Source organism: Danaus plexippus, chromosome 14, assembly GCF_018135715.1.
Source record: "Danaus plexippus chromosome 14, MEX_DaPlex, whole genome shotgun sequence".
NCBI lineage: Eukaryota > Metazoa > Arthropoda > Insecta > Lepidoptera > Nymphalidae > Danaus > Danaus plexippus.
Genome location: NC_083546.1, coordinates 7,069,832 through 7,307,420, shown reverse-complemented (window position 1 = coordinate 7,307,420; position 237,589 = coordinate 7,069,832). Strand labels below are relative to the sequence as shown.

General features: G+C 32.3%; 18 protein-coding genes and 1 long non-coding RNA gene across 33 annotated transcripts; 10 read left to right on the top strand and 9 right to left on the bottom strand.

The window, feature by feature from the left end:
• Positions 1-9,385: 9,385 nt before the first annotated feature.
• LOC116769589 (hexokinase type 2) lies at positions 9,386-27,116 on the top strand. 4 transcript variants are annotated; one of them, XM_032660733.2, is made up of 9 exons: positions 9,386-9,645; positions 20,054-20,216; positions 20,333-20,514; positions 20,661-20,834; positions 21,390-21,489; positions 21,699-21,888; positions 23,213-23,418; positions 24,091-24,317; positions 25,641-27,116. In XM_032660733.2, the coding sequence occupies exons 1-9, from the start codon at positions 9,619-9,621 to the stop codon at positions 25,725-25,727; spliced, it is 1,356 nt and encodes a 451-aa protein (XP_032516624.1). In that variant the 5' UTR covers positions 9,386-9,618; the 3' UTR covers positions 25,728-27,116. The 4 variants fall into 4 exon arrangements, with proteins under 4 accessions (XP_032516624.1, XP_032516625.1, XP_061378651.1 ...); XM_032660734.2 differs by lacking the exon at positions 9,386-9,645 and adding an exon at positions 16,185-16,387; XM_061522667.1 differs by lacking the exons at positions 9,386-9,645; positions 21,390-21,489 and adding exons at positions 18,874-19,035; positions 20,968-21,067.
• Positions 27,117-27,169: 53 nt separating this feature from the next.
• LOC116769591 (ras-related protein Rab-4B) lies at positions 27,170-28,848 on the bottom strand. Its single transcript, XM_032660736.2, has 4 exons — positions 28,671-28,848; positions 28,516-28,596; positions 27,828-28,160; positions 27,170-27,645 (listed from the first exon to the last, which is right to left on the bottom strand). The coding sequence occupies exons 1-4, from the start codon at positions 28,684-28,686 to the stop codon at positions 27,431-27,433; spliced, it is 645 nt and encodes a 214-aa protein (XP_032516627.1). The 5' UTR covers positions 28,687-28,848; the 3' UTR covers positions 27,170-27,430.
• A 291-nt stretch (positions 28,849-29,139) lies between these two features.
• Positions 29,140-30,567, top strand: LOC116769592 (ATP synthase subunit s, mitochondrial). Its single transcript, XM_032660737.2, has 4 exons — positions 29,140-29,299; positions 29,370-29,664; positions 29,737-30,000; positions 30,068-30,567. Exons 1-4 carry the CDS (start codon positions 29,279-29,281, stop codon positions 30,091-30,093), a joined length of 606 nt encoding a protein of 201 aa, XP_032516628.2. The 5' UTR covers positions 29,140-29,278; the 3' UTR covers positions 30,094-30,567.
• Positions 30,106-32,332, bottom strand: LOC116769590 (dihydroorotate dehydrogenase (quinone), mitochondrial). Its single transcript, XM_032660735.2, has 5 exons — positions 32,020-32,332; positions 31,703-31,912; positions 31,092-31,486; positions 30,690-31,024; positions 30,106-30,406 (listed from the first exon to the last, which is right to left on the bottom strand). The coding sequence occupies exons 1-5, from the start codon at positions 32,041-32,043 to the stop codon at positions 30,195-30,197; spliced, it is 1,176 nt and encodes a 391-aa protein (XP_032516626.2). The 5' UTR covers positions 32,044-32,332; the 3' UTR covers positions 30,106-30,194.
• Positions 32,333-33,211: 879 nt separating this feature from the next.
• LOC116769525 (BLOC-3 complex member HPS1) lies at positions 33,212-40,055 on the top strand. Its single transcript, XM_032660645.2, has 12 exons — positions 33,212-33,230; positions 33,295-33,425; positions 33,572-33,718; positions 33,885-33,997; positions 34,529-34,747; positions 34,999-35,129; positions 36,133-36,265; positions 36,893-37,016; positions 37,489-37,769; positions 38,176-38,320; positions 38,625-38,824; positions 39,469-40,055. Exons 2-12 carry the CDS (start codon positions 33,330-33,332, stop codon positions 39,632-39,634), a joined length of 1,755 nt encoding a protein of 584 aa, XP_032516536.1. The 5' UTR covers positions 33,212-33,230; positions 33,295-33,329; the 3' UTR covers positions 39,635-40,055.
• A 516-nt stretch (positions 40,056-40,571) lies between these two features.
• Positions 40,572-42,650, bottom strand: LOC116769563 (BRISC complex subunit FAM175B-like). The gene is made up of 3 exons (XM_032660696.2): positions 42,420-42,650; positions 41,340-42,341; positions 40,572-41,213 (listed from the first exon to the last, which is right to left on the bottom strand). Exons 1-3 carry the CDS (start codon positions 42,501-42,503, stop codon positions 41,091-41,093), a joined length of 1,209 nt encoding a protein of 402 aa, XP_032516587.2. The 5' UTR covers positions 42,504-42,650; the 3' UTR covers positions 40,572-41,090.
• A 411-nt stretch (positions 42,651-43,061) lies between these two features.
• LOC116769764 (cytosolic purine 5'-nucleotidase) lies at positions 43,062-65,444 on the top strand. 7 transcript variants are annotated; one of them, XM_061522455.1, is made up of 14 exons: positions 43,062-43,273; positions 43,424-43,636; positions 54,753-54,826; positions 55,438-55,555; positions 56,231-56,326; positions 56,402-56,548; positions 56,777-57,053; positions 58,860-59,034; positions 60,541-60,763; positions 62,848-62,995; positions 63,489-63,643; positions 64,097-64,196; positions 64,310-64,425; positions 64,874-65,444. In XM_061522455.1, the coding sequence occupies exons 2-13, from the start codon at positions 43,443-43,445 to the stop codon at positions 64,409-64,411; spliced, it is 1,809 nt and encodes a 602-aa protein (XP_061378439.1). In that variant the 5' UTR covers positions 43,062-43,273; positions 43,424-43,442; the 3' UTR covers positions 64,412-64,425; positions 64,874-65,444. The 7 variants fall into 7 exon arrangements, with proteins under 7 accessions (XP_061378439.1, XP_061378438.1, XP_061378441.1 ...); XM_061522457.1 differs by lacking the exons at positions 43,062-43,273; positions 43,424-43,636 and adding exons at positions 48,498-48,548; positions 49,379-49,539; XM_061522458.1 differs by lacking the exons at positions 43,062-43,273; positions 43,424-43,636 and adding exons at positions 48,570-48,720; positions 49,379-49,539.
• LOC116769582 (protein FRA10AC1 homolog) lies at positions 65,436-71,000 on the bottom strand. Of its 2 annotated transcripts, XM_032660722.2 has the most exons (5): positions 70,849-70,982; positions 67,801-68,092; positions 66,428-66,587; positions 65,831-66,046; positions 65,436-65,538 (listed from the first exon to the last, which is right to left on the bottom strand). In XM_032660722.2, exons 2-5 carry the CDS (start codon positions 68,071-68,073, stop codon positions 65,468-65,470), a joined length of 720 nt encoding a protein of 239 aa, XP_032516613.2. In that variant the 5' UTR covers positions 68,074-68,092; positions 70,849-70,982; the 3' UTR covers positions 65,436-65,467. The 2 variants fall into 2 exon arrangements, with proteins under 2 accessions (XP_032516613.2, XP_032516611.1); XM_032660720.2 differs by lacking the exons at positions 65,436-65,538; positions 65,831-66,046; positions 66,428-66,587; positions 67,801-68,092 and adding an exon at positions 68,144-70,771 and having other exon boundaries at positions 70,849-71,000.
• Positions 71,001-71,611: 611 nt separating this feature from the next.
• LOC116769583 (ribonuclease H2 subunit A) lies at positions 71,612-75,671 on the top strand. The gene is made up of 5 exons (XM_032660724.2): positions 71,612-71,904; positions 72,080-72,309; positions 72,698-72,841; positions 74,192-74,339; positions 75,389-75,671. Exons 1-5 carry the CDS (start codon positions 71,760-71,762, stop codon positions 75,655-75,657), a joined length of 936 nt encoding a protein of 311 aa, XP_032516615.2. The 5' UTR covers positions 71,612-71,759; the 3' UTR covers positions 75,658-75,671.
• A 194-nt stretch (positions 75,672-75,865) lies between these two features.
• On the top strand, positions 75,866-78,384 carry LOC116769584 (uncharacterized). Its single transcript, XM_032660725.2, has 3 exons — positions 75,866-77,683; positions 77,777-77,912; positions 78,241-78,384. The coding sequence occupies exons 1-3, from the start codon at positions 76,912-76,914 to the stop codon at positions 78,257-78,259; spliced, it is 927 nt and encodes a 308-aa protein (XP_032516616.2). The 5' UTR covers positions 75,866-76,911; the 3' UTR covers positions 78,260-78,384.
• A 2,152-nt stretch (positions 78,385-80,536) lies between these two features.
• On the top strand, positions 80,537-111,309 carry LOC116769531 (protein unc-13 homolog 4B). 5 transcript variants are annotated; one of them, XM_061522449.1, is made up of 19 exons: positions 80,537-80,688; positions 82,348-83,303; positions 97,340-97,610; positions 101,543-101,889; positions 102,057-102,104; positions 102,322-102,481; positions 103,317-103,496; positions 104,224-104,425; positions 104,785-105,208; positions 105,303-105,560; positions 105,764-106,055; positions 106,472-106,704; positions 106,912-107,002; positions 107,316-107,525; positions 107,879-107,953; positions 109,059-109,365; positions 109,719-109,842; positions 110,117-110,310; positions 110,656-111,309. In XM_061522449.1, exons 2-19 carry the CDS (start codon positions 82,444-82,446, stop codon positions 110,766-110,768), a joined length of 4,389 nt encoding a protein of 1,462 aa, XP_061378433.1. In that variant the 5' UTR covers positions 80,537-80,688; positions 82,348-82,443; the 3' UTR covers positions 110,769-111,309. The 5 variants fall into 5 exon arrangements, with proteins under 5 accessions (XP_061378433.1, XP_061378434.1, XP_061378436.1 ...); XM_061522450.1 differs by lacking the exon at positions 107,879-107,953 and having other exon boundaries at positions 80,538-80,688; XM_061522452.1 differs by lacking the exons at positions 80,537-80,688; positions 82,348-83,303 and adding an exon at positions 89,266-89,430.
• On the top strand, positions 94,905-96,935 carry LOC116769533 (succinate semialdehyde dehydrogenase). Its single transcript, XM_032660663.2, has one exon. It carries the CDS (start codon positions 95,148-95,150, stop codon positions 96,666-96,668), a length of 1,521 nt encoding a protein of 506 aa, XP_032516554.2. The 5' UTR covers positions 94,905-95,147; the 3' UTR covers positions 96,669-96,935.
• Positions 111,310-117,595: 6,286 nt separating the features above from the next.
• On the bottom strand, positions 117,596-118,558 carry LOC133319156 (uncharacterized). Its single transcript, XR_009752843.1, has 2 exons — positions 118,334-118,558; positions 117,596-118,204 (listed from the first exon to the last, which is right to left on the bottom strand). It is a non-coding gene; the product is annotated as an uncharacterized LOC133319156 (long non-coding RNA).
• Positions 118,069-121,181, top strand: LOC116769740 (palmitoleoyl-protein carboxylesterase NOTUM). Its single transcript, XM_032660928.2, has 3 exons — positions 118,069-118,208; positions 119,359-119,462; positions 119,918-121,181. Exons 1-3 carry the CDS (start codon positions 118,167-118,169, stop codon positions 121,059-121,061), a joined length of 1,290 nt encoding a protein of 429 aa, XP_032516819.1. The 5' UTR covers positions 118,069-118,166; the 3' UTR covers positions 121,062-121,181.
• Positions 121,182-121,288: 107 nt separating this feature from the next.
• Positions 121,289-131,271, bottom strand: LOC116769665 (PI-PLC X domain-containing protein 3-like). The gene is made up of 7 exons (XM_061522554.1): positions 130,954-131,271; positions 128,075-128,232; positions 126,544-126,788; positions 124,718-124,930; positions 122,939-123,026; positions 122,413-122,647; positions 121,289-121,921 (listed from the first exon to the last, which is right to left on the bottom strand). The coding sequence occupies exons 1-7, from the start codon at positions 131,015-131,017 to the stop codon at positions 121,578-121,580; spliced, it is 1,347 nt and encodes a 448-aa protein (XP_061378538.1). The 5' UTR covers positions 131,018-131,271; the 3' UTR covers positions 121,289-121,577.
• Positions 131,272-135,300: 4,029 nt separating this feature from the next.
• Positions 135,301-142,929, bottom strand: LOC116769743 (glutamate receptor ionotropic, kainate 2-like). The gene is made up of 17 exons (XM_032660930.2): positions 142,692-142,929; positions 142,375-142,491; positions 142,077-142,148; positions 141,441-141,755; positions 141,166-141,257; positions 139,916-140,032; positions 139,412-139,600; positions 139,065-139,226; positions 138,635-138,835; positions 138,297-138,554; positions 137,930-138,153; positions 137,710-137,847; positions 137,311-137,509; positions 136,717-136,945; positions 136,434-136,549; positions 135,921-136,073; positions 135,301-135,749 (listed from the first exon to the last, which is right to left on the bottom strand). The coding sequence occupies exons 1-17, from the start codon at positions 142,813-142,815 to the stop codon at positions 135,567-135,569; spliced, it is 2,889 nt and encodes a 962-aa protein (XP_032516821.2). The 5' UTR covers positions 142,816-142,929; the 3' UTR covers positions 135,301-135,566.
• A 42-nt stretch (positions 142,930-142,971) lies between these two features.
• Positions 142,972-150,883, top strand: LOC116769746 (glutamate receptor ionotropic, kainate 2-like). Its single transcript, XM_032660940.2, has 16 exons — positions 142,972-143,132; positions 143,224-143,361; positions 143,499-143,602; positions 143,912-144,074; positions 144,197-144,411; positions 144,642-144,785; positions 144,852-145,055; positions 145,459-145,659; positions 145,779-145,997; positions 146,082-146,305; positions 146,744-146,881; positions 147,056-147,254; positions 147,520-147,751; positions 148,593-148,708; positions 148,826-148,975; positions 149,777-150,883. The coding sequence occupies exons 1-16, from the start codon at positions 143,048-143,050 to the stop codon at positions 149,966-149,968; spliced, it is 2,724 nt and encodes a 907-aa protein (XP_032516831.2). The 5' UTR covers positions 142,972-143,047; the 3' UTR covers positions 149,969-150,883.
• Positions 150,545-160,161, bottom strand: LOC116769745 (glutamate receptor ionotropic, kainate 2-like). The gene is made up of 16 exons (XM_061522527.1): positions 160,001-160,161; positions 159,805-159,897; positions 159,591-159,734; positions 159,156-159,265; positions 157,970-158,126; positions 157,677-157,885; positions 157,424-157,609; positions 156,918-157,070; positions 155,226-155,663; positions 154,177-154,400; positions 153,797-153,934; positions 153,215-153,413; positions 152,901-153,132; positions 152,549-152,658; positions 151,320-151,476; positions 150,545-150,915 (listed from the first exon to the last, which is right to left on the bottom strand). Exons 1-16 carry the CDS (start codon positions 160,035-160,037, stop codon positions 150,734-150,736), a joined length of 2,769 nt encoding a protein of 922 aa, XP_061378511.1. The 5' UTR covers positions 160,038-160,161; the 3' UTR covers positions 150,545-150,733.
• Positions 160,162-202,034: 41,873 nt separating this feature from the next.
• On the bottom strand, positions 202,035-218,155 carry LOC116769744 (glutamate receptor ionotropic, kainate 2). The gene is made up of 18 exons (XM_061522531.1): positions 217,906-218,155; positions 214,063-214,139; positions 212,226-212,381; positions 211,697-211,881; positions 210,431-210,588; positions 209,978-210,119; positions 209,628-209,795; positions 209,528-209,548; positions 209,216-209,368; positions 208,535-208,753; positions 207,929-208,179; positions 207,159-207,338; positions 206,015-206,152; positions 204,756-204,954; positions 204,351-204,582; positions 204,090-204,205; positions 203,238-203,393; positions 202,035-202,687 (listed from the first exon to the last, which is right to left on the bottom strand). Exons 1-18 carry the CDS (start codon positions 217,932-217,934, stop codon positions 202,541-202,543), a joined length of 2,727 nt encoding a protein of 908 aa, XP_061378515.1. The 5' UTR covers positions 217,935-218,155; the 3' UTR covers positions 202,035-202,540.
• Between the last annotated feature and the right edge of the window lie 19,434 nt (positions 218,156-237,589).

The window sequence follows — 237,589 nt, the reverse complement described above, 5'->3', positions numbered from 1 at the left end:
TCCCCACAACTCGGGTGGCTAATGGCTGTAATGCAACATATTTATATTAAAATAAGTGGAGCTGTATTAAAAAAAAAACACTTAAAAACTTATAATATTCTACTAATATCATAAAGAAAAAAAGGTTTGTATAGATGGGTGGATGAAGGTTTTATATTCTTTTATGCAAAATCTCAACCAATTTTAATAACATTTAACAAATATACAAACCATTAGTATCAGAATCACAATATATACATATGTATTTAAATATAATTTATTAATTAGTTACTTGTAGTTTCCGCGGAAACTTGCATTAATTTGTATTTTGCATAGTTACGTGACATGGACGATAGATGGCGCTACATCATCTTTCCCGGTATTCATGGTAACATTCTTTGAAGAAACATGTTTTTAAATTTGTTTCTCATAAAAAAATATAAAAAATTAACGTCTCATATTGACGTAAGACGCAATTTTCCTTAATCAGAATCAAAATTCAAGACATCGAATTAATATCAAGGCCATTAATTCAAAATCCTATGCATACCTACCTTTTTTTCCTGTTGCATACTAAAAATATACATGATTATTGTTATAGAACATTTTTCTAGTAATAAGTGCTTAATAGTGTGTTCCCATTTGTTAAAATTAATAAGTCCCGCGTTATTTGAGATACGATTCCTGAGGCTAATAAGATTGGAAACAAAGTCTTTAAAAATTGTTAGATTACATTGAAATGACTAAACGTCTAAACGATGAGATTATTAAGGTGGACTTTAAATTTGAAGGACTCTGTAACGTTTCGTTGATTCATTTGAACTGCTGAATCACACATGTAGAAGGAAAACAAAGTCGTGTTTTTTTATTGCAGATAACAACGAACTTACTCCGGCTTTACTTGTAATGATTCGTTCTCTGTGTGTAACCTGTGATACTTTTAAACTATGATGATTTAAGATCCTCTTTCATTAATTTAGTAGCTTTACATTAAATGAACACCACGCGTTGGTTTAAACTTTAATGTTAACAAAACGTTCTGCTAAACAATAAATTATACGAAGTACCACTAGAAAAATTAATAAAAATATTATTGTTATTAATGTGGGAAATACTATTTTAATGTAATTACAAAATTAAACATAGCTACAATGACTTGCATCGTGTGTGTTTTTTTACTCTGTAGATAAATTATACAATAATTATGTATTATACAGCAATATAATATTACGAGTCTTTATCTGTATTCAGTAATAATTTAAATACAATCTATGTCAGATTATATTTAAAAAAATTATTTCCTTAATATCAAAACTTTCTAGTTTGTTGTTATGTTATAACTCAATTACGTTGACATAAAATTAATCTAACTTTTAAATAGCACAACTCATTAGTAAGCAATATTTAATTGTGTATCAGACGCCATATCGTAAAGTTATAAAATGTGTTTATTGTGAATCAAATGTAGTGTAAATCGAATTAATATGAGACCAAGCCAAATCTAAGATCGAAGTCTTTTCGGTTTGTTTGTCACGGGATGAAATTGAAATGAAAAAAAATAAAGTGTAATACATAAAAAAACGGACATAATACCAAAATAAATACAAAAAATTTACTAATCAATAGTAGATTGTAAACTACCCACTTAGAATATATTAAATAAATTTCAGTGATTAGGTTCTAACACCAGATAACCGTGACCGTAAGCGATGAAGATCTCAGTACATGAATTAAATAATATATATCGGTTTTATTGTTCCCTACCGTAAACACCTTAAACTAATAAATTCAAAAAGGAGACCACAAAGCAACACTAATAATATGGCAACTGGAGCGTTAGCGATCATATTAAAATCAGTTATAAATATCTGCTGATATATCAACAAGAAATATATTATATTCAGATCTTTTCTATATATTCTCATCGATCAGGTACATCACTAGTACCTTCCTACGTTTTACATACTTGTAACAATACGAATGAAAAGTTACTGCAACAAATAAAAAGCTGATATTTAAGTGTTATCGAATAATTAATTGTCTGTTTTTTTTTTATAATAAAATAAGAAAAGGTAATTATTTTTCTGTTGTCAGTTTACTGTCGATGTTTTTAACCTCCAAAAACTGGGGTTATTTCTCACTTCAGACGATATTTCAAGAATTTTTCAAGATGGGCATCATCTTAGTCCCGACTAATTTAGCGCCACCCAAAAAGTGTTCTTTTCACGTTGCCTCTAACTTTTCAGAATGTGTCCTTGGAATAGGCCCAACACCTCCAGTTTTTGCGTATACTGTGTACTCGAATTTTAGCTTTGGATGGTTCATTGATTCCATATCTGAGACAGCGACCAGGCCACTTCACGTCCTTGTAATGGTACCGCAGTACTTCACCACAAGACACTCTTAGTCTTTACAAAGAAAACACGTCCACGTCGATTTGATATGCCTTATGTAGAGAATTGCTTTTCCAATAAGAATTGGACCTCGTGCAAAAAAACTATAGGTACCTAACCATGATTTGGCAAAACAAAATAATCAGTTTGTGTAAATGAAACTAGTGTTATTCGGATTTACTACACGGATTTTATTATTTAAAAACTACATAATCCCGACGTTTCGGTTACTTTGCAGCAACCGTGATCACGGGCAGACGAGGTGTGAATGTCTGTCAGTTGGTCCTTGTTATTTATCATCTACCGCCATCGATTTCTTAATTTTCTGGCGTACCGCTCTGGATGCCGGCAGAATGCGCTCACGGTGTCTTGAGGTCCTGCGGTGTGGTTACGGACATGGGATTTTATATTTTTAAGAACGGGGTCCCAGGTGTTTGATAGATTCCAGCCATCTTCTCTATTGAAATTGGGATGTTTTTTAATTTCAATAGCCTCGCGAATTAATCTCGGTATATACTTGTCTTCCCGAGCGAGGATTTGAGGTTTATCAAACCGAATGTAGTGGCCTGGTTTGTCCATTGTGTGTTCACACACTGCTGACTTCGACGCGCGCCTGTTTTTGATGTCTGAGATGTGTTCTTTAACCCTAGTACCGATGCTCCTCTTCGTCTGTCCAATGTATGACAAGCCACAGTCACAATCGAGTTTGTATACACCCACTTGTTGCAAAGGAATGTTACTCTTGATTGGTCTCAAGAATTGGCTCACTTTCTTATGTGGTTTGTAAATAGTTTTAATGGAAACCTTCTTCAAGATGTTGCCTATTCTGTCAGTAACTCCCTTCACATATGGTAGTATCGCAGGTTGTCGTTCAACTGTGGGTGGCTTCAGGTGATTCTTGCGATGCTGGCGAGGCACGGGCAGGTTGTTGATGATGAGAGCATGTTTTACATGCTGCAGCTCGGCCTCTAGGTGGTCAGCATCACAAAGGTGTTGGGCTCTCTGTAACAAAGATTTGCCAACGGTAGCTAACTGTATAGGGTGGTGGTGTGAGTTACCATTGAGGTACCTGTCCGTGAGTGTGGGTTTCCTATAAACAGTATGTCCCAAAGTATTGTCAGGATTCCTAAAGACAAGTATATCAAGGAAAGCTAAAGAATTATTTGCCTCCAATTCTATAGTAAACTGAATCTTACTATTGATAGAATTAAGATGGTTCAGAAAAGCAGATGTTTTATTTTTATTTAATATTGTGAAGGTGTCATATACATACCGTTTATATATTAAAGGTCTTATAGGAGGAGAGCAAAGGGCTCGCACCTCGAAGTCCTCCATGAATATGTCAGCGACAACGGGGGAAACCGGCGAACCCATTGCAACTCCATCTACTTGTATGTAGAATTCATCCTTCCACATGAGGTAGCCAGATGTTAGGCAATGCTTTAATAGCTCTGCATATTCTATAGGCATATTGTTATCCTTCAACTTACCTCTTACAATCTCAATGCAGTCAAGAACAGGTATACTAGTGAATATTGACTGTACATCGAAACTGACCATACTGTCATTGTCGCTCAATTTTAGGTGTTTTAAATCTTTGACAAACTGGTAGGAATCCTTAACAAATGACTTTGTGTGGCCCCGGAGAGGTGATAATATCTTTGAAAGAAATTTAGCCAGTTTATAAGTGGGTGAGTCAATCTGGCTTACTATTGGACGTAATGGAACATCCTGTTTATGGATTTTAGGTAACCCATACAATTTTGGAGGTTTTGCACACGATGGTACGAGTGATTTGATATCTAGATTGAGTTTTGAACTGTATTTATTTATTAAAAATTTTGTTTCTGTTAAAACTTTAGTTGTCGGGTCTTTGTTAACTTTTTTATAAATAGAGTTATCCGAAAGAATTTCGATTATTTTATTATCATAATCACTCGTATCCATTATTACGGTCGCGTTCCCTTTATCTGCACGGAGGACAGTCAGGTCTTCATTGTTGCGAAGTTGTTTGAGTGCAACCGATTCTTGACGAGAGATATTTTGTCGAGGCAATTTGCTCCGGCGCAGAACATACGAAACATCCTGCCGGATTGCTTCAGACTCTTCTTTCGTGACATGATTTTTATGAAGACATTCCTCAACGTTACAGATAATGTCTTCGAACGGTAATTTTGATGGCACTGGTGCAAAATTCAATCCTTTTTTAATACGCTTTTATTAGCTTCACCTGTATGTTTGTATGTTTGTAACCGACTCCTTTGAGCTCGATTTTGCCATACTTTGACCGATCAGATTTAATTGAAACTTTGCACACCTGTCAAAGACCGATGACAATGCAATAATTCGATTAAAAAATCCGATTATCCCAATTAGATTCGCCAGGATTAATTAATTCCTTTCCGCATCCTTTGCATGCGAGTAAGAGAGATAGAGATAATGTGCGAACTATTCATGCGTAGTTAATAACTACACATTAATGTCTGGCCCAGTTCATGTTCTTAAAAATAATAGTTTAAAAAACTAAAAAAAATCACACTTTTATGGAAAACCCAACGAAAAAATTCAACTAAAAAATGTAAAATAAATAATAGTTTAAAAAAACTAAAAAAAACACGCTTTTATAAAAAATCCAACTAAAAAACAGAAAATAAAATTTAATAAATTTAGATTAAGAATAGTGTAAATAAAAAATAAATGTACATTATTGTTAAAAAGCGTGGGCTGCATTTACAGTGCTTTTTTATGATATTATCAAAGTAAAGATCATTCTACTCATCTGTCAATTAAATGTTTATAACTATCGACACTATGCACCCCACGCTTTTTAACAATAATGTACATTTATTTTATATTTACACTATTCTTAATCTAAATTTATTAAATTTTATTTTCTGTTTTTTAGTTGGATTTTTTATAAAAGCGTGTTTTTTTTAGTTTTTTTAAACTATTATTTTTAAGAATCTCAATGGTTTCTTTATCTAAAGTTTGTTTTGACAGATTGACAACAGTTACCGATGTTTGTGTTGCCCGACTTAAATTAATATTATAATTATTACTACTTTTAATTTTTTCCGTTAATTTTTTAAATTTATTAATTTTATTATTTTTCCATTGATTATACGTGGATTGTTCACGTTTATTAATAATATCAAAACATTTTTTGCCAATCTGTCTTTGACAAACATTTTTGTATTTGTTCTGAGTTCTGAGTCTGTTCTGAGTCACGAAGGTGGTCACGAGGTGGTCAGCATCACAAAGATGTTGGGCTCTCTGTAACAAAGATTTGCCAACGGTAGCTAACTGGATAGGGTGGTGGTGTGAGTAACTAGAGGCCGAGCTGCAGCATGTAAAACATGGTCTCACCATCAACAACCTGCCCGTGCCTCGCCAGCATCGCAAGAACCACCTGAAGCCACCCACAGTTGAACGACAACCTGCGATACTACCATATGTGAAGGGAGTTACTGACAGAATAGGCAACATCTTGAAGAAGGTTTCCATTAAAACTATTTACAAACCACATAAGAAAGTGAGCCAATTCTTGAGACCAATCAAGAGTAACATTCCTTTGCAACAAGCGGGTGTATACAAACTCGATTGTGACTGTGGCTTGTCATACATTGGACAGACGAAGAGGAGCATCGGTACTAGGGTTAAAGAACACATCTCAGACATCAAAAACAGGCGCGCGTCGAAGTCAGCAGTGTGTGAACACACAATGGACAAACCAGGCCACTACATTCGGTTTGATAAACCTCAAATCCTCGCTCGGGAAGACAAGTATATACCGAGATTAATTCGCGAGGCTATTGAAATTAAAAAACATCCCAATTTCAATAGAGAAGATGGCTGGAATCTATCAAACACCTGGGACCCCGTTCTTAAAAATATAAAATCCCATGTCCGAAATCACACCGCAGGACCTCAAGACACCGTGAGCGCATTCTGCCGGCATCCAGAGCGGTACGCCAGAAAATTAAGAAATCGATGGTGGTAGATGATAAATAACATGGACCAACTGACAGACATTCACACCTCGTCTGCCCGTGATCACCGTTGCTGCAAAGTAACCGAAACGTCGGGATTATGTAGTTTTTAAATAATAAAATCCGAGTAGTAAATCCGAATAACACTAGTTTCATTTAAATGAATACTCGCGAAAATCTTAGATCTCATTAATCAGTTTGTGGTAAAGACGTGCAATAGTCAAAGCGGATTTTTTTTTCAGGATGTGTTTTGTTTCGTTCATCTTCATTTCAATGACAACAAGTAGACTCTTTGCCAACCTCCATTCTTCCCTTAGAACAATAAGAATTAGGGCATTTCGCCTGGATTCTTTTTGGTTGTTTACGCTCGCCATTTGAATGTATTCGAGGCGAGTGAATAGATTACTAATAGGATAATGTGTTTATCATCTCTTGTTGCATTTCCACTCATCATCAGTATGCGTACCAACTTCGAAACACTACATGAAGAGTTTTAACAGCTCTACATTCACAAATCTTCAGACATTTCACTTTTGACGTAGTTTATTGAATGAGAAACGGGAAACGCCTCGTATGTAGTGTGACCATGCATACTTGTACTAAGCATACTTATGGGATGATAGTAAAGCGCTATCCAATAGAATGAAAGAGCAAAAAAAACTGGGAACGCAATTTGTAATGGTTAAATTCCCAGAAAAAAATGCCTGTACATAATACTACTACCTATTTTGAATAAGCGAAAACAATGTTCTAACATTTCCATGTCAGGAATCTCAGTGCAAAACGTCAAATTTATTCAACAGGTAGGTATTATTTATTTCCTTTTTTTAGACATAATGCTTCCCATGATTTTGTTTAGTTTAAACACTAACGTGCGTCATTGATAATGAATACCAAATTGCCTCTAAAATAAAATGATATCTTTACCCCTAATACTTACACTAATTAATTTATAATAGAATTTTATTACCTCAAAGATATTGAAGAGAGATATTTTTATGTTATCTAACTACTGTTTATGGTATTCTAGAATAAAGCGGGATATATATTTTTTTATAATAACCCAATGCTTCCATTTTTTTTTATTTGCTATAATGCTTTCACCTCGAAGTTTTATAGCAAAAAGTTTTTATATATTGATAAATGCATTGCTTTATCCTCAAAGAAGAGAAATACTCTTTATAAGCAATGGAGACGTTACTGTGATAACAAGGTTCCTATACACTAACATAGTTATGTATATATAATTTTAGTTACACAACGAACATCTCTATAGCTACAACAATATCGCATCTACATACTACATACAATATTTTACGAATACGTATAAATTATGATAAGATTTATAAATGAAAAAACATGAAACGCTCCGCAAGTAGTGTTACGATTCAAACTTGGGGTAAGCTTCCTGTAATCTTAGTCCCAGTCCTCATTGTCGACTCAAACACGTACAGTGTCAACGTTTTTTATTATTAAATCCGCGAATGATTCCTCGGACTAAGAATACTTTAAAAAATTTGAATATCCCTTCCGACCGTGAAATTCTGTATTGTCAGTTGTGCTAATACAATGTTTCCTATTCGCTGGGTGCGTGACTCGAGCGCCATCTAACGATACAACTTACGGTGGCTCTTTTGATAAAATAAACATGTATTGGATGTCAAATAGTTATTGAAAAAATAAAATCAACTTGAAAAAATTTTTTTTTCAATGTGAAATGTGATATATTACACAGAGTGAATATTAAATTAAAAAAATTTCCGTGGGTCAGCTAAAAACGGTAAGTAAAATAAATACAACAACTAAAACAAGTCTCAATAAGTGAATTAGGTTAAGACATCTGTCAAGATGTTTATTGTAAATTAATATAGAATAAAAAATCATTATTAATATTAAAAAACAATCTCAAATAATATATAAAATAACAAATAGCTCTATTTAACATAATTATATTTTTACGAATGTATCTTAAATATTAATTTTTTTTTATTTAATTTTGCAGATAAAAAATGGAATTGGTGTTAAGAACGGGTTTTCAATATATCACACATAAAATTATTTTTCAACCACATACTCTGATAAAGGGTAAGAATTTAGTTTAGGCTGAGCACGTGAGAGATGTTGAAGAACATCGATAATTAAACCAGAGTTATTTAATTAAATCGCGCGTCATTCGACAAGCATCAGTCAATTCAACGCCTTACACAACATCACTGAATGTAATAACTATTTTTATATTACTTACATACAACAATCATCATTGTATGTATTGTTTTAAACTTTATTTTAATTGTTTTAATATTTCTGATTAATGAGACACGATTTGTGACAGATGTCAAGTGTGGATTCGTCTTACGTCTTCTATAAACTGATGGAAAAATAGTTGGAGCGTAATTAGGACTTGATTCAACATCTGATTTTTCACCGCCAATGAAGTGTTCACTGCATATAACATCCATAGGTTTTGGAGGCCATAACGATCCATCAATACTTTACAAAAAAATATTAATTAAATTATTACTCCGTTTTCTTACGCGACATACACATGTATATGAATTTGTTCTATAGAATACGGTTGTAGGTTATAGTAATACTTAGTTTTGCCTTTTAACAGCAGTTATCCATTTTTTTCGCTGATTTAATTTCCACTTGGCAACCGGAAACTTATAAAATTTACAATTACTATTCCTACTAGTATTTTTGCAATCGACTACACAACAACTTTGATGACCCATTTTATTTTATTTATTTAATTAAACCGACACACGTGTTATTGTTATGGTCATAGATAATAAAGAGCCACCCGTAGTTCTGTATTGTCCGCAGCGAGCGCTGACATCACTTTTGTGTCCCCCACTATGCCTTACGCACCCAGCGAATACTGAAAACGTGAAACAGAGCATACTCTTATACTCTCTATCGTATCCAAGATGCGAAATGTGTAAGTGAATGCAGAGGTAGATTATACATAACTTGGTACAAAGCCAACGACTATCACACCGGTGCCAAAACGAACGCACATTCAGTTACAACCACACATCGGTGGGATTATATTTTGTTGAATTACTTTATTGTCACAATATAATGTCCGCTTTGAGTTAATATAACAATAATATTTACAACGTCATAAAGCGGCCACAGTTTCAATTTAGATAAAGACTGTTAGTCAGTTTATCTAGCTTCTTATAGAAGGTGTATATAAGACTAGAGGAAATTTTACGTTCATTAGGCTACAGTTACTTGAGAAGACATCAACAATGACGCGGGACGTGGAACTGTCTAAGGTACGCGCCATTTATTACAAAGTTTAAATTCCGTTCTGAAACATGACTATAGATTGATTATTATTATTTATTTATTTTATTCATTCGTTTCAAATTAATTATGTAACCGTATGTTTCGTCTGAACTTTGAAGTCGACTAGAATATTATATCGTATTATGTTAATTATGTGGTTGTATTTATAAATCTTATAATATGAAACGAGTTTTTCACTTGACCTTTAAATTTTGATGTATTTTCAATAACATATACATAGTTATATACCTTTGGAATATATCTCTGTATAAAGACGGCAGAAACAGTTTAGAAATACATATATATTTTATAATGCAGTATCTGAATCATATAATATTATAAAATATGTAATTAATAAACTATACGTTTACCTATAACTAAAAATATAATCAGGCGGTATTTTTAATGTCATTTTTATATACTATATAGGAAATTTTCTATTATTTTAATTAATATACTTATGTATATCCTCGAGACGTTCCGTTATCGCGCCACTGCGACACATAAGTAACATTCAATTGATAAACAGGTTTCATTATCACGTGTACAGTTAAATGTGCAATATGATCTTATAGAAAATACGTTGAATAAAACATCAGTATGAATTGTCAATATTTTCTTTGGTTTTAAACTGTTCTGGTGTTAATAAAATTTATGAAATTTTCGTAAAACGAATCGTAGAATCGTGTCCTTGTAAACAACCAAAAAGTAGGTTTAAAGTAATATCTGACATTTAAAGTTTTTCTTTCAATCGAACCGTTTTTTTTCATTTAAAGTATACTAATATGGCATATTTTTGTAAAGCAAAATAAAGCTATAAAGCCATGACCGCGTAATTTAAATTCTAATAAGATTAAACGATGAGTTACAAATTAATATCTCATGATTTATTTGGTTTTATAATAAGTACTAAATACTTTTTGTGCGATAGATTAAAAACTTATGTAAAAATATAATTACTATGAGTTTGTATCGCCTAACTAAAAACGGCCAGTTTACCTGTAATCATTTGTAGGTACATTATATTATAAATGCAGACTGAAAACTGATAGTGTATAGTTTGAGAATGAATACTCGTAATAAGGTTACTTATTATGATACGGGTACCACGTGTAAACACGTAAATGGTTATTCTGCCATAATAATAAATTGCAACCGATTGTTAACTGTGATGCAAGTGTGTGCGCATGGTTTGTGTGTGTGTGTGTTGCTGTTGTTGTATGTATATTGTGTATGGCACACAAACAAAGTTACTTTGAATTTTTAACGGTGCTATTAACGACAGAAGAGATTGTCGGCTTTAATTTAAATAATCAATAGTATTACAATACTTATGGACGTTACATAATTCCCAATTAATCTTATATCAGTGGATATGACGGAACTGAAAAGATTCTTATTTTAATATGTTGGCGTATTTTTATTTACCTTATCGCTAAAATAAATAAACAGATAAACAATATAATAAAAATTATAGAATATAACTTTTGAGCATTTGTTTCATATATATATATATATATAAATATATGACGTTGACTTTGAATTTTGTACATTTTATTTTGGTTTTTATTGTACTTTAAGGAGTTATTTAAAATATAATAAAACTTTTTCTATGAAGAAAAACAACAGTAAATTTCAAATAGACCTGGCACTAAAGAAGTTTCTGCAGGACTGGAGAGGACAGGTATTGTCTTGAGCTGACAATGAGAATTATGTAGGTGATACGAACAATATTAGTGAGAACAGCAAGAGTAACGATAAAAACTAGTTAAATGCTGTGGCTGAATGTTGGACAATTCCTCAAAGTTTATATTTGCTTTTCAGGCAAGAGAACATGCAAAAGCCTATTTGACTATAAGTTTTTGAGAATTCAAGGTTAAAGATACTAAGTTTCTGATGTTAAACAAAATAAAACATGACAGTTACTGCTATAAGCCTCTGGTTCATGAGGACGAATATACCCTCAGGTAGGACGAAACTGAATTATGAACAAGGTGATATTAAAGCTCTATTGTCTCTCAGTTCCAAGGAGTTGAACCACTATGGACATTTACAATTTCGTACTAAGTATCTCAAAATTTATTTAACGTACATTTCAAAGAACATCGCTAAGGTAGCACTACTCCATATTAAAGAGAAGACGTCTCATTCCGTTCTTATAAATTTAACTTCTCAGAAAAAAATTATCACAGCTGCTCACATAATTCATCATCTCAGAGCAGATCGTTGAAATTTATTCTTATTAATTTAGTCGTTCTTTCCACGAGTACTTAAGTGAGCTTAACCCAAGGAATAAAATAAACAAAAATAATTGAGGTGGGGGGGCCTAGCTGTGGTCAATTTACTACAGCTCGAACATGGGCCAGCTCGACCGGGGAAGTACCACTCTCTCACAGAAGATCGGCGTGAAGTTGTCTTTAGCCAGCCAGCATTTCGTCCGATGAGTGAAAGAGCCGCTTGCCCTTTCCTTATTCCCACCCTTTCCTGCCATTTCCTTATTCCCACCCCTCCTTTTTTCTCGTCAACCAAGGTTGGCAACGCATCCGCAACAGAGATGTTATGGATGTCCAATGGCGACGGTCACTACTGCCCATCAAGTAGGCCGTCAGCTCGTTTGCCACCTTTCACTAAAAAAAGCTCTTATAAAGAGGTAAAGAATTAAAAACTCCTTAACGACTCTCCCAGAACATAGTCGTATATGTCATATGTGATTAAATAATATTCTTCCACAATCTCCACTATCTTCCATCTTTCACATTCTATATCTCATGACATTAAGTGTTAAAAATTGGTTTCTTTGTCTTTCTTTGTACTACTGCAATATTTTTGCTGTTTACAATAAACTGTAACACATTTTATTAAGTCTCTAACATTTACCTTACCTTCACTTGAATATCTGTTTATTTAACACCATAATATAATAGGAAATGAGATATTTACACATGTCGCTGGAGTTTTACTTGGCCCCTTAGATTGTTGAAGGTGAAACTATGATTTTTGGTTATGTTACACGTATTTATTGTATTCTGCCTTCTGCGACATATAAGTCGTTGAACTTTAACTAATTTCTGTGCTGATTTGAACAAAGGTTATAGAGAATAGTGTCCCTTTTAGAAATAAATCTCTTTTAGACATAAATCAGCAGTCACTCCTGCATTTCATTATTTTTTTGTTAACGCGGTGAAAGGTTTTATACCTACCCCTCCGTCTAGGGGAGACGGAGGATCTTATGTGGGATTCACGGACCAGAAGGGCCCATGCTACCCACTAAAACACCAGCGGTCACTCTCCTCACCGCCTCGTGGATCGACGCGGGAATCGCTCAAGGCATGCATCCGCGACGATCTGGCGGCAGGCCGCGAACGGCCGCCTACCCCGAGGGCTCACTCCACGTGACAAGGAGAGTCCCCCCGCCTGGCGGGCTTGCTGAATCGCGGGAGGGTTAACCCCTTACCCCACCCACCCAAGCCCACGCGGCCAGTCTCCAACTACCCACCGCCGAGCGCAAGCGTCCAACGGCAGACCGAGCGGAGACCGGGCATCAAGCGACCCGGAACTCGGAAGAGGCCCGAGTTTCCGTTCACCGCATTCAGCGGCGAACCCCCCCCTCGTGACTGATTGCACCGGTTACCCGGTGGGCGATGGGGTCGTCACGTCCCGACGCCAAACGCGGCAGCCGCGGACGGCCGCCTCCTCCATGGGCTGACCCCCAGCCCTGGACCAAGACTCCACAAGGAGGTCAAGGTCCTCCCCTCCCGTGACTGATTGCACCGGTTACCCTGTGGGCGATGAGGTCGTCACTTCCCGACGCCAAACACGGCAGCCGCGGACGGCCGCCTCCTCCATGGGCTGACCCCCAGCCCTGGACCAAGACCCCACAAGGAGGTCAAGGTCCTCCCCTCCCGTGACTGATTGCACCGGTTACCCTGTGGGCGATGAGGTTGTCACTTCCCGACGCCAAAGTGCCATATAACCTAACCTATTTCCCTTATACCAATTCCATTATCACTTCTCGTGTTCCGATGATAATACTATAACTAGAACAATTCAGATGGCTATAAGGCTGAAAACTCTTGCAATCAGATGGAGCGTCTTGTATTTTAACGTTCTTTGAGATAAAATATTAGTTTCGATGATTACTGATGCCAAATTTATACCCGTCTTTTTTATGACATTCCACGTTTACGTCTAATATTTTATTACTTTTCTTAAAGCGGTAGAACCTAGCTGTGGTCAAGTTACTGTAGTAACGACCAGGGAAGTACAACCCTCTCACAGAAGATCGGCGTAAAGTAGTCTTAAATGGCTGCGTTTCGTCCGATGATTGAAAGATTGCCTTTTTCCTTTTCCCGCCTTTTCCTCTCCCTCTTGCACAATCAAGGTCGGCAACGCATCCGCAACATCCCTTATGTTGCGAATGTCCATGGGCGAGGGAGGCCGGCATACCTTCCATCAGGTAGAATATCCGCGTCTGCTTGTTATTCCCCTCTAGCATAAAAAAGCGTAATTCGGTAACTTACCTTTTATTTAAAAATATTTACGGACGGAAAGAAGTGATTATTGAGAGCGTCTTTTCTTCAAAAAGGATAATTCTTAATAAGTAACTTACAAATAATAAAAGGAAGGCTACGTTATATGTCAGCTCCGCCATATTATAAAAAAATATTAAAGCACAATAATGTTTTTTCAATTACTTATTTTCTAGAGCAATGATAATTTATTTCATTTTACTTATTATGTTAATACAAAAAAAAAAAAACAATTTGATAAGGTTAAAAAGTATGTATTTTATATATTAGTGTTCCAGATAGTTATATGCATATCTATAATCTATACAGATTAGGGGGAATTACTCATCGTTATTACACGAATAGCATATTTTGTTTCAATTGCTCATAAATAACAGCTCATTGTGACGGGAAATTCCCTGTAACTTTAATGAGATCATTGCAGAGTGTACAACGTCTTCAGCTATAATTGAATTGTGCTATATCAATCAAATATGAATAGTTTTTTTTTTCGTTCAGAAACAAGTCCATATATTCTCTTAAAGAAATTTTGAGCGAAAAACGTGATAGAAAATTCAGTATACCCCTTGTTTTGTGACTTTACTCTACATTCGGACCGATAACAGATTTCATTCATAAATTTCTCATATTATTAATTATAATATTAACGCAAGTTATTTCGTTACAAACGGGAAACGATTCTTTAGTACTGTGACGATGATAAGTAATAAGCTTAGAGTACTTTCTTTATTTTAAAATACAACGTCCATAAACTATGGGGAATAATCAATATAATATTGTAATATATCTATGATGTTGTAAGATCGTATTACGATGTCAAATTTACTTAATTCTAACAACGCCATCTATGACCGGCCTTATCTAAATGTGTATGCAATGTGCGAGATACTCGTATAACATGTTTAAATCCTGTTTTTAATCTTATCCGTTTAAAAATTATAACTTTTCACTTTTAAAAGAATTGAATGTTAGTTTACATTCCGAAATATATTCTTCGCAGGAAAATTACTTCTATTTCTAAACATTAATTAATCCCGTCATATTCAGATACCATTCTTATCCTTTATTGTCACAATTGTATTATTAAACATTTACTTTGATTGTGAAATATCCGATACACACAATAAATATAATGTGACATTCATTTTATTTGTTTTATAATCTATTTAATGCGTAGATAGCGCGGCACAAAACAATCACAGATAATAATTCTATCTCTTCGTAATGTCACTTCGAAACAGTTTTATGAAGCACGTTACAGGAAGCGTTGTGCCAGTCTTATTACAGTCATCAATAAAATTTATGAAAAAAGATTTTATAACTATTGTTTTAATCATACATTAATATAAAAAAAAAATGTTATCAATCGCTATTAGTTTTCTTACAATAAGACGTAAGACTAATGCAATCAGACCGTTCAAGGACAGAAGGTCAATAAAACCGTAGATTTTAGAGGTGTCATTTAGCGCGTTTTTGTGTTTACGGACTATCCAATGCGTCCTTAAGTATATAACTTTTAGAGACACGTGTTCGGAATCACGGAACATTTTGTACATGACCAGGGCCACGTATATTGCCACACCCACTGTCCTTTCACTTACAGATAACAGAATGTCTGAATTGTTATCATAATATAATTTTTTGTTTACAAAACGCATTTAAAAGTAATTTATTGCAATATCAAAACTTAAACTCGGACGGTTGTTGAAGACAATTTCGTATAAAAAATTACGAATATATTTATTTGTATATGTAACGTTTTAATGTATATTTACTTCAATATTAATATTAACTTATTTAATATTGTAATGACTCGGCCATTAGACGAAAGCATTTCACAAGCGGTTGCGTTATATTGAAGCGCTGTTGCGTGGCTGGTGTCACGTGACCGACAAGTAGGCCCGGCGGGGGGCGGAGGAGCCCCGCGTGACGTCACAGCGGGGCCGAGGGTGTGGTGCACATGCGCCGACGCTCTCAAGGTGACCCTCGGTGCACAGAACAAGTGCTCAGAGGTCCGCGCTCCGTTCCTTTCACTTCCTCACGTCCGTAGACCGGTATTCGCTGTACGCGGATATCAACTTCTGTGACCGGTGTTATATATGTCGGCGAGCTGTGGACGCCGACGCTGCTCGTCCATCACCTTTTATCACAATCCGCGAGACTGACAAGACGAATCGATATGCGTCAAGCTAGAGACATTGTGAGTACAGACAAATATTTGTGGAAATTTCACGAAGAATTTCCAACGAGATATATAAAAACTAAACATTGGTCGTAAGAACCGTTTTAATGTAAAGAAAAAAATATAGGTATAATACTTACAGACGTCTAAACAAACCTAACCACTTTCGTTTTGTTTACCTTGACACATAGAACGTTTTTTTAAGTCTCTTACAAGAACATTGTCTGACGATATTCATTATCTGTCGACTTAAACTAAATACTAAGTATGTAAATATTTAAATAATATACAAGATTAAAACGTCTTAAATGTTAATCAGTACCATATCTAAATGTCATTGATATTTGACGTTTATCTGTGGTTAAAGTGTAACCGATGTTGTAGGACAAGGTTAAAGCTGAAGGTCAAAATAAATACTTCACAGAAATACTCATTTAAACTTTAATATAATTTTAATTTATAACAAATAATAATGACGCAAAAAAGAAATGATTTTTGCTTAAATGTGTACTAATAAGAAAATAGCATAATTAAAAAAAATAATGTAACTAGTATGAACATAACAAAAATAAAGTCGAGAAATGAAAAGCCCAGTTTAAAAATACTTAAAAGTTTTGTACCCCATACATAGGATATCAAATTTGTAAAATAAATATTATTTATATTTAGGTTTTCAATTTAAATATCTGTTATATAAAAAAAATGTAAAGCGCCTCAATTCAAATATTGAATCGGTTTAATCCAGTTCTAACAATGAATTCGACGAATAACTAAGATGGTGTCCAAATAAACGATAATATCGATAAATGGTTAATCACGTATGTGATAAAGAAAATCTCGTTTGAATTGGTTATTGGACGATTTTACGACAACCGCGAAGTTATCAAAAATGACAAATCATTTTTTTTTTAATTCAATCTATGGCTTCATTATGTCAAAGTATTGAAAGATTATTTTTTTGATAAATGAACTCTGTTCTACTGAAAATGTTATAGTACATCGCATTATAATTAATATTGTCGTAATTTAAGTTTTCAATAGATTACGGTGAGTCATAATTGGCGCGATTTTTATCAAATAGATTAGGGAGTTTTATCGTAATGTGTACTTAATATTGGAGTAGCGTGACATGTAAACTGAATGGAAATCTTTCCCTCGCCATATTACGTTAATATTTAACACGAATATAAAGAAATGAGGCTAATTGCTTGCAACATTTTCACCGATCACATTCCCGGCTTCTTATTATCGACATAGTGGAATGTAGGAAAAAAAAATGTAACTACGAGTTTTCTTGTTAATTAAAACACTTAAATTTAAAAGAAATCAATATAAATAACGGTGTATCACGTTGTATTAGTTGAATAGTTGGCGATGCAAACGTCTACCTATACTAAGGGATTAAGATCAGTATTGACACTTATTCTGCTTTATAATCTACGAGTACACCGATGTTAAAACTGTGATATCTATTACACTACTCCGACACGAAGCTCTGGTCCACATTATCCTTAGTCGTTTATTCTTATTTTTCGCGACTGCTGTCACGTGCGTAATTAGTATTTCGTCCGTGCGTCTTCGTTGCTATCATTAGAAAACAAACACTGCACGAGACGGTTAAATATAGTAACGATGAACATTGCCAAAAATCATTCTTCATTCGTTCAAAAACAATCGAAGTATATCTTTAAAATTTTTATATATTCTAAGAAATAATCTTTAGGTATATGTTTGTTGTATTACCTCGTAAAATGGTTATTTATCGATCCAAGTTTGAAATGAACCTTGATACTGATTACACTTACCGGTCATTGATTCTCTAAGGAAATAGCAACTCGTACCAAATTTGGAACATTTTCTAGATAATTTAATGAGATCTCGTTAATTATCGATAAAATTAATCATTAATGCAATTTACTTCCTCCATTTACACCTCTAAGTCAACCTATTACCGTTAATGTTTAAAATTAAAAAGGAAATTTTCAATCGGTCACTTAAATAAGTATATTATTTGTTGAATTTCTTTTTACGTCAAGGGAATATTTAATTTGTTGTTTAGGTGTGAAGTGCGCACATACAGTACATGTTGTATTTTGTCCTATACGAATGCCCCTATATTTGCCGCTATTCACGTTACACACCAATGACCATACTCACAGCTGCCTAAGTAAATATAGAAAACATTGGCATTAAGGAATTTTCATGACGTCATGAGCGAGCCCACGCGTCGACCAATCAAAATCGTATAACCAGAGGCGCGCCGGGGATAAAGATAAACAATACCACGTAGATTCAATAAGATCAAAAGTTCACATTTATATCGATACAATTTAAATTACGTTAAAAATTCAGCGAAATTTAGGATATATTTTCAAGACATTATTATGTACAACAAGGGTTATACAATGCATTGCTGCACTACTCTAACCTGCACGTTATTTGCACACGAGAAAGAGATAACAATATTTTATTATCATGAATGAAAAGAACGCATCAGTGTTGGGTAACCAGCACAATCGACGGTCACAGCCGAACTAACGTATTCCACGATTCTTTGCGGTGCGGATAAGTCGTGTAGCTTAAAAATATCGTAGTGGTTTATATATACGATATTTATTTAATAAACAATAATCAAAATGGGAATGGCAATCAATCATTTACCACAGGTGAGTGTGAAGTGTCCAGTATATTTATAATGCTATATTAAAATAGATCTAGGAGCTATTCCTATAAGCCGGGTTTGATTATTGGAAAGCAACCGTGGCGACAGTAGTAGTGTTGTAATGACCGCTTTGACCTTGTGAAACTCGTTCGCGATTAAAATGTTCATTTACTGTTTAGTTTACCACCACTAGTTGTATGTGAAGGCGTTGCAGTATAATGATTGACCTGTCAGGGAATTCATTATACGAAATCATTTTTTCAGACACGTACAACCTCTTTCTATTTTAAAACCCAATTCACAATATACTTATTTCTTCGATGCATTTTCCTTCTTTGATAGACAAATGTTTTATGGTTTAACCAACATTCACGTAATGATTTTGCACTATAAAACTTGTTTAATTTACATATATATTATAAAGCTAATTTTGTTATAGGATGTCTTTTACTCGAATTTTGATCAATGATAATAATTGTCTAGCTTTTTCGTACGGCTTCTTTCGTGTTTGTGTTAATTGCTTCACATTTATATTATATCTTACTTGTATGAATTAAAAAAAATCAATTTAATCGATAATTGATTTTGAATTTACTCACTCCAACCATGTTTATTTCGGAATAAAATTTCAACTTGTACTAAAATCGTCTTTAAGACTAAAGCAAAATTCAAATTAGATTAAAACTTCCGGTCAAAATTAAAACTTACGGTTTATTTACTAACTACATGTAAAAAAGAGTATGCATTTAAAAAAAAAAATTAGAAATAACATTTTTAAATTATATTATTAACATCAGAAATATCGAGTAGCGATATTAGCACATTATTTCCTTGTTAACATTGCAACAATATATTTTATATTTAAAACAATGACTTCTTATGATGTATTGTAGTATTTAACTTGCACATGAATAATGTATTAAATTATCTTTTCGATTTATATCTGTATGATAACGGAAAAGTTTTTTCTTTATTTCTTTTAATTTTAGATAGTATTAATTTTATTTTTATCCCTTCTCTAGATTCGCGAGGAATGCGAAGTCTTCCATCTATCAGATAAGCAGTTGAAGGAGATTATGAGCAGACTTCACAACGATCTGCTTAAGGGTCTAGGCAAAGACAGTCATGCGAATGCCATTGTGAAGTGCTGGATAACTTATATACAAGACTTACCGAATGGAAAAGGTTAGTTATGTTTATGATGTAACATCTGAACGAACTATTACTAAGTCGAAAAGTTTTTGGTGTTAATTTTATTAAATTAATTACTTTTTCGTCTAATTTTGTGCTTAATTTTTCAGAGCGCGGTAAATTCTTGGCCTTGGACTTAGGCGGGACAAATTTCAGAGTTTTAATAATAAATTTAGGCGACAATCACTTCGACATGCAGTCAAAAATTTACGCTATACCCAATCACATAATGACCGGCACCGGGATCGCTCTGTTCGATCATATAGCGGAATGTCTAGCTAATTTCATGAAGGTAAATAATAAATATTTCTTACATATTATATATATTTTTTTTAAATATCTAAAATTTGAATGACTATAAATATATTCGACACTAAAGTCCACAGTGAACAGCCAGTAATAAAATGTTGGCTGAATGTTTTTTTTTTTTAATTCAAGGAACACAACGTGTATGAAGAACGCCTGGCTTTGGGCTTCACGTTCAGTTTCCCGCTGAAACAGCTCGGCCTCACCAAGGGTATACTACAACGTTGGACCAAAGGATTCTCATGCTCCGGGGTGGTGGGAGAAGACGTAGTACAAGGCTTAAAAGACGCGATCGCTAGAAGAGGAGTGAGTTTAATGACAATGATAACAAATACAATGACATTCACAGTGACGTACTGGAAATGACAGCTTGAAATTTTCGTAACCATTCGGCCTTTTTTTTTTCAAAATTCATAACCGACCACGGCACACATTCCAGGACCTCTCATTATCCGTCATGGGCATCCTAAACGATGCCACGGGGACGCTCATGTCGTGTGCCCATAGAGATAAATATTGCAAGATAGGAATTATCATTGGTGAGTTGATGAATATATGGAAATGTTATAAAAGCATGTAAAAAAAAAATTTGGGCATGGATGGTATGCGGGATATTTTTTCTACGGTCACACCAATCGGAATAATGTAATCGGCATAGTAATAGTATAAATTTAAAAAAAACCGTAAAGGATAAAATCTAGTCTAGCTGGTGATAAATCGTATAATTTTTTCGAGATTAGTACTGAATGAGCAGATAATATGAGTTCCTGTCGGCGGATGTCCGAGGTGTGTGTTCGTACGTCACTGTGAGTGTTACGGGCCAGCGCCGCAACGGGTCTCATTGCATTTCTTTACTTGTAGGACGTACAGATCGATATATGCGCCATATTGAATGACACCACGGGGACTTTGATGTCGTGCGCATGGAAAAACCACAATTGCAAGATAGGACTCATAGTCGGTAGGTCCATATAACTAGTACACGTACACTCACACCAGAACCGGTCACTACATACTAGGACTACTACGCTCTAACACACATTTCACTGGTAATGTTCATTATTAACGGGCGAGGTACGAAACTCACCAACAACGCTATTCGTTACTTATTGCATGTACACTCTTATATATATATATATGTTATGTATTTAAATATAATTGATTGCACAGGTACAGGCAGCAACGCGTGCTATGTTGAGAAAACTGAGAACTGCGAACTGTTCGACGGGGAGCCCGGGAAGCCGGAGTTGTTGATCAACACGGAATGGGGCGCCTTCGGTGACGACGGCGCCCTGGACTTCGTGAGGACGGAGTTCGACAGGGACGTGGACGAGAACTCCATCAACCCGGGGAAGCAGATGTGACTATCACTCCTCCTATATATACAACTTACAAACTTTCCTGCCTATCCTACATATACGCTTGCTATCGTAATGCCACTAGTCTTAGTATTATCTTGTTAGCTTTGATGGCTACCCTACACCGGCTATAACTTAAACATAGCCTACAACTAACCTACAACTTCTGTCCGTCTTATAGCAGTGTGAGGCCTCTCTACTCATATTGTGGTTTCAAAAATTAATAAGCGCGTTTTATGTTATAAATAAATACATTGTTGGTGGCGAGCTCCTCCCAAGCCGCTTTGCGTTCGTGACGAAAATTACTGATTGCGATAAAGTTTTATGGCCGACTATATACTGATACCGACGATATATACTCGCCTTTATACAACCTGAATGGAGTTAGGTCGATCAGAGAGAGAAATATATATATATATATAGATTGATTTTCTTATTATTCAAACACACACCCACGCACGCACGTACACACACGCACGCACGCAGACACACACACATACATACATAGATATATATATATGTATGTGTGTTGTTTGTCGTCTGTATAATCTAATTCAGTACCGTCTCGTGTCAAAGTCAGCAGAGGTCAAGTGCCTGCTGTGATGATTCACTCACCACCACCTCACCCTGCTGACCTCGCGGTCGCGTAACGGTCTCGCCTCCACACAGTCAGCGCGCCGCGTCTCCACATGTCGTTTCTTTCTCACGCTCCATCAACAGTATTATCGAAATCTGTTCAGTATTTTCATCGTGAACGTGTGTGTAGTTTGTAAAAATCACACAGACTTATAATATTAATACTATCTGTTATCTGAATAAGAAAATTGTGACCGAAATACAAATACAAAAAGGATTTGCGCCATTGAAATATATATTCAAATATATGAGAGCGCATTGACAAATAACCGCGGCGTCAATGTAATGGACTATCTGTGATCAAATACTTATAAAAAATATATATTTATCTTATCCATAAGGCGGGAATTGCATCCGCATCCGGTTTTGGAATCTAAAGCAATTTATTTTTATGAGTTATGTTATCAGTAGTGATATGCCTTAGAATGATAAAGTTTTTGATTTTTTTTAAAGATATTAATTAAATCTCGGTCGAATCATAGATAAAATTAAATTCCAACCAATGAACCGTTTATTTTATATTTAAAAGTAATGTTGAGACTTTTTCCTTAAACAGGGTAATTTGGCTCAACTAATTTTCACAGACTTGAGGCTTCTTTTATCGAAATTAAATTCTTAGTTTTTCCTCCTAACAACATCCATCTCTTTCTCTCATTTTCCATCACATGTCGACACTCCAATATGTTACAGTCAAGAGAAGATGATATCGGGCATGTACATGGGCGAGCTGGTGAGGCTGGTGTTGGTGAAGTTCACGAGGATGGGGCTACTGTTCGGAGGCCGGGGCTCCGACCTGCTGTTCCAGAGAGGCAAATTCTACACCAAGTACGTGTCCGAGATAGAGTCCGATAAGCCCGGAGACTTCACCAGCTGTATGGAGGTCTTGGAGGAACTAGGTCAGTTGTCCTTATATAGTATATAAAGATTTAGTACCATGTACATATATGATAACTCTTGTTCAACTTGAAATTTTATTTTATTTGCAGCACTTCATTGTGTCTATTATTTTTTATCGAAGCGATTTCGATCTTATCTGAGTGTCCTCGCTATATAATTATATAACAACATTTTTTTCTTTAAATAAATTCAAAATTTGCTGCCTTGAAGGAAAACAGCGTTTTAGTCGCAATGTCGTTTCAAGTCACTAGAATTTTTATTTTAATATTGATGGCTCGCTCCAATTATATTTGATGAAACTGAAGTAATATATTCATTTTTAGTAAATAATTAAAGTATTTGTTTGTTTGTTCCGACTAATATCGAGAACTGATGAACCTTTTGTGGGTATTATTTCTAGTAGTCTATCTTTAACAGTAGCTGGCTATTTTTCAACCCAGTCCAAAAGAAAGACATCCCCAGAACTATTGTAAGCTTTTAGTCTATTGCTCCTACTATAGGACAGTTTATTGAGAAAAGAGAGGAAATGAGTATCATATAATTAATACAATGGCATCCGACACTAAACAATTTTAAGTTAACGATAAAATTTGACAAACGTAAAATATGTAGCCCAAGTCCAGCTGTCCCGCTGCGGCTTCCGAGCTCTGATCGTGTGTGTCCACTCGCAGGTCTAGAGCACGCCAGCGAGTCGGACATGGCGGGCGTGCGCCACGTGTGCGAGTGCGTGTCGCGGCGAGCGGCGCACCTGGTGTCCAGCGGCCTGGCGACGCTCCTCAACAAGATGTCGGAGCCGCGCGTCACGGTCGGCATCGACGGCTCCGTGTATCGCTTCCACCCGCACTTCCACACGCTCATGTGTGACAAAATCGCCACGCTCGTACGACCGGGCCTGCAGGTTAGTTAGTCCGTCACTATACTGTATACTGTATTCTGGATCACCGATGTCAGAATAAACGTACTTATATATATCATGTCGTCTTGATCACGGTTGCTGCAAACTGACCGAGACGTCGGGAGTATTGTTGAAATTATTACAAACGCGTAGTAAATACGACAAATGTTAGTTTTATTTCAATGACTACTCGCGAGTCTTAGATCTAATGATCTCTCTCTCTCTCTCTCATGTCTCTCTCTCTCTCTGTACATCGCGGATCACAGCTTATAAACTCTATAGGATATTTCATTACATACGTTTGCTCGCGTCTAACTATTGAGACGAAATATGAAGAGCTAGCACTAAAATTGACCTGTTTATGTCCTAAATGCTTCCAGTTAGTCAGTAGGTCTATATACAGAGATACAATTTTTTACCATCTGTAAGTTTTGATTTATCTACAACCTAATCCCTACTACTAGACGCTCGCTCTGAGCATCACTTAGGTTAATGCATGTTAAATCCAAGTGTTAGCTTTGAAATATACTCTCAATATATATAATGACTTAAAAATAGTGGCGAAACGTGACGTTAGTGCGTTTGAAAATTGTCACTAACATAGAATCAACGAAAAAGAGCAGCAATAACGCCCCTGGTAGATTATAATAATAAGATATTTAATTAGTATATCACTGCATTGGACTTACAACAATAAAGCAAAAAATTTCTTTAATATTTTTAATTATAAACATATATTTTATCTGTTACAATAAATAAATTTATTATTAAAAAAAAAAAAACAAATAAGTTGCCGCCAAAACATGGCGTCATGTCAAACTCACGATCTACAGATAAGTTATCGGAGCGTATACAAACAAAAATTATCTAACACTCGCTATTAACGCAATGCGCATGATTGTTGACTGAAACAAAACATTATCTCTACGACTGCGTCAGTTTGTACAAGGAACACTATTTTTTTAATATACTTATCTCTTTCAAAGTTTATATTAATTTCATCAAAAAAATTATGTAATTGCGAATAAACATGTTTGTTTATTCCAGACACTGACTGGTCGAGCCCCTTTTTGTCAGTTGTCATATAGCTCAGTATGATCGTTTTTCCATTACCATTATATATATATATATATATATATATATCATTTATCTTCTTAACATTCAGCATTTTTTTATTTTTTCGCAATATTTCTATATATTCATAAAAGCCATGTCTCGATGTCCATGACTCTCATAACATTCTCTTCTGTAACTCAACACCTCGTGCTCAATATCCAGATTATATAGTGTTGTAACTTTTATTAATAGCAAAGCGTTTGTTTTCAGTTCGACCTGATGTTGTCGGAGGACGGCAGCGGCCGCGGGGCGGCGCTGGTGGCGGCTGTCGCGTGTCGCGAGAGAGAACTCGCGTAGTTAAACACAAGTACAAACCTTCGTTTAACCGTCATAATGCCTACACTTTTTGGACTTAGCTGTTAAATCATTTAGTTGTGTAGCCACTGTGCCTGTGTGAACATCGGAGCTGTCTGAATTATTTTTATATCGGCTAGAATATGGATATCTAACGAGCTGACGAGGAAGGTTCGTTAGCTGTTCCCTATGTGAGTGAAGATTTCGCTGTAACATCCACATCGTACTTATAATTACCTTAGTCTAGTCACGAAGTGACAATTTTTTTTTTTTAAATTTAGAACGTTTTAAATCATATCCCGCCCGTTTTGGATTCAAAAGAAATTTTTTTACCAAGACTGAAAATTTTAAACGAATATGATAAATGTAAATACGACAATCAATTTTCGGTTCAGTTCAACATGTGTGGGTGATTTATATAATCTATGTAGTGTTCTGTTCGATACACTTAAATGTAGCAATATGTTTATGAATCTCAGTGAACGCGCTGGTTCCTGCTGCTGTAGGCTTCATCTACTATCATTCCATTACGAACACCTACACATTTACTTGTATCGCTATAGATATATTAGCTGTAGGTATTATGTATGTAGTGTAAGTACTTTCGATGCTATATATGATTGAAATGGTTTTTTTTTTTTTTTGTTGTTAAATATTTTACTGTGATAGAGCTAGGACATCGTGTATCGTCTCCTTTTTTTTGATTTAAGTATTAAAATATATGATTGTGAAGAAAATATACATATGTTAGCATTGTTTACAGGATAATATATATTTACAATAACATCGCTTGTGCTTCAATCCATCTACCACATATAGTTCCTAGTTAAGGATAGGTGCATTTTACTTAAGTTTAGCTTTTCATTATGTTTTATAGATCGGTTTTAAATTATTTTACTGTCATCGTTGATGTGTGTCATTATATGATGTATATAACCATTGTATAATGCTATATGCCGTTCACTGTGAGAACACACTGACGGAATATGTACCTATTTAAATCACATATATACTTAATGAATTCGGAGTGATTTTTTTTGTACTTATTTTTGCTCAAATTGGATATTAATTTAATGTACGAGTTTTATTCATCATCTTATGAAAATTTCTGCTTATATTGTATATGTTTGCTACATTCCACAGAAGCATTGGACATTTATGAGCAGAAATGTACATATCTCAAATATTTTAATGTTGTATGTATAATATAATTACAGCTTTTCTATCCAATTTGTAATATTTACACCGATGTATCGATAGCAATGTGACTAAAAGTTTTTCTAAATAAATATTATTTAAATTATTAGAATATAAATCATTCGGAACATAAGAAAACAACTAGGATGTAAACAATGTTACTTTTAAATAATACATTTTTAAAGAATTTAACAATATTTTTTACTTCATCCCCTCTATAGGAATACTTGGTTGTAAAAAAAGACCGGTTCGCAAATAATCGCTTTTATATAAAGTGCATCTAATGATACAAATTATTGTGCTTACATCTAAACTATGCTAAACTCAAGCTAGAATATAAAAATATATTAGGAGAGCACTGGAGATACAATTACAGCAATTTTTCAACAACCAGACATTCACAAAACGAATCTGCAACAGATTCCAGATCTTAGGTAATTTATTTCTAGAATCACAATTTACAAAACTACATATGTCATATGTTGCTTGAAGCCTTTCCGGGCAAACTATTAAACGTTACAGGCGCAATCTGATGGAGGCTTCACAGGTTTTTTTGGTGCCGCCAATTTCTTTGATGTGCCCGTCCCATACTGTATCCCCGAACCTATCCTCTCAGGATCCAATTCCCCGGTTTCGATCTTAGCAAGTATTGTTTTGGAGCACTTTAAGAATGCCTCCTCAACATTTTCTCCGGTCCTGGCGCTCGTTTCAAGGAACATTAATTCTTAAACAAGTAATACTTGGGTTATGTATTGAAATAGTTTGCCTGCATTAAACTTTATATATATTTTGTCTTTAAGACTAAATTTCTACTTACTGTCTACTTACTGAAAATTTATATTAGTTGTGACAAACAATATATGATTCGTAAGTGTATTTAAAAATAATTCAACAAAATATTCTCACCATTTTCCTGTGCAAATTGACTAGCTTCAGTAAAGGTGACTTCTCTAGAGCCTTCCAGATCTTTTTTGTTACCAACAAGTAGTATGACAATGTTAGGGCTGGCGAGTGTGCGAGCATCTCGCAACCAATTACTTAGAGCATTGAATGAGTCTCGAGATGTAACATCATATACTAAAAGGGCACCCGCAGCTCCTCTATAATATGAACGAGTCACTGAACGAAACCTCTCTTGGCCAGCTGTGTCCCAAATTTGCAGTTTAGTAGATTTGCCTCCAATATTTATTATTTTCGACCCAAATTCTACCCCTATAGTATGGCATCTGTCTTCTTTGACTGAAATATTTGTGCATTTCTAATTTAATAGGTTTAAAGCTATTTCTATAAAAAGATTATAGTCTGTATTAAATATATATTATATATGAAAATAAGAATAAGTACTAATTATGGTGCTTGCTACAAGTGTGATTAAAAATTTTCCGTTTGTAGAACTCTATACAAAACCGAATTCAAACATTAAAAACTACAACAGCAACTGGTGAATTACTGTGATTTAAACCCCTCATCAATAAAATTAAACAATATAAGTAAATATGTCTAACAACAACTTTAATTTAATCATTACTAGTTGAAAAACAGAAATTTTGCGTGTTAGCAATTTTTAATCCTACGCAATCATAATCGTACTTACATTTATTCCCTAGAAAGTTATTTAAAAGACTCGATTTTCCAGTACCAGCACTTCCTATTATAAGAAACTTAAATAAATATTCTGCAACAAAAATGAGCAAGATTAATATTAAACAGCTCAGAATACATATAATTAATTTCTTCCAGAACATTTACCATACGATTCAGACATCCCTAACGTTGTGGTAGCTACAAAATGGTTATTATTATTGCAGTATAAACAAAATCGTATTAAAATTGTTAATTGTTGAATGTAATCTACTTTTAGTCAATACTAAACATTAGATAAATAATAGCAGTTAGAAGTCAGAACTGCTAATTTTACATCATTAAACAGAATAATATATGCCAAAGTCAAACATAGAGTAAAATGAACATTTAGAAATTTTTTAAAATATACCTTTATTAAATTAATATTCAATAAATACCAAGATTATTTAATGTTTCATTTTGTTAAAATCAAATTGAATATATATATCCTGTTTTCTTCGGAATACATGACAATTGAAAACTTCATTTCATTAGATCCTTAGTAAAAGCTCCCTTAATAAAAGTTTTAAATTACAGCTTTTCTTGAACCCAAATAAATAATTATATACATAATAATTTTTTTCAGAACTAATAAGAAAATAGAACATATTATACTAACTTAAAATTTTATCAATACTTTCTCATTTCATCCATATTTATAGTGTACTTTGACATTGATATATTTACCATGTTTACCTTTTTATAGACTTTAGTTAAATTCAATATTACACAAAATGTTGCAAATCCAACGCCAGGTATGTCAACAATAGAGCTAAGAAAATTGAAAATATAAATTTTTTCATCCTTTATGAATTTCCATTTCAGATGTTTACCCATTTATCGCAAAATATATATAAACAGAGATCATTCCCCGTTAGGTATTTTTGGGAGTATGTTAATATGATGTTTAATAAACCAGATCAAGAGCGTATAAAAACATTAGGTCCAGATCGAGCTTGTGCTGAATGGGTTTTACGTAACGGAGGTAAAGTGACTTGGTCAAATGGAAAGCAACTGGCCGATTATAATTTATTGCCTCCAGAAAGTCAATCCGTTCCTAAAGTGGTCACGATTGATGGTTCGGAGTCATCTATATCACACTATGGATTTGCTCATTTAAGTATGTATATCACTAATCCCTATGATGTTGGTATTGTCTTTATTAAAAGTTGCTCGATATGTCGTATTTTAGGTGGTTGTACAATGTTACAAAGAATAATCCTCCATGACAACAAATATATTGATGACAGAGCAATGAAAGGATTAGAATATGGAAAGGATACATTGGAGTTTGTCCAGGTGTCCAAATGTTATAATGTCACCGACGTGGGTGTCAAAGAAATTAAACTATTGACAAACTTAAAAACATTGGTCCTTTTTAATTTGTCAGGCGTGAGCGATTTGGAAGAATGTAAACAATACCTTAAATCACAAATGCCGAATTGCAAAGTTCTAGGTAATTAAATAATTTGTTACGAAAACCTTTTTCTTGTTGACTATAACTTCTATATGCATTGTTTCAGATGAAGGCGAAAAATTAAGCAATTAATACACACTTAAATCATACTGTGTTGTATAAATATATTTATTGGAAAATAGTTACAAAATAACTTTTAACAATATATTTTTTTCACATTCAACAATACTGTACTATTTGACACCTTTTCCGACGGCCATACTGACATTGGTATAGCCGTCTCTAATGAGGAGTTCGGCTAATTCAGATTTGATTTTAGTAACAACTTGAGGTCCGTGATAAATTAAAGCTGTGTATATTTGGACTACACTAGCACCTGCTAGTATTTTCTCATAGGCATCCTGTCCGGTGAAAACACCCCCTACTCCTATTATTGGTATGTTACCTACAAAAACATATTTCATTAAATAAATCTATAATTACTCCTTTAACAGCTGGAGGTATTGTAATGAAGAGTTTTTTAATCTGTTCCTTGGTTATGCTCGCTTTTTATGCATTTTGACAAATATACTTGTTTGAGATTAAATAAAGAACTGTCCATAATGATGGGTGAATTTTCTTTAATCCTTAATATATAACCTATATATAGGTTATATATATATATAGTTTATTTAATGTCTAATAATCTAGATAAAAATATTTTTCATATACAAACAGTTTCGTTATACCTTTTGTCAACTTATATATAGTCTTTATCATTTCTGTTGATTTATTTGTCAATGGTTTCCCGCTAAGGCCACCAGCTTCATTTGAATGCTCCTGGTTTATAAGTGAGGATCTGTCAATAGTAGTATTTGAAATGATTAGACCATCAACTCTGGTGTCTTTTTTTGATATAACCGAAACAACATCTTTCATTTCCTCTAAGGATAGATCTGGGGCGAGTTTCAATAGCAGAGGTGGCCTTTTCCCTGACAGATCGTTTAATGTCTTATTGATTCCTGATAAAAGTTTTGCTAATTCTTCTTTATTCTGTAATGATCTTAATCCTGGTGTGTTTGGGCTGTAAGTAAGAGTTACATTAGGCTCAAGAACATGATTATAGATTCGCTCGGAAAGATAAGTTTTACCTGCTAACATTAATAACAAAGTAATCAGCTACATCATGGAACTTCTGTATTCCTAAACTGTAGTCTTGGACGGCATCGTCGGAATTTTTGTTTTTACCTAAATTAATACCGAGTATGCCGCCCTCGATGACAGATTTGTCAATATTTTCTATTTTTTTATACACTTCATCGCGGCCCTCACTGTTGAATCCGTATCTGTTTATAACAGCAGAGTCCTCTGGTAGTCTAAACACTCTGGGTTTTGGATTTCCGGGTTGTGGTTCAGGTGTTACTGAACCTATTTCAATAATAGAGAAACCAATGTTTCTCAGACCTGTCACTGCATCACCGTGTTTGTCGAATCCTGCTGCTATTCCTATTGGGTTGCTCAATTCATACTTTAATAATTTAGTTTTCTGGGGATCAAAATTATTTAGATTTAATTGTTGTATTAACATTTTTAAATATTCACATACAATTATATTGGAAAAAAAACATTAACAAAAACATTGTTGTTGTGGATAGATATTGATAAACAGCAATAAAATAATTAAACTACAACTACTTTAAACTACCAAGTTATCAAATAATTTTAATTTTAATGTCTAATAAGATTTATACAAGAAACATACCAATATTTTGGGGTCTTCAAAATTTTCTGTAGGAAATAAACCATATTTGATAGCAGATACTCCAATTTTATGAGCCAACTCAGGGTCAAGACGTTGGCTCAAAGGTTTCAATACATTATCATAATATCCATTGAAATCTTTCTTAAAATAAATGAATTGGTACGAAAGAGACCCACCTAATGTTAAGTAGCACAGAGACTTTATTTTTTTCTGGAATAAAATTATATTGATTATACACTCACGTATTTTAATTGTTAATTAGAAGGTTATTAAAGTAAATAAACATAATCAAATAATCTGAAATCTGAATAACATACCAGGTTATTATAATTGCGGCTCATTTTCTCGTTTGTTTTTGTTCGGTTAAAAACACTAAATTCTTTGACGAGAAAACTTTTATTTCTCGTCAAAGAATTGAATATTTTAACCTCTTTATCGTAAGAAATAGCAACTAGACACTAGTGTTGAGCAGACGAGCGTTCGTTAAAAAAATATAGAAAAATTTAAATGACACTTTGAATTGATACGACCTACAGAAAGCAGAATGTAGATTGCAAATTACTTAAGAAAAATTTTTTTCTTTTTAAAATAAACAAAATAAAATTGTCCACCAGCTTGACATTTTATGTCCTGAGTTACAACTTACAAGAAATTACTTCTTAAAGTTAAAAGATTCACAAATTAATGTATCAAACCCTACATTTTTAATAAAACAGAGTTGACTTTTAAATAATGTAATCAAAATGTGCATATGAAACAGCTTGAGACATAAAGCTATTTAAATTATAACTTTTTGAGTGGTTAACATAGCCATAAATACGATTTTACAAAAAAATCTCATTTTGGTATTGAACTTATGCCATCCTTTTACTTTCTTGGTGGTTCTTGATCTTTGTTTTCTAAGGTTATGGATGAGAAATAAGCTGTATATTCGTAAACATTGTGAAATAGATTGAAAGATCAATTCCAAGAACGTAATCTGTTAAGTCCAAAATTGAATTACTACAGACCAAAGGTCAACGCAAAATCATATTATGATTGCATAGAATTACCTGTGATGGCATAAAAATACATTAATATACAGTCATCACTATAAAGCCCCAGTATGTAAATGAGAAATACTTGAAAGATGTAACTTTTCTTTTGGGATTGTTCCCATATACACTAGGATAGTTTTTACACAGGTCGTTATGTACAATAATCTATAAAAACTTGTACAAGTAAAGTTTAAAATTCTTATATACGACTTGCTTGAATCAGGTCGGAAAATAATAAGATCAATGAATGGTAAGGGAATCGTAATATTCCAAAATCACACTACTTCGGTGTAGGCAATCTCTTATTAATTGCTTTTGATCTCAGGCGATCTGACCAGACTGGATAACTGATTGAAACCAGTTTTTCAGAATTTTTTTTTGGTTGAAACCCAGGAGAGTCTAAACTTCCAAGGTTGATCTTCACTTAATAATCATGAAGCAGTGAGCATAGCCTGTGCGCTCTAGTGACAGACGACCTGACGTTAGGCCAGGTAGTTCAAAATTCAAATGTCAAATTAGATTAATACCAATAACTAATAAACATAAACATTTCAGTGGAGACTGGAGAGGAAACATTAATTAAAATTAAAATGAAGGCTATATTACTTTTTGATACTGTTAACGACTTGATATTTTCTAAGTGGGATGACGATTTTTTGGAACGTATGAAATCGTTTAATGGTCAGGTCAGTTAGTTTAATTAAATATGATCGTATATATTCAATTCCGATAATATTTCGGATCTGTTAATAAAGTGCTAAGAGAATTAACATATATTTCTGAAATAAGAATGCAGTATTAATTTGCACCATTTGTCTGTTATTTATCTTAGGAAAAAGATGTAAACATCACTGATAATCACCACATATCCCAACTCCTGTCTCCAATCATCACCTCCCAGCGGGTGATGGCGGCGCAGTTCAGTAATACATACACTTCCATGCAATGTAAAGATAACACCACTATCGTTTTTGACGAGGTCAGTATAAAGAGTTTGATCAAACCCTCTCAATATTATTAATATTTTGTCTTAGATATTGAAATTTCACAGTAAATAAGGGGATTATCTTTTAATAGTACAAGTACACTATCAGTACATAAAAATATATATATTATTGTAATTTTTTTTTATATTTATATTTTAGTTGCTGGACCATGTGTTAATGATCATTTGTGAAGACAGAGTAGACGATGCCCAGCGAGAGCTGATGGACTGCAAAACTCTTGTGCAGCATATATGCGGACAGAATATGAATCTGTAAGATCACACATAATTTAAATGATTAATATTAAACATCTAGAGAAACTAGTTTCTGTTACATTGGGAACATACTATATGTTTTTTGTAAATTATGCGACACCAGCAGAACACAAAGCAGTATTAATTAAATTTTTTACACATAGAAACAAGTTACATTATAATTAACAGATCTATAAACAAATATCATAAGTATGCTGCCATTTACATAATTTATGCCTTAGCCTTTTTGCTTTGAAAAAAATAAATGTGTCATTTAAAATTCAAATTGATGTAATGAAAAATTCTAGAATATCACACTTCGCTTTGATTTAAAATTATAACATGTAATAATAGATTGATTACTTTTTTTTATATAATTGCATATAATGTGAAACCTTGAAAGAGTTTTCATTTAACCTTTTTCATTAATTCAAGGTTGGACCAAGTTTTTAAGGAAGGTCGCACATTCATAATTTGAACTAATATTCTTGTATGCGTTTGGACGAATTAAAAGTAATCAATTTGCCAAACTTAAGCGGTAATTTCTAGCCTACACTCGCAAGTGTATCGAGAATGGCTATCTGTGTTGTTGGAGTCTCGCGGCAAGGGTGATTCAATCCCGGGAGCTAGTGGTGTCATCGGTGAAAGTGGGGCCACGGCAGCGGCATTGAGTGCCTTGAAGACCATCTCCAAAGAAATAAAATGGTCGCATCCACATTACCACCTGTTATTATATGTGGGCGACAAAATGTTGGCTCTTTACTCAAGGTACGTAATAACACTTTTATTGAATTGTTATCTCAGTAGTTGTGTGTGATATCGTTTCGTTACTTATAAGAATGTCATGTTTATGTTAAAAAAAATCTCTATTCATTTTTTTAGTTAATCTGTTAGAGATTGCCTTAAATTGCGATTTGCTTTTCATCTGTTTTTAATTTAAAAAAAATATAATATTTAAATTTAGAATGTTTGATTATGTTAATCAGGTTATTAGATGTTTGTTAATTTCCATCAAACAGTCGCGGTTGTGAAGATCTTTTGCCGCCTGATTTGATCCTGCTGAGCATTCAGTGCATTGCAGCCCAGGAGTACTGGAGTGAACAACAGGAAGAGGAAAAAACTACCCTTTGTGATGATATTCACCTGCCATGTAAATATATTTGTTATTTTTTTTATATTTGAAAAAAATGTTTTGCAACCAACTAGCGCCATCTATCGTCTGTATCGCGGGATCTCATGCAATATATAACTGTAAGGATTTGCTCTATGGTGACAGTGTGTTTAAGGATAACTTAGAGCCCATATGCTATTCCGATTAATCATATATTTTTTTGTAAGATTGATTTCCTATCATCAGTAGATTTTAGTGCAAAGAGTTTCAAATAAATGTACATTTTTTTTTACACGTAAGAATTCCCTCATACGTAAAGTTAGTACGTTTAAAACAGGTAATAGAATTTAATTATGATTTATTATAGTAGTCTAATCAAAGTAAAACAAAAAAAAAATCATACAAAAATAATATCATCTTACTTCAGTAGTAAAAATAATTGAAGGAAGTTCTGCCATTCCCACTGGTATCTGGTAACAGAACTTCCTGTTTAAATTTAAGTAATATAGTTCAAGGTCGTCTGGGTGACAAGGATGCAAGATGGGGGAAAAATTACAAAGTAGCGATTGTTTACGCAAGAAATACATGTATCATGTATATTATCAAAATAAACATGTCACTGTTACAATATTCAGTAAGATTTAAAACATGTTTCTGACGAAAATGCATTTAGTATAAAAATATTTTATGCGTTATTTGTTTGTTCATAGGATCATCATCTTTCTGCACTTATCCCATTTATTTAGGTTGTGTACTTCCTTCGCGCCATTCATATACATGTTATTCCTCACCCAATCCATACAGACATCTCCTGTGTCGCCTCGTCTGTCGCATTTCGTTGTCATGCAATGTCTTTTCTGTCTGTCTGTCTTCTGATTTTCTGTCTTATGATTTGTTTTCTATGTCAAGTGTCAGTTATTTATTATATAGTCGGCTTATCAATGTTCATGTTATAAATATCATTGCATTTATAACATATACTGTGTCCAACACGTTCATTATACGATTAGCTGGTTCGTAAAGTGTATGTTATATTTTTCAGGGCTGTCAACTGAAAACAGTGCTATAGTACACTTGATATCTTCGGCTGGTAGGGCTTGCATCCCTCACTCGATGCATCTGGCACCCCTGGACACCAGGATTGTGTTTGTGGTCCTCATTGACATGGAGATGAGGTAATGAGGATGTCTTATAGAGATATGATACTGATAGTGATGGGATGTAGACTTGTACAGGTCTTTAATATACACGAGGTTGTATATAATGGAAATAAGGCAGTTGAGAATAAAAATAGGATATAGAAATACAAGGGGTATATTGGCAAAAAGAAGTAGAAATAAGAAGAACACATTTATGTGGCTGAAGTTTTATATAAATTTGACTAGAGTTAAAAATACAGCTTATTGTGTTTAGAGAAATTAATTAAGTGCACTTAATATAACAGTCATGTTAAACCGATTGCCAGCGCCATCTGTCGTCCACGTCAAACTGTTGTGGCATCCACAAACGTTATGACCAAAAAGGTTTTACAATAATCATTTATTTAATGAACAACCTGCCGTAAATTATCAAACAAAGAGTAAAGCTAGGATACAGAATAAGTTTATTGTAAGACTCCACTTAAAATTGTATTGATGATACTTCTTAAATTAATTTTAATTATTTTTTGTTTATTTTTCTAATAAATCTGTATGTATTTCTTTAATTTGGTTCTGTTATGTTCAGTAATTAACTAAAGATATATTAAAGAATTTTTTCACACATTGCAATCGCACACTCATAAGTACTTTCTATATTTTCAGAGATGTCGGTGTGTCAGTGCAAATGTCAAGTCAAATCTTATCAAATCTACGGAGGCTGCTATTACAAAGAAATCTAGAGATGCTTCCCAACACACTGGACTCGTTGGAACAAGCTTTGAAGAAGGTTAGGGCGTTTTTATCGATCACAAAGCAAATTTATAACCTCAAGTACAGTAGTATGGAGAAGTTAGGATAAAATACATTTATTATATTTTTAGTATCACAGAAATGTTGGATTCAATAATTTTAATTAACTTACAGGTTAATGAAATAATATCATCATTAGAAGTATTTATATATATATATATATATATATATATATATATATAAATAGTGCTCTGTAGTATGAAAAAAGTCTTTAAATAGTTAAGTAATGGGATTCATGTGCCTAATAAGGCTGTGTTTAAACTTTTTTACTTAAACCTACTTTACTTTGAAAATAAACTTATTGTCATAAAGACAAAGACATATATTTATCTATTAATAGCTACTTATAGCTCTATGTTGAATAACCAGATCCCTCAGGGCTAAGGTAACAGTAATGAGTAACACTAGTTTAGTTTGTGCATTATAAAAATACTATTTATGATTTTCAGACAACTGATGCTCTCCGTAAGAACAAATCAAATTCCAATCTATGCGCTCGTCTCACAAGCAGGATGTTGGAACTGAGAAAGTCATGCAACACAACCACACCTCTAACCCCTGAAACGACAGCTACGGCGATGCAAACAGCTTTGGAAGCTGTCATAGAACAGCTCAAACCAGACATACCCAGCTTGAAGATGAAACAGCCTTTGAAGGAGTTGAGGAACCTCCTCACGCCATACATAGACTTCCTGAAAGTGAAGGCGATGAGATACTTCACTCTCGAATCATATCCTTTTGATATATATTGAAAAGTTTGCTTGCTAAAAGATTTACAGCATTGTAGTTTTGATCGCCACGCGGGACATTTAATGCTTTTAACTAGTAACCACAAATCTCCAGTGCCAATACGCTACAATACAAAATATAATTTTACTTCTTACGGTCGGTCGGAAATGGGTATCAGTATGCGTAATCAGTTTGTATAATACTGTGTTTCAGTTACGGTTCTCATTTGTCTCACTGAATAATCTACAATCAATGCATGTATACAATGTATTAAACATCTACCTCTCAGCGCCATCTACCGTCACAGTCCATGTAACTATGTTATTTCATGTCTAATGATCAGCGCCATCTATTGTCACAAGTCGAACACGTGATCATCTCATGACAATTTTCTTAACTGCCCGCACTGTCCCGGACGGCGGGTCCCTAACTCTTCACAAGTACGTGGAGGAGTTCCCGGGGCTGATCCACTTCATTTACATCGACCGCGGCACCGGCAGGTTCCTGGCGCCGGACATGGCGGACTGTGTAGACATGCTGACACCCGACACGGTAATCACGATAACACTACTCCCTAGACACTCGTACACACATAGAAAAAGTGAAAATGAAAATAGGAAGGGGTAGAAATCAATTTTTAGTGAGCTCATATTGTTTCTTTGACATGATTGACCCACCCCTACTCTCGCTCCGTCTCTTTCTATTCCCCCCCCCCCCAGGAGCTTTGATCGCTTAGCGCTACCTTGTTGGAAGTCGCGTCAGAAGCTTCACTTCAATTACACTCTACATCTACCTATTACCATTATTATCATTAAACATGTATCAAGCACCTTTCCTGGTGTTATGTCACTGTCAGGTCCGGGAAATCGTGTCCCGGGCGACGAGCGCCGTCCGCGAGGGTTACGGGGCGTGCGTGTGGCGGCGCGGAGCGCTACATGTATGTGCCGTGAGATGGTTCGAGCGGCGAGGGTCGAGCGTGCGCCCCTCCGCCCCGCCGCACCCCGCCGCCGTCCGCGCGCTACCCCCACCCGGAGACATCTGCGCCGCCTTCTATAGGTAGATCTTCGTAAGGCGGCCCATACATACAATATTATCAGTGTAGGGATAATATTGAGAAATCAAGCAACGATTGAACAGAACTATGAGCGAGCTTGAATTTAATAATACCTATGTGTTTTTTCTACTGTGCAGGGACTAGGGTTTGTGTTGCACAATGTTTTTCAGGTCACTGTCCCCGGTCTCGAGCGGTTGTGGTCGGTTCAGGCTCGTGAATGGTTCGCCAATCTTATTGCTAAATATTAAACGTTTGGATTCAAAGGCGTTCAATATTATTGGACAACAAAAATATTGTAGATGTATGGGCCGCCTTAGACATGCCATAACATCTAAACAGTGCTCGGAAACAAACTGAGCATTAAATGTATCTCTCGATGTGTTCTTCTTGATAGTAAAATTTAAACCTGAATCATCGAGTGGAGTCACCAATTTTATTTGCAGCTTTGTCTTTTAATTCGCAATAAAAAACAAATAAATAGTAGTCTAATCAATACTATAGACGACTGGTTTAAATTTCTGACACCAGGCGGCAGCACTTGTACTGTCAGTGGTCACTCACCAATGAGGTCTAGCTTTTATAACCTTCATAGTAATTGTCTTTTCGTTTTAAGTATTGCCAGTTGCATGTTATATCAATATTATAGGCAGCTGGTTGAACTGTCGTTCCCGGAGGAGTCGTGTGTGTGTGTGAAGGAGCTGGTGTGTGTGCACGTGGGTCTGGTTCCTCCGGCCACGGCGGTGCAACAGGCGCGGGCGCTGGCTCACGCGGTCATTGACCTGGCCGGGGACGATCATCACCACCTCCTGTGATCCTGTCACTGATCACATACAGGACACTCGACTGTCATATGGAAGTTAAAACATGTTTACACTATACAGCAGAGGTTTCAAAACGTATTTAGTCTCTACCCACTTTGAGAATAAATTATATCACCTGCTGAAAAACTAGTATAACTTATCCTATATAAGTGAACTCTACACAACGCCTCCATTTTTCTGGTTCTCTCCCCGCTCCCCTTTAGACTTGTAGCACCCACTTTGGGAAACCCTGCTATAGAGCAAGTTCTAACATTCCAAGTTCAATATTATTAATAAAAACAGTGTACTTGTACTTAACATTCACCAATCTAATTTATTAATAATTCTCATATACAGTGTGTTTGAAGTATTACAAATAAAAACATGCCATATAAAATTAAAAAACATTTTATATCTTTACTGATAATATATATATATATATATATATATATATATATATATATATATGTATAATATGTATATATATATAATAAATTAATGAATTCCACTCTGTATGTTTGAATGAATTTTGTAGTCATAAATATAATCAGAACATGCTGTAGTCGTCTAGTCAGTTATGATTTGAGTATTTTTTATATTATTTGATATAATTTTTGAAGTTTTATTTTTAGAAAATTTTTAACTTAACTTTGGCCATAATATTTTATATTAAGTGATGTTCTATTCATAAATATTTATTGTGATTTAAAGGAAATCGTAATGTCATTGTTACAGACATTAATTACTTTTATTGTTTGCAGAATTCTATATTGTTCTGTTAAATGATTTTCCATTACATTTTGGTTTGAGGAATGTTATTTTATAATATTTTGTTCGTTCAAATACAAACTTGTGATGTGCCATTCCATTGTAGTGTTGATAATTAAATATAAGTCTATCAAGTTTTGTGCCGTTTTATTAAGTCTTGGGTAAATAAATAACAGCTGTATAAATGTGATGATGTTTATTATAAAAATACCCTTCTAGGGATTAACCGACCGTGTCATATACGTCTTATTGTATGTATTTACAAAGGTTAAAGATATGGTAGCGTTGAAACGCCCACCCACAGTCTGTCACCGGAGACGGCTTGTAGAGAACAAATAGGAAATATGTCAAAATAATTTAATTTCAATAGAAAGAACGTCAACTGTTCATAGCTATAACCTCTTGTTTACAATTAAGTAATATTACCTATGCTAATCAATCTTTGAAGTACCTTTATCGAGTGTTACACATTATCCAACTAGCACTTATAATATTTTCACAGGGAATATGATCGGATTTGAAAGTTCCTAGTTCGGTAGATCTAGTGATAATATTTACATGCCTTTAACTTTGAGATTAACTTAAAATTAGTGTAACTGAATACAAACAACTAACAAAATGTTAAAGAATCCAACAGAAACAAAAAAATAATGTTAGGATGTTAATGGTAACTTAAAATTAACATTTGGATAAGGCACATTCAATACTCGGGCGAGCTTCCGCCTAAACTGATGTTGTCATTGACAATGACCTGTTTTTGTGTCCTCAGGCTCTTGTCCTCTACATCAAAGGTGATGAGATCTTCATTGAGATTTTTCGTTTTCTGTAAAATGAAGAAATATTAGCTCATACAATGTCGAATACAACTGCAGTGAAACATTGTAACGATACTCAATAGGTTTAATTCCATTTAAGGCAATTATTTATAATAAAATTAATCTCTACTTACGCTGCAGGATCCTCCGTCTGAGGGTTTCTTGACTGCTGCGGCGTAGTTCAATGAAGGTGATTGTCCCGATGTGGAAGGTAGTACGAGATTTGAGCAATCTACACTCGGACTTTGGCCTCTCCCGTTAACATCAGTGGTGTGCAGCATCGGGGTTTCGACGGTTGATTCGGTTATGTTGGATATAATCATAACATTTGGAATGCTGAGGATATCCACACTGGCAGGTGTTCTAATCGCGTCAATACAGGCCTGCGCCATTTCAACATCTCTATTGATATATTTCTTTTCCAGTACTTTGTTATAGGCCGAATTCAAATCGGCTTCATGTTTCTCAGCTAGTATGGCACTCATCTGCTTAATTTCCGCCTCAAGTTCTTTGACTTTGCATTCATTCCTAGCTGCTACCTTGGCTTCCCTAATCAATGCCACATCGACCGCTTCCTGAATGGACAATATAGCTTCCCTTGTGTTATTGACGTCTACATTACTCTCCTTAACAATTTTGTTAAATATGCAATGAGGTGAAACTCTTTTTGATTTTTTGTAACCTGATAACTTTTCACCCAAGTTTGCGGTCACATCCTCAACATATTCGTACATATCGAAGCAATTTATTTTTCCAAATCTGTATATAACTGTATGTGTGGAGCATGCAGAAGAAGATTTACTTGAAAGATTGCATGAAACAAAAGTTTTCTTGCCGTGATATTTCTCGAAATACTTCTGTAAGCCTCTTGATATTAACTTGTCTCTGAACGTTGGTTTAATGCTACTATTTCTTCTATATTTATACCAACCAACAATTTCGGCTGCGGCACTCGATATTAGATCCGATAGTACGTCCTCTTTAATTGAACCGGTAGGTAAATAAAACAGCGACACTGAAGGTAGAGGCAGAACGGTCCTAATCACAATTTGAGTGTCCAATCTAGCGTTGTCATTTTGGGAGTCAGATATATGGTTGGTGATTTGGGAAGTTACGTCTCCAATCAGAAAGCCCTCCTAAAACAATTAAAGTTGCAATATATTGTCACACTTCAGAATGAAATATTTATTTAAAATTATATTTATCACACATACCTGACTATTAACAGAATTCATGCATTCGTATAGTAAAAAAGAGAGCGCGGTACCGTTGAGAGACACTTTCTCCGTGTAAGCCATGTTAATAATTAATATTAACACTACAACCTAAACTAATTTATCATTACTCATCTCTAAGCACTTCGTGGGAAGGATTTTTATGAATAAAATATATTAATATATTTTGAATGATTACTAATGTCGTATCTATCATCACGTCACAGTAAAACAGATAATATAATACTTAATAAAAGTAATATCTTGACATCATAAGCATTAGATAGAAAAGGACATGATTTTTTAATTAATAACTATTAAATTATCTTCTTCAATTTAACAAATATAAATGACATTACTTTAAATATGGTTCTATAATGATCTCCTTTACGATAACCTGAAATTAATTGTAGTATTTTTTTTAAAATACATCACGTTTTTCTATTTATAACATTTATTTCTTATGATAAAAAAATTACACGTTTCGACGAAATATTGATTACTTATAATGTTTTATAAAATTCTGCATTTACTATAATTTGTTAATCTGTATTAGTGTACAGTGAACAACTCTAGTTAAAATTAAGACTTAATATATGTCCATGTTGCCTAGTATTCCTCCTGAACATTTCAGTATTGTCATTGTACATTCTAGTGAGTTCGGACTTGTGGTGAAAAAAGCAGTGAGGTTTTAACAAAAAACCTTAGATTTTCATGGTGTATTAAATTTTAATATTCGTATATGTTTTTTAACGAAACAGTGAATATTTTAAACTCGCATATTTAAATCGCTGTTATTTTAAAACCGATATTGAATATCGGTGCATATCTTTGTTTATTTGTTAAGTTTATATGTAAGTAATATTTATTTTCTTAAATATCTATCTGTGTTATCTTAAAAACAGTGTTATTATATCGGAATATAATTTTCAGCATAATAATACCGATAGGATAGATTCAGGTATAGTTAAATACTTATAAAAATAATTCTATTTTTGTTACAGTTGAGTTACAGCGAGGTGTATGTTAAGGTGTTGTGTTCTGAGATATCAGCGAAATTTTCAATTTGTAACTTCACTTTTGATACCAAACTACACTTCAAGTTTGCGTTACATAGCTACGGTAAGAGATAGTATGGATGGGTGCATCAATAAAGAGTGTCTGCGGACACAAGACCAAGCAATCACGAAGAAGTATTACCGCAGAGCTGAACACAGGTAACAATAATTATGAAATAAAATTCTTTTGTTACATTTAAATTATCTTAAAGCATTTCTAACTAGTTAACTACATAAAGATTTCGTCTTTGCGTCTGCAACTTATACATTGATATCACATGTGATAAATAATTTCTTGTCGGAGTTTCTTACTGTTATTTAAACATTATTACCGTTTCTAATCTCAATAACACTTTGGTGTGTGTGTTATCATGTGCATTTACTTTTAGATTGTATTTATAAAAATTTGTTACAATCAAAATTATTAAAAAACATTTTTATGATATTATAATGATATGTGTTATGTTTCTAGTGTAAAAATATAAAATTCAATATATTAGATGGATGGGACTAAATGCTGATATAATTTTTAATAGAGCAAAATAATTAATTTAAAAAACATAATATTATTCTATTAACATTATAAGGAGAATATTTAGTTTTATAGATTTTTTTGTATTCTTTACAAATGTATGTATGTATGTATATATATATATATGCACAAAGAAGTATAATTGTAATAAAAAGTTTGCATTTTAGAAAAAAAAAACAAATATATATATATATTTTTATTTCCTATTTCTATTTCTGACTATATGTTTGAGACGGCTAGCCTCTCATAACTAAATTCACTTGTAATTTAGTATTTGTTCTGTTGAATACTGTCAAAGACGGTTTTAAAAAATCTAATTTGCGCATATATTGAAACCTTCCTAGCTCTTAAAATGTTATCACAAATATTTTAAATAGTTTTAATGAATTAGGTATGTTTTAAGTTATTGTTAATCTAGAATCTATCAAATACTATAATAGTAGCATAATATGAAGCATAATTAGAGCCGAAACCTCTTAGCATTCAATGGATTCACTTGCGGGTGCTGGGTCCATTAGTAATATTCTAATGACTTAACCGAATTTTCCTACATTAATATAATATTTCCATTACATAACATTAGTTTATAAGACGTATGTTTGTTCGTTGGTACAACAACAAAAAAAAAAAATAATTACATCAGATTGAACTGTGACCCGTCAAAATGTTATCAATGTGGATAAGGTTTGAGTTCGGTGTCAGTCAGTGAGTTGATCGTGAGTACTACACACGTAATAAACTCGTTGAAATGCCGGACGCGTTCGAAATAGCATATCCGCTCTCACCATCGATAACACCCCAGGAGATCAGGGCTAGATCTAACAGCTTGAATAGAAATAAGCCTGTTATAACGTTCCTCTCTGATGAGAGCGCTGTCGAAATACCGGATAAGACGCATTCGGGTGTCAATAAACCGCTCCGAGAGAGAAATGATGAGCTAGACAGCTTCGCGGAGACCATCGCGACCTTGCACAGCACCTGGCTCGACAAGAGGGACATCCAGCATAGGTATGATATAAAATAGATTTGTGACGTCATCATAACAGAATTGTCCTCCCAATAGCTCTGATTGGAATAAAATAATCTAGTTTTGTTCGTAAATTAAATCGAATTTCCTGTCTTCCATCATCTTTCTGTACAACTTTTATAATTTAATATATTTCTAATTTTATAAACGAATTAATGCTTTTTTTATGTATGACGTTGACAAATACGCCATTTTGTTTTATAAGTCAATAGCTCAAACGAAGAGATGTTTTTTTTTTAAAGCTGTTGATTTTTTTTTAATTTCAGTGATAATGGTTTTGTATTTTAATTTTTTTTAGGTCTAAAGATAATAATAGATATAAAAGAGGAACATAAAAAATAAGTTGAAATTAATAAATTAACATGTTACTTGCATTAGTAGGCACGCGTGCGTCGTTACGTATGCGTGCGTGGGTAAATGTGTGTGCGTTAGTGCGTGCGCGTGCGTGTGTGAATGCATGCAAGTCTAATGTGTATAATGTTCTCTATATCAAAAGAATTCCAATAATCTTCATACAGATTATCAATAGAATAATCAGCTGACAAAACTAGTTTAGTATATTTTTTTTTATTTGAATATGTTTTAATTTTTTTTAATAATGGCCTTTGACCGCTATTGTATTTACTTTAAAAAAATTCCTTCTTATATAAACAGTACAGTTTTGACCTCGAACGAAGACGAGGGAGATGATAATGTGGAAGAATCGATAAGGACGTGACGAAACAAAAGACTGGGAATAAAATACAAACAAATTAAATTCTAGAATTTTATATGTATCGTTTACGTTAATGCTTATAGTTCATAACGTTGTGCTTACCACGCGTTTACATCGCAACATACGGAGCGTTAATAGTTTTTAATAATAAATCATCAGAATTCGGAAACGCTTCGTGTGCAGTGTGATGACAAAGACTTATGATAATGATTCACGTATGTTCTCATCAGCGATCATTTAGTTTAAATCAAAACTTAAAATATAAGTTATTTTATGCTAAAATTCCAAAAATATTAATCAAATCAAATCTACCATATTTTTTTATTTTTTCTCGAGTTCTTGTATTAGTGAGCTGTAACTTCAATACGTTTAATTTAATCTATAATTTAAAATGAAATTAAAATTTTTATCGAATAATATCAAACGTTATTAAAACTTTATCTTTAGTACCTCCAATACACAAATAGGTTTTATAAGAACAACTTTAAATATATGTATATACCATACATATCGTGACATATATATATATATATATATATATTATTACGAGACACCTATGTTGCGGTTTTCATAGACACACAGAAATTTCCCAGAATAAGGAAATCGTTTAATAATTACATGGATATTACGAGATTATATTCCAAGGGTTTTTTAAAAGTTCTGCAAAACAATTAGATTGGATTTTTATTATAATATCAGCGGATACCTAAAATGCGTTATTTTATTGGATGATGACGTCATCGTTTTAAGCACATACGGTGACGTCGTCTTTTATAATTGCCATAGATAATTGGCAATCATGTTTAACGGCACGTGCTGTTTTTATGTGCCGGCGAGTTTAAAGATTTCTTCCAATTAGTAACGTTCGTACTAAAACCGGTTCGTAGAAGCAACCAGTGTTTTAAAATGAATGGAAATTATCAAATAAAACTCCTAAAACTTACGATGAATTAAACAGTTGTGGGGAATTGAATTAAACAGTTGTAGGTAATACATAATGCATAAAATAGTTGTTGATGATGCAAAATTATGAAGTTGTAGGTAATAGATTATGACTTAAACAGTTGTTAATAATAAATAGAACAGTTGTAAGTAATACGTAAACAGTCGTAACCAGTATAAACCGTGTGCTTAGTATATGTTTAAATCGTTAACCTTAACCATAATGTTTTAATTTTTAAATTTCTTTTAGTCTGTTTATGAACTGTACAAATATTATGAAAACCTAGTACTCGTAATAATTTAAGAAGTAAAGTTATCACACTACACAAGTCGTGTATAAAATCTTCTACAACACGGAACACATTTTAATGACTGGGTATTGTGCTGGTTCGATCGATATTTCGAAAGGCCCGCATAATGGATGCAGGTTTTAAAACGGAGAGTTTTAATGTGCCAAATGAAAGTTTTATATATATATTTATTTATATTTGGTTGAAAATAAACTTATTATTTATGAAAGAATGAACGCGTCTTCCAAATAATGGTCTGAGAAAAGGACGCCTCATTTTGATATTTATTTTTTGGATAAAAATGTGACTTGTAAAGCAATATTACCAAAAATATATGACACATTGAAAGAGTCACAGTTAAGTAATTCAATTGTTTAGTGAAAATGAGGCTCAGTAAAGAATTGTAGGCATTTATTACGAAGTTCTGTGATCCTTTCATTTTATACATAGGTATATAATTACTTATTATTATAATGGAATAAAATCTCCGATTGAACCCCCAAGCTATCATTGTTGATCAAACAAATACCTACTCTAATAATAAACAAACAAACAATACCTACCAAACGTTTTCACTGTCACACTAATCACGCAGCGTTTACAATTTTTGACACGAAGATCTCAGTTCATACTACAACACGTGAGGATATATGAATGAATGAAAAATTACAAACGAATTGAGAACCACTTTCTTTGAAGTCGGTTAAAAACTAGTAACGCTCTGTATGAAGCGTGACAATGAAAACGTTTGGTAAGATAACAGATATGTATTATATGACTTGGACAAAGTAATTAACTAAACAACGGGAACGTATTCTGGTACACGTACATTGAATAAACAATTGTTTTGTGACAAATGTTACAGACTATAAAACTAATTCAACCTTTTTGGTTGTCGTATTAAAAATTCACAATGTGATTTTTAACATTTTGTCAGTTTAGTTCGTAACTGATTTCGAACAGAGTAAACTATCAAACGTTCTGAAACGGTTAAGGATTTGCCTTTGTATCAGTTTCAATCTGCGTGACCTTGAAGCAATTCAAAATTGATACGTCACAGCTTAATATTTCAGAGTAAAAAAATAAACAGATTAAATTCGTTTATTTCTTAATCTGTTACTAAAGATTATTTATTATCTGTTACATTTATATAGCATAGAATTAAATACTCATCCATAATTATAAATGACCTATATGTATGTTATACTGTTTTTTATCAAATGTATATCCCGAATATGTGATATTGAAATTATTAGTGCAAACTATTCATCACCAGGGGTAGGCGGTGATGACGCAGTTAACGCAAATAGATTATAAAAAACGATTTAATCTACGTACTATGTTATCCAAAATTATACATATATATGACATATTCAATATAAGATACTCTTTGTTTGTACAAGTCAATGTTTTGTGTTTTAATTGTCTTTATATTTGTGGTATGTAATGAATCAGCTGTTGTCTGGTAGTGGTGGGTGGTGGGGGGAGGGGGAGCTGGTACACCTTGTTGTTACACCGTACACGTCACTCGTCAGTCGACGTTAACCCGTCCACGGTAACACAGCGTACGTTAAAATCGTAATTGATAAAAGAATTCGCGATCTGTTAATTTTTGTTTGAACAAAAGCGTTTGGTTTTTTTGTCGGTTCAAATCTAAGTTTGTAACGGTGTGAGTTTGTTTGTGTCATCACAGCGTCAACGATATCTCTGACGATTCTCTAAGGATATATGTTTTCTGTTAGTTTGCACATACTACATGTACCGTGAACGACTCGTGTCGAAATACGTGTGAGATTTCATTTAGTTTTGAAATTTTTATTCTCTATTTCGTAATGTATTTTGAATATTTTGTTTTTTCTTTATATTAATATGTTACCGTTTTGTGATACATTTTTCTCGTATATTTATTATATTTGTATATACGAGTGGCGAGGGAAATAACACGCGTGTTTTTTTTTTATATATTTTCCTGCATGCTTGCATTAATGTATAGTACGTTGTTATATGTTAATGTTGTATGTCATATGTATAATAAATATTTTAAATCGACTTGCTCTCGCTGACTCGACGGACGGACAACATCCGCTCGGTTTGAGGATATTTAATAAACACTGTACTAACGTGAACAAAAATTTTGACATACTTTTCATATAGACAATTTATTAAAACAGTATGTTATGTTAAAAAAAAACTATCTATGCTTTTAAACGTGACATTTGTATGTGAATAGCAAATATATTATACCTACAAAGATTTTTTGTCAATTCTTAATAATATAAAAACGTAATTTTTATTTAAAGTCCTTAAAAATTTTACATCGCTAACAGAAACAACTCGACGCATTTTCGGGTTCGTATTGAATCGTCAGATATCGCATTGACATTGTTGGTTATAGCTATACAAGTGGTTATTGTGTTTCGGAACTTTTTTTTTATTATTATTAATATAAGCCATGAGGCTAGAAGCCATGGCGAATGGAAGGGACTTGGACTCTAACGTGATAATAAACGGTTCATCTTATGGCAAAGGCGACAGATATACAGCCGCGCCTAACGAGTGAGTTACAAAATAGGTCTTATATATAAATGTATATTGGCTTTAAAAACAATGTTTATTTCAAATGGAGCTAAGGTTTTCGGATACTTCGGGTTTTTTTTATGATTTTTAAATACGTAATCCCGACGTTTCGATTCCTTTTCGAAAATCTTACTTTCATTTAAACGAGTACACGCGAAAATCTTAGATATGATTACAATGTTTAGTTGATATCGATATATTTTTCTAATAAAAAAAAAATATAGCTAAGGTTTAAAGGATATAAACGTGCATATGCAAATCTAGTATGTGTGTAAGCATATGCTAGTTTCAAGTTTGTGCACGACAATGCTTTATAAAGAATAGATCGAAACGTATCCACTTATCATTGAACGGTTACTTCCTGTGAAAGTTAACTAGTCTTTGATAACGCTAACTGGAAGTGTTAGTCAGCGTACAGCATTATTAAGTTATAGACATATGTTATCAACATATAGTATAAGCAGGGTTTATTGTCTCTGGGTTTTAAACTGAAAGTAACCGTTGCTATATCAAGGTTAGGTTAGGTTAGGATCCAGTTATTATTGAATATATATTTTATACTAGTTTATGCCGACGACTTTGCTTAGATTTTTTATATGGGATTGGAGGAAACTGGGTAATTGATGCAAAATATAAGTGTTATGCCAAGATCGTATGTTTTATTCTGGTTTCGAATTTTAATTACTGGATAGTTTCGTGATATATTAAGTTTATGCGTGAATGACGAACAAACATACTTACATTCCAACATATTTATATATTTAAGAGAAACTAATATTTTTCTGATTACTACGCGTATTTTATTATTAAAAAAAAACTACATACCCGAGTCCCGACGTTTCGGTTACTTTGCAGCAACCGTTATCACGGGCAGATGAGATGTATATCTAATAAAATACTCGCAGTAATCCGAAAAATATTAGTTTAATTTAAATGAAATTCTTAGATATCATTATATTAATATATATATATATATATAACATGACCGGCGCCAATGCACCAATCCGGCACCTGCTTACGATACCAATGACAAAGATAATTACTTATAGTTTAAAATTAGTGATTCCGTTCAAGGTGCTGCGAGTGTTTTGTACATTGAGCATGACTTACGCTGTGTCCGATGTCGTGATCGTGTGGTGCGCGAACATTTGGCCTAACAAATATTTGTTTATTTGGACGATAAAAAAATATGTACTTTAAAATTATTAACATTCTTTAGTCTGTATATAATATTGATTATAATTTTTTTAATACGTGGAATTTGAATTTTTGGGTGACTAATGAGCTGTTGTAAGCGCCCGGTAGCACCATCTATTGTCTGCCACATGACTTCATACAAAATGTAATTTTAATGAATCCCTCCAATGGTAAACACACGGAACCTAGGTGAAAATTATTTGTATTCTATTGCAGTACTATTTGTTATAGTGTTATTTTTAAATTTCATCAAAATTAGTTTAGTAGTTTCGTATGAAACAGTGACAAACGACCACACCCATCCACAGCACCAAGCATAATAGTAATAGTGGGACTAAATTCTGACATTGCTTTATTATTAAAAAATATATTCTTTCCAGTTTTAACTTCATATAAATATCTGTGACGCATTCTATCTGCACAGACACACACACACAAATTAATAACTTACACAATTTGCACAGATAATACCTTAAAAAGGTTGGTATTGTAACAAACTGTCAAAAAAAAAAAAATTCAAAAACATATCTTTTTATTTACCAACATATATCGAACTAGTTTTAAACAGAGTATTTAGAGTACATCCCGCTGAATTTAATTGAAAGGAAATTGTTGTTATAGCTTCTGTTACATTAAATATAAAAAAAATATTTTAGTACAAACTTACAGTAGTATAATAATTCTGTATAATTATGATGCAAGAGTTGTCACTATGTAGGTCAGATGACAGATTTTTGAACGGGAAACGAGTTTGGTATGTTTAGACGTGTCGGATATAATATGCATATTATATCAATAAAATGTTCTTTCTTTTAAAATGTTCCTTTTATGAAAAATATATTATTAAATTGATATTCATTTTTTTAATTTTTTTTTTTTAAGATTTCTCTGTTAAGAACTTTGTGTTTGCAGACGACGTTTGTGATAGTCAAAGCAGTTGTTATAGTTTGTTTTTCAAGGTTGAAATAGTATTCTCCTGAGTAATTCATACAAATAGTACATAATACCTATTGTTTTTATAACAATGATTGGTTGGCGAGTTAAAAAAAAAGAACATTAATAATGTAGTAAACAAAAAAGGTTATATATTAATAATATTTAAAACCTTTTCGGTTGTAAATTTGTTTGTGTAATTTTTAATGCCATTTGAGGAAATCACGAAACCTTTATAATTTTTGAATTTAATCTATTAGAATATATTTAATTTTGTTATATGATTTAATTTATTTTCATCGATGTTTATACCAATGATTTTTATATGGAAATGTATTAATATAATTTTCCTATAAAGGTATTGAATCATTTGTAATAAACATACTCGTACGAGAAGAAAAAAGTTTAATTTCTAATTGTTTTTTTTTAATCCTTTTCAATGACACGATCCATTAGGAAGAAGGTAAATCCTGTTATATTTATATACTTTTTGTAACATATTTACAATTAAACCATATTTTTTATGAATGAAACTAAGGTTTTCGGATATTATTACGCGTTTTTTCATGTTCAAAATTCGTATAACTAAAGCTTTAAGTAAACAAAAAGCAGTGTTTTTAAATTTTTCCCGATCTCTCGTATTGAGACATCTCTTCGCTTCTTAGTCCTATGTCGCCTAGATGGGGCAGAGGGCGTCCACAATACGCCGCAATCCCGTTCGGTCTTGAGCTTCAACTTTCATGTCGCTTCAAGTCTTTCTGATGTTTTTGGCCTCTGCTATGATCGTCCGCCGCCAGGTCTGCTTAAGGCGGCCACGTTTCCGCTTTCCTTGGGGAGTCCAGTCTCTCGAGACATACTGGTGTAAAAATAAAGTGGTTCAAAAATCAAATCATTTTACGTGAATACTAAATAGTTAGAGTTCGTTTAACTTACCGATACAGTGAAAGCGGATCAAGGAAGCAGAATGTTGTATGTGATTAGTAAAAATTAAGGTCGAATTAAAATAATCAAAACAAAACATTGTCATAAACAACGCAACCCCTAGGCACGGGTAATGCTCGTATCGATGATAATCTCGATTTTGTTAAATTTGAATTTTTGAATTAAAATATGTATGAAAGTTTTATTTTCGTTTTTGCTATAAGTAAATTTTATATCGATATGTTTTTAATATACAACACTAGTGCTGAGTGATGGTTAGGGAGTCGGATGAACTTGCCCACTGTTCTTATGTCAGTAATAAGGTCTTTCGGTGCTGGTCGGAAGCTGGATGCATTGTATGGATGATGAAGAAATCTATTATTATTATTATTTAACTTTGACGTCTATGTTGTCTCCGTTGCTGTGTGTATGTATGTTGTATCGTAGCTCTCAAACGGATCGATCGATATCAATGCGGCTTTTTTAAAACGAAAGTCAGCTTCCTTGCTGTGGTTCTGGGGTATGTTTGATTATTATCAGTCCAGCCATTTAAGAGTGTCAGCACTTGTCCAATGTGATGATGATTTAATTAAGTGGCTCAACCGCCAGTATAATACTTAAATGATAATGAGTGGGCTTTTTTTTAAATTTTAATATATTTATTTTTTTATTTATTTCATTCAACTTTTGTGATAATTTTATTGTTTTTCTCTCTGTAATTACATAATAGCCGTTTGAAAAAGCCAGATATGACAAAATCTTTAACCTTTCCCATTAAAGATATTGAAAATACGTAAGATTTTAATTAAAGTACGAAGTATTTCGATTCCAATTAACTAAATACGAATCGCGTTAAGGGATTTTAGTAGTAACGTTTGAATCGTCCCATTACCTAATAATAATTATTTCTCCAAAAATATTCAACTATAGTATCAACGTAGGTAGTTGAGTGAGGTCACTAGAACGTTTTAACATAAACAAACTAAGTGACTGAATACTTTCAGTTTGATCTATCCGGTGGTGTGCTATCGTGCTGGGTCACTGAATATGTATTACTATTAAATTGGTTGAAATAAGATTCCGCCATATTTGATTACGTTACTGTCACTCGTATTAAAAGTAGTTCACATATAATTATGACATGACGCGTTTTACAAGGCATCTTACGCCATACGTTTGATATTATAAGATTAATATGATTTTAGGTGTAATGTGAAAATATGCATTTAATATAGGTAAATGTGAGGTCAAATTTGTAACTCGTAAACAATTTTAACGAGAATAATGTGAGATTTTATATGCCTTCGAGAATACTTTTTGATATAATTTTCGTAACTCGGGCAAAGGAATATTCTAAAAATCAATCGATCGGTACACAAGCTATCAGCAAAACGTTTTTATTACAATGAGCATAATAAGTTAAATAAAGATAATATTGACTTCAATATAACATGAATAAATAACATTTGTTTGTCAGAACTACCACATTATTGTGTGGATATGTTGACTGTGGGATTTATCGCTATATATTTAGATTGGCTGTATATAGATAACCCTTGCTTTATCGTGACGTATTTTATTATCTGTGTGTTCAACTAGAAATTGTTTTAATCAAATTATTATTTGGCGTTACGATTTCAATGCCATTCTCTTTCTAGTTAAGGAAAACTTGTTTTTTTTTTATACATAATAATGTTATGTAATAACTTTGAAACTCTCTGTATATTTTATTCCTATGTTTGTATATTCTTATAATTTTAATACGTCCCCGTTGCCATGGTTACTGATGTTTAATAAAATGTTATATAATGATAATATCTTGACTTATATATACATATCGCATATAGTGTGTATTGACACGTTTATAGTATTTGTGCTAAAATGTAGAGTAAAATTCCCACGGAACAAATTGTGAATACGGAAACTTTTTGAAACGGAAATTTTTTATGAGTAGATGTAATGTATTTAAAATATATTTATATTAATTTTGACATCAAAGTTGCTTTAATTGAAATGTTTTTTTTTTTTAAATAATTAAACTTATAATATAATTTCTTTGTAATGAGTGTTTTAGAGGATAACTTTGTGTTTCTTCGTTTTTTTTTGTTCCTTCCAGTTTATGTTTATCTGTATTGTTACAGAATATTCGTAAACAGATCGTTGCATTTAGAGAATGTCAAGTTCTACGGTTTTGACATGGACTATACCCTGGCTGGTGAGTACAGCTGGTAGCTTGGGATACCACACTTTTTTTTTTATAACTAACCACTTTGTGCTATTCTGCTATATAATATGTTATATATATTAGAAATACTCTTATTTTTATTTTTAATAAGGTAAAACGTATTTTATTTCAATTTATTTGTTATATATTCTGTATTATCTATATTATTCTCTATTACAGTATCTGTCACCTTAGTACAAGTTTAGATCGTCACTACATACGAAGCGTTTTCCGTTTCTCATTCAATATACGTCAGTGTTATAACGCGAAAAGATTTATGAATGAAAAACTGTTAACGCCGCGTATGTAGTGTGATACAAGAGGTTATCATTCAGTTACCATAGTTAGTCATATACCGAAAGTTTGAAAGTTTTTCCATTTTATTTATCGATATATAAATTCAAACTGTCCCGTCGGACAATGACTTATAGTAAACAATAACTTATAGTAAATAAGTAATAGTAATACACAAAGATGCATTGAATTTGAATTTTAGTCCCAGAAAAGCTGACATTATATTATAAATGAGATGAGATGAGATCTCACTCGCTCAGGATCGTGTGTAGTTTGTACACGTGTACGTAAACGATGTATGGTTGTAGAGTACAAGTCGCCTCAGTACGAGAACCTGGGTTTCAACCTGACCAAGGAGAGGCTCGTCCACAAAGGCTACCCCAAGGAGATACTCGACTTTGAGTACGATCCGTCTTTTCCTGTCAGGTGAGTTCGCCTGTCCTGTATTATATACATGTGTTCATACAAATGTATATAATATAGGACTATATAATAATATGACTATCGAAACTTGACTATGATTAATTGATTACTTCATATCATCATACCTTATTATATATATGAATATAGAAGTAGGTATCTGAATATTCCACAGAAGCCAGACCCAGAATATTAAAAAAAAATATCTCTTTAAAATTCATTAAAAATTACGCCTTTTTATTGATCAAAAGAATTAATACTGCCATTACTATTAAGATAGGAATTAAATTTTAAAAAAACTGAATTAAAACTTAACATAAATAAATTATATTCATTAATAAAATAAGTCTCCGTCATGTCCTCGAAGAAATTCGTTTCAAAAATTCTTTCGATAAAATTATAACTTGACATTGCGTTTACGAACCCGCTATCAGGCGATCGCAGCTGATAAGGATTTAGATTAATTAGTATTAAATTGGATTATAGATATATACATGGAATATAGATTTATGATATTACATATATATATATATATATATATATATATATATATACTATGAATTACCATTGAAATTTAGAAGTCGAAATCCGAGTGACTTTAAAGTGACTTCTAATATAATTTCAGATATAATATCGAGTTATATAGAATATATTTGACTGTTATATGTGTTATTGTTCCAGAGGTCTGTGGTTCGATACGTTATACGGTAACCTACTAAAGGTCGACGCGTACGGTAACATACTAGTGTGCGTTCACGGTTTCGAGTTCTTGAAACAGTAAGTGACTATTATTGCTAACTTTATTTTTATCGTTTATATATGTATGTTTAATGTTTTGTATAATGTGTGTAGTTCTCAGGTGTACGAGTTGTATCCGAACAAGTTCTTAACATTGGACGAGTCTCGGGTGTACGTCCTGAACACATTGTTCAATCTCCCCGAGACGTACTTGATCGCTTGTTTGATCGACTTTTTCACGAACTCACCCCAGTATACCAGGTGAGTGAGAAATGATCGTACGGGATTTAAAATATTCTCAACATACAAATTTTTTTTAATTAACCTGTATTTTTTTTGTTATTTTTGTCTATATATTTTGTTTACATACGATTTGAACTATCTCATACGTTACTACGTTAAATGTTAGCGTCCAATCTGTCTTTACTGTGGTATTTTATAAGAGTGTTATTTATTGTAAGAATCTGGTCTCATTGTTGTTCACGACAGAGAGAAGACGGGTGTGAGGTGCGGTGACTTGGCTATGTCGTTCAAGTCTATATTCCAAGACGTTAGGAATGCTGTCGACTACGTTCACATCCACGGCGACCTGAAGAAGAAGACCACAGAGAATCTGGAGCTGTACCTCAAGAAGGATGACAGGCTGCCCATGTTCCTCTCCAGGATACGGGAGAGCGGCGCCAAGCTCTTCATACTCACCAACAGCGACTATAACTTCACTGACAAGATTATGAACTACTTGTTCGACTTCCCGCACGGCGCTAAGGTTGGTGACTTGGATCTTATACACACACACTCACACACGCACACGCGCGCGCTCATACACACACACACGCGGACACACGCACCCGCGCACACACGCACACGCACACGCGCACACACACACGTACAGGCACAGGCATACATGCACAAACGCGCACACACACACGCACACGCACACACACACACACAATACATATATATGGATTAGATACTAGTTGATACACGCGACTTTTATTTGACTAACATCTTTAATATGACGAAGAAATATCAACAGTAAGTGTATCTTCCTCTCATATATAGATCTGAGTGCTTGTCTTTTTAAAGACCTATACGTTCTTTTTATTTACATACAAATCGATCCATACGTTTCTAAGTTTGTTTAGTTTGAATATTTCTGTATGTTTATCGTGAAGCAGCTCAGTATATGTTAGGGCATATGCATTTTGTTCGTTTATGAACACAGCAAGGACAGAACAAAGTAAACAAAGTCAAAATGGCGTGTGTAGTCCATACGTATATAGAATTATATTAACATATCACTTTGTCCGTTAACGACAAAGTAATTAACATGGTTAAAACGTATTTGTAAATTTGCTGCGTATTTCCGTGATGTCCTCTATTTTTTTGCTCTGATTTTATCTAAACATGTTCAGCCTTGAAATAGCCGATAGCCGATAGAGTGCATGGAATATTTTTATGTATCCTTGCATGTTTGGTTACTTTTAACCGACTATCCACACTTTATAATACCAATTGCATATTGTCTCTACGTGTAACTAATCTATTATGGTATTATCGTGTAAAATAACTAAAGATGATATTGTGTTGAGTTGGTTAAAGTTATCTTCAGAGTTTATTTATGTGTTTTATTAGTAAGTTATTAACCGTAACGATGTTTCAATGTTATAAAAATTATTTTTATGTCACTCGTTAAACTGACATCAATGTATTTCGGTTCAGACGCTCCCGTTCTTTAATCTATTTTATTATACCAAGAAGTCGATCGAGTTTTCATTTAAATACTTACAACGGATAGTTTGGAAGTAATTCATAAATATTCGCTAGTGTTATATGAGCTTGATGGTTGAAAAAATTTAAGCTCTCACTGCTTACTTTGTTGGTGTAGTACGTCGCTAGCGCTAGTGATGTACAAGATAACCGTCTATATCCGATTGGGAAGTGATTACCGTATTTACGATTAACATTTTTGATCATACAGCAGCACATCACTACCTGTCATACTTGATACTTAGGAATTTTGATTACGAGATAGATATTTAGACATAATTCGTAGTTTAAATAATAAAAGAGTTTACTTAAATAAAAGAAATTATATGAAATCATGAAAAGTTGTATAATCCGTTTGTTTTGATACACTCTTTATTATATATATATATACATATACATATTGCACTCCACAGCATCCGTGATCACGGGCGGATGAGATGAAATCATTCTGCTAAAATGTCATGTAATAAATAACGTAGTACATCCGGTGATGTAGCAGGCGTTAAAATACCTACACATAGTTATCATTCACACAAGTTTTTAGACCGACGCCGCGAAATGGCTTATTAAATCATATTTACAATGAGAATTAAATTTTGCAAAGATATCAATGTTTTTTTTTTCTAACGAACTGTCTTATTAATTTTTGATAATACATATATACATTATTCTATTTAAATCCTCTTGATTCTTGACACGTACATCCGACCAAAGTATTTTTTCTTTGATTGGTTTCGATTCGTTTCTCCATGTGAATGCATCCTTAACATTAATATAACGCGTGCCCTATTCCTTCTCCCAGCCTGGGGACCCTCACAGGAACTGGAGAACGTACTTCGACTGGATAGTTGTGGACGCCAAGAAACCATTGTTCTTCGGCGAGGGTACCACCTTAAGACAAGTGGACACGCTCACTGGAGCGCTTAAGATGGGTCACCATGTCGGGCCGCTGCATGAGGGGCTCGTATACTCCGGGGGTGAGTTCATGTACTGCTTTCATAGGTGGGGGAACCTAGCTGTGGTAGTTACTACAGCTCGAACACGGGCCGACTCGGCCGAGGAAGTACCACCCTGTCACAGAAGATCGGCGTGAAGTAGTCTTTAATGGCTGCGATTCGTCCGATGAGTGAGGGGGCTGGTTGCTCTTTCCTCTCCCTCTCCCACAATCAAGGTCGGCATCGCATCTGCAACATCCCTTATGTTACATGTGTCCATGGGCGACTGTAACTGCCTTCGATCAAGTAGACCGTCTGCTCGTTTGCCGCTTTTGAAACAAAAAAAAAAGGAAAAGTCGTAATCAAAATAAGAAACGCGTTCGTAACACAACACGACGGATACCGTATCTATTATTTTATAAAATCCGTTTACCTTAAAACCCATCGGACGGAGTCGCAGACAAAAACTAGTTTCAGTACATTTGCATTGTGAATAATGTTATTATCTGGTTATGTAATTTTGTTTAACATAATTGCTCAATCTTTAAACTATGCAATACATGTACTGGAATGCTTTAAACCGGCTCTTTGGTGTGGGTGTTGTTAAATCATGTCCTTATATATATATATATATATATATATATATATATTTACTTTATTTATTGAGTTGAAGTTATATTTTAACGTCGCGGAGAGAAAAATAAAGAGCTCATACTGGTTCATTGAACCGTTTTATATTTTGTTTACATTTTTTTGCATTCTTAATATAGCGTTCGGAATTATAAGATCAGCGTAAAATACGATGAAGTCTCGGAAGTTTGTCTTAAAATAAAACAATAAAATACTTTCTGATTCAAAGTCCAAAAAAGAATGTGAAGTAACGAGATGAGAAATATGAATTTAAGTTAATGGAAAACGTACCCTTGAGACGTCCAAGTTGCAAAAATATGTCCAAGTCCGTACATAAGAATTAAACATTTAATTTTGTTTTTTTTTGCTAAATGGGCCAAACCGAGCAGACGGCCTACCTAATAGTGGTAGTACCGTGGCCCATGAATATCCGTAACATAGTTTTGCGGATGTGTTGCAAACCTTGATTAGGGAAGAGGGGGAGGAAAATGTGGGAAAGGGAGAGAAAAGGGAAGTGATAGGAAAGGGTGGGAAAAGGGAAAGGGCAACCGGCTGTCTCCCTCGCAGACGAAACGCAGCCATTAAAGACTATTTCACGCTGATCTTCTGTGACAGTGTGGTACTTCCCCGGTCGAGCCAGCCCCTATTTGAGCTTCAGTAACTTGACCACAGCTAGGCTCTACCACTTAAAATTTGCAACTTATTTTCCACTTAACTTTGTTTTAGCAAGATCCAAAAAGAAACTTGATCTTAGAATGGTATTTTACTCCGATAGGACCATTTTTCCCTTACTCGCTGTCGTTTGGTACATTGCCTAAAACTATGATCGTTTTTATTTCCGAGTTAAATGCTCTAAATAGGTAGTAAACCAACGTAAAATTCATCAGAATCAAAGTTTATTAATAAACAATGTCCTAGGTTCGTGTGATGTTTTCACCGAGTTAATATCGGCGAAGGGTAAGGACGTTTTGTATATCGGCGACCATATCTTCGGTGACATACTCAAGTCCAAGAAGATAGGAGGCTGGCGGACATTCCTCATAGTGCCCGAGCTGGTGCAGGAGTTACACGTCTGGACCGACAAGTGCACCTTGTTCGCACAGCTGCAAAACCTGGACGTCCAGCTGGGCGATATGTACAAGTGAGTGCGTTATAAGTTAACGTGTACAGTTGCAAGTGTACATTAAGTTTGTGTGTACAATTACATCTGAACATTTTCGCTGAATACTATTATATGTATAGTGTGTACAATTTTATGAAGTAGTCATGTACGGAAACTGTAATAAAGTTATATATTTGTACAAGTGTACAACTACAAATACGACCTAACGAGTACATGTATAGGATAATATGGTATTTATTTTATCAATTCTTATTTTAACTATTATGTGATGATACACAGACATTGTTATTATTGATAAAGTTTTTATAAAAAAGAATATCTTAACAATTATCAGAATTTAATAGCTGAGATTAAAAATTTAACGGTTCATGAGACTACTTTGTACACAAATCAATCTACTTTGTGCTACATACGTCATAACATAGCTATTTTTATTCTTCCATAATTAATTATTGGAACTTCAAAAGTATATTAGTATTGTCATTGTGTTTGACATTCAGTGACACACACACACACACACACACATGGAGGAATCTTTTATTAACATTTATTTTTTATACGTGTGTGTGTCAGAGTCATGTTAGTGTGTGTGATGTTGATTTCATATAAACAGACTATTTGTGTGCATACCTTCTTTATATAAAATTTTAATACATATTCGAGATATAGCGGGTTTGCTCGCGTCGCATCAGAATCACTGTTTAAAAGTTAAATCTTATATACTTGATCATTATCAAGAAACAAGCTCCCGTCATTTGTTACTACACTATTCAAGTTTTTGTAAACAAATACTTTTGTAAGCACTACGTGTGATATTTTTTCAGCGTATTCGAAAACTTTCTAAAAAACGAATTAAAGTTGCATCAATATTTGTTAAGCCGTTTTATCCTAGTAAACTTAAAGGATTCATACGTAAGAAAGCAGTTTACCGTCTGGAGAATAGTACTTACTATTGTAAAATTATTTCTCTGTGCGAAATTTTATCGAGTTACGATTATGTTTCCTTACTATGGGTTTCAATTGACAGATTAAAAACTATCAGTTTAGTATATAGTTACACGTTGATATTATAAATAACTAAGATTTATGAACGAAAAACTCGAAACTATCTGTATGTAGTTTGAACATACAAACTGATGGTAAATATACAGTCATCACGCGATCCATTGACGTGCGTACATAAGAATATACGAATTTTTAGTAACTAAAACAACAAAACAATTAAATTTTATTGTATTCTTTCAATTTTCTTATCTAATTTGAATTTTTTTGCATTATCTGTATAAATTACGCTATTATTATAATAACCTATATATTATACTGAACATTATCCCGTTACTCCTGTGTCGTTCGCAATACGATCAGTGTAACATTACCCGTGTTCTACTTATTCAGTTTTTGCCAAACAAACGTGACGCTCGTAGTAGGAGATAAGGAGTTTTATAAATGCGAACATGTACGTGCTTATCACCATCATCTGACTTTGTCTTAATTTTAAATATCGCCGGATGGCCTTGGCGGTTTGATAGATTTGTATGGATAACGAAATAGTTTTATGACTATGTACTATAGTCATGTTACGTACAATACATTCTATGGAATAATATATGTTTTGAGGTGTGAGGTGTTCTACGTGAAAAATAAAGTTTCTTTTTCACATAGTAATGTGAATAAAAAGGCATAATATCTCGCATTATGATATCAATGATTTTTTTTTGGTACAATTAACACGAACAAATTAGTTTTGTATATTTGTTGTAACAAACACTGTATGTTTACTACACGTTTTGATTACTAAATAAAAAACGTTATAGGTTGTTAACAACTATGAACGAGCCGTATTTAGTATTTAGTGTACTGGAACTCGAAGTAAGCGTGTCACTGTGTGAATGCATAATACATTCTTTATATTATTTCTTACTAATAATATATACGACTCACAAAAAAGTAACTTTATAAGTGTTGTGAAATAAAATAAAAAATCCTTAAGTGACACACAAGTATTGCTTAGTTAATATTAAACATTCATGATAAGCCAACGTTTATTCGTTAAACTGACATTAGTTAGCGCATCCGTAATTATCAACGATCATCTCATACAGAGACTTAGACTCGAGCACCAAAGAGAAGCCGGATATATCAAAGCTCCGCATATCAATACGGGATGTGACGCACAAGATGGATCTCGCGTACGGGATGCTGGGCTCGCTGTTCCGCTCGGGATCTAGACAGACTTTCTTCTCGTCTCAGGTAATGACATCATTTATTACTAATAACGTTTGTTAGTGTCATTTTGATGAAATCATTGTATGTTATTTATTTTAAATTTAGAGCAAAAAATTTGCTCAAAGTAGAAGTCGTTGATTGTACGCGGGTTGATGTGTTCTCTTTCAACCCAATTCTTTGTACACGCAGGCAAAGCCACCGATAGAGGCTAGTCGTCATATAACTATTATAATCTCCATTCGTATTTGAAGGTGACAAAATGGAGTTAAATTACAAATTATTGTAATTACAATATAATGGAGCATGTATCACGTCAGATAAAAACTACAAAAATAAACTCGTAGCAGTAAATTCAAGAAAACTAATTGACTAGACGTCGCGCTACACTATAATGATATATATGTAACGATCACGGAAACATGTGTGGGATACCGGGATGTGGGATACGTGTTCCAAATTCAAAATAATTAAAAAGTTTGTATGCAACAGTATTCAGTCTATTTCTGACGTGTCGCAGGTGGTGAGGTACGCGGACCTGTACGCGGCGTCGTTCCTCAACCTCATGTACTACCCGTTCTGCTACATGTTCCGAGCGCCGGCTATGCTCATGCCCCACGAGTCCACGGTCGCCCACGAGCAGAGGTTCACAGTCGACACTCCCACCATCGACAGGTGCTGACATGTGTATTGATGTGTACATGTTTGACTCTATATGCTGTGGTCTGTGTATATGATTGATTTGGTGCACTGTGATGTGTGTACATGTTTGACTCCACATGCTGTGGTCTGTGTACATATTTGAGTGTGTACTATGGCGTGTTTACCTGTTTGTGTTGGACACTACGATGCGTGTGTGTACGTTAGCTTTTGGGTCTGTCTTGTGTACATGTCCGTGTGCTGGGGCGTGTACATTTAGTGTATGTGTAAATAAATACACATAATATATACTTTTGATTGTAATTAACTTGTGATTGCGGTTTTGACTATGTATTTACTGTAAATGATCAAGAAGATATTGTAAAGAGAGACGTAGTGCAAGTGAGAATATTGTTTTAAAGACATTTTATTTATTTAATTATTAATTAAAATGAAAATTCTAAAAAGATTGTCTGTTCCTTTCTTCAGATCGAGACACTCAAGTTCCCAGCGAGCTTTTAGCGCGGCCTGCATCAGTGAACTGTCTTCAGAGGAGGCCGATACCGTCGCTGATATTAACGAAGTGAAGGTACATACAAATATATTCACGTAATTAATTATTTAACAATTTCATTAGACTTGTCTGTGAACTTCAATGTGATGAACTCTATTAAGTAATATATATATTTATAAATGTTCCAGGTGACTAGCTCAGTGCCTCACACTCGGCCGGAGACCCCGCGTCGTCTGACCCACACGCACGACGACGACGGCTCGGACGACGACGACCCCAAGAACAAGTAGACCGGCACCACCAGGTCGCTGACGTACTGCTGCTAGTGGCGCCCTCTGTGCCCTACCCATTATAACATACTATAACCCTTAGAATCATTTTCATGACTGATTATAATTGATCACACTGAGCCATCGTAATTTTGTACTGGCAACATTTAAGCATTTACGTATTTGAAAACTATAAATACTGGAGTCAGCCATTTTGTAAGATAGCCGGAAGTAACGCGAAACTGTTCCTCGAACAACACCAACTATTGCAATTTTTTTAAAGCTACGACTTCATTCGCACTGGAATCGTCTAAACTTTGCTAATGTCAATGTTTTCATTTGTCACAAGAATGATGTACATGGACATTAGCAAGGAACATCGTCTCTATACGACGGTGGAAGTAAAAAAGAGATAAAGTTTTCTCAAAAGAATCAATTATTATTCAAAGTTTTTTGTTCCTCATGATGTATCTTATATTTCAGTGCCTGTGTTCTCGTCAGTCTGTGTGCAGTCAATTAACATTAGTACGAGGCCTACGGAGCTGTATACGGTACATTAGATCGTTACGTTAATGTGACTAGGAGCAGAGACACGACCAAGTCGTGACTCGCATATATTTATAACCTTCCGCTTCTCTGCCGCCGTGAGCTAGCGTCTGTCGCTGGTTTTGCTCGCTAGTTATGCCAATCCCGGACTACCCTCGTATCGAGCTAATGTTTTATGTCATCCAACCGGACCTGGCGGTGACGGAGATGTCTTGAACGGCGTGATAATTGTTACTGATTACTCTCCTTATTTTATATATAAATGTTATATTTTTTGTTGAGATTTGTTTTTTTTTTGTACAAATGTCATTATAATTAGACGTTGTAACCGTGTTATGTCCTGTCCGCAGACGTCCCCGACGTCGTTAATGCACTAGCATAGTATAGAACAAGACGCGGAAGCCTGCGACAGATTGTTTAAGTAACTGTGATTGTTGTAGTGATTTTTTTATCGTTTTTTACCTGATCACAAGCGGATGTAGCCGAGTAATAAAGTTAATATAATTTATTTTTTGTTTTATTTTCGTTACATCATAGCAACAGTTCCGAGAGATAGTCTTCGAATTCTTCCTCCCTCGTCTTCTCTTCGTTTTCTTGGGCTCCTGAAAAATATTATTTTTAAAATTATTTTTTATTTAAAAAAAAATTTTTTTGATCATATCATAGCTTTTTATATTACAATATTCAATCTAACTTTTTTGTAATTAAGTAATCTTATTCAGGCGATTGCTTTCTGTATAAGGATCTCATATTTTACACCAAGTCTTCATACCGGACACAAGGTCAAAGATCATAGACTAAATTTAAAGTCGATTAGTTTATAAAAAAAACATAGAAAGTTACTTAAAACACTTGAAAATTAAATTTCGTTGTATATTTAAAATAAACGCGTACCCTTCTTCCACAAGGACTCGTCGTTGCCGGGTTCCGTCTCTTGGGAAGTCGAAGGTTCTCCAACCTCTGGTTCGATCTCCGCCCTCTCGTCATTATCTTCTGAATCTTCGTCTGAATCATTCCTATTCTTCTTCCTCTTACTTCGACGTTTCAATCTCTTAACTTCCCGTTTCTTTGATCTATAATTCAATTTGGCCGAGCACTCTGGACACAGGCCTGGATTAAAAAATTATATATTTTGAAATTACAAAATATACGCTCTCTGTAATACTTTGGATAATTATAATTCAGATCTATCTCTTAACGCCTGTAACTAACGACCGCGTCGTTTCAATCATACAAAGCTAAGACACGAGCAAGGATTTAAACAAAATATTCAGAATCCCAATAACGATATAAATAGTCAGGAAATATTTAACCAGCAAATCGTCACACAAAGCCTGACAGTGTAATCACAGTTGCACTCTTTAATTCCCAATCAGAAAACTCCTATGACCTTGCACCTAATTAGATAAGTATGAACAAATACATTAGGTGCCTAAGCACACAAACTGAACTATTTCCGCTAATCGATTACTAACAATACTCGTTACTCACGTAGTTTAACTAGCGCGTTCTTCTTTACGTTTTCTTCTATATAAGCAAAATTTACTTCCCACGATTTTAAATCAGTGGCATTATTGCATCTTTTCGCCCCACACTGAAACTGGCCCTTGCCTAGCACTACTTCACTTTCGACGCGCCATCTTAGTGCGACCTTTAAATTTATTAAACTTATTATATATATTACTATGATTATTTTTTGTTGCTTATAAAACAACAAACGTTTTCACATAGCAGCGTGATGGATTTTGAGAAAAGGAATGTTTCGAAACAAGATCTGCTTGTAACACATAATCGCTATAAGAGAATCATACTTTATGCAACATTTACGAGTATATTTACTATTTCATATATCCAGACTTTTATATGCAAAAACTATGGCCTCTTTTATTTCAACCAAAAAAATGTCCTTTGAATGTTGCCCTGACCTTCCATTTTTAAAATAATATGATAAAACTGATTTGAAAAAAATTATACATCACCCGGACCCTGTGTTCGCGCTACGTGTAATTGAATATATCACAGTCAGTGCTTATATCTATGTACATACCTCCTCAGCGCCAGTATACAAGGAATTAAATTAGGGTTAGCAAATACAAAGTATGTGTAATATAAGTATAAAGATATCATCAAAATGACAGTCGCTGTTGCCGTGTTAAACACAAATCACGGATTTCTAAGACGATTTTAAACATAAACGTAGCTCAAATAATATATGTTAAACTCAGTAGCTCCTTAAAATGTAAAATACAGGATTTAAGTCACTCGTGGACTCTTCTAAAATTAGTAATTCCTAATACAGCTAGCTGCGTGTATCCGTATTATCGCCGAGTACAGATATAAATAATAATACTATAAATGTTCTCAACTTTAATCTCGTAATTAACAGCCAACTAATTAACGCTGATATTTGTTTACTAATAATAATATTTTCTTTTTTTCAATATCATCTATAAAAAAGGAACACGAATTACAAACACATGTACGTTTTATATTATAGCGGAAGGTTAACTTTAACAGAATATAGCCATCAGTTTGTGCGTTACTCGTTATAACATGGAATGGGAGCAGATGTCAGTTGGTTTGCAACGTGGGACGCTGCGCTATATTTAGCCCACAAAAAGGCACTAAGGCTATTGTATTTCTCCCCGACGCGTCGCGGACAAAAGAAGGTCTCTAGGGCAAAAAAGGCAATTGAATTTCATAGGGGGACGTCCCCATTAAATCCTCGACAGGGGGAGAGTAAAGCACATAAATTATCTCCGTTGTGTGCAACCGTTACTATTTAACAGCCGATTCCCTTCCGCACAGATTCCTAACGGTCGAAACCGAGCGCTTGTAACACTACTGAAACGTCCTTAACTTACTTTGTTCCTCTTGTACATGCTCAGATCACATATACAATATTCTTTGAACAGTTTATCGTAATATTTCTTAGCCAATTGCTTTTCCCAAGTGTCGGCGACATCGTCCTCCTCCCAGAGGAATTTGTGGTTATCCCTTATAACGTCGATGTCGGTTCTGTCTTTGGAAGCGTCCCGACTCAACATAGCCGTGGACCCCTTAGCGGTCAGACAATAAACGTTTACTAGATACTTATGTAATTCATACGGGTTAAGATTACGCAACCTCGCAGACATCTCTAGCGTTAGTCGTAACCTAGAACAAAGGGAAATTCCCAATTTTATTATAATAAATAAAACATAGCTCTCAACAAACAACTCTTTAATAAAATCGACAATTATTACATATATTTTAAAAACAATTTATAATTTCTTATAATGTTCCTTAAACTAATTGTCATGAAGTATTTATAACAAGGCGCTACTCGGTAAAGGCTTACATAAATATAAGTTAAATTTGTGCAAGTTTTAATATCTACTCTGAATATTATTGTCAGTCTTGTAGATTTTTGTGTATTATCATTTGGCTGGACACCGATCCTTAATCATATGAACGATCCATGCATCTACAAATCTAGTTATTTTTTATTTTATTTTTTTATTATTTAAAAATAGAATAAATATATTTAAATGTAATTATTGCCTTATACTAAAACATATATAAAAAAAAATGTCAATATATTAATATGGTATTGAAAACCAGTAAAATAGTAAAGTGGCACAATTGAAAATATATATATATTTATATATATATAATAAATAGCTTTGGTTTAGTAGCCAATTAAATCTTTGGAATAAGTTAAAAAATGTTTCAAAGACTCAGCTGTGGTAGACACATAAAACATTTGACTTTGTCACAATAAGAGCAAGACATTTAAAAAAAAAAATTATTAATTGTTACACTGTGATGTTATACATTATAAATTAAATTAGACTAAACATAAGCTAAATTACACTAGTTGTTCAAAATGGCTTAAATATAATGAATCTGAGACCATCGGAACAGGAAAACGTCTAAAAGTGCCTCAACCGGGTTCTACATACACTTGTTATATAAAAAAAAAAATATATATCAATAATTATAATTTAGTAAGACTATAATTTAATAATATTCTAATGAATTCCACTAATATCTAAAAAAATATTTGGTATTATTTCCGTAGGCTTACTGTTAAGATAGGCACATTAGAATATATTGCTTTGGTTGCAACAGCTCTATAAGAATCACTTGTAAAATGTAAATACTTATCTAAAAATTTGGCAAAATGTATACTTTACACCCGATACAAAACACCTCGTGCTAAAGTTATACAAAAATATATACTTATTAAAGCTCTTAGGTGAAGCAGGAACAATTATTATATATTTTTTTTTTCGTTTGTGACAGAGTATAAAAGGCCTCGAATACCAGGCGTAAGGTTTTATCAACTACGAATGATACAGCACAGCTATCATAGAGTAATTGGGCGTATGACCTACATCATATGAAAAATATCACCTTATCATATCTAAAAAAGGCAACTTTGGATAAAGATATGTGTGACAATACATTAAAGCACCTGAAAAGGCTCATTGTATACTATAAATATCCCAAACATGCATTTATAATTGCATATATATAAAACCTTATTTATAAAAGCATCTACAGCACACCCAGTGTAAAGACATTCCCATTAACACACCATAATGACTAAGTTATTAACTAGACTGTGGATTACTCCGTTTGGTATAAAACAATGCATAATTTGACTTAACAAACATATGACTAAACTTTTTGGCAATAAGAGAATTGGAAACGAAAATTATGTATAGAAAGCTTCACAGACAAATCGGCGATGGCAGAATTATATAACGGTCAGAGAATATTCAACGACCGCATGATTGTTGTGTGTGAATCTTTTGACAGGTTTTCGAGCCCTGATGGGTTTCATCCGTGGGTCTTTTCATGTTTCTTCATGTTGTCGGAGCGAGTGAAGGCCTTGTCGCACACTCCACAGTAGTAGGACTTCTGTTTCGTGTGCACCGTCATGTGACGGGACAGTTCACTCTTGGTCACAAACTTTTTCTCACAAACTGTGCACGCGTGTTTGCGGACGTTAAGATGGAACTTCATATGTATGGATAAAGAACTCGACTGGGAGAAGGCCTTGTGGCAGAGCTCACATACAAACGGTCGTTCACCGGTGTGCTTTCTCAAATGATTCATAAACCCTGTCTTAGTGTAATCTTTTTGGCACAAATGACAGAAGCTCGACTTGGAGTCCAGCATTCCGGGGAAGTGATTGTTTATATGCTTTCTTAGTTCCCAGTAGCTTGTGAACTTCTCGGCACAAACATGACAAGGATACTTTTTTTCTTCGATTTGCTTCACGCTACACTGATGTGAAGACAGAAGCTGTTCACTGGGAAACATTTGGTTGCATTGGCTACATACATGACTAGCCTCCGAGTCAGTTGATAGAGTGACCTCTAAATAGTTTTCAATGGACATTACATTTCCATTTGAGCTATCTGCGTCATCATTACTCTGGGACACTGGATCATTTTCGGTCATTTCATTATCAGTAATGTCTTTGGTATCCATTTTCACTAAAAAATCCGTATAATGCAGTAGGCCTTTACCTGAATTGTTATTGTCGGGTTCTACGAGACTTAAAACAGGCGACGCGCTCTGCTCTCTATCCGGAGACGTCTTTTCATTGTCAGAGTTTTCGGGTTTAGAAGATACGTTATTGTCTGATTCCCAGCCATTTTCCACTATTTCTACGTCTGAATCCCAATCTTCGGCACTTGAAACCGAATTGTTGACTAAATGGAACCCGATATCATCAAAACGCAACACATTAGGTGGGAGCTTAACCCCCACTATAGCCTGAATCGCCTGCCATGAAAGCTCCTGGGGGTTGTTCTGCATATTAAATCGCACTACTATAACCTACAAACGAGTTTTAGATATTACAAGAAATATTTCTTTAATCTAATTATACATATTAAGAAAAACATGATTTTTACCTGATATGTGCACAATTTTGGAAATAAATAAGCAGATGACACTTATAATCTACATCTAAAAATATTATGCTATACACTGCACTTCACTGCTCTATATGGATGCGTCTTTGTCATTGAATTTGAAATTTAAAAATGAAAAGTCAAACTCACAGATGAAATAGAGTTGCATCAAAGTCAAATCAGAATAGAATTTTTAATCAAATCTTCTGTAAATATATATAATTAGTAAAACTTAATGATTTATGAAAACTTACCGACTTTTTGTTAAATATAATTACATAATTACTAATTTAGTTAATTCGAATGTTTACTTTGCTTAATGTTATTTGTTGTTTATCCTTATAATCAGATATTTTAATTTGCTACTGAGCTACAAAAATTTTGAATGGTATTTCCTTAACCATATCGAATATTTAAGAAATGAATAAGTTCTTAATTTTATAACTTATTACATGCCTATTTGTTTTCATATATGTAATTTAATTTGTTTCTTCTTCCTTATTATAAATAAAAACTTTTGTTTCTTTTATTGTGTAAGATGTATCTGGTAGGACAAAATTTGTATCAAAAAAATAATCTAAAAAGTAAACTAAAGTGATGATGGTTATGGTGAAAAAGACAAACTAATGATTTTAATCTATTTAAATTACAAAATTACTATTAAATATTTTTAAACTATCGATATGCTTGCTGCTCAAACACACGAATCTACACCGTAAGTTTTCCAGTTTGACAATGACCACAAATGTCTAGTCTTAACAGCTTTCAAAAGTTCAAAATACTGTGCAGAGTTCACTGTGTCTTGAATGTTAGAATTTTGGGCGGGATTATTATAATACATTAGCTAAAATATATTACGTTAAAAATGAAATTCTAAGGTTTTACTCCAATACAAATCATTTTATTTTTAAATGGATTCACTAGACTCTCTCCAGGACTTTATAAAGTCACAAAATAATTTTACGAATTATATTAATAAATCTAATGTGCCAGATGTTTGTAAATCAGAACCTTGTATGCTTGGTGTTGACGAAGCTGGACGTGGGCCTGTTTTGGGTAAGGAATGATTATATAAAAAAGGTTTGATATAATTTTTACATTTCACCATTACTAAATTTCTTTATGTATAATATTTTTAGACAGTTTTTTTTATTAACGTAATATCATGTTCATCGACCGTCGAGGATAATAACAGAAACTTTTAAATTATATTTTATTTTCTCAATTTCAGGTCCAATGGTATATGGAATTGCATATTGTCCGATAAATCAAAAGAAAGTATTAGAATCGCTCGGCTGTGCGGACTCAAAAGCTCTTACAGAAGAAAAGAGAGACGAGATTTTTCTTAAAATGTTAACCGAGAAAGAAGCTGTTGATAATGTTGGCTGGATGGCTGAAGTTATATCACCAAATTACATTTCTAACTCTATGTATAAAAGAGCCAAACACTCTCTCAACGAGGTGAGGCTCGGTTGCCTTTACAGTATCTATTTTCAAAACACAAAAATGTTCGTAACTGTAATAGTCAATAAAACTTTATTAAATTAATTTAACTATAGAAAGTAATCTAACTTTGTTATACTTGACTTAATATTACTCTATCGGTACCAAGCAAGTGTAACATAACAATAGCGTATTATTAAAATTGTCTCAATCACACTTCACTGTGATGTTTTTAATATATTATGTGTATAAATCATACATTCTCTGTATATATTTGTTTTAAAGTTATGAAAACTTTTTCGTTCTAAAGCTCCATAAGTTTATTCAATTATAAAATGATTACAGAACTAGATAAGAAATGCAATAGATTGTTAAATATTTTTAATCTGTGTACAATAAATTTCAGGTATCGATGAATTCCGCGATATCATTGATAAAAAAATCTATTGAATTAGGTGGGAATATAACAGAGGTGTATGTGGATACCGTCGGCCCTCCCGAGAAATATCAGGCCAGGTTAAAAGAAATCTTCCCTGATATTAAGATTACTGTGAGTTATATTAATTTCTATAAATTAATGTTTGTAAATGTATTTATGTAGGATCCAGTAGAACTGTTTTAAGTTTGTAAAATGTGTATTGCGGTAAGTAGCAATGACTGAACCTAAGGTAAAGTGACCTACCTACCGTGCCAGAGTCATTATTTGGAGTTTTTTTATAACAAATCGAAAATAATATGACAAAATCGAGATCCATCTTGAGCTAGCTTTATTTGTAATCGTGTTTTTTGAATTCTTAACAAATAACACTCTTTATAATCAATATACTGTTATATTTTTAATAGTTTTTATATGATTATAAAATTTATTTGGATAAGAAAAAAAATATCACTAAAGAGGTTATATATTTTTTTTAAATTACTAGATCCTATTCTCCACAGTCTGCTATATATTTTGATTTGTATTGTGTTCCTAATTTATTGATACACTAAAATTCGTTAATTGGATAAACACTTTATTTATGAAGAAGATATGTACAGAAGTAGACAATCTTATTCTCGAGATCACACTAAAAGTAAAACTAATATTATTTCAGACACATTTTTTCACAGGACATACAGGCACATTCACACTTAGTCCACCCGTGATCACGGTTGCTGAAAGTTACCAAAACGTCGGGTGTGTGTGGTTTTTAAACTAATAAAATATTCGCGTAGTATATCCGAAAAAAAAACAATTTATTCTAATGACTGGCGAGTCTTAGATCTCATTACCAGACTAAAAGGTTCAGTGCTGCCATCTAGTTAAACTTAACGAAATGTTAAGTTTTAAATATAAAATATATATACTGATATTGATATCAACACAATAATTTAAAGAAAAAACTCTGTATGATTCTATTTTCTTTATTAAATTCATTTAATAACTGAATGTATGGCAACACCAACTTGTATTTTTTTCATTAATAGCGTTGATTGTGATCAAGTAGTTACGTTGTTGTTTTATATATAATCAATTATCTAACATTTGTTTATTATCAAGTAATTATATATATATATATGTGTATATATTCGTAAGTGATGTTAGAAACACATTTTGATGTACATACTTTGAATTTTTTTTTAAAGAATTTTTCACAGCAAAGACTCATATATTTTTAGTTTTTATGTATCTAGTGTCACTAATGTAATCTGGATGTCACTCACATAAAAATATGTCAGCCTGTTCAGGCTCCAACATACACTGGAAAAATATAACCCTCTTTTTCCAGTTAAGTAAAAAGAGATAATACATTTTTAACGCTAATCTGAGTATTTTTAAAGAGTGAATTAAACTAAAATTATCTACTGCTATTAAGTTTGAAGTGATTATCTTTTATATTGCTGACTGCATTCGTTCCAGGTGGCAAAGAAAGCTGATTCGATTTACCCAATAGTGTCGGCGGCCAGTATAGTGGCTAAGGTCACGAGAGACCACGCCCTCAAGGTTTGGGAATTTCCCGAAGGTCTTGAGATCAATCACAAGGACTTTGGGAGTGGTTACCCAGGAGGTAAGATTTTTTTTTTATTCCATATGCTTAAATAACTTGCACGCAATATGTTTTATATCAGAGGTTCCCAAACTCATTTCGTCTCTGCCCACTTTGAGAATAATTCATATCTTGATGTCACCGTTTTTTCACCCACTGAAGAATAAGTATGACTTATCCTAGCTAAATTAATTTACAAATCACCCAACCGGCTTCTACAAAACCCCCCCCTTTTTTTTTGTGTTGAAGTCTGCAGGGGGGCGAAAAAATGTTTTTATGTAAATTCTACCATTATATTATATTTTATGTACTTTTTATATATAAATATATATATTTTTAATAATTTAATCTTTTTATAAAGCTTGTGAAAAATACATTACACTTCCACATAATTTAAAGTGCTCTTTGCTGTGCTATCAACATGTTACGTGTTTATTCTGAAGCAATGAAAAGGTTATTTGTATGAGATACAAAAAAATGTTTTTGATCAAATAATTTCCTATATATTTAGCTATTATGAAATAAATTTTTAAACGAGAATTAGAAGTTGTTGCTAGGATTAGATGATATATATAATAACGACTTACGCTAGCAGTTGTGCCCGAGTGTTACCAACTTATGTAACAATCGTTAGGAATAGGACCACACTAAGAAAGATAAATTTTAAGTAAATAAGATATAAAACAGTAAAATTTATATAAAGGCGTACTTAGCTAGGTGGGCACTGGGTAGAATTTAGTTTTGTAGATTACTCTAAATTAAGACAGATAGAAAAATGTTCTTATGCTTTATAATATTTTTGAGACGAAACCTCTCAGCATTCCATGGATACACCGCGCGGGTGCCGGGTCCATCGCTGCAGGGAGAGGAGCTCCAACAGTGCCTGGGACTTGCGACCCAGGTGTAGGTTTAAGGCCCTATCTGACGCGCGTTAAACGCTCACCTCCACTATCCAAGCTCCTCTCTCTGCCTAAATTTTTTTTTTGCCAATATGTTTTTCACTATTTTATTATATATACAATAAGATTAGGATTGAAGGAGAGTTTTAGTTTCAAGACTTCTGTTCCCAGATCCATTGACTAAGAAGTTTATAAGGGAACAGATTGACAGAATATTCGGCTACCCCCTGTTGGTAAGGTTTAGTTGGTCCACGGCCGAGCTGGCTCTCCAGGAGAGAGCAGCGAAGTGCAGCTTCGAGGACATAGACGATGAGAATACGAAGAAACCGAAAGGAACCCAGGCCATCAGCTCGTTCTTTTCACCAAAGAACGAGCGGAAACGGAGGAGGCATAAATTTTTCGAAGAAAGAAATTTGACAATGAGCAATGCTTTCGAATAAAAATACGAATATTATATGTGTTTTAATACAGCGTTGTCCTTAAAAAATATAAATTACGAACGTACATAGAATTGTTATAATTAGTTACAAGGTCTGTGAGCTTTGATGGAAATGTGGATAATCTGGGTTCTTGAAAACTTTTCACGCTAAGATTTACTAACAATTTTTTTCTTAATAAACCCTTTTTTATTATTTACTTATTTTTAGATCAGTTAATTTATACTCAGTCAAAATATAATGAAACGGTTTTACAAAATATTACCCCTATTTCATTTATTTTTCTACGAATGGTTTTCGTCACTTTCAGTCTTATTGAGATTCCTTAGACTTGACTTTTCTATGCTCACAAGTCAGCGTTTCCACACTACGAGTAATAGTTGTTCATTCAGTCCTCTCATAGTATTACAGAAGGTTATCAAATGAGAATCTGAAAACGCTATATACGCACACAGACACACACAAATATATGTGTGTATGTGTGCGTACGTATACATATGTGTGTGTATACAAGCTTGAATGACACCGTTAGTGTTAATTGTACGCTTCCAAGTCATGTTAAAAATCACAATGCTGATTAGGCGACGGAGAAAATGCATTGAACAGTAGAAATCGTGAATGTTAAATGCAGTAGGCAGCGCCCGATCCGCCGCCGCACAGTACATGTTGGATGATTTCCAAGCGAATATTTTCGGTAAATGATTTTGACCAAAATTTTGGGCGGCTTTCGAAAATATAAGAGTCACATCCGGTTAAAATTTAAATAATCTTCAACGAAATCGTCTCGTGTGAGTTTATTGTTAGTTCAGCCATTTATAATAATAATGCATCGGCAATAATAACGCTAATAGTTTGAATTTTGCATAGCCTTATTGTTTTATTTATTCGGTAACAATGAAGGCGATGAAGCTAACAGTCGCCGGGTGCCATTACCTTATGTAAGGATCGGTAGAAAGTCTTTCACAAGCAAATGGCTGGCTATTAGAGATTCGTTTGTGCGATGAAACGCTGTATATCATACGTCCATCCTCGAAGGTGACTCGGCATTAGCATGCAAGGGGCGCCTCGCTGCCTACTTACGATGAGCAATGCGGAACACGGGGGTCACACGGAGAATTTAATTGTGTTCCATTATCATATTTAGGCTCTTTTACGGTAACTCAAAAGTGAAAACTGTATGGGATACGAGTTCGCGTGTCATTCGTCAGCTGCTATCGATGGAGACAACTTCCCTGACAGTTGCTAAAGATTAACGAAATGGCGCTTAAGAGACTGTGCTTTGTGTTCGCGACTTTGACGTGTGCTTCAGCTATAGTTGGCCCGGCTGCGAACAGCTCTAAAGTAGTTGTTGTTACTAAAGCCGACACTTACCTCGACGCTTATTCAAAATCCCGAGTAGACGCAGAAGAAGCTAAGAAGGGTGTTGTTATAGTAACGGCCAGAGATGGCGAGAAGAAACTGACAAATCGTGACGACAGTTACAGCGGATACGACTACACGCCGTCGTATTCTAGCGGAGATAGTTATTCATCGGGACCGTCAAACAGCTATTTGCCTTCAGGCAATCATGGGCCGGTGAAGTTTGAGCCAGAAATCACGTACAATGCTCCCGCGAATACATACGGGCCACCGTCTCCAAGCTACGGACCTCCATCATCCAACTACGGTCCACCTTCAAGCGGCCCATCGCCGAGCTATGGCCCTCCGCAGTCCTACGGGCCTCCAACTCCCGTATACGGACCCCCAATACATAAACCATCACCCCCGGTATATGGACCACCTCTCAAACCGTTCTATGGCGTCCCATACACGGCGCCCGGTCTCAGTTTCTTCGACAAATTATCTTTAAAGTTAGACATCCTCACTATCGCAAAACTGATGCTGAAGTTCCTCATATTCAAGAAGATTGTGACCATGATCGCTGTGGTGTGCATGCTGCTCGTCATACCTAAACTAATATCTTTTAAGAAAGATAAAACTGGAGACGAGGGCGGCGACGAGGATGAACGTAGATTCGGTGGTAGACATCGTAAGTGGAAATTGACAATTCTTTGCATATTATTTGAAATTTTTATAAAGGCCATTATATAAAGACCTCACTGATCTAAATTATTTGGTACAGTTATGGAGTTAACCTCAGCTCAACAATTGTTGGACCGCGCGATGTATGTCTACGGACATCAGCGGCCGGACTGTGGGTTCGCGTGTCGCGTCAGACGCGTGTTAGACGATGTATACGAATTTCAGCCTTATTTCAGGTAAAAAAGTCTTTTTATTGTTCGCATCTAAAAAACCTACGAAGCTCATGATATTTACAACCTTATTTCCATATAGTTTATGTACAATTTTGCATAGTTAAACATTTATTTTACTTAACACACTGTTTTAGTATTACAATTGTTTGTAAATTGAGATTGCACCTTACTCATTACTAATAGTTTTATAGTTTCTCAATTGTGTGTAATTGTTATTGATACCTAAGTTTTCTTGCTTTATATACATAATAAAATACCATTGACGATTTTCTTTGGCATAAAATAATTGTGTACGTCACGATTTGTATGACAATTTGTTTTTTTTTTTCAGAGGCAGTCAAGCGACTTAATTGAAAAAGTCAAACGGCGTCTTGGTGCCATTCCAGCATTTAATATTAATAAGTACTAATTTATTGTTCTATTTATTATTTTATGTAAGTTATTGTTGATATTAAAAATAAATATATCGTTCGAATCTTTTTTATTCAGCCAAACTACATTTTAAAATATCGTATACCTGAAATAAAATTTAAAATTGGAAAACATAACACGGTTCTACTAAATTTAATTGTGTATGAAACAATTTGTTGTAATTAATATTTTAAATTGTAGTAATGAGAGAAAATTGATGTTTCCTGAAAGTTACCTTGAAATTAATAAAAAAATACACTAGCAACATTATGTGTTAATTCAACAATTAAATTGCCACAATTGAAATGCACTTCCAATCGTTTTGTTGTACTTAAATATTGCGATGAATTATATATATATAACTAGTAATTAATCCTCTCCATTAAACAATAGCATTTCTTCACCTATATTTGTGACACAAAATAATTTATGGAATGTTATTTTCGTAATTTTTTAACTAGCAATATATACTTACAGAAAAGTCATTCGTACAGAGTAAAACCTTTTAAAAAAAACCTTTTTGTATTCAGTAGCGACGTATTTTTAAAATCATAGAAAAGAATTCCTTTTTCTTATAAAAGATTCATATCTCATCAGTTCAGTTCATAATTTCGGTGAAATCTACTTTCCCCTTATCAAACAATTGGTAGGCAAAATTTAAACAATGCCACACATGATACCGTTGAACGTAGACATTGCATACTGATGAGGTACCCAGCAGCATTGACGCCGTCGTTTAGAAAACAAACTATAAATTAGAATTACTTCCTCCATTTATTTGTTAGTTTTGTATTTCGTAATGGATATACGTGGAATTACGTAAAAATTGGGTTATTCATTTTTGTCTGTTTTCGTTTTAATTTCATTGAAATCTGAGTAGTTTATTAAATTTTTATTTTTCTATTTATAGAAAGAAAATTCTTTCTACCGTCAGATTAGTTTAATTCGCGTATTCTCTTATTAAAACAATAAAATAACATTAAATTCGATTTAAGCGCTTCATTTTAATCCATTCTTCTTATTTACTCCAAGATCCAGTCTCCTAAAAGTATTGTTACACAGTTCGAGCTAAACGATCCCTCAACAAAAATCTTTCCTATTAAACTTCTCAGGAATTAATTATAATAAAAATCTTTAATTGGTGTGAATTATCCTTATAACAATTGAGTCCCATCTAATCGTGGTCACCTATTATACATTTGTACATCCTTTGGATAATTTGAGTCAATTTAAGCAATTGAAGCCGGGTGTATCGGGAGTTATACAAACTGAAGTAAGATCAGATTGACTTATAGTCTGGTATTGGATATAAATCGGATTCAGGACACTTGAGCCAAGTACTGGCTGTGGACGGTATTATTAAAGATAAAGATATTATTGGAAGTAATTCGTTTCTATTAATTTAACATTAACTTAATTGCAAGTACGTGATGATAATGACATGGTGAAGTTTTAGGTAAGTTACTATAAGGCATATAGAATATGCCTAGTTTTTTGACTGTTATGCTAAATGATAATTTAGTTGATGGTTCTCGTTCGTTGAATAAATTTTTGTGTAACTTTATTTAACACATATAAAACTCTCTTATAAAATTAATTAACGTATTAAACAGTGAAAGGCATGTTACGAACATAAAATGCGTATAAAAATGTTCAACTTTCCCATACTTGCTTATTTGAGAGAACAATGCAATGGATCCCTTGGATGATTCATCGGTATAAGCAAACTTTTTCCCATGAACGCATTTCCTATATCCCGGAGCTGGAATTATACTTATTTCCTAGTGTAAACAACTTTAAACGACACGACCAACGACAATGAACTTGTCGGAAACCATTGTCACGCCCGCACCACAATGAAGCTACGACAAACAGCTATTATGCTTCGTAACTAGGGCATGCTGTTTACTATTCTATCAAAATATAAAATTTTCATATAACAGTCACATTAACTTTCTTGATACAAAGATGAAAGAACAGATATAATGATGTAAAAGTATGAATAATTTTTATTTATTATATTTATGCGTACCATCACCTGAGGTCAACAGACCCGAAAGTTTGTTTTTTTTTTAAAAGAAAAACAATCTAACGTTTAAATTTTGCAGCCAACATCATAGTTAATAATATCACGTTAAAAATGTATGTAAATCTTTTTGGTCATTCATTCCATTGTAACATCAGTCTGGTGGATGGTTCTGGGTGAGTCAAGTGCAGGTTTATTCGCCTGGAACGCGGGCTCATTGCGGGATCTACACGTGCCGTCGCCACACGTGTTGATGTGTCGTGTGTGCCTGCCTTTATAGTAGGTCGGATGTGTAAAACAGACTAACAGTTACTGCTCGCCAAGTGGACATATTAGTAAAAAGTAAGTTTTTCATTTACTTCTATTTCTATATCACACGAATAAAAATGCTTCAGATAGCTCGATCTCATTGAAGGTCGTTTGCGGACCCAATATCCCAGACATTTTAAATATAGACACTCCCGTCCAAATTCTATAAATGACGAATATTCAAATATGCCTTATAAAACATATTTCAATTATTCAACCATGCAGCAAATTAGAATTTTAATGATATAGACTAATAAAAAAAAAAGAAGTGATTTAATAATAGACTCTCTAAATTAATAATACCAAAAAATGTTTGTCCTCAACAATGTCGTTATGGTTATAATGACATACCTGAAAAACCAATCATTAAATTTTTTTATTAATTTATAACTTCCTTGTCATTAAATCAAAAGTATTTAACATTTCCCTTTTATGATTAGAGACAAATTTAGCGATACATTTTTTATATATTCTATATTTGTTGTAAAAGAGTATTTTAAAAATATAAAAGCTCGCTAAGGGACGGACAAAAGTTTAATGAAGATAAGAAACTTTGTCAGGCTTTTTAAACATATTTTTATAAACCTATACTGCAATAACAGTAACCTAAACAGATATAAGATGCTCAATTCTAGTATGAGTAATAAATCATTGTCAGGTGTTCCAATCACTTGATTACGTAAATTAAAACATATTTTCCACACATACGTAATAACTATGATAGAAGAAAAGTTTTCAAAAAGTATCTTTATATACAAAAGAAACATATAATATTAAAATAAATGTATATTTTTTAAATTTCGTCTACACGGAGAAAATAGTTTAAAATTAGAATGCCGAAACATGTAGGACCTACATACTCAGCGAAGCGATTCCCACAGATTATGTAATGGAATCTATCATGGTAACACCTTAGAAGGGTTAAGAGTAAATTAATTATGTTTAATAAAAAGATCCTATATATTGTTACACATTTATATATTTTTTTAACCAATATACATTTTCTCAACGCATGAGCGAGTTACATCGACTGTGTAATGTTATCATTAAAATTTTAAATCTTATCAAACATTATCTTTCACGGTACGTGCTGTGTTCGGGTTTGAATCGGATATTGTAGTGTTTTTTGAAGGTAAACAATCTAGAGCACTCTCTTCTCAGAGATCGAAGTGACTATATATTATATTATAGTGTTATACACTTTCATCAAATCAATCAATCAAATTTATTTTCTATTAATTTCAGTGATATTTTTTTATAGTTATTCTCATTTGCAAAAATCAATTCTTAATATTATGTGATTTTGGGAAATTTTATGTAATTATATGTAATACGTTGGTTTTGTTAAGAAAAAGCGTACTATGAACGATAGATCGAAATTTTTGAGGTAAAAAAAGGGTTTTTATATTCAGCCAGGGACGATTTAGATTCGATGTCTAAAAAAAAATTACAGCGTTTATGAAAAGGTGTATTATTAGTGAAAAATAATTATATACTTATGTACTCAAAGTTAGACGGTTAAAGGAGGCGGTATATAAATGTAGGAAGGACGTCATTATAGAACGCTGAGTAGAAATCGCCTTTACATCCTTTAGAAAGAACGTACATATCATTTAAACCAAACGTTTCGTTTATGCTGTGTATTTATTTTATTTATTTATTCGTCTAAATGTTGTGCCACTTTCATTACAGTGTCGAGATTGGCGATGACTCCAGCGAGAACGAAAAACGAAGTCTAAATTAATGTTACGTCACAGGAACTGATAAAAAAATAACGTCACAGATAATATGAGAGAATTGGGCGCGAAGATGCGAGCGTCGGAGTTGCAGCGTCTCATTGAAAACAAAGTGTCCGAGTGGCGCGAAAGGTCGGCGAGGGTCGCGGGCGCCAGTATGGCCGAGTCTTATCAGCAGCCGCACTTCAAACGACACACCAACAGGCGCAGGAACAACGCTGAAATAAATAGAATTATCGCAAAATACTCCAAGAGCCATAAGAGGGCGGACGAACGACTCGCGGTGGACGAGCGCCTACCTCCTGTTCGTCCTGTGAGATATAAAAACAAGTCGAACGTATTGAAAACGTCGAGGAGTGAAGATAATTTGACTAATATACGTGTCATGGACTCACACCCGGGCGCAGCATCTAACGAGACGCGAAGCTTCGATCTGTCAAAATACAGCACTAAAAGTTGTGAGGACATAACCGCGTTCGTTGACTTTGGACACACTATGAAGAGCAAGAATTTCGAGGAGAACAGTATTTTAAACTCCAAGACGGTCCCAACGAGACATACCCTTCATAGTATAGACGAAGACGTGTCGGATATATCAGAGTTTAGTGATAGTGGTGTGAGTGTCAGGTACAAATCTAAGTTCGCTACATCGACACCTCTATCCAATAGGAAAACGTGTCCGCCTGACTCCGTGTCAGTGATAGAATTCCAAAAGTGCTCTAATTTCCCATCTGTGAGTGAATTAAGGAAAGGTTCTTCCGACCCGGACATTGTTAGCGAAAAATCTATAAATTCAAGTTGTACTTTAGATTCTCGTAAACGCTGGAAGTTGCCTAAGCCTCAGTTTCGCAAAGGGACATTTGATTGTTTACTTCGCTGGCGTGGAAAGAAACCGACATCCAATCAAAGTAGGTGAGTGATTCATGGCTTTATATTTATTTTTGGACTTATCTATTAACATACCGTAATGGAGGTTGTTATAAGACGATTTTAATTTTTTTTATTGGTTCGATGGTATGAGAGGCGTTTGGATAAAATGTTTATGCTTTAATTAAAATAAAGACGAGGAACTCGTTCATTGGAAAACTAGCGGTTTATGATTGGACCTGTTTCGTTCTCGTAACTAGACTATCTAGACGCTGGAGAGCATAGTCACTGATCTAGAATTAGAAGATGAATTTCTAATAACAGATAGTTACAGACGGACGTACGTTATTAAGGTATCATTAAAAGTTTTTGTCGAACGCTCGCGCAACATGTAAACATAATTATTCAATATATTTATGACCGATCAATACAAATATAATCAAATGAAATTTAAACATCTGTTTTAATTATTACACACTTTTTTTTTAAATATAATATATTAATTGGTGATAATGTCATAAGAAAAAAGTTTTTCTTTTCAACATAAAAACAACGCACGTGGATAAATACGTCAAAACATAATTTAAATACCAAAAAAAAAATATGTTATCTGTGCAAAATAATATAATTGTTCGAATTTAATCTATATTGTTTTATTAAAAAAAACTTTTCAAATAAGTTTAAAGGGATAAATTAAGTAAAATTAAATGTAATTTGAATTCATAGTATCTTATTAATTGAAGTGTTAAAGAGGTGCAGCCATTACAGTTCTCGAAATTTATTATGTTGAGTGCATTTGAACAAGCTTCGATTGTTTTATCAAACAGCAGCTGTCAGTTACGTACAAATACCTATATACTTGTATATGATAATTAATTACTCGCGATACTTATATATCACAGAGCAAGTAAGAAGTTATGATAACCGCGTGTCGAGTTGACTTTGTCGAATTGAGGTCGTTTTGCTTTGTTTTTAGTGTTTACATAGTTAGCTATAAAATATATGAACCAACTCAGTATTAATTTCGTAATATTGTTCATGTTTTTTGACTTTGACCGTTTTTATTATATAATATTGTATATGCTATGGTGTTGTGCAATAATTTCATGGGCTATCATCGTAATTATTTATATGATAATAAACGAGTGTGTAGATTTTATACTAAGCACCCTGATATATTTTGAAAGGTTGTCATAAATAATTAAAATAACGTTAGGTATAGCAAAATACATTATTCAAATAATATTTAAAAAAATCATTCATTATGTTGCAACAGACTGATTGTCTACGTTGTTATACGCTCCGCCAAAAGATGGCGCTGTTAAAAATATTCAACCACGTTAATTAATCCTGATATTTTTTTCTCCAAGATCTATCTCTTTAGACATCTTTAGATGACACCTACATTTTCTATTAAAAGATTTCACAGCAATTCATTATAAAAAATCTAAAGACTACTCTATTTTTGATAATAATTAAAAAAAATTTAGTCATGATCCAAGGCTTCGCATATTTTTTTATATACTTATCTAAAATACAATAAAACAAAGACGTGATGTAAGTTTGTTGATACAATTACATTGTCTATACTCTATAAGGTTTTGACTAACCAGAGTTCTTATTGAGTTTGTCCGCGCAGTTCAAATCATTTCGTCTAGAAATATATTAATTTAATTTGAAGTAAGCACATATCGTCTAGTAATAAATAAAAGTTTTTAATTCTTTTATATAGAAAATTTCAAAAATTTTTAAAATTCTTCCTTTAACAATTTTTTTTTAATATTTATTTTAGAAGGTCTTAATGAGGCATTTACAATGATAAAATTTTGTACTCCCTAAAAGCGCATCCAATGTTGCTTTTTTCATAAATTATGACAATGAAAGAACAAATGTAATTCATAACGTCTTAACATCAACTTTGAGTCATAAAACAAACAAAACTAAACATATTTCTTTTCTTCAAAAATAAAGTTACAATGTCTTTACACGTAATATTTTTTTAATAATTCATTGTTTTCAATATGAGTAGTAATACAAAGATTACTTGATTAAAAACCCTAAGGATCTATCAATTGGGTTATTACGTGGTTATGTCGTCTAACTATTGTTGATAAAAATATTACGATCATTAGGTTTCCCGCACAATGCTTTGTTAAACCTTTGACGTTTAGTCTTTATTCGTTTTATTCGTCTTTATTCGTTTTATTCGTCTTTATTCGTATTTAACGTTCAAATGTATTATATGTATAGACGCTTAGTTAAATTAAATAATAGTTCCCAGGCGTCACTCGCACAAACACAAGTCTAAAACGATAAATTGACTTCTGTCATTAACATGGCTACACACGCCCCCTGACCTTGAGGCAACTCGACGTACCGGCCGCAAGATTTTTTTTTTTTATAAATATTTATTTTTATACAATGCATTTAATAAATCCTTTATTATTATTGCGTGAACGTTTTTTGATTTATATTAATTTATATATTACTTACTGGTTCAAATATACTAACGGTATACTATTTCAAATTTAATATGTTTTTTAAATGTAATGTTTGGTAATGGGAAAAATTTATGAATAGTGTATCTATTGGCTGTGGGTACATTTTTTCCACGTTGATTAAAGTCAGCTTCCATAAAGATCGTATCTCATCAGTCGTACTCTTAAACATCATGAATGAAAAAGTTTTTATTTATTTGTAGCTATGTGTGTGCGTGTGCGTGTGCGTATGTGTGGTTGTGCACGACATATATAAAACACAAGGTAGATCTACCAAAACATGATTTGACTGAAAATTTATATGTACTGTCCATAATACGGGAAAAAATAATTATTGTTGTATAGAGAATACAGCATTTAAAGTATCTAGTATTAAAAAGTTCCTTAACATTAAACAAGATGTCATATACTTTTTAATTTCATTTATTAAAAAAATTAGAATTTGATCAAAATAAATACAGCACATGTTTAAAATGGAGGTTGGTTTAACTGATAATCTATCATATCCCTTGATTTTTTTTTATAGTACATAATTTTAAATACAAATAGTGCTTAACCAAAAGAGCATCTTCGAACTAAATTCAAAGCATTTCTAAACGTACAAAAATATACGATTATATTAGTACATGTAAAGTATTTTGGACGAAGATTTATTGCTGTAAAACTCGCAAGGCTGCGTATTTAATTTCTCGCTGGCATCTTGTGGCAAGTCGTAAGTGAGGTTTAATTGAACCTTTGTATAAACCCAACACAATACTACGTCCGTAGTTTCCATTGGCACTAGTGAGTCAAGGTTGGATAGTGTTTTGAACTTTGTTGTTAATATTAAAGGAAAACCAAAGAGAGTTACATTCTTTACCTGTTTGTTTGTAAGTGCATTCAAATGTTTGTTCCTAACTGGAAAAGGGGGAACAATTTTGTTGATTGTCGTGCGAATGTTATTGTCTCAATAAAGTGAGATTAATTTTGTATCTCACCACTATATTCTGTTGACCCTTCATTAAGGATGAGCTGATGTTATTCTAGTTATTTAGACTCTTCATAAGGAAAATTTAGTATGGAGGGAAGAGTATAAATATTGCAAAGTAAGAGCTATAGAAATTTAAATGAAACTAATATATTTCGTATATACTACGCGGATTTTATTACTTAAAACTACATAATCCCGACGTTTTGATCACGGGCCGACGAGATGTCTATACGAGATAGCTATAGAGAGCCAGTAATGTCATAAAACAAATAATATGATACACACTAACATATTTTTTTTACACAAGTTAAGGTATACACACGCAAATTTAAGATTTGTCAATACTTCAGTCTAAGTGAAATTCAAACTTAATACTACTTTCGAGCTTTTAAAAATAATGAAATGAAAAAATATTAAATAATAAATTTTCAGCCATCCACCGATGAGTAACTAATACTTAAAAGTCCTTAACAAACAAATAACAATACGATTAAGAGACAAACAAAACATATAATATACCAATGTTCTCATTCCTCACCCAAAGGCCAATATTGTTTCGTAGGAAATATTTATTTCGGCCATCTTTGATATCTTGTACGTAGAGGTCTGGCCCATGCAATAATCAGTGGTTAAACTCTTGGATACCTACTTTTCTAGAACAACCTTGTAGAAGGCAGATACCTATGTAAGGTAGAATTATCATTTATTTTCAGTGTACAGAATAGACCCCGCGAACGATTTTATTATATGTAATGGATATGTCAGTTTTTTTTTCTTATTTTTGTTGCCATAATTTACCTGTTAAAATAGTTCACGACCTATACATACTAACGCTATTCAATCGTCCACATTTCATACGTCAGAAGATACGTGACGTCTGACAGCCCCGGGATTTTGGACTAATACAGCTTTAGTTCAAAAATTTCATTGTGTAAACTTGGTTTTTCCCGCCAAGTCCGTATCAATAAATAAATATTTCATAAGGACTTTCCGTAAATTAGCTCTAATGTGTCTGTCATTGTATTTTGGACAGCGCGCATCTTCTCAGACACAACAACATGCCGTTTCACATTGTCCCCAGTAAGATAAGGCCGTCTTACTTAATGTCCAAACTAACAGTATTATCAAATGCAATCTTAATATGAAGGAACTATTTCCATTGTTTTCATCGTGCCTGAAGTACATTGTCATCAAATACAGGTCATTCATTAATGGTCCTATTTCCTATTAATGTCACAAGGTCCTATTAAGAGCTTCCAAGTTCCAAAAAACTTGACCTATTAATGTTTTTTATACTGCTCTATTGGGAGCAAGCAAAGAGTTTTTATGTGTTTTTATGCGTACAAAAAAATGCAATGTTTTCATTTTGCGGATTATCCCTGATATTTATTGAGTTATTTAAAGATTAAATTATATTTATTTCTATAATTTAATATTTATATGAATTTTATCAAAGCTGTGAGTGTTTTAAATTATTTTATTTTTGATAACATCGATAAGAAAGGTTTTATTGTGACATGTGTATGACAACATTGTTTGCAAAATTTTAATAACTATGATGCGACGTAATATTACCTGTGATTCACGTTGAATTAACACGATAAAACCCATCAATTGTTTTCTTAATGTAGCTATAAAACAATATAATTTTTCCTCATAAAAGTTTACTTGACGATTTATGTGAAAGCATAATAATTTTGCTTAATTCAATCGTTATCTGCCAAGAAATTTCCTATTGCAGGCAAGCAAGACTATTAAAAAAAAAACCTTACAGACGGACAGTTTAATATATTTTTATATGCATTTCATGTTATTTCTCTGACGTGGACATTACTGTAATAATTTCTCTAAATAAAATAATGTGTGACTAAAGAAATATTCAGCCGGCAAGGATTTGATTACTTGGCATCACAATGCGATGTCTCGGCGCCGATTGGAAGGATTGCTTGCATTCAACCCACATGACTATATGGTTAGTCGTTTGTCGTTGACGTTCGTTGGCAGATTTTTCATACATAAAACGTGTGAGACTTTTGATGTGGTAACCGTGAAACATTGTTTGACTATACACATAGTATATATATTTTTATTCAATATTCAAAAGAGGGAAATCTTTTAGAATGTACTTGACTTATTTTATGATTATATTTCGTATAATAATTTGAAATTCTATATGCTCCGTTTGAAATTATATTGTTGGAAATCATTCATTGAGATCTGAGGTTTTTATCGGTCGGTTTATTATCCGTAAGTATATTATTTTTATTCAAATGAAAAATAATCTCCGGCCGTGTTAGTTTACAGTATTCCCAATAAGGACTATGCTTTTTTAAACACGCAAAGCCTAAACCGATGTCTTAAAGTGTATAATACAGTCAATTAGCGTGGAATTAACATAGCGGTCTTGTGTTCCCTCGTAACAATGGTTTTCCTCTGAGATGTCTAAAAACTGGAGTAGGTAATAAACCTGACAAACAAAACTAAGAGTCGACTTAAGCGGCGTCTTGTTGCCAGTCTCAAACAAGACGCGACGCGCGAACGCTGAAAGAGTGCATTTTTTTTAATAAATAAAACCTTTCATTATATTTTAAATATATCGCAGATCTTATTAAGTTTTTGTGGCAATGGAGTGGAGAGTACGAGAAGATCCCTGGGGTTTTGTGTACAGGAAATTACAGGAGAAGGATGTTATAAGCCGGCGAAAGTAAGTTTTTGTTCTTTATATGATAACAATGAATCCGGAAGAATCAATCATTAACGTATTGGGGTATATTAAATTTCTAAGTATACATATGTTTTTGAGGAACGCCATTATTATTTGCATAAATTTCCTTTAGTATTATATATATATATATTATAAAAAAATTAACCTCAGACACCATCCTTTATTAGTCTGAAACGGTTCTGAACCATTGAATCATATCTTTATAAAATGATGTCCTGTTTACATTTTATCAAGACAGCGTTTACTTAGCCGTCATGCCGGGATTAAGTCTCATTGTGCGTATTTTTAACCATTATTCATCAGATAAGGACTTTGAGAGCAGTGTTTGGTTAAATTTAACTTTAGACATGTTGACTGGTTTCGTATAAGATATGAGACGTTCACTCTCGTTTATTTATGAATCGGCAGACGAACGCCCACATACCTTATTATGTATAACTTGATATTAGTGCTTACTGCTAACCTAGCCAAATATAATAAGCTTTAGTTACAAGTGGCGCCCTCTGTCTGTACTAATTATAATATATTATTATCCTTAGAATCATGTTTATGACTGATTATAATTTATTATAATACTAAAAAAATCTGAAAATATCTTTAAAAATGACGAATTCTCTCCTGATGACTTGACGTCTATTGCTGTTTCTTTTGTGTGTCATTCTGCGTGACTACAGATTTAGGCTCAGAGAGAAATGTATAAATTGGGCTAAAACAATAGATATGGTGCCATCTATTGTCTACTGCATGTTACTAAATACACAATACAACTGTTATGCCCTAATTCCGATATAATGACACGGAATTTCATATTTATTTACAGCCTATGTTTGACTCTGTCGTATTAGCTACATTACTGTATAGTTTCATCAAAATCGGTTAAGTAGTTTTTGCATGAAACAGAAACAAACATACATTAGGAGGACTTCATCTCTTTATTTTATATACTTGTACTAAAAACGTATTATCTAATTCAGGAAATCCAATTATTAAATAATTATATAGTAATCGTATATAATTTATTGCATTTAATAATATTTTAATGAATTTTATACGATAAAGGAGTTATTTTAAAAATAATAACAAGAAAAACGTGTTCAATCACTAAGGTTATGCATCGGTTCTAATTAATAGATGCAGTTTATTTTCATTATCAGATTAAAATATAGATAATACTTTATTTTGCAATCATCATTTAAATAGCTCACTATTTGTTTGTTTACACCAAGTTTTGAATGGGTATACTAAAAACGTGGCGTTTCCAGTTACTCTCAACACATGCAGTGTACTCAACTCCTACTTTGTATATTGTACATGAAATACTTTCTATGATTTAATTTTCTTTTTACCTAAAAGCCTTTATTGTACAGTATTACCTAAAGTGCGTAGTGCACTTTGCACTTTTATAACATATTTCACATCATCAAATAAGCTTCTTCTATCAAATTTATTGACGATAAAATTATGTGTAATCTATCGTAGATTTAACTTTATCCTTACCATGAGTTTGATCATCAAACTAATAACGGTCAGTGTGACGGTTAATACTTGTGAGAGTATAAAAACTTTATATCCTAAAACGTTATTTTTAATCGATACTTTCACAGTATTATTTATAAAAAAAAACTTTAAAAATGGCTTTATTTTTTAGTTTTATAAAAATAAATTAGTTTCTGTGCTAAGTTCGACCATACAGACATACAGTGACATTATACATATAGACTGACTGACGATTGAAAGATGTATATGGAAACAAAAAACATTTATTAAACATCATTTGTACTTACAAGGAAACATATTTATATAGTATATTATTATATATTTTCCTCATTTTAAATATGTACTAATTTACTTGCATTTGTCGCAAGTCGTGATAATTTGATGCGAAAGATATGTATTTATTTATTACGCTGTTAATGACGTTCGACTAAAAAAAGATTTATAAACAGATCATGTGTATATATATATACGAATTTAAATTAATATAGCAAATTATTCAACAAAAATCAATCAATACGATCAGGAATCAAAGCTACTACATGTGGAATGTCGCGTACAATCTGTTTGTTTAGCACGAGTCTGCATCGTCAAACTACCCACGAGGCGTTTCCCGTTTTTCATTTAATACGTTCCGTTATTATCGTGTCGGAGAATTTATGAGTGAAAAACTGTTAAGGTTCCGTATCCAGTGTGACGATGAAGACTTATACTAAGCGTACAGATCACAGAATTGAGTTAATATATAAAAGTATATAATATACTGATATTTTATTATTTACGCAACTTTTTATACGAACCGTTTTATTTAAACCCGCTGATGATATTAAGACTTAAAAGCCCGAACACCCATATATAAAAATAATAGTAGTTATAAATAAAATAAGTAGTTATTATAAATTTTCACATATATCACACAACTATTAGGAATCATGACAGATCGTGAAAATTATATGTATATCATTTAAACATATCGCGTAAAAGATTAACTCAAAAGTGACATTATTATAAGAAAAAAGCACCCTCTCTTTAAATAAAAAAAAAAATGAACAAAGCTTTATATTCGGCCTGTTCAGTGTTGAGTACTGACTGATCACAATTGAAGGTCTATCGTGATCACCAAGTACATAATCTACCGTTATTAGTCCTCATGTATTATGTAGCTATGTATTGTGCGTTTGTTATAATAGGAACAATTCTGAATTATATTCAAGCTCGTTTTCATATAATCAGACTTATGAACATTTCTCTCTTATGTTCTGTCACTAAAATTACTTAAATACTCAATAAGAATGTAGGGTAATTAATTCTACAACAATTTTTATTCATGACTTCACTTCGCATTGTGAGATTCTTGGAACAAAAAGAATTCCTGTATAGAAGTACGTCCTGGATTACATATATAATATTCTTGATTATATTTACTAACAAACAAACAGAAACTTTGAAATTTATATTGCTATACTGATCTAATATCTCAGAATTATATTTTAGGTATCGGCATTGTAACAATTTTTTAGGCCTCCTAATGAAGGTACCCGTGTAATTAATTACTTTGTGTCGGAATACATTTGAAGTTTAATACGCGTATTATAAAAAATACAAGTGTATTTAAAAAAGAGAAATCTATTTAAAAATAATATTTTCAAAAGTTATTTTTTTGTTTTCAACTACCTAATCAATATTTCGAAGTGAATGAACTTTCGTAACAAATTAATGTTACAAAATTGAAAATAGTATATCAACATTTTATTAGAGCTTTATGTTAGTAAAATTATCTACTAGAGGCCATCAGGGGCGTATTTATTTCATGTTCAGTTTTGATATCCGAGTGTCGACAAAAAAGAAGTAGTGCGCGTTATATTCGGTACTAGTATTGTCAGGGTCATCTGAATTAAAGTAACTCGATAACAATGCCTTTCTTGGGGTTCCGTACACAAACGGTAAAACGAGATCTTATATGTGACTCCGATGGCCGCCCGTTACCTTTCTCGTCTTTATTTTCCATTAGCCGTGGAATTTAATTGAAATTTTCACAAATTATGTCTATCTGTTGTCGCTATAACAAAAAATATTCAAAAAAAGAATAATTGTATTGAAACTTCTGAATTGACTTCCAACAAGGTTGCGTTAAACGTTCAACGCTCCTAGGGAGAGGGAATAGAAAGAGACGGAGCGAGAGTAAATGGGTGTGTCAGTTGTGAATAGTAAGCAATGCTTATAAAGTTTAAGTTTGTCTTAAAGAAATAATATGAGTTCACTAAAAATTGATTTCTACGCCTTCCTCAATTCATTTAAACAATACGAAGTTATACTTCCTCCGCGAGAAGGGACTCCACGCATTGTTTTTTTATTTATTTAAGGGTTCTCGTATACTAAAAAACACGGTTTTTTAAATTTGTATTTAATGGTACGGAACACTTCGTGTAACTCTTATCCGCACTAAAAATCGCACTTGGCTGGTCTTTATTTATTATTATATTTTTACTGTCACAAAGTTATCTGGTGACATCTTGGCCCTTAGTTATATAATGTTTCGCAATCAAAAATTTAATTATATTAATTATAATTTCAATCACTTATTAGATCATATCTTTTGCGTGTGATATATTAAATGCAAAGATAAATTTAGTCATTACCGCTATACATATTATTTTTACCGATGATAAATTATTATAATATGTTAAGTAAAATCTATGAAAAGTATGAAACTTTGTTCTGTGATCTTCTTATCAGTAATTAGTTCGTTTTCCATTACGAGTCTTCGTTACTTAAAATTCTGTTCAAGTATCAGTACGCACAGACACGAGGTCTGATACAAACCGGGCGTGATGTATGAATAATGTTTATAAATATCCACAATGTTAGAGTTTATTAAAATAAAAGCAAACGTTTCATTAATTGCTTAACATTTCGCTCAGTGTATGCAGTCACTTGTTGCCTCGACCGGTGTTTCACTGTGAAGTGTGACCGGGCCAGCCTTGGTTTACGTCAGTTTTATTTTGTTCGCCTACTCGCATTCACGCAAAATAATCTAACAATTCATTAAGTAAAATTATTATAAACAATCAAGGAGTTTATATATTTCACTGTAAAGAGGTTGGCAGTATTGATTTAACGTTCGCGTCTAGTCACTGAAAAATTACTTTTTGGTTCATATTCTCGATACCTTTGGTTCAACAATCTTAGGTAACCGGCGTGTTTACGTCATTTTCTTTTGCTGAGATATGACTCGATTTGCTTGATGATTCAGACTATCAACATAATGTTATGGTAACGGTTAATTTACATTTAGTTGGTCTCGATTCGTGTTACACGTTATTCCATTTAGCGAGATAATATTTTGAGAAAATAAAAATGGACGAAGAATCAATGTGGAAAGGTTTTTATGAAAAACTACAGCAACAGAAATCGGTGGAGGACCAGATTCATGACACGAGGTAATTAATTTTCTTCATTAGTACTTACGTTTTATTTTTTCTTATTATTTTCTCGAAATCTAATGTTCCAATAGTTTTCAAGCTTCATATTATCATACACATAACTGGTAAACGGTGCCTTTTACAGTATTATAACAACAATGAAAACATTCTAACCTTGAGGTAATGTTTTCGGTTTTGTTCGTCTTGTCATTTGTCACAATAACGTTTATTCATTTTAATCTTGCCTTAAAAGGATAGAAGTAAGTTTTATTATTACTCCAATGCGATTAATAATAATTTTACTATCATTTTATATTTATTGCACTTTGTCTAATGGTTTTCCATTACACAATATGTATATTTTTAATTTGTGTACTGAATGTTATCAACTTAATTAGTATGAAAATTTATAAATTATATATTCTTTCATTATTCGCAATTTCAAATAAGAAACCATTATTATACAATTTATTATTAGAAATAGACTTATGTGAATCTGTGGTTAAAACTGACAGCGTCAATTCCTCATGAATTCTGTCGGCTGTCAAAGTCAAACTCAGGCCTGAGCCTGTTTTGTGAAGTGATATAAGTTATATTTTTTACGGCTCCCGGCCGTCAGTGCAAGGAAAACGATAATTTATCTATTAAATTACAACAGTTCACAATTGTTAAACGATCTCATTCTCCCTCCTATCTTATCGAAAGTCGTATTACATAAATAATTTTATCACAAGAAAGTGGTGTTGTGAAAAACATATAATCAATACTCAACAGACAAGTATGGTGATTTTGCGGAGTGTTTTGCTTAATAATTACAAATCGTTTAGAATGGATTATAGAAATATGCATTATTTGAGAAAGAGCGCGTATATTAACGGCCAATGGGTCAATGCCGAAACCAAAGCCGTATTTCCAGTGTTGAACCCGGCTGATGATAAGGTTATCGCTGAGATTCCTGACATGGATGCTGCGGATGCAAAGAGAGCTATTGCTGCTGCTACAGAAAGCTTTCGTACGTGGAAGTATACGACAGCTAAGGACAGAGCTGCAATATTAAGGAGATGGTATGACCTTTGTGTAAAAAACCAGGATCATCTTGCAGAAATTATAACAGCGGAGGCTGGTAAGCCCTTGGCTGAAGCCAAAGGTGAAATTGTTTATGGCAGTTCATTCTTGGAGTTCTTTGCTGATACTGCTCGACATATTAACGGTGAAGTGATTCCAAGTCCCTGGCCAAACAAGCAGATCATGTTAACAAGACAGCCTTTAGGGGTAGTGTCTGTTATTACGCCATGGAACTTCCCATTTGCTATGATCACTCGTAAAGTTGGTGCTTTACTGGCAGCTGGCTGCACTTGTGTCATAAAACCTGCTGAAGACACTCCGCTGACTGCTTTAGCAGCAGTTCAGTTAGCAGAAGAGGCAGGGTTTCCCAAAGGTATAATTAATGTAGTGACGGCAAGCAGAAAAAATGCCCCCATAGTTGGTAAAGTTTTATGTGAAGATCCCAATGTTGGTTGTATTTCATTTACTGGTTCCACTCATGTTGGAAAGATTCTTTATGGAATGGCAGCAAAAGGAGTAAAACGAGTTTCCCTTGAACTAGGTGGTAATTGTCCATTTATAGTTTTTCCAAGTGCAGACATCAATCATGCTGTTGAACAAGCCATGATGGCTAAATTCAGGAATAACGGGCAAGCATGTGTCGGAGCCAATCGATTCTTAATTCATGCCGATGTTTTTGATGCATTTGTAGAAGCATTTAAAAATAAGATTATGGAAAAATGTATTATCGGCCCTGGATACAAAGCTGGGGTAACTTGTGGGCCCCTAATAAATCTTGAGCAAGCTACCAAAGTGAAGAGTTTAGTTGAAGATGCTTGTGGAAAAGGTGCGAACGTCGTGATTGGTGGAAAACCTGCTCCCAAACATGGAACCAAATTTTATGAATCTACAATACTGACAGATGTAAATCCGGAAATGAAAATATATGGTGAAGAAATATTTGGGCCGGTTGCCGTTTGCCATAAATTCAATACAGAAGAGGAAGTTCTAGAAATTGCGAATAGTACCAGAACAGGGCTCGGATCTTATGTTTTTACAAGAGATCTCGGTCAGGCATTTAGGATGTCTCAAAAGTTAGAATTCGGCATGGTTGCCATCAATGATGGTGTATTATCAGCAGCAGAACCGGCATTCGGCGGCATTAAGGAGTCGGGAATCGGCAGAGAAGGCAGCAAACACGGTGTAGAAGAATACACAGATATTAAATATACTCTATTTTCAGCTTTAGACAAATGAATATGATTTCTTGTACATTTTTAACTATTTTTATGTTGTTATGATTTGTTTTAAATAGGATTAATCATTCCAGTCTTCCAATAAAATGTGATCTACGTACGTCTATTATAAAATATATATATAATGAGATTAATGTTAGTTCCTCTGAGTGTTGTTAATCTCCTAGTTATATTGGGATTATGTGAGACCCAAAATATTGGTAAGCTGTTAAACTATGGAACTCATTATGTTATGATATTTAAAAAATATATTAATAGAAATCTGGAAGTTTGTTTTTTTTAACCTTTTAGCATTAAAATTAAAAATATTCAATAGCATTTTAAATGAATTACGCCTTTTTAAACACAGCTTGTTGATTGATGTATCATGTTGGCAGTTGGCATAAATTTAATGAAATTATTATGCTGATGAATCGTCATAATGAAGAACTGTCCAAATTAAATCCTCTGATATGTTACATGTATATGATTTTAAAACACAGTATTTTTTTGTTAATTTTTTTTTAAGTTAATAATCTTATAATATTTTGAAAGCAAACCTTCAACAAATGCTTGTGTCTTGTACACAGATAATTTTAAAATTTAATTTACGAATATAAGTTTAAAACTTTTTTTAAAATTATTGTCTATGCCATTAATTAAAGAATATAAATGAATTATTGTCTATTACAGAGTGCAGGAAGTCGATGACAGTTTCTTTGAGAAATTCGGTTCGATACTAAAGCAGGCTTCACAAAAGGCGGCTCTAGAGGAATCCACACCTTTGGCTCCGTTGAAGGAGGTGGAAGAGCAGGATGGTGAACAGAAAGCTGTCACAGATGTCAGCGAGAGCAGAAGTGTCACACGAGATTCAGACAGCGGCAATGAAACTTTACTAGACACAGACTCGGAACATGAGGATTCTGAGAAGTTGGATTATTACGTCGAAGCTGTTGGTTGGAATGTATGTATATTGATTAAATTATTTCTTATACGAACTATACTCAGTTTTAAAGAAAAATAAATTAGAATAATTAGGACGCCATTTCACTTTATCATAACTATTTGTTGAATATATTCAATATTTCATGTAGTCCGATTGATTTTTATGTATTAAAAATATATTACACTTGTCTATGGTTATATATTTTGAAGTTAGTATTATTTCTTCTATCATTGTTTTTCCGTTTTATCTATAGCCAGAATTAATTTGAACTAGACATTGGTTAGGCTTATTTTAGATGTGGGTCGCGGTTAATTTGAAATTATTATTTGTCGCCATATGCATCCAAGTTCTGGCGTGCATCCAAAGATCAATTATAATTGAGGGTTATAGGTGTATTTTTTATAAAAAAATATTATATTATAAAATATATCCTATTAATTAAATTTCTAATGATAAAAATATACTTAAATGTTTTCAAATGCCTTAAAATTTTGATCTACATCATTAATGACCATTTCGCTATAAAAGTTAATTTAATTTATATTTAAAAAGTAACGATAATACACAGCAAACCGTAGAACACCTAATCCGTTTATTAAAAAACCGGTGCGTTCCATACTTTGACAATGGACTTCGGCATGTGTTGGCTTGATGCCAATTTTTTTCCCATGGCCCATGCCCATTGCTTTTTTGTCATCCTTAACACACAAACACTTGAAATAACTTCGTTATCCACATAAATCTTGATTCATTGATAGTTTTACGATAAAACGACAGGTGGTAGTAAAATTTTCTGTATAGACGTTTTTATCAACATGTGACATTTTATCACTGTGATGTGGAATCTCTTAATTTTTTTTTTATTTTTCTAACGATTTTTTTCGTAAAACAGTGCGTTAATTAGTTTAGACGAATAAATTTATTATATTATGCCCTTGAACCAAGATTTCCTTACAATCTTTTGTTTTTAAAGAAAAATTCAATTCTAATCATCGACGAAACTAAATAAGCAACTAGTTTTGTTACCCATATTTACGTGCTTATCAAGTAGCAACCATTAAACCCAGCTATTGACTAGACAGATTCCATTTAACATGTGTTCCACTGCACATGTGCTATCGAGATTAGCTACAATGTGTGTTCAATCAATTATGAACAAGAAATGCCTAGATTTCGAGTCTGGTTTTCCTTATCTTGCCATTACTCGTGATGCGTACAAAGCTTCCTTATAATCAAGTATGCAATTGCCTCAGAGTCCTACTTATTCTAAATGCTCTTTTGTGTCCGGCGATTTACAACCGTCCAAGCTCGATTCCGGCTCAACCCTTGCCCTAAGCGCAAATCAACCGAGAATTGATCCTATAAATAAGGAAATATTAGTGCCAAATACGTAAACACTATGTACAATGCCATCAGATTCTTTAATGTTGAGTGCTGCCAGAAATAACTATAAAAAATTTTGATCGTGTATAATGGAAGAATCGCTAAGTATGTGTACACCGTTTTTATATCAGCGCTTTTTAATTGGGGCATGTGTTGTGTGAGTAGCTTCACCATGATGTCTAAAGTTTTGGGGATAGATATTGTATAGTTTAAATTAACCTAATCCTAAACAAAGTTAGTTAATTAAATGTTAACTTTTATAAGTAAACTATCATTTTTATTCATAAATCTTCATGTAGGTAGGAATGGAAAAACTTGAAATTTTCGGCAGAAAATTTTCTCATTAAATTTGATTTATTTTACATTTAATTTGTATGTAACTTATTTATATTAATCAAGTAACTGTTAAAAGTCCTGAGGACACAATAAATGATTGTCCTTTTAGCGACATCGACTAAGGTTTACAAAACGCAGTAGTTCCTAACGAGTAAGTGTAAACTTTATACAGTTTATAAAACAAATAAATATAATGCATGTTCGTTTCAAACAACCTTGGCTGTTGCTAGTTCTATTATAAACAAGTGTTGTATGTACCTGGCGTTTAGATGAAGGGCTATTCCCATACAAATAAAGGTATTCTACTCGATACAAATATTTGTCATAGATTATACTTTATAGCATAAGTTCCTATATAAAACCATGTTATTTGAATGTTTATAAGACCTCCAAATATCAGCCAGATATCTGTTTATTTTCGGTTAAAAGCCTCTCGTTAACGTTTGATATAAAGTGTAAAGAGCTATGATGGATAGTTTTTATAGTTCTTTTTATTGCAGACGCAATGATATGAACTTAGCCTAATGTACTAATTTATTTATATATCTTATTCAATATAAATCAGATCATCCATTAGCGAAACCGTTAAGAAATTATTTTATATATTTGATCTTACATAACGTTGAACGGGTAGCGCGGTTGTCATTGTTACAAGGCTTAAAATTCATAAAATACGTTTTGATTACTTGTATTCATATTATTTAAATAACTTACTCTCGAACAATATGCTTTTCTCTATGTCTGTGTACAAATAAAATAGATTTTTTACTAGTCGTCAGTTGAGCACAACATTGTCTTTGGCTGTTATTAATTTTGCATTAAAAAATATAATAAAATAATTGAATTCTCGGGATCTGCTCTCGTCAGGTAAAAAGGAACATTTAAAAGCAATGAGTATCATTTTTATTATTTTGTTGAATTCTCATTCGTCTTCAATGGTAGCGGTTTGCAAAAATAGAATCTGGCGGCAGTTTGGCTTAATTCCCGAGTCCCGGTCGGTCTCGACAGAACAGAGACGTCTCGTGCACGAGCCTAGAGTAATAATAAAAAAAGTTATGTGTTAAGTAACAGTGATAGTGACCATGAATGGGATGGGTACCCTGAGGACCAGGTTCAGGGGTGTCAAGAAGGAGCTCCTGGAACGACAAACGAGCATGCTAATACAATCTATGACTGTACGTTTCTTTGATAATTAGAAAAGATATGTTATTTAAAAATCGAGTTTAGAATTTTGTGACCACTGCGTGGATATTAGTGACAGATATTAGTCTATGAGATGCTTATAATTGCTATCATTCGTGAAAAAGAGTTTTTTTTTTTGAAGTACCTACTTTAAAAATGACAGTATTTTTTCGTGACAACCTGTGTCGGTGAGACACGTAAATGAGTTCAGAGTTAAAAATAAAAAAAATATTCGGTGTATTCTAGTAAAATACATGCAGTCCGCATGTAATAAAGAATATGTTTAATTATTTGACTTTATCGCCGTGTTTGTAATCAGCTGTCATAAATAATGGCAATTCAACATTGACCATGGGCGGTAAACCTACTAGGTGCATCAATCAAATCAATATGTTCCCCACGACGGCGCAGTAACCATGTAAATATCAGATGATGCGGTATTCCTATTCGCTGTAATACTGATTTCTGTTTATTCGCTTGCTGTTATGGTAACGAGCGCAGTCCTAACGCTCAGCTTCAAGACTGATGGACACATCCTTTGTTACTTCTTTAGATGATACTCGGATATTACTACGACCCATCGGTATGTGTTTCCGGTGACTAAATGGCGACGTTGTGTGATATATATTTTTTAATTCGCTACAATTAATACTCGGGAAATGTAGTATTTGGAAACATTATCGTATGAACTATGTTGTTAACAGAGTGTGGGTCAGTGAACTTTATTAGGTTGTATCGTTTAGGTCGTTCAGCATTTTTCGGACCTTTATTTCTTATTAGGTATTTTTTTTTAATTTTTAAATTAATATTAAATAGTATCGTTTTGAATATTTTATTGTAATATTTTTCAATAGCAAGGCTGTGAAGGTGCATATTATTTCTAACGTTTTATATAATGTGCTGTAATTGTTTTTAAAGTTATGTGATAAATATATTGATATGTTGAGCGTATTTTTAAGAGTAAAATAGTATATTTTTTTGTGTGTATTAAGCGAATTATTGATAAAGTACTCATAATATAAAATAATAAAAAACTAATTGTTTTGCAGGTGGATGAATTGTATTTGGAAATATTATACGAAATACTTCACAATGTCGGCGGATGTGACGTAGGTTGCGAGGTTGGCGCACAGGCTATGCTATCATATGTTCAAGAGGCTTTCAAGATATCTAATGAGAAACATATGGAGTTACTCACACAGGCTGAGGCAAAAGAGCCGCCGGAATTGATGCTTAACGTAGAAGTGATAGAAGGAAAGGATCTCGTGCCCAAAGATCCGAGCGGCCTGAGCGACCCCTTCGTCACGATATACTTAATGTCAAACACTTCCCACAGATATAACACGTCAGTTAAATCAGGCACACTGAATCCCGTGTGGGAGGAGCATTTTTCATTGTAAGTATAGGGTTCAGTTCAGGGTTCAGTTCAGGGTTCAGTATGTGTTTGGAATGAAGAATGAAATGCTTTTCACTTTAACGATGTAATTATGAGCAGATGAATTCAAGTGCATATTTTTATTAGTTTTGTTTTAGGCTAATGAATTTAATGTTCTTTGTTTTCAGACCAATGCCGGGCAGTCTTCAGGAGGATTCGCTTTGTTTAGAAGTTTGGTGAGTAAAGTACTTGGCTGATATTTATTTTGTAATATGTGGATATGGGATAATGCTAAGATGTTTTCTACTTGCTAATGAAGTAACACTGCTACAGACCTTCATGAGTTCTTAATCCCCGATTCTTATCAGTCTTAGCGAAACAGACCTCATGAGCTTCAATCAATGTATTTGCAAATATTTTTATACTATAAAACATATCCGTCTTTATATTTAGGGACTTTGACCCCGCGGAGACGGTTAAAGAGAAAATGACGAAGATATTTGAAGTCAAAGGTGTGAAGGGCCTCCGAAAGCTGATGAAGGAAATAGCGATCACAGCTTCTACTGGCAAACACGACAATGAGCTCATCGGTACCGCCAATATACCTCTGAAAGTGAGTATAGAAGTGTCAGACAGAATAATAACTAGATTTTAGATCTTTGCAAAATTTTACATGCCTTGGTCTACTTTACTGAGCCGTAGTTTATATAAATAAATGACTTCCGCTTAAACTGTTTTAAAACAGCGCTTGTGTTGCACGGACTTTTAATAACATAAACCGTTTTTGCTTTGATTTAAGTCACGCGTTCCGTATTTATTGGTTAATGTTATGAATAATCTTATATAATGTTGGTGGAATATCTTAAATATATTACTTTAACTAGAGTACACTCTTAAGATAACGCTATGTAGGGTGACTTTCTTGTTTAACTGTTGGTTGTTATACGATCAATATATTAAAGCAACTATCATATAAATGAAGAAATTTAAGTTTATTTTGGTATTTTGTCTTTCTCTACTTTATGTTTTGGCTTAACTAATAAAGTTATATAGTTTTTTTTATCCTTAATACCCCAAAGTAAGATGCGTTTGGCTCAGTGCGAGATGATTTGTAGAAAAGTTGTAAATATTATTGAACGGACAATTATTTTACTATAAATAAATAATTGATAGTAGTAGCTCTAGTAGGTTCGTTTCAAATTTGGTGAGGTAGAGAGAGGGGCTTGGACGGTGGAGGTGAGCGTTTACGCGTTAGACAGGGCCTAAACCTACACCTGGGTCGCAAGTCCCAGGCACTGTTGAAGCTCCTCTCCCTGCAGCGACGGACCCGGCACCCGCACGGTGAATCCATGGAATGCTAAGAATTTGCGTGTCATTGTTGAAATTAATGTTTCTTAGGACCCATTCTAGTGTATGAGGGTGTGTTATCATTTTTTATCTCATTTCAGTCCATTCCAGCCGGTGGTATGGTGATGTGGTTGAATCTGAGCAAGAAGAGTAAGTTGAGACGGCAAGGAGTCGTGAAGGTCCGGTTTAATTTCTCATCGGAGAAGAACTCTCAAGTAGCTGCCCAGGAACATCGGCATCTGTTGAGGATTCTGTTACTCCATGAATTAGAGAGCTCAAAGGTATGTTTATAAACAAAAAGACGAAAAGCCATATAAGATATGGAAGGTTGGAAAGAATATCATGAATTTCAATTTTTTATTGTTGAAGAAAGTTTTGAAAAAAAAAAATTTGAGACGCGAGTGTACTAAAATGTTTTCGAAATATAAAAATCGTTTTTGGTTATTGGTTAGAAATAATATACGTATAGTTTTCATGTATAGGTTGTGTTATACTAACGATATGAACGAAGCATTTATTAGTCATTTTATTAATGGCATTCGGATACCGCCCACTTACCTGACGAGGTCCACAAACAACCATCGTTTAAATATAATTGAAATGCGGGTTTTTATTATGTATTAAGTTCTAGAAGGTTTTTCTTTGAAAAAGTTGTTATTGAAGAATTTTAGTAATTATTCAGCTTTACTCTTCGGATACTAAATGTAATATCTCAGTTGACTTAAAAATGAGCTTATTTTTCACGAAACTACTACCAGAAATAGCTGTTAATTCCTCTGGAGGTGTTCGATTTAGTGATAATTTAGTGTTGTCCAAGGTTTTATAAGTTCGAGAAGAGAAGAATACGAGCGTGATAGATGAGAAATCTGCTTAGCTTCCCCGGAACTTTCCGATCACCTTCGAGATAGTACTATCCCAAGCTTATATATCAGCTAAAATGGATATACTACTTCTGGCATATGTTCCGTAATGTGAATATTAGGTCATACCTCACTATAACTTCTCCAGGTGGCTCCCTATTGGTGGTGTGGGAACTTCAGCGCTGCCGCGGAAGGTGTCCTCACGCAGCACGCCGCCCAGAGTGGCTTGACCCCTTTGGAAGACCGTCTTTCTCAGTGGGTCGTATTCTGTTCTATTACCCCTGACCACCCGCTAAGCTTCGCCCTCTTCACCAGCTTACTGGACAAGCTGGCTAAGCCGCTGCAGTCCGGTTAGTTATAGCTTAGATCCTCAAATATTTTTGGTCCAAAACTGTTTTAATTGAAATATATTTTCCATTAAATATTATTATTTCAATATACCGAATTAATGTTAACGTATCATTGGCTTATTTCTTATTCAGATTACTCCTTTTTGTATGATTTAATCTTGTAACTGTACCGATGAATAAGATAATAAAATTTTAATCTTCTGCCGCGGGATGAATACCTTTAAAGTGGCTTAGAATTTTGTATTCATAACAAATAAGCAACTATTGAATTTTTAATCGCAATAAAAAAGGAAAGTGTGCAAGGACTGTAAAATCTCAAAATGGCTTATCATTTGCATTTATTTTCTCATAATTATCAGGTCTAGTTAACGAAGAGGATCGAAGGCTTTTTTGGGACGGAGCGAAGAAATTGTTGCCAACGTGTTACAGTCACGTGAGGAAGTTGAGGAAGAAGACGGCTGGCGATAAGACTGTGATGAAGACGCTGAGAGAGGTCCTCAGGATACTTCACAAGCTGTCCGTGATGGATGCACCGGAATCTATAGATCTGTTCCCCGCAAGCCTCTACGGCTGGCTGAGGAATGATGCCAAGCTGACCATACATGAAGTGCTGAACCAGGCCGCCATACAGGGCGCGTCGGACTGGTTCGTGCACATACTGGATAACAATGAATGTAAAGACAAAACCGAAGAGTCCAGGTTGCAGCACTTGATAAGGGTCATACAGCTGGTTAGATCTGATCTGCAAAGGGCTGTGGAATATTTCGACAGAGTTTTCGTTGAGTGAGTGTTTTGGTTATATTCAAACCCCTCATTGATTCATTCAAAGTTTAGTGTGATAGGATTCTGTTGTATTAACTGATAAAAAATATTACAGAGTCATGAGTTTTCCGTACTCGAAGGTGTTGTACGGCGTGTATGAGGATAAGATAGCTTCGTTGGTGGAACCGGAAGTGATTCAGGTCTGCAAGAGCATGAAGCGCTTGAGGTACAGCGAGGGTTCCACGAACAGTGTTTTTCTGGCAGGAGGTTTGAATGGCGCGACTGGTATGGGGGGGACCGAGGTCGGCTCCGAGCCGTTAGCCATGGGCACCACACTGTTTGAACTTTATCTCGCACTGCAGAGGTTCTTAACGTAAGTTATATCAAATATTTTAAAGTACCTATTATTACCTGAGATACTCTCACTGGTTACAGCCAACTTATATAAGTGCTATAATTTATTTAAAGTCAATAACATGTCCCATAATAAAGTTTTATATTGTATAATAGATACTGTTTTTTAGCAAACGTGTGTATTTGTGGACCATATTTGACACAAAATAATCATATTCCCAGGTTGGGTCAAGGTCTCAATGAGATTGATTGGCAGAACTACTCTATATCCAAATTCCATTCCTGGTTCTACGGCGGTGTGGCCCAATGGCTGGACATAGCGGCATATAAGGCTCTAACTCGTATAGAGAAGGCCATTGAACTAGATAATTTGGCGCCAGTTGACGCTAACGTCAAATACAGCAGTTCCGGTGTTGATACGCTCGCTATATTCTATCAGATCAAGATATTCTGGCAGCAGCTAGCCTGGCCGGATGTCGAAGGATGTTACGCATTCGTGGCAAAGATTATAGATGTAAGATTGTATAATGTTTAAATTATTTTTTTTTTACACTATCGTTACATATTTAGAAGATTTCCTCAACGATGACAACAAATTAAAGCGAAAAATTTATGAAATAGACAGAATATTACACATTACATAAATTCACAAGCAATAAATAAAAAATATACGTTTTTATATATGAGTCTGTTGAAATTCTTTCTACTTATAATTATCAAAATATCAATATACAACTATATTTATCTGTTAAGCATAGAAGGATAATTGATTTTTTTATATATATATAAGTTGTTGTCAAAATTTATCTTGGCTCGTTGGCCAGAGCATTAAACATCAAAATCGCTTTATTATCTTTTTTTTTTTAAGTTAAGAACGTATAGCGGATATATTTCTTTTCGTCATTATGATAAACATACAAATATTCGTAGGACATCTGCCGTTGCTGCGTGTTCTTCGCGGAGCGGATGTCCAGCCGCGTGGAGGGCGCGGGGTCAGTGACATCGGTGTACGAGGAGCGTTTCGAGGTCACCACAGAGTGGTGCGTCGCCATTAATAATATAGACTACGTGCGGCAGAGCCTTACACCGTTTGTCGCTGAACTGGGTATGGACGACATCATCAACAGGATGTGCGAGGCCAGAACACCCTTAGAGGCCCAGAGGTATGACATCTGTCAAAATATATATATATAAAATTATTCGTTTTTGACATATTGTTTTTTTTTTTTATTGAAAGCAACCGTCCATTAGTAATACATCTTAGTGATAAATGTCACTAACTCGCAAGTATTAATTGCTCAATCTAATCATGATAAATCATTCGTCAACAACTCGTGTGCTATTCTATAATTTTAATTAATTTTCTTCAGATGCAAGGAAACCTTACAGAACGTTCTCGCTAACGCCATTGATACAGTCAAAAATAAAATTGCTGAACTTTTAGAAGTTATGATCAAGAAGGTACGTAGGTTTATAACTTTAAACTAACTTGAAATACTCTTTTTTATTGAAACTAATACATATATATATTTATAAATACTTATTATAATAAGCTTAGATTTTAATATAATTGTATTTTGAATATACAAACGAGCGTTAAAAAAACCGCTTTAAAATAAATCGTCACACAATTATTATAAAAGAGCGTCCCTAAACGCTTATGCCTTAAGTTAGTCTAAATATTTCATTATCCAAGTTTAGCTGACATACAGTTGTCAGAAACGAGCGTTAAAAAAAGCGTTAATGTTTAATTCTTACTGCCTCAACTCGCCAGATGATGCCGTCTATAACCAGGTTCCTGGTCGAGGGAGCTGAACTCCTTCATCAGGACTGTTCCAGCATGGATCGCGTCATGAGGTACCTGGAGGATAACTTGGATACATTGTACCATCACCTCAATAACGAAAACTTCTCAAGAACCCTGGATATCGTGTGGGAACAGCTGGGGGAGGTTTTGTACGAACTGATACAAGCTAACCTCGAGGTAAACAGACTCCTTTGTGGCGTTCTAAATTTGAAAAATTACAACCGTTTTAATTCTCAACTGAATATTATTTTTTTATTAATATTTTCCGTTTTTTTTTGTCATTATCTGTTAACAACACTAACACTACTAAAAGTTTTTTTTTCCGATACCGTAGACAGCGCGAGTCGCTGGCCGTATCCGCTTGATCAGCCGTAGATATTTCGGAAAAAATAAAGTTTCACCAAAGACTGTGTTAGTCCGGGTAAATGTAAACATTAATACTATCACATCTAGCACAGTGTTTGGCCATTCGCTGGCTGTAGTGGCATTCATGGTTTATTTGGCATTAATTTCGATCATTTGTTGTGTAGCACCGAAGGGCAAAGATAGGTCGGTATATCGACCCCAGGAGGCTCACAAAATCCGCCGCAGCGGTTATGGATGCGGTAAAACTGCACTCACCTTACTATACCCGTAGGCTGTGGCGTGGACCCTGACCTATGATCTGTGACCTATGACCTCTAGCATGACGCACCTCGACCTTATACATTATGCACTATCCGAAATCGAAAATAGTAAACAATTTTTTTGGTGCATCAGTTTTTAGATTTTTGTCTTGTCCTAGTACATTGATGGGACAAGAAATAAAAAAAATATAGATAAATAATTAACTTATTGCATCCTCTTTATTTTGCATTTTGTCTCTTTGCGATGCTGTGATAATATACAAATACATTATCTTCTTCTAACTGAATGAGATCTAAGATTTTAGCGAGTTTTCATTGAAATAAAACTAATATTTTTCGAATTTACTTCGCTTTTATAGTTATTTAAAAAAAAAAATGTTCCCGGGATTTCGGTTACTTTGAAGCAACCGTGATCACGGACAGACGAGATGTGAATCAAAATTAACTATAAACGCGCAGTAAATCTGAAAAAATATTAGTTTTATTCTTCTTCTTCTTCAGTACAGTATTCGTTCATCGTCAGGGTCCATGCTATGTGAATGTGTTTGTCCTGTCCGTATGTCCTCCGACCAGGTTCGCTTGAGTATAGTCCTTGCATTGCGACTATGACCGCTTGTGTGGAACGTCCAGTATTTTGTATGTCATATATGAAAATTTATTTACATCCGATAAAGCTCTCGCTGTGTATCAATGTCGTATAGGTGGCGTCTGTTTGCAATAAATTCCTGCGCGGTTGGCTTTTTATAATATAAATGGTGCGATTTTTGATATGAATAGAAATTTTTATCTGTACGATGCACGATTATTGGATGATTTTAAAATTTTACATCGTCTGTATGACGATTTTTTATTTTTGTCTTAGTATCAACAGTGTACTAAGACGTATTCTGCTGAAACCGTGTAAGGGTTGATGTGAACAGATTACTCGTACGATAACCTTTAGCCAGACGCATGTGTTCCTTAAATATTCTTTACAGCTTTGAGGTTTGAGCTTTCTAGTATTATATTTTGTGGTGATGGTATATCGGTTACGGTTTAGATTGTCCTCTGATGGGCAAAAAAATTAAAATTCCAAAATTTCCAGAAACGCCGCCCGCCAGCGTTCTTCCACAATCTCCACGAATGTCTCAAAATCATGGTGAGATCCTTCCGTCAGGATAATAAAGAGACATTCACGTCTGAGACTCTGAAGAGAGTGGAGTATTTACTGAAACTCCACGGCATGGAGACGAGGGAGCTGATACACCAGTACCACCTCGAGAGGTGGCAGGAACAACAATCTATCACTGACCCGAAGATGGGCCTGCTGACAATCAGGGCTCAGTTCGTAGAAGATAATCTGAAAATCGAGATCATGAACGCTAGGAATTTAATGCCGACCGACTCCAACGGTGCGTAAGGAATGGTTTTAAAGATACCTATGGTTAAGTGGAGAGAGGAGCTTGGACGGTGGAGGCGAGCGTTTACGCGTTAGACAGGGCCTTAAACCTACACCTGGGTCGCAAGTCCCAGGCACTGTTGGAGCTCCTCTCCCTGCAACGATGGCACCAACACGGTGAATCCATGGAATGAGGAGAAGTTTCCTCTCTGACTGTATATTTTAGTGCGCCAAAGTTGTTACATTATTGTAAGTCGTAACGTCAGGAATATTTATTTGGGTGCTTTACAATCATACGGTGTGCTTGTCATGTCCAGGCTCTGGCTTGTGGCATACACCAATATCATGGCTACAATATGTCGGCAGGTCTATGCGATTCATACGTCCGAGTGGGACTGCTTCCTGAAGACACATTCGCTAACGTTGAGAAACCGAAGACACAAACTCACAGCAAGAATCTGTTTCCATTGTACGACGAAATGTTCCTCATGTAAGTCAACGAACGAGACACGACGTGTGCTACTGTTTTAGGATATCCTTAATTTAATTACGTTTATATGATAATTCCAGAAATTGATAAATTATGACCAAAAAAAAATTACTCATCGTAGAAGAATAAGAAGTATTTTTGTAAAAAAAATAATAATTTAGGTTTTGTATTGTATGGAAATCACTTGCATGTGTACGATTAATTCTGATAGAGGCACTGACTTTTTGTTTAAGGGGCCCTAAACTCGTGGTTACTAGTTGTATCTGTGTTTCAGTCAACTGAGCCCGTCCCAGGTGAACACTACCAACGGTCTCATCCACCTGGTCATAAAGGACAAAGACATGTTCAGCGTCAGCAACACGTTCGTGGGCGAGGCTTACTTACACTTCAGTGAAGTGGTTCATACTAATGCCCCTATATCGAGCCTGCCGCAACAACACCTCCCGCTCTCCAGGCCAGCCAATATAGGTGCGTCCTGCTCTCTTGTGTACTGATAGAGGGAGATAGTTGTGCCCTGAATTCGTCTGTACCTTTGTTATGCGTTAATAGAGGGAGATAGTGATAGTGTGTGTGTACATGTGTGTGTGAGAGAGAGACACAGTGACAGTGAGTGTGTACGTGTGTGTGAGAGAGAGAGATAGTGATATCTGTGTTATTGCGTGTCTGTGTGTGGAGGTAAATTAAACATCAAGTGACTTATATGCAAGGCAACTAAAAAACTACGAGCATCTTGCTAAGTCTCACCATCCAAAGCACGTTCTATAGAGTGACAATGAAAACAGTATTACTATAAAAAGGGTATTTATTTTTCAGACGGCGACGCTATCAAGGCGTTAGAGTCCAGACAAGGGGATAAACAGGCACGGGAGTTCCTCAAGAAGCAAAGACAGAAGATGCCAAGCAAACAGTTCTTCTCGTTAGGATGACTTTGAAGATATTTTAATAACGAGAATTGGTTGAAACTAAAAAATTGTACAAAGGACCCGAATACTCCTATAATATGTGATTTTTTGTGTGAAATGTGACGAATCGAGCGCCACACTGTATATATTTACGTAGGAATCGGCAATAAATGAGCTTAGTTTGTTTTTGATGTCAGTTGGAATCTCTGATGCATAACGTCGTAGGAATTTTAGGATCTCAAAACATTTAATGTTATGTGTCAGAAATGTATGGAATTTCTATTTAAAAACGCTTACATAGGAGCTTGTTAGGTTTTGTTAGTAATTTATTATAAGCCCAAAAAAAATATCATTATTTAATACATAATATATATATATACTTATATTCCTCGTTTAGGGTAATTAGTTGCTGTATTCTGTGATAAACATGTGTGCCTTGATCTTTTGTATACGGTTTTTTAGGCTGTTGTTTGATTTTTTTTTTCATTTTTTATCTGTCTCAGGTCCAAACAGAAATTTAAATGTTATATAATTTATTCATTAAAATAAAGATGTTTTGAATTCAGTTTCGTTTTATTAACAATGGAGTGATCGGTGACGGCGGGGTTTGGCTGGCGGTGGGACAACTCGTCTCAAACGCTGCGGACAAAGATATGCTCAGAAATATTGGTTTAATTCATATTTCGATGTTTCCGAGTGAAATTTACACAAACCCATTTGTTTGGTAACGAACTTTCTCTGGACGTTTACGTTGGCTTCAGAGTTATTGATAGATGAATCGCATTATATATATTTTTTAAAGTCACTAAATATTTTGAAGTTGAAAAAAAAAAATGTTCTTTCATGTACTTCAAATTATTATTCAGTTTTAAGTCGGACGCGTTGACGCAGATAATGAAATAATCGGTTGTCAGAAATACTTATTGTATTCGTCTCATTCGTCTTTATCTTATGTCGTAATGTTATTTGTCTCACATAGGTTCTACCTATACCCTACCTACAGGGTCTTTTTATATGTATCGTATATTCCTGCTTACTAGTAAGTTCAAGCTGCAACCTATGATCTCTATACTTTCAACCTATGACGTCACAAAACCCGAAGTATACCATAGTATACTTCTGGTTTTGTGACATCTAATATAATCAATAGTCAATAGGCTAATGTTCTGAAGTCGTGAATTACGTTGAAAAAGATGTCTGGCTTTAGATATGCGACACAATTTTCCGCGGCACCCGTATCAAATGCCGTTTTTAAACATTTATCCGAATAAAGAGATTACAAAAGAATTGTATAATTGAGATTTGTTCATGGTCTCGGCGTTTTAACGTCACGTCATCCATTTTTTACTTTAAAGTAGTAATTTTTGATAATAATTACTAAACAATTAAACGAGAAAAATTTATTATTCCATATGAACATAGATTAGTTTTAGAAAATATGTGATCTCTATACTTGTTGTGTCATAGACAACACAAATAAAACACCTTTTATAGAGCAAAGCCATAAACCACGAAATATCTTGAAACGAATATTAACGCAAGACAGCCATTCATGCGTCATTATAATAATTACATAATTACTTATAGCCTATGGCCTATAGCCTTACAGCCCAGAATATTCTGTTATAGGAAAAACCTAATGTGTAAAGGAGCGCACAAGTTGTAGAGCTCACCTTAAACTTTATTTATTAAAAGTTTGCGAGCCGAAAATTCTACAGAGCAAGAAAACAGATTAATACGTACAATAAAAAAATCATACTATTGTCTCAAATTTCGGATATAACTCTAAAAATAGTTCTCGTTCTTTTCCAAGCTGCTACTCTACCTACAAATTTTCATGGATATCTGTTCAGGATTGAAAATGTGAAAGGTAAAATAACGAAGTTATTTTCCTACATTCGTTATATTTAATGAACTAGAAGAAGTTTATTACTATTTGTTTGTCACCATACAAGCAACTTTGTTTGTCATACAAGCAACTTTTTTGTAAGTCTGTGATTTTTTTTTATCTGTAGGTATACTTACTTCTAGATAATTTAAGTTTGCTGTCCACGTGGCTTATTTATGATTGAATTTTGCAACCTTCTTAAGTATAATTCAAGATTTTCTTTATAAATAATATGAGAGTTCTAAAACGATAAATTGATCTGTTTGCAGTCTTCGTATTCATACGCGAGTACAAAAAAATTTAAAGATGACCATGAATGCATACTATAACAACACTCATCACATGTGTCATGTGAATAAAACATACGTAAAGACTGTTCCAAAAAAAACATTAGCGGTGAATTCAAATTCTTCAACAATGGTGAAGTCAAAATACTACATAAGGAAATTGAATATTGTATTAAATTCTTCGATTTCTTTGAAAACTGGCCAAGTTAAGATTATTTATATCTTACATAGCGTTCTCAAATAAAGGAAATGTAGGTATTTTGTTGATTTATAATACATGAAAATAGTATTTGCTATAATCTTAAATCCAAATTATTATATACGAAAATGCAAGTCCTAATTCCAATTTTAATTACACTGAAGAAAAAAAAAGGCTAAATTAGTAAAGTTTTTTATTTATGAACAGATATTGGTGGGTAAGTTAACGACAAATTAAAAATAAATCTTATAACTTTGGCATACGTTAATGTATTATACAACTGAAAATGTGTGAACGTTCTGCCAAGTATAAAACGCTGAAAAGTTAGAAGTAAGTAGAAAAGAATACCTTCTTCTGTTAGGGGTTTTAGTTTTCTTTATAGCAACTTTACTGTGATTTTCTAAAGAGCTAATTTACGAGCTAGTTTGTAAACATAGTCGAGAACTGTGCCTTTTTGTTTTTAATGTCAAATATTTCTTTGTATGACTATAACTTCAATTGTTCAAAATTTTGTCAAAAGCCGCCGAGGACTTTATAAAACTGGAAAAACAAATGATTTGTGCCTACGTTTTATATATTATGTTATGTTATTAATGTAAGCGAAACTCACATTCCATATTGGCACTCAGAAACAAACCGATATTCGATATGTTACATACTGAATTAATAAATAATTATATTTCTGTCGACAGTCGCCATCGGAACTTAGCACTGTGATCTCGTCTCAATGATTAAATTGTAAATTATAATATTACAATACATATATATACTAGATTGTCTTTCCATTACATCACCTACAAGACTATCAAAGATTTAATATATTTGGTTCCTCTTAGTCTCTGAGTTATTTGTGTGTAGTAATGTTTACTACAGATAATATAAAGTATAATTAAAATTTTAAACATCTGTTCCATCTGTCAAAATGTATATTTGCGTTAAATTGTGTGTGTAAAATATTAATTATTGCTCGAGGTCGTAGAAGCAAGTGTAATAAATATGCAAAAACTAATTAATGAGAATTAATTCCTTCTGATTGCAGGATAAGTTTAAAGTTATAATATGAAGAATTTTATACAAATTTAGATAAACAAAATTATTATTTTATCATGGTGATTGGTGACTAAACAAGAGTTTCTTAGATTGGGTTAAGAATAGGGTCAATTTGTTAAATTAAAAACGTATTTGAACCCTGAAAATATTTTTTTTGATTAAGGGATAGCTTAGTTGAAAACCAAAACGACGTATATTGTGTAACATTGTAGTACATTGGTGTAACATATACCGTTTCATTTAAACTTGGATTGAAATTTTGCGGAATACAAAAGACCAAACAAAAGATAAAAAGACAAAAAAAGAGTACTGTCACACTATGAAAGGTGTTCTGATTGGCTGAATGTAAAAAAAAAAAAACGCCTTTCTGGTAAATAAGTCCAAAGATTACGTTTTAAAACAATAACTTCTTTAGTGACATGAATTCCGTTCTCAATAATAGATGATTACAGATTAAGACGGAATGTCCTCAGCTACATACATTGTAATGTTGTTCTGTATAATATTACAGTTAAAATATTGTACGTATTGAATTCAAGGCTTATAGCAAATTAATATTTAATTACTATACGCGACGCCAGCGTCTGACGGTTCTTGTACGTAGTTACCTTATTACTTCATGCATATAAAGCGATAATAACTGTTACGCTCTCTGCCTATACATGAATACGCGTGCCCATTGCAGTGTAATAATAATTATTGTATATAACACGAGAATTCTAATTAAATAAAGTTTGTACTTTTTAGGATTGTAGTTTGAAACAGGAGCTATTAAAGTTTTTAATACATGTCTCATATTTTATGTCCTTGTAAATTTTTAATTTTAGTTATTTTAAAAAACACTATATTGGCGTCAAAAAGTTTTCGACCACTTTAGATATGTCGTTATAAGATTGAGCACCACGACTACTCAAGTCTTAGTACTAAAATAACCGAATCTTTTTATTCGTTTAAATTAGTTTATTTTTATCTGTGCTCACTGTTCACAGAATAAAAATTTAAAAATATTTTCCCGATAAAAAAGAGTGCGACGGTTGGAAATTAATTCGAATTTTTTTGAAAACGTCATCCGCAAATAGGTGACGCTCATACAAAGCTTTAATTAAAATAATATGAGAGAAATCCTAAATTCATTCGGGACCGACCTTCGTCACGTCGTTGTCACGTCAAGTGTCGCTCGGGTTCAGCATTAATTAAAACGTCACGTTATAAATGACGTGCCGTCTGGCGTTGGAAACGTGGTATCAAATGAAACATCTCAGCGAAGATCGCGGCGTCTTTCATGTGGCTCCCTTCTCTTTGATCACGCCGCGGCGGCAATCCGCCTGACTACTTATCGGTTCAGATTTCAGATTTATTGTGATTCGGAGCCTGTGGCCCCGGAATCGCACTACTACGATACTCGCCCATTCGTGCTTCGCTACCGAAGCTTATTCATTGATACCGTCAATGACGAAAGTGGTTACGATTTGTATATGATAACGCGCGATGATGAACGAACTATCACTTATGTGTTATGCTTCCACGTGCATGTTAATACTCTTAAGAAAATAATTATATATACCTTAATTAAATACGTAAGTTAATAAAATTTAAGTAATTCATCTGACATTTTTATGCAGTCATTATTTTGGTTCATATCATATAAAATAGTTAATTTATAATGTGAGCGACTGTACATCTAGCTCGAGATGAACCTAACATTTTTTTGTCCGATCGTCAGTCGCCAGCCAGTAGCTCTGTAAAAACAAATGTATACATTAAACATATCCTATGTGAATTGGTTGTAAATTTAATGTACAGTATTAAAATATAACTTCTATATTCATAAAATTATTACTACACAGATAAATACATGTAAGTAATGTACTCAACTTTTATGACTGAGAAGATTAAGATGTTTTTAAAATCTATTGTTGTTTATCTGTAAAGTTAGTCATATGAAAGTATTCAAAATCTTACTGTTTAGAGTATAAAGTGTAGGCTCTATATGGTAAGTCGTATATATTACTTATTATAAAAAAAAAATGTATAATTCAATTAAACACGCTCGACTATAGTTTGTTGAGATTCATGATTTTAATTTAAGTATATATATATTTTCCTATAATTTATTTGGTTGATTTAATTGACTTTAAAAAGGACATTATTTCGCTTAATCACCTTAAGTGATGATTTAATTATAGTTTAAATGACGTATTGCATATCTTGATGATAATCGTATGTAGATGTTAACGTTTTAATACTATTAATATCTGAATTTAATGATATTGGAAGAAATAATATCTAATCCAAACACTTCATATAGTAAAAGAATGCCATACAATATCTTATCATATGTTAATTCTAGTTTTTGTTTGACGAAAATTGAGAAGCAATGCTTCTATATCTAGTGATGATTCCTTACACCCACAGAAGGTTCACAGTGTAACGAATTTCATATAATTTTCATAAACATTATATAATTTATATAACAGTTATAAGAATATCTATGAAGCTATCGTACAAACTGTTGAAATTCCCAGCCATAAAGAAATGTAATGATCGCGCAGCTGACTTCCAATGAATTGCTTTAAGTAGGTACCTACTCTCTTAGTAAAACATGTATGTATTTTAATTCATAGAAAATAAAATAAACCGATTCCTTTATACTCGTGTGTATAGTAAAAGAAACGATCACGTAACAACAGCTGAATCGAAACCCATTTGAGAATAATCTGTTTACAGCTTCTAATAAATTAATAAGACCCCATTAACGAGCACAAAAAACCTTTTGTTGGGCACATTGTTATGGAAAATTAGTGTTCTATATCAAAGCCCTTTTAAAAGAGCGTCCCGACTTAAATATAATGGGATTAAATAATAAGCCATAAAGATTTTGAATGATCAAAATGGTCGATTCTTCCGCTCTGTTAGATGTCCTGATTTATTATACTGGTAGCTTTAGATTCAGTATCGTCAGTGGATAAAGTAAGTATAATGAGACCGAGGCGTACATCCGAGTCGGCATCATAAAGGTACCAACTGTCAAAGGGCTCATTGTGGCCGTGTGGCTTTATGATGGCATTTTTACAGGCAGGTACTGGCTTTGAACCTTGCCGTGCCGCCCGTCAATTATATTCTACTTAGTTTGCGCCCACATTCATCCTTCATGCATGGGCATTGAATATTTCCACTTCTACGTGTTTTAGATTAAAAGTTATCGCTGAAGTCTTGTATTATTCGCACCCAGCAAGACTTATTTAGGGCAAGACGTTTTCAGTGTTACAGACAAGAGTTCTCATTAAATGGAAGGACACTGTCAGCATCCTGCGAAGTTAAAAATATGTCAACAGCGGCATTGTAAAAAGACAAGAAATTCATTTAAAAACAACAACAACAACAACTAAACATCTGTTCCTAGTGAAACGAAATAAAAAACAATTACTTACTGAGAAACAATTCTGTATTGTTTTAAGTACTTTCTTGCAAACAAAGTTATTAAGTTTAATGAGGCGTGAGGCGAGTACACGGAATGGTCGGTGCGAAAACGTGCTTTGAGAATTTAGGGTTAAATTTTACACTTACGAAACAGGTGCTTCATGGCATGGGGATGTGTTAGGGGTTGAGGAAGGGGTGTGGGGGGTTTCACCGGCGCCCGCGCAGCTCGCGTGGCCTACTCGCCTGAGTCACGCGCTCCGTAATGCTTGCATAATAATAATGACGGATGCCGATCGCGCGGCGGCTCCTTTGATCTGCGGCGCTTTTGATCTCACCGCGGAGCCGGTCCCTCTGCCCCTGCCTAACAAACGAGCCGCCTGCCTGTTACCTTTATTCGGTCGAACGCCGCGCGACGAGCCGGCCCTTCGCCCTCGCTCTAAATAGGCTTTATTTTGTAAACAGGCCCAGCTACCGTGCGTCGCCAGTAGTAAGTGTATCGCGTAATAGTGTAGTGGTACCGTCAGTATGGGGTGTGATCGCTGTCGTGAGCCGCTCCGCTGTTTGCCCGCCTCGTAGTGATGACCGTCAGTCATTCCTGCTGGCTCAAATGGACCCTCTGTGTACGAATATTTTGTTTGTTATTAGTCGTAATTCGTGTGTTTCTCGATCATTGCTAGCATTTTTATAGAATTTGATTGATTCCGTAATAAAAAAATAAAAGTTTTAGTGATTTCGTTAAACATACCTTAATGTATATTTAAATTTTATACCGCCATAATATAAATAGTTGATGAAATTGAAGTAGGTTTCCGGAATGCACGTCGTCTATGTAAATAAACTTGTTATTGAGACCATTTATGTGTTTTGTAGTGTATTATCTATAATTTAAATGTAAATAGCTTGTATAAGCTCTCTCGGGTATAGACTGATGGATAATATTATCATATACCTATTCATTTATAACAGCGTCTCTACGGATGCTTCCGCATACGTGAATCCAATGCAATTACTTGCAAATTAAAAATAAAAATTAAATATTCATAAGATGCAACTGTGACGGGACTCTTAAATGACGAACGATACATTTGAAATTTTATGTTTATACGCAGTGCATTATTTTATAAATTTTTTGTTGTCTTTGGTCATACGAGTGAAAAGTCTATTATTTTAATCCATATTATAGTTAAATGTTATGGTGTGATTTTAATTATTTAATTTTAACTATTAACTCTACTTAGAATCATGTTGTTTATTTGCGGCTTCTTTTCTATACGATTGTATTTTATATTTTACATACGTTTATATATTTTTTTAGATAAAAACGAAGTAAATTTAAACTTCTTTGAAATTCAATTATCATAATATCGTTTTTATTACATTAATTTGATTGATCTACAGATCAAGAGCGGTTTGTATAAATACTATTTTAACTTATTTCATATTATTAACTAGATGTGATAGTAAAGTGTACTTGAGATTACGCATTAATTAATCTCTTTAGTATATTGAATCGTAACGGTTACTGAGACTTAACAAGTAATATGCTTTTAAAATAAATAAAATTTCTATTAACTAATTTAAAAACATAACTATGTTACTCCAATCGTTTTTAATGTAACGCTATATGAAAGTTAGGTACGTCAGTCTTCTTGTTTTGCCTCCATTAATTTATACCTGTATTTTGCCTCCATTAATTTTTGCCTGTATCCAATTTGCCTGTATTGTGTTCATTAAATTTATATATAATGATTTAAGATGTTAATTTTTCAGGCGGTGGTCATATCGGTCTGCGAAAGTCTGGTCCAGGCAGACAGTCTGCGACTGGTGTGGCTCACAAACACTTCACTGACCTGTAATGATGGATCACCCGCAGGGTAAAAACTTGTGCTTTCTATTGATCTTGCTCGTGATGATTGATAGAAATTGATTAAACCTATTGTATCTGGTACTGGTCGAATTCTATTTGATATAAAATTTATTTAAATCTATCTATTAAATTGATTTGGGTAATGTACAAGTATAATGTACATACAATTTCTTTTGTAGTTTAAATAGAAGTTATGTATTTTATTTTTGCGCAATTTTATTGTAGGACTTGGAAAATAACAGGTAATTTGTAATATTAACTTAATTTAATTTGTATAAGCAATCCACGAGTTTACTAAAAGTACATACATTACGTGATATGCGTGTCAAATATTTTTAACTCCTATAATTAATTTGCAATGTATTGTTGTTTCAATTTAATTAATGATTAATGAGTGATCTAGAATTATTTGTTATGTTATAAGTAAACTAGTCAATAAAAATTAAATCTTTTTTTTTATAGATATTACATCCGTCGTGGCAGTAACAGCCGGCACTGGGTGTTGTATTTGGAAGGTGGTGGCTATTGTTGGGACGCGGGCTCATGTGGTGCGCGGTGGACGAGACGCCCTGGCCTTATGTCTTCCACACGTTGGCCTCGAGCGCGAAGAGCTCCAGCCTTGCTATCTTCCGACCCCCAAGCAAACCCTCTCTGGCACGCCTCCAATCATGTTTTATTACCGTATTGCTCTAGCGATATGTGGGCAGGAACTCGTCTCCATACAAGAACTAATGGCAGTTTCGCGTTTGTGGGGCACCTTATTGTCCGATCGGTCCTCAATGAACTATTGCACCTAGGACTCGCGGGCCGTTTGCTACTTGTAGGATCTAGTGCTGGAGGTACGGGTGTCATGCTTCACGCTGACTCTACAAGAAGAACTCTTAGAGCTCACAGTGTACGAGTTGCGGCTATAGCAGATTCTGGATGGTTCTTGGATCGTCCACCAAGAGCGAGACGTGCATCATCAGCTAACGCCGTAGCTCGTTTAGGCCACACATTATGGTTAGGGGCACCACCCAATTCCTGCGTTAGGGATTTCCACGACAAGCCCTGGCTATGCTATTTTGGGTATCGGCTCTACCCTCACATACGCACGCCCCTTTTTGTTTTCCAATATCTTTTTGACTCTGCCCAGCTTACAGCAGAAGGAGTACGCGCTCCTAGGACGAGAGCGCAATGGGACGCCGTTCATGAGACGGGCGCGGCTATTCGTGCTAGCTTGAAGACCGTACGCGCTACCTTCGCGCCTGCATGTATAGCCCACGGCGCCCTCGCACGGCCGGAGTGGCTGGCAATAAATGTGTCGGGCATATCATTGCCAAACGCGATCGCCTGCTGGGAACGCCGGTTCAGAGACGGTAATAGGAAGGAACGCCCTAGATGTGCACCTCGGAGACTGATTGAGCGCTGTTCTTGGCCGCAGTGTAACAGTTCGTGTCCTAGACTGCGAGATCCTCGGACTGGCGAGGAAGTCGCTCTGGCGGCTTTGCTACAAAGTTTCGGTCTAGACGTCCGTGGTGCTGCAGCCGCGATGGGTCTTGATGCTCGAGCTTTGTCTCGTATGAGTCGAGCCGAGCTACTGCCACTCTTGGCACCCCACACGTGATACACAACCTTGACTGTTTCGTGCTTTGCACGGTTAATCTACCTCGTTTTGTTGCAAGTACAATTATTATAATTAGATATTATTTATTGTAACAGATGATTACATTTATTATAAGTAACTCAAAAACTTTCATTTCTTATAACCTATAATTAAACCATTTTTATAATAAATAGAAATATATTTGGGGTACAAAATTTATAAATACAAAATAGTTATGAATCATTGGCTTCTTAACACGTAACGATGGACTAGTTCAATCTTAACGACTAAATTGAATACTTAAAATATATCACTTTTCCTCTATTTTACATCACAATGTTAGGCAGTTACATTTTATTATTTACTTTATAATGTACAAACAGTAAGAAAGTAGTATAGATACAATCAAGGAAGCATTATCGTGCGGTCTCTATTATGTATAGCTAGCGTAAATCTTTGGTGACGACGTCCACTCTTTTCAAGTCGAGGACGATATTTGTTGACTACAATGCCCCCACTTCTTAAGTGATTTCTTCGTCATAATCTATTTGATCGCTCCACGCTAAGAGCTATTGATACATCGATGACATCGTTGCCTAAAAAGAAATCCGAGGAGACAATATTGGCATTATGTCGCCAGAGAGTAGTAAGTCGTTTTGTTACAAGACGATTTACAGTATCAGCATTTTCTCTCAAAGATCCGCGCAGAAAAAGAATGTCGAACACAGTTGGTGTTGTTTGAGCCATGGCAGAGAAAAGCGGAGAGCGAGCTGATGGCAACGGATGATTATTGATGTTGCGATCTAAGAAGTTGAAAAGCTCGACTGGTTTGTTCGTATTCGCCCAGAGGTGAGGTAAAATAGGCCATAACCATCTGTTACCTGAAAAAATTTAATCAATATTGTATAAAATTGTAAATTTTATCATAAAACAAACAATATTCATTGTAAATAAAACGCACTCATTGGATAACTAAGGAACAAATTAGCAAATGTGATGCAGAGTGGGTTTAAGTAGAATAAGGAGCAGACTGCCTGCGATTTACAACTGAGGGCATTCCTAACGAAAAACAGACATTGACTGAATGACTTAGATTATCTTGATGTGGTTAATGTAACAAATACTATGTCTGTTATAAACATTTCAGTTGTTGAGGCACTTTTAGTTAATTATGTGACAGTATGTTTTTAAAAAAAGAAGGTGTAAATAACAGTTTTTTTAATAATTTTTGTTTCTATATAGCAACGTCATGAAATATATTGGATTATACTGATATTAGAGAAATATAAATTGCACGAGTTTTCTTACACAAATTAAGCAATTATAAAAGTATATTTATGTTTGTTTTATTCACATCATTGTGACAACTTACCAAGGACTATGCTGTTGTCAACATAACTAAAGACCAGGCGTTTGTCAGCATTGACGAGGCTTTGGAGTGTCGGGCCTCTAGTGCCAGGGTTGGTCCCGAACTGGGAGGCTGATGCTAGATGAGGTCCCAGCTCTCTTTGTATTATTTGTATCAAACCGTTGTGGACCTCCCAAATCGGTGCCCCGTTCTGATGATAAAAACCAACCGGAAAATGGTGTGCGTCGAGAAAAATTACCTGTTAGGAAAATGTTACTTTAAGTGAAGACACACACTTCTTTTAATTTATGGTATATGCAAAAAAAACTAGCTTTTTTTAGGAAATCTGATTTGCTTAAAATTGTCATTGTATATTCATATTTTTGTTAAATAGCTACTTAAGGCGTATTGCCTTAAATTATTACCACAAAAAATTTACTTTCACTTCCAGTAAAACGTTACGAAATATTTGGAATAAGCATTCGTCACAATAATATTTGTATTGTAATTTGCATCTTAAAGTTAACTAAATAAAAAATACAACACAAACCTCTTTAGTGTTATCAAGAAATTTTCTTATTTCTTTCAAAAGTGGCACCAATGGCCGAACACGGATTAAGTTGTGATTCAGCCAGTATCTAAAAAATCGGTAAAATTATAAAAATAAAATGGTTGAAAAATTTAAGTAGGATTATTAATGTTTACAAAATATGGTTAAATTTAACGTAGCAGAATGGTTTTGGGTAAAATAACATTGACAAATCACAGTTGTAACTAATAAAGTGAAGAAAAAAATAATTATGTTTTATTAGTTATGGAAGACCAGAAAGGAGTAAGTTACGTTATGAATATAAATGTACGGAAGTGAAAGTATGATGTCGTGAATGTTAGGAATATTGTTAATATTATTTTATAGTTAATATTATTTTATAGTTCGTAGTTGGTCTAAAATATTTCATTGTCTGTTCCGACAGTAATTAGGAATTGGCTAATGGGAAGCGAAGCGGAAATTGGTCGGTTACGTAACATTGTGGAGCCAGTCACGAATTGGTTGGACGGAATTAGAACAATGCTTAAAGATTCAGTCTGCTGTTTTTTTTGTTATTTATTTTGTATATCTACGAGTATATAATCTATAACTGTTACCATGGTAATTAATTTCTCATACATAGAACACTGCAAGACATGATATATACATTAGTGTATATATATGTATATCACATATATATATATTAAGATCACACCTATAAATATTACGTAGCATTTTTGGGCATCTGAACTATACACAAAACATTTCGTAATACACAGTGTAACATAAAATTAAACGTAACTTATATAAGAATAGTATCCGCAAGAAATTAATGAAATATAAAATTTGTATAAGGATTTTTAACGCTAATAAAGTGTTGTTTAATGAGCTCTCTAACTTATTAAAAATGTAAAATATGCAGCTACGTTTTTATGATACTTTAAAATGAATGTAAAAAAAATTTTGTTGCTCTAATTTCTATTATAATAACAATTTATTTATGAACTAATATCCAATAGATTATTAAAATGGTTTCTAATATAACTTTATAAAAGTCTCATATAAATTTACAAGAACGTAAATACGACTCTCGTGTGAGAAACTTTTCACTGTCTTTAGTACTATTTTTCGCTTTGACTATTGATATTAACAATATTGAATTTGACAGTCACTAAGGCTGGATCTATTTAGCATAGTACATACACCTTTATTTGTATTAAAAGTAGAATGTGTGAGAAAATGCGAGCCAAAATATCATTTGCTCGCATTAAAAAAATATGTATTTCTTACATATAATACCTATGTGAGTTACATGCAGTTTATGATAGAAATTTCTATAGACGTAAGTAACATTAGAAATGAAAACAATATGTGTGTTTCCGGAGCAAAAGTTTAAGAAACGAAGCCTAATATGTTTTTAATTTAACCAATGATATGTCATATTCAATAATCAATTTATACCATAGCTAAAATCTTTTTAGAAACAAAGTAAAATAAGAACCACTGCTCTTACCCCAAGTTTGCATTCTCACACAACATGCGGAGTGTTTACAGTTTTAATTACTACATTTTGGTTCATTATAGTGGTAACCTGAATTGAATTCAATGAGAAACGTGAAACGCTTCGTGTGTAGTATGATTATGCAGTCTTGTGGTAGGCATACTCAAGTAAAGAACCATTAAAAATAAAACCTCATTAAGAAATATCTAAGCAATATTCCACTTTACGTTTCACTTATATTATAGTTAAATTAACGCGAGTTTATGAGAGAGATGGGCAATGATAAAGGTGATCCTCACCTGTCTTCCATTCGCGGATAGAAATCATAATACGCTATCCTAAAATCGAAATATCTTATCCCGTGGACCAGCTGCTGCCAGATGGATCTGTCCTGACACAGCACGAAGCTATCCCGTGAGACTGTGCTGATTTCGGTGTCGAATTTCCAAGCACCAGCATTATGGGATCCCGGGATGGCAAGCTCTCCGATACGCAATTTGTTAATACTCTCACTGAAATTAATTAAAATTATCACAATATTATATTTGAAAAAATTATCTTTATATTTTTTAAGCACGTTTTGCATCAAGTCAAAGGTAACCAAGACTCTTGACTAATTATTCCTCCCCACCCTTACTTCTAACTCTAAGATATTGTTAGATATAAATATTTTAGCATACGATTAAGTGAACGTGTTTTTATGATTTCCAAGTACATAATATATCAGTAATAGTGAGAATTCATATATTATTTTTTATATAAGAAATGGATATACGAGAAAACACATTACCGTGCGGATGTTCAGAAAGTATGCAGATATACTGCTATCTGGAGAATAGCGTCTATCATAATGCTATTAATATACTTCTCCATTAATGTAGATCGTTCAATAAACTACTATATTTTTTATTGATAATATAAACTTAGACTTTCGCGAGTATTCATTTAAATAAAACTAATATTTTCCTCATGATACAATAACATTTTCATGTCGTCTTCGTGATCACGAATGCTGCAAAGTAATCGAAACGTCGGTAGTATGTTGTCTAAAATAATAATAAAGTGGTATTAAATCCGAAATTATTTTTTTTATATCTATTTATAATAAGATTATATTCGTATATACATTATTGAGGTACTGTTATTTTTAATAGATTTGATCTGATAATAAATATTTTTTGATCTCTGAATAAATATTTTTTGTTTAAATTTTGCATAATAACGTTTTTAAAACTGAAGCGATGTCGAGTTTATAATTTAATTATTTATTTTAATTTATTCTAAATAATTATTAATAAAATCTGATAATTTAGTAACACGTCAAAAACTATTTAAAAATCAAGAACTTAGTTAGCTAAGGATTCGCGACAAATTTTTCTGATATAGGACTTATTTATTTTAAAATTTTCGTCTAAAATAAATAAAGCTGAATATTTAAATTGATTTAATACTGAACAAATCATGTCAATCAAAATCTTCTAAGTCATGTTATATATATGTGTTCGTAATACTGTCTTTTGTATGCATATTTTACCTCAATAATTCCATGGATAACAAACAGCATTATTTAAAACCTATTTTAACTTTAAAGGAAATCTGTATAGCGTTAGATACTTCGGGCTAATTTAAAGTGCACACATTTTGCTGCAAGATTCGGAATTTTGATCCATTTAATTACATTTTGCGATCGTTTTTTTTTAAACTACAAAAACTTTGTTGCTATGAGAATGGATACTTGTAACCCGATGCTTTATTATTCAATCGTTCCGGATTCCGGTATTAATGATCTGAATCAACGAACATGTAAGGAAATACGTAGGCAAGAAAGTAACAAGACACTTCGACCGATCGTATGATTGAATTTTATCTTTGTCTTGAAAGAAAGGTCTTAGTCATGTACAGTGATTGGTAGTGAATAAGATAATGGATGCCTGAATTGACAGTGAGATTTATCTCACTTAAATCTTTGCGTACATTCACGCTAAGTTAAAACGAATCTGTCTCAAATATAGCTTTTAAATAAGGCCTTTTTATCTTTCAACTCCCGTTTTTTGTGCGTGAAGAAAAATTCTTTATACATTTATATGAGTGACAGATAAGGATTGTTTTATTGAGGGCTACTTACGCGTTGTCTTCCATCCAAGTTGGTTGAATCTTCAGACAGTTGGTTGCTTGTATGTGTTTATCTCCCGCTCCCGCCCATGGCCAGAGACAATTGGGTCCCCTCGCCCCGGCGCCTTTGTCCCAGCCTCCGGGAAGATACGCATCGCCGAGAGATATGTTTGTTATTACATGACCCTCTGGTGAATTCACTTGATACATGGCGATTGAGTTGGCCCACATCGACGGCTTGTGATTGAAGAGGCCGATCTGTAAACAAATAATAGGCGTATTATTTTTTGTATTATTCAATGATTGTTATTTCATAAGGAAAATGATCATAATATTCAAGCTAAGAAATTTTTTTAAGCGGTAAAATATTTTTCTTTTTACTTTTCCTCAAAATGTATGAGGAAAATTGGTGGATGAAAGTAAACTTTAGATACATAAAGTAATAAACAACTTTGATAATGTTTGATTATTTGCTCCCTGTAAATGTAATGTTTATGAAAAATTAACAATACTTTATATATATTAATAAAAACTGGAAAGTAATTCGGAAGTCTAAAGCGAAGCAATACATCATATACATTGCGGGTTAACAAAGAATTTCTACACAGTAGTTACGTAATGCGTGTTCAATGAGTGTACGATAATATTATAGTCAGTTAAAGCTATGTAGAGAGAAATGAATTTAATAACAAGGAAAAAAATATACGATACTTATACTTCATACATATATCCTTCGTTTCATCTTCTGTTTCAATGAAATAAAATCAATACCTTGGTCTAAATAAGATGTATTTTAGATAGTCCACAGCCTCTTCATGTGTGATGTTTTTACATAAGAAAATACGTATTTTATTTGAAGCAATTGGTATTATCTCATTTGTACTAAACTGTATGCTTATGTATTTTGAATTGTTTTTCCTCCTCAAAATTTAAAACATTAAAGATATTAGTTTTAACATAAAATTTAAAAATGAAATTTAAATGACATCATAACACCAAAGTTACTCATGTATGTATGTATATATAATTACAAATTATAAGATTGAATTCGCCAACCCGCTTTGAGCAAGCGTGGTGATTAATGCTCTAACCTTCTCTATGCGAGAAGAGGCCTTTGCTCAGCAGTGGGCTCCAATAGGCTGATAATGATGATGATGATGATGTATGTATGTATGTTAACATTACTTTTTCCTCCTAACTTGGATGTCGGAATATGATTAAAAATAAATGCTTTTTAAAACGATTATAGAAGTAATAGAGATCATTTTTAAAGTATTTTCAGTTGTTTCCAAGGTTTACGGTAACCGAGGGTTAAAAAATTGATATTAACGGTTTTTTCTCTAGTTACTTTCACAGTAACACGATCTTTCTTTTGGGAAATCATTCCATAGTGAATATTCCAGGATTATAGCACGTTCAGATAGAAATTTATATAATATGCCATACCTATTTACTTACTGTTAGTTTTACAACAAAGCAATGAATGTATTGAAAATCATAAGGAAAAGTTATGAGGAAATAGTTTGTCATGTATTATGAATCACCTGCGTCGGTTTGTTTGAGCACGTGGTGAATTCCCAGTTAAGTTCGATAGCGTCGAGAAGATCTCCTCCGGGCCTTCGGATGCTGGGAGAGTGGACTGTCACCCATACTCTACCACACCCCGATCGGTCTAAAACGTTCGATTGCAATTGCTTCTTCGCTGGAAATAACATTATACAATTTTAATACTTATATAATGAAATACAGATGTTATATGTTACACGTGACTGCAGTAATTGGAAATATAATTATTACTTGTTTAAACAAACTACGATGTGCATTCAGTTACACCTAAGCATGAACATTTATAAAGAAATTTTGCTTTGATTAAATCTCAAATTAACACTATTTTTTATTCATAGTTTTACTACTATTTGATATAGTGAAAATAAATACAGTGCTTATAGTAGTTTTGTATATAAACGTCGAATACAATAAAGGACACGCTCTGTCTTTAGTTTTCGAACTTGTGGTAAGAAAATAGTTATTCGACACAAAATATTTTAACCACAATTAATATCATACGTTAAAATTACAGCGGAACCTGTAAATAATGAAATGAAAATGAAAACATAAAAGAATTATGAAGTTTTTAAAATAATAAAATCCGCGTAGTATATCCGAAATATATTAGTTTCATTTAAATGAATAAAACTCGCGAAAGTCTTAGATCTCATTAATATAAAACTAGTTTGTGTAAGTTTAGGTTAACTACAGGAAGTGATATGCGTTTGGAAATGTCAATTGATGTATAGAGGTTTTGTTAAGACCATCACTACATCTTAAGATAACAATTTTCCCTCCACCGTAATTCTCTATAGCCGCAGCTACGTACATACACGGTTTAAATGGCGCAAGATTCTGCTGTTGCGTACGTCCGGATCCAAAGGAGCGTCTCGATGGGGTAAATATGAAACTGTAATAATGAGGCATGATATGTGAATGATGAGATGAACATATGGACAAACAAAATCAATCAAGCAAACGTGTGTCTTACATAACATATGATAGCAGTTAACATTGTAAATATCAAACTCCACTCCCATTTATTTTATTCAAATACTGTCTCATTTTATGTCGTCACAAAAGAGGTTAGACATAATACGTCCCAGTTCCAGTCTTTGGAGTAATTACATCACTTGGATGACATAACTTAGTCAACATTCAATGCGCGTGCGTTTTGCTAAGTTGCGCAACAGTAGGAAATCAATTCGATTGTAACTAAGAGAATATTGTGTGACATTGCTATCTTCACGATAGTTCACGTCGTCGGACTAAACACGGACAGTTTTGAAGTTTTTCACTTATAAACCGTTACCGGATTTGTCCTCTGTTTGATGTTGCGAACTGGTGATAAGAGCTTACTTTACGTATGATGAAAGTAATTTCTTATTAATATTCGTAATTCATATAACTGTTTAATATATGTTTAACAGTTATGTGTGGATTACTGCATGTGCATACCCGGGTGCGGATTAATGCATATGCATTTAAATGTAATGATTATATTGCATAAATGATATTATGTTAGTTGTTATAATATAGTATTAAATAATAATATTCTTACTTTATAATGTTCATGTATTCAGTAATTTATGAATTCTATTTGAATTATAATCCTAATATAAGTTTCGTTTAATTAAAAATATTTGAATACGTATATATATATATATATATATGTATATGTATATATATATATATATATATATATCTATTATTTTGTAGGACTGTTATATGTATGTATGTTATATGTATTTATTATTTTGTATGACTGTTATAATATCGTTTTACGTTAGTCAAATAGTCGATAGAGTAGGTATAATTTTGTAATTAGTTTTTCTTAAGAAACATATAAAGAAACATAAATATATATGATTATATCTTTGAAAGATTTGAATTTTCTGATTAAGAGATAAATATTATACTAATGCGTGGAAATATTTGATTTTAAAGGAAAGATAAGAAATTTTATTTATCATTTATCTTGAAAGATTTTGATCGTGATATCAGTAGTATCTTATTTATATTATCTTAATATGTATTTTGGATATATAGTTATTTATATTAAATTGATAAGTATATTGTTATTGATTTTACTAAGCGAATAAAATTATCGAAATTCAAATTTAATTTTCTAATAGTTTTTTTTTTATTTAAAGAAGAACAGAGCAAGTTTAATTTTTTTCCTGGATTTAAGTTAAGGGAAATCCCCGAGACAAAGTTCTTAAGACTATCGACTTTTTAACACTTCTTTCTTTGCAACTTGTTTCAGAACTTTGTCCCTCTGGATTTTTAATATAAATAATGTTACAAAACGTCCTTTGTCTGAAATGTTTCATTTGCGGTAAACTGATTCTGTGCCGTTAAAACTTCCATTTGGTGAAAAGAAAAAAAAATTAATGTAATTCGGTAGTTTACTTTTCCACACTATAAAGAAAATTTATGAAATATTGAACCTTTTTAAGTTTAAATAATGATTTAATTTTATATTATATTATATTATATACATTGTGACATACAAGTTATTTTCTATAATAGTAAAAATTACTAATAATTTTTTGCTCTTCAAAATCAATTTTTATATTTACGTTTTTTAGAGAGTATAAGTTAAACTCGTATAAATTGTATATTTATGTTTGTTTTGTTTAAATGTATAAAAAAATTAAGTTCGCTATTAATTGCTATGGAAGAGTTCAATTATTATTATTATTTAATTTTGATTTAATTCATTGTGTGCATAAAAAAATATATATCAAAAGAATACGAAAGTTAATGCTTGTGATTCTTAATTATCGAGGCAAAGAAAAATCTTATAATAGACATAATTAAAATATATAACAAAAGAATCTATATGAATAAGTATTTTGTAAACAAAACTCACGACCGATGGATGCTCCAAGAGCTGTGACTGCGAGGAACGCGATGGAATACCACGAAGCGGCCATCCTCGGACGTGGCTTCAACGCCACTGAGTCGGGTTTAGTGTTTCACTGTACGATTATTGCGTTTGCGCAGGATACGCAATCACTGAAGCACATTTCACTTAACATAAAATACATTGCTTCATCACATTCATGTATAACAAACGGTCTCCTATTAACAAATCAATGGATACGAAAATGTTGTTCAGATTGTTATCAGATTGTTCAGTCGTGAGTAACTTCCGATGGTTCCCATACAATATCCGACAGTCGGCGCACGCGATCCGCGGCCGTCTCTAGCACGTGCAACTCCCGGATGCTGTTTATTGACTGAGATCAAGATACGAACATAATTCAATTAAATGTTAATAAATATAACGCCTTATTTATTCATTATGACGCTTTAGTAGGCCACAAATAACGATAACTTTTAAAGATAAACAAAAAATTAATAAAGTATTTATTTGATTGTGTTCAAATTCAAACAACTTGCAAAAATGTTCTGATAATGAAATCTAAGATTTTCGCGAGTTTTATTCATTTAACAAACTGAAACTAATATATTTCGGATATACTAAAAAACTTACTTATATTAGATGACAAATAACAGGACCAACTGACAGACATTCACATCTCGTCTGCCCGTGATCACGGTTGCTGAAAGTAACCGAAACGTCGGGAATATGTAGTTTTTAAAATAATAAAATCCGCGTAGTATATCCGAAATATATTAGTTTCATTTAAATGAAAAAAATATTCTGAATCGGAACATATTAAATGATTCATTTTGATGAGTTATGTTTTATTTTATATTCGATTTGAATGTAAACATAAGTCTTATGGGTCTTGACAGCGTCGCTAAGATGCGTGACTCGTTTGTAATTTTCCTCGCACTCTCGTGGAGAAAACTTTTATTCATCTAATTCGTTACAAATTGATCTTTACGTGGACTTAACCTGAAAGAGTAATTTTTTCTAACAGTTAAACTTGCATTTATTATCATGTATGTTCGTATTAATATTCTTCTTTTTCTTACTACGAAATACTAAGTTTATTTCGTATCACTGATCAATGCGAGGAACAGATCTTTCTATTATATATTTTTTAAACACTCATTGAATGGTTTGCTCAATTCATTATGATTAATAACTTTTTACATTTCGATTCCACTACCTCTCGTTTATCTTATTTCGTATACAATTTTCTCATATTTAGGCGACACTATGATCAGATTCATTATTTTGATTTACATTAATTTCTCAGTTAAAATAGAATCTGCGAAAGTTACAAGTCAAGAGACAAGTAGTGGATAAATCAACGAATTAAAACCGTTTTGACAAACCACAGATCCTCATGTCTGAACACTATATACCGAGATTAAAACGGTAATCAAACTGCAAGATCTCGAGGCATGCATCCAGAGCATAGCACGGGCAAATTCCGAATTTGGTAGACCACAAAAACAACACTTACTGAGATACATTTTCATCTCATCTATCGAGACGTCCAATCGAGACGTCAAGTGAGATTGGACAATATACAATCTTCCACATAAATCCAATCCGTATCAGACCAGTTCTACAATGAAAATAGATAGTTAGGATTATTTCTGACAAATTAAATAAGTAAAAGATGAGTTCTTTTTCTTGCTATTATCATACAATATGTTTTGTGTTGTTTTTTGGATAGTAAAACGTCAAGAAAATGTGTAAATAGTGTTTAATTTCGTCATTTGTGGAAAGTCGAAAAGAAAACTTGTAAGGTGTTTTGGACGATGAAGCGAAAATTTTAATTCAATTCACATTATATGACAAAGGGGGCAAACGAGCAGACGGTCTACATGGTGGAGGTACTACCGTCGCCTATGGACATCCTCAAAATAGTTTTGCGGATGCGTTGCCTCCCTTATTTAGGGAAGAGGGAGGCCAAGAGGGAGAGGAAAATTGTGGCGATTGACGCATACTTATTAAAACACCTCCTATCTCGAAGAGAAGAAGACGACAAACAGAAGTAAATAAAAACAAACTAACTGACTACGAAAAACCACACACACACATATATATATATTTAAGCAAGAATATCAATATTAATGTTTAAATGATTTTAATAAAACACACCTGTTACATTAATTCTAATCTAATCAATCAAACAGTAAGCAATTTTGTTGAGATATCCAAGTTTTAAACTTAACGAGTATTTTGCGATAATAAAATCACTATAATAAAGTAATCTCAATACAGCGTAACAACATATCAATGTTAATGAGAGTAAAACTGGGTACTAACTGTATTTAATTCGGCAATGCTTATAGGTGGCGAGCGTCTTGATAACTTTTATTATACGGTGAACAGGGTTCCTACAGATAGTGCACAACTGCACATGGCGTCTTCTCAACGATGTATAGAAAGAAGAAAAATTGTAAATATAGGTATTGCACCTGAATTTATGTTCCCTCAATTTTATCAATTGCAAATTTTTTGTTTGTGCCCTCTTCCGAATGCATGTCCAAATCGAATTTAATCACAATCAATTCCGGTATAGTTGATTAAATGATTATTATTGACAAAATATTTTTTTCTTTTTTTCTATCTTTTTGTTATTAAAATTATCTTTAAGAGATATCTTCGTAATTGGTTCTGAGTTTTTATATCAGTTTAAAATTTCCATTGGACACGTTAAAGGATTACATATATTTTTTTTAAATAATATTCATTTTATTCAAACATCTCATGCCGTTCTGATTCGTGCCGTACATCGCTAAAATTTTTGTGACATTTTGTGAAATAAAATGCCACATAATTAGGTATATGGTATATTATCTTTTATAATTATTTTATATCACACGTACGTAATACATGCATTAATCAATAATTGCATATACTTATATCATCTCTTTATCATTGTTAATTAATATATGACGTCGTTATTTAACTTTGTAAACAATTTAGCATTTGATAATAACATGGTACTTCAGAAATGTAAGGTCAAATAAGATTAAAAAAAATAATGGCAATGTCTTTGTTTATGTCATTAGAAACATATGATGTATGTATTTGAAATGTAATGCTATAAGATTTTACGATTTTCAATTCAATTAAGAACTTGGGTACGCTATTTTGCTTTTCATCTTGATTCAGCTCAATTTTTAATTAGCTATTTGTGAACACCCATAAAAAGCAAGTTTAATTTTGGAAAACTTATTACATTTTTAGAATATTTATTTATATTTTTAGAATATTTATTTCATGACAATATCCAACGACATTTGAATTTGGAATAATTTGTTTGAAAAATTCCTTTCAACCCTAGAATATAAATCATGTCGGTTTTTATTTATGAATAAATCATTGTCAAATTTTAAGTTAGGTCACACTTAGCTCTTTATTAATTTGAAATTCTGGTAAAAGAATTTACAGTTGATCCTCAAAATATGAAGAGTTTTATTGAACTAACACACTTAGACATGTGAGAGTAAAGTAAAAATCATTTTTATTTTTGCAATTGATTTTTTGTGTATACCAAGGTGAGCGGCACATGTCTACGTCTGACATTAGGAGGTCAATATACCTTATACATATCTGCATTGCCAGGGGTGTCACCAGTCGTTGCCGAGCTTTCATGTAGCTGTTTAGTCCGTCCTTGAAGAACCCCATATTCCATGGAGCAAATTGCTTAGCGCTAGTATTTGCGGGAGGAAGTTACCTTTTCCCTTTTCCCACCCATTCCTTTCTGTAACATCTCTTATGTTACAGATGTCCATGGGCGATGGTAACTACCTTCCATTAAGTAGGCCGTTTTGCTCGTTTGCTACCTTTGATATAAAAAAGGAAATGTCCTGGAACTGTCGAACTGCAGTGAATTTAGTTTAGATCACCGTGCACAAAGTCTCCGCCTACAGCTATAACTAATATGAACATACCGTGGTAAGTCACTCCAGAAAAAAGTGTTGAATAAGCAATATGTGTTACGAATACCCTCAAATAAAACTCAAGGTATTTCAAAGAGTAGTTGGCATGGCTAAGCTGAGAGTTTCTGAACGTTATTGAATAAAAAATGAGATAATACGTAGGAGTAACAAAGTCATCGAAATAGCCCTGAAAGTTGCTAAACTCGACTGACGTTGGACTGAGCACATAGTCCGAAGGTTCTATGCTGATGAGACCTAAATATTTAAAAGTAATTAATAAATAGATCAAAACGTCCAGGAGTTTTAAAACTTTGTTTTACGAAGTTCCATCTTCTTTTTCTTTGTTTTTTAATTTTTGAAAATTGTAAATCGTTTTTAGGGTATTCAAAGAAAGAAAAACTTATTTTTACAAGCGACATAAAATAATTATTTATTGAAAGTCATATATAAGATATTCCATATTAAATTAATTAAAATGATTTTTACTATAAAAAACTTTTATTATTAGCGAATCATTAACGAAAGCAGGAAAATAAAAAAATACTATTAATACTTAAAAATTGTTAGTGCATATTATCTAATTAAATGAGAATAAGCGATTTACAGGTTTAACATTAAATGTCTATCAACAGTATTTAAGGTGAAACAATATTTTGTCTGTACAGATCACTGTTGCACTTTTTCAAATTCTAACAAGTTCTCAATGGCATTATTTCTATTGTTCTTCTTTTCACTGCCAGAAGATGCTACAGATGGCGCACGACTTGGGTTTCTTATAACCGGTTTCTGAAGTTGGAAGAAATTCAGCGAAGATTTCAGTTCTTTAATAAAAACTTCTTTGTGAGACACCTGAAATTGTTTATTTTTCACAGTTAAAAGTGATTTTTTTTTTTTAATTTCTTATGTTTTCTTTCTCTGAAAACTCTTCATGATGTCAAAGGAAGGGGCTTTTTAAGGACATTTTTTTTTGACACAGACAAGGTTTAAGATTATTATCCATGACTTTTTAAATGTAGTTACCTGTTCTCGCACGACAATATTTCTGACTTCGTTCATGAATTCAAACGCAGTAATTACCATGGAGATAGCAAGCCCAACTATGAGAACAACAAAAGCTCCTTTCAAATTTTTCATTTCAAGATCTCCCTCCACGTCGTTTTTGTCTTCTTCAACCTGTTGTTAGAAAGATATATAAGCACATTCTGCAGGCATCCAGAGCGGTACGCCAACAAAAATTAAAAAATCGTTGGCGGTAGATGATAAATAACAAGACAGACAGACAGACATTCTCATCTCGCCTGCCCGTGATCACGGTTGCCGCAAAGTAATCGAAATGTCGGGGGTGTGTAGTTTTAATTATAATAAAACAACGCGTGGTAATCCGAAAATATTAGTTTCACATAAATGAATAAATACTCTAGTCTTAGATCCCATTAAGATATTAAAAAAAAAAATCGAGACACAATTTTATACAAAAAAATTACTTTTCTTTTCTTTATCTTTATCGTAGTTGCTTACTTTCTATTTACTTACCTCACACGGTTGAATCACATTCTTCTCCTCCCACCACTTTCGTTTGATCTTATCTAACACCATGAATTCTTTCAGTTCCAAAATAGCTCGGTTGATATACTTCCTGAACGGAGAGTCTGAAATAAGTAAGAATTACAAAAGCTATAATATAGCAATAACACTTTTAGTTTGTTAGAAGTTGGTGGCCTACTTTACAAATTCCTTTACACATAATTCATTAAATTATTGTAGAATAAAAACGTTTCCTTTATTCTTAATGAATAGAGTACTCAGTAATACTTACTAGCGGGCATGGCAATGCCGTAGTCTTTAGAATCCAATTCCTCACCAACTTTTTTAAGGTCACAGTTCCTTTTCAGTTCGTATTCTATGGACGTGGATTCCATAAAGAAGGCATATTTTCCGTTGCCTTTTATAACCCTCTTAACACCTTCTTTATTAGTTTTAACTAAAACCGCTGAATTTTGTACCATATTTTCATACATTTTATTGAACATTTTATCCTTGGAATTCTAAAATGAATGATCTACATATAAATGAATTTGAGTCAGACTGGCATTGTTAATGCAAACGTGAAAATATTTTATCAATTACTGTCACAAACAGAGCCTTTAGATGTGTTGTTCATTCTATTTTAGAATAAAAATTTAAAATAAACTAAGTAAAATTTTATGTATAAACTTTATAACCACTTAATTTTAAACAGAAACTTCGGTAAGTTTAAAGTATAAATGTGTAGGATCAAAGTAATTTTAAGACTTTTTAGTGGATATATTCAAAGTTTATCAGCCCAAGATTTCATCTCTTTAATGAGTCAATGCAGACCCGATTGTACTATAAAATTTTTGTAAAAAGAGGATTTTGTTTAATGGTTTACCTTAAAAAAACCAAGGGTGGAACCACCATCGATCGCACCATATAGGACCTTGGTTTGTGTGGACAGGTCTTCTACCTTGGTAATAGGTTCATTTTCCAAAGCTTCGGTCATTGAAGCTGAAAGTTGTGCTATGTATGTCTGACATACGATGACTGCGAAAAACCACCACATAGAACAAACCCAACGTGTCCCGATTGCTCTGCAAACAGAAGACTCGTTTAATAAAACATTTATAATTTTTGCATTGTTTTTATTATTGTCAATAAGACAATTGAATTTTTGTCCGTGAAAAGGACGTTATAAAGGTAATTCTGGCAGTTATTTTGTTAAACATATCTCAAAATTAAGTTTTGTAAGAGTATGTAAATTAAGTTATAAGCTATTCCATGATATATATACTTCGGTAAGATATCGCATCCTTGACACATAATGGACCCCATAGCGAGCCACGTACAGTTTTTGAAATTCCATATGTTTTCCAATTCCTCTGGATCTTTATCACACGGCTGTGGGTTTTCCCAATCCGCTGGAGATATTCTATAAAAAAATTATTACGATATAATTGATTAGAATGATAAGAAACAATTTTTTAAATAATAATTTTTATATAACTACCAACCTCGAACACACAAAAAGAATAATTGATACAACACAAAACGCTGTTGCCGTGTGGATCCAAACATCAAATGTATATGGATTGAGAAAGGAGAACATAGCTGGTTCAACTTCTTTTTCTTTAATATACAGAATGCTAATACCCAGAGACATAAATGGTACTGAAAAGTCGACCACTTTTTTTCTTTCCTCAGTGATAGTTAGGTCGCACACAGCTAAATCGGCACTCTAGAGGTCAGAAACAGAATAAGTAAATAGCAACGAATTTATTTAAAAATAAGCTAAATTGTTTTTCAGTTTAAAAGGGTTCTTTTTGCCTAAAAGTATTGTAAGTAAACCACAATTGTTGATGGGTTGTCATGAAAACATACCTTATCTAAGAGATCTCCTATCAAGCCATCCCATTTCTTTTCTTCCGGTCTGTATTTGCCGTAATCAGTGTATGTTTTTGGCAAAAAAGAATATGTAAAATTAAAATTATGTTTTCGCAACGTATCAAAGATTTCTTTGACGAGGTCCACAGAAAATCCTTCGTAATTTTCATCAGCTTTTTCTTCAACACAATCTGGATCATCTTCCGCACATTTTATTTTATCGTAAAAGTACGGTTTCGCTTTTTTAGATATAATCTACGAATAAATTCAGAGATCAGCTTATCTATATATGACTATATATTAAGAAATGTTTAGGACAGAAAAGGCCAACTCACATAGAAATGTTTAACATTTTTCTTTTTATCATAATTTTCAGATTCAGGTCTATCTTCAATAATTTCACCTCTTGCTGTCGAGTCCCAAGTGCCGATTGTATCCAACGTTGAAACATAAATTTCGTTTACATAAAGAGTGTAATTAACTCTTTGTCCTAATTCGTTGAATTCTATATTTCCAGTGACGCCTGTTGTTTTTGTCTTGCAAAATGGGAACATGTGAATATTTTATACAATACAAAGGTAGATAAATAATTTTTAAATACATTTTGTGAAATGGAAGCGTTGGGACGAATAGTAATTACCATAAATGGTTGTTTAGATTTATTCACATCGATCAACGGGCGAGAGAAAGAAATTTATTCGTATTTATCCTCGCACGTCATGAATAATTTAGTTTCTGTAAGCAAGTGTAAATGAGATAAGCTACCTTCAATATTTCATCCTGAAGCAAGGCCCCGAACTCCCACGGCTCGCTTTCCGGTCCACATATATCACTCATTGTTCTGTTTTCAATGCTCTCCACCATTTCCACTTTTTGCAACGCTTTTAATACGTGATTCGCTATGTCATCCATTAGCAGCGCTGACGTCTTTTTAGAAAAAGATCACAGTTTATTATAGATAAACAACTATACCAAGAAATAAACATAAGATAAGATCTTTTAAAATATTTTTTTTTTATACTATGTTAATTAAACAGGGTAAATTCATTCAAGTAATATAACGGGCAATAATCATATTTATATTATAACAGTTTTGAGCGATGTTAAAATACTTTGATATCAGTGACAGGTGGATAGACGACGCTCGTTTCACTCGTCCACCTTCCAACCCTCGGCGTCAGGAAATGTTGGGAATTTTGTAGCTTGTCATATTCCGTTATACTGAGCCAAGTTATATTCGATTGGAATTGTCGCAGTTCTTCCGCAACCACCGACGCATCCATCGTTATTAAAATGTAATGCTAGAAATATATATGAAGAAAATTAATTATTTCTAATATTTAAATAATGTTTTTTCAATAGAAGTATTATTTTGGGCTGTTATCATACATAAAAAATGAAGTAATTTGACTTATAATTTTAAATTTAAACATTAATTTTACAATAGCCTATATAATTATTAATGTATTTGTATTTTGTTAATTTTACAAGTACTTTTGATATTTCAATTCTATGGTTATTGGTGTTATGTTCAGCAGTTGATGATTATTTTTTCAAAGCCCAGGTTTTCTTTTTTCTTAAGGCTATATAAAAGCCAACATTCAACAGTGAATCACCTCGTAATGATTGACCATGTTCACTTCTCTGGCCTCCGTGAGGTATTGGACAACGCGGTCGACATCACAATCAATTATGACCCGATATTCGTTGAATTTCTTGAGATCTTTAAATATCTGTGAAAGAAATTATAAAAAGCATTTTATATTACGTTAAAAGTGATTTTTATATTTCGAATACTCTTGTACTTTAAAACTATTTAGTTAGTACGTATTATTTATTCGTGACGACGTAAGAGTTAAAATTAAGGTATGGGGACGGTTTGTTTATATATATATTGTTGAGATAAAGATTTAAATATTTAATTTCTTATCTCAACCTCGACGTACGTATCAGAATAGTCACAGAACCACAGTCAACATTTTACTAATTACTAAATTTATTCTCCATAACTAAGATTAGTAATTTAAATGAAAACCCGCGAAAGTCTTAGATCTCGTTATACTTAGTCGTTTTCATCTAATTATGAAATTACATACGTTAACTCACAACTCACGACTACTTTGATGTTGTTACTGTGTACCATTCGTTTGCTTAACAAACCTCTCTCTTCAATGTTAGCTCAGTTACAAGACATAATGATGTACACGAAGTGAAAGGGAATAAACACAACATTGTGTTTAACGAGCTCATTAATAGTATTTAGGCAAAGAATGATTATTCTTTTTTAGATACAGTAATTTTAAAAGACAGTTAAGACTATATTTCTGTTACCATCAGTTTTGATGAAGGCAAAACTATTACTAGATTTAATGTAAAAAAAATGTAAAGATTGTTGGTCTGTTATTACTAAATTTTGGTGCTATTAAACTTATCTCTTCGGGATTATTATTTAATGGTTTACGGAATAAGATAAGCCCTTAATAAATCTTACACTCATCAATTAAATCTGTTACATGTTATGTACGTACACAGTTTTATGACTGTATAAACGGTAAATGTAAAAAGGTCATATACCAATTTCCCACATTTCAAGCACAGTTGTATATAGAACTTAATTTATGGACGCTTTCGCTTCTGCGGAATATGTACCACGTCTCAAATTTTGTCAGTCAAAACCTATATTTGTATTAAATGGGTTTTGCCAGTAAAGAGCAAAAAAAATAATTGTTTAATTCATTCAACAGAGAAGGTTTTAGTGCTCGTGAGGTTCTTAGCAAAGAATGCAATGTTGATAAGATCAATTTATTATAAAGAAACAAGCAGCATAAATTGTTGAATTGTTCAAGTAATATAAAATTTAGCTTACGTTATGGTTATCGGCGTTCGGGTCTAGTCTTCTGATAGTGAGGGGATAGTCTTCTGTGTATTCAGAGAGTATCTTCTGTATTCTCAACAGACCTAATTTTAAACACGATAAAATTATATGGATTTTTTATTTATTTTTTGTTAATATTTACATTATTAACTTTAGTTTCACGTTTTCAGTACAATAGTACATACATTGGAAAGACTTATTTAATCCTAATTGTGTATTCTATCAGAACAAAGAACATTTCCTGAGTAAGTTTGAAAAACTCTTACCTAAGTCATCTTCGTAGAGAACTGCGAAGTTTTTCCATTTGTAGTACTTTAGTAACATGGCGTAAGCGTACAATATATCCTCCGCCGGCGGGTAAAAGTTTATGGATATCTTTTTAAACTTAAGCCCCTGATCTTCACTGGATTCTTCGTCTGTAGCTTCAACTGGGTTCAGCTCCATATCAGGGTCCGCTAACTGCAAGTTAGCTTGAATGTGCGGAATATTTGATACGTAGCACTGATCGCGTATGATGTTGTCGGTGACGGAGTTCTGAGGACCGAATATAGCTATCGGTTGCATAGTTGTGTTTGAACATACTGAAATATAAAATTTATCGTGTAAATAATAAGAAAGTGTAAGAAATAAATTTCACTTGTACTCATCTAAATGAAACTACGGATACTACGGGTTTTTTTAATTATTTTGTAATAACATAATCCCGACGTTTCGGTTCTTTGGAAGGCTTTCATCCCGTCTGCCCGTGATCACGCCTGCTGTAAAGCAACTGATTCAGGATTATGTAGCTACAGGATAAAAAAGGCGTAGTATCCAAATAGCGTTCTTTCATTTATAGTTTAAACTTTAAAGTGTTAGTTACACGATAGTCATTTGTTTTAAAAAGTAAACTATATACTCACAATCTTTCCATATCGAATAGCTGTCTGATCGTCCCGGTCGAAAGATGACAGGCTCAAGTCTCAGGTCCTTTACTGAATTATATTCGTGAATCAGACTATTGAGAGTTTTTTGTAAAATAAACATAGATCTAAGAATATTTTGGTTTTTATCTTGAGTTCAATCAAAGAATTTTGATTAAAGTTATAGATCAATCAGGTATTTTTATAAAAAATGTTTTCTATGTATCTATTGTATAAATATCAGACATATTTTATTAAAAATTGGTGTATTTATTCTTATAGTATTCTTTTTTCATACCTTTGCCGCCTTGAGCATCAGACATTGATTGTAATTCAGCTTTTCCCAAATTGGCGTAACGTATACTCTCATTAAAAGCAAGCCGTTGTGTGAGCGTATTGTTTTCAAAAATGCCAGCTGAAAATAACATTTAAAAGTATTGACATAAGGACCAATTCAATTTTATTAAATTGTCACCATTAATTATATTATGATCAACTTCGGAGTTATTCATAACATTCGAATAGGACTATATATGTATTCATATACACAGTTTCTGTGAGAAAAAGATAAATAATAATTTCTAAGAGAAAAGATAAAAGATTAAAGATTATTACCTATTTGATAAAAACTCTGTCTAGTTTCCGTATAACGGATCTCAGAGGTTGACGGCTGAACGAAACAAACAATAAATAACCACAACATTATTACAAACATTTTTGTCACACAAGTTCTGCTCATACACAGCTATTAAACATTTCGATTAAAAGTTTGGTTAGTTGAATCTTCGTTATATATATTATTGGGCTTTCGTGTGTGATTCAACCAACAATAATGAACATTTCGTCGCGTGGCCGATCGTCTTTGGTCGATCTGACCTAAAATTATTTTCCAAAAATACATCACTCGCAGTGAAGCCGGCTGCGAAGTCGCTTGCCGCTCATAACAAATATTTTCATTAGTTTTATATAAAATGATTTACTTTATGTTACATTTGGTCGCAATTATAGTAAATTCACAGACTGGCTGCGCTGAAGTTAGTACACGTCTACCTATCGGTAGGTCTTAAACGATGCGTTAATTTGCATAACTAATAATGTTAGTAAAAATATTATAGCAACTAATACTAATTGGGAAACTGTTATTCAGGAGGGCTATTTAATTCGAAGACATTACCGAATTCCGCTTTGGCCTTCGAAAATATACTCAAGATCGGTACAACTAACGCCTATCATGGGAAATTAATTGCAGCACAAGTCACTGATAGCTATTCTACGGCATTAGAGAGTGAGTAAATTATTAAGATAATGAAGTATTTAAACATCGTAATTAGCCTTGAGTTTTTTCGAATACACATTTATGATAATAGTAATAATCTTTATTTATATTATATAATATATACTAATAAGTTATTTTCTGTACAGTGTGCGCGAACACCTCGTCTGACGATGGAATAGTGGCACTAGTTGATGCCAGACCAACGAACGGAATTTGTGATGTCACGTGTTCGATATGCAACAAACTTAACGTAAGTTAACAGAATATATATATATATATATGTTTATATATTCTGTTCTATATATTTTTTTTTTCAAATTTTATTTCATATAATAGGTTGCATATTTTAAATAAAGTTAATTGTCGAATATATAATAAAAATGTCAAGATATATTGATTATTTGATTTATATATCTGTATTATTATATTATAGGTATTATTTTAGTTATGATTAAATAAGGCATATATAAGTTTCAAGTTCATGTATGAGCGAGTTGTTACTGATGATGATAAAACATATGTTTTCTATTTACATATGAACTAATCAATTTCATTAAAGATATCACATTTAATCCTGGGATGGCAGCCGCCAGCGACACTCGAAAATGATATGTACTCATTTTTCTATCACCCGTCACCGGAAATAATATCAAGAGCCTTTGCAACTCTCATAAAGACTCTAAATTGGGACAAGTTCACTATTCTTTACGAAGACGAAGGCAGTGAGTTTGACATTACGTATTAATTTATATTTATTTTATATAATTATTAATATCTGGATAAATAACAAGCCGTGGATCTAGTATTTTGTTTATAAATGAGCTCAATACAAATTATATTTCAGGTTTTATCCGCCTTCAAGAAATTATAAATACGTGGCCGTATAAAAATGATCAAATATTATTTAAAAGGTTGGATCCCAATGGCGACAACAGAGAAACTTTTAAGTATATATTTAAAGTGGTGCACATGAGTTACCATGTTTTAGACTGTGCTGTTGATAATGTGAAGACTTATATGGAACAGATGACAGAAGTTGAAAATTCAACTCAATATCAGGTAGAAACTTAACGAGGTCTAAGACTTTCGCGAGTTATCATTTAAATGAAACTAATATTTTCGGATTACTACGGGTATTTTATTATTCTAAAAACTACATACTCTAGACGTTTCGTAATCACGGGCAGACCAGATGTGTAAAAACTTTTTCTTGAAACTTTTAGTAAAATGAAACATTCTGCCACCTCATTGTTGTATGTTCTTAATGAATGAATGTGTATATTTTACAGAGTTTTATATTAACAGCACTTGATGCCTATACAATAAATCTTGAAGATCTCGCCGACTTCAGGGCCAATGTATCAACATTGCACCTAACTATGCCCAACGACATACGATGGATAGACAAAGATATGAGCAATTATAATATTCGGGTAAAATGATTTAGTTAAATATCTCGTATTTGTTAGTTTTATTGCAATTTGTGTGTGTTTTTTTAGTTGGAGACGGCCTTGACTGCGGATGCGTTGGGTCATCTAGACAAAGCTATAAGAAGTATGCTGATGGAGATCGAGGATCAAGAAGAATATTCTAGAAGACTAATACCGATAGCAGATCCGCCATCATTATGTTTTATGAAGAGTAAGGAGTATGAAGAAGCAGCCTGGCCTCAAGGGGCAGCATTACGGGACGCTTTATTAAAGGTTTTTAAATCAAGTCAAATCTAGATATACGTCTTTCGTAATGGCATTTAGCACTTTATATAAAACAAGGCCCAATACTAAAGGTGACCTGTTGTATACAGGTTGATTAAATAGAGCCCATACATTATTTTCCATGAACTAATTACTCATATAGTATGTTTACATTAAAGTTATAAAAAAATATTCAACACATAGGTTTTATACATAATATACATGTATTGAAAATTATAAAAAAAAATATATTTTTTTGAATTTAAATTTAAAATTTAACTTAATCTCTTTTAGTTTTCTCAACCATCAAACATTTTGTAAACGATCGTAACAGCATTACTCGTATTATTTGTGTATATTTCCCTCAATTAAAATTAGTACCAATACCTGACTAATTATATTTGTTTACCAGACCACTTATAAAGGTTTCACTGGTAATGTAAACTTCGACAAATATGGAAAAAGAACAAATTTCGTCCTCCATTACTCCAAACTAAGTAACGAGAGTCAGTTTATTTACGTCGGCAAATGGGACTATAAGACTGACACACTGTACACTGAAAAAGACATCACGGAAAGATCTTCAGCAAAAAGTTCCAAGTCAGTTATACGGGTACATGAGAACTATTTACTTACTACTTTTATAAACATATTAAATTGTAAAAATGTTAGAAATTTTAATAATTCTTAAGATGTAATATAATTTTATGATTTTTTACGTAATTTTTTCAGATTGTGTCAAGAAAAGGCAAACCTTATTTTGATTTCTCCAACGAAACCACAACATTCCGAGGATATGCTGTGGATCTGATAGACAAGATATTTGAGCACATGAGAAACAATGGAAAGGATCTGAAGTATGAGTTTTATAGAGTTAGCGGTGATGACTATGGCCATCCCATTGCTGGCACCAAAAAATGGAGTGGACTTATAGGAGAGGTCCTCGATCATGTCAGTTCTATTGAATTATATTTATATTAGTTCCTATTACCTCACACAAATTATTCGAACTAGTATATATAATATTTTTTGTAGAATGCCGATCTTGCAATATGTGATCTTGCTATCACATCAGAAAGGAACGCCCTAGTAGATTTCTCGACACCCTTTATGTCTTTGGGGATCGGTTTGTTGACCAAAGAACCGGAGCCAGAAGAACCTGACATGTTCTCTTTCATAAAACCTTTGTCTTTGGATGTGTGGCTGTATTTAGCTACGATATATATTATTGTATCTTTTGTCCTTCTAATATGTGCTCGGTTAGTATTTATGTTAAAGGTTTGCTGTTTACTTTTAATATATTATTAAAAATTTAATGCTTATTATAATATTTCAAAATTTATAAAAAAAATGTTTCTGTAAAACTGGATATTATTTTATATTAAATTATCCGTTGAAATTTACAAAGCGCATCTGTTCATAAACTGCTTCGGACATTCGAATTTTATCGAAAATCATTGAATTGAAATTAGGTTTATTCCTATGGAAATATTATTTTATATAAATCCAAAAAAATATATAAGTGAAGCTATTACAATCTTTCTTTCTCTACAGTGCTATTTTTGAAAGAGTAAACCGTTTATCTTTTGTTCTGACTCTTGTTATACTTTTTTAACTAAATATATTTAAGTGATTTTTTTTACATGACGTTTCTTTAATTCAATAAGTAATCTATGTAAATTAAAACATAATTTCAGTATGAGTCAAGATGATTGGGTGAATCCCCACCCCTGCAATCAGAATCCGGAGAACTTACAAAACATATGGAGCTTGTACAATTGCATGTGGCTCACCATGGGTTCCATCATGACCCAGGGCTGCGACATATTACCCAGGTTGAAACTATTTTATGAAATTTCTATGCTTGAATGTTTTTTACGTGCAAGATAAAAATATTCTGTTCAATAGCTCAGTACTGCGATCGTTCTTTGATTCTTAACCCTAGGGTTTTTATCTGTTCGTTTTAAACATTTCTAATACATGTTTGTATATTTGTATGGTTGTTTCAGGGCGGTGGGATCTCGCTGGGTCGCTGGTATGTGGTGGTTCTTCGCTCTTATCGTCACAGCATCTTATACAGCCAACATGTCCACCTTTCTCAGTGCAAGTCGTCGCAGCAATGATTTACAGGAAGTTTCGGACCTCGTTGATCAAAATTCCATTTCCTATGGTACTGTCGACAATGCATCTACTTACAGATTTTTTGAAGTAAGTTACATCGAACGTGATTTATATTATTTATAATACAAGTAAAGTAGGTAGTTCTCCATATATCTTTACATACGCTTAAATACAATAGATATATCATTAGAATTTAAGCGTTATTAATTTTATGATTAATTAAGTGGCAGTATAGGATGGAGTCATGGAAAAAATATTATAAAAGAAATTTAATATATGCTCCTTTAATTGATATATGAATGTTTGTTGTTTCAATGTTTAATGATTAATGTTTTATAACTGAAACTTGTAGACATCTAACGATACTTTATACAAGAAGCTGTGGAATGTGATGAAGTCAGCAAGACCTACCGTCTTCACCACCTCCAACGAGGAAGGTCGCGATCGTGTCTTACGTAGTGAAGGAAAATACGCGTTTTTCATGGAGTCCACGTCTATTGAATATTACATGCAGAGATTCTGTAGTCTTAAAATGACTGGAGGGAAACTAGATTCGAAGGATTATGGAATAGCAATGCCGAAAAGTCAGTAGAATATTGTTTTGTTATGAAACTAATATTTTCGGATTATTTTGTGTTATTTTTTTCATTTTTAAAATGATGAGAATTGTCGTCTCGTGTGTCCGTGATCGCGATTCTGCAAAGTAACCGAAACGTCGGGAAGCAGTTTTAAAAGTAATAGAATAACGCTTTCTAATCCGAAAATATTAGTTTCATTTAAATGATTACTCGCAGTAGTCTTAGATCTCATTGTTTTGTAATATTGATTTTAATTCCGATCAATATATCAAATCTAGAATATATGTTTAAACGTTCAGTAGTGAAAAATTCAATCAAATTAATAACTTAATTTTTCAATTGAAAAATGTAAAAAGTATATTCATATAATTTAAAGAAGAGAAGGAAAGTGCGATAGTGTAAATAATGTATTATGATTTAAATTGTTTATCATTATTCGTGTGAAATAAAGAACCAGCCATAAAGCTGAAAAAGGTAATAAGCATCATTATATACGAGTACATATATGTATACATATATGTATATATATAAAACACATGAGTTTTGTCGTTCAAATGTTTCGGAAAAACGTTTCTTCTTAATAGGAACACTACTAACTAAATTTTATTAAAAAAGGGTTAAACCAGTCCACCTACGATACAACCGATTTATTGTGAGAGAAATTAGTTTCTTCAAATATGTTTCCTTTTCTATCCCACACCATTTGTGTTATGTTTACAAAGTTTAAAGTAATCGTAGCTACAATTGTCTTTAGTAATAGTAGCTACAGCGAGCTTTTCCTTATAAAAATCCTGTCATGAATATTGAGTAAAACAAAATAATAAACAGATTTAACTTGAACTTTAAGATTCACCATACAAAAGAGGAATTGACAACGCGATACTAGCGCTCCAAGAATCAGGAGAATTGTTGAAGTTAAAAACGAAATGGTGGGAAAAAGAGGACAATGCTTTGGATTGTAAGGTAATAAAAATATCTCTATAACAGTTCCACGAATGAAAGCTACTGTTAACACAATTTTTTTTATAAAGTCTTTTATGAAATTTTAATGATATTGAGGTTTTTAATTCTTACACCCAGAAAACTGAAACCGAGGAAAACAGCGGCTCTGTGCAAATGAAAAATACAAGCGGGATCTTTATTGTCCTTGCTTCTGGGGGCCTTATAGGATTCTTAGTAGCAATTATAGACTTCCTGTTGCATGCTAAGAAGATTTGTGTCACTGAAAAGGTAAATAGCATCTTAAAACAGAATTTTTTTATGTTGTATATATATGATCTTAAATTATGTGAGTCTTTACAATATTTTTGAAATAATTTTGACCAACGAAGTTATTGATATAATAATATAATATAATATTGGCGGCCATTGAATTTTAAACTAATTTCACGCATTAAGGTGTATGTTCGTATGTATCGTTTAAGCCACATTAACATAAAACGGACCGTTTAAGCCACATTAACATAAAACGGATTTGTTGCAACGATATATTTTCTAGTATTAATAATCGATTACTAAAAGATGAGTTTTCTTTCTATTTTCTCGATTCTAAATCGATTATTTGAGCATAATTTTTCGAACTAATATTTTTTCTTTATAAGTTCCAATGAACTAGGCTTGGTTTAGACTTTAGAGTAATTCTAGCAGATTTCGATTTTTTGCTGAACTTTATTAATGATATTTATGAATTAATGAATAAAATTGAAAATTATTTTGGAACATATTTTAAATGCATTAATTATTACAATAAAAAAATTCAAAGTAATCTCAAGGTTAAGGTCAATTATTATAATACACTTGTTATACGTAAAAGGTTATTACAAAAATTAGTATATCCTATAACTACTAAACATTTACATACATTAAAACAAGTTTATTTATATTCAATAGGCTTGATTTTGAGTATTGCATTGAAAATATTACTCTTAACGACAGCTGAATCAAAAATATATACAAATAAGTGTTAAAATAAAATAAGTTGTCACAAAATTAAAAGATAATAAAAGAAAATTATCATAATTATATCTTCAGGTGTCGTTTAAAGAAGCGGTTGTGAGCGAGTGGAATGCATCCTTGGATCCTCGTGCCTTACACCGCCTGGCTGCGCCGCCACGTTCTGCAGCCCCTTCTACAGCATCACCGTCTCGGGAGCGTTCACAGTCTCGGGCAGTCTCAGTACTCCGAGCAGCCACAAGTTTCATCAACTTCGATGAAATATATTGATATATCTGAATCATCAAACCCTTGAATATGTAATATATAATACTTTTGTAAATGATTCTGTATTGACAACTATTTATCAATACTGCGATGAAAATAAATGACTATAGTAATAAATAACTTAACATAAGCTGTAATAGAAATTAAACAGAAATTTTAAGGTCATGTATTATTCAAATAATGTTCTGTAAATCTTAATAAGATAAAATTTTAGCAGTCCTAGCGACCAATGAATACAAGTAAGTTACTGTATAAGAATTTTCAATATAACAGCCAATATGAAACGTAATAATATATTGAATAACTAAAGCAATGCATTAATAAAACAATGTTATGTAAAAAACGTAACCCATTTCTTCGTTTCATTCGTTTAATTAAATAAAAAAAAAAATATGAGAATGCACAGCACTTAAAACCTGAGTATAAAAAGTTCTTATATGTTTTACATAAATATTTTAGAAGTCTTAAAATCATAAGACCAGCGTATTTTTTTATATACGGTAACATCATGAGCTTGTGCAAGGAGGTTGCGAATGGTTCCCGCCCCGAGATATATACATCTCAGAGGCAGAATAACGATTTTATCAGAATATATGTGATTTATTTGTTTTACTTCTGTTTAATAATAAACATATGATTTAAGAGAAATCCTTCTTGAATGGCTAAAGATACAATATCTAATTACATTTTATAATACAGAAAAAATAATATATATAACGACCATACTCATTACGTAATGACCTAAGCTATGAATATAAACTGTTTGATTCATTTATTAAAAACATCAAGATGGGCTAAATCCAGTACAGAGCGTAACACCGACGATGCTCTGGAAGCAATGTTTTCTGATTTAGCTGACGATGATCGAGAAATGTTGACAGGCTTCTCAGTTTCCCAAAAGCTCAAAGCGAATTTCAATTCCGCCCAAAAAACTTCCGATTGAGTAATCTGTATAAGGTAAATAAAGGTTAAAATACGTCACCAAAATTGTTTTTGTAAATTGGATGACTGAAATGCTAATATATGGCAAATTGATTAAATCAAAATAAGTAGCTTAATAATGAGATCTAAGATTTTCGCGAGTATTCATTTAAATGAAACTAGTATTATTCGGATTTATTGTTATAAAGTAAAGTATATTGCTGCAAAGTAACCAAAACGTCGGGATTATGTAGTTTTTAAATAATATAATCCGCGTAGTAAATCCGAATAATACTAGTTTCATTTAAGTAGCTTAATGTTAAAAATTACTGAGATGAGATATTTTGGGAGTCATAGATTCGAATCTTGTTATTCCGATAAATAAATATCACGGGAAGTTGATTTAAATATTAAGCATGCAGTTAACTTAACTTCTGTTCAACAGCAACATCTCTAACGTGCCAGAGGAATTCGAATCCTCCCATACAAGCTGCTAGGCCGCAACCAACAGCCAGAACAACAAAGACTCCACCCACGTTGTCTACACCAAGCTCCACGGCACTACCTCCCTTATCTCCAACTTCTTCTGACTGTAGAACATATCCATCATTTCAGCATTTGGGCAAACAAAGAGACCCAAGAAATAATATTCCAAACATAGATAAACATAGTGAAAATTACACGTTATCAATTATAAAAAAAGTCAACGATTTTTTAAATTTTAGAACAATATCCTTATTTAAATTAATAGTTTTATATACAACATGTAATATCGCGTCCTACCTAGATTATTACTGTTGTGCTTTGACTTAACTCGTGAATCAGGAATTCTATATATTTCCTAACCGACATACCTAGCATACCAATGAAATCAAGACTCGATTCGAAGTTGTATACTGAACGGATAGAAAAAGACTAGCAACATAAGTATAACACAATTTACAAACTGTTTAACCTTGTCGATTACTAAAAGAAATAGAGTAAGTGAAAGGACTTTTTCGTCTGATGGTTTTAGTTTGAATGGAAATTGTTTGGGGTCCGATAACGACAATTTAGTTAATAGAAACGATAACACTTTCATTAGAAAACTGAGGTTTGTTAAAATTATGAAAGTACAGAATTGTTGAATGAAAAATATTCTTCTTGTAGTTAATAAATATTTGAAGTGTAAAAGTTTATAATTTAGTCCAATTGCAATTTTCTAGCAATCGCACTTTTAGATTTCATGGAGTTTTAAAATTATAATGAGCGTTTTGTTTTCTATGATTCTCGATTTTCTTGGCCACCTGTGGATTATTTTGATTGCTGAATTTAAAATACAATTTTCTTTTTTATAACATAGCTACAATGCATTTGATTGATTGAGATCTGAGCTAACCATCATCATCAAAATCATATATATATATATATATATATATATGCACCTATAAAGTAGTAAATTTAATTTGTAAAATTTTGCTTTAAATATTATTTTTAATTAGTTTCAGCCTGATTCGCAAATTAAGTGCTCTCAATATTTTAGCACTACAGAGATTGTTATTGTTTCGACATTTCTTAAATAACGAAGCTAAGACCAACAACTTTTTTTAAATACAAAAAATGTTTCTGTTTTTTATAATCTGTGGAAGGATAGGCTATAACTGCGGATACAGTGACACCTACCGTACACCGTTTCTCTGCTGGCTTCCACCAACGATTTTTAAGTTCCAACAATTTACCACCTTCAGCTAATTTTAGAAGGGCATTATCAACCGCTGTTCTGTAAGACGACACTGCAACAAAAATCAAATATAACACATTTATGTCACTTTGCCCCTATTGGGTTATATTACCACGAAGAAAGCCGTTTAGGATTTCACATTGCTTTTCTTATTATTTCTAGGAATATGATGTATGTTACGTGCGAACGAATTCATGAGACTGGAACTTCAATATATCTTAATATTAAAAATAGCTTTCGTTAAAGATTTACATACAACTTCTATTATGTGACTTACTACATAAAATCACTTACAAAAAGGCATGGCAATACCATATCCCTTAGAATCGAGTTCGTTGCCAACTTGCATTAAATTGCAGTTTCGTTCAAGTTGATATTCGATAGCGGTTGACTCCATTAGGAAAGCGTATCCTCGTTTTGATTTAACAACCCTTTCTACACCTTCATCATTATTTTTTACAAAGACTGATGGTCTTGCTGCTTCCATTGCAGTCCACATCCTCTGATATGTGGACACGTTGGATCTCTGGATCATTAAATCAGCCCTTAAGATTATTTATCTAAATAAAATAGAATAATTGATATAATCGTTAAAAAATTAAATATACCTTAAAAAATGAATAAGTAGAACCTCCATCTACAGTTCCGTATTTGATTTTAGTTTGCAAAGCAAGATCTTCAACATTTTTAATGGAGTCGTCCATGGCAGCGTTTGTGAGGAAAGCCGCGAGATTGGCGGTATAGGAGGAACACATGATGAGGGCAAAGAACCACCACATGCCACACACCCATCTTGTGGAGTATCCTCTAAAGGTTATAGTATGTTAAATCTGTTCACATCACAGGTCTTCATAGACTTCAAAAGATTACACCCACCAGCGATATAGTTTGACCTTTAAATCCTTTTGTTATTCTACATATTTTATCCTCATTTTTTGAATAAAAAGATATTAATTAAAGGCTATCGTGGTTAAGGAACTAGTTAATTAACGTACATAAAAAAACACCACTAAAATTCGAATAGAAAAAGTCATAATAATTAATGCACTCGTAATAATTGCATATTATCGTATTTTCGTCGTTTAATGGAACCATTCAAATTATTATTTAATTATAATTGCTTACGAAACATATTTCGAATTCCAAAAAAGCGAGGAATGTGTTTGATGAAATTAAATGGAATTTCTTACTTGGGCAATATATCAGATCCTTGGGTCATAATCGATCCGACGGTAAGCCAGCAAGAGTTCTTGATATGCCAAATATTTTCCAATTCCTTAGGGGATTTGTCACAGGGATGCGGGTTCTCCCAGTCGTTTGGAGCGAATCTGGGAAAAAAATGATTTAAATTGAATTAAATTTTGATGTTTGTTTCTTTAAGCAGATTTTATTTAAAAAAAAAACCATATTTTTATTTTCGGTCAATTGTTCGAAACAAATATATATTTTTGACACTCACTAAAATAATAGGCCGGTAATTATGGACTTTTCAATTCATGTTTAACTAGTTAATGGTAGCATAAGTAACGTTTGAAACACGAAACTTTAAAAACAACATCGGAACTGATACCTTGCTAAAATATGTAGCAATAATGAAACCATCAAATATGCAGCGGCCATATAAATCCAGACATCCACGGAGAATGGCTTTAGAAATGAGAAAAGTTCCGGCTCTGGCGGAGTTGCCTTTGAATATAGAATACTGATCCCTAAACTCATAAAAGGCGTCGTAAAATCCACAAAGGCTCTTCTTTCGTACGTTATAGTCAGATCACAAATAGCTAAATCAGCTTTCTGTAAAACAAAGTGCTTGTAAATCATAACAATTAATATATTGTATATATCATAGTACATATAATTTTATGATAAACACATTGTATTTTATGTAAAACAAACAGTTTAACAAACATTCTAGAGCCTGCTATATTTTGTATAGGATAAAGATCAATTAATACAGAAATATGCGGAGGTATTAGTGATAAGAATTTTTTAGCGAAAAAGGGTATTGATTATATAATTAATAACCATATGGAGATCGATTTTAACTTAATGAATAATAACATTTTTAGTTCTACCCGCACGTACATATTATTGAATTTTAACAATAACATTTGCATTTATGTAGTTTTGCTTTATTTAATTTTAAATGGAACTTTAGGCTATGGCTATATTTTTTATTTTATACCGTTTTTAATTATCAGCGCTTCCGCCCTCTTGCATTTCGATATTTGCCTTATAGTGAAATAAAAAAAAAATTAACTTGTTCCAGAAACAAAAAAATAATAATCAGAAGAAGCTCAAACATTATAATAAAAGCACATTTCTGGATAACTCGCGAATGTTGAAATCAAGTTTTGTTCAAGTAAATGAAATAATTATGTAAATAGTTAAATTAAATGTGAGGACTTTGGGACCTCAAGCCAGATCAACAAAAACCATTTTTTTTATGCATCTATATCCACGTTTTAAGGTAAATAGTACAATATGATTTCATTCAAATTATATACAAAACTATGTATGTACTTTCTAAAAGGACTCGAAAAATTTCGATTAATCGAAACACAGTTTCAGGTCAAACGTAAAAACATTACGTGTTTGTATATTTAACTGATAACAAACCCTTTCGAGGAGATGTCCAATAAGGCCGTTCCATTTCTTGGTGTCCTTATTATACTTTCCGTACTCGTTGCCAGGAACTATTTCTATTACGTAATTTAAGTGAAGCGTTTCTTTTAAGATTTCGTGTATGAGATCCTTCGAATAACCCTCGTATCGATCGTTCCCGACCAACACTTCGCCTTCAGCTGGTGTTTTCTCGACGAGATAAGGAGCACCGATCCTAGAAACCACTTTGAATGTTTTGTTCTGCCATTTTTCTGCTAATAGATCGGAAACCTCGGTTGCCGTCCGTGCATAATCGAAGCCCGTTTTCGCGTTCCATTTTGCTATGCTGTTAAATCCGCTGTTAGATAGCTCCATAACTTCTACGTTGAAGTTTGTTCTCTCCCCAGTTATATTGTCTACTTGCACACGTCCCGTTATGCCTTGTATTGGATTCTAAAACATAGAAACAAGAATGAATAATTATAAGATTATTTATTTTGATAATGATTACTTGAAGGAAGTTTCAATCCGTCCATAAGAAGGGAATTTTGATAGCCTATTAGTGTCCGGTGATTTAAATTGACTAAGTTCGTAAAAACAGATTTGTAATAAAGTTTCACACTTAAATAAAATTCTAGTCTAATGTGAAATGTTTTTTATTGAAAAGAATTTTAATGTTGATAAAGTTTTTAACTCGTGAAAGTTTTAATGGTTTTTTTCATCTTGATTGAACTTTTTTCTCTTAGTATGGTATATAATTTGTATATCAGAATAATTACTAAACAATTCTGAGACACACTGTTTGATTTAATAATAATATTATTACTTGGTAAAAGACACGGGAGACACATATAAGTCTACTACCTAGTACCTACCAGCCCTGGCTTCGTACTGGCTCTTTACAAAAAATATAAAATAGCCTATTTAATTTTGAGAATTATTAAACTTATATTATGATAACTTTCAAATGGTTCGCCCGATTTAAATTATTTAATAAGTAATTTACAGAAACTGATGTAGGCTTGAAATCGAAGTGATTTATTTTGATAAGACTAAATTCTGTATTTATGTAAACAGCTTTCCAATAAACGCTTTAGGAATGCTAATTTTTAAAAGTTGTAAAATGGATATAGTATTTTACCCTTAAGGTATAGACATATGCCACCGCGGAATTTTCTATAGACCTATATGAGATACATAATTCCACAATATTTTATTTTGTTATATTTCGAAGAAGAAACGTCGGGATTATGCAGTTTCAAAATAATAATATCCGCGTAGTATAACTGAAATATATTAGTTTCATTTAAATTAATAAAACTCGCGAAAGTCCTAGATCTCATTATATATCAAAGACTTTTGGCATCCTTTTCGTTTAAAGCTCTCAGACGGCTCATGTTTTCCCGACATCTTCAACAAATATCGTTAATGTACACACAAGTAAATACAAAAACTTAACAAATAATACACTAAAACCTTCCTCGAGAATCACGCTATTGAGCGGTGATTACTGTTTTATAATCGGTGCAGTAGTTTTTCCGTTTTTCGCGAACAGACAAACAGACAGATGCGGCGGGGGACTTTGTTTTATAATATGTATATATATGATCATATTAAATGCGGAAAATTTTATAGAGATTCCATTTTACAGAAGAATTAAAAAACAGGAACTACCAACTACCGCCAATAGATGATTTTTATAACTACCGTCAAAAGGTGATTTGTGAATGTCTCTCCATCTTCCCATTTAGATTTTGTATTACATTCAATCGACTGTGCTGCTATTTTAAACTGTTTTGGTGCATTTTCCACAGAATCTGTTATCAGTCTTGCTGCGTCACCAGCAAGGGCTGCTTCGATCTGTTTTATATATTATAAATTAGAAATAAATATAGTTAATTATAAACGTATTTGTGAAAATGAAATTAATATTTAATTTATTATTCAGCAGTTAAGAATGAAGAAAGCAATATTTGAAATTAAGTAATAAATATTTATATCAAAATAAATAGAAGGGTTTTTTTGTCTGTAGGTCCTACACTTCTTTTCCAATTAAAATTATAAAAATTTTGCTTCCATAATATGAATATCAGCGAAAGACATTAGAGAACATATTTTACATACTGAAAGAATTAAGAACTATATATATATATATATATAATAAAGAAACTTGATTGATTGTTTTTTGCAAGATGAAATAAAAATTGTCTCACAGTAATCTCGTGCGTTTTCTTTGGCATTTTGATGTCATTTGAAGTTCTCGCCTTCCAATCAGCCAGATAGGACTTAGTTCGACCGTCTGAGTGGTCAAAGATTCTCAAGCATGTGACATTTGATAGACCATACCTCAGCTCTTGTAGATCTAACGTATGAGCATCGAGTGACATTAGGATGTAACTCTAAAATAAAAAAAATATTTTAAGTGCAATATTATTGATGTGAAAGGATTAACTTTAAATAAAGTACCATGTAGTCCTCAAAGAATTTAACTTCATGCGCCTGTCGCAAATATTCGAGCACTCTGTTAGCGGGACAATCTATTATAACTCTTGTTTCACCGTAGGCTTTTAATAATTTGAGCAAGGGTCTATTATCTTCCCCTGGACGCAGACGGCGTGCTAACCATTTGTGTCCTGGTTGGGCATTCTTTAATATTTCTTGCAACCGAATCAGTCCTGAATGTTTAAACAAAATTATGTTTACCATTAAGGTAATTTAACTGTATAAGTGAAAGGTATGTTTGTTGTATAATATCTTACCTTGATCATCGTCATAAAGAAGCGTATAAGTGTTCCAATCGCTGTCTTTTATAAAGATGGCGACTGCCTTTGAGAGCGCTACGGATTCTGGGTGTAAATTAATGCTAGGGGGCGAGAGACGTTCCAAACCTCGGACGTGAGGTGGGCGCCATAATGCCTTCAAGAATTATAGTACTTATGAGGATATTCTAGTGTAACTTTTACTCTAATCATTAGTAGAGTAAAATTATTAACACTTAGATACAAATCTTAATTTTATTGGCCAAGTTATACAATATTTCATTATACTATTGTTATAAAGATTTTGGGTATCGTAACTTCCAACCATTAATCATCAAAAATATCAAAAAATGCACTTTATCTATTAACATTACTTTCTCCTACACATATTAAATTATTATTTGTAATGAGAAATATTTTATTACATTCCACGTAATCCAGTGCAAATTTGCATACAAATTTGTAATTTAGCATGTGCCTTCTATAGCACTTATAAAAAGATCTAACTTAAAGTGCAATAACACTTTTATTTTTCAGGTACTATTGACATCTTTTTTTGTTTATTTTCACTATTAAGCTATGATTAAAAAATACTCTCGTAAAATTTTTTGGGCTTACTTGAATTATGTTTGCTTAAACTTGAGGGGTACGTACGTACCATATTAATTTTATACATAAAAATGTATATATAGATAAAATAAGGTTACTTATAAAGGTTATTTCACTATGAAATTTAAACATAGATTTTGTCCCAAAATTACAAATTGTATATATAGAGTAAAATATTTGGTGTGTGATATAGAAATATTTTATTTCTAGTCATAGTTCTGTGTTATTTGCACAAGTGGTCCTATCATGTGGGTACGTTGTAAAATTTTCGTTTCATCTCAAATTCAAGATATTTTTACTGGGAATCATTTTGTATGTCATGTAAATTTAACATATATTTTTCACAGAGCATTCAGTATATTATACATACACGCAGAATTCTATTCCGATTTCTATGTAGGTGTATAAAAACTTGATAGTTATTTTGTTTGTTAGTTCTTACGGGTAAAATATGGTAATATATCAATTTTGGATTTTATTATTGATATATTTTCTTTGGTATTGATGCTACCTCTTAAAAGTGTATGATAAATTATGTTTTGATCAGTAATGAAAAATATTTGGTGTACTTTCTTACTTGAATGTGCGGAACACCTGCAGACCTGCAACGTGCTTCGACAGCCGCAGCTGAAGTGGTGTCAGTGGGTCCGAAGATCGCAATCACACCAGCTGATAAAAGCTCACAAGCTGGAAGTTAATAATATAATAGTATTCATTGTAAATGATATCGTAGTGACTGTTCCTTTCTCTTAAAATTAGCTAAATTCAAAGATTAAGATTTTATTTCATCGGATTCTGTTTATAATTCTCCTATGTGTCTTAAACCAATTTAATAAGTTTGTATAATATATAAAAAAAGAGTTACGATCATACAATAATACACGAACTTGACTTATTTGTTTACAACATATAGAATTATGTATGCGATTTGAAAGTTGTCACAGATGAAACTATTGGTTAATTATTTTTAAATTTATTCGTTTTTTTTTATTGCGTAAATCTGTTTTGATACCGGCTTTGGAAGCTGCGAAGCTGTCGCCGTAGGGCACGTAGACTATTTTCATTGAATAACGATATTGTTCGCTTTCCATCGAGGCTCTCGCTAGTGCAGAGGCAAAAGCTACTTCGGTCACAGAGTTGTTGGGTAGTATAACACCTGGATAAGTAAAAAATCAATTAGCATTATGTTCGATTCACCAATATATTAATTATGAATATTATCTCACCGATATATATATTCGTTTTCAGTGCTTGAAAATTCCGAAAAGCACATTGCACACCGCTACACAGCACAACAATTAGAAGTGACAATTTTAGCCCTGGAAAATTTAATTCGATGAAATCCTAAAAACTATTTAATTTATAATAAATTAAAAGAAAATATAATTTATTGCTATATACTATTAGTATATACTTGCTTACCCCACGTTAAGCTTCCTTCAGCTTTATTTACGGGCATATTGAAAGAGTTATTTTTTATTTCAATTTATTTGATCATATTGTTGTAAATATATTTAAGAAATTAAATTTAAAATATGCTATGAGTTGAACCGACAGCCAGCCAGCGGTCGGACAAACTGGGGCTTCATTCTCATAGACGCTACGCCAACTGCATTTATCACCTATAAATAATACTCTCATTTGACTTCCAACGTTCATTTAACAAAATAGTTTATCGATACTCAAAAATTTGAGTTATTATATTAAAAAAAACCTTAATTCTTATCGTTTTATATTTAAAGTACTAGAACGAAACAAAAGTAATTTAGTAGTTTATAGTGTCGTTGATAAAATCTCAAGTGAACTATCTGAATATATGATTTTAATGAAATTTTTATTAATATTCATAGTTACTGTAAAGAGGGCCAGAAATTATACAAAATTGAATCGTATATATTCGTCGTAGGGTTTCTTTTAACTTTGATTGCTCCAGTTTTAAGTGTACGTGAGCAGGTGGACTGAATACACTGGTGACTGGTTCACGTAACTTCGTGTGGCAACAATCCAGGCCGACTGACACAATCGATGACGTCATCGTTAGTACACACACACACAAACACTACAGTTCAATAATAAGGTTACTTAGTATCAATATTTCAAAGTGATTCTTTATACTCCTATTCTGCATTCCTTTAAGATGTCATAAAAGGAATTAACATAGTTAGATTTGTTACATTGTTTCTGAATTTTTATTGTAATATATATATATATATATATATATATATATATATATATATATATATATGTATTAGAGTGTCAACCATACATTTGAAACGGGTTATAATATATATAAAAACCTTTTTATATATATCATAACCCGTTTTTTTTTGTAAATTATATTGTTATAATATTCTTAACTACGTCACATAGTTTACTATGTAGTTCTTCGAAATAGTATGTAAAGATGTCGAATTAAATTTATGACTGTCATATCAATACATCTGTTACAGTAACGTATTCTGCTGTCTCGTGTGACACAAAGAAAAACACAAACCTTCATGAATAATGTAACTTAGTCTCTGTTTTGAGATGTTCTGTTACAAATGATGTATTTCGATAATATATATATTGAATATATGACAACAAAATCTCTGGAGGACTGATATATTACTTGTTTATTAATGTATTATATAGGCAGCCAGAGGTTCAGGAAAAGTAAGAAGCTTACTTATATTTTAAGAATTACATATTATCACTTATAACCTATACCTAAGACTACATGATTGCCTCGATGTTAGGATAGCAATGACATTCCAGTTTTTGTGTATCAGGAATCTTCTGGTTCACACGGTCAGGGGTTCCTTTCCCGGAGCTAGGAAGGCCACTCGTAATATGATGATTATTATCCACACAGCGACATTGTCCCGGGGATTTTCGTTTAATTTTTAACATGTTGCGTTGTTGGCCTATTGTTGTTTAATAATTACTAGATGCTGTAGAGAAAATTATTCAAAATATTTTACATCTATAAATACAAGAATAATTAATTCATTTGTGGCTTCCTAATAAATCTGTACTAGATTTAGCATTTAACATTTAAATTTTCCTGATGGATCATAAATGAGATACGTTTGGATTGATTTGGTAAATTGAATTTTCCTCTAATTTTACTTTTCTGGTTAACAAGCTAAAGTAAAACCGATAAATCCTTTCTTTTTTTAATACTATTTATTTGTAAGTTTGTTTTTCTATACTACTACTACTTTTCTTTTAAAACTACATGTATTGTAAGTGAAAAATGTTTTAATTTAAAAGTTTATTTTGGGTTTTTAGTGATATAATTAATTTTGATGTATCGCTATATTTTTTAAGGATGTTTGTAAGATGTTTGAAACACTTACAATTTTATAGTAGTATAGAAAATCACAAGACGAAAAGTTATAAAGGGTTCATTTATGGAAAGATTAGTTGAGAGACGATGCATAAATTTTCTTTGTTCGATTGTCTCTTAAATTATAAACAAAATTTTCATGTTATAGTAGGATAGAAAGAAAACATTCTGGAAATAGGTTTAACGAAATGCGGGTCTGCATTTCGTTAAACCTATTTTTCGTAGACACATAATATTTCTTAAACAAAATCAATCTATTTGATATTTCGTGAATTTGAAAGTATATTATTTTAAGATGTTAATTTTTCTTTAGATCCGTTTATTTTATTTTTTGGTTTCAATACATATTTTGGAAACAGTGCAATGTTAAAACTGTTCTACGATCTAATTTTTATGTAATTATACATCTCCCATCACAATTAAGCCATAAAAACAAGCAATGTTTATTTTGATCGGGCCGTTATAAACTCAGCAAATTATAATTAGAACCGTTAATTAACTCAATTATGAAGATTAACTGACGATAAATTTCTATTCGTGAAATAAAAATCTCAAGTAATATGTATATAAATAATATAATGACTTTTCAATAAAAAATAAAGTATCTGAAGTAAAAAATAATAACCTCTACAAACTAAAAATTATAATATTTTTTATTAATATATATATACATATATAGTATTTTTTTATAGTCAATTTATTTATCATGCAATAGTATCCATACAGTAGCCTTTCTTAAGTTTTTTATTCATATAGTTTCAGTCCTATTATAGAGACGAGTTCCAAGTTCTGGTCGTCTTAAGAATGTTCTGAACTTATTACACAAAACATCTTCGGACTTCTAGAATTCATTTCTAATAAAACTTCTACAGTTATACCGTAATACGTTGTATAATTTTGAACAGAATGCTGTTTGTATAAGAATGCACATATTTGTAGAGCTTTTGTTTATGTGTGAGTGGTGCAAAATATTCTTTCTGTAGATATATTATTTTGTTGCAAATATTCCTGCAGAAGTTGAAACTTTGGATGAAAACGATAACGCAGCTTAACTATACGGTCAAGTGTTTACAAACAAGACGCCATAAATAATAAATAAGAGAAGTAAAGTATTAAAAGTTACAAAACAATAATATGTTCTCCTGTTTTTTTTTTGGTCCACCAAGACTGTATCTGTTCATGATTTTCTGGGAATAATAGTTATAGTGAATTATTTGTTATATTTATATATATGTGTGTGTGTGTGTGTGTGTTTGTGTGTATATACATATCTTCTTACTGATCCCTAACATTCTATATACGAGTATTCTTCGGTCTAAAACTCATCTCATCACCACCGTCATTTCATCTTTCATAATTTGCATCTCGAGTCCGAAAAATCACAATTTTTGCCCTCTGGTAATAAGTATCTAAAATCAATCTATTTCTATAAGAAAAATCAGTCAAAAGTGAATTTTTGATATGTTTGTAAAAAAAGCGACATTTTTACATATAATAATTAATGTTTATTCATAATTTTTTTAGAGGTTAAACTCAAGAAGATTTCATCAACAATTCAATTCCGTCATCCCTTTTTATTTGATGGACTTAATCTTCCTTTACAAACTTCTGCCAAACATTCGTGAAATCTATAAATAAAAGGTCCTTTCAGTTATATACCTGTGTCAAACCGTTCAAAGTTCTTGAAGAAATCTCCTGTCTTTTTGTTGCGTATTTGAATAGACGTCACTTTTTTATTTTTTTCTATATGTACATTTACAAGAAATACATTTCTAACTTAAAACGTAGTACTTAACGTTCTTATAACGATCAACTTAAAAAAAAAGAAATAAGGAAGTGATTATTAAGGGGAAAATATGTATTTTTCCATATATATTTATAATTTAGTATTTAGTCTCATTATATCATAGCATTAAACATCGTTTACTAGCTGGGAAAGACATATTGATAAACTTAAAATCCCGAGCTTCTATCCCAGAGTGGTCAGTCAGCTTAAATAGGAACAGCGAGTCTTGATGGTGAGCATTAAGTCGCCTAGAAACACTAGCTCTGCTGAAGGGTACCGAAGTAGAGTCACATCAGCAGCCTCACTGAGGTTTTCACATAAGCTATGTCGTCTTCTAGTCCGTGGATTTTGTGTGATGGGCGGTAACTATGCCGGCGGCCGGTGTTACGGTCTCGAAACCAGAAGTTATGACTTACAGATATATTCAGTGTTACAATTTTAATAAAAAAATTATTTTACAGTATTACACCTACTAGGTCGTATAGCGATTAATCTTTTCACCCTAAATACGGGCAGGAAGGGAAGCCGGGGAGTTTTAGTGGGTATTCCCAGTGCTAATACCATCAGGCGCTGGGCGACCCCCACATAAAACTCACTGTTGAGCCAGGGCAGTGAGCAGTCTGTAAGAGGATTTCTCCCCGAAAAAAAAAAGAAAAAAAAAAGGTCGTACAGCGATCAGCATTAAGTTAATTTTGTAAGATTAATTTCTATTAGTTAAAATACTTAAAACTAGTTTATATTTGTTTTCGGACTCTGGCTAATGTAACTGGCTACTTTAATGAAATATTTTAATAAAACAATAGTTATAATGACCGTCCTACTATTTTTATCTTAAAAAAATTAAGAAACACTTTGTGTATAAAAAATATGGGTATAATAAGAATTACACGTTCCTGCCATTATGAATATTTTTAAAAGTGTTTATGTAGGGCTAAATGTAGGCAGTTTTTCTAAAAAGTTATATAATAAATTACGAAATTTAAGGCAGCATTTATAACTATTTAAAAACGATATGCTTTAAAGGCTAATGTGTCATCATTTATGAGTTGGCTGTCTGATATGTGTGATATAATTGTGGTAATTGCGGTTTGAGATCACAGTCTATAAACCTTAAGTCATGATGATAGGTTCTGCCTGCTGGATGGCAAGTATTGACTGGAATATTTTTTTATACCCGCGTGATTTAATTGCCATGACTGTGATCATTTCTTTCATTAACCTGGAGATTTAGGTCCAATACATTTCTGGATGTCCAGATAAGCAAAAGCGACTATCCATATACTACAGTTAAGAGTTACACGTTCTTTTTTTTACACTGCGCGTTATTGGACCAAAGCAGTGCTAATTATTTATATTTTCCGGGAAACTAGACATATTCGCAATAATTAACTTCATTTAGTCCTAAAGGCTATCACAAGAAAAATATAAAGCCTTTCACGGATCAAGTATTATTGTTACAGGACGCTTCCCCTCCTTCAGTAGCTTTCAAAACCTTTAACTATTTTAAAGAAGCCCTTTGAAGAGCTTACTAAGAGGACGACTTGTCACTTGACTCCAACAATGAAAATTGTATATACATATATTATATGTAAAATTCCTTTTATTTTTGGATTTGCTCAGTTTATTTATATATATTTAGGTTATATTTTTTTATATTATATGTTATTGTTATCTGTATTTTTTTACTTAACTTTACTGTTCTATATTTGTATAAAGGTGGTGTTGTAGAAATTTCCTTTTGAATCTGGAAGATCACACACTCTTTCATATCAGTAAATTTTCATAATTTTTTTGGGTGTTGTTCGTAAATATTTGTATGCAATAAACTAAATGTATTATAATAATGAGGCACTTATGACTTTAAGATAAGTTTTAATAAAAAACTTCTTCTTCCGATAAGAAATACTCTGTCCTAACCTCTCTCATAGTAGATTCTTCTCGTTTCACATAAAGCTGGTATATTTTATATATTTTATTTTTAAGAGATTGAATATATTCTAAATATAACTCCAATTATTTTTTATATAAGACGGAATTTTAATAAAGGGTTCGCGTAATTCATTATTTTGTTGTCACTGATCACTTCAATGTGAACTTTGGGTTGTAGATAGTAAATCCGAAGACATGTGTATTAATCGCACTTACTTATAATTCTATTATAAATTAAATTTTATTTTAATTTTAAATAAAAAGATGATGATGATGATGATGATGATAAAAAGATGATCTTTCTCAATCTTTGAAAATTTCCGTTATTTTGCAATAGTTTTACATTAAAGAGGATCACAACTGACCCATGGAGTAGGCCTACTGGGGAAACCACGTTAAAAAAACGCGCCAAGTACACTACCTCATAGGTGGCGTGGAAACGTGTGTATATTATGACGATAACAATTTTTATAACTTTTTGAATCGTTATATCTCAGAAACGGTGGCTCGTAAGAAAAAAAGTATTGGTACATTTTTTATAGACAATTGTATGATCTACAATTTTTGTCTAATGTACTTTTATGATAAAACTTACCGTTTTGCTGAAAATCGCGAAAAACTCAATTTTTTTACCTTTGACCTTGAATAATTTTTTTTCCTTAAACCGGAATGATGGGGAACTTCTAAACATTGTTTATAATTATGTTTTGAACAATTTCACAGAAATTCAGCTTCTTGGGACTTTATGTAACTTGGAATGTCTAAACTGACCGGACTGTTAGGCAGCAGGATGATATTAATAATATTTTTCTTGACCTTGTATCGAAAATTACATGGAAATATCATGAATCTATACTAAAGCTTTCTCAGAAACTGACTCAAGTTTAATTTATTAAATTATATAATTAATTATGTAAGTATGTCTTTTTCCCACACCTTCCCTTTTCCCTTTTCCCAATCTTTCCTCTCTCTCTTCCCTAAACAAGGGTGGCAACGTATCAGCAAAATTATTTTACGGATGTCCATGGGCGACAGCACTACCTCCATCAGGTAGGCCGTCTGCTCGTTTTCCCCCCTTTATCATAAAAAAAGTATAAATGACTGTTATGAAATTGAGCAGGTTTCTGTAATGTATTGTATATGGTTTTATAAAATTACAGTGTTAAAATTAACAAGCAACATTAATGATATACTATCACGATAAATAGAAAATTACTTCATTAAACAACAATTAAAAGCATATGAGAAATAAATTATAATAGAAAAAGAGATGCATAGAATGGTTTGTATATTGTGAGTGTATTGAATATTTAATCATATTAAAATTTAAATTCAATCAGTAATTCTAATAATCATTAAATATTATAATATAGTATAAGTATTACAACAAAGTGTAGTCAAGTTTTCTCATCGTTTCAAAACGTAAACCAAGCCATGAAAATGTAATAGCTTAGTGTAAAATTTTATGCTAAACATTGTGACATGCATATAAAGTGGCGTCAGATATTGGATTTTGAGAAAGCGTTGTGAACTGATGTCTCGATGCAACATTATGTGCACTATAACCACTTCAACGTTAATGAAATATTCATAAAAATTGTATAACAATAAAAGGATAACCCCGGATGTTTTGATTATAACGATGAAGGTTTAATGCAAAGGAAGACAGACGAGACGAGACCTCTCAGCTATGCAGACGCTGGGTGCACCGCTTTGCGGGGAGAGAAGCCTCAACAGTGCCTGGGACTTGCGACCCAGGTGTAGTTTTAAGGGGCTTTATTTATATCTAAGTATTTCGATAGCAGAAGTTTTATTGAAACTATGATTTTCTTTTGTACTACAAAATTTACTATATTATCTTACGGAACAACTTTAATGTTACAATGATTATGGGCAGCCTAGATAAGTGTCTTTGACATTCCCACATTCATTGTAAAGAACTATATTCCTGGTATGGGATGTGCGTTAGAAAAATATAGATTGTTATTAACCGTGCCTATCAATTACTATCTTTAACAACATGGCAATATGCATGTACTTTACACTTCTTATATCGTTTGAGCCAGCTCAGCCAGCGCGAGTTTGGACGGGACAGCAATACAATTTTAAAAATAAACTTTTTATGTCTATCAAAACCATAGTTTATAGTATAGTTTTTTATAACTGTTTATCTATTCACTGAAAACTACCGTCGAGTGAGTTAGTTGTGATATAAGTATTTAAGTTCCCAAAATGTCTGTTAGTTTGTTAAGATTTAACTGTTATTTCGATTAGCTGTCTGAAGTGGAATATTTATGTTGTGATTACGAATGAGGTGATTAATAAGGAGACAGCATTTTTTACGTTTTAAAAAATAAAAAAATTCAAAAATAAATAATTCTTTATTTTCAAAACAGTCATGCCTAATGGAAACACACGCACTAATACCGTCTGTAACCTTAACCTACCCTCGCACAATATGTTCCATGGGTAACATATTTAACCGTTATGAAAGTGCAGTTTAATCTTAACAATTTACCGGTGTGGTGTAAACCAGAAATTAATTCAATTAATACATTTGGTGCCACTTGGAATATACAGCACACTGCTTGTTTCAAGACAAAACTTGTTACAAAACACAATTTTGAAGACATTAATTCAAAGTTAATTATAACTTATTACTTACAAAGAGCAATTATTGTAATTTATTTTAATATTTAAAGCATTTTTTTAACTTGTTTTCATTTAGTCTTATATTTTTTGTATCAAAAAGGAAACTATAACCTTAAATCCTAACAATAAAATGTATCATATGCATTCGTAAATAAATAATTTAAATGACTTGTAACTTATTTTGTCACATCATAACAAAACAACGAATGTTAAATCGTAAGGAAAGAAAGAGAGCGAGTCTTTATTCAGTTGGGTCATTATATTTAATGAGCTTTGTTCTGTTATTGCATAGTTTCTGAAAATGTTACATGGGTTATTATAGCGAATAAGAAATTTTTAAGACGACATCATTTTGTTAACATAATTTCCAATTAAAATTTAATAACCAGTCAGACATAAATTAAAAAGTCTTATATGTGATTATAGAGTTAACTGGAAAACGGTAGTGTTAAGTGATGTAAAAAAAGATTGAAGAGCGGTCCTAATCCAACGTAGAAGGGTTACTCAGATGGGAAATTAATGTCTTTTTTGTATCTAACGGTGTAAGTACAATAAAAGAAAAGAGATAAAACAAGTTTTTTGATACCATACATCAGCTATAACTTAAATAAACAAAAATAAACCAAAATGTAGAGTCAAATTTATAGATTTCATGAATTCTCTGAATCATACAGAAACGAGAGAATGTTTTACATTGTATGAATTGAGTATTGTATTAAGATAAGTTAATTTAATTTTTTTTAACTCTTTTGAAGCTTTAAACTTTCAATAAAAAGGAATTTAGAACTTGTTTTTTTTTTTTATTAATTCATTTAAAAGATACATAGCATAGCTTTTAAGTTAAAGCATTAATGACCGGTAGCATGTTTTTATATCAATATATCTCAGATTTTTTTTCACAATATCCATAATTAAATTGATTATTTAAATGTTTTATTAATAAGAAACTTATTACAGTGAATTTTAAGTCCATAAAATAGCTTTAACTAACTCCGCGTTATACTTATAATGCGTTAAACCTTTATCTCACTCCGCGACTTCCTTGACCAACTTCGTTATTGCACTACGACATTAGTCCTTAGAGATATTAAACAACAAATATCGTGAATCAAGTCTAAACATAACATTCATATATTATTAATTAAAGACTATATGAGCCGAGCTAATGAGCCGGGCTCTTTGGGCTAATTGATCGACGAAGTACGAACCAATACATACCTCTTTCTATTATAAATATAAATATTTAAAATACTTAACGAGTTATTAATATTATAGAGACGAATCTCCTCAGCGTTCCATGGATTCACCGCGCGGGTGTCGGGTCCATCGCGTTCCAGGGCGACGAGCTTTAACAGTGCCTGGGCGTTACAACCAAGCTGTAGGTTTAAGGAACTATCTAACAATCACAATAATTATTATTAATGTGAGCAAATAATTAATATAAATTAGTGGAAAAGTTGCCTATAAAATAATACGATGTTTTCCTATGTATAAATTAAGCAATAACAGTTAAATGATAATTGTCACAACAGCCACATTCAATAAAAAATAACATCAATGTTGAATTATTTTTTCATACTCTTATTCGTAAGTCACAATAATGTACGTATATATTTATTTTACGATTTTCAGTATGAACGCTTTTTGAAGATAGTTAAAAAATATTAAAATAAAAATTAATAAGTACTTATATTATAAATATCATTCTTCTATCAGTTATAAAATTGATGTTATTTTAAGTATGACCAAATTGAGTATAAAATTATAAAATTGTTTATTAGTATTATAGTAATATCTCCAATCATTACCAACTCATGTGAGATAAATTCAAATATTTTCCATATTTCCGTTGTTTTCTGGCGATCTTTATTTTCCTTTCAATCGTAAACAAAGAGTCAGCTCGTTCCATTTAGAAACGCTTTTATGTAACTCCATTACTCCGTCACTCGACTTCTCTCATTTTCCTTTAACAATATTTACTTGCAGACGTCCGATAGAAACTTTTTAATCTTCAGCAGTGAATAATCAACTTAGTATTCTTTATAATTTTATACTTTCTTGAGATAATATATTTTTTTTAATAAATATGAAGAAATTAATGGCATAGTCAAAGTAATTCAATTAATTCACTCTTGGTCATACTTTTCAATATTTTTTTCGTATTCAAAATTAGCTACTATTAAGAAATAAATACAATATTTTGGTTTCTGAAATTTGTTGTTGTGTTTAGAGTTTAAGAAGAATTATATATATATATTTAATTCTTTTTTATATGCATTTTAAAGAGATACCCTTATAAACTCTGTATTAATATTTTTTTGCCATCGATCGATCTAGATCTACAAGGATGAAGGTATCACATTTTTTTTTTCAATCAACCAAATAGTGTTTTCCTAAAAGTTGGAACATCCGGAATGATTCATTTGTTCATATTGAAGTACGAGAAATAAAATAGAAGAGATATTTCACTTAATACGTCCAGCGTATTCATGTACAATATAAGCTCTAAGTTAAGAAACTTTAACAAAGAATGGGCCTCAAGAATTTAACAATATAATAAAGTGTGTCAAAACTTGTAACAATGTTCACGAAACCACATAAAAAGTATTGCTTTCAAATAATGTACTGGGTTCGAAGAAATAGTAGAATAACATTTTAGTTTGTATTATATAAAAAAAATCTTGTCTAAAAAAGCTTACATTCTCTGTACTGCGAACATAAAAAAATTAAATAAACCCTAAAAATATTAAGGCTTCATTTTTTCTTAATTGAGCTTGAAAAGCGATATTATTATTTAGTCTGTACTTCTCTTCATTATTCGTACTTCTCGATAGTTTTTTCTACTTCTCAGTACAGTCAATCTGCATAGTAGAAATGGTGATAGTTATATATAATATAATAGACGGCTGGTGTCGCGTTTGTCTAGAGGCGAAACTGTGTTTTAAGGTAGAACCTGTAAATTTTCAGCTTTTTTTAATCACTTCCAAACCTCAATAGGATTTACCAGCGAAAAATATCCTAAGTATAATTTGTTTTGCAGCTATTCCTATAGTAGTATGCTATAGTGAATACATCTTTAGAACTCTCATTAATATCCTCGCCATAGCCTGTATCATGATGCTTTGTTAACGACAGTATCAAAACCAAGAGAAAGACTTTTATGCTACGTATAGATAACATTATTTTTGCAGCTCAAATGTATCAGTAACATGAAAGACATGCAATAATTTTGTGTAAAATTACTAGCAAAAATTTAAGTAATTGAATGATGGACTTGTTACCGTTTATATACATTTTTATTTAATTGCAACGCAATTCAATTAATACAAATAAATGCTAACATGAGTTTATCGGAGAATTTAATTTAACTTTGAAAATAGTATTCCAGATGCAATCCCGGCTACGAGTTCTAAGAGCCTCATTACGTATTTTTCTCATTCAAATAGTTATAAATATTCTATACAAATGGTATTACTGCGATTGTATTAATTAATTTCTAGTTAATCCACTCGCTCGCTTGGATACATTCATATGCGAGTTTAATTTTGTTAAAATGGTATTCGAATAAAACCGTATATTCACTATAGCTTTGTGTAGTTCCTAACAAGACTCATATTGTAATATCGTTGTTAGAAAGTTTCCTGTTGTATAAAATGGACTTTAAATTGAATTATATTTATTATAAGTTTTGTTCCTATTTAGTTTATCATAGGATGTGAAAGATTACGTTTCTGATTACACGAGAAAAATTATTGCTTTCTTTATTTTCTATTGATCCCATTTGTTCAGTGTTCAGCTCCTTCATATTACAATGTGAATGCATATTCGAATACTGAGGCCATATTTATTAAATTAACAGATGAAATAAGCACTTGATTTATAATATAAAATATTTGTTACATAAATTACGTGCTACATACGTTCTTATTAGGTATTGCTTTGAATAGAAGAAATCTTTTACCCTTAATATGTTTCAGTTTGAAAATTATTTAAACACTTTTGCTTAAATGAAACTAGTGTTATTCGGATTTACTACGCGGATTTTATTATTTAAAAACTACATAATCCCGACGTTTCGGTTACTTTGCAGCAACCGTGATCACGGGCAGACGAGGTGCTGATCACGGTTGCTGCAAAGTAACCGAAACGTCGGGATTATGTAGTTTTTAAATAATAAAATCCGCGTAGTAAATCCGAATACTAGTTTCATTTAAATGAATACTCGCGAAAATCTTAGATCTCATTAGTTTTGCTTAAGCTATTTAGTTCTAGTTAGTCATGGTTGTTAGTGTATAGTATTTTGTTTGCGGTTTAATTTTAGACAGATCATAGCCGTGGCGGAAGGGAATTTTTAATACTGATTTTGATCTGGCCACATGGTCTCGTATGTCGTGAGTGGTAACTCTAAATATAGAGAAATAAGGAAATCAAAAAGGATGTCAGTTTATTATTTTCATAAAACTATGTATAAAAGTGAATAATAATTAATATTCTTGCAGTTTCGTATTTTCTTATTCGTTTAAAGTGTCCCAGTAAAAGGACTTGACATTGTACAATAATTGCAATTAAGAGTTTTAATTCATTTCACAAAATACTCTTGAACAAAATAAGATTAAATGCTTTTTTAATTTATTTCTCAATTAATATGTTAAACAAAAGTTAAATGAATCAAATATTTTTTTTCACACCTATCTAATTTTGCGGAAAATATATAATAATAATGAGAGTAAAATAGAATGGAGGAAACTTCAAGCTCCGCTGCTGTTTACATATAGAAATAATTTCTCAAAATCTTGGCAGCCGCTGTGTTTGTTTGATGACATTTTTCTCAAAATCACCTACTTTATGAATAGTGATGAATGAATTAGAATATTATAAGAAATAATATCTATCAATACATTTGGTTACATTAAAATAATCTTCTGTGTCGTGAAAACAAATAGAAAAAATGGTTGAACTTGTTTCCATGAATAATTCATGTGCGTAACTGAATATGTTTTGTGATGTTCCGTTTCAAAACAAATAAAAGTAAACATATTTATTTTGCGTTATATGAATGTTCTTGGTGACTCAGAATATTATCTATCAATGCAGTATTGATGATCTTCGTAATGAAAATTTCAAAAAGTAACTGACATCTACAAAGCTTTGTAAATATTTTTTTGCGTTAGACAAACATGTGCCTAAAATATTGATTAAAATCATATGATGGTTTTTAATTATATTATAAATTTTGTTTGATTTTCTTATTAAACTTCATTTTATTATTATTATTGTTTAAGGATATGATTTTATCTATTTCTTTTGAAAACTATTCAACGTAGATTTTATCATATCATATTCGCGTTAGTTAATGATCAAAATACGTGATTTATAATGTGATGACACATGAATGGAAAATACTATATAGTCATTAATACGCGTATGTAAACAAATGTGAACAATATTTGTTTAATTCTGGTAATAATTTGATTCTGCCGGGCGTCTTTTATTTTACCCCCACTCTCAAGCCAACCGTAACGCCACGCGATAGCTGATCCAAAAAGTTTGAGACTATGAAAAAAAAAACATTATTATAATTTATTTCACATGATTAATAAAAATGAATATTTTTATTTTATGGGCTATCTTTCATTATACAAATGTATTCTAAATATTCCGTATATATCCCACTTGAAAAATATATTTATTTGCTTATTTAACAAATTTTTTTTTTGAAAATTCAGTTACATTCTGTGTTTCCTTTTGAGTTGGGATTATTAAAACGACTGACTATTTTCGGTAGCCGTAGGTAACTTTTAAAAAGCAATTTTTTTAACGTATATACTATTTCTTTGACAATGTTCATGTGTTTAAAGTAATTTTCTATGCACGAAATAATCTCATACGTCTGTCTCAGTAGTATAGTTTTGTTAAGTAACGGATATTATTGTATTTGAAGATACATTAAATGCAGAAAAATAATTACTTACTAAAAATAATGTTTTTAAAAGTGAACTAAGTGTTGATAAGTATACCTCCTGAGGTTATAAAAATCCAATGCTCTTATCACGTGCCAGTGATATGAGACTCATCTACAAAAAAAAAATAGTGCAGATGAATTGTTTTTAAGATAATTTTTGTTCGAAATTCGAAATTTGTGATTGTGGTATCAAAGAAATTTTGCAAACATCACACAATAAAAGTAAAAAATGTATTAAATATCGTTTTTTATATTAATTTTTAAGTGATACTTAAGTTGTTTTATTAAGAGATGAAATCACTTATTACGTATTTGGTGGACTGTAATTGTGACTGAACTGAAAATGGAATCACTCATACAAAGTTACTTTTTCATATATTTAATACTTAGAGGAATACTTACCTCTTCAAATGATGTCAACCTGTCCTTGTGTGATCGGTAATGAAAGGCAGACGGATAAAAGTAACATTTCAACTCTAATAATATGACAACAATATTGTATATATTGCATTCTGTGAAGTATTTTTTTTTTTTTTATAGGTCAATTAACAAAATGTACGTACACGAGTGATGTATATAAAAAAACATTAATCAAAAAAAACATTAATCAATATTTTTAATCTATGTATATCTAAATCTATTTATATAAAAAAATATTTAATTTGCTAGTTATTTTTCTCATTACTATTTATATTATCGGATACAATCTTTTATAAATTCAAACAAACATTATCGATTTGGTTTGATTTGACACAACATATTTTAGTCTAAATATTACAAAGAATTTTACAAAAATTCCGGCTGGATAGTACTTGACTGGCATTCTTCTGTTTGGAAAGTTGGTAGGTTCGTACGAAATGAAGCTGTGGGAGGTGGCCGCACTATCGTAGTAGCAGCCTACCATTTGAAGTGAACATGAGGAAGGAGGAATCGTAAATCTTCGTCCGGATGTAACGAAGATCTACAACGAAAAGATGGCAGCACGCTGTGCGTTTTAGTGCAACGTAATAATATTCTTATTTAATGTAACAACAATTTAAGTATTTTAGATGGAGAATATTTAAAGTAAAAGCTTTATGAAAGGTATGTACTCGTATATTATACAAATAATTGTCTAATCTTTTTAATTTTTTTTTTTTATAATCAGACTAATTCATGAAATTAAATTTTCATTCATTGTATTATTTGCGACCAGTGTTTGTGTATCGATTGAGGTCTATGTAAATAAATATTCTAGATTCCATATCATCTCGTTACATTAAACTGTAAGTATGGAACTTGCACATTTACTAATAACATTTTATATCAAGGAATAAATAAAAAAATATACCAACAAACAACCAGCTATTAAAACGGTTATCGTTTTATTGAATTCATACTGTATTGAAAAACCTTGTTATAAAAAAAAAACCTCAAAGTCGTAAATATAGATATTATACCACTTAAAACATTATAATTAGTTTCCATTTCATCTTAATTTTTCTAGTAACATATCTTTATATTGGTCATTATGAGAATTATTACAAAGTAAGAAGACGTGCGTAGTTAAAAAATATTTTAAATTTAATTAGTCTATATGAAACTAATTATAAATTGTTTATAAATAAATAAAAAAGAAAAAAATTGTAGCTATAAAATACATCAACAAGGAGGTAATTCAACAATAACTTTGAAAGGTTTGGTAAAGGTATATAACTGAAAGGACCTATTATTTATATACTTCACAAGGTTTGGCAGAAGTTTGTAAAAGAAGATGAAGTACATCAAATAAAAAGTGTTGGCGGCTTTGAGATGTTCCTTAAAATAAGGTCGTATATTTTCAATATAAGGTAAATATTGTTAGTTACGAAGTTGTTAGTCGAATTATAGGATGTTACATTTCAAGATAAAGGTTGCTTTAGTTTGTAGGAGTCTTGATATTCGATCAAACAGTAATAAATTTCAATGTATTTTGTTCCAAAGTGGTTAAGCACTAGAACAAAATGGGATAATTGTGAATCAAAAACAGACTTTTAATATGAAAGTTTTTAAAACAAGAAATACGTTTCCGGGTTATCCGAGATCAGGTTGAGACGGGAGATGAGGCGTGCTAGACCGTGTTATGTTAATGAAATCAAGTGACCGAGTAAGGAGTTCATTCACCCTGATTTAATTTGTTTGAAATCTGATTGGTTTCATTTCAGGGAGCCAAATAGAAAGGAATTTTGGTGTCCTAATCAAATTGCAGAAGTACTTTGGTCTAGAATAGCTTCTTTTTCTGTACAAAGCAGAGGTCTAGATGAACTAGTTCTGTCACGTTAAGGCAAATGCTATTAAATGTACAGTTGAAGAATTCCATGGAGAGACGGGCAAAAGGCTAAAAAACGCAACCCAAATTTTGCAGAGATGATGCACTTGTCATAAGCAGTGATGATAATAAAAAACAAAAATAAAATTTATTTTTAAACATTACAAACAATGGTCTTCAATGTATCTAAGTTAATTTTAAAAGGAGATTTAAAAAAAATATGGTTCGATAGCTGCGTTGGTAAAGAGAGAGGAAGACGATATTCATGAGATTTGAACCTTGCTCGGGTAAATAAATCGTTCAGTTTTTAATATGTTCAGTATTATTTATTATGTAACAGAATCTCTTAAAATATATATCAAGATTAATTATTCGTAACAAGTACAGCATTTGTTTTTACGTAACAGTAAAATATTGTAATGTACTGATGTTAGAAGTGGAAAGTAGAAGTGATATATTAAGGTGTTATATACTGTTATCAATTAAGGTGTGTATTAAAAGAGGTTCTGATAGATAGGTATGGTACATATTCAGGTGATCTTTGAGTATAAAGAACAAGAGTGATTGATTTAAATCAAACTAATATAATCGGGTGTACTACGCGTTTTTCGATATTTTACAACTACCGTCATCATGGTTCCTGCAAAGTAACATACACGCCGGGAGTACGTTGGTTAAAATAATAATAAAAAGCGTAGTACATACGAAAATATTAGTTCTGTTTAAATGAATGAATAATGAAACTCTTGTTTATCATTAGAGAGATTAGTATTGCAATAATCTTGCAATCAAAAATCTTAGAAGTAATCTTTATAAACCAAACACTACTGTCTGTGTGTGTGTGTACTAATGATGACGTCATCGATCTGGATGGTTGCCACATAAAATTACATGAAGCAGTGTATCCAGTTCACCTGTCCACATTACGAGACACTTTCATGGCAACGCGAGCAATAAAGAATAAAAGATACCCTAATGGCAAACAAATATGATTCAACTTAGCATATTGTGATAAAATGTAGATTTCAATACTGTTTATCCCTAGCTATGACGTAAAATTTAGTGGAGTGTAAAGTTGCATATAATGCAATTACCGAAATTTTTGTGAATAATTAAAACAACAAAATAAAAAAAGATCTCATTTTGTAGTCTGACCAGTCTTGAGTATGTAGATCAGAATGATCTGCATATAAAACGTGCTGAAATAGCATCCCTTTTTTGCAAAGGCATGGACTTGACTGTGATGCTTCTTAGTCAGATCAGAGATTACGGATTGTTAGTATAAATAAAAATAAATTATATGGAAAACATCCAAAAGTAGCAAACTGTCCATAATTTCCAATTAAAATTTAATAACCAGTCAGATATAAATTAAAAAGTCTTATATGTGATTATAGAGTTAACTGGAAAACGGTAGTGTTACGTGATGTAAAAAAAGATTGAAGAGCGGTCCTAATCCAACGTAGAAGGGTTACTCAGATGGGAAATTAATGTCTTTTTTGTATCTAACGGTATGAGTACAATAAAAGAAAAGAGATAAAACAAGTTTTTTGATACCATACATCAGCGATAACTTACATAAACAAAAATAAACCAAAATGTAGAGCCAAATTTATAGATTTAATGAATTCTCTGAATCATACAGAAACGAGAGAATATTTTACATTGTATGAATTGAGTATTGTATTAAGATAAGTTAATTTATTTTTTTTTAACTCTTTTGAAGTTTTAAACTTTCAATAAAAAGGAATTTAGAACTTGTTTTTTTTTTTGTATTAATTCATTTAAAAGATACATAGCATAGCTTTTAAGTTAAAGCATTTATGACCGGTAGCATGTTTTTACATCAATATATCTCAGAATTTTTTTCACAATATCCATAATTAAGTTGATTATTTAAATGTTTTATTAATAAGAAACTTATTACAGTGAATTTTAAGTCCATAAAATAGCTTTAACTAACTCCGCGTTATACTTATAATGCGTTAAACCTTTATCTCACTCCACGTCTTCCTTGACCAACTTCGTTATTGCACTACGACATTAGTGCTTAGAGATATTAAACAACAAATATCGTGAATCAAGTCTAAACATAACATTCATATATTATTAATTAAAGACTATATGAGCCGGGCTAGTGCTGGGGTCGTGTGTAACGATATGAATTGATCGACGAAGTACGAACCAATACATACCTCTTTCTATTATAAATATAAATATTTAAAATACTTAACGAGTTATAAATATTATAGAGACGAATCTCCTCAGCGTTCCATGGATTCACCGCGCGGGTGTCGGGTCCATCGCGTTCCTGGGCAACGAGCTTTAACAGTGCCTGGGCCTTACGACCAAGCTGTAGGTTTAAGGAGCTATCTAACAATCACAATAATTATTATTAATGTGAGCAAATAATTGATATAAATTAGTGGAAAAGTTGCTTATAAAATAATACGATGTTTCCCTATGTATAAATTAAGCAATAACAGTTAAATGATAATTGTCACAACAGCCACATTCAATAAAAAATAACATCAATGTTGAATTATTTTTTCATACTCTTATTCGTAAGTCACAATAATGTACGTATATATTTATTTTACGATTTTCAGTATGTACGCTTTTTGAAGATAGTTAAAAAATATTAAAATAAAAATTAATAAGTACTTATATTATAAATATTATTCTTCTATCAGTTATAAAATTGATGTTATTTTAAGTATGACCAAATTGAGTATAAAATTATAAAATTGTTTATTAGTATTATAGTAATATCTCCAATCATTACCAACTCATGTGAGATAAATTCTAATATTTTCCATATTTCCGTTGTTTTCCGGCGATCTTTATTTTCCTTTCAATCGTAAACAAAGAGTCAGCTCGTTCCATTTAGACACGCTTTTATGTAACTCCATTACTCCGTCACTCGACTTCTCTCATTTTCCTTTAACAGTATTTACTTGCAGACGTCCGATAGAAACTTTTTAATCTTCAGCAGTGAATAATCAACTTAGTATTCTTCGTTATTTTATAATTTCGTAAGATAATTTTAATTTTTTTTAAATTAATATAATAGTCAAAGTAATTCAATTAATTCACTTTTGGTCATGCTTTTCAATATTTTTTTCGTATTCTAAATTAGCTACTATTAAGAAATAAATACAATATTTTGGTTTCTGAAATTTGTTGTTGTGTTTAGAGTTTAAGAAGAATTATATATTTATATTTAATTCTTTTTTATATGCATTTTAAAGAGATACCCTTATAAACTGTATTAATATTTTTTTGCCATCGATCGATCTAGATCTACAAAGATGAAGGTATCACATTTTTTTTCAATCAACCAAATAGTGTTTTCCTAAAAGTTGGAACATCCGGAATGATTCTATTGTTCATATTGAAGTATGAGAAATAAAATAGAAGAGATACTTCACTTAATACATCCAGCGTATTCATGTACAATATAAGCTCTAAGTTAAGAAACTTTAACAAAGAATGGGCCTCAAGAATTTAACAATATAATAAAGTGTGTCAAAACTTGTAACAATGTTCACGAAACCACATAAAAAGTATTGGTTTCAAATAATATACTGGGTTCGAAGAAATAGTAGAATAACATTTTAGTTTGTATTATATTAAAAAGAATCCTGTTTAAAGAAGCTTACATTCTCTGTACTACGAACATAATAAAATTAAATAAACCCTAAAAATATTAAGGCTTGAATTTTTCTTAATTGAGCTTGAAAAGCGATATTATTATTTAGTCTTTACTTCTATTCATTGTTCGTACTTCTCAATAGTTTTTTCTACTTCTCAGTACAGTCAATCTGCATGATATGGTGATAGTTATATATAATATAATAGACGGCTGGTGTCGCGTTTGTCTAGAGGCGAAACTGTGTTTTAAGGTGGAAGCTGTAAATTTTCAGCTTTTTTTAATCACTTCCAAACCTCAATAGGATTTACCAGCGAAAAATATCCTAAGTATAATTTGTTTTGCAGCTATTCCTATAGTAGTATGCTATAGTGAATACATTTTTAGAACTCTCATTAATATCCTCGCCATAGCCTGTATCATGATGCTTTGTTAACGACAGTGTCAAAACCAAGAGTAAGACTTTTATGTTACGTATAGATAACATAATTTTTGCAGCTCAAATGTATCAGTAACATGAAAGACATGCAATAATTTTGTGTAAAATTGTTACCAAAAATTTAAGTAACTGGATGATGGATTTGTAACCGTTTATATATTTTTTTATTTAATTGCAACGCAATTCAATTAATACAAATAAATGCTAACATGAGTTTATCGGAGAATTTAATTTAACTTTGAAAATAGTATACCAGATGCAATCCCGGCCACGAGTTCTAAGAGCCTCATTACGTATTTTTCTCATTCAAATAGTTATAAATATTCTATACAAATGGTATTACTGCGATTGTATTAATTAATTTCTAGTTAATCCACTCGCTCGCTTGGATACATTCATATGCGAGTTTAATTTTATTAAAATGGTATTCGAATAAAACCGTATATTCACTATAGCTTTGTGTAGTTCCTAACAAGACTCATATTGTAATATCGTTGTTAGAAAGTTTCCTGTTGTATAAAATGGACTTTAAACTGAATTATATTTATTATAAGTTCTGTTCCTATTTAGTTTATCATAGGATGTGAAAGATTACGTTTCTGATAACACGAGAAAAATTATTGCTTTCTTTATTTTCTATTGATCCTATTTGTTCAGTGTTCAGCTCCTTCATATTACAGTGTGAATGCATATTTGAATACTGAGGCCATATTTATTAAATGAACAGATGAAATAAGCACTTGATTTATAATATAAAATATTTTTTACATAAATTAGCTGCTACATACGTTTTTATTAAGTATTGCTTTGAATAGAAGAAATCTTTTACCCTTAATATGTTTCAGTTTGAAAATTATATAAACAGTTATGCTTAAATGAAACTAGTGTTATTCGGATTTACTACGCGGATTTTATTATTTAAAAACTACATAATCCCGACGTTTCGGTTACTTTGCAGCAACCGTGATCAGCACCTCGTCTGCCCGTGATCACGGTTGCTGCAAAGTAACCGAAACGTCGGGATTATGTAGTTTTTAAATAATAAAATCCGCGTAGTAAATCCGAATAACACTAGTTTCATTTAAATGAATACTCGCGAAAATCTTAGATCTCATTAGTTTTGCTTAAGCTATTTAGTTCTAGTTAGTCATGGTTGTTAGTGTATAGTATATTGTTTGCGGTTTAATTTTAGACAGATCATAGCCGTGGTGGAAGGGGTTTTTTAATACTGATTTTGATCTGGCCACATGGTCTCGTGTGTCGTGAGTGGTAACTCTAAATATAGAGAAATAAGGAAATCAAAAAGGATGTCAGTTTATTATTTTCATAAAACTATGTATAAAAGTGAATAATAATTAATATTCTTGCAGTTTCGTATTTTCTTATTCATTTAAAGTGTCCCAGTAAAAGGACCTGACATTGTACAATAATTGCAATTAAGAGTTTTAATTCATTTCACAAAATACTCTGGAACAAAATAAGATTAAATGCTTTTTTAATTTATTTCTCAATTAATATGCTAAACAAAAGTTAAATTAATCAATTATTTTTTTTCACACCCATCTAATTTTGCGGAAAATATATACTAATGATGAGAGTAAAATAGAATGGAGGAAACTTCAAGCTCCACTGCTGTTTACATATAGAAATAATTTCTCAAAATCTTGGCAGCCGCTGTGTTTGTTTGATGACATATTTCTCAAAATCACCTACTATATGAATAGTGATGAATGAATTAGAATATAATAAGAAATAATATCTATCAATACATTTGGTTACATTAAAATATTCTTCTGTGTCGTGAAAACAAATAGAAAAAATGGTTGAACTTGTTTCCATGAATAATTCATGTGCGTAACTGAATATGTTTTGTGGTGTTTTGTCTCAAAACAAATAAAAGTAAACATATTTATTTTGCGTTATATGAATGTTCTTGGTGACTCAGAATATTATCTATCAATGCAGTATTGATGATCTTCGTAATGAAAATTTCAAAAAGTAACTGACATCTACAAAGCTTCGTAAATATTTTTTTGCGTTAGATAAACATGTGCCTAAAATATTGATTAAAATCATATGATAGTTTTTAATTATATTATAAATTTTGTTTGATTTTCTTATTAAACTTCATGTTGTTATTATTATTGTTTAAGGATATGATTTTATCTATTTCTTTTGAAAACTATTCAATGTAGATTTTTGACATATCGTATACGTGTTAGTTAATGATCAAAACACGTGATTTATAATGTAATGACACATGAATGGAAAATAATATATAGTCATTAATACGCGTATGCAAACAACTGTGAACAATATTTGTTTAATTCTGGTAATAATTTGATTCTGCCGGGCGTCTTTTATTTTACCCCCACTCTCAAGCCAACCGTAACGCCACGCAATAGCTGATCCAAAAAGTTTGAGACTATGAAAAAAACAAAACATTATTATAATTTATTTCACATGATTAATAAAAATTTATATTTTTATTTTATGGGCTATCTTTCATTATACAAATATATTCTAAATATTCCGTATATATCCCACTTGAAAAATATATTTATTTGCTTATTTAACAAAAATTTTTTTTTGAAAATTCAGTTACATTCTGTGTTTCCTTTTGAGTTGGGATTATTAAAACGACTGCCTATTTTCGGTAGCCGTAGGTAACTTTTAAAAAGCAATATTTTTAACGTATATACTATTTCTTTGACAATGTTCATGTGTTTAAAGTAATTTTCTATGCACGAAATAATCTCATACGTCTGTCTCAGTAGTATAGTTTTGTTAAGTAACGGATATTATTGTATTTGAAGATACATTAAATGCAGAAAAATAATTACTTACTAAAAATAATGTTTTTAAAAGTGAACTAAGTATTGATAGGTATACCTCCTGAGGTTATAAAAATCCAATGCTCTTATCACGTGCCTGTGATATGAGACTCATCTATAAAAAAAAATAGTGCAGATGAATTGTTTTTAAGATTATTTTTGTTCGAAATTCGAAATTTGTGATTGTGGTATCAAAGAAATTTTGCAAACATCACACAATAAAAGTACAAAAATGTATTAAATATGTCAATTATAAAAAAACTATCGTTTTTTATATTAATTTTTAAGTGATATTTAAGTTGTTTTATTAAGAGATGAAATCAATTACTACGTATTTAGTGAACTGTAATTGTGACTGAACTGAAAATGTAATCACTCATACAAAATTACTTTTTTATATATTTAATATTTAGAGGAATACTTACCTCTTCAAATGATGTCAACCTGTCCTTGTTTATGATCGGTAATGAAGGGCAGACGGATAAAAGTAACATTTCAACTCTTATAATATGACAACAATATTGTATATATTGCATTCTGTGAAGTATTTTTTTTTATTTTATAGGTCAATTAACAAAATGTACGTACACGAGTGATGTATATAAAAAAACATTAATCAAAAAAAACATTAATCAATATTTTTAATCTATGTATATCTAAATCTATTTATATAAAAAAATATTTAATTTACTAGTTATTTTTCTCATTACTATTTATATTATCAAATAAAATCTTTTATAAATTCAAATAAACATTATCGATTTGGTTTGATTTGACACAACATATTTTAGTCTAAATATTACAAAGAATTTTACAAAAATTCCGGCTGGATAGTACTTGACTGGCATTCTACTGTTTGGAAAGTTGGTAGGTTCGTACGAAATGAAGCTGTGGGAGGTGGCCGCACTATCGTAGTAGCAGCCTACCATTTGAAGTGAACATGAGGAAGGAGGAATCGTAAATCTTCGTCCGGATGTAACGAAGATCTACAACGAAAAGATGGCAGCCCGCTGTGCGTTTTAGTGCAACGTAATAATATTCTTATTGAATGTAACAACAATTTAAGTATTTTAGATGGAGAATATTTAAAGTAAAAGCTTTATGAAAGGTATGTACTCGTATATTATACAAATAATCGTCTAATCTTTTTAAATTTATTTTTTTTAAATGTTATAATCATACTAATTCATGAAATTAAATTTTCATTCATGCTATTATTTGCGACCAGTGTTTGTGTATCGATTGAGGTCTATGTAAATAAATATTCTAGATTCCATATCATCTCGTTACATTAAACTGTAAGTATGGAATTTGCACATTTACTAATAACATTTTATATCAAGGAATAAATAAAAAAATATACCAACAAACAACCAGCTATTAAAACGGTTATCGTTTTTTTGAATTCATACTGTATTGAAAAACCTTGTTATAAAAAAAAACCTCAAAGTCGTAAATATAGAGATTATACCACTTAAAATATTATAATTAGTTTCCATTTCATCTTAATTTTTCTAGTAACATATCTTTATATTGGTCATTATGAGAATTATTACAAAGTAAGAAGACGTGCGTAGTTAAAAAATATTTTAAATTTAATTAGTCTATATGAAACTAATTATAAATTGTTTATAAATAAATAAAAAAGAAAAAAATTGTAGCTATAAAATACATCAACAAGGAGGTAATTCAACAATAACTTTGAAAGGTTTGGTAAAGGTATATAACTGAAAGGACCTATTATTTATATACTTCACAAGGTTTGGCAGAAGTTTGTAAAAGAAGATGAAGTACATCAAATAAAAAGTGTTGGCAGCTTTGAGATGTTCCTTAAAATAAGGTCATATATTTTCAACAATATAAGGTAAATATTGTTAGTTACGAAGTTGTTAGTCGAATTAAAGGATGTTACATTTCAAGATAAAGGTTGCTTTAGTTTGTAGGAGTCTTGATATTCGATCAAACAGTAATGAATTTCAATGTATTTTGTTCCAAAGTGGTTAAGCACTAGAACAAAATGGGATTATTGTGAATCAAAAACAAAGACTTTTTATGTTTCCGGGTTATCCGAGATCAGGTTGAGACGGGAGATGAGGCGTGCTAGACCGTGTTATGTTAATGAAATCAAGTGACCGAGTAAGGAGTTCATTCACCCTGATTTAATTTGTTTGAAATCTGATTGGTTTCATTTCAGGGAGCCCAAGTAGAAAGGAATTTTGGTGTCCTAATCAAATTGCAGAAGTACTTTGGTCTAGAATAGCTTCCTTTTCTGTACAATACAACAAGTACAAGCAGAGGTCTATATGAACTAGTTCTGTCACGTTAAGGCAAATGCTATTAAATGGACAGTTAAAGAATTCCATGGAGAAACGGGCAAAAGGCTAAAAAAGGTAACCCAAATTTTGCAGAGATGGTGCACTTGTCATAAGCAGTGATGATAATAAAAAAAAAAAAAAAAATAATTTTAAAAATTACAAACAATGGTCTTCAATGTATCTAAGTTAATTTTAAAAGGAGATTTAAAAAAAATATGGTTCGATAGCTGCGTTGGTAAAGAGAGAGGAAGACGATATTCATGAGATTTGAACCTTGCTCGGGTAAATAAATCGTTCAGTTTGTAATATGTTCAGTATTATTTATTATGTAACAGAATCTCTTAAAATATATATCAAGATTAATTATTCGTAACAAGTACAGCATTTGTTTTTACGTAACAGTAAAATATTGTAATGTACTGATGTTAGAAGTGGAAAGTAGAAGTGATATATTAAGGTGTTATATACTGTTATCAATTAAGGTGTGTATTAAAAGAGTTTCTGATAGATAGGTATGGTACATATTTTGTAGTCAATTCAGGTGATCTTTGTGTATAAAGAACAAGAGCGATTGATTTAAATCAAACTAGTATAATCGGGTGTACCACGCGCTTTTCGATATTTTACAGTTACCGTCATCATGGTTCCTGCAAAGTAACATACACGCCGGGAGTACGTTGGTTAAAATAATAATAAAAAGCGTAGTACATCCAAAAATATTAGTTCTGTTTAAATGAATCTTGCAACCAAAAATCTTTGAAGTAATCTTTATAAACCAAACACTACTGTCTGTGTGTGTGTGTACAAATGATGACGTCATCGATCTGGATGGTTGCCACATAAAATTACATGAAGCAGTGTATCCAGTTCACCTGTCCACATTATGAGACACTTTCATGGCAACGCGAGCAATAAAGAATAAAAGAGACCCTAATGGCAAATAAACATGATTCAATTTAGCATATCGTAATAAAATGTAGATTTCAATACTGTTTATCCCTAGCTATGACGTAAAATTTAGTGGAGTGTAAAGGTGCATATAATGCAATTACCGAAATTTTTGTGAATAATTAAAACAACAAAATAAAAAAAGATCTCATTTTGTAGTCTGACCAGTCTTGAGTATGTAGATCAGAATGATCTGCATATAAAACGTGCTGAAATAGCATCCCTTTTTTACAAAGGCATGGACTTGACTGTGATGCTTCTTAGTCAGATCAGAGATTACGGATTGTTAGTATAAATAAAAATAAATTATATGGAAAACATCCAAAAGTAGCAAACTGTCCATAACCTCGAATTATAGACGTCCTAGGAATCTCAATAGTTAACCTTTAAATATAAGTAAAAAAAGTCTAAACTGAGCTTTTCATTAATATTTTAATGGTAAATTAATTACCGCTATTAGTCTTTGGTAATATTTTATGCACGTCAATTTTTTTATACTTACTTCGAATGATGAACTCTGATAGGCATAAGATAATCGTATTAGAAGGATCAATGAAGGCTTATTAAAATGAAGCATCTTATATTAAAGTGATATAATCAGGAAGTTTAAAAATGAGGCAGTATCTTCCGTTAAATATAAACTATCAATTAAATTAACATTTATTTTTACTAACAAAACCTAATTCATGACATCTGTATTGTGATATGACCGTTTAATGGACATAATTATACGAGTAGAAAGATTCTCTCGCTCCAGTAATAACGCTATAGAAATACTACACCCTAGAACTGTCGAGTCTTCACAAATCTTTATAATTTTTCATGTCGTATTCAAATGTTAAACTAAAAATTCCTTGAAGTAGAATAATTGTAAATATGAAGTGTTAAATATATTTTAATTATTGAGCTTTTAGTTTCACGAATTACAGTTATAAGTTTAAAATTATGTATCATAAAATAACACTGGACCGTTAACTATTTAATGAGTAGGTAATAAAGTCTGGAGTCGTTTAAAATTTTATTATTATTATTACTTCATGGCAAACGCTAAGGTAGATCGCTCAAACGTTTTATGCACCCTAGGAGCTAGACATCAGTTGTTCCAGATGGTGGATAATGATCACGATCATCCGGTTATCCGGAATTATCGTGTTGTTAAGAAAATTTTTCTCGAGTCGATCGCGAGCTTTGGATAGCAGTGAGTTGCGGGTATTAAGTCACGAAGGCATTCTGCTTACCTAGATGTGGGTAGCGTTGGAAGAAACTGTTTTTTTATTATTTTTTCACACGTGAATGAGGATTCGTACTAACTAGCAGTAGTAATCCTCAAACAAAACACAAAGATGATCTGACATCAGTGCAAATGTGTGTAGGTCATATAGAAAGTGGAGGATCTAAACGTGCACGGTGCTCGTTTTTCAGATCGGTGGTAAATGATCCGGAGGAGAAACGAACTTTGTTGTGGTTTTCTACTAACGGGAGACGGGATAGGTTATACAGGATGGAAGGTAAAACGCCCACAAATTACTTAATAATTATTAAAATTACTCTCCATACCTGCTTGAAGAGTTTATATTTTGTTGATATTCTCACTTCATGTATTCTTATAAAAAGGAATGAATTAATAGAATTTAGTATGAAAAGAAAAATAGCAATCAAAGTCTGTATTTTCTCCTTTGCTCTTTTTATGAAATTGACTATTGTTACCTAATCGTTCTTTCGTAAGTTTTTTTGGTTGATACTTTTCAATAAGAAACACATACTATTTAGATATAAATCTAGAGATTAAGTGAATTTTACTCTTTATTCAGGCAAACAATGAAAGTATATGTGAAAAGTTTAAAGCCGAGCAATAATTTATTTTTATAAGTGAGGTTTTATTTTTTATATCCACAGTTCAACTTTCTGGTCGGCTATAAAATTTATCTCCGCGGGATAACGACCACAAAAATTGTAAAGTCGGTTGTAGCGTTAACTTTGGTTTTAAAATGCTCCTGTTAAAAGTATAACGAGGGTTCGCTATGTTTACGGAATAAATATTGCAAAGGGTCTGTTTTGATCGATTTTTTTTTTTATCCAATCGTTTTAAATATTAAACTAGTCTTTTTTTTTTTGGTTATTAGTTTTATAAAAAATTTTTTTAATCTTTATAACTTTTATATCAATGAATTAGATTTTTTTTTGTCTTTTTATTTCATGGGGCGTGATAGTTAAATTACCCGAGGTGATTGAATATTCTAAAGTATGAAAACGGTTTCATAAAGAGATTGCGTAAGGTACTAATAGTTTAAGATCTTCTATTGAATAAAAATGCTTACGAAATATAGATGCACCCATTAATAACGTTGAATTCCAAGGATCATAAGCATATAATTCACTTTAGCTCGTAAATTAACCTAATTTTTTTTTTCGTTCAAACCAAAACTTTCCTTGAGTCTATTATTTTACTTTAAGAATTTTATATTCTGTATTCTACAAAGAGGTGCTGAAATTCCTTTACATATATAAATGTATTATAGTTATTAAATAATTTAAATTAACAAAATGTTTTATTTGTACCTATCACCTAACATATGGTTGCTGCGTAAGCGCAACATATTGAATTTTTGATGAACATCACCGGGGTAATATCGTTGTACTGATAATATATGGTATGGCTTACTCCGTGACATACAGCCCTGGCCGGGTGAACCAGGAGATTCCTGATACCACACAAGCAAAGGTATGGCATTGCTATCCTAACATCGGGGCAATCATGTAGTCTTAGGTATAGGTTATAAGTTTTAATATGTAATTTTTATTATAATACAAATATAAGTAATTTTCGTAGTTTTCCTGTAACCTCTGGCGGATATGAAAAGCGTGCTATATAACTTAGTTACTAGATGGGTAATATTTTTAATTTAATCAGTACCTTGTCAGAAAATAAAATATAATTTGGATTCTCGAGGTATATAACGTTAAAATTAAATTTAGAACCTATTGTTTTAATGTAATAAATTACAATGATATAAATAATAACTGAGCTTGTAGATGTTGGAACAGTTCATATCTTTGTCGAAAAATAAGTACTTTAGTTTTCCTTATGCTATTTTATAACAACTTAATGAACAGAAGTGTGTTTAACGTTATTAAAATTGATGCTAAGTGTAAAATAACGAAGAATACTAAGTTGATTATTAACTGCTGAAGATTAAAAAGTTTCTATCGGACGTCTGCAAGTAAATATTGTTAAAGGAAAATGAGAGAAGTCGAGTGACGGAGTAATGGAGTTACATAAAAGCGTGTCTAAATGGAACGAGCTGACTCTTTGTTTACGATTGAAAGGAAAATAAAGATCGCCGGAAAACAACGGAAATATGGAAAATATTTGAATTTATCTCACATGAGTTGGTAATGATTGGAGATATTTTAATTCTCGTTTGTGACGAAATTATAAAAATGTTGTTATATTTATTGAGAGAAATATATTGTTTTAATTACAATTCATACTATGTCGTTACTTCCCGATGATCACATCTTATATAAAAGTTATATTGTTATACCCTAAACCGATTTATTCAAATTCAAATAATAATTTCGTCCCTTACTTTAATATTTACTTGTAATTATTGTATTCATTTTACTATTAAAAAATATCTCGTTGTAAAATTTTGATCCGCGCCAACTTTAAACGTCACCTGGAGAAATAGGTTCATTACTTTATATATGTATTCATTTAATGAAAGCTTTGCTTTATACTCATTAATTTAACTAGTACCTATAAATATGGAAGGTGAGAATTCCGACAAAGTTAATGAAATAGATCACGACGATGGCACGAACATAATAGTATTGAAAATATATAACATATCAGGATATAACGTACTCTTATACTAGTCTCGTTACAAATCATTCCACTACGTTTGTTTCCCTTTGTCTTTTTTTTTTAGTTTTTATTGTTGCATGTTTCTGCTGGTGAATTCCTGTTATCAAGTTAACCCAGGTACGGAAATTACTGTTTCATGTTTGACGCAAAAAAAAATGGGTAGAAATGTCGACGCGCGGCTTATGATTGTATGCAAATTGTCATACGGCCGACATATTTTTGCAATGTTTATACTTAGGACGTGCTTCATTCTGAAACTATTTGTTAATGAATACGTTTTTTTAATAGATTCTAGAGACTTATGCAGTTGTTAGGAGCGCAGTTTGATCGCTAATTATTACGGATGTAAAATTTAAAAACACATTTTATTAGCAATATGCTATTGAAGACAGTTCCAATAAGCACCTGGTAGGCTGGAGAAGATTTATTTTTAAGTTATAATTCACAAAAATCGGGTGAAAAATTATTTTTATGTTTAATTGTTACTTGCTTTATTCTTATGAAATACTATTTTTTAAACAGATTATCTCTTTTGATCCTGTTCTATTTTCAAAACAAATTCAGCTTTATTTCTTTACGTACATAGAGGTTATATATATCGGATTTTATTATAAATAAATTATTTTAAAGACAGGACGCCAGCCTCGCTGACGTCACTAAAGTCACTTATTTCAGTACGTTCCAGATATTTTAAAATGAAACTTCAATTCTTCTAAATGTTCTTGTATTTCTCGAAGGTTCTTCATAATCACATTCTTTATGATCCGCACTCGCTGAACTCTGCAGTCCCCTGTCGTGCGTCCAGACGTCATATTTATACCAGAATTCAAACATAGTTCTATTCTCTTTGATTTCGTTTTACTTTTAACAATAGTAACGACGACCAATAAGTTGTTATAATAATTGATGCCAGTTATTTCCATGTTGCATCCGTCATTGAAGCTGCTTGCGCCGTTATATACATATATAAGTTGATATAAAAATACACAATAAAAGCATTTTTCATTTCATATATGTATAATTTAAATTGACAGGAATTTCTTTGAATATTCAATTATTTCAAATACATAATGAACAATTTACCTTTAAAATATGTGTAAAATTTTTAAATATATTAGTCTGCTACGATCCACTATGTCTATATTTAGTTAGTTAAGATGTTATCTTTTTGGAAAGTGAAAGATTTTATTTCTACTAGCAAAGACTGAAAAATGAGACGACAGAGATTGATCCCGTCGCAACAATAAATTGAATAAGTTTCGTAACGTGGAATATATTATGAAATATTATCATATCTTTATCATTTTTGTTTTTATATTAAATATATTGCAATTATCGAGCGATAAAATGCGAATGAAATAGGAGTCATTTTTTAATTATTTTTATGTAAATAACTTTTTTTTTATAATTTTGAGAAAAAGACTACGATATATGTGAAAAATATGAAATATAAAGTAGGTAACTTGCCTTTCTTATAAGCTTTTGCTTGCTACAAGCCACTGATAACTCATATAAGTTTATACGAATGTTTCTTGTACACTGTTCAAACAGACCACGACTAAGTTTGATTGGTGGTTCCATAAACAGTGCTGCCAGCTTTTGTAAACTTTATTCACAACATGAAAGATTCCTATCTTGTAACGGCTGATAAAAAATATCTTAATTCATTCAGATCACAAAAAATCCCACAGTATTGTAGCAACTGAAAAAATCCATAAAATTCTCATAAGTTATTGATACCCAATAGCATAGTTTGCATTTGTGGAAACTCATTTCAAACATCATTTTATGGTCGTATTTGGACTGTGATTTATACGCTAATATAGATATAGATAAAGATAAGTCCGAACGACATTCAAACCAATTAACAACTTTGAAACACACGTAAATGTATCAACCAATTTCCTGTTATGAATCTGTATATATACAGGAAGGATACATGATGGGTACTGTATATATACAGGTAGGATACATTTAAGTTAAGCAATTTGATTTTATGGTCTCTCAATCTGTTATGTATATGAAAATTGTAAATATAATTAAAAAAAAGATATTCGGAGTACATTTAACCCAATGCATTTTTGTTTGAGTTACTTTTGATTGATCTTTTTGTTTTAACATCACGCTCTATTTAAATTCATTTCACCTTAAATAGATCCGCGTAGTTATAAAAAAGGTATGTAATAAATAACTAACTGAAATGTTAATAAGTTGGGAAATCATCAATAATCCAGTCGGAATTGTTACAGGTATATACAATTACACAATGACATTTTTCCAAATTATCATTAAACGAACTTACTTCTGTCTTAGACAAGGAAAGAATAAAAAAAAAAACAAAATAAAAAAGCTTTTAATACAATACAGTTGAAGTAGATCGTATTTAAAGTTTTAGAATTTTAAACAAGAATTGGTTTCGGTGGATAGAGTGGGGAACCTCCATATTTTCAATCTATAAGTACAAGTACGATCTTATTGACAAAAGTTAATACTGAGAAGTTTGTTACGTACGCGCTACATTTTATAAAATAAATGAACATCGCCGGGGCAACATCGTTGTATGGATAAAATATCATGTAACGGGTGACGCCGCTGACTCCGCGAAACGAACACCAAGCCGTGTGAACCAGAAGATCCCTGATACCACACAAGCTATGGAATGGTATTGCTATCCTAACATCGGGGCTATGATGTAGTCTTAGGTATAGGTTATAAGTTTTAATAGGTAATTTTTTATTATAATATACATATAAGTATGTTTCGTAGTTTTCCTGGAACCTCCGGTTGCCACCTTATATAATTAGTTTACTCCTTACTAAACATAGAAACATTCAAATTATTTTAGAATAATAGTAAATAAAACAAATAATAAATTATAATTGGTATTTGTTTTTCCAAGTAACTTACATTCGAAGATGTTTAAATAACCTTTCAATAAAAAATAATTTGCAATAAGCAAGTTTACTATCAAATATTAGAAATGATTTTATATATTTAAGTATTTGCTACTTTTAACTGAGCTATACCAAGATTGGTGATTAATTTAAATATGTATAAAATAATGTAGTTTTTATATACTTTTTCAAAATTATTTATTAATATTTAATTCTAAAAAAAGGAAAGGGCGGGAAAAGGGAAAGGTCTAAGGGTCATCGGAAGATACGCAGCCATAAAAGGCTACCTTACGTCGATCTTTTGTGAGAGGGTGGTACTTCTCCCGTCGAGCCAGGCGATGTTCGAGCTATAGTTACTGACCACAGCTAGGCACTACCACCTTGAAGTGGTATGTTTAAAAGGTTCTTGAAGCAAGCTATAAAGGACTTACTCGTAACTTTTGTTATAGAGAGTTATATAATAGTAATAAAAATATTTAATTAAGCATTATGCACCCAATTAACAAAATATTAAATGAACTCTCATTCGTTGTGAGGATTGTGTTATATTTTTTATACTAAAATGTTACGGAATAGCATTCAGCATAAATAATAACCCATCTGACTGACCACAGATTCGATTACCTAATCTGGCCATAATTACTGTCGCTATTAAAAACAAACAAAATATTGCTTTTGAATTGGGCAGCTGCAATTTTAATACAATTTTGTATTATGTTTTGTTTTTTTTAAATAACGCCAATGTACTTTGAATTATTTTATGATTATAAATTAGAGTAGGGTGATTAGGAAAAAGTAGGTATGGAGCAAAAGGTTTTTTGTCGGTTAATGATTTTAACTATTGGGGTTATAAGGGTTGCCCCGGCCCTATCGCGTTGAATCCCATGTACCCCTTGGGTCAAAGAAGGGTGATGAATCGCATCCCTAACAAAAAAGGTATGGAGAAAAATAGGATTTTCAAAATCTTTTGCACGCTTGGCATTAATCAAATATTTTGTTTGTCGGGTAATTGACAGGTATAATGGAAAATCCTATGTTGGTTACAGAGAAAGAACCGGTATCACAGCAGTGAGGAAAAGAATTTAAAGGAAGTCTGTCCGGATCATAAGATTAAATTTTTTGAAATGATCTATCACCTAGAACCATATTGCAAATTTTAAATTTTGACTTAGGACCTGCAGCCTACAAGGAGGCCTGGTTATTTGTGAAGTGATAATTTAAAGAAAGAATAAGGTGGTAAATTGCACAGAAAACCAAGATCACAAAAAAAAAATTATGAATGAGAAAATTTTTACATTTCAATAATATGCTATAAAAAAGACTGTATTTAACCCAAAACAAACTTCCGAATTAATCAAGAGAGTACAACGCGAGCATTATCCGACTTCAGTAAGCGTTTAGTGGGATCTCAGAAATTGCATCAAAAATTGTATCACTACATCGGCATATTTTTATTAAGGTACCATTATTGAGGACACAGTGGAGTAAATTAACAACACTATGGTAAATAATATTGAAAGTTTCTTTCAGAACGGCTCAACGGCCCAATGTTGATCATCTAGTCCTGATCTTAATACACTGGACAATAACTTATGGTCATACTGCGGGTATATTATTATTTAAAAAACTACTGACTCCTCACGTTCAGGCTACTCTTCAGCAACCGTGATCACGGGCAGGCGAGGTGACCATGCTGCAAAGTAGCCGAAACGTAAATATTAGATTCATTTAAAAGAATACTCGCGAAAGGCTCAGAGCTCATTAACTTACGGTCAGTTTAAAATTGACTTTATACATGCAAAGATTTTATAATACTTCAATTAACAGTAGTTATAGTACTGTCATAGTGTCATAGTACTAAAGGTTAAGTAAAATAAAGAGATATGTTTGTATTTGTGACAACAATAATTAAGTACTTAATGATATAAATATTGTTAATTTGTAATCTGATTAAGTTTGATAACAGCTTAAATTAGTTTGTCTTCAATAAAGCATCGATTTATACAAAACAATACACCTGTTACTATTGATTTTGGTTTGTCCATTAAAGTATATATATATATATATATGTTAATATTTTATTTCTTGCATTAAATGATAATAAAAAATAGCACTAAACTCCATTAAAATTAGATCAATTTGCTGAATTAAATACCTATAAATTGTCTTTCATAGCGCAAACTTTGTTTCGCTTTGAAATGTTCCTCAATTTGTGTTTTGAATCGACTCGCAAAACAAACAGAGTGCGCTGCATAGTCCAAGTGGCGGCAAATGTATTAATTGAATTAATTTCTAGTTTACTCTACACCGGTGCATTTATTGAATGATCAAACTGCATTTGCACGACGGTTTCACGTCGTCGAACTTATTGTAGTGTCTTTAAACTGATCAGGGACGAGTTGCAGTTTTTGTGATTTTTTTTAAACTATGACTTCCTTTAAATAATAATAATAATAGTCTCTTTATTTGTGCAACATAGGTCCACTTGTTGGTAATTTTTTACTTATAAACCTATGTTAGTCTAATAATAATCTCTAAATTAACAAAGTATTCAGAATTAAAATTAACAAGATAGCCACACACCAAACGGATACTACATAATTAATTTTAGGAGTTACAATCAATTATCCTATCTCCTAACAAGTATTTTCATAAAATGCTGAAGTATTGGTGAGTCAAATTTGCTTGTGAGTACTTTTAGTATACTATTGGTGCTTAACCTCAGTCTTATTAGAAGAGATGAGGTCTTTTTTCTTACAACAGCAAAAAAATCATCTGTACGCTCTTGTGCAAACATAGTTGACGCCGAACAGAACCGCGGCAAGCCCAACAGCACCCTAAACCCGTTATTATATTGAACCCTTGATGTGTCCATAGCTTTCTGCGTATAGTTAACCCACAAGCCTCCCGTGTAGAAAGTTTGACAGTAGGCTTTGAAAAGCGTTATTTTAACTTTCTTACTACATCGAGAAAACCTGCGGGCCAACATATTACATTTCGTAGCGAGAGCTCTTCGTTCTCGCTCTATATCTACATGATCTCTAAGGTCTTCCGTAATATAGTGTCCTAGATATTTAAATTGTGACACTCGTTTGAGTGGCGTACCATTAAGTGAAATTTTTGTTTAAATGGATAATTTAAATGGCTGCAATTTGTTTAAATTTAAATTTATATGGCTGCATTATTTATGTCTTATAGCAGTAGAATGTGACAAAATTCAGTTTTATCAATCAGATAAGTACGCATGTAAGGTTTACTCAAGTGCAAGGAATTATCACTATATTTTTTTATTAAAAGGAATGTCGAAGAAACATTAATCTGGGTTAGTCCGATTTCAAGAAAGAGGTCAACCGTGAAGACTTGTCGGAGCACCGGTCCGATGCGATGTTTTAGTCAATATAAATCATTGTCTAGACTTGAAGGCCAGTTTTTTCTAAACATTTTACTCACATGACTTTGTTAATTGTTCTATTTTCAAATTACATTGTTGTGGTAACTGATATTAGTCTTGCTTTTAATTAGTAAGGACACCAACGATAGTAAACAACGAATGGGGCTATTTAGTGAAATAATTTTCAATAAGGTAATTTATAAAGACACCACTATGAAAAAACAATGAATGAGACTTTTTTTATGAGATACATAGGATAATTTTAAGATTAAAAAAAATATAGCAAGACATTCCATAAAATTAAATATTCTTTTTTATTATCTTATTTTTTTTATTAATTATTTCGAGTCGAAACGTGTTATTTGATTATTTTTTTTTAATGTAATATTAAGTTATGTTATGTGAAAGTCTTAATTGGACCCAGACCGATATTAGAACTTAAGTTTTGTACTTTACATTTAATTAAGAGTTCAAACTTAATGTATTCATTTAACACTATATATATATTGTGTGTGGTTATTTCTGATTATCATTGACAACTTTTGCATATATGATACGTATTTTATTAAATTATTACATAAAGTTGAGGGAGTTGTATAAGTATTAAGCCACAACAAAATAATTCCTTGAAATATTTGCATTGTAAATTAAATGCCAGAAAGTTATTAATTTATATCAAATATATATATAAACAACGAAATTACAAGTATTACTTATTATGGACATGACGTGATAGTAAAATGTGTGTCAAGTCTTATTGTAAAAAAATAAATAAAAGAATGTTTTCAGGTGAAAATTTTGTGTTCTTACTGTTACATTTATTATTATTATATTACTTAAGACGTATTTGTCTGTAGCGTAATACCATATCTAAAATACACGAATTATTTTAGGTATTTTTAATGAACAATATATATATGTTAGTTCACATATAGTGTTATACACCGTGTTTTAGACTCGTTCTATTTATTCTATAAAATAGAAACAATTGCATTATATTTTTTTGCAAATCAAATTAAGCCGTGTCTAATATTTTACTAACTGCTAATACTATTTCTATTTTCTATTATATCATGTTTTTTTTATAGTTGTATAGTATATTTATTTTCTTATTCAAATTAATTAACAATATTCCATTCCATCTAAAAAAAAAACAACTCCTAAACTTCTACACATAAAGGTTAAAAAGGTGATTATTTTTATGTGTATTAAAAATGAATATGATATTTTTATTTACAGTAAGATCATTTGATAAATCACTCAAGTCAGCGAATTGTTACATACTTTAATTTTTAAATTAAATTACTGATCGTTATAGTAAAGTTAAAAATAGGAATGGAATTATTTTCATAGAATATAATATTTGTAATATAAGTTACCTGAATTTAAATGGAAAAATTAAATTATTGAAGTAGTAAAATGTATTAAATTTGTATGAAAAATTGATTAAGTAATGGTTTTCAGAGAGTAAGTCATTTAAACTTCAGGTAGAAAATATAAATATATATAAAAGATATATATATAAGCGAGTTTAAACAGAGAATATAGGCTTATTTAACATAGTTAAGCCATTCTTGCGTACTAGCTTTACATGATTTAGAATCATAGAAGCGTATTGGCGTCGATGTAAAATATGTTTAATTTTTAAATATTTTAAAAATTAAACATGGAATTCAGTTTAATTCATTCTTTTTATTACTAAAATTTCCAGCCAATCGCATACTTAAGATTTCTATAACCAAGTTTTTGTTGCTATCTAAATGTATGCAAAAAACTTCTTTATAATTGAGGTACATAAAAAAAAATGTTCTAATTTTAACTGAAGTAACGTTTATTTTTACGCTAAACCTTTTTACTGTAAATGCAATCATAAAACGTATTCCAGTTTAAATGCATAAAGGCATTACAAAATTTATGATGTGCTTAAAGAATATTACGTTAACGCCAGAGTCACTCTGCCATCGGGCTTTGCGATGTTAGTATATCCTCTATAAATCAGCGTCTAGCTGGAATATCGCTCGTTATTCTAAGCTTTTATTTAACCTGGAAGCTTTATGAATTTGTTGGTTTGTTGAAGTTTAATTTTGCTTCCCATATAATGCACACGATACGCAATACCATCTAAGTTTTGTGAGTGCGTTATATTAGTCAGGTATAAATTCCAACTTTATATATACTTAAAATACTTGTCATAAAAAAATATATATAAATTAATTAAACCTACACGACTACTTTAATATTGAGTAAATGTTAAAAAGCTTAGCTTAGCTTAGCTTTTAGTTCGAAGGATTTGTTAGTAGGTATGTCTTTTCTCATATATACAAGTATGTGAAAATTTCAATAGCCTGACGTGAAAGACTTAGCTTCCAACAATGGTTTTATACGCATAAATGATTCGTGTCTCCAAAATTGAATTATTTTTTAACAACTTGCAATTAATTATGCAGGAAAGATGGTTTATATTTACAATTTTCATATCTAAAACTATCCAATGGAATAACACTAACCAGCAGCACGTTCAAAGAAACAAAACCGAAAAAAATAAATGAATATTTTTAAACTAGCAATGGTTTAGAAGATTGTGTTATAGTTGAGTACAGTTCGTCATCAAGTAACGCACATAAACATAGCTGCATAAATGAATTAAAAACAGTGAAAGTAACACTGTGGTGGGGTGTAAATCGTCAACAAACGTAGTTACCGGGTTTGTCCAGATATTTGAGGTTCCCTAACGTCGCTTAGGTTGAATTTACAGTCTTCGTAATGACTTCCTGCCGAGTCAGCACATTACGAACAAATTCTATATGATACGGAACAATGCAAATTATATTAATGTATCGACCTATTTACGTTTTAACATTAAGATAACATAAGATTTATTATAAAAATTTCCTTAAATTTAATTATTAAAAAAAGATATTACAGGATTAAAAATAAATAGTCTTTCGAATATTGAGAGCTTTTTATCATTATATGTGTACACAATCCCGACGTTTTGGTTCCTTTACAGCAATCATAACCCACAGACGAGCTGATAATGTCTGTCAGTTAGTCTTGTTACTCGCCATCTCTAGCCAACTATTTCTTAATTATGTACGTGGGGAATACATAGAGTAATAAAAAATAAGTTGTATCCGAAAAACTTAGTTTAATTTAAATGTGTGCATCCGAAAATCTTAGATAACATTTCTTTTCAGGCGAAACTGTAACTGTATTATTATATATGATGTATAAAAAATTACAACCTAAAATATCCCATTTCATAATGCGCTGTGAACGTAGTTTATCGTAACCAGTAGATCATAGCGCTCTGTATAGACTGCTTGTTTTACAAAATTACCATAGAATTAGTAATTTAAATGCAACGCATAGTGGAATGGATATTTAGGGTAACTTTATTTAGATTTAGTTTCTAGAAAAGTATCAACATAAGAGTGAAAGCATATAATTTAATAGCCACAGCCGTTATAGTGAACTTAATTTTTTTTTAATTTCATGTTAATTGAAATTCAACAGTCAGATATACGAAATGTTTTGAAATATAATGCAAATATTTAGATAGTGAAATAAATATTTTTTTTTATATTAAATAGAAAAACTGTTGTAGCTACGACTTAGCTCTTTCACGGACAAATCTTTGGCTATATTTTCAATATTTTATAGTTTTATTAAATATTCCTATTTACGTCTAATAAATCGGAATATTTAGTCAAATATATAAAGTATGTATATATGTATATGTACGCGATTAAACTGATACCATACATATTTCAAATTGAAGTTGTATACTAATGTATACTAACATTACAGTCACTTATAACAATATTTAAATAATTTATTGAAATCAACATTAATTTTTTCTTCTGTAATATGAAAGTAAATATATATTGTATATAAAATATTATATAATAATAGAAATAAGATAGATAGATTAAAATATATATATATACATATATATATATAGACTTTTTTATATATAAGTAATTGGTAAAGCAATAACCGTTTGAACGAGTGACCTATTAATCCGATAGCACACTTTCGACGATTGCTCTGAAACAAATCTATCAGAGGACATTGAAATACATTTGGTAAACATTTTATTTCAGAATCTATTTATTGTAAGCTTTCAGATAATAATATTAAATGTGAATTCAATAACAATGTCCGTTATTTCCTAACTCACGATGGATTTCAAAATTGGTGAAGATTTTCATTTGTGAAGAGTTTCGTGGCGCAAAGCCAGGAGGCAAACGACGTTAATATAACAAGCTCGTCCTTTACAAGCCTTATTCCGTTTTATACAGCGCACATCGTGTAAATTAAGCTACGACTAAACAAGCCTTACTGTCCTTAAAATAAAGGTTAGTATGAAATGACAATGTTATCTCGTTGGTTGTACATCTGGATAATATCGCATGGGATTCCGTTCACAAAGAGCACGTTTGTGAAGACATGTTAAACATGATTGCGTATGTTTTTCTTTAACAGAACATTTTTTATATTGCACTGACAATGTTGAGTTATGAAGTGTAATAAAACACGTTGTCTGTCTCATTGCTTCGTATATTGATTTTAATGTTATATTTGGGGTAAAATGATTTCCGGCTGAAAGCTCAATTTAATTTAAAACATAAACATTCAGCATAAAAGTAAATGAATTTTTAAAGAGGCTGTGGAATATGCATCAATTTAATATCGTGAAATGGAATTATTGTATTTCATTGCTTTAACTAATTCAATTCCGTTGTTCTAAACGTATTGCTCTGTGAATGTTAATTTGAGTAACTAAATTCATCCAATGCATACGCGAACATTTGGATGAAAGTTTGCGATTCAATTAATTAGCTAATTAATCGGTTTAAATAAATATTTGTCTGAGTTAAAATTTGAAAAAAATAAATAAATAAAAAAAGTACTTTTTATAATATTAATATTTAAAAAAAATGATTAAAACATAATTAGTTCTTTTTAAGTACACATGTCAAAGATGGAGTTTTTTAAATTTAACTCAGATATTTATGCTTTGATTCGGAATAAGTTTCAAACAGAATAAGGACATTATTAAACATCATTTGGACACTTACATTAACATAGAGACGATTGAATGATATTTTTTATGAATTTGATGAATAAATTGTAATAAAACAAATGAATGATTATTTAAAATTTTAATAACCATGTTTAAATGTAAACTTACAAAATATTTGAATGTTATTGAGTTTGGCACACTTTGAGCTGATACAATCGATTGCTTTGGTTTACGATATCATGTTGTATTTATATATAAGAAATATTTATCGTCGTCTTATAATTACATTTAAACTTCATTCAATTATCAACTAGGAGTTATTTTAACTACATTTGTAATGATAATATACGAATAGTTTTTAATCGAAAAACAAATCATTTAATTATTGTATACAAGTAATCCATATGAGATGGAGAACGTACTACACAATCGCAAATATTTACAATTATAAAAATCGCTACAGATATAAAACATTAGAAACGTGAACATCAATCATGATATATTTACAAAGACAGATACAGAAAACTTCCACAACGTTACTTAAAACTATACGGGATATGGTATTTACAAACAGTCACATCACAGACGCTTGGAGTGGACCTGTGAATTGCTTGTATATATCTACACATCGGACGACGGTTGGCGTTAGTGTAGCTGGCTCTTAGTACTAAAACCGTAATGCAAGTAGGGGGAATCCGCTCCCTCTCTCGCCCCCCCAGAGCCCCCGCCGGCTCCACTCGGACACTTCAAAGCGGAACGCAGCTCAGAGGCCATATCCGAACAAAGAGACGCCTAAGCAAACATATTAAATGATATAAAATGAGAAATTAACGTAAGTTTACGCTTAGAATAGATTTACCTCTTCCTTCTGGTTGGCAGTGAAACAGAAATTATTGCTGTGAATGTTAAGTGTAAATATTTTATATTTAATAGGGACAACCGTATCGTCTAGCGTGATGAGTATAGCGGTAGACTAATAGTGTGCAATAGCAACGGAAAAATTAAAAAAAATAATATTTTACCTATTCAAAAGTAAACCTAGAACAAATTAAAATATGAATTAAATTCACTTGAATGAGTACAAAGGTCCGTTACCATGATATTGTTTACACAGGACTTTGGTTAATTACATTGAAATAATACAATGGATACGCCCAAGGTAATGTAAAACCCGAACTTAAGATATAAAGGTTTCAAAGAAAAACAATTCCATTAGAAGAAATGTAATTCTTTCATCATGACAACCATCCCTGTATTTTTTTTAACTGAAAGGAATATTTAATATAAAAAATAAGCTTTGTTTATGAAACTGTCATAAAAAAAAATGAAATGGCGATCTTACCCGTTCATCAACAGCGACTTTCCTTGATTTCCATACAAATTCGCAGACAGCGATTACACAGGCGACGCCCATGCCGCCCATCAAAACAACAAACACGCCGCCCACGTTCGCCAAACCCAACTCATTGGCGGTGGATGAGGACTTTGATGTTTCATCCTTATTCATACAATTTTAATTAATTAACTGTTAATTATATTGTAATTAAATGAAATAAATCATATCATTATTAAATGAAAAGACCACCGAGCATATAAAATTTTATATACACAAATCTGGATATCGTAGAGATGATTTTTAACAAGAAAATATTATTTTTTTCTGATACTTCTTGATCGAACTTGAATGAATAAACAGAACGAGTTCATTTATTAATAAATGATGATTGAAAATAAGCGAAAGCAAAGAAAAATTAAATCGTTTGATTCGAGAGAATACTTTCATTTTGAATCGGGAAGAATAAAATTAATTCTATGTAAAAAAAAAATGTACATTTGAACGGGCATTGAATAAAAGTAGGTCATTCATAAAATAATACAGAATATTTAGATGACAGTGTCCCTATTTTGGACGGAGCGAGAAAATTCATGGACTGAATTCATCGGTCCATTCAGTGTAATAAGGTTAGTGTAACAACCCCCAGCAAGATAAATCGCTTTTATAAAATAAAGCTCGAGTCACGTCCTTTTGTACTTTTCGGAATCAGATTTCGTTTTATATAATATATTCATTAAGTCCAAATACATGATCCACGTTTATTTGAAATATGTAAGTTAATTTTTTTTTTTAAGGAATAATTAAATATTTTAATTTAAGGCCGTTCGATTTTGATGAATTCAAAAATTTTATACGTACTCTACACGATCCTCCGCCGCGTTTCTCTTTCCACCATTTTGTTTTTAATATGTGAAGTTTACCCTCCTCTTGTAACTTCAAAACAGCACCGCTTATAGCGGTACGGTAAGGTGAATCTGCAAACGCAGAGATCTATGACCGGAACTGCTTTACTATGAAATATATTCTACTCTGCGCTTATTTTTTTTTTTTTGTAAAAGTCTATGAAAAATAATTTCATTTAAATTTTAATTTTCATTTATATTTATCATTCTGACTTACTGGGTGGCATAGCAATGCCATATCCTTTGGAATCCAACATGCCCCCTACTTGAGTGAGGTCACAGTTTCTTTCCACAACATACTCTATGGTGGTGGACTCCATGAGATATGCATAAGCACCTTTCCCCCTCATTACCCTCTCTTCCCCCTCTTTATTGCTGCTTGTGAATACCGAAGGTCGAGCCGACTCCATGAACGACCACATCCGTTGGTATGTCGAAAAATTTGAATCCTGGTGATATTAAATTGTTTTCATATGTAACGAGAATTTCTTCCGCAGTTTTGTTTAATTTCTCATATAGACAATTAAAAAGTTCCGGCAAAACATGTTCTTACGGTCTATGTTAAGAAAGTTACAATATAGTTGTCTAATTTAAAAATGTAGGATTCTGTTCTTTCTTTTACCCTAAAGAAAGCTGCTGTAGATCCTCCTTTAAGGGCGCCATATTTAATTTTTGTTTGCTTGGCCAAATCTTCGGCGCTTTCAATGGGTGAGTCCATACGTTCCACTGTCAGGAATGCGGCCAAGTTAGCAGTATATGAAGATATCATGATCAAAGTGAAAAACCACCACATTCCTGCCACCATCCTTGTTGACACCGCTCTAGACGATAAATTTTTAAATAAGAACCAACAAAATGATCAAAATATGTTACACAGACCTTTCTATCCTAATTTGGTAGTGTAGGTTTAAATTTAAAATATTATTTCGTTGTAACCACATAGATAAAAGCGCACAGTTTTACATACGAGATAATAAAAAATAAATTTATATCTAACTCTTCAGACAAGGCCCCATCAAAGTTCATCCTTTCATTGGCTCTATGCTAATGACTTTTACCTCAGACGATACGCTAGTATCTAAATGTAATTTATTAACACAAATTCAAATTATTCACAACCTTTTTAGACTTTTATCGTAAACTTTAAGGTAACCTTTCGGAATATTCATCCAATATTAGATTATGTTAGATGAAGGGATCAAAGTTGACTCATCTGGCCTAAAATTTATTTATCAGCGCTAATCTTTTCTGTCACGTATAATTTAATATAACTTATCCTAACGGTTCCACAATATGTCGTTTAGTCTATTTCATGTCTTAATTCAATTTGGCACAATAACGTGAGATAACTGTTTAAACCAGGCACATTTGTTTTCAAATGTAATTGATTTGAAACCTATTATATTTAATTTCTATGTATAAGAACGATTTTGCATATACTATGACTGTAACAAATAAATTTTCTGTTTATGGAAAATCGATCTTAAATTCACAAGCTACGACACTTTAAAACTTGATGCAGCAAGCTATGGATACTATAGAAGCACAAAAATATGGCGTGCAATATTTATCATCATAATTGAAATTAGCAACTAAATTACTTTTTTAGCCTACTAGTAAAAATCAAGAGACTTAATTCGCAACACGTTTCTATTTCCATGAGTCGCTCTTGGCGATTACCGAAGCTTGAAATTCACAAAGGGCTGTGGTCGCTTTGAAACTAATTAGCAAAAGGAAGTTCTTAAAGCGATGTGGATCATAGAATAGTTTTTCAGTAATCTGCTAAAAGATTTCCTTTTCGTGATAGTCCTTTGGGAATTTTATTTCTAAGTCAAATTTTCACTCAGTCAGTGATTTATCGTGTTCAGCGATCGGACTTACTTCGGTGCGATATCCGAACCTTGCTGCATCAAGGATCCGATTGTGAACCACAGCGAGTTCAACAGTGTGAACTGATTCTCCAACACCTGCGGCTCGTCTAGACAGTTCCGGGGGCTGTCCCACTCGTACGGGCTGAACCTGCGCCCAAATACGCCCATTTAAATTCGATTAAATTTTTTCTGCCAATCATTTGCCAAATTATGGTTACCATTAAACCATAAATGGCGATTTCTTTTACCGAATTGTCGAAAATACAAAAATTCTAGATGTTCCCATATCCCCGATAAAGTTTTCTGTGGACTTCGCTGAGGTCACTATAATCCTGATACATTCGATTTCTTAATTATAACTATTATTGTCATAGACACGTTTTTCTTTATACGCTATCTTACTTGGGTAAAAAGTCACAACTTTGCTGCATAAGAGATCCAATTGCAAACCACAAGCAGTTGGAGAGGGAGAAAATATTTTCCATTTTTTCTCCGTCCGGCGTATGCGTTTGATGCCATTCGTATGGAGTGAACCTATTAGATTAACTATTTTAATTGTTTAACGTACAATATTCAAGCGGGAATGATTTTATTGGAATCCTTCGACAGAATTTATTTTATTACCATAATGCGACCAGTAGAAGAATGCAAGACGTTGCTTGGTTAGAGTGCTTCATTACTTATATATTCACAATGTTACGTAACTAAGTCGAGTGGATTTGTTTAAGTTACACAATGAAGCTTACACGTCACCAAAATGGCTTAGAGACTAACATATATATGTGCACACATTGACACACTCACACTCTTTATTCACTCATCTTCTTGCACTCTAAAAAGACCACCAACAGTATTTGTATAAAGGTTTATATTGACTATGTATTCATTCTATTTTATCTCATGTTTAATACAATTTTCAAACCTGTAACATGCCAATGTCGAGTATAAATTTGTTTCAATTACTCTGTTCGGATAAACCAGTCCGTTCCCTATACAAATATACATATATACAATAAAATACAAAAATATACATCTACCTCGACGATCACTGAAGTGGTTTGTAATATATTCGTAAATTAAAACCAAATAAGTTTTAACAATAATTAAAAATTCTTTTATTAGAAACTTACATATTGTTGAACTATTAAACTCACCTGGCTAAAATGAATAGCAGTACAGAGACGCCCAGGTACGCCGTGGCCATATATATCCATACATCAAGGGAGAGGGGTGACAGGAATGAGAATAAGTTTGGAGGCTGCTTAATAGGTTTGCGGTAGAGCACTGAGATGCCAAGATTCATGAAGGGCATCGTGAAGTCTACCACTTGTTCCCTGATAAAGATAACAATCGAACCTTATTTGATTATAAATGAACCGATTAATATTCTCATAACATATATGTATGCTTATCGTTATTGAATTTTAAAAGTTTTCACAGTATTTTATTTCAATATACCTAGTTGTTAATTTCCTAACGATTAATTTCCGTTAATACGTAACAGAGATTATTAAAGTAATAAAAATCTTATAATAATGAATACAATTTTTGTTTATATTTATATTCTCAGTAAGATGACGTTAACTAAGTTATATCTCAAATCTCCATCAAAGTTTAATGAAGTTTAAATGAAATAAATATTTCTAAATTAACTCATCACAGTTTTGCTTTGATGTGGCAAATTATCCAATATTCAAAACATTAAGTCGTTAATAATCTCAGCACTTAGTATCGTGGGCGCTAAAACTCGAGGGAAATCACCATCAACTCACTTTATATTAATGTATTGTTAATTACAAAAAATATAAGATTTTATAAATAAACTTATTCTGATGTTATCTCAAAACATTAACTTGTTGAAAAGTATTTTTTTATAGACTTATGAAGGCACTAGTCGTAATAATTCAGGATATCGGATAATTACCTGTCATACGTTATTGTGAGATCAGCTATAGCAACATCAGCTCTCTGTTCGAGCAGTTCCCTGATCATGCCATCCCACTCTTTAGTCTCCCTGTTGTAAGACCCGTATCGACCGTCGGGCGCAAGCTTGAATGTGTAATTGAAACCCAGAATTTTAGATATCTCATGAATGAGATCAACAGCGTAGCCTTCGAACTGAGCGTTGCCTGTCAATTTTTCGCTCGCTTCTCTCCGCATGCAATATGGAGCGCTCTAAAAATTTCAGATGCACACTGTTTATGTGATGAGATTGAAACTATGACACGTAGTTAAATCTGCATTGCTTGGATATATCATTAATACGCTTTAGTAAATTCAAGTAAACCTCTTTTAAACATTCCATTAAATATAATGGAACTCATTGAATTTAAAAAGATTGCAATGATAATTCTCAAAGCGTGAGATACTGTGAAAGAATGATCTTCCCAATGGTAATATTTTCCATTGTAGAGGCTTTACTGCTGCGTTTTATATTTATTTTCTCCACAGTCCCTAATGTATGTCATCCGTAAGAGACATAGGCATTATATAGAAGCATCAATGCTATTTGTGCTGTATAAAATCTCACCAAGATCGTTGTGACGACAAGGGTTTTGTTTTGAAGTATCTCGACTATTTGTTTTTGGTTATCTCCGTAAGATCTCGTGTAATTGACACCCTCCGAAGAGTTCCAAACACCGGCTTTCTGAAGTCCATCTCTAGTTAGTTCAATGATATCGAGAGTAAAATCACTTCTGAACCCCTGGTGGTCAAACTTTATAACTCCTGTTAAGCCCCTCATTTCGACCTGTTCATTATAAATAAATGTAAATGTCAAAGTTAAGCTTGGAGAAATTAGAATGAAAACTTTTTCATTATATAATTTCAAATATATAGAGAAGCTCTTGACTTAGTAACTGTTGTCTTGGCAAAGTTTTGAGTCGGTTCAATTTAAAATGCTACATTTTGTGGAGTATTTTTAGAGACTATCTCCTCAGTGGTATATTTGCATAAATGTCACAAGGATAGTAATATTTCATTAATAACTTATAAACTGTCTGTTTAACTAAAAGTGTTTATTTTGTAAATATATGAAGTCATGTCAATAATTTTTGATTAATACTGATGAGAACTTCCACAACGTCTTGACTGTTTCAATATTTACCAGATTTTATCGAGGAATATTTGAAGACACAGTGATTTTAGTTTTCGGATTACAGAAAATTGAAACCTATCGTGTTTGGAATAAGAGTCCTAATAGTGTACTTACGATTTTCATGTAGTTAATGAGGCTGTACCCGTGGGGCCATGTGTCTTCGGCTTCGCATGACAAGGGTCTTACATCGATTTGTTGCGAAGTGTCAAGGTCGTGTAACGCTTTCGCAAATAAATGAACCGCATCGTATATTAAAGCGGTTTCAGTCTACAGGGAAAAGTGAGCTCTGATTCAAAAATTCCAACTTGGAAATACATGTTTAATTATAATAAATCTAAACAAATGACAGAGATAATAAAAAACGAACTACAACATAATAAACAAAAGAATATGCTGTCCAAAATGTAATACTATCGATTGGCTTACCTTTATAAAAGTCATATTTTCCTGAAACAAAGAAAATGATGTAGTCTTCCATGGCCGGCTAAAGTGTCGGGTGTCCAACAGACTTATAAAATTTTATTACCTTAGCCGATGTGTGCCCTAGTTGCAGCTTCCTTCCCTTTCTGGCTTCGTCGTAAACCCAATCTCGAACGACTCTTTGTACCTCGGCTCGTTCGGGATCGAGAAGGCGCAACGCGGTTATATTTGTACCGCCATATTTAAATTCCTCTAAATCTACGCTATGCAAGTCCTTGGACAGAAAAAATATTATTCATACATTTATTTGAATTCGAAATGTAATGTTTATTTAATGTTTTAATTTAGTATACTTCATATTGTTATACTGGTTTATTAATTTAATTATAATTAGGATAAATCTCTGCGTATTTAATAAATAATATGTACTATAATAGGGTTGTACAAACTATTTACCAACGACGTTATAAGGTAGCTGTGATAATCCGACATCATTCCGATCTGCTGTGCTTGTTGAAGCACATCCCTAATCCTCTCAGTAGCGCAGTCAAGTACTATATGAGACTCGGCCGAGTTCTTTATTTGTTTCAATAGCGGCCTACAAATAATTTACATTAATAGTATGTTTGTAACCGTTTATTCCAAATAATACATACTATTAATAATTTTATATGAAATAAATATTATCTTATTTAGACTGAAAACCTATTTATTGTTGTGTTTTGTAAAATGTAAGGGGGAACAATTTATAACCTTAGCTATTTATTTGGATAAATCGCTCGTCAGTGATGTCTCCCAAGAAATACGATGTTTTTCGTCTTTTCACGTCATTACGTAGTGTTTGTTTCGTCATTACGTAGTGTTTTTTTTAGAGATTTGTTAAAGTATAACGTAGTAACTTTAACTAACCTGTAGTCATATGAATCTGGTAGTTGTCGGACAGCAACAGGTAATTCTGATGGACCATGGGCTTTCAATAGTTCTTGTAAACGAACCAATCCATCACTGTTCTCGTATACTATAGTGAATGACTTCCATCCCCAAGCTCGTACGAGATCAACGTACGCCTGAAGGACACATTCCAATCATTACTATGAACTTTATTTAGATTTTATTTACTATATATTTGGTTAATTTAACATCACTAGTATTAATGTTTATAAGTTTGAATTACGAAATAATAATAGTATTCTAGAATCAACACGAAACTTGCTTTAAGTGAAAAAATACCTAATCCGGGAAGTTTCCTACCACGGAAACAATTCACGAAAGTTTTGAAGAATTGCGATATATTATGATAAAGGAGAACAAACAAACAAAAAATTACTGCTTTGAGAGCATTCATAGAAGCTTCTGTTATACTACTGTGTTTGGTAGCATGCAAGTATTAAAATATAGAGACTTAAATAAAATTATTCTCTGTACTCAATTTCCACTTCTTTTCCATGTTTACGAAAATTATTAATGAAAGTTGTTCAGATACATATTGCTTTAATCAAGAAATAGGGTTCAAATTTATATGTTTTTTTGTATTCTTTCATTATTATAATTAATTTTTAATACACTAAATCCACATAATGTTGTGAAAGATAAGAAAATGTTTGCTTCAAGCCCTAATGACATACGATCGTTCTTTAGGAACCTGTATTTTTCTAGCTTTCGTGCAATTTATTATTGCGAAACAAGTTATTTCTATTACTAAGATCCTTTATAACACTCGAGTCCATTTTATCATGCCTCGATGAGTTATTTCCACGTCGTTACAAAATGACAATAATGAAATAAAAAGTTCTTTTGTTCTTGAAACACTGATATATTAACAAATCTAGTTTGTCCTATAATTGTAAATTGATGTACGTATAATAAAAATATATTTTTAGATATTATTTTAACATATATAATAACAGTGCACAAGTAAGAAACATATAAAAATAAAAATAAGCATTTTAAAACTTGCTAAAATTAAGTAATTTGAATGTAATGCATACAAATGAACTAACAAACGACGGATACTTTTACTACAAACACCTTCCTCTCTCTTTAAACTGCACTCGTATTTTCTTTTAATATATTTAAGAATTTCTATTTACATTTGTATTTCATAGAAAAAATTACACGAAATCCTTTTGCAAATATATGGCATGACGCGTACACTATCTTGTATCCCATGCTTACCCGACTCAAAGCAGCTGGGTGAGGATACAAGTTGACAAGACAGGATTCACGTCGCGTTCGATAATCCCATCTCGTCTCCAGATGGGGCAGTTCCATTGTATCACAGATGGATTGGATGTGGGCAGCCGCTGGAGCAGATTGGGGGCCAAATATAGCCGCCACTCCACTCCGAAGAAGGTGGCATACTGAATAACGATTTGATTTATAATATAAATTAGCTTTATATGAACCATCATTGTTATTAAATAAGTTGAACTCTAATGCTATTTGATATGTTTTGAATAAAATGAATAATACCTTTAAACGAAACTAATATATTTGCTGATAAGTAATCGAAACGTCGGGATTATGTAGTTTTAAAATAATAAAATCCCCGTAGTATATCCGAAATATATTAGTTTCATTTAAATGAATAAAACTTGCGAAAGTCTTAGATCACATTATGAATAATAACTATGGCATAATATTAAGAAACTCCTTCATTTCATTTCAATTTGAGATTTAATTTAAGCTTTGATACAAAACACACCTCTTTTGGACGCGTGGAAACTGTCTTGCGGAGATATTGTTTCAACCTGAGCTAGTAATTTGGCTCTGGGAAGGACAGCGCGGTCAGCGTTTACCCTTTCAACAGCGTAACGAAATGCAACCTCTTGTTTATCATCCTCAGGGTGGAATAGACCTCCTATCGTGGCACAAACAATTAAATTAATCATAGAGATAAATGTCTATAATTAGCATATGACCATAGCTTAATTAACTTGGTAAATTTAATTAACAACACCAAAATACTAGCGGACATCGAAGGTAGTTAGTTATTCATTTCTTCCTTCTCTATAACATTTAGCTGTAGAAAAGATTCGGGTTGAGAAAATGAAAAAGCAATGATACACGACTGCGTTTTCTTAATTAACGTACGAATCAGATAAGAAACTCATTTTTATAGTGATGCTTTGTACATATAAATGTTTAATTGCCAATATTTGGATATAATTCGTTTAGTTGTCTTATAAATATGTCACAGACATACTCTTACAATCACAACTTAAATATACATATATATAAGCATAGTTTTACTGAAACAATACTTATCTGTAATGTCGGCTGTTCTATCCCTAATTCATATTTTTTTATACGATCAAGAAAGTGCTATTCTAAAAGTGAATAAATGATTTGAAGTAATACAACCAAATTACATACTAATACACAATTAAAAGTGTATTTCAGGAAAAACATTAATTAGGTTCTGTTGAGAGTATACGAGTGGGATAACGTTGCTAAGTACCCTTTTAAGAGGGATTTTTTTTATAAGATATTTTCGGATGACATACAAAAACTAAACGTCAACAGTTTTAGGACTTTAATTTATATATATTTTGATATAATCTTCATCATATAGACTTATAAATGGAATGTTTTAGGATACGAAACGTTGTCAGACAAATTGAATCGATGTAACAGTATTAATAATTGCAAGGAATTTTGTTAGAATAATACATATAAAAATAATATATCCTATTAATATCCTCCTTATAAGTAAGGACATATTCTATATAATACATATGGCACACAATGTATAATAAAGATCAGTTTTCCTTATTACCTTTCCACGCGTTTAATTGCTAAGACAGAAAACAATTAACTGAAACAAAATGTAACCCTCAATATGTTACTGCAATTATATATGTACATCTATATGTTATTATTATAGCGTACTAAAATATCATTCAGATCTGTATGCTGTAACCGGAGGGAATAATTTTGGTAATGTTAAACCCGTATATACGTAGTTTCAAATATATTTGACGTAGAAATATTAAGATCACATTTATAGTAATATATAAATTTGATTTTGATATTTATACTAATAGTAGATTTGTTTTGTTACTAGTTGAAACGAAACTATACTTAAGTAGGTTCTTATGTATTTTAATTACAAGTAAATGATGTCCTAAGTCGCTATTTATTTTCCTTTTAGTCCTTATTTGCTACAGCATACGAGTATGATTATTAATTAAAGACTGTAAGTATGTTGTCCATTTGAAAGATAGAAATAATTGTCCAACAGATTCTGCTTAAATGAGTTATAGGTTTTTAAATGTACATTTATTTCTTACTATTTTGGTATTATAAGTCATATCCTTATCTCTATAATAAAACGGTCGGAGCAGTCAAAAATGTTTGAAGTCAAGAAAACCGAAATGTAGGCAATTAGGGCGTGCTCTCTTTGGCCGAGACTTCCTCTTAAACTTTTCGTCATCTCAACTACCTTTGATGTTGCCGGAACAAAATTAATCCGTGCAAAATAATGTCCGAGGTGCAATGGTTTGCTTTAATTGAAGTTTCATTGATTGTTATCTACTCACCGATACGAATTGTGTCCGGTAGGGCGGACAAATGTCCAATCAAGAGCACGAATAGTATAGCTTTTGTTCCTGTCATTCTGAAACAATAGAAACAATTTACGGTTTAAATCTTAACATACATGTGTAGAATATTATATATTATTTTGTATTAAAATTATAAAATATATAATAGTTTTAAAGTATATTAATTTATACACTAACAAACAAACATAATAATATTACTATTAGTTTAAAGATTTCAAAAACACTCATTATAATTTAGTTTTTCACGTATTTATTTATTATACAATAATTACATTGCCTCGTAAAATTTTTAAAGTACAAACGTCTCACAGGTACATAACATTCTCTTTACTGTTGCCATCTCGTTAAGGACCTCAAAAATATAAACAATCTTAAATAACTTCTGCATAAGCTCAAAAGTACCTAATTCAATATTAACAGCTTCGTCCTTCGAGTATTAGGTTTAAGTTACTTAACAAACGTTATACAAAAAACGAAACTAATAGTTTCGGATTACTACGTTTATTCTATACACGTTAGATAGGGGCAAGTAAGGTCGCAAGTCCCAGGCAATGTCGCAGCCCCTCTCCCTCCAACGCGATGGACCCGGCACCCGCACGGTGAATCCATTGAATGCTAAGAGGTTTCGTGTCTCTTTTAAAACCGTGATCACGGTTATTTCAAAGTAACCGAAACGTCGGAAGTATCAGTAGGTAGTTTTAGAGTAATCCGAAAATATTAGTTTCGTTCAAACGAGTAGTCGCGAAAGTCTTAGATCTCATTATAAATAAAAAAAAAATTCAATAAATATTAGTATGAAATTAAAAATAAATTTATTTTAAACCAGAAAATTTAGAAAACAGATTTTTCAGATTCTGCTACGAGTTATGTGTTCCATTACAACATTACGTAAATGATGAGTTTTTTAACGATTTATACTACGAATTATGTGTGTGTCTAATGTTCGTTGTCTTGTTTCATATATCTTCAATGTTGTAGCATATTACTTTATTAATTCATCATTATAGTTACATATCTGTATGCCTTTCTCTGCACCAATGTCATATTCGGAAATTTATTCTGTTGGTATAAAACGCTTTTAATATATCACGGAAGTAGGCCGAGTTACTGAGGTATGATGGAACAAATATTGACAAATATATAAAAAATACACACTAATAGTTAGGCAAATGGTTCAAACTAACGATTTCAAATTTTATGCAACGTAAAAATCTAAAGATAGGAATGAAAAAATCACTCGAAGTAAAGACGTGACATTTTAATCTATGCAGTTTGCCTCGTCACATACATACAATACGTTTCTCGTTAATAACCTAAGTTAATAACTATTATTCGAAGATTTACGAATGGAAAACTATTAACGTACCGTGTGTAGTGTGACGGTAAAACTTGTGGTAAACATACTGATCTTTCAAGAGATTACTTTGATCACTTTATTTTGTACGTCACGGCATATCAGATGTCTGTTAGACATCAATGACAAGAAGCTAGTACGAACATCTGAGAGACTTCACGTCTTTGATAGAACAAATGCTATTGTGATATTGAAAGCCCTCGCTTAATATTTTAACATAATAATCGATTTACATTACAGATATTGAATAAAAATGTATATAAGTATATTAAAAGTATTTCAGTTTTTGTTATATTGTCTGGTCTAACGCAAAAACAAACCGGCGCTGTTTTGACGTAGATAATCCTATTAAACATTTTCTTTTGCTTGAAGCGACCAAAGCCACGTGAAACAGCTTGTTAGAAAATAAATGTACTCTTCTATCCTTGTAACGCGGTTGGTAAATGTTAAGACGAAACATAATTGTAGGTATCGACGCTTCATGATTAACTATGATTTAGGAAATGCTTAAAGACCGTTAGACGTGTTGGCTAAATAACTCTTATGGCCTGATATAGTTATTAATAGTTTGTTGATTTATATAAAATAAAAGCAGATTTAATATGTATTTTTTAATAACTAAATTTCTTTTATTTTTTCATTTAAATTATGTAAATTGAAACATAGATCCAACTATTATCATAATTTTGACAGCTTGTTAATACATATTATTTATTTTGTTTTTAAATTATTGTGCCAGTCAACAAACATAGTGACTTTGTGATTTCAGGTAAGACTCGATAAAACTGTTTACGAACCAAAAATGATATTAAAATCCGCGGAAAAGGAGATGGCTGTTTAGGAAGATGCCTCAACCGACGATCAATCGGAGACGTGATGTGTAAGGATTCAATCAGGTAGCCAAAGACCCTTGATCTTTTGCAAAGTCTCAGTTTCATAATAGATTGGATACAATAATATGTAACATCGAACAAACCGTTCGTTAAGCTTATATTGGTTGTACCTAAAATAAATATATAGCAAATATGTTGCATATAGCAAGAGATTGCAGGAACTGAGACCCTATAATTGCATATTGAAATTTTCGCTAATAGTATCATGAACTATTAAGTGTATTTTCAGCTTTCGCATTAATATTAATATATGATATTTTTTTTTAATGATTTTGTTACGCTTGTTACTTAGTTTTATTCTTAACAAATCATCGCAAGTTAATTCAATTACTGTATTGCTGTGTTTTTTTTATAGATATATTTATAATTCCTTTCCAAGATTCTCTTTTGTTTTATGTATTGGAACTTCTTAATTCTTTGAGTGTCCTTTTAAGGCTTTGTGAAAGTTACATGTTTTTACTTCTCCTCATTATTTTTATGTAATTTTAATTTACTTTGTATAACTTACTTATATTACTTAAGAAAATTTGTCTTTAATAGGCGTTTTGTTTTGAAAATGTACATCTATTGTTTGAGACATTATTTAGAATCGCTAAAAGTGTCTCTTATTAGTGATATACGAAATCTTTTCACTGTTTCCAAATGGCCGTGTAGTCGCATTAAGTAGATTAATTGATCGTCGAAGTTCTGAGCTCAACTTCTTTATTGAAGTAATGCTTTCTTACAACAAAATTTAAAGGTTATAATACAGCTGGATAGTATACTGAGAAGAACCTCCTTTCTAGTGTCTGCTGTCTAAAGAAACCCATTTCCATCCAAACTTCCTTTCAACATTAATTTAAATTTCAAATATAATTATCATAATCATATTGGATTAGTCCTTTTTTAAATTTCTTTATATCTGTCATGAAACAGCTTCGTTTTTATGCAGCTTAGCTGTTCTTATTTGATCTCCTACGTCATTTATTGTAATTACCTGTTAGTCATTACATCTCGTTGAGCTGGAGACAGATCTCGTTAGTATTTGTTTATCTGTTCTATTTAATCACTAATCTAGTTACGTCTGATAGATTTCATGTGACTTAACCTTCGATATTATACACATTAATTACTGTAACATATAAATCAGTTTACGGTTAAAGGATTTACGGTTTAATTACGGTTGTGTTGAAAACGAAATTACAAAAATATGTACATTATCTTATGTATAATTACAATAAGTTTGACGATAAACTCAACGATAACTGAAATATTTTAATTTAAAATCATATAGAAATACATGTAACATATCCTTGTCTTTACTAATCGAATTTGGTTCTTAGAGCCAACAGTTAGTGCTTTGTTTGTAAATACCAAAAGTAATAAGTTTATACATAAGACTAAATGCAAAATTAGAGCTGAATATATGTTACAAAAACTTAGAATTTAAATTGTATAATTGATTTATATCAAGTACGAAAATTTTATAGTTAATTCATTGTTAAGCATAATAGAAATAATTTGTTCGTATTAAAATAAAAATATAAATCAAAATACAATTAATTTTGAATGATAACATATATGATTGATTACCTGACGTGTTGAGACGTACAGCGATACATTCATGAGGCGGACATCGCCGGGGAATCCTTTAATTCTATTAACACGTTAACAAAATTCTTCATAAAACACGAAACATACAAAAATCGTTGATATTCAGGCAGTGGTTTTGTATATTGAGCGCATCTTTAACATTTAAGGTGCTATTTGATCGAGTGGTATCGATTTGTGTGAATTGTGTCGGAAATATTGTAATTAAAGGCCGACTGCGAACGGCCGTCCGCGCGGCGGCTGAACTCAGGCTGGCTTTGGCGGGTCAGAGCGCAAGAGACATCACTGCGCATGCGCCAAACCCTACCCCGGTTGGGTAAGAGCAATTTTTGATTTGATTAAATTATGTCACAACCCGATATTTTAATTCGTCACTTCAAAACAATTCAACCCTAATTATATATGAATGTTGTTTAAATATAAACATTTATATATATACATATATGATTTGCTGATAATTTAGGAGAGATAATTTTAGTTTCAGTGTGATTAAATATAATTGTTAAAAAATATCGCGTAAGGCCTATTTATTAAGTTGTATACCAAATGTTTATAAGTTGTTATTGATGTGTCCATACCCGATCTAAAAAACATTACCGTTCGGGAACTTACTTCTCTAAAATATCCCCTTAAAAATTATAATTGAAAATTTTATTATATATACAAAGTAAACATTTGACTTATTTCCCATATTGTATCAATCGAAAAGGTATGTTTGAACGAATTTTTTATAACAAAACTGCTATTTCCCGTCTGCAATATTTCCAATAATCAATTTCCTTGGAAGCCTGCGTTGGAGAAACAACCTAAAAGCTATTTGTATATTTTCACCTAAAAGTGATATTTGTTATAAAAATACTTATAAAGAAGTTTATCTTATGATTAAGCTCTTTCTGACAATATCATCAATGTTACTGGCCATGTTCCAAAAGAGATATCAAGATTTTTGGAAATAACTATTGTTTTTGGACACGAAAACAGTAGTAACTCTGTGTTCATCTTGTTTTTGTCAAAATTATATCTGACACTTCCGTCTCGAGTGTTACACATTTAATATTTTTGTTATTACAATAAAAAAAATGTGTGGATCTTAATTTAGTTTGAATTTAAAATAACTAATAACGTAACAAAATGGGCTATGTTGATAATTAAATTTTTTATTATAAACAAAATTGTAATAATACAATTTTTATTTTACAAAAAATACAAATAATATGCAATAAAGACTGAGAATAAACACACACCGGCGTTAATGCTTTTAAAAAATGTTCTGAGATACGATTTTAATTAAATATTTATAAAATTAAACTTAACCGCAGGTAGAGTTTAAATGAACGGTTTAAAAATGGTGATTTTGTGTTATCTTCACATGAATATATATATATATATATATAGATATATATATAGATTTTATTATTTAAACAAAATTACAGATTTTCGAGGAATAGTAATTTTAATATTGCATGTGTATGTAATTTTTTCAAAATTAAAGTAGAAATATCGAAATCAGTCACAGCACTACTAAGAATTCGTTACAAGCATCCGTGGAGAAATCTGTTGTTAGACAAAAATTATATATAAGCTATTTTATTTCATTATTCAATTTTGTGGTACTTCATAATAATTAAAGGAATATATTTTTTGTTCTGCTAAAAACAACATTGAATTATTGAATGTGAAATAGACGTCTGCATCTCTTTTTTAGTCCCACAATCTGAACGGCCATTTATCTCGGCTTAATATTTAAAAAGTAGTCATTCCGTTTCCATCCGCAGGATTGCCTCCTGTAATTAACGTCCCTTAGAAAACACAGCGACAATTAAGATAATTACTCTATTTACTTTCGCTCTAATTATATATAATTTTTTTTAGAGTGCAACCAAAGGTTCAAGGAAAACTACGAAACTTACTTATATTATAATAAAAATTACATATTAAAACTTATAACCTAGGTATAGGTTATAAGTTTTAATATGTAAGAATACATGATTGCCCCTATATTAGAACAGCAATCCCATTCCATAGCGAGTTTGGTATCAGGAATCTTCTGGTTCACACTGCTTGGTGCTCCTTCCACGGAGTCAGCGGCGTCACTCGTTATATGATATTTTATCCATACAACGATGTTGCCCGGCGATGTTCATTTATTTTATAATATGTTGCGCGTACGTCACAAGTAAGACTTGTGTCAAACATCTAAGATTTATTTTTAACATAATTAATTTAATTGTAACGAACAAAACCAATATTAACTTTGTCTGTGAAAAATTATTTGATTTCTACGAAAATCTGTCATTTTGTAGTAACATCAAAGTAATTTAAGTGTTCAGCCGTAATAAAGAGAAAATCCTATTGATGCTATTTATCTATACATACATATAATAAGACAGTAAAAATCGAATGTCTGTACATTAAATATTTTTCCAAAAAACTGATAGGAGGCAATTAAAGACGGGTCATAGAAACCAAAAAAACATTTTTTGGAATTTTTGTCCGACTGTCCGTCTGTCTGTCTGTCTGGTACGTTATAACTTCAAAACTACTCAACGGATTTGAACGCGGTTTTCACAGTTGAATTACATATTATTAGGAGCATTGTCAAAACTTTGTTTCGTCAAAATCGGTTAAGGGGAAAAGAAGTTATCATAAATTTAAAATTTACTTCAAGCACTGCTTCAAAACTTTTAAACACTACAACTTAATATTTATTAGTTATATATTATACATTAGTTAATAGTTAATTATTTCTAATATATGTTGATCTTAATATTAAAACTTATGAGAGGTAACAAAATTAACAAATAAAGTAGTGCGCGCGGGCGCGGTTGAACATTGTGCTCGATAGATGGCGTTAATCAAACACGTCATCAACCTAGATCGCGGTGTTAAGATTCTCCGTTGTGTAATGACTACCATGCGGTACGAAAGTTCATTGTCGAAAATATCGCATGACAGTGTTAAAAGTGTCAGAAGAGGTTCGAAGATCAACGTGTCCGGCGTTGATCAGCAGATTCCGAAGAGGGTAGCAGCCAACGTCGCATAGTCGCCGTTGTTCTGCCGCCAGGTATCACAGTCGACAGGGAAGTAGGTACACCTCTGTTATCTAATAGCAGGGACTTAGTTTACGTACTTCTAACAGTTCACACACCTCCCTGTCAAGGCAGGAAGGACAATCTCCGTTCCGTCGTCCATCATGGGTGACAACTATAAAATCCGATTCGAGGAACTACTACAGTTCCTCAAAGACAAATTCCCAAATATTTACCACGCATACACCGACCCTTGCAAGCCACTGAGGATGGTCTCTTTCAACACGGACAGCCCGGCTTCACCAGGCTGCCCATAACGCCGCATTCCATCCGACATAGAATGCTCCGATAACGAGTCATGGGAGACTTCTTCTTCTTCGCTGACTTCTGACGCCGAGGAGGACAACGACGGGTTCAGGCCCGTTGTATCTAAATCGGGGAAGAGGAAGGCGGCAAAGTCGCTGAAGGCGCCGACGCCCGTCAAGAAAATAGTGACGTCACCCGCAGCTGCCGGCGCGGCTGCGCGCGCACCTGCGAGCACACCTGTGTCTGCACCTGTGGGCACATCTGTGTCCGCACCTGCGCCCGCATCTGTTTGCACAACTGCGGGTACTACACTACCGACCACCGCGTGGAAAAAAGATTAATCGATGTTGCCTCCGCCGCTCTACATTAGATCTAACAAAAGCTGAAACGATATTTCCAGCTTACTAAACGATAAAAACATTAATTTTACGTCAGCCCGGAACACGGCAGTAGGGATCAAGGTCTCTGCAGCCACTCCAACCGACCACCGTCCATTGACCGCGATGTTACGGAAAAAGAATATTGAGTACCACACCTACGCCCTTCCGGAGGAGCGTAGGCTTACCGTGGTCATCAAGGGTCTCCCCGCGGAGATACCTGAAGAAGTAATAAAAGAGGACCTTCAGTCCCAAAATCTACCGGTGTTGGAAGTGCATCGCACACACAGGCCCAACAAAAAACCATTCGACATGGTTTTAGTCCACTTATCTCTTACCCTGGAAGGTAAGAAAATCGACAATATTATATCCATTTGCCGATTGTCGGGCTTGGAAATCGAGCCTCCGAGAAACCGCGGCGCCCCCGGGCAATGCTACCGATGCCAACTATATGGCCATTCGCAGAGGTTCTGCTACGCACGCCCGCGCTGCTTAAAGTGCCTGGGCGACCATGGCACATCCGACTGCAGCAGGGTCGGGCCTACGGAGGAGCCGCCTAGCTGCGTCTTGTGCGGCCAGCAGGGTTATCCCGCGAACTTTCGCGGATGTCCCAAAGCGCCGCACTGGGCTATAGCTGGGCGGAAACCCAACAAAGCCCATGAGTCGGCTCCTATCTCTGCTGATCCTCCTGCAAATAACGCCTGGCATAGGCCTAGCGTTATTAACGAGCCGACAGCCCCTCAGGCACCCCAGGCCCCTAAGGCACCCATGGCCCCTCAGGCAAACCACGCCCCTAAGGCAACACAGGCCCCTCAGGCACCCGCGCACATACCGGCAACCGGCCTCGCAGCTGACTTGCAGTTAGCCTGCGACTTCGCGAGTCTTATAAACCCCGCAGAGGTGCAGACGTTCGCCGCCAAGCTGAGGGCCTCCGATGGCAATCCACAGGCCCGCATGCTGGCAATGTGCCAGCACACGGGCATGTTGAGTGCCATGGGAGCATTCAAAGTAAATGGCAATTAGTACCTAAGATTAGGCCTCCCAGACACCCGTCCTAGACCCTGACAGTAAACATATGACCGACAGTACAGACACAAAAGTCCTCAAGACACACAAGCAACATGACACAAACACACCGCCTTCGCCGGCGAAGACGAGGTCCCGTTTCTAACACGGCGCTCCGGCGTTCTGCCGTCGGGGGACGTCATGTAATCCAATATCTGATTTCATTCTCCACTACAACGACGTCCTAAGCCGAGGTCCGGCCTCTTAGAGGCACCCTTGGGACGGGCGCATCACTCCGTCGGGCCCTTCGGGCCCGAATTAAACGTCTACGTCCCATCGGGCCGCCCACCCCTCCCGGTGACGCTGTAAAAGTCAATAGGGCTAACAGCTACTGTCAACTCGAAAAAAAAAAATAAGTCCATTGTCGTTTGTTGGTTGTGGTTATCTATCATTTGTTATCATCCCTTTTCTGCATGTAATTATTTTAAGTTTGATATATATATGGTTATGCGCAAAGCGACCAAAACGCGGGCGGAGTCGCGGGCAACAGCTCGTTTTACATAATGTATATACGGATATCTAAAAATTTAAAATATTTTGGTGTTTCAAATTTTTTTATTAAAGTTTTATATTTTGATGTTAGTTTCGGAGTTGGTAAATGACGGACAGGAAGTGATTGCTGAATGCTTATAGTTTTTTAGGTACAATAAATAAGATAACAAATGAAGTGTTGAGAGAAATGGTAATGAGAATGAACAAAACCCGAGACATTTTAATGATTTTTATAGTGCGTATAAAATTGTTAAAGGCTTAAATGATTTTTAGATTTTTAAATGCTATTTGGTACAACCTAAATATTACACATTATAGTTTATATTTCTTAAAATATGTATATATATATTCAAAAACATTAAGCTAAGAACACACATGAATAAAAACGATCAACATAAACGGTCTGAATTTGGAGTTTTTACGCTCGATTTGTTCGTCACAAACGAAATGTTAGCGAGGGCTTTGTTAGCTCAATCGAAAATAGTTTATCATTGTACAAGCAATAATCGATTACAGTATAGATTGCTTATAAAGATTTTACTTACAATCGATAGTCACCATTCATAAGCATTAGAAATTATTATTATATATTAGTTATTCTTAATATAATAAAAATGCCTCAAAATAATCAAAAACCTTGGAAGAAAAATTTCAGAAGTTCTTTTTGAACTGAAATGTATAATGCTTCTTCAAGACGTGATATTAAATATAATATAACACGTTTATGTAGAATGGAACCTTCACTTCATTGATGATATATTTTAAAGGCTTTCTTTTGTGTTGAAAACCATATGGTTTTTTCCTTCTGACTATTGAATCATTCAGTTAGTGTGGTTTAAAACTCAAATAAGACTTTAGATTATTAGAAGTGTGGTTAACAAATGAAATTAAGTGTTATAAAAACAGGGGTTTCGTGACTTCTTAACGACAAAAATTGACTTTGATTTTTAATACTATGCATAATCAATTGGATCATATGTCATCCTTAAAAAATATTGTCCGTATATAGTTATTTAAATAGCATCATCGTATTGTTTCCTGTCGAAAATTTTTAATAACGACAAAAATATATGAAGTGACACGTTTTTGGACTTTTTACTTGATTTTATTATGGTATATTTTCACCGACTTTTCGACTAGTGTTGCCCAAATGGAAGAACATGACGAGACTTGGCCAGTCTTGGTCTTCGTCTTCCTAAAATTAGGCGGTCTTGGTCTTGGTCTAGTAAAAATTCAAAAACAAGACCAATACTGCAAGACCGAGATTGATTTTGGGCTACACTACTTTCGGCTATTTTACAGTGACTGTGATTTCGGACAAACGAGACGAAAAAGCCTGTCAGTTAGTATTTGTTTCGTCATCTACCGCAAACGATTTCCTAATATCCTCGCATTTTGGATGCAGACAGAATGCGCTAACTATGTTTTAGAGTTCCTGTAGTGAGGTCATGGACCTGGCTTTATAAAATATGGAAACAGAAATGCTGGATAATTGTGGGTCATCTTTTATATTGTAACTAGGATGTTTTTTTATTTTAACGGCTTCTCGGGCTTTAATGACTTTAATAGCCTCTAGATTTTCAGGTTAGCAAAGAATTTGGCAATCTGAAATAAAAATTTGCCAATGGCAGTTCACTGGCTAAGGTCATAATGACTTTCCATTGAGAAACATTGAGGTCCTTTAAACAATATACAGCAGAGTATTGTCAAAATTCCTAATGATAAGTATGTCAAGGAAAGATAAATAAATATTCACCTAAAATTTTACAGTGGTTTAAATCTTAGTATTACAAAACACTTAATATGGTTAGTAAAGACAGAAGTTCTATTTTTTGGTAGTATTCAGGTCACATCTATACACTACTTAAATAGTAAGGGTTTGGTTTGAGAAAAACAAAGGGCTTGAACCTCATGGTCGTATAAAGTGTGGCATAATAAAATCTGATAACCATAATTGTATTAAAAGCAAATAATGGATAGTTTTTATTTTGGTTTATTCATTAATATATTGTATAGCATTTTATTAACGGCCGTTATTTGGCATCATTTCGCAAGCCATAAAATAAGTTATTTATTTTTTATTTCCTTCAAGTTTCTGATTTGTAATCAAGAAAAAAGTCCCAACAGAAATATATCTTACTTTATTCCTTCCCTAAAGCGATATTAATGAGGAAAAAGGCTTGTTTACTTAAAGTAATCTCGTATCAATTTGATGGACGGTCGTTTCGTTTAAAAGTAAAAGACGTTTCTCGCTTCAATTAAATTTTATAAAAATTGTTTCTGCCTTTAATTTTTTTTTAATTTGTTACGTGGAGTTTGAGGTTTATTTGAATATTTGTTTTTTATGAAGAGAGCCAAAGTATGAGACCATTATTCTTTAAGAAGACTAACACTTCAAGATTATCTACTGTATAAAAAATATCCATAAGAAGAGATTATAGCTTGTATCTTCCGTCTTTAAAAGAAATACTTCTAACTACCAAAACTGTAAACTTGTGCTGAGTTATAAATTAAAATGTTATCCATACAAGAAAATTGAAGGAATTTCTACGTGATATGTAGGTATAACGTTTTATGATGTGAAGTAGCATTAAAAATTAAATAAAATTATATAACTGACCTCTTTAACGGAAAGTATAAAGATTTTAAGGTACATTTTTATATATAATTATTTTGGCTGCTCAAAGAATACGATTAATAAAAGTTATAAAATTTTTCACTATATTTAATAGCCCTTATTTGTTTGGTGAATTGTAATTCAGATCTCGAGTCGATTCATTTGATTTCCAAAAGTTTATCTTTTAGGAATCTGAATTTATTTCATCGCTCCGACATCAAATTATACGAAATTATAATATGTAACAAAATCGGTCAAAGTTTAGAAATTCTGTTTCTTTCAGTATTGTTCGAATTATCTTTAAATGCTATATCAATATTTTCATAGCTTCGTTCCAATTGCGAGTTATGAGTGTTTTGTAAACTTAAAGTATTAAAATTTTTGATAAAAGCTCTTGGTTTTTAAACGAATCTCTCTTTATAAAGATTCAAGCTGGTATTATTGAGGAAAGATTCAAGCTGTTTCAACTTATTATTTTAACAAGCTTTCGCCAGTGGCTTGTCTTGCGTTATTTTAATAGTACCAACATTTATTTCATACCTCAAGGTAGGCGTTTTATTGGTTATCGTATTAAGTAAATATGAATGAAAATTGTAAATTATTTAATGTTTAATAGAAAATTGTTATTATTTAATGCCTAATATGGAAGTCGTGGAAGCTTGAAGGTTAAAACCAGACTCTCATGCATGAGGGCGCGGGTACGAAACCTGGCAAGTACGGATGTGATTTTTCCGAGTCATATGTACTTTCTAAGAGTATCTAGACACCACTGATGAGCGTTGAAGGATAATAACGCTAGGAAATCTGGACTTATAATTTCAAATTATATGTTTGAAATCGCCAATCCGCCTTGAACAAGTGTGGTTATTAATGCTCTAATCTTCTCCATGTGAAAACAGACCTTTGGTCAGCAGAGGGCTTCGATAGGATGATGATGAGAAAATTATACGCTCATTATATGTCTGAAATAAATAGTTTCCTATATATTGCTTCACCAAAAACTTTATCATTCACTGAAAGTGTCATTGAATTTTCTTCAGCTGTCTCTTAGTTTCCTTCAAGTAAATAGAAAGACAAAGAGAAAATATATACAAAAATTTATAAAAGAATATTTCGATCATTGTGTGATGTTAATACCTTTGGTATTTGACAATATGTTTTAGACAAAAATATATTATGATATTATATATAGATATTTCAGTTTAATATATATATATATATGTGTGTGTGTGTATATGTGTGTGTGTATGTGTGTGTGTGTGTGTGTGTATGTATGTGTGTGTGCGTTTGTATATATTCCATTCGAAATTAATAACCAAATTATTAATATTATTAACACATATCTCTACAGTATGTGAAATTATTTTCTCTTTATAATCCCATTTCAAAAGTTCAAATCAAAGAAGTTAAGTCAAATTTAATTTCTTTCTTTTATGCCTACGATTTTATTATTATATTGTTATATATTTTTCAATAAAATTATTAGTATTAGGAATTAAAATTTCGGTCATTATTGTTCAATTGTTTTAATAACTATCAAAAAAATACATTTTATGTGTAACTAATGTAAACTAGGCATATTTTTTATTAAATTGTCATATATAATTATATCTTAGTCTATTTGATGAGATCTGCGCTACAGAAGGACACTTTCAGAGAGTTGCAGACTTTAAATTATAATTTATGTTGTCCGAATAGAGAGGAGTCAGGATTATAGTGAATTTATTTTAATCGGTACTTATTTTGATTTAAAATATTTATTTGTATTATGACCGATATATAAAATATCTACAACATTTGAACTTATATGAAGATATTAAAATGTTAACTCTGTAGTTATTTTTTTATTGACACGACATTATAAGACGAGGGATGAGGAAACTGTATACAAACATAAAAATTAAATTGAAATTTTTCTGTATTATGCAGATTATCTTAGTTTATTCAAGTGGTTTAGTTAGTGTTGGTGCTAGTGTGTCTACAGCCTAATATTTTGAAATGACTGTTATGATAATTCTTCACTTTTCTACAGAATTTTTTTTGGGTAAATTTAATTACAACATCCATTATGCACATGAATTTAGTGCATAACGAAGTAGCTACATTGACTATTACTATACTAAAGATGTCCATCTATGTGATGTTTCGTGTGAGCTTCACTCAGAAATTCGCTTCGTCTAGTGAAAAAGAGATGAATTTATGATTTATCCTCTTAAGGTTATATTAGTTTTTTCTGACAAATTCTCCATAAATGTAGAAATTACAGTAAATGATGGAGTATACTAGATATATATATATATGTGTGTGTATGTGTGTGTGTGTGTGTGTGTGTGTGTGTATGCGTTTGTATACATTGTGTTAGTATTAGTATCAAGTAAAATAATAATAAGTCATTATTTTTTTTACAAAAGGAAAAAATCTAGGTGAAATCTTTATATTTTTCAAAAATCATTCAGTTTAAGAATTAAAACATAAATGCTATGCAATAGCAGACATAAAGAGCAATATACATATATGAACATTATTAAAACATCGTTCGCTATTAATACTCCAAATGTTTTAACCTTATATCATTAATATAAAATAATTACGCTCTGCATTCATAGCGAAAAATTATTTTAATACTGAAAGCATAAAATTTTACCTCCATAGATGGAAATGTGTTTTTAAGTTGACGAGAACTGAAGAGTTGTCTGTATTTAAATTATTATATCGAAACAAGCTTTTATTTTTTATAAGAGGAGAGATTTTTATTTCACATAAAAAGGAATATCATTGCTTTAATATAATGTCTAAGCTGATCTTTTTACAGAGATAATATTTAATGCAAATAAAATCAAGTTAAATAAAATTTATAATACTATTTAATGAACATTTACAAGGTAATTATCAAGTAAAAAATATTATTGATCGATAAGCAATCGTTACATTCATATTATTAATGACGTTGATTATTCTTTGCTTAGTCGCTTTATACTTTTTTATGATAAAGATAGCAAACGAGCAGACGGCTACTTGATGGGCAATAGTCACCGTCGTCCATGGACATGAATGAGGAAAGGGCAACCGGCTCTTTCACTCATAGAAAAAACTTAGCAATTAAAAAACTACTTCACGCCGATCTTCTGTGGGAGGGTGGTAGTTTCCCGGTCAAGCCGGCCCATGATAAGGCTGCAGTAAGTTGACCACAGTTTGGCTCTGCCACCTTAATACATTTTTAATTAGTTTCTGATTAATCTGTTATCAAATATTTGTACAATCGTGAAAAATATGGTATCTATATATGTACATAAAGTAGCGTTTTTGTATCTCATTAACAGAAAGAACCCGATGTGTACTTCTAACAGAGTTTAATTTTATTCGAAATATATATTAAAAATATTTTCATAATCAGTTAACAGCTCTCAATAAACAAAATTTCTTATATTCTAAATGAAGGTGAAAATCTAAACACGAAGTAATTCATCCTCGTCTTTACGGAAAGCCGGTCAACATGATAAATAAATTTAAACAAAAAAAAAATTATTACATTTTTTTTCTTATTCCCGAAGAAAGTTTATCATTTCACATAATTTTATTCCATAATGAAATGTTAATATTTAATTTAACGCTAAATTAATGTTCCCTTGATTTGGTAAGTTAAATGTTTACTTACTGATTATAAGAATTATCTTTGAATTATCTATATACATATATTTATTTTCTAATTAATCTCTGAAGGCTACATAATTTAATTGATTGATCCTTAATTTAATAAAAAATCTGTTCATTTTTAATTTTAATTGAGTTCAAGACAAACATTAAAACGAACATTTGATACAGAATTAAATGTAGTAAGTTTAAGTAAAGCCTCGTGATTTAATAATCAGCGATAATAATTGCTAAAGGCTTTACACCTCTTGTTTTGGAGTAATAGTTTACATTGAAACAACCTTAATAGTTTTTCAAACATTAATTCTTTTACATTGTCTCATAATCATAAGTCCATTATTACTTATATAAGTTTTCTGTAATAAAACAAAGGCATAATGACATTGAGATTACATGCAAGATAAATTTCTACGTAGAGGATTTATTGAAAACCATTATAGATTTAGTATAAAAACCCAATGGTACATAAAATACTGTGACAGCTTAGACTTTCAACATTTTTATGCCTCTGTTTATTGAAAGTATACTATGATAATGGACTTCTTAAAATCTAGACTGGATCCATTAGTCATGGATTAGACTTAGTCAGAGTAATCAGGACACGCCCGCCGCAGGAAACGCCGCAAACAACAGAAGATCTTGACCTCAATCGAAATTACAATTGTAAATGTGGTAACGAAAAGCTCCTCCGGTGGAAATCCGCTATTTGGTGTTTTACAAAATCTTCAAAATATAAACATTTTAAACCAAATATTGGTTCAAAAGGCAGATGTTAATGTGACATAAATATTATCGAAGCAGTAAGTTATAAACATGTTTAAAATATAAACACTAATAGCCTCGTTGAGGATTAAATCATTATTTTCAAGCCTCATCTATTCGACAATAGAGTTATGCCATAACCAGTTTTAAATAGGATTTTGTCACCATTATAGGCGATTATAATTCGTGATAAACAAAATGTTTTGTATTTGTATACCGTTTTTATATATTTTGACAGATAAAGTAATAAACAGTAGATAGGTATTCACATTTATAACATTAGTATGATGTATCACGGCAAAACTCCTTTGAATTTCAGATCTATGACGAGAGAAATTATTTAACTATAGCAGTATCAATCAATACAATTCAGAGGTCAGATGCTCGAAAATGTATTTGATATTACTTTATCAACAATTTTTACTTACTACTTATCAACAACTTTTTTTTTCAAACGAGTTCAACTTAGATGTAGATGCTTTATTTTTTTAATTTAATATATGACTTTCTTTAGTATACGTTTTATTATAATCATTGTTACTTTTATACCACTACGGTGGCAAATCGTTGTGCGGCCCACCAAATGTTACTTATCTAACTTATATTACTATTGATGTAATTTATGTTGCACGCAAAGTCGTAGAACTGTGAAACAATCGCGAATGGGTGGCGGTAAACGTAAAAACTTTTCTTACTTAGGTTTAATGGAGCCATGTCATTCCAACCACAATCGGAAACCCTGGACAAGACTCGATTTCAGACACAAGTTTTAGTTGCACATTTCATTCACAACTTGACGATATTGTCAAAGTTAGATGCAGGCGTCATAAAGATGTTGAAGTTGTGGCTCCGGCTCGCGCTAACGGCTGATTCATCGGCTTTATTTAGGGATCGCAATAGTTTTGGGATGAGTCTAAAAAGGCCATCGGAGCTCTATAAACACCTGAGAGTTTCCAAGAGATACATCCTGGGGAAATCCCAGGATGACGTCGTTACATCGCTCCCAAAAGACAAAAATGCCCCAGAGCTAGAGTCAAGGCTTCCATTCCATAAGCAGCTTATGATAGGAGCGCAAAGTAACAGAGTAGGGTTAGGACCAAGTAAGAAGGTCCAAGATACGGATATATTGAAGTCTTTTATTCGGCAAGACGAGAATGATAAATATAAGATCCATGCAATAAGTTTAGAAATGCAGAACGAGTGGTTAGACATAGGAGATTTTTGCATCCCATTAGCACTAAAATGGCGCACCTTAATCCATGATTGGTCGCCAGCATTGCTAAAATTCTATCTCAATGCGTTCCAGATGACTCTCCCAGATCAGAGTTATTTAGTAAGATGGGGTAAAGGCACCGAAAAGACTTGCTATATCTGTGGGAAGGCAGTTGGAACTGCTAGGCATTTGTTGGTGGTATGTAGGGTACTCCTCGATAGCGGTCAATACTCGCGTCGTCACGATAGGGTTCTGGAAATCATACGTGAAGCGGTTAGTCTTTCGGTAGCCAGAGCGCAAAAGGAAATAACCACAAACGAGCGATCAGTAGGTTTTGTGAGAGAGGGCACTAGGGCTATAAAAACAAATGTCAAGCCTTACTCCATCCTTAAAGCGGCTACGGATTGGACTATAATGATGGACACGTGTGGAAAAACAATACAAAATCCCCGAGGATATCTGTGCGTCGGCCTCCAGACCAGACATATTTATGTATTCGCGAATTTTAAAGCGCGTTGTGATGATAGAGCTTACGGTTCCTTGGGAAACCAACATCCCCAAAGACCATACCATCAAGGTCAACAAATATTACGAGCTCACAAACGAACTCGCTCGAAATAGGTTCGTCGTGGATTTATACGCGGTAGAAGTGGAAGCGAGAGGTATAACGGCTAAATCTCTCTACAACCTACTAGAAGACTTGGGCCTGTCCAGAACTCACATCAATTCGTTCTTGGAACGTATTTCGAAGTTAGCCCTAGTAGGTTCTTTTCAAAAATGGTTAGGTAGGGAGAGGAGCTTGCACAGTGGAGGTGAGGCCCCTTAAACCTACACCTGGGTCGCAAGTCTCAGGCACTGTTGAAGCTCCACTCCCTGCAACGCGATGGACCCGGCACCCGCAGGGTGAATCCATTGAATGCTAAGAGGTTTCGTCTCACTTATAGAAAGTATCCAATAGGCATTACAATTAATGCTATCGATAGGCAACATGTTATTGATATGTAGGAGAAATAATTCAGGATAGCACCGAGACTTGTGACGTCAGCATTTAAGTCCATGCTACCGGATCAACTACCGTCTACAACATCCTATTATTGTATTTTACAGAGAGGTCGTGATCCATTTGCAAAATCCTTGGGGCAATCCGTAAAGTGGTAGCTTTGATAAAAGGCCCTAGTCTCAAACCAGATCAAACACTTTCGCCATGTCAAGAGTAACAGCCAATGGCTCATCTTGTCTCTCAATGACGGAAGCCCATCGGTGAATCTGAAACATTAGAAGATCACTAGTCGAGCGACCGTGGCGATATCACTATTACGCACTTCTAGGTAAATCAGGAGCTTCTTATAAACCACACCTTATACCACCTCAGAGAGAAAATAGACAATGTTGCTATATCTTCCGGTCCACGTAATATATGGATTTTAAATCAAAGCAATACTTAGTCCAAGGTACCCAAAAAAAAGAACCCAATAGATCGGCTTTCTTTTTAGTACTGTGGGTTAAGTTATCATCGACTTTTCGAGGTGCTGGCAGAGATGACTGAATAAAATTTCCGTTGACAGACTTAGCAAGCGTTCAATATCACATCTACCAGAGGTTTAGCTTGCGAATTCTACCGATGAAATCGAACTGGAGATAGATCTTTTACTGAGTCTTGAGCCAGCGTTTAAATTGTATTTCACATCAAAAATCTAAGGATTTTTATTAGTTCAAACCAGGGTCCAAGTCCTGTATGCAGATTCCTTGACTAATTTGGCTTCATTACAGTACTGATTAAGCCTGTAATAAAATATTTCATGCCCACTAGGATTATCTTAGTGACAACAAATGAGCAGGGTTCAGAATTTTCTAAGATTAGCTACTTCAACAACGACGATCAAAAAAAATCACACAATCCATCCTTGTTGATAGATTAAAGCAAATTATTTTAAAGATCAATTATTTTGACAGTTGTCAATTCGAAGTGCTCAAAGAACTGAGTTTTCTCCCTATAACCTCTACGGGAGATCACAGACGTATAGGCACGTGTTTTCGTACTCGTGTGACTGTACTAGTAACGAAGGCTGTGTTAGCAGACATTATATCTAGCATACATGCATACACTGGCACGTCTCAAACATTTATGTTCGAGATTGTAGCAGGGTTAAGTAATATTATTAAAACCACTTTTCAATGAGACACAAGTTTTGTCAATCCTATAAGATTTTTGTCCTCCAACATTTCTCTACAAAATATTACGGTATAAAATGTAAGACTGAATAGTTAAACTTTCTTTATTGGTACAAATATTTTGTTTCTTAAAAAAACATCCTTTCTATTCTATGGTTAAAATAAAATATTTTTTTTTTGCTAGTTTTTTTATGTTTTGCTTTTGTATACATACGTCTATGATATCCTTACCATTTGTTTACGATGAAACGTCTACAACAAATAAAATAGAATATGTGAACAAAATGGATGTATTTATTCTATGCAGGCTTTAAACAGCGGAAGCCTCTTCGGTTCCCATGAGATTTTGCGGAATTCGATGATGTAACAAAGGTCTCTACTTCTTGTACTAACATCGCAACTTGATAAACATAATCACCCAAGAGATAGTAAGAAAACCACACATCGGAATATTTGATATACTAGGAAAGTACGTAAAATTCATTATTATTATAACTTTATATAAACACAATATATCACTTAAAAGAATTTATTTGTACCAAAATTTTTCCAAAGATATTCATAATGTTCACTTTGACGCTTTATATTATTTGGTTCAAGGAGTTTAGTTTAGTTAGTTTAAGTGAGAGACTAACGGCAAATCACACAGTTCAATATATGGACTTTATTCGAACAAGACAAATTATATCTTATAGAGTTTCCATTATATCCAAGTCTTTTTACATTCCCACAATCCGCCGTTTCAGAGATTGCGAGTCATTTGTAAAGTTTTTTATAACTATTACCCCCGTGACATTTTAAACTTTCATATAATGCCACAGACTATATAATTTTAGAACATAAAATACAGTCACCAATATGCGTATCTGTATTTGTATATATTTATGTTATTTTATATTATAACCATTTTTGTTAATCTTTTAACTTTTTTTCTAGGTTTTATTATAGAGAAGACAAATAATTTTAGCTCTTATAATCATGAACAATACAATACAGTTTTGAATTCTCCTATGTCGTCTTATTTAAGGATGTGCACCTACATATTTTTAAACCAGAACAGTCTACATGCAACTTAAATTATGATACGAAATTCTGAGTAATTTTAAATTTAAATTCCACTCCAACTTTTCCATTTATGACCCAGCATAATTTTGACCTTGACGTTTTAATTACTTATCTAGATTTGTAGATACAATATGTAATTTTATTATATTTAAATCTCCAAACGTAGCATCATTTTATTTAAATGCGGTTCTTAATAATTGTGTTACAAACTCAATTACGTACAATAATATTCTATTTTTGTATGTATGTATAAATTTATGTATGTATTCTTGTTTAAATGATAATATTAAATAATTTATAATTGGTTTCCATATGTATTTTAAGAATTTAAATTTCCGTTATTACATCCAGTTTTATATAAACCTACAGATTAAAAAGATGTTATTTATTAATGACCTTATATTTTTATGCCATATTTCCTGTGAACGGTTTTTTCATTTATCTTATTTTAACCTCTCTACAAGTTTTTTAAAGCTTCAACTGAAACTCGTAAGATAAAAAGATGTTGAACATTTTATTACTGTAAAGCATTCATTTAATGTTTCCTATTAACATTTATTACATTAGTAGACGGAATCAATAATATTGTTCCCATTTCGATGACTGAATAGTGTTTACTGTCAACATATCAAACTATGATGGCTATAGGATTCAAATTGAATATTCGCAAATAATAATTATATATATACATATGTGTGTGTGTGCGTGTGCGTGTGCGTGTGCGTGTGCGTGTGCGTATGCGTGTGCGTGTGCGTGTGTATGTGTGTGTGAATACAAATTCTAACAAAATTAAAAGTACACTAATAGTACTTAATCCAAAATAAATTACCTAAAAATATATGTATATACTAATAAAATAACATTAGTTTAGTTATAATTCAGTGAGATCATCGCCACCACTAGAAAAATATATCAAGTTACACTGAACTTAATTACATACTTCTTAGAACAAACTTGTTAAGGTCAAGAGGTCATTAATTACACGACAATAGTTACGAGAAAGATATAAGGAATGCATTATGTTATTTAGTGAGTGGTTTTTAAGATTGTGTGTCATTTTTGACGTTCCATCTACGCTTGGTAGCATTTTATATATAAATTCAATCACACTCTTCTATCTGAATTAAGTCTACTAAGATTTTAATTTATTATTATTTTTTTAATAATTACATATATATTTATATTTTCTGCGCCGCGAGCTTTATCTTGAAAACTTAGAAATTAAGTATACGAATAAAAATTATTTTATAGAATTTAATTCATTTAAATAATAAAATTTCTATTCATCAGTTCTTGGTTATGTTAATATTTAAATTTTAAACATTATAGCATTTACTCGATACAATTCGAGTAACTTTTCCCATAATTGTATATATCTTTGGAGTCCGCGATAAGAATTTATGTGTTTTGAAGTTGTTACGGAGTTGTAATGTCCCATTGGTATCCGACACATCCGGTAATGATCGGTTTTCAGCTGAAGTTCGACACATTATAAATGTGTTCAACGCTTCTCATCCTATTGCCTTTTTCATGAATAAGATATGTATAAAAGTTTTAATTAAAAATTTATATATATTTATTGTTTATTACTAATAAAAATCAATGTTATTTTTTTTTTGATATAGATAAAGCTTTTCTTAACTTGATAATTTTTAAAAGGGATTTTAATACTAAGTAACTTTTAAATATTGTCGTTTAGTATGTTAATTATAATTGTCTTTTATAAAGGAGGTGGAATTTCATATTACGATGAAAATGATTGCAAAAAATTGTTAATAAAAAAATTTTTTTCATACCATGTTTGTTATATATAAATATATGTCTATCTGTGACAAATGATGTCCAAATTATATTCTGACAAGGATGGATTCTTACACTACCGTTTCCTTGAATATTGATATGCTGTTGATTATATTCTCGTTTACATCAATAGATGAAGTTACTTAGCTCACAGTCAACTATATTTTCGAAGCCTGTAGACTCAAATATTCAAATGGCCATTTTATATTTCGCAAGATGAAAATTGGTATCTTAGGTAAAAGGTAAAAGTAATTGCGTTCCCTCTTTCTTACTTTTTATAGAAAAAAATTACTATTTTGAAATTATTAAATCGCTCTAAATATACAAGCTAGGACTTCATAACATTTTTCATTTAATTTTGGTTGTGCTTTGCTTTCACAGCCACTTCTATTCTGGTTGGTATACAATATTAAATTCTAACTTCTATTGCCAGCATCCCTCGATTACATTACTTGTGATTTGTGAATTATATGAATTGTTAAGGAAGATAATTCATACGTATAAATCATGGCTGTGAAATCTTTTTCTAGTTCCATATCATCTCAAAAACTTATTTCTTTTTCAGTCATTTTTCAGTTTCAACTGTCGAGTAATTAACTGCATTAAATTAGGTTTATATTTTTAAATATAATTTTACTAGTTGTAATTTTTACATGTAATATTTAGTGAGATAATCTTTATAACTTGTTCTCCATCGTATAGTGGTGTGGCAAAACCGGATAGTAATATTTTCGGTAGACTTCTGAGGCGACTAAGTTGACCTGGTGCTTCATAAACATTCGACGGGATAAAGAGCTTACGATCTGATACAAAAACAAAGAAACTTTTGAGTTTTTTCCATATGCTTAACTCTGATTAATGTAAAGGACAAAAGATCTGCTGCGAAATACATCCTCGGTGTAGTCTACTTTAAATTTCCGCATACCATCTGTCTTTGACTTCGTCATCGTGGACTACGGAATAATAAGGCTCTAAAACATGTGACCAACCGGCAGCGACATCTATCGTCTGCGTCACGTGATCTCAAACACAATACAAATGATATGATTTGATAATATGATAACGACATGAGATTTCGGAATAAGTTATAGCCTGCAAATACTTCTGATGTCTAAGT

Coding starts and splice junctions, on each gene's coding strand:
- LOC116769589 (XM_061522667.1), top strand. CDS start 19,006: ATGGGAATGGCAATCAATCATTTACCACAG. Junction 20,217..20,332: donor AGACTTACCGAATGGAAAAG/GTTAGTTATGTT, acceptor TTAATTTTTCAG/AGCGCGGTAAATTCTTGGCC. Junction 24,318..25,640: donor TCGTACGACCGGGCCTGCAG/GTTAGTTAGTCC, acceptor GTTTGTTTTCAG/TTCGACCTGATGTTGTCGGA.
- LOC116769591 (XM_032660736.2), bottom strand. Junction 28,161..28,515: donor TAACTTTCTAGGGAATAAAT/GTAAGTACGATT, acceptor CAAATATTTCAG/TCAAAGAAGACAGATGCCAT. Junction 27,646..27,827: donor TCAATTTGCACAGGAAAATG/GTGAGAATATTT, acceptor TACTTGTTTAAG/AATTAATGTTCCTTGAAACG.
- LOC116769592 (XM_032660737.2), top strand. CDS start 29,279: ATGTTGCAAATCCAACGCCAG. Junction 29,665..29,736: donor CTATGGATTTGCTCATTTAA/GTATGTATATCA, acceptor GTCGTATTTTAG/GTGGTTGTACAATGTTACAA. Junction 30,001..30,067: donor GCCGAATTGCAAAGTTCTAG/GTAATTAAATAA, acceptor GCATTGTTTCAG/ATGAAGGCGAAAAATTAAGC.
- LOC116769590 (XM_032660735.2), bottom strand. CDS start 32,043: ATGAGCCGCAATTATAATAACCTG. Junction 31,487..31,702: donor TTGAAGACCCCAAAATATTG/GTATGTTTCTTG, acceptor TTTGATCCCCAG/AAAACTAAATTATTAAAGTA. Junction 30,407..30,689: donor TATATATAAGTTGACAAAAG/GTATAACGAAAC, acceptor ATGTTTTTGTAG/GTAACATACCAATAATAGGA.
- LOC116769525 (XM_032660645.2), top strand. CDS start 33,330: ATGAAGGCTATATTACTTTTTGATACTGTTAACGACTTGATATTTTCT. Junction 34,748..34,998: donor ATGTTGGCTCTTTACTCAAG/GTACGTAATAAC, acceptor TCCATCAAACAG/TCGCGGTTGTGAAGATCTTT. Junction 36,266..36,892: donor CTCATTGACATGGAGATGAG/GTAATGAGGATG, acceptor CTATATTTTCAG/AGATGTCGGTGTGTCAGTGC.
- LOC116769563 (XM_032660696.2), bottom strand. CDS start 42,503: ATGGCTTACACGGAGAAAGTGTCTCTCAACGGTACCGCGCTCTCTTTT. Junction 42,342..42,419: donor TGAATTCTGTTAATAGTCAG/GTATGTGTGATA, acceptor TAATTGTTTTAG/GAGGGCTTTCTGATTGGAGA. Junction 41,214..41,339: donor CAGACGGAGGATCCTGCAGC/GTAAGTAGAGAT, acceptor TTCATTTTACAG/AAAACGAAAAATCTCAATGA.
- LOC116769764 (XM_061522454.1), top strand. CDS start 44,758: ATGCCGGACGCGTTCGAAATAGCATATCCGCTCTCACCATCGATAACA. Junction 45,018..54,752: donor AAGAGGGACATCCAGCATAG/GTATGATATAAA, acceptor GTATTGTTACAG/AATATTCGTAAACAGATCGT. Junction 60,764..62,847: donor CAGCTGGGCGATATGTACAA/GTGAGTGCGTTA, acceptor CATCTCATACAG/AGACTTAGACTCGAGCACCA.
- LOC116769582 (XM_032660720.2), bottom strand. CDS start 70,750: ATGCAGAACAACCCCCAGGAGCTTTCATGGCAGGCGATTCAGGCTATA.
- LOC116769583 (XM_032660724.2), top strand. CDS start 71,760: ATGGATTCACTAGACTCTCTCCAGGACTTTATAAAGTCACAAAATAAT. Junction 71,905..72,079: donor TGGACGTGGGCCTGTTTTGG/GTAAGGAATGAT, acceptor TCTCAATTTCAG/GTCCAATGGTATATGGAATT. Junction 72,310..72,697: donor CCAAACACTCTCTCAACGAG/GTGAGGCTCGGT, acceptor AATAAATTTCAG/GTATCGATGAATTCCGCGAT.
- LOC116769584 (XM_032660725.2), top strand. CDS start 76,912: ATGGCGCTTAAGAGACTGTGCTTTGTGTTCGCGACTTTGACGTGTGCT. Junction 77,684..77,776: donor TAGATTCGGTGGTAGACATC/GTAAGTGGAAAT, acceptor TATTTGGTACAG/TTATGGAGTTAACCTCAGCT.
- LOC116769531 (XM_061522449.1), top strand. CDS start 82,444: ATGAGAGAATTGGGCGCGAAGATGCGAGCGTCGGAGTTGCAGCGTCTC. Junction 101,890..102,056: donor TGGGAGGAGCATTTTTCATT/GTAAGTATAGGG, acceptor CTTTGTTTTCAG/ACCAATGCCGGGCAGTCTTC. Junction 103,497..104,223: donor ATGAATTAGAGAGCTCAAAG/GTATGTTTATAA, acceptor TAACTTCTCCAG/GTGGCTCCCTATTGGTGGTG.
- LOC116769533 (XM_032660663.2), top strand. CDS start 95,148: ATGGTGATTTTGCGGAGTGTTTTGCTTAATAATTACAAATCGTTTAGA.
- LOC116769740 (XM_032660928.2), top strand. CDS start 118,167: ATGACCGTCAGTCATTCCTGCTGGCTCAAATGGACCCTCTGT. Junction 118,209..119,358: donor GGCTCAAATGGACCCTCTGT/GTACGAATATTT, acceptor TTAATTTTTCAG/GCGGTGGTCATATCGGTCTG. Junction 119,463..119,917: donor AATGATGGATCACCCGCAGG/GTAAAAACTTGT, acceptor TTTTTTTTATAG/ATATTACATCCGTCGTGGCA.
- LOC116769665 (XM_061522554.1), bottom strand. CDS start 131,017: ATGGCCGCTTCGTGGTATTCCATCGCGTTCCTCGCAGTCACAGCTCTT. Junction 128,233..130,953: donor TCTTGGAGCATCCATCGGTC/GTGAGTTTTGTT, acceptor TGTTATTTCCAG/CGAAGAAGCAATTGCAATCG. Junction 124,931..126,543: donor ACTTGGATGGAAGACAACGC/GTAAGTAGCCCT, acceptor AATTAATTTCAG/TGAGAGTATTAACAAATTGC.
- LOC116769743 (XM_032660930.2), bottom strand. CDS start 142,815: ATGAGCAGAACTTGTGTGACAAAAATGTTTGTAATAATGTTGTGGTTA. Junction 141,756..142,076: donor CTATTCGATATGGAAAGATT/GTGAGTATATAG, acceptor TTTATATTTCAG/TATGTTCAAACACAACTATG. Junction 136,550..136,716: donor CGGCATTGCCATGCCCGCTA/GTAAGTATTACT, acceptor TACTTATTTCAG/ACTCTCCGTTCAGGAAGTAT.
- LOC116769746 (XM_032660940.2), top strand. CDS start 143,048: ATGATTTACTTTATGTTACATTTGGTCGCAATTATAGTAAATTCACAG. Junction 143,362..143,498: donor CTATTCTACGGCATTAGAGA/GTGAGTAAATTA, acceptor TTTTCTGTACAG/TGTGCGCGAACACCTCGTCT. Junction 147,752..148,592: donor TGGAATAGCAATGCCGAAAA/GTCAGTAGAATA, acceptor TTGAACTTTAAG/ATTCACCATACAAAAGAGGA.
- LOC116769745 (XM_061522527.1), bottom strand. CDS start 160,037: ATGCCCGTAAATAAAGCTGAAGGAAGCTTAACGTGGG. Junction 153,935..154,176: donor TTGCTACATATTTTAGCAAG/GTATCAGTTCCG, acceptor TTTTTTTCCCAG/ATTCGCTCCAAACGACTGGG. Junction 151,477..152,548: donor CAGCAGAGAAACGGTGTACG/GTAGGTGTCACT, acceptor TATGTTCTACAG/TCAGAAGAAGTTGGAGATAA.
- LOC116769744 (XM_061522531.1), bottom strand. CDS start 217,934: ATGTATCGCTGTACGTCTCAACACGTCAG. Junction 211,882..212,225: donor TTTCCACGCGTCCAAAAGAG/GTGTGTTTTGTA, acceptor ATCGTTATTCAG/TATGCCACCTTCTTCGGAGT. Junction 207,339..207,928: donor CTCACAATAACGTATGACAG/GTAATTATCCGA, acceptor TATCTTTATCAG/GGAACAAGTGGTAGACTTCA.